Genomic DNA, 288358 nt, shown 5'->3' on the forward strand with positions numbered 1-288358 from the left:
TCTTCGGAACTGGGCCCTAGCTGATCCTAGGAGCTACGCCACAGAAGAGACATACACATGCCACATGACAGGAACAAACAGCAGGACACACAGAGCAGAGAACAGAGCATACAAAATGCAACCACTAATAACAGATAAGCTAAATGTTACTACCAGGTATTAGTTGACATTTTGTACAAAACATGAAAGCTAGCGGGCCACTTCACGGCTCCTGGTTATACTGCTAGTCCCTACACTAACCAGGAGTCCTGCAGAATCGGACAGAGTTCACACAGAATGCTGCAACAGGACAGGACACAGATCGCAGGTCACACAGCAAGCTAACACAAAACTGACAGAATTTAAACATACAGACGGACATGAACCAGCAAGACACAGATCACACAGCAAGCTTGCATCAGGAACAGGACAGACAACCAGGGCACGGACTCTACCGGCACAGACTCTCATGAACACAGATGAAACTCACAGCAAGTCTATGTGTCTACATACCAGGGGGAGATAGACAGACAGCCACAAAGCTGACATAGGGGACTGTGTCAGGGATCCACCAACTGACACACTGGATGCAGAGAGACACAGACCTACTTACAAACACAGATCAGAGTGGGAACAAGCTGAACATGACTGAGGCCTCATGTCCACGGGGAAAATCAGGCCCGCTTCGGATTCTCTATGGAGAATCCGTAGCGGGTCCCTCCTGCCCCGCGGACATGAGGCAGTAAAATCAGAATTAACTCACCTCTCGCCTGCTCCGGATCTTCCCTTCGCCGCGGCTTCATCTTCTGTCCGTCGCGGCCGGATCTTCTTTCTTCAGCCCGGCGGATGCGCAGGGCACGTCGGTTACGTGCCCCGCGCATGCAGCGGCCCGAAGAGAAAAAGATCTGGCCACGACGGAGAGAAGATGAAGCCGTGGCGAAGGGAAGATCCGGAGCAGGTGAGTAAATTCCGATTTTGGTCTCCCGCGGATCTGGGCGGCTTCTATAGGCTTCAATAGAAGCCCGCGGGAGCCGTCCCAGCGGGAGACCCGCACGAAAATGGAGCATGGTCCAGATTTTTTCATGCTCCATTTTTTTTAAAATCACTTTTATTGACCATCCGCGGGTATTTATCTACCCACGGGTGGTCAATGCATCCCTATGGGGTGCGGATCCGTGGGCAGGAGAAGAGTTAAAATCCGCTGCGGATTTTAATTCTTCTTTTGCCCGTGGACATGAGGCCTGATACAAGTTACAGACCGCAGCCATAACATGACTTCTCACGCTGGGGACCCAGCCAGACTAACCAGAAGCTAGGTTTATATGTGGGCACAGATCCAGGAGATTGACTAGCAGAAAGTACCACACCCAGCCAGCTCAATTAACCCTCAATCACCTGTAGCTGTGCTGCTAGGAGAACATAGTACAACAGATCCCAGCAGCACATCCTGACAATCGGATTCCAATGTATTCATTCAGATGAACGATTTTTGAGTACGTAAAGAAAAATTGCACCGGGAAAAATAGCACATCGGCAACCGCTTGTGGTCGCCGATTTTATACGCCACATCAAAAGATAGGTCTTGCCCTATCTTTTGCCAAGGTACGCAGGAAGCTCCCATAGACTTACATGGAAGTGGGGAAAAAAGGGAGGGGGAAGGAGTTACTTGGCGTACAACACTGGGGAAAGAAGACAGCTGGCTCTATTTAAGCATTAGCAGTCATTTCGAGGATTTCTGCCGATCAATGGATTTCCACGCTGTAGTGTATTTTTTTTTTTGCCAATATGCAGCAGCCGCCCACGTGAACGGCAGAAAATATGCGGCTGAAGTTCGGGACTCGATCACGGCAATACTTCATTAATGCGATTTTACACCGTGTAAGGGCGACCATAAAAACACATGCGGTCATGTGAAAGAAAACAATGTTTTTGTGTTTGTGTTGGACATCAGGTACAAGAAGGCAGTTCTAGCCATTTTGTGTTGTGCATGTTGCTTGATATCCTGGTTTTCTTAACCCATTTTTTTACATTTTCATTGCTACTACTTTCAATATGCCTGTATCTCTTGAAGGTTTGCATGGTGGTTTACAGTCATGTAATGTATATATGTATTCCATAATCACTGTTGCGACAACTAAAGTCACTGCTGCTGGGAAGGTGGGAAAAATACCAAAGTAACATTGAAATGGCAAAGCTCTACAATAATGAGATAACATGGAGCAATATAGTGGAGGTAAGGACACATTCACACCTGTAACAACAGAGAACAGCCGAGGAACAGGTGGAATATCCAAAAACAAACATAAACTGTTGTCTTAGCTAACGAGATAAGAGTAGAAATTAATCAACAGTTTATTTCAGATTGTTTGTCAGTAAAATAGTCTCTTAGTATCCCTTAAGAAGCGCTGACCTCTCAGGGACCCCTCCGTGGATTACAATGGGTCTTGAAGCTGACATGTCACCTGTTCTTGGGAGATTTTTATGTTGTTTCCATCTTATGAGAAAAGCCGTGTAAAATAAGATACTGACTTGAAGCATGAAGAAGATCTGTAAAAGATAAATTGGAAACAGATGAAACTTAAACTGGTCCGTGAAAGCAGGACTCATGCACATAGTAAGGCATTGAGCACAAAGTCTGTAAATTGGCACATAGAGCCCCTTCATGTCTGTATTACGGATCTGCAGAGACTCTTTGTGCCACTCTATGATGCTTCTATGAGCTGCCATATTATCCCCTAACAGCAATGGTGCCAGGGAAGAAGGAAACCCTTCTGAATAGACCATCTGATGGAACATGTCATAACTAAGTACAGTATGACTATATACCATAGATTTCCATATGCAAAACAGATTTTTATGATGATGGTACGCATCCGGTCTTAAGCTGACCATACGCATAAGACTTCGATCAGCTGAAATGGTTGATTTTATCCATTTCAGCCAACCAGTATTTGAAAAAGCTGTGAATGATTCCTCATTATGGCCGATGGCAGCCAATAATGTGATGTAAAGATTCAAAATTTTGGCAATAGTTGGCTGAAAATAAAAGTGTACGGCATCATTGACCAAATTTAGCTGAACTTTTGCCAGTTAGTGAAAGTTCACTGTGTTTTTTAGAACTTTTCTTTCAAACTTTTTTCCTCATGAACCATTGGGTGGGATTGTTCATATAAACCACCCCATGAAAGAATGACTGTCCGAATTGCAGCCGATAAACGTCTTATGTGTATGGGCAACTTTGGGCCTCTAAATGACTTGCCATGGATTTGTGATCGAGGTTGGGACGAAACCCGCATCGGACACCACATGGACAACTGTCCGTGTGCTTTCCAATATACGGATGGTCCACACAGTTACATGCATTTGCATTGTCCTAATTCTCAGCTGTAATACAGACAAGAATTGGACATGCAATGAATTTTTTCATGTAGATCATCAGCAATTAACATGTACAGCACACAGAGCCAAATACACTAATGTGCCGAGGGTATAATTTCCCCCTAAGAAGAGCACCTAGTAGGTGTGAGGAGATTTATAAGACCAGCCATGCTCTTCTGAGAAATATGCAAATCAGAAGATAGAACAATACCTCTACAGTACCACCTATTGGAAGGCAGCATACTCATCAATATCAGACATTTTAAAAAACCTTGTGACAATGACTAGGAGTTGTTAGGCAAGTCAGAATTTTCTGCAGAAGGAAAAGATCATCATGCACAGATAGCTGTTTCGGGGTGATTGCTCCTCATCAGTGTGCAGTAGGTTTCCGGCTTGGCTAGTAAGAGGCCGATAGATGTGAGTCAGGGAGGGTATTGTTTCTCCTTATGGAGAGCACCTAGAAGGTGTAAGAAAACTTATATGGCCTGTTAGAAATTCTGACATTGACTTGCAGGAATGCTGCCTTATAAAAGGTGGTGCTGTAAAGGTTCCATCTTCCCATTTTGATATCTACCATAAAACACCTTTAAAAAACTGCACCAAACTTGCCCTGCTCTCTCCCTGCTCTCCCTGTTCCCAGGTGCTACGAGAGTAGCTTAGTCAAGCCTACTAAAACACTTTATAATCGCAGTGAGAAGACTCATCCCAAGACTCTGGCGCTCCATAACCGTCCTGACTATAGAGGTATGTGGGTGGAGGAGCTCCACACCCTCATGAGATTCGACGAGCTGGGGGCAGACGAGCCAAAACTATGGGAAGCTTACTACAAGACATGGCAGCCATGGGTCGCGTTCAGGGGATCAGACGACCTTAAACATTGGATAGATCAAGGATCAATTGATTGATTGATCGATTGCTAATCCGATGAGTATCGGGAGAACAATCGCTACAATTCCGCTCGTCTACAAACACCGCGTCCCCCCCCATCCTCTCCCACCAACCCCCTTTCTACCCTCCTCCCCTCCTCCCTTTCTCCTGTGTGCGTCCTAGATTAAGTTAAGTTAATATAGTTTGGAAAGAAAGGAATAGTTTTCTCGAGTAGTTAACCTAGGTCCGGGTTGGTCAACCAATCTCGAACCTCAGACACAACCACGTGGAGAATCTGAGTGGGAACGAGCCACCAAGAGCAGGGACTCCACACAGCCCCCGACCATTCTGTATGATCCAGTATCACCTCCGCCCAGACTTCTCCCTCTCCTTTTCCTTTCCATCCTCCATATGTACAATTGTCTATGTAGAAGTTAAATAGACTACCATTGTTTAAGTTGTTTTTTCTGTGAAATGACCAAAGTTATAATCAAACAACAATGATAAATTTGTATACAATAAAATGTATTTGAACCATAAAAAACTGCACCAAAAACTATCACAGGTGCACACAACAAGTTGCAGTTTACCTCTAGTACATTAAAGGCTCATTTATAGTGTGTATCCAGAGAAGCCCCTAAGGCTGCGTTCCCACGGGACGGAAATCTCGTGGCTTGGCCACACTGAAAAGCCACGAGATTTCCGCGGGAGAGCCAGCACTCCGTTGTGGCTTTTTCTCCCCATTGAGAGGAGTGAGGCTGCAACGGAAAAAAAAAAAAGAATTGACATGCTGCGGCTGTCATTTTCTCGCCACATCCCTGCTTCCATTCGGCTTTGCGGTGACAGATTGGACGCCCTGTGTGAACAATATTTTTGCTAAATCTTGTCCACATGGCTAGCAAATCCCGGGATTAGGAGCTGTAGGCGGATTTGCCACATAGAAATTCTGCACGGAATTTTCGCAGCAAATCCGTCCTGTGTGAACACAGCCTAAGGCCCCCTGCACATGGGCGGAAATTCCACAGTCCTGATTTGTCAGTGTGAAAACACACGCGGAAAACAAATTGCGGCATGTTCTATTTCTCTGCGGGTCTCGCAGAGGCCTGCACAGAAACATCACTAGGAACGGGCCGGCTCTGCTCTGCGCATGCACCGGCTAGCCGGCAGCCAGCACATAGCGCCGAGTAAAGACGCCGGGAGCGGGTGAGCCGCAGGGCTGTGCAGGCAGCCTAAGGCTGCTATTGAAGATTGCCTGTGGTGTGGCTTGATAGATCGGCTGTCAGATCGCGGTAAAATGTAATACATAATACTGCAGGAGTGCTCAAACTATCACAAGACTAAAAAAAAATTAAAAATCAATTTTAAAAAGTTTTATTAATTATTAGAAAAAAATAAAAGGTTAAAAAACCCTTTTGCCAAATTTTTAATAAAAGTCCATAAAAGTCAGATTTTTTAAAGTAACGCAATATTTACCCTGCAGGGTGAACTTTGTTATTAGAGAAAAAAATTTGCTAGAAATGCGCTTTTTTTGGTCACAGTGTCTCCAAGAAAAAATATAATAAAAGCGTAAAAAAAATATATGTATTCCAAAATAACACAAATAGAAACTACAAGACGTCCTGCAAAAAATAAGCCCTTTCACAACCATGTCGACAGAAAAATTAAAAAGTAATGGCTGTCAGAAGATGGCAGCAGAAAATAATCTAATTTTTTTCCAAAGATATTATGTTTTTTAAAAGTAGTACAGCAGGAAAAAAAAAATAGAGACATTTTATAGTGAAGTAATCTGTCGGACCCATAGAATAAAGTTATCATGTCATTGTTGCTGCAGTGTGTACACCGTAGGAGACCGTTCCCTCCAAATACAGCGGAATTGCGCTTTTTTTCCCATTTCATTTCCCTTAGAATTTTTTAAAGTTTGTCAGTACATTATATAGCACCATTAAAAAATACAACTCGTCCCGCAAAAAACAAGCCCTCATACAGCTACACTGATGGATGAATAAAAGAGTTCAGATTTTTTGAAAGTGGGAAGGCAAAATCGAAAATGAAAAAAAGGGATGGTCCTTAAGGCAGCCTGCAGACGGGCGGGTCGGATCCACCGCGGGACCCGACCCGAGCACCTGCAGGGACTAGCGCGTACGCACCCGCGCCCGCGGCTCCGGCTGTTTGATGTGCCGGCTTGCATGCGCAGACCGGAGCCGGCGGCGGGTGAGTGATGTTTGTGTGCAGGCTTCTAGCAGCGGAAATCCCGCGGGAAATCCTGCCGCGGAATTTCCGCTCGTGTGCAGGCGCCCTTAATGGGTAATGCGCAGGAAAATAGGGCACGCTGCATATTTTTTTGTGCGACCAAACTGTGCACAGAAAATACGCACATCTGAACATACCCATTCAAACAATTGGGTTCTACTCTATGCGTATGGCACGTGCAAATAATTTTTTAGCGCAAATACGTGTGTAAATACGGTTGTGTAACACAGGCCTAAAAGTAAGGAGAGACTAACCACAAGGACGGAGATACGTGAACTCATAGGTTTTACGCTTAGAGTATGTGGATCATAATGAAGAAAAATGGAAACTCGCCTTTTGCATCTTCGCCAGTATCGCCTAGCTAGCAGCAATGACATCTCGACCCATGTGACCGCTGTAGCCTGTGATTTGCAGCAGCAGCCATGCGTCTGCACATTATGTAATCACTGTAGATTGCAGAGGTGGGGGAGCAGTGATGACTGTACTGACTGGAGAGAAGATGGAGACATATTTTTTCCATGGGGCTGTACCTGTGGACTTTGCTATGGATCTGCAGGTAATCTGCAACAATTGAGACTTGTTCCGGATTTCGACTTTCTCAAACTTACGGTGTAGTCACACGGGTGAGTGCAATATCAGTCCGAGAAACTAAGACCAATAGCGCACACTTAAATCTGCAATTAATTAATTGCATTTAATTTTGCGAGAAAACCGCATCACATCACATCTAGAGATGAGCGAACCTACTCGGCCACGCCCCTTTTTCGCCCGAGTACCGCGATTTTCGAGTACTTCCGTACTCGGGCGAAAAGATTCGGGGGGTGCTGTGGGTGAGTGGGGGGTTGCAGCGGGGAGTGGGGGGAGAGGGAGAGAGGGCTCCCCCCTGTTCCCCGCTGCTACCGCCCGCGCCGCCACGCCGCCCCCCGGCGCCCCCCGAATCTTTTCACCCGAGTATGGAAGTACTCGAAAATTGCGGTGCTCGATCGAGTAATTACTGGAAACGAGTACGTTCGCTCATCTCTAATCACATCACATTGCTGCACTTGCGATTTTCACTTACGTTTTTCAATAGTAAGTTAGAAAAATCCCACCGCACTCACATGAAACTCACATTTACATGCAATGCAATTTTTTCTGTCTTCCATATTAAATAATGGACGAAACTTAAACAAAAACTGCTTTTCTAGCAAAAACGCCTCCCATCACTTAAGTAAAGTAGGGAAAACCTCACGTCGCACTCGCGTGCACACTGCCCACCATGCGATGGGTTTTCCTGTCCCATTAAAACAATAGGCAATGTGTTCCGTGGAATGGGCGATGTGGTGCTTGGAAAAAAAATGTTAAAAATCGCTCGTGTATATGACTCCATTTTTTCGGCCGTGTGAAAGCGGCCTCACTGGTGAAATCTGAAACTAATTTGTGACAACGGGCAGAATAAACTCGCCATTTGTAAAGCGCTGTGGAATATGTTGTCGCTATACAAATATATATTATTATTGTTGCTGTGGCATGCGGATGAGAATTCTAGAAATCCCTGCCATTAAAGGCCATTTACACGGGACCATTATCGCGCAAAATTCATTTAATCGAAAATGCACAATAATTGTTACGTCTAAATGCAAAGCTATTGTTTACTTTTCGTTTGTCGCTCGCTTTCAACCAGCATAGAAATCATCGCTAGTTCACTCACTTCCCGCTGCGTCCAAACGCTCCCAGAATATGCAGCGCTGAGCGTGTCATAAGCTGCGTATTTTTGCTTATGCAAATCCACGGTGGAAGATATGAAACTAGCTTAGGTCATGTTCACATGGAGCGCCATTTACTGCACAGTGTCCGCAGCAGACTTTCCTCAGCAAATCCGCAGCGCAAATTCCACATGAAAAGTTGCACCGTTTGGTGCAGATTGTGACGTGGAATTTGGTGTGTAATGGTGGTTTCACATCTGCGGCGGGGATTCCGTTCTCCTGCTACGTTTGGATAGCAGTAAAGGGGAATCCCCTGGCCGAACGGCTCTGTCTTATGTCAGAACCGGACGGACCCCATTGACTATAACGGGGTCCGTTCGGTATCCGCTTAGCTGTCCGTCATTTTACCGCACTTTGTGTATATTTTTTCCGCAACGTGTGGAAGAGATTGTGAAAATCTCATCCGCTTTGCTGCTACCGTAAATGGACTTTCTCTGCAGAGTGACAGGATGGCACATCCGCCCCTTGTGAACATGGCCTTATATCTCTCACAGAGGTTGTCACACATAGTACTAAATGGCAAATATGGTCATTTTAATAGCCCTGGTGAATGGCTGCATTACTACTGCTCAACTAGGTAATTATGGCTTGTAGGCTTCTGGGAAAGCTGGGCGCCACTTCATGTGCCCCAGCGAGATAGAAGTGGCACTGCTGCCAGCCTCCTGTCACGTCTGTGCGCACAGCTGAGGTGAGCAGCCGGCTGTCCCGTGAGCTCTACAACCTGAGGCGCTGCAGAGCATGCTGGGAGCTGTAGTTCCAGAAGAGAGCCCACTGATAAAAGTGACCATAGCCGTGCACGTCTATTTAATGTAGCCCGGGGACTACGCGTCCCAGGATGCTTTGCGGAGGGACCGACACATTCCAGAACTCCTGTCCAAAAAACTTCTCGCTTTAATTACTTGAAGCTCGGCCTTCCCGGGCTCTTTAAGAAACGGCGTCACGGCGGATAGGGTGGCTCCTGATTGGTAGGGGCCCCCACCTCTCATTCCGGGTGGGGGGGTGGGGGGTTTGTTAGAGTATTGGGGGAGGGGACAGAACCCCCCAGTCAGTTGTGAACAGAGGGAGAATTCAGTGTCACTGAGCTGCAGGGAGAGAAAGTTACAAAGACCGGGAGCCACGGGGCACAGGCTGGCATGCAGGGGCATCTGAGGAATAGGGAAGTGGTGTGCTAGAGGGGAAGTGTGGGCACAGGCTGGCATACATGGGCATCTCAGCACAGTGCCGGGATACATAGAGGGGTAGAAGAGATGGAGGGCATTTCTGCATGATACCACACTAATAGAGGACTGGCACTGCCACTAAGATGAGAAGGTTGTATTCTTAAGAGCTCTGCTGCTGGTGGGCATCAGGTGACAGACACCAACTATAGTCGGCAGGGTGCTGTGCCATCCTAAGCAGTGCCACCTTTTGGGGATGGGGTCATTGCTTCAGGTTTTGTTGGTCTGGCATGTGTTTTCCGGTGCCCGCAGCCTGGTACCTTTGTCAGATTTCTACCCCTACGGTCCAGAAGAAGGAGACTCGGTGACCCGCAGGCAGGATGACGGTGGATCTGGACTACTAGCCATCTCCAGAGCCTTCACCTTCTTCGGAGACAAGCACAGTGGGCTTTATGTGAGTATAGTGAAAACCATGGCACAACTCTGCAAGGGCATGCTGGGAGTTGTAGTCCCACAAGTGGAGACTCTTCTGATCTTTGCTGACATGTTTGCAATGTATGACAAATGCACAATGTGATGCTACGGGGGGCTTTCTGTTTTATCATTGATTGGCACACTTACATGTTCTTTATGAACTTATCCCTCATCCATAGGACAGACAATGCCCTCTGCCCTCTCGCTGCCAGTTATGGGCACTGGTTTTGTACCACATATTAACAGATCATGTTTAGCCCAGTAGTACAACTCTAGCAAACCTTACCTTGACAGTGTGTTGCAGCAAACTTAGCACTTAAAGGGGTATTCTGGAGATTTAGGACGCACGCAGAGGGCATATGCAATTTCAATCCGTGAAAAATGCACCGTGTCTGCTCGCGTTGCGTGTGTTTTTGGTGCTTTTTAAAAAAATCTGTATTCACACACGCGTGAAAAAAAAAGTCCAATTGATGCAGGAAACAAAGGGGAAAAAGTGACAGCATGCAAAAAACGCAGCGAATACGCCTGTAACTGTGTATTTGGTGCGTTTTTTTTCTGCGATCGCATAGATTTTAATGGCGATTTCAGTCCATAAAAAATGACAAAAATAAGTCATGCTGCGTTCTTTTTTTTGCAAACGTTTTAATATTCTGCACCCATCCACTGGATAGATGAAAACTGATAGATTGGTGAGACTCCGACCTCTTGAATCCCTACTGATCTCAAGAATAGAAGTCCGATTGGTCTCCATGGGAAAGGAGTGTAAGTCACGCAGATGCATCACGCCTAAATTAGTTTCAATGAGTGCAGTCTCCAGGGCTCTCATTGAAATGAATGTAGCGGTGGTGTGCCTGCCCGACCTTTCCTCCATTCCCTTGAAGACCAACCAGACCCTCGTTCCCAGGATCCGTGGGGTTCCCAGCGGTCGGACCCCCATCAGTCTTTCAGTGGAATCTTGAACAAATATTAAGTCTCCAGAATACCCTTTAATGCACCAAATGACGTTGCATTCAGCATTTCATGGCGGAGATGAGTAAACCCAGAATCTCTGTTCGGACCGTGTGCCACAAAGAGCCAGACACTTGCGCTGTTTCCATAACTTGGGGTGTTACAGAAATGGAGTAGCGTGTTGTGCTACACTGTTTCCGTAGCTCCCATTCACTTCAATGAGCGCTGCACCAAGCGCTTGGCTATCTGCGTTGGCTCCGGCTGGGTGCCTGGTAGCCATGGCAGAGCTTTCCCATCTCGGCTATGAAAAGCCAAGATGGGATTACCCCTTCTAAGTTAACATTTGCTACATCTGTAGCCGCCAGGTATATTAATGCATTCTTAAAGATGATCAATATTTCCTTCAACCTCTCTAAACATATATTGTATACTGCACAATTGGATGGGAAGGGATGAGGATTTTGCTGCATGTCCTTGAGATTTGGGTCTGACTTGAGAAAAGGAGATACCACTGAAGGCGATGGAGTCTGTTTTGATTTCAGCACTCATGCCAATATGACCATATAAAAGGTAAAGATCTCTCCATATATCAGCATGCATCTAACCTTCCACTTAGACGCCCCATCAATCACAGAAAACGTTTTGACTCTTTAAGTATTGAGCTTTTGAGAAAATGTGGCTTTTCTGTGATTTGCGGTACGGATACACGCAGTTCCCCATTGGATGGTAGGCTGACTTGTTTGGATGCTATGCTCAGGAGTGAGGACCAACCCTGTTTGATAGACGTTGCAAAACTCCGGGGGATATTCACTGAAATGTTTTGGTGCTGTTCCAATTCTATAGTTCTGCTGTTTAGACGTGCCAGAAGATAAGTAAGTGAAGATGCGTGAGCCAAGTCCCTCGCCTTCAGCGCTGCTTACAGATTTCTGGAACTCTCGGACGTCGAGAACTTCTTTATTACACATGTCTAAAATAGCGCCCGGAGGAAACGCCGTGTCATTGGTACAGAAGCTGCAATTGTTAACGTGACTTGGGAGAAATCGATTGGCAACATTGTAGCACACTGTAGTGGAGTTACCATAACATGTTACATGTCACAGTAACACTTGCTACATCGTTACCAGTCCACCACATTCTCCAACTACTGAACAGATGAAGGTATCTTTATGCCCCGTATAGACCGAACAATGATCATTCACAAAATCGTTCAAATGAATGATAATCGTTCCATTTAAACACGAGCTAACGACCGAATGGCGAACAAAAATTGTGAGGTTCTCGTTTGTCGTTCAGTTTCAGAAATCAGTGCCGGATTGTTCGCTTGTCGGGCAGTTTAAACCCTGATCATTCAGTGTTTCTTATAGGAATGCGAACTACATCATTCTAAACAAGAATCATGCAGTGTAAACACGCTGAGCGCGAACGAGCTGCCAATGACATCACCAGCTCGTTCGCTCGGGCAAACAAGAATCCAGAGATGACATGGGATGACAATTAGACAAATAATTGCTTTAAAGAGCAAATTGAAATGATAGTTTTTTAGTGTGAACACGACCGCCAACAGGGTGATAAGCGATGAGTTAATAATCTCTTTTGCACGCATATAATGTATATACGCAAGCGTGAATGGATCAATGAAGAATCCATGTACTTTCATTAATTCCAATCACCGCTTATTACGCGCTTGTAATACTCTATTAAATTCCGCTCGTTTGAGCCTGCCCTGAAGGTTACTGCCTGGAAATCTGTTCCTGCCATTCATACAATCTGAGCACAAATTTGGAATCAGGAAGCACAAACATTTTGTCCAGAAAATGTATTTTTTTTTTTTGGAAAAACAGTGAAATTATTTAGATTTTCGCTGGTCGTGGGAATCTGAACAATTTCCTAACCCAAGGGCTCCTGCACACAAGTGTATGCGTATTTACGCTTGCAAAAGCATGACGTGTTTGCACTGTGAATGGAGCGCGATCACGTGTTCTCCCGAGCGAATCCGCCTTGCTTATTGTACTTTTTTTGTGCTGCTGGGCCAATGTACATCGGCACAAGACAGACCCGCGCCATTTTTTAAAAAAAAATCCTCTTTTATTGGAAATTTTGTATAGGAACACGTATCACATTTTACATAAGAGTGCAACGTCCCGCGCCATTTTTGAACCAGCTGAGCAGCTTAATTAGTCCCTGGTGTTATCAATTAACACTGCAAATATTTGTGTAAATTGTTGCACCCCCATAGACACCTCTAGTACCTTGGTTACACAATTGCGAACAATGTAGACCATGTTGCAAAATTTTTTATACTCTTCTGCTCCCCCGCTCCCTGTCCACCGGTGAAGTCTGCCCAGGGTCTGAAAACCCGACCCTTTGCAAACCGTTCTGTGTCTGCACTCCTGTAGAAGCTTATGGGAGACTGCGTGCACAGCGGTCTGAGAAGACTCTGATTTTCTTTTCTAGGGAACACCGCAGGACTTGGGAAGCAAGTGAGTGTAAAAGGTGCATCCCTGGCTCCCCGTCGTCTCCCCAAATAGCAACATAACTTAGTTTATGGTGCTCTTTAGACATATTCATCATTGTGCTCTCGGGTTACAGCCTGAGGAAGCGCAGCGTTTAACCACTGGGGGCTCCACATGCATCGTGCTGCAGGGTTGGAAGAGGGATGGTTGCGGGTGTTTGTTAAAGGACCATAGAAGCCACCATAATTGTCACCTGCCTTCAACCCTGCTATATTTTTGAGCACCACAAACGCACTCCAAGCATGCTTGGTCAAGTGTGACCTGATAATGATGAATGGCCTGAGCATGCACTCAAGGGATGCCAGTGCAATGACGAACAGGCAGAGCATGTTTTCTGCGCTCCGAGTCTTTGGTGTTGGATCCTGTTTCCCCTGTTATTCCTGCTTTAAATATTTGAATGAATTGGCAACTGGGCGTTGCCACTTGAGGTTTGTCGCTACATAGCTTGACATTCTCCAATCAGGGCTGACCGTATCGGACTGTACAGGGACACACTTCTTTGACAAGTGAAACTGTAACACACAGTTGTCAATTTATTAATAAGAATTCAGGAAGAATCACAGAGGAGCGGTATAATATAGAGTGATGCTCTAGAACTGTTATTTCATGGGCAATGTAAGTAATAACCCTGGCATGCCAGCAGTGCTAACAGGTCCCCTTTAAAGGGGCTTTCAGAGAGTTAAAAAAAATCGGGGCAGGGGATGGGCTAAAATAAAAATTAAACTCTGTTCCCTGCTGCTCCGGTCCCAGAAGCTCCTGTAAGTTAGATGAGGGGGCCATTTAATGGGTCAGTGCTAGTAACTTATTTTTAACCAATTCCTTGACCATACAATTTTGCCTTAGGGGGCAACTTTTTTTCACCTCAAGAATTGCTGCACTTTCAACAAACTTTTGACAAGTCATAGAGGCATGTCAAAGGTATTGATTAGCCAGGGTCCCATTGCTAAGAACCCCACTGATCGCTAGAATGAGGGGGCTGCAGCACTCCTTCTGACAGCTGAAGACAGCAGCATAGAGGTGTATAGCGCTTTCTATAGATCTTTATGTGGACCATCTTCAGCTGCCAAAAGCAGCAAAGATGGCTGAGGGGCACAGCGTTTGGGTGAGGGCTGCAGCCCCCTCATTCTAGAGATCCGTGGGGGCCTCAGCAGTGCGAAAGTGCAGGAGAGAAGAGATCAGCCTGTAGGTGGAGCACCGTGAGAGATCTGCTCTTGAGACTGCAGTGTCTATATAAAGTGATATGTAGAAGCTGCAGAAGACTAATGGTGCAACATTTTTAATCAAACCCTATTGCAAAAATGATTTTCGGCCCAACAGACATGCATTTAAGTGAAAGGAAACCAACAAATCTGCCCCCAGAGGTGTCCATAGCCTTTAAGGCACTGAGCTTGGGGGCAGACTTTCGTCAATCCTAAAATATGTAATGGGGTTTCCCCACACCTTAAACGTGTTTTATAACTACTCTGTCCTTCCTGGCTGCTGCTGACCAGGACATGTGACTGCTGCAGCCAATCAATGGACACTGCAGTGACCTTCTATAGCCAGTGATTGTCTGCAGAAGTCACATGTCCTGATCAGCAGAAACCAGGAAGGACAGAGTGCTTGTGGAGGAAATTTAAGTAGCTGGAAAACCCCTTTAATACCTGAAGATGTATGAGACGCCGCACCTGATATGATGCAATGGAAGAAGTAGCAGCAACCGAAATATTAAGATATCATATCACAGTTAGAGATGAGCGAGCGTACTCGGTTCGGGTGTTTTTGAACTTGAGCACCGCTTTTTCCGAGTAACTGACTACTCGGACGAAAAGATTCGGGGGGCGGCGTGGTGGTGAGCGGGGGGTTGCAGAGGGGAGTGGGGGGGAGATAGAGAGAGCTCCCCCCTGTTCCCCACTGCTACCCCCCGCTCCACCACGCCGCCCCCCCCCCCCCCCCCCGGCGTCCCCCCGAATCTTTTCGTCCAAGTAGTGAGTTACTCGGAAAAAACGGTGCTCGAGTTCAAAAACACCCGAACCGAGTACGCTCGCTCATCTCTAATCACAGTGCAATATTTCAAGTCATATTGGAATGTAATTATGGGCCAATGTTTAGCTGAAAACTCCTTATCTGTCTTACAATGCTCTTCCCAAAATCAAAAGGGACTTAGATGATTGATGAACATTAAAAGGGTTGTCTAGATTTAAATGCTGAATTGTCAGGATAGGCCATAAATAGTAATTTGGAGGGGGTTCAGCGCCTGGCACTCCTGCCTATCAGCTATTTGCTGGGGTGGTTCATTTGTTCGCGGATTTGATTTAGGCACGAAGCAGACAGCTCTGTTCTCACTGTAGTGGTTCAGTTTGGTATTACAGGCCTGTACTAGCAAGCTTGGGCTCTGCGGTGAGAAAGGAACTGTCTGCTTCCTGCACACATTGGCTCTGTGCACAGGCACACTGACCCAGCAAACAGCTGATTGACAGGGGTCTCGGCAGCAAACCCCCCCCCCCCAAATACTCACCTGTTCCTGCGATCCAGAGCTATCCGCTGGTAAAGATTGCGTGGTGCAGGAAAATCTGCCTCTTTTCATAGTCCCATGCACATGCTCCTCCCATACAAGTCTATGAGAAAGTGCATGCACAGGACTCGGAAAACAGTCTGATTTTTGTGCCGCGCCCCCACTTCACCAGGTGACAGCACTGGATTGTAGGAGAGAGGAGTATAAAAAAATACCTCACCCGGCTCCCTGTTACGTCCCCTAACAGCACCATAACTTAGTTTATAGTGCTATGGGGACGTGACAGGTTCCCTTTATGTGATTGTTCTCAGCAAGAGCAACCACGTAATCTTGTAGATATGATACCTTTTAATGGCTAACAAAAATACATGATGTTATAGCGAGCTTGTGAACCTCTCGGGTTCTTCTTCAGGCTAAAAAAGGAAAGGTTCCCTTTACAGATGGACAACCCAGTTAAATGCCTCAGAAAGGCCAATCTGGGAGGTAATCTATTGCGTTGAATTGCATAGTTATCATTCTTCTCAGATAAAAAAAGAAAAGAGCGCAAATTAGATGCAGCCATATTTAACTTATGTAACTAATGAGTAAAAATGTGATTAGATCAATAGAATCCATAAATATATCCTTGTTATACTTTTTTTTAAGGGTTAAGATACATACTTTGTAAAATATAAATACTTTGGCGAACGTTTCTTGCACAACTGAGTACAATATCTGTCATTTCCAAAGGATGATTCATTCCTGAATTAATACATTTTTAAAGTATTTAGTCTAATTATTTATAGGAATACAAGTGGGGGCGCTGTTGCAGTACAGGCTATAGAGTCTGTGCTTCACAGAGGTGGTGGTAAAAAGCGGTACTGCAGGTAAAGTCACGGGAATAAGATCACAACCCGATATAAAAAGTGTTCTACAAATTGTCTTGTATATAGGGAGATGCTGTAAAATAGATCTGATTAATATCATACGGATTCACAGGGACATAGAAAGAAGGTGTCTCATCCAAGATAAAGCTAGGCTCCATACAGATGTATTGCAGAAATTTAACTGGCGCACATTTAATTGGAGTCATTTCAGTAGCATGTTCATGGATTTCTACAAAAGCCAATACCATGTATGGAGCAAGTATAAGTTTTCCGGTGGCTCCTTCTTTGCAATATATATACTGCTTATAATGCATAGATTAGTTCACCATTACTTATACCATATATGTGTACACCGCAGTAATGCCAGCAAAAACGCTAGTAGTTTATATGCTTGAAGGATGTGACCCACCTGGACAACCTGGTCTTTCTGTGAATATGCAGAGCCCCTGGAGGGTATAAGTGGTATTACATGTGTTGAAGCCCCTTCAATAGTCTTTCTGGAAGCTTCTTTTTTTTCAGATTTTGCATTTCTGTAATCATAGGATGCATTTAAAGGGAACGTGGCATCATAAATGTCAAGCAGCTGCCTTAGCACTATCCAGCATATGCAATGCATTACCCACATATGTCTAAAAATACAGAATAGGGGCGACTTCACACGAGGTTCTGCGCTCGCCGCAGTGTATCTACGCATGAACCAGGTTTGAAGAGGTAGATTTGCGCACTCGTCTGCGCATATTACTGTACTTTTCGCACACGCAGGGCCAGTTCACACATGCGTGTGGCACATCCTTTCTGTAGATTGAATGGCTATTTAAGCCTAATGATCTTTTCTCCCGAGTTTTGTGCAGTGTCACACCCTTCCCCCTGCGTATTTCTGCACCTCCCATAGACGTCTATTGGAATTTGGCTGCACAAAAGGCTGGAAAATAGAGCAGCTCCTACTTTTTTACTGCGCGCCAAACACATTAATGGGAAGGAATCCATTGAAATCAATGGGTTCAAATCTCTGTTTTTAGCGAGTGAATATTTCCTGTGTGCAAAACAACGCACAAAGAAGTCCTAAGGCTGGATTCACGCGGGGCGGATTTGCCGCAGAAATCCCGTCCGGCTCCTAATCCCGGAATTAGCCAGCCATGTGGACGAGATTGTGGCGCGGATTCGCCGGGCGCAGCATGTACATTCTTTTTTTTTTCCACTGCGGCTCCACTCTCCTCTATGGGAGCGCCGGCTGCAATGGAAAAAGCATGCGGCTAAGCCGCTCCAAAAGCCACGGCTAAGTGCTGCTGGTTTTGAAGCAGCGCTTTCCCGGCGGAAATCTCGCGTTTTTTTGCTGCGGCCAAACTGCGAGATTTCCGCTGGGAATACGCCGTGTGGGAACCCAGCCTTAGAGTCACTTTAAATTCTTACTTTTATTCTTTGGCACCCTGTATATACATGCCCGGTCTCAAATCATCGCGGCAGTTTCTGCAGTTCTCCAAGGCATTGCATCAGCTGACTAATGGTGCCTCGTGCTCTTGACCGCCACCTCCCCTGGCTCCTGACATCTGTGCTTGTTGCTGTTGTTTTTTCTTATCCATAAAAGCGGTCATCAATAGCAGATCGGCCACGGTCCACTTTTTGGGATAGATAATCAGCTGATGAGAAGATGCTAGGAATGCTCAGAACGCCATCTGTAGTGTGGTGGCCTGGTCTGGTATTGCAGCTCTCTCCCATTCACTTCAATGTGAACCTTGAGGTGCATTCACACATGCAGATTTTGTTCAGATTTCTTGATGCAGTTTTTGAAACCAAAATCAAGTGTGGATTCTAAAAGGAGAGAAAGAATTAAAGGGGTTGTCCCGCGAAAGCAAGTGGGGTTATACACTTCTGTATGGCCATATTAATGCACTTTGTAATGTACATCGTGCATTAAATATGAGCCATACAGAAGTTATCAGAAGTTTTTCACTTACCTGTTCCGTTGCTAGCGTCCTCGTCTCCATGGAGCCGTCTAATTTTCAGCGTCTAATCGCCGGATTAGACGCGCTTGCGCAGTCCGGTCTTCTTGTTTTCTGAATGGGGCCGCTCGTGCCTGAGACCGGCTCCTGGTAGCTCCGCCCCGTCACGTGCCGATTCCAGCCAATCAGGAGGCTGGAATCGGCAATGGACCGCACAGAAGCCCTGCGGTCCACCGAGGGAGAAGATCCCGGCGGCCATCTTCAGCAGGTAAGTAAGAAGTCACCGGAGCGCGGGGATTCAGGTAAGCGCTGTGCGGTGTTCTTTTTTAACCCCTGCATCGGGGTTGTCTCGCGCTGAACGGCGCGGGACAACCACTTTAAGGATGGATACACCCTCTCTTTTTTTGTATGCACTCCTAGTTTTGACTTTAAAATCTGCATTAAAAGAACCTGAGCAATAACTTCATGTTTCACGGCACCCGAATACCCAGCTGGGTCTCTCTAGTGAAAGGAGGAGCTGTCTGCTCCTCGTACGCATCAGCTAGGATAAGTCATCAATAGGCTGAAGTTTAACGGCCTCTTTAAAGCATGCCTGCACTTTCAGATGACTATACAGAATAATATAACCTGCATCAAGACAGATTTCATCTGACAACTGGCAGTGGACAGCAAATTAGTAGGAAGGATGACCCCTAGTGGCCAGCACTTTAGAGTTATTTTTCAGCACGAAAAGGTCACTTTGGGTAAGTAAAGTGATTTGCACTTTTGCTAGTTATCACATTAGCTATATAAGTTGTCTCAAAGTGTAGTGATCATACGTTTTTAGCTTGGCTTTAAAGCGAATTTCCATTTAGTTTATGTTAATCTTTGAACAACAGTTTTGTACTGTTTAATAGCAGTTGGAGCTGTTTTCTTCTGGGAGGGTGCATTTACACAGGCAATGTTTCTTGTGCAATTTATGTACATTGAGTTTCATGCAAGTACAATGTGATGTGTTTTTGTTCCCATAGAGAATAATGGGCAATTTTCACGTACGTGAAAATCACAAGTGCAGCAATGAGCTCATCTCGCAAAATGCATCGCACTCGCATAAAAACCGGTCTGAGCTTGTCGGACCGATATCTCACTCGCCCGCAACTTGCCTATGTGAATGCTCCCAAATCCACTGCCAAGCCTGAGTGGTAACCCTTTGCAATCCAATTTTGGATTCAGGGTTTTCTAGGGGGCTTTCTCTTTCTGCTATTATACAATGGTGCCATCTGCTGGCTAGAGCCAGTACTGCGGTACTGAGGCCCCTGACAACAGAGCGGCCAGTAATCTACAGTAAGAATACCCTGCCGTACGTCTTCTGACATTGGAGCTGTACAGCCTTCAATCAGAATGTCTTTAGACGTCAGACAGTGGATTGGAAAGGGTTAAAGGGGTATTCCCCTCTGCATAGACCTAGAGTTAAAAAAATAAACCACTGTTTCATTACTGAGCTCAATAATCGTATAGACAAAGTACTCCATTAAAGGGGTATTCCCATCTTGGGGATCCTATTTTAATGTGTCTGAAATCACAAAACAATGCACTCACCCAGAAGATGTTCATTTCCAAAATGCTCCGTTCTCCAGATATTGATTCCTCTGGTTCTTTATTGCTTGCTGCCAGGGAAACCTCTTCTATGGAAAGAAATAGCAAAGCACAACAGTAACTGGCGGCTGAGCTAAAAGTTAGTGAGATCCCAGCCATCAGGTTAAGGCCGGCTGTAAACAAATGGATTTTGCCGCGGAATCTGTGGCGGGTATCCAAATCGCAGATCCGCAGCGAATACCGTTCATAGCATGCTATGGGAAATCCCTTTTTTCTGCACACTCGTGGGAACAAATTGCGGTTTCCGTGAGTGGAGGAAAAATCGCAGCATGCTCCATTCTCGCTGCTCTAAGTCATTGGAAGCTGTCTGACCCGCGGCTCCAGCGTGTGCAGGCGCCCTTAGTTGAAAGAAGTGTGCAAGCGCCAGCCCTTTCTGCTGTTTTGGTGGTCAGTTTCCCTGGCAGCCAGCAGTAAAGAACTAGAGGGTAAAGGAATCAATATTTGGAGAACAGAGCATTTTGGAAATGACTAGAGATGAGCGAGCGTACTCGGATAAGCACTACTCGCTCGAGTAATTTGCTTTATCCGATTATCGCTGTGCTCGGGTCTGAAGATTCGGGTGCCGGCACGGAGCGGGGAGCTGCAGGGGAGAGCGGGGAGGAACGGAGGGGAGATCTTTCTCTCCCTCTCTCCCGCCCGCTCTCCCCTGCTCCCCGCTGCGACTCACCTGAATCTTCAGACCTGAGCACAGCGATACTCAGATAAAGCACATTACTCGAGCGAGTAGTGCTTTTCCGAGTACGCTCGCTCATCTCTAGAAATGAACATCTTATGGGTAAGAGCATTGTTTTGTGATTTCGAACACATTGAAATAGGATTCCCGCCATGGGAATACCCCTTCAATGGAGTACTGTTATTGAGCTCAAAAATGTGAATGTTTTTGTTTGTTTGTTATTTGTTTTTCTAACTCTAGGTCTATACACAATATTTGGAGTTCTGTATCAGAAAGAGTTCTGACCACTATAAACTTTAGGCCTCATGCCCACGGCCGGGTCGGATTCCAACTGCGAAATATTGCAGTGGAATCAGACCCGGCACCCCCCAGAGACCCTATACTCACCTCTCCGGATCCGCTCATGATGCTGTGATGCGGATTCTCGCGGTACTTCCGCAGTGCTCACAGTGTAATTATCGCGGGACGGATGTCTTCCATTGACTGCAATAGAAGCCGTCCATGCGATTTTATGGACAGAATACAACATGTGGTGATTCTTCCCCGTGAGTGGAAAATCGCAGTTGATTTCCGCTCGTGGGCAGGCGAGAATCATTTAACTTTGCATGTCTATGGACGGACATTGCTGCGGAAATCGCGGAGGGTGTCTGACAGCGAATTCCGCAGCGATAATCCAACCGTGGGCATTTGGTCTTATGAAGAAAGGAATCAGCCCAGAACCTTAATGTGCATGATGATAGATTAAATTCACGCTGAATGGCCACCGTATTAGAGGCACCCGCTCTTTCATGATTGGGGCTACCCTGTATGGAATTCAGACACATGACCCCGGAGTGCAGCAAAACATCAAGGGATATGTTTTCCGTGGATCAATTTCAGAGGGAATCCACCTTAAAATGGGAAAAACAAGTGATCATAGCAACTTTGAACGAGGCCTGCTCATCAGTGCTAGACTAGCTGGGGCCAGGATTTTGGTGCCAATCCTGTGTGGTTTTCTCATGCAAGAGTGTGGAGAGTATACAGAGAATAACGTGATCGAGGAACAACATCCAGCACAAAGGGATGCTGAGGATGTAAACAACTCATGAATGAAAAGGGGTCAGAGGAGGATGTCAGGAGTCTTTCTGATGAACAGGTAGTGCACAGCAAAGGTAAATACAGCGCTAGCATATATCGTGTCTGATTGCACAACTCATTGGTTCTTTGAGCTATAACATTAGACAGCTGGCTGGATTGCAGTGGGCAAAAGAACACAAAAATGGGATAACTGACCAGTGAAAAAGCATCACCTGGTCAGATGAAACCAGACTGTTGTTGCTCCGTGCTGTTCGGAGGGTCAGAATGTGTCGCCCGTAGCATGAATCAATGAACGCTTCCTTTCAGGTGTCAACAGTTCAGGTGGAGTAATAGTGTGGTAACCTTGAATACCTGCGGTAAGACATTATCATAAATTGCCACAGTTCTGAGGGCCATGGGAGGTCCACTATGCTACTAGATGGGTGTCTCCAATCGAGTGGCCATTCAGTGTATATAAGCTTAGTATAGGGATATGTGAAGGGGCAACTTTATTGGCTAACTGTACTGAACTTCAATGTATCATTTCCACAGAACTTTGGTGACATACATCGGTCATGTATTCAACATTCCCTTTGTGCCATCTGGCCAAATAATGAAATAAATGGTAAATTGACCATTAATGATATAATAATAAAATCTTTAACTCACCAATCAAGTCCCAGCTGTATTCTTATAGACTGTGACTTCATGACGTACAGTTCTCTCCCTGACTCTGCGGACAGAACTGCTGTGATGTAGTCGTACGATAACATTTCAACAGCTGCTGAGCTGAACGCTGAGGATTAGCGGTGTGGAGTGACTCGTAAATTGTCAAGAAATCCCAAATCAAGGAGTTTATGATTTGTTGCAACATCCTGAAACACAGTATTTTTTTTCCCCCTCTTGTGTTATATTCAAGTCGTGACCCAAACAACAACCGTGTGGAGCTTGTGGACAATGGAGTAATACTCCGGAGAGCGGATGGGTTAAAGCAGTTATTCCAGAGAACAGAGGGCAATGGAGGATAGTGGGTGGAGGGAAGCAGGGTCTTCTCCATCTGACCTTACTATGAAACAATTTATACAGCTTATGCAACAATGTATCAAACTAACTGGTCTACTAAAAACAATTTGTACTGATTATGCAACACAAGTTTCTACAGTTTCTTTTTTTTTTCCTTTTACTACTTTTTTTTCTAACTTTTTAGGAATTGACTGATTCTTCGGGGTGGTAGAACTCGATCCAGATGTAAGTGACTGGATGTACAGGATATAAGTGCTGGATTAGAAATGTATATACATGTACATTTTTAATCTTCAAAGCCAAATTGATTGTAGCTGCATACATAGAGGGCTTTATGTATACAGAAGAGTCTGGATACATCACAGAGACAAAGGTTAAACGAACTGCTAGTCTACATTTTTGTACTAATTGTGTATGCAAGATTTATGAAATGTTTCTGCAAACAAAAAACAAAATGATAACATTATCTGCAGAAACTGGTTTCTGGCTGCATCCACTTCATATCGTGAAGAAGACATTGCAGTCTTGGAATCAGGATTTGGAAGGCTAGTTTTAGGGCGCCCACCCACTGGCGTTTTTTTTCCCTGCGAAATTCGCAGCATTTTTTTCTCTGCAGGGGTCTATGGGACTTGTAATGTTAAAATCCCGATCGCGCAAAATCGCGATTTCGCGGTAAATTGCGATTTTGCGCGATCGCGATTTTAACATTACAAGTCCCATAGACCCCTGCAGAGAAAAAAATGCTGCGAATTTCGCAGGGAAAAAAAACGTCAGTGGGTGGGCGCCCTTATTGTAGAAGACATGTATAAAATTGTTAAACTTTGGACCATCCGTTAACTTCTTCTAAAGGGGTTGTCCACTGTGGACATCCCTTTTTGTTAAGGACCTGGTGCCTCCTTAGCACTTTTGCTGGGAGAGCAGGCTGTGGGGATAGGTAGAAGAGGCTCAGAGGCTAGCTACACTGTTTGATTGTGCCCTTGTTTTACGCACGGATTTCGGAACTGTGCCCTGGCCTCAACGCGGGTATCTGATCCGAATTCCGAGCAGCATAAAAGACTCGTGGTCAGACTGAGGTTGACTTCCGAAGTCCTATGTAAAACAGAGGAGGCACAATTAAGCAATGTGGTTAACGCATAAGAGTAGAACTCCGCGATCGTCTGTCGCGGCCATGATTCACAGCCCGATATTGCCCTTGCCTGTGTGAAACTAGCCTTAGTGGGTGATTAGAGTCGGCATCATAACTCTAAAATGACTTACAATAGTGAACATGTCTTGTTTCCAGTTACAGAAGATAGAGAAGGTTTGTAATGGAAACATCTACTCTTAGAAGTAAAATATTGTGCAAGAATGTGTAAAGTTTTGCTAATTGGGATAGATGGTCTGTATTGCCTTTGTTCTTTATATCAAAGCTGGGGACCTGAATTGCGCACATGCCTGGTTGTACTTGGTTTTTGGGGGTTAATAAGCTGTCACCTTTTATTACATGCCAATCATCATTATTATTTTACAACACATTCCTGTCCTGGATATATTGTATAATTCTATTAGTTGGTTTTACTTGTTCCTTAGCAACAGTCCACATAATAATTTCTGAGCATTTATTGTTAAATGGTGACTAACTTTTCAAAAAGGCAATTTTTTCTCGAAAATGGTGTTTTTGTGCTGAATAATCACTAAAGTGCTGACCACTAGGGGTCTCTCTTTCTCCTGACTTGCTGTCAATTGCCTATTGTCAAGTGATGTTATCTGTGTCACCTGAGACCATAAGAGGACAAAACAAGAAGTAAAGGAGGGGGAATAGTCATTATGCTTATTGACCTCTATGGGAGCAGATGGGAGGGAGGAGGAAAGCCAGAAGCAGAGACTCGCACACAGATGTGCTTAGAGCTAATGGTAAGTGATTTACTGCTATTTATTCTCAGCTACACTCTTCAGTTCTTCTGTACACTGTTCTAAATGATGATGTTATGTTTCTGTGTGTCTGTTACAGAATTTGCAGTTTTCTGCGCACAGTCTATAGAACACAGCACAACATTAAGGCCCTTCCCAATGGTTTAGAGAGAACTGAGAATCACAGATATAAGTTACAGACGAAGAAAATGCAGAATACAAGTCATAATGGCCAGAAATAGTGTTATTCACACAGCAGCTGGTTCTGTAAAGTCATATGAAAAGTTAGGTACGCTTTAAATAAAAGTGAGTTTGTAATCTGTTGCTAAGGAGCAACTGACTTTATTTTAAATAAGGTGTGCAATTTATCTCCTTATATTCCATGCTGCCCTGGACTCTTATCTCAGTTACACCTCCATGTGTAAAAGGAGGGGTACCATTATTAAATACATATTAGAGAACTGCTATTGCAGTGACCTAATGTAAGTCTATATAAGAGCACTTCACCAGAGGCCCTCCACACCAGAGATTGCACCCTGTATTTGGTTTAGATTTCCATTGTTTCAGTTACCAATAGCAAATCAAGGAGCATATGCAGTAAGTCCGTGAAGCAAGATAGCATTGTGGAGATACAGTTGCTTATATTTGATTCCAGCAGAAAAACAGTTCTCAGCCTATGGTAGACTAGGGATCATCTTGTTAAACAACACAAAAATTGAGTTTCCATTTGTAGGGTAAGAGTGAAGCTTTTAAAACTTTTTTAAGACTTTCATCCCATTTGACTATAATTAAATGCCCAGTTTATACTCTGCCAGTAAATTAAATGTTCACCCTTGAACTCCATTTCTCTAACCTAAATAGTTCTGAGTGTTGTGTGCTGATTAAATCCTTAAAGACCATGGAAACCTTTGTTAGAAAAACCAATAAAGACATATTTTACTAAGTTCTTGCAAAATAAAATGATGCACTAATCTATTTTTTTGCATTGAGTTTTTCTTCTCATGCATTTAGAAATCCTCATAATTGGTTTGCGGGCTCTCTTACATGCAAGTTTCTAGCTGGGAAGAAATCCCAGCACTAATCAGCTGGTCTCCCCCTGAAGTACCATAGCTCTCTCTCCTCTCTCTTCTTTCAGAGGCTTTGTAGCACAACCACACCCACTCAGTACTACACAACTATCTGTTCATCTATCTTATCCAGGGTAGCTGCTGGTCCTATTCACCCTCACTGTTGATATGAGCATGAAATTCACCTGGAGTGAATTATAGGGAGCCCTCTGTAATAGTAGCTTTCTCTGCTCTCTTTCCTTCTAATCTCCTCCACCAACCCCAGCACTGTCATACAGCCGTCTGTAATAGCTGTAATAGCATAAAAGTCGAAAAGCAGTGAAGGCACATTCATAACAGGAGAGCAGGCAAGTGGAGGAGCTGTCAGTGAAAAACAATTCAAGTATAGAAATCCAGCCATCAGAAATTTTCAATGAAAATCAATTACAAAAAGTCTTCATTTCCAAAAACGTAATGATTATATAAAAAATGTGCAAAGATGTACATAGCTTTTAATATATCTTTATAGTGGTGATAGCTATGTTAAGCTCCCCCGGCTTCCTTTAGTTGTAAGAACCCCACTATAGTCAATGAGGGTATTAGTGTATCTTGATGCCACCAGGAAGCTAGGAGTTTGACTGGGGGAACGCCCTTGTCACACCCATAGCTCCCCATAGGCTGACGTCCCAAAGGTCCTAGAAGCACGCTATGCATTGTTTGTTGCCTGCCGAGGACGGTTAGGGTTAGGGATGATGTACCTTTTAGCCTTACATGATTAGTTTTTTATAATTCCATGTTACATCCCTAACCCTCACCGTCCACGGCATGCAATAAGCAATACACAGTATGTAGCAAGACTTGATATTCTTCAGCCGCCGTGCAGGGCAGAAGGGAGAGGCGGGGAGCTGCAGAGATGAGCCGGGACCGGAGATTGAGCGTCGGCTGTGAGCGACATAAACAGGGGACAAGATTATTATACTTACCAGGCAGAACCTGCAGCCGAGCCTTCTCTGCAGCCAATGAGCTTCAGGGGGCGTCATCAGGCTGTCAGTCTTGTCTCCACCAGGACTTCCTGGTGGCGTCAAGATACACTAATACCGTCAATGAGATCCTTCCAGAACATCTTGGATCCACCAGTTTAAATCAGCCAGAGGCCTGAGCGCAGATCTGAATGTGGCCTTAGATGACCTTTACACAATATCATCAATACCGGAAAAAATTTTTAAAAAGAAGTCTGTGCTGCGTGTGTACGATGGCGAGCTGCAGAATCCATCTGCAGTACAGAAGATACAGCGACAGAGCTGGTAAGGGCGGATGCCACTTCTGCCAGAGACGGATTCCGCATGCAGAATCTGTCTGTGCCATGTGCAGGGGGCGTCACTCTTCACCCAGTTGTTGGTTGTGTTTACATGGAACAACTGTCACTTGCGTATATATGTGAATTTTGTTATGTAGTGATTTTTTTTCCCATTTCTCCACTTTTGTTGGTCATGCCCCTTGGTCTCCACCCTCTGGCAGGAAGGGAATACTTTTATATAATTTACTACTTAAAGTAACAGTCTCTTTTCCGCCAGAAATGTCACTTTTATATATCTCTAAGGCTAAAAAAAGGTCTACTTGGGTTTTTCCTCTTAGCCATGCATCAGTTTATCCCTAGACTAAGGAAATCTCCATCACCTCCCATGAGATTAATGTGGCTGGAGGCCCTAGACAGTATAATGGACATGGAAGAACTTGGTGTGATTGATGACAAGTTTTCCAGCTTTCACTTTATCTGAGATTCTTGGATTCAGTTTTGTTTGTCTTCTGGCTCCTTAATCGTGTTGAACCTCAATAATTACTTGTCTCCACGTTTGTTCCTCTTTTTTCCTAACACCTTTTCCTCTCAATCCCTTTCTCCTTTCTTTCTTTTTCTTTTTTTCCTCTCTATTCTAGTTTTTCCAAAATTTTGTCCTAAGCCACCTGTTTTCTGTTAAAAGGCCCTTTTCTGTGAGGCTGGATTCACATGGCTGTAGGCATTTTTTACGTATGCCTGCGCCGTAAAAATGCATGAATCTAACGTTTGCACGCACGTTCAGATGGCCCGGTGCATATATGCCAAGGCCGCAATATGACTTGCCTCCCCCTCGTCGGCTCTCTGCCTCTCTCCTCCCCTCTGTCTATTTGCAATGGGAGGGACAGGGTGTAGCTTAGCTCCGCCCCACTTTCTCCCATTGCAAACAGCTGGAGGGGAGGAGAGAAGAGGAGAGAGTTTAGCAGTCATGCTGCTAACTCCCTTCCACTTCCTTTATCAGGCCACTGTCATTGGCTTTCATAGGAATCTATGCAGCGGCCGACATATTTCGGCCAGGAAGATAGTTCCAGGACTATCTTTCCTGCCCAGCATAAAAGCGCCTGGCACTAGATTTGCCGGCGGGGCGCTTTTACGCCACGGGAATACGGCCATGTGGTCTGATGCATTGGAATCTAATACATGAGATAGTAACGTATATCGGCCCGGCGTGAAAACGACGGCCGATATACGCTTGTGGGAATAATCCCTGAATGTGATATGTAGATGTAAAGTTTTGTTGGTCTGACAATGTAAACTGTAGTACTGTGACACATTCTGGCTTCATCTCATTTGTAGCTTTTCAATAAAAATTATTTTTGAACTAAATGGGTTTTCCAGGCAAATACCATTGATGACCTATCCTCTGGATAGGTCATTAGTAGTTGTTTGCTGGGGGATCTGCCACTCAGAATCCCCCATGACCAGCTGTGCAGCATGGCCACATGTTATCATCTGGGTCAGAGTGAGAAGTCTCAGAGGCTGCTTCACCCCCATTGATTTCAATAGGAGTTCTGGACAATCAGCTGATCGCCGGGGATCTTGAGCAGCGATTCCCCAGCAAGCGGCTCTTGCTGACCTATCCTGAGGAGAGGTCATCAGTAGTATTTACCTGGAAAACCCCTTTAATGGCCGAGTATATTAATAGACACACTAGGGTATAGCGGTCCTGAGTGGAATGTGGTGATAGTTTTGTGGAACTTTTGGAGTTTCTGTTTCGTACTGAAGAAATGTTTCTCTTCGGGGTATGATTCTTGTTAATACTCATTTAATCCGTGGAAAGTAAGAGTATATGTAAATATTTTCTTTCTGACACATGGATGCCCATAATTGCACCTCATTGTAGATCACCTCCAGTAACTGAAGTCTTTAATGTTCTCGCACACCAGAAGTATTCTGCTCACACAAGTGGCAGTGTTTTCTTATGTAACTGTGTGAGCCTCTGTACAGTTCTATATACTGATACTCCTGTACACAACCTACAGATCCCAGGACTTTGTTTACATGCAGATTCTTTCCAGGTTAGAATTTAATTATTTTTCGCATACCATAACATAAACATGTTTACTTAGAGGCGGTTTACCCCAAATCATAGCTGCACCTTTCATGTTTAAGATAGGGTGAGATACTGAACACATTTCTTGTTACGAGGTGTTTTCCGTCCATATTTATATATGAAACAGATCTCCGTCTCTACAGAGTACTTCATCTGTGAGGACTGAATGGGCAATGGAAAGGTAAGACGACCCTACATGAAAAAGAGCTTGGTGTATGTAAAAATATATTTTAAGATATGTATCTGGAGACACAGAACTTGTGGGGTGGTATGGGGTGGTATGAGGGACCTAAAGCACGCAAAAAAAAAATTTATTGCATGAATGGACGTTGCATGAATCGATCGAGTCCCAAGTCACATTGACGTGGAAATCTCCTATTCACGCGGTGTGTGGCAGAAAAAATGCGCTGCTGTTCGTAATTCCCTCTGTCAGTAGAAATCCTCCTAATGACGTCTAATGTCTTAAATACAGCCACCTGTCTTCTTTTCGGAGTGTTGGACACAGCTAAACTCCTTTCCCCTCCCTTTTTTCCCAACTCCCATAGGAGTCTATGGACACTCCTGTGTTTTGTGCACCAAAGATAGTTCAAAACCAATATTTTTACACGCAGGGAATTCCAGTTGCTGAATTTCGGTCGTTGATAACCAATTAATTTATTTTTTGGTGCGATTTTCTTTTTTTTTTTTTTTTAATTTAATTAAATTTTATTTTATTAAATTTATTTATTCCTTTTTTTTGCACAACTAAATTTCCTTCGTCTGAATGTTTCCATAGAAACCATTGGTCTTAATAGTCGCAACTTTTTTGTGCGGCTAGCTTAGCTCTGCAAGTTCCCTCATTTGAACAAGCTCTCAGACCTACTCACTCGGACAAGCCTGCTTGTGAAGCTCCATGTGCCGTGCTCATTGGGCCTTCTTTGTGAAGCCTGCTCTCTTTCACTTCCTTCTCTAAGGCCTTATTCAGACAGGCGTATATCTGTCGGGTTTTCACGCCTGGCCGATATATGCTGCCCCTCTCTGCAAGGGGAGGAGGCGGGGCAGGAGCTAGTTCACTGAGCTCCCACCCCCTCTCCGCCCCTCGCCACTGTTTGCCATTGGAGGGCTGGCACTGGGGGGCAGCGTATATCGGCCGGGCATGAAAACCTGACCAATATACAGCCTAATTCCGTTAATAAGGTCCCTTAGGGCTCATTCACACTGACATATATGTATATCTGTATTATGCGCGTAATATGGAGTGCTGAATCCTCGTTGATTTGCATTGGGGTATTCAGACCTGCTTTTTTCACATGCATGAAAAACACCCAGCATGCACCAAAATAGCCCATTGTAGTCAATGGTAATGTGTAAATACGGAGTGAATATGCGTAATGCATTCCATATGGTGTGAAAGGATTGCAATTGTTTTGCAATGATTTTAATAGAAAACATCTCACTCACCTGCAGATCGCACAGCATGTAAGTGCCATGCGATATCTTTTAAGGTCCCATTGGAAACAATGGCGAGGCATTCCGAAGGATCGCCCAAAGATAGAACGTGCTGTGATGTGAAGAAGTCCATATAAAAGAGTGGTTTTTCATAGACACTTAATTTTTGTGTGCATTACATAAAACCCGCGCAAGAATATCACTCATGTGAATAAGCCCTGGGTGAAAGGTTAGCGCTGTAAATGGACATACATTGATGTAGCTGCGGCTGTAGTCTTTCCTTTATCAGCCCCCTCCGGAGCGCTACTACTGCAGGGTCTGCTCTGCTTTGGAGAGCTCCCAGCTTATCATCCTGTCTCATATAACTGAGCGATTTCCCCAAACACTGGCCCACCAGGGACACTAGTGCTGCACACATCCAGGTGACAGCTGTCAGCTTGGCAAACAAGCAAAGCAAATCAAAAGTAGGATCAGATTTTATGTAGAAAGTATAGAAATGGACGATTTGCATTTCTTCTAGGAGAGAATCCTGATAAGCTATCGTGTCTTTGGCTGCCCCGGAGTCTGCTCGTTGTTTACAAAGTGTTTAATTGTTTCCAGAATGATTTCTTCCCATAAACTAGCATTTGATACTTTTAGGGTTTGTTCACACATAGCGGAAGAGGAAAATTACATGGCAAAATCCACAGCATTTCCACCTCAAAACCCACACAATTGGTTTGACTTGAAATCGGCGGCTGATTTCAGCCTGCGCAGCGCCCCTTTCACCTCCCTGTACTGCGCACTGCAGCACCCGGAATGCAGTACACACTGACAACCACAACTGAGCACCGTCGGACATGTCATGCAGAAGTGGCATCACATGACCAGCACATTGCATAAATGCCGGCAGCAACGTTCAGCAGCAGTTTTTGGTGTGCGCTGCGCTCTGGAAGATGAGTGGAGTGCTGCGCAGTCTGAAATCGGCTGCGGATCAACAGCTCCTCTCCAGTCTAAATCCGCAGCAATGGTAGGTGTGGCCAGACTGCAGCTCATGGCTATGGAGGACTACTTCTGTGCATGGCTGTTGCTAGTAAATTGCAAATTTCTCCCAAACTACTGCGCAGATACATATAGCAGACATATCACTGCAATCAGCGTGACAAGCAATACCTTATGATGGTCTTGGAGAGGGGTGCAAAAAGATGGTGACAGAGTCTCTCTATAGAGTCTTCCCATGCTAGTAAGTTGCATTAACCTATGTAGATAAAAACTGCTTTCTCCTTGCAGCCACAATATCTGGGAGCAGTGCGCGGACGTTATATCACATTGTTAGGCCACATCGACTGCTAAGTTCTTTCAGAGGATGTCCTTCAGACTTCCTAGTGTAGTAAACAATCTGCAAGTGCCAAGCTTCCCAGGCAGTGCAGAGCAATGGGGGAAATTCAGAAGACATTTAGCACAGTCAATGGAGCTAGTGCATGTTCAGATCTGCAGCACCTCACACTGCATATCCACGGTAGAAAGCCAAGGATCCACCTCGGATTCTGTAGTAAATCTGACGTTACTATTGCCTTATGTTGGAGATCATCAGAATAGGTTTTCTGGAAGTAAACAAGAAAGTATACATTCATTGACAGCAGTGAGGGAACTTGAAAGGAAATGAAACACAAACACACTAGAATATTACTTAAAGGGGTCATACTAGAATCACACGGTATTCCCTATCCACAGGCTAGGATCGGTGGGAAATTCACCACTGAGACCCCTGCCAATCTTTAGAATAGGGGTCCTGTGTCCCTCTCTGCCTGTCACTGTGAGGACACTTCTTCCCACCACCACAGTGAAGTCAGAATGAATGGAGCATTGGTCAAGCATGCACGGTTGGCCCTCCATTCATTTCAATGGGGCCAACATAAATACTTGAGCGCTTGCCCTTCAGCTGTTTCTGACAGTTGCATTGAAAATGAATGGACTCATGGTGAGGAGGACGCGGAACCTCTGATCTCGGGATCGTGGTGAAATACTCACTGATCGGCAAAGTTATCCTCTATCTTGTGCATAGGGGATAACTTTTGACCATGGTACAACCCAATTACATTTCTAGTATACTGTATAGTGATTAGATGCTAACTGAAAAGGACTTTCTGGAAGATATCACCTATAAGATTCTCGCAACACCTGGGATCATATAGGAAGCTTTTACATGCAGACAATTGGCAACTACTTCAGTGTGGTTTGTTATTCCCCTGTATTACAGAATGTTAGACTAGATGGGATGGTGTCTCCTTTCTACCTTCCTAACTAAATAGCTGTTATATTCTTATAAATCACATTTGTTTTTCCATGTGTGAGTGGGCATTGTGGTTTACATACAAAGAATTCAGAATGCAGAATTTAAAAGTCTTTGTTATACATGTAACTTTTTTATGTGGGTTGCTAATAAAATTTCATTATCCCACAAAGAATTTAGCATCCCCAGGGGTTTATAATACTTCCCTGGTTCCAGCTGTTCACATAGATATTGCTATGTGGAAGTTAGAAAACAAAACATTAATCTGCTGTTACTCAACACAGCAATTGCTTCTATTATTCTTCTTGCGTATGTACAGCCCCACCAGATCAATGGCGCTTAAAAAATAAATAATAGAAATAATCATTATTTAGGCAACACGCATTTAGCTAGGAAAATAAATGAGGATTTTCTGGTTTTAGTGCATAATGTATAAATTTAAACATTTCTATACTTAATATATGTTGTGTATTTTTCCGGAAGCTCCAAAGATTTCACTCCATAATGTAAATGAGGAGAACCGCTGAAAGCAGTGCATGTAAATGCAGATATTGTAGGGCTTCTCTGCAGTGTGAACTTAGCATTACAGTTAAAGGGGTTGTCCCGCGGCAGCAAGTGGGTCTATACACTTCTGTATGGCCATATTAATGCACTTTGTAATGTACATTGTGCATTAATTATGAGCCATACAGAAGTTATAAAAAGTTTTTTACTTACCTGCTCCGTTGCTGGCGTCCTCGTTCCCATGGAGCCGACTAATTTTCGCCCTCCGATGGCCAAATTAGCCGCGCTTGCGCAGTCCGGGTCTTCTGCTCTCTTCAATGGAGCCGCTCGTGCAGAATGCCGGCTCCGTGTAGCTCCGCCTCGTCACGTGCCGATTCCAGCCAATCAGGAGGCTGGAATCGGCAATGGACCGCACAGAAGAGCTGCGGTCCACGGAGGAAGAGGATCCCGGCGGCCATCTTCACCGGTAAGTATAGAAGTCACCGGAGCGCGGGGATTAAGGTAAGCGCTCCGGTAAGCTTTCTTTAGGTCCCTGCATCGGGGTTGTCTCGCGCCGAACGGGGGGGGGGGGGGGGGGGGTTGAAAAAAAAACAAACCCGTTTCGGCGCGGGACAACCCCTTTAATACATAGTTTGCTTACCCCCCCCCCCTGTAGAGATGAGCGAGCGTACTCGGTAAGGACACATACTCGAGCGAGTATCGTCCTTACATAGTACCTGCCTGCTCACCCGCAAAGATTTGGGTACCAGGGGGGCAGGGAGATCTCTCCCCCCCCCCCCCCCCCCCCGCTCCCTCCTGCTCACTCCCACAACATAGCGCTCACCCCCGCCGGCACCTGAATCTTTGCAGGCAAGTACTCGGTAAGGACGATACTCGCTCGAGTATCTGTCCTTACCGAGTACACTCGCTTATCTCTACCCTCCTCTGCATAGGTCACAGAGCATGTCTAGAACAGTCTCCCATACAAGTCAATGGTCAGCTCCTGTCCATTGTGTGAATGGCCTATGAGGCTGCTGTAAAACATCTCTATATTCTTTAAATGCTGTTAAATGTAACTCAGGCAAGATGGCCGCCCCAATAGTCATGTATAGACAACAAAATTAAAAAATTCATCAGAAAATGAAAACAAATTAGAAAAATTTTATATTTTAATATTTCTCCATTTGGTTTAATTAATAAAAAAAATGGGTGATTATAGTCCCTTTAAATGGTCACTACATTTTCAATAACTTATGCTGATCTGATCAGCAGTGGATAACTAACTAAACTGTTCTTTGCTTTATTTACCTTAAATCCACTTCCTGTTCTGCCATTCTCACACTTGACAGCAGGAAGTGGACAGCGGGTTAGGAGTACTAGTTTTCTAGTACTTTAGAGGGATTTTTAAACACAAAAATTATCATCTTAGGTAAATGAAGTAAATAGCAGTTTTGCAGGGACCATCGGGACTCCCATTCTTAGGATCAGTGGGGGTCCCAGCGTCAGACTCCCAACGATCATGAAGTAATTTCCATTTAAGTATCTTTTATTTGTTTGAGCTAAATACTATGACTAAACCCTGATGAGACAGCAAGCTTCCAGATGTTTAGATATGAGCTGAAGACCTCCTTGTCTGGAAGGTCAGTGTTCTGCCAGATCTAACTAATGCTGAGTAATCACAACTGTAATGGGAAGATTTTAAACCCACTGACTAATTAGCACTTTGTTCCCCTAAGGGGGTTTTCTGGGCAGATACTATTTAAAGACCTCGGTATAATTTAACCCTTTCCAATCCAATTTGTATCCTAGTTTTCCTAGGGGGCTTACTTTTTTTCTGCCATTATACAACTGCGCTGTCTGCTGGCTAAAGCCAGTACTGCATGAGGTGACATGTTGGATAGGCTCCGACAGCAGAGAGGCTGGCAATATACAGTAAGAGAAGCCCGACGGACGTCTTCCAATATTGGAGCTGTACAGCCTTAAATTATAATGTCTTTAGACGTCAGACAGTGAATTGGAAAGCGTTAACAGTAGAGATAATCACTAGGAACCCGCCACTCTGTATCCTGGCGATCAGCAAATTAACCATGCCGGCTGACATTCTAATCGGAGGCAGAAGCTTCATAGAGGGCTTCACTCCTATTGGAAACAATAGACGCGAGGCCTCCTATTCCACTTTTACGGCCGACCTCTGTGTTGGTGCCACGTATCGCTCCCATTGATTTCAATGGGAGTGAAACTCTCTATGGCGCTTCTTGATGACAACGTCTGGCCCTACTGCACTGACAGCGGCGAGCGGAGGGTCCTGACGATTACCAATTGATGACTATATTGCGGATAGGTCATCAGGAGTATTTAGCCGGAAATCCTCTTCAAAAATGCGACATTATAGCGGGCTATCTGCCCTATTATTTCAGCTAATAGCGGAGGGCTCCATGCATTGCAGTCTGCACTATTAGCTAAAGCCAAATTGACGTGTTGCTTTCTGCAAATCATCCATTAAAACAAAACCCACTTAGTTTCAATGGGTTTTTGTAATACTGCAAGGAATAAAAGCACTTACACAGTGGTTCCCCACATAGCATTTTAGGGGTTTCCAGCAACAAGACCACCAGAAAATAGCTTGAGTTAGAATGCCAACCCCTACAAATAAAGGGTTTCTAAAGTGTCCTTCCTTCAGCCAGAAGCTTATGGCAAAGTTTACATGTTGGCCTAAGAGGACTGTTTCATGTGGCTCAGTGAGTCACTAGTAGTTCGAGGAAGCTTTAATAGAGGTGATTTATATTTATAGGTAGATTGTTATTATGTTTCCTACCTCAGTTTCCTCTTAGCATTAAAACATTAAAACGATGTCCATGCAGTGTCCCTTCCCACATTCAATTACTCTCAAGCACGTCTTTAGCCCACATCCTGAAAACTTATAAATAATGAGCCACGGATCCCTGATTTTGGAAAAATATGGGTTGAGGATAATCCATCATCCTGTAAAATAATAAGACTTCAGTACGAAGTTGCTTCCATATGTACATAGTGTGAAAGCCTAGCCCTCTCCGCCAGAGGAACATGTTCTTGACATAACTCAAGAGCATGAGAGTATGTCATGTTTACCAAGAGCTCTACTAAGAGGTCGCCCACAGAGATTATGGTCGGAAGACCGTACAACCCCTGGATATGCTGTTTCAGCCTCCACAACCACTAAAGTGCAGCTAATAGTATTTACATAGCAGCATTTAAACGGTAGGTTCTGAGGAAGTATGTGGTCATGGGGACAGATTTTGTCTATTAATCTATTAGCTTTTTCATTTTCTCGTTCTTTTTTTCCTTAAAAAAAAATCATAGCTCTTTAATTTTTCCGCTCACATGGCTACACGAGGGACTGTGTTTTGTGGAATGAATTGTATTTATCAATTTTACCATTTAACATACCATATAAAGTGCTGGGGTTTTGCTTTGACAGCGTTAGTATGTCATTTTTACTGTACTGTGATCTTTATTCTGTGCGTCAGTATGATTATGGTGTACCAAATTTATAAGTTTTTTTTTCATATAGTAAGACTTAAAAAAAAATAACATACCTTTTAAAAAATTAATGTTTCATTGATTTGGGTTATGTGAGGGCTCTTTTTTGCACGGTTACTTGTAGTTTTTTATTAGTATCATTTGGGCATGCATATGACTTTTTGTTTGCTTTTTATCCATTTTTTTTTCTTGGATATGGGATGACCAAAAAAGCGCAATTCTGGCATTATGTTTTTTTTTTCTCACTGTGTTCTCTGTGCCGAATTTATAATGTGATATTTTAATCATCTGAACATTTGTGGTTGCAGTTGTGACTTGTAAAAGCGCTATATATATATATATATATATATATATATATATATATATATATATATATATAAAAATTTTAATTTTTTTTTTTATAATCAAAAAAATATTGACTATTTGACTTATGGACATTTTTCCATAGTCCCTACAGGGAGCTTGATTTTCAGATTGTTTGATTGTTCATACTGTATACCGCAATAGCACAGTACTGCATTATAGTGTATTCTGACAGTCTATCGAGATGTGCTACAGGCACGCTTAGGCAATCATTCATAGCAGCCCTGGGGGCCTCCAGAAGGTGGCGATGGCTGGGCAAAATCTGTACTGCACATGTGCACCAACGTGCCAGTCGGACCATCCGCAGTACAGATTAGGAGGAAGAATCCGGACAGGTACGCGTGGTCGCCGGCTGGGCACAGGGTCGGATTCTGCTGCGGGATCCCGCATGTGGAATCCGACTGGTTCGTGTGCAGGTGACCTTACAGTGTTAGGAGCACCCAAAGTTCATTCATGTGCATGGGCAGCGAAGGTTAGCATGTCTGGTCTGAATCCACAAAAGAGCTACTATATTACAAATTGGTTAAAATGTAATAGTGTGGTTCGAGTTTTAGGTTTTCCTAACAGGCATATACTCGCCTCTCCCCGCTTCTGCTCGACCCTGTACTGCTGCTCCGGAATTCACCTCTGGTGTCACGTTTACAGGCTGCCCTAGGCTTTTCATGGGATGCCACAGGTGCCGCAGCCAATAACAGAGCAACTCTTATATCCTTCCCTGAGGACCCAGATGAGAATCAGTAGGGAGGTATCTAGTCTATTTGCTTTACATAGAGAAATGTGACAAGGCTGCCGGTTGTCACCTTTATTATTTGCCATTGTCATTGTACCCCTGGAAGCTGCGATCCCAAATACTAAGATTTTAATAGGTACTTATATGGAAAAAGTGGCGTTATACGACTACGATATGTTCACTGATCAGCAAGTTATCTTCTATCTTGTGCATAGGGGATAACTTGTAACCATGGTCCAACCCCATTACGTTTCTATTGTACTGTATAGTGATTAGATGCTAAATGAAAAGGACTTTCTGGAAGATATCGCCTATAAGCTTCTTGCAATATTGGTGTCCATTCCTTGACAGAGCTATTTTGGTGGCACAAGGAGGACCTACACAATTTTAGGCAGGTGGTTGTAATGTTATGACTGATCAGTGTATAAAACATGAATAGAATGGGTCTACCACAGCAAGAGACACTCATTGTTAGAGAATTTTCGGTAAGACTCATAGAAGGGGATTCGGAGCAGGAAATAGCCTCCTATTATAACCACATCTCCTAATAGGACATATGGAGAGGTATTGTCAAGAGGAGACAGCATCTTCTAAAGGACTTTTCCTATTGATGACCTAGCCTCAGGATAGGTCATCAGTGGTTGATAAGTGAGGATCTGCCATTCTGGATCCCCACCGATCGACTGATTCCTGGGCCCACTGTCAGAGTAAACCGCAGAAGCAGATAACGCTTTCGGTATTGCAGTAGCCTAGTTTGGTACTGCAGGCACAGCTCCCATTGAGTTCATTGTAGTACCGAACCAAACAGCTGCAATGTTGACCGCACTAACGGTGGTCTTGGGAATCAACTGAGCCACGGGGATTCCAAGTGCTGGACCCCCACCACTCAACGATTGATGACCTATCATGAGCATAGATCAACAGCAAAAGTCCCTTCTCTAACTAAAGATACTGGGATATGTCTTTGAGATAATATTAATAAGGCAGTAATCATTCTTAGGATGCATGTCAATGGCAAAACACTGACCGCTTCCTCTACGTGAACTTACATGGCATTGAGAGGAGGTAAAACATTTTCTGTGTTTCTTTGTTTCTAAAGGTCTCACTTTGCATTTAGTTCAGGCTTCTACGCTGGGAAAATTGACTCTGCAGTTTTAATGGTGAGCTCGCTCTCCAGTATGTCACTGATAATGTCCCAAAACACTGACTTCTATTACTGTCAGATGAAAGATTCGGATCTCTTAAATACATGCAGCTGTATGGGGGAAGGGGAGCTAAAGGTACTTTCAAACATAAACAAGAGCGATCATTTTGCTGAGTCTGTACCTTTAAAGACCGAACTTTCCCACCAATGTGAGTGTGAATAACCAGACCATGCCTAAGGGAAGCACAATGAGTGTACTGGGGCATCATGTAAATATTAATGTTAGCTGTCTGAGGCCGACCTCGTGTAACCCCATGGTGTGAGAGCCACGGAAATCTGGGAATGGTTAATCAAGGTCAGAAGGAATGAGTAAAGATTAAATTGTTTACATGATAGAGACTGCATGGTATATAATATTTGTTTATTCAAATAAAAGGAGGGGGAGATCATGCTGACTCTACAGATATCTGTGACTTATTAAGTTCTTCCTCCGTATGCTGCTTGCTAATGGTATTTTTTTTCCTTGCAAGCAATAATTGTGATGTGCAAACGAGCATCAGAATGATGTGGGATTTGGTGTGTTCTAAGGGTAATGTTCTTAGGGTATGTTCCCTGGCCTTCACCACTCTATAAAGAACAGTTCCCGTGAGTCCAGGGGGATGACTGGATTACATTATCTACGCAGATCCCTCCGAAGTATTAAAAGATGTAACCTCACATAACTGAAGGCAGAATGCAAGAATATTTTGTTCTACATGTTTTTAAATGTTTTTGTATGTGTCTTAGAAAAAAAGTATAAGAAATATTAAAGAGTGTGGAAACCTTTTGTGCTTGAAAAATCAATACGCACATATTTTACTAAGTCCCTGCAGAAAAAAAATTAGGCACTGATCTGTTTTTTTGCATTGAGTTTTCCTTCTCAAGCATTTAGAAAGCTTCGTACTTTATTTGCAGTCTCTCCTGCATTTAAATTTCTGTCAGGGGGTATTCTCAGCACTGATCAGCTGGTCTCTCTCATGAATGTACACAAGCTCAGCTCTCCCTCACGTCTCCTCTTTCAAAGGCTGTGTAGCCTAACCACTCCCACTCAATACTACACAGCTATCTCTCCATTTATGTCTTCCTCTTTCTGAGTAGCTGCAGGCCCCACTCCTCTTCACTACTGATAGTGCAGAGATAACTACAGAGGGATGTAATTCACTCTGGTTGAATTTTTTGCTCTTCTGTCCTCCATTCCCCAGCACTGTCATAAAACCCTTTATAATAGCTTAGTGGAAAGGCAGTGAATGCAGGCTCACAACAGGAGAGCAGGTTGGAAGAGGAGCTGTCCGTTTACTCTGACTGACAGAATTTTTAAGATTTCAGTCCTACAGTCAGCAATGCCTTGGAAAAGAACATAAGCATAGAAACCAAACAATCAGAAATTATTAATGCCAACCAATTACAAAAAGGCTTAACTTAAAAAAAAAAAATCATTCAAAGGTATACATGGCCTTTAAACCCAGGTCAAAACTTCAGTTGCCTCCAAGCTACTCTACTATACCCCAACAGAGCGTTGGTCTATTGGCCTATATGCAGCTCAGTCATGTTCAAGTGAATGGGATTTGGCTACAATATCGGGTACCGCTGCTGCAAAATGTACAGCACTGAGCCTGGTATACTGTAAAGACACTACCCTAAGGGCTCCTTCACATTGGCCATAAAATTGTGTGAGATTTGTGCGTTGTGAGACACACAAATCTCGCACAAATATGAAATCCATTCTTTCAATTGAGTTCATTCACACTTGCGTCATTTCCCTGCATGGCTCTGCATTGCAGTGGGATGCAGAAAACAAATTGCAGCATGTTCTTTCTTTTAGCGATACCGCCCATTGTTTTCAATGAGAGAAGATTGTGAAGCAGCCTGTGGTGCTGAAGGAATCTCCCATAGCGAGGAAACAGAGGGGGGAGTAAGATGCCCTTGAGATCTCCCCATATTTGGAGAGATAGGGGGTGGGGCTAGAAGGCTTTCCCCCCAAGGGGATGGTGCTAGAGGGGGTTCTCATAGTGATTCCTCTTTAGCCAAGTGAGGTGGCGGGGCTACAGGGATCCACCCTCTAGCCCCTAACCCCTCTCTTGGCTAGAGAGGAATCGCTATGAGAACCCTCCTAACCCTGCCCCTCTCACCCCCACTCACTGGGGAGGCCTCAAGTCCTGCCCCTATATCTGCAAATATGGGGAGATCCCCTGCAGCTCCACCTCCCTTTTTCTCCTCGCTATGGGGAATTCCTTCAGGCCCGCAGTGATGTGAGGCTGTCTCCATGTGAAAATGCCTCACATCCAGGGTTTTCAGAAGGATTGCGAGGGCGATATCCAGCCGTGAATCAAGGCGGGATATCGCCCTCGCCAGTGTGCAGGAGTCCTAACATTGTGGCCTCTCCAAACAGCTGATCAGCAGGGGTGCCAGGAGTCCCCCCCCCACCACCGATTTAATAGTGATGACCTGTCCTAAGGAAAACCCTGTTAAAAATATAGTCAGCATAAACCTTTGTGATAAGGGTTGTGTGTTGCTGTAAGACCTGCTTTCAATTGATCCTCAGTTCAAGCTAGAACTGGCTTCCTTGCTGACGATGGGACACGTTTCTCGTATGTTTGGGTAATATAGACCTAAGCTACCTTTTCATAGAACAACTATCGTTCATATAGTTACTCAGAAAAGTCGTTGAAGTGTATGAACGGCAGTCATTCCTTTACTTTTGATTGACAGAGTGATGATTGTTCATAAATGGAATCTTCATACAAATTAATTCGCAAGTCATTCAAATACAAACGGCTGTGACTTTACACCAGATGACTTTTGATCAACCAGCGACTAAGTTTTAATAAGCTCAAACAAAACAACCAGCGACTTATCACCCTGTTGTTGGCCATGTTTAAACTGAGCAACTATTATTTGAATTTGCTTTTTTAAGCAATTATTAATCCGATAGTCATCCTATGTAAAAGTGCCTTTAGATTCATGACCATTGCCATTAGCCAGTACAGTATAGGCTTGCATGTTTTTGGTCATTGCCATGTAATTTTCTATCTTGGTTGTAAGGGTATACAGAAAAAATGAACCAGCTCACCAGCAAGATGCATGAACTTGGCTGGGATCAATTGCAGAAGACAATTGACTAAAGATTCAGTATAACTTGGTATTGTCATTCTGAACTTAGAGGTTCAGTGGGCGGTCCTATCAGTGATTCACCTTCAATCAATCCCATGATGTATTAGCTGAGGCTATACCATTTCCGCCTGCTGGTGGGACAGTTTTATTCTCATTATCTTTTATATACCTTAATAAGTTACAGACCATAAGTATACAGTCAGGAGGATGAGCTGTGATCTCCTTTATTATAACTATGCAACAGGAGCTGTGTGATCTACTCCAAAGGAAACGAAGGATGAGCAGCATAGCCGAGTGTATAATCAAAGTAGCTGCATCTGTCTTGATGCTCCTTTATTCAGGAGCATCAAGACAGATGCAGTTACTTTGATAATACACTCAACTTTGCAGCTCATCCTTTGTTTCCTTTTAAGTAAATCTATGTGGACCTAGGAGTCAGGTCAAACTTTAGAGCTTTGCATTGCAACTTTCACCTCCCACTGACTGTGGTCCCATTGGAAGTGCTGCTGCGACATATTTTCTTGAAGGAGCTGTGTGATCATCATCCATAGAACAGCATCATGCAGACTGTGAAATTGACTAGAAAATGAACATATAACATATAAGTAGATCTGAGCTGGTCACAACTGAGGAGAGAGTTGCCGATAGGAAGGAATAACTAACCAAGGTAACACTAGCTCCAGCTAAAGGATGAATGAACAAAAAATTTCACCGGATTGCCCCTTTAACAAAGAAAGTTGTTCTAACAGATTGTATTAATCTAGGATTGTCTGGAGTTTGTTAATCTTACCATAATGCAATTTTTCATCACTCAAAATAAGAAAACACTTTTTTTCTGTTAAATTTATAGGAATATCTTTTGAAAACCATTGACTTGCAGTTCTTTTACATATATATAATAACTTCCGTATGAGGGATTGTTGCTTTAGAAGAACACTAAGTATTATCCAAGATTCCCAACATATGCAAAGCGCTCTCTGGGAAAAATTAAAGGGCTTGCCCACTTGTAAACTATTGCTTTCCTATCCTTGAGATAGGCCACCAAGAGTAGATCAGCGGAGGTCAGCTTCTGATCAAGGGGGAAGTATACCATGCTTGAGGGAAAGTATAGTGCAGTCAGATGTACCTCCATATAAAGTGCAGGTTTCCGTCTATTGACTGTAAGATTTTTGCTTCTGTTTTCCAGGTAAATAATAATGGGGTTGTGTCTTTCCTTCGAGAAGTGTCTCAGTTTACCCCCGTGGCATTTCCTATTTCTGGTGACCGCAGAGTGGTGGCAGCATTTTGGGCTGATGTAGATAACCGCAAAGGAGGAGATGTATTCTATCGAGAGACTGAGGACCCGAGAATCTTGAGCCTTGCCAACCAGGATATACAAACCTACTTCCCTGAATTATCTGACTTCAGTGCTACATGGATCTTCATTGCTACTTGGTACAGAGTCACTTTCTATGGTGGAGATGCCAATTCGCCTGTGAGTTAATTGTACTAAGAAATATTCAGTTTATGTATAAGTCACACTGACAGGGCAGTGTTGTGGGAGCAGTCTTTTTAATATTTTACATTCTGCATTTTAACCCTTTCAATCCACTGTCTGACATCTGAAGACATTCTGATTGAAGGCTATACAGCTCTGATGTCGGAAGACGTCCGACAGGGTATTCTTACTGTATATTGCCGGCCGCTCTGTTGTTGGGGGTCTCTCCAGCATGTCCCATACCACAGTACTGGTTCTAGCCAGCAGATGGTGCCATTGTATAATGGCAGAGAGAGAAAACCCCCTAGGAAACCTTGAATCCAAAATTGGATTGCAAAGTGCTAATACCTCTGAATAATGACATATATCCCGACTGCAATGAAAGGGTGTGCCCCATGAAATGAACTTATTGAAGTGATGGCACTGAAATGAATGGAGTGGTAGTGTGTATATGTGACCACAACTCCATTTAGGGACCTTCCTTCTCGTGATCACGGGGTGTTCCAGCAGTCAGACCCCCGCAGATCAGAAACATATCCCCTATCCTGGGAGATAAGTTCATTTCTTGGGAAAACCCAGCTTTAAATAGTGTAGATGTATGTTGGAGAAAGTCAGTTTCCTTGCCAAGATTCTGCCTAATTGTATTTATGCTATAACCCTTATTCTTTCATTAGTCGTCTTCACCATTACCATTGAAATTAGATTAACTGCATGATTTCTTTTTTTTCACCTTGTCAACAGCTGCAATTACAACTATAGATAAGTTCTATATCTGAACACTGATATTCTGATTTTACAGATAAACACTTTCCAGATAGTCTTGATTACAGATGGACTTCGAGCCTTCACCATCTTCAACTATGAGACAATAGAGTGGACCACAGGTCGACATGCAAGCAGTGGAGGCGACAGTTGGGGTAGAGGTGGCATTGCTGCGCAGGTACGGTATTTTATCAGCATGCCCCCTGTGCACACACATTGTTATTTGGGTACTTACATATATAGTGCCCTCAGTAAGCAATGGAACAGAGCGGTCCTTTACCTAGTGAGTGTTTGCTAGATCATTAGTCACATTGTAGAGCATCAAAGTTAAATGTAAACCAGCAAAAGAAAAGTTGAGCATGTAGTAAAATCCATTTACTTTGACCTTAAGGATAATATTCTATTCTTTCTTTTTATGTTTATCAGGAGTATACAAATTAGTGTTCTGCTTGTGTGTAGTATAGTTTTATGTATGGCACAAGGTTTCTACCTGTGTTTCTCAGCTCTAGTACATTTGCAAGCCTCAGTATTCCATAGAATCAGTGGCACTCCTACATCTGGAGTCATAAAAGAAGTCTGTTCAGTTCTCGGGCTCCTAAAGTAACATTCCATACGAAATGTAAAAAAAGATCAATGCAGAATCTGCAATGGAATTGACATAGGCTGCCAATTTTAAATTTGCATCATGTCAATTTATGCTGCAGATTTTCAGTGCAGATTTCAGCTTTTTAAATTAGGAGGTAAAATCCAATTCAAAACCTGCTGGATTGGTGCGAATTCTGGCACAGATTTGCTTTATGTGAACATAGACTAAGGCCCAATGTCTACTTGCACGCACGGATTCCACTGCTGAATCCCGCAGCAAAATCCAGCCGTGCCCGCGGACATGGGGAGTAAAAAAAGGTTTTCTTACCTCTCCGGCTCCAGCTCGGATCTCCTCTGCCCCGGCCGGATCTACTTTCATCAGCACGGCGAAATCTCCTGCTTTCTTGCGGATCCGCCCACAGCCACAATTACAGCTATGGCTGTGCCACCGATATGACGGCTTCCATTGGCTTGAATGGAAGGCGTCCCACAGAATCCGCAAACAAAAATGGAGCATGCTGCGATTTCTTCCCAAAAAAATCACATCCGCATGCTTTAAATTGCCCTGTGGATGATAGTGCATTCCTATGGGCGCGGATCTCCCGCACGGGAGACAAGCGCAGAGTTTATAATTAAAATCCGCACATGGACATTGGGCCTAAAGGTGTTGTCTCACGAGGACACGTTTTTTGCAAAGCAACCGATCAGAGCTCAGCTCTTGATTTTTTTAAAATTTCTCTGAAGTATTGAAAGCTGTACTGTGAGATAAGGAGGACTTCTTTCCTGTTCGATAACTTTGGTAAATAAGGCAATGAGTATTTCAGTTCCTCACCCTTTGCTAAGTGCACAGCTTAGTATACTGTAGCCAAATTCTCTTTCCTACCTAGCTGCAAATGAGAAGGACATTATGAGGACAGATTTCAAGACTCTAGTTATGGAAAACAATATTTGTATTCATTGACAAGAAGAGATCCTGAATTTATCACAACATACATCGCAAGGTGTACGACTTTTTATTATGGATCTTACTGGAATTATTGAACATCAGAAAATAAAACAAAAGATAGTCTCAGGTGAGGTGGGAGGGAGGGCTAATGGTAGATGGAATACATGAATGTCTCAATATTCTTTTGGTAGCCCTCAGCAGATCGTTCAGCACCTTGTACACTGTAGATGGCAGGCTGTTCGTGGCCCGAGAGTGTCTTGGGTCGCTTTTGCACGTGGCGGAATCACTGCAGGGATTCCACAATGGAATACATGCAGCGATTCCGCAAGAATTCTGCGGTGGACGAATCTGCATCTTAATGGTCTGGTTTTGACCGCGTATTCATTTGCGGAACAGTTGCCGAATTCAACCCTTGTATTTTAAAGGCTGAATGCTGCAGCGCAATTCCACAGCATAAATAACGGGGCTTTCACATGGTGGCAAGTGTTATATCGGGTCGTTTAGTCATGGTCTGATATTGCACTCGCCCATGAAAGAGCCCCTATTCTTGGTTTTGTGAGGGTTGGGAAAGGGCCTGATTGGTAGATAAATACGACTTGGAGGTGTAATGGGCCAACTCATGGGAAAGAAATAGAATGCATGCAACCTTATAGAGTTTTGCACTGGAGACTCCTTACATACAGACATAGCTGGAAACAAGATATTAGACTCCTGTGAGTTAATCTAGCTGACAGGAAGAAACCAGGACACGTCTGGCAGAAGCTTTAATGTGGTGGATTTCCATGCTGGAGGATCCGATTTTTATTTCTTGCACACATTTCTTTATTGTGTCTCATAATGCACTCCTCTTTGTCTCCTAGGCAGGCTTCAATGCAGGAGATGGCTGGAGGTATTTTAATATTCCAGGCTCTCGGACGGATGACATTGCAGGGATTGCAAACACGACTAATGTAGGAATTCCTGGACGTTGGGTTTTTCGGATCGACAACAACCACGTGCAGGTTGGGGGATGCGGTAATGCAAGTACGTGGCACCAGAACAGAGGATTCTTCTTATGTCTCAGACTTCTTAAAATGATTTTGAAGATTGCACATCAGCAGATGTTTGTATTGGTTGTCTGCTTCTGTTACCTGGTGACCAGAACAACTGTGTTACATTATATTCCGTATTTTTTTTCTTTTTTGTGATGTTTATTTTGTGATTCTCCTGGAGCATTTTCCCTAAAGAAAAACCACAAAAAAACAAACTACCAAGTCTTTGAGTTTTCTTCTTCTAATGGTCCTTTAAGACTGGCAGATAATCTACCCATGCTAACGACCACTTACCGACTATGATCATGACGGTCAGCACTGGCAGATTATCTGCCCTATGGGGATGACCAATTGTTAAAGTGATTATTCATCCCCATACAGCTGTCATTGATCAGCTGCACATTGCTCCTTGTAAATGAACATTCGCTTGCTCAACAGTTGATCATGCATACTTCTACATAGCCCATTTGTAAGGCAAACAAACATTTGTTCAAGTCCAATAATCTGCCAGTGTAGAGGACCTTTAAGGGGTGTCCCACTTCTAGCTGCAGTAAGCAGATGGCTCCATACAGTGTGCAACGGCCCAGGTTCAATGGGGCTCAGCCTGCAGTACCAACCCAGGCCACTGTGCAGTGTACAGAGCTGTCTGCAAAACACCTAGAGGTGGGACAACCCCTTTAAGGAAAGCTGTCTGACAAATATTATGTTACTACATCTTCCTTTAGTATGTGTGATGCAGCTTTTCTAGCATTGTGAATGGCAAGTAACATAGTTTGATGTGATCTGGGAATGTTTACCTGCTTTAGTAAGCAGCATTGTCATTCAGGAGTCTGAGGAATGCTGGGAGACAATTGGAGCTTTAATGGAATTACTATATATACTCAAGTATAAGCCTAGTTCTTCAGCACGTTTTTTTGTGCTGAAAAAGCCCCCCTCGGCTTATACTCGAGTCAGGCAAGGCTTAAAAAAAACTTCCATACTCACCTCCCAGGCGGCGTCTGTGTCTTCCGCGGCAGTGCGGCAGGCTGCTTGAATTCTCTCCGCTGTCATCTCCCGCCGTCCTCTTTGCTCGGCTCTGTCATCCCCAGTCATTAGCGCTGTGTAAGTAAGAGCTGTGATTGGATCAAGCAACGGCCAATCACAGCTGGTGCTCGATCATGCACAGCCAATCAAGCTGCTTTAGAATTCTCGCCATTGTCCTCTCTCTGCTCGGCTTTCAAATCCCCTGCCGTCAGTGCTGTGTAAGTAATCACAGTGATTGGATCGAGCGCCAGCTGTGATTGGCTGGCGCTCAATCCAATCACAGCGCTTACTTACACAGCACTGACAGACCAAGCAAAGAGGACAGCGGGGAGAATTCAAGCAGCTTGTCGCACAGACACAGACGCTGGCTGGGAGGTGAATATAGAGGGTTTTTTTTCACCCAGTATATACTCGAGTATAGCTCGGCTTATACTCGAGTCAATAAGTTTTCCCAGTTTTTTGTGGTGAAACTTATTGTCTCGGCTTACACTTGGGTCGGCTAATACTCGAGTATATACGGTAATATTGGACATTTTTCAGCACATAGGTAGAACTAAGTGGCTTTTTTAACAATATAAATGAAAAGAAGAACTCAGCAGCCTATATTCACCGGTGATTTATTTATTTTGGAGGGGAAACACTGAGGGTGATTTGAGCTAATAAATAAATGGGAATGGCCTGCACTCTTCTGGAAGAGATTCTATAACACGTTAAGCTGCACATTATTTCATTTTGACATTTATATTTTAAAAACAACATTTGTAATGCGGGCAACTGTAAATTATATTCTCTCACATTAAACAAACCCTTCAGGAAGTGCAACTTCTAGGCAGAATAAAATGGCTGACAGGGAACTGAGCTACATTCAAACAATTTATTAGCTGCAAAGTAGAATAGAGAAAGCCTTATACAGCAGCGTGACATGCCAGGTTAAAACCTTGCTAATCCTTAAAATGCCAACACATCTGGGCAACACATTACTGCCCATTGAAATGGAATGTTGTGTTCCATTGTTGGGAGTTCTGGAATCCACCAATAAGTAAATATTGACCTCGGCCTGTGCCAAGGAACCCGGCTTCTGTTTAAAAATATTTGACTTAGAATTCAATGAAAAACAAATATAAATATAAGAAACAAAGTGCTCTTTCTCTGCTGGCATTGTAGAACCGTGAAGCTAAAGAAAAAAAAAATCTCAAGCTTATAATGATGTATGAATTCTCATTTTTCTTCCGCTTTCTACTAAAAAATATATATTTAGCTTGTACATACAGTAGCAATCTTCCTGGGCACACACAGAGCAATTATTGAAGGGATATGATTTATGAATGACCCCCATTGTCACATTAAATCAGTGAGAAAATGACCGAAGCTTGGATAAATCGTCACCTTTTAACTGTACGGACTGGCTTTAATGGAAATGTAACACAATCAGGATTTATTTTGTTGCATAACATCTAAAATTTAAAGGGGTTTTCGGGTAAATACTATTGATAACTATCCTCGTGATAGGTCATTAGAAGTTGATCTCCAGGGACCCGCTGTTTTGGATCTCTGGCGATCAGCTGATCATTTGGCCCACTCTCAGTCCAGCGGGGCTAAATGTCATCATCAGAGTCAGAAGCGTCATTGAGGGCTTCACTCTCATTGAAATCAATCAAAACTGAAACTTCCTATTACACTTTTGGCACCTCTGGCTCCGACACTGGGGTCTGATATGGAAGTGTAACTGAAGGCAGTGCTCCAATTGATTTCAATGGGAGTGAAGCCCTCTGCTTCTGTAGCTGACCCCGATGGCGACGTCCAACCCTGCTGCACTGACAGCGGGCCGGACAATCAGCTGATTGCCGAGGATCCTGATCGACAGGTCACTGGCAATCAACCATTGATGACCTGTCCTGAGGATAGATCATCTATAGTATTTGCATGGAAAACCCCTTTAAAGAATGAAATATCCACTTTGGAAATAGACTTTCCTTTACAAATTTTCAACGATTTTATGTCTACCACTCCTATATAGACCAATCTGTCTCCAGAGTAAACAACTGTAAACTTTGGTCAACACTTGCAATGTGTTACCTGCTTTTTGTTGAAGGTGAGTTGACACGGAACAACTATTGTCTGAATAGTCGCTGGAAATAGTCGATATGAGTGTTTATTGGCAATTTGGTGATGGAAGCCATTGGAATAATTGTCAGCATATGGCATTTTCTTTCAATAGTGTTCCTAAACATACAGCTTTATTATAATGGAAATTCACTTTACACGATATCAATGTTTAAATTTATAAATCATTAATTATGAAAGTGGTGATATTTCATATTTACATGAGTATTATTTTACTTTTCAGCTTCTGTTTGCTGGACTCTGCGCCCCTGCCGCAATGGTGGCAGATGTATTGATGACTGTGTCACTGGGAACCCTTCTTACACCTGTTCCTGTCTTAGTGGCTTCACCGGGAAACACTGTCACATTGGTAACATAGAGCGCGTCTATATGGATACTTTGATAATATTTTGTTATACACTATTTGACTTTGTTGTAACTTTTTCCAATATGCTTGCAGATATGGGAAGATGCTTCTCACAACCATGTCAGAATGGTGGCACCTGTGTGGATAAACCCAGATCTTTTTCCTGTATATGTCCGACGGACTTTACTGGACCATTGTGCGAGACAGGTAATTTCAGAACTGGTTCTTCAGTGAAAGACATGTTGCAATCTGTCTTATATCATATGCTACATATTTATAGTTTTCTCTATAATACAGAACTATTAGCTCCTTAGTTCTGCAATTATTTGCCCTTAATGAAAATAGTAAAAGGTTTTTACGGCATATCAGTTTGATAAGATGATAAGACATATACACTATTCTACCAAAAGTATTTGGACACCCCTTTCAGTAGAAAAGATTGTGTCTTATTAGCATGTGCAAATAAGAGAGATTGTTCCATCTCCCTTATTTGCATATTACCCAGAGGAGCATGAATGGCCTTATAAGTCTCCTCACTCACCTTCTAGGTGCTCTCCCTAAGGAGAAAAGATAATGTTGCTGACCCTTATTAGCATTTCACATCTCCTAAACTGTAGTACATAAGATGTAGACCCTTGAAGTTGTCAGCCATAGTTTGTGACAGGAACTACAATCTTTTGGATATACTGGTTATGCTGCTGCACACAAGCCGTCCATCATAAAGTGCAAGTCAATGGCCCATGTACAGTTTTGCAAGGAGCGTCATCATTGGGCATTTGAGAAATGGAAGAACATTCTATGGAGTAATGATTCACAATACTCCATCTTCAAATCAGATGGAAGTACCTGAGTGTGGAGGAGCCTGGGGAACACCTTTTGCCTGAGTGTGTTGTGCGAACAGTTAAGTATGGTGGAGGTTCCATTATGGTCTGGGGAATGATTTACATAGCACGGTCTCAGTCCATTGTAGTAGTGACAAGAACCATGAACATGGAGGTGTACCCTGACATTCCAGACAATAATGTGCTGATGACAATGTAGCAATACTCTAGGAAGGTTCAGCAATACTTCCAAAAAGACAATGCACTTTGCCACAGATCCAACACTGTTTTATGTTGGTTTGAGCACATGGATGTACCATGATTGGATTGGCCTGCAGAGTCCCAACCTGAACCCTACTGAACATCTTTGGGACAAACTGGTACGTCAGGGCAGGAAATATGAACAGTGTTCATCTTCTTTGGGAGCAATATGTCATTGTTCATCACTTTTTTATTATCCTTCTTTGAGAGAAATAACCAGGAGTTTGTAGGATGAATAGGGGGAAACAGCAGCTCAAGTGTATTAGATGGTAGTAAAAAGTATGCCACGGAGAGTATCCGATGTTATTAGGGCAAGTATTAACAGATGTGAATAAATCCTCCCTTTCGTTCTTGCTCTGGTATCCATTCACTTTAGGTGGAATGCTCTATTTGTAATCAGCATGGGACCTAATATTGGCATGGGGGCAAGAGCAGAAAGAAACAAACGGAATGAAAAATAACCAATTCGGAATAGAAAGGGTATCGTCATCCTGCAGGCAGATATCTACTGGTCACTTAGGGCTGCCATCCATCATTATGTATTTCCTCTTTATGTGCTACTGAAGCTCTACCATTGGACAGCCAATAGTGCAATAATGATTTTCAATGTTTTTCCTAATATTAAAGGGATTTATGGCAGTTTAGTTTCCTGCCTGTTGTTTTTATCCTAGAGGTATCGCCCTGCACTGGCAAGGAATGTTGGAATGGAGGAGTCTGCCATGATTACAATGGGGTTGCAGTGTGCCAATGTCACCCAAGATATACAGGTGACCAGTGTGAGACAGGTAAGAAAAATGAAGTGGACGGGTCTGTGAGCTATACTACATTGGTTTTATCATAAGCATGATGTTGGTAAAATCTGCTAAAATGAAATTGTAGACGACGGCAGTCCCTTCCACCATGCCGATAGCAGAAAGTGCATCACTGGAGAAATACAATACATTGTGATAAATCTGCCTTTTCAGTGGAACAACTAAAATAAGTTGTGAGACAAGAGCACCAAAATGATGCCCATTCTCCTCCCCCACAGCCTGCACAATCTACCTGCCTTGCTGAGCACAATCAAGGCATAGAATCTTCAGACACCAAGACAAGTGCTAGCATCAATCACAGTCTGTAGGGCAATTGAGGAGGTCAGAAGAGATGTTGGACCCCTCTGCTAAAACTTCCAAAGCCTCAGAGAAGGGATGCAGCATATAGAGGAGATGATTTCTTATGTGGATAATTGCACAGCTCCTCTTGCATCTGCTTCTCATTAGCCTTTGCTATGGAGATGGAAGCTGCTCCTCGTATTCTTATTTTGCAATGACAGGCACTTAGTGTTACAACTAGAGATGAGCGAGCATACTCATTAAGGCAAACAACTCGAGCGAGTAGTGCCTTATGCGAGTACCTGCCCGCTCGTCTCAAAAGATTCGGGTGCCGGCGGGGGGCGAGGAGCGGTGGGGGAGAGCAGGGAGGAATGGGGGGAAGATCTCACTTCCCCCTGCTCCCCTCTGCTCACTCCCGCAACTGACCGCTCTCCCCCGCCGGCACCCGAATCTTTAGAGACGAGCGGGCAGGTACTTGAATAAGGCTCTACTCGCTCGAGTAGTTTGTCTTAGTGTGTACGCTTGCTCATCTCTAGTTACAACTGATGTGGCGAACCTAAGAGCTCAAGATACAATATTGCTCACATTTCACTTTTACCAACTTCCTTTGTTGAGCTGCAAACTTAGAGAGTTTGAGCTTTTATTGTTTGTTTAATTTAAATATATTTTTTATAATTTTATTTTTAAAAAAAGGCTTTCTGTATTTTAAAGCATACCCACTCTTTCAGATGGCTTTTCAGAATCAGCTGCCATGTGTGCTTTGATTGAATGAGAAATAACACAATTGTTGGCCATTATGGCTTTTCCTGCATTTTCACTAGTTGTGCCCTCTGCAGACTATATCTTGAGACTAGCTGCCGATTCTGAACAGCAGATTCTTCTCCCTAACTCTGCAGCACACACAAAGAAATGACTACATCATTGAGGACAGTGTACAGCTGTACTGAGCAGTGTAGATGTGATTCCAGTAGCTGTAATGCAACAAATCATCATGTCTGTATAAGTCTCTCTGCTTCTCTTTTCCTCTGAAGCAGCTTCCTCCTTCCTTCTAGAGCTTTGCTAGTTCAGACATTGAACTGCTTATTATAGGTGACAACTCCATAGCAGTAAGCATGCATTTGATTGTCACCTGTATACTTCATAAGTGCATCGTAAAGTGTCTGGTGCTTTTCACTTTGGGGGGAATCCTTTTAATGCTAATTAAATGTAAAATCATATTAAAGGAGGATAATTTAAAGGAGTTGTCCAATTGTAAACTATTAATGGACCATCCTCAGGACAGATCATCATTAGTACATCGGCAGGTGTCCATCACCCGGCACCCCTGACAATCAATTGTTCACTGGCCCAATGCTCATGCACCGAGCTGATTTCTAAAGGAAGCAGACAGTTTCGTTCTTACTGCAGTGGCCAGACTTGCTATTGCTAGCCAAGTTCTCATTCATTTCAATGAGAAGTTTGCCTGCAATTCCAAGCCTGGCCACTGCAGTAAGAACGGAACTGTCTGCTTCCTTTAGAAATCAGCTCGGTGCATGAGCATTGGGCCATTGAACAGTTGATTGCCAGGGTTGCCGGGTGATGGACACCAGCCGATGTACTAATGATGACCTGTCCTGAAGAGGGTCCATTAATAGTTTACAACTGGACAGCCCCTTTAAGTACAGAATCATAATAAAGGAAGATTTCAGCAAAAATTGAACAATCAATCATATATTAGTGAAGTTTGGTAATTATATTTGTTTTGAATAGGGTGGTTTTGGTATTGTCCAAAGGACAACAGAAAGTGCAGCCATATAGGTTTAGCACAGTTGTATTCATTCTCAGTCACTGCTGACACACTATCACTTTGTTCTTCATTGAACATGCTGACAAGATGGAAGTGGGTTGTCGGTTTCTGAATAGCATGTTTAAAAGTGACAACCAATATAGTTGCACTTCCTGTTGTGACTTGTGCAAAAATGGCTGCCTTTGACAGAGCAAAACAAACACCAAGATCTCTGTAAGAAAAACATATATACTTACTAAACTTTGGCTACTACTCAAACTTCTGATTTCATTTTACCATGTTGGGTATAAATCCTCAGTAAGGAGATGGGATACGTGGGCACAACACATACACTCATTCAGAAACATTTCTGCTTAATATGTTTCAGAGCTGAGACCCTGCTCCTCTTCTCCTTGTCGAAATGGTGCAATCTGTGAAGATTTTGAGACAACGTACCGCTGTCTATGCAAGTCGGGATTCACAGGGGCAAACTGTGAAAGAGGTAGGCCTGTAGAAATGATAGAAGTCATTATTAAAAAAAAAAAGTAAAGACTTTGTAAAATGTAATCCTAGACAAGTGTTATTTTTTATAGAATACTAGTAAACAATGTTTTTCTATATATCAGCATCTGCGATAACTGGATGGCAGTAAAATGACCACCATTACAGCTTCCACACACCTCGTTACCCAGTTTTCCTGCACTCCTAAATGGCAATCAGTCCTCTGTCTTCATATTCCTGCTTTGAAGGGAACCTGTCCGTCCTAACCACACTACAAATAACTATGTTGTAGGCTAGGTGCATAGAGACTCAGAACACAATTCGCATCAGACAACACATGGATTTGTGCGGTCTAATATACGTGCATAATGCACATTCAGGGGCATTGCATGTTCTATTTCTTGTCTGTGAGATGAACAGAAACAGGACATGTCATGTAAGGTTTTTTTTTTCTTGCAGTCTATGGGTTCTTGTGAAAAATGTCTACTATGTTTCCCCAAAAATAAGTATTATATAAATTTTTGCCCCAAAAGAGGAACTAGGTCTTATTTTCGGGGATGTCTAATTAGATTTACCTAACAGGCTCAGTCCATGTCCCTCCCGGTGCTCTCCAGAGCTCCAGCGCGGTTCCTGTAGTCCTTGGGCCACCCGAGAAGATTACTTCCTGGTTACGGGATTCATAAATCCCACCTCCACAAAGCGATGGCTCTGATTGGCTGAGCAGCGCTCCATGAACCAATGCGATGGCTCTGATTGGTTCATCGAGCGCTCCATTGATTGGCTGAGCAGCGTTCAAAGAACTAATCACAGCCATAAATCCCGTAACCAGGAAGTGATCTTGTATGGGTGGCCGAGGACCGCGGGAGCTGTGTCGAAGCTCTGGAGAGCAGTGGGAGGGACCCGGACTGAGCCTGTTAGGTACTGTATTTTTTTTCTTTTTTTTAATGTAATGCAGCTAAGGCTTATTTTTGGGGTAGGGCTTATATTTCAAGCCTCCCTGAAAATCCTGACAAAGCAGGGTAAGGCTTATTTTTGGGGAAACATGTTATGTGTATACCCTCATAGGCTATTGTAATTAAACTGACAGCACACCGCCTGAAAATACAGCTCTTGTGTGCACCTAGCCTTACTGTGAAATGCTGCTGCATTTTAGTGAAAGCATATAGGGAGATTTAAGACCGGTGCTTTATATGCCAGTATTCAACAGAAATTGGTTGAAGTTAAAGGGGTTGTCCCGCGATAGCAAGGGGTGTTAAGCACTTCTGTATGGCCATATTAATGCACTTTGTATTATACATCGGGCATTAAATATTGGCCATACAGAAGTTATACACTTACCCCCTCTGGTGCTGGCGTCCCCGTCTTCATGTCGCCGACCAAAGCAGCCTTCTCCCTGGATTAGAAGCCCTGTGCGGCGCGAGCACGCCGGAGCGGCCCCTTCAGCGCAAGCGCGTCTAATCCAGGGAGAAGGCTGCTTTGGTCGGCGACATGAAGACGGGGACGCCAGCACCGGAGGGGGTAAGTGTATAACTTCTGTATGGCCAATATTTAATACACGATGTATATTACAAAGTGCATTATTATGGCCATACAGAAGTGCTTAACCCCACTTGCTATCGCGGGACAACCCCTTTAAGGTTCCAAATTTTATCAGAAGCTGCATTCCTCTTAATAAATTTAGTGCATTTTGCTCTGTTTCAAAAGTATGTGCAGACTTAGATTTATGCAGCTTTTTGCATTATTTTCTTGCTTTAAGCTTTAATAAATTTGTCAGATCATTGTTGGCCATGTCTCCTACCGGGTCTGGTTGGCAAGTTTTAGTCGGGGGATCGGCAGGCACCCAGCACTGGTCCATGAGCAGCAGCTCATCCGTAACCTGTTTACCTTCGGTTTTCTGTAACATAAATGCACCACCAAAACTAACCTTAGTAGATAAATACAGCCACAGAATCAAGCTCATAATATAAATACAGCATCAGAACCAAGCACAACATGCAGAGTCAGGTTAACTATGGAATATAAGTTTGTAGTGTGAAACTACAACTTCCGGTATAACCTCAACAATGGTAAGGGTATACTGGGATTTGTTCTTTCGCAAACAAAAATGTTGCAACTCCTCATTCTGGCCATATGGGTGATTACTGTACTCATCAGACACAGAGGAAAAACAAACATTTATATTAAAGGGCTTCACAGGTGAGCTATTCTTTTAGTGGAGGCTTTTTCCTCCTCTTCTTCATCTGCCATGATGACTTCAGCCAGTTACAACTCACCTCTGCAGGTTTCGACATCCAGATGTATTCTGCTCCTTGATTTTGCAGCACATTTCCTCACTGTGTCCCTGAAAATAAATGTTACATATAGTGAATAAAAGTATGCCCCAAGCTCTGAGCCTGAATAACAAGTGGTGCTAAACGGCGCCCTTAAATAAAAATATGCCCCACTCTGTGACCCTCAATAAAATATGCTCCAGATTATGTCTTCAAAATAAAAAATTTGCCTCTTTCTGTGTTCCTGAAAATATGCCCCAGATAGTGCCCCATGAAAATATGTGCCGCATAATGTGTACCAAATGACCCTGACCCCAAATAAGGAATGCTCACCTGCCAATGCACACACAGTCACTCAAAAAAGATCAGAAGAGCAGAGGCACAAGACCCAAGATGTCTGTCTTGCCCTCACCCACACAAAAATGATTATATTATTTATATTCTAACAGTTTATCTATAACATGTTTATAATATGGCAGGCTCACATACAGTTGCTCAGCTCTGGTGTAACACTAAATAAAGCTGGCACCATATAATTTAATCAGATACCAGCTCTACACAGTGATACTGATTACAGTGCCATTACATCCAGTGATTACAGTCATCCATTTTCACTTTTCTTCTCTATCTGGGCCCAGCCCATCATGCCAACTTCTTCCAGTCACAACTTGACATTGTGTACTCTACCTATCCTGCTGCTTCCGCAATGCACCTCTCAGTCCCTCCAAAGTACTAGTGCATCCTTTTGTTCCCTACAAAGTAATAGTTCCCCCATATGATCACCAAAAGAAATATTGCCCCTCTGTGCCCCTCAATAATAGTGCCTTCCACAGTAATACCACCAGTAGTTCCTCCACCCAGTGGTCTCTGGGGGAATGGCTCTGTCCACCCCTAGTTCCCTACAACTAAGCCCTGAACACTTGTGTTAGCGGTTTTCTACAGTTGGAGATGCAGAAAAGAGTCACAAATATTAGTGTAGATATGGGGTGCCGCAAAATATGAAACTTTTTTTTATGCCACAAAACTTGCACAAATCAAATACTATATTTCCTTCAGTTTTAGAAAGAGTCAGGCACGAGGAGAAGTGCTCACTGAACGGCTCATCACTGACTTCTATCGACTTGGCTTGATTGACCAGCCTTTTCCTTATTTGCCTGCAGGGATACAGCAGTCTATGAAGTCAGGCTGGATGGGAGATGCCCAGTGGACACTTCCCCCTATGCTTGACTGTTTGTAAAACTGTATTTGAGTAAGGCTACTTTCATACGGCAGCATTGTGGTCAGTATTTTGCATCAGTAAATTAAAACCAGGAATGGCTCCAAGACTTTTTTCTGTAGTTTCCACCCCTAATTTTGGCAAATAAATACTGACCAAAATGATGAGAAAAGTACTGCAATGTAAAAGTGTGTGAAAACAGTTCATGGTAATGCGGGAGCCTTTCAGTATGTCATGCTGCCTGTGGTTAGAGCAGCATGAGCCTACTGATAGGTTAACCTTAAAAGTAGACAAATATACTGTTCGGGATTTGATAAATCTTTGTGAAAACCACTATAGGTGTTCTAATATCATTTGGAAATGGGAGAAGGAAGACACCAAGAGCTAAAATATGTCTAAATAGAGTTTGTTAGAAGATGACTTGAGTTTATACGGGATTTATGTCACACTCTGTAGTGTTTGATTCTCAAGTTTTTCTCTTTCCAGAAATCAGACCTTGCTCTTCTGGACCCTGTTTGAATGGAGGGACTTGTGTGGAGCTGGGTCTTGGTTACACATGCTCTTGTTCATTATGGTTCACTGGAGTGCACTGTGAGAATGGTAAGGATCCAAGATGTAAAGTGGGTTTCCAAAACTAAGATATTGATGACATATCTACAGGGTAGGCCATCAATATCAGATCGATGGGGAACCTCTGCTAGAGACCCCTGCTGATCAGGTGTTCGAAGAGGCTTTTCACAGGCCAGTTACGTTCCCTTCATCAGTCACTTGCCTAAAAGTAGCACAGTCTCCTTCACTCTTGACAAAGAGTTTGTACCCGAAACATTGCTATACTGCCTGCACCAGGAGTTGTTCAATAAATGGTAGTTGTTTTTGCATGCAATTCCTAAGTGTGCTATCCAAATTTTTTCTCAGCTGCTATACCTGGCACAGCTGCTATGAAATGTATGGCGCTGTGCCTGGTATGCAGTGAACTCCGCAGCGGAATGGCAGATGCAAGATGCGAGATTGATGATCATTTCCTGAGCATCAGTTATGAATATTGGAGTTCGGGAAAAACACTTTAATGGCATGCTTTTATTATAATATAGAAAGTATTTGCGCCCAGCTGACAATTTTATCACTCTCTTTTCCCAGAGATCAGACCATGCTCTTCAGCTCCATGTATGAATGGGGCAACATGTGAAGATCTGGGAGATACCTACGCTTGTCTCTGTACACGGGGATATACTGGTCTGAACTGCGAGACAGGTGAGAGGCATAATAACAGGGGTGTAACTATAGGGGATGCGGTTCCACGCGGGCCCAGGAGCCTAGGAGGACCTTAAGCCCTCTCTTCTCCATATAGTGAGCCCAGTACTATGAACAAAGCATAATAATTGGGGGCCCTGTTACAGGTTTTGCATTAGGGCCCAGGACATTCAAGTTACGCCTCTGCATAAGAATATAGTATAAGTGTGAGATGCAGGATTGAAGATTCCTGATCTGTTTTAGATCTTTATTCATTGATGGTCTTGTTCTTCAGTGCATCTCGTGGTAAAAGTGCAATCTACAATACTATAGAAAAGCATTGAAGTGACAACAAGAATCCATTCAAGACAGAACACAGACAGAACACATACGTAAACCGTGGTGCTCAGCAAAATGTCAGAGTCTGACCCAAGATAACATTCAGTAGAAATGAACAGATGTGCGAGGCCACAGGAAGCGTTTGAGCATGCAACGCCTCCATTGCCTTATCTTTCCCTCACCTTAGTTTGCTTACATACCCAAGGAGTGTCGCTGATTCCTTTCTATTGAATATTGCCCACAATAGTAACGGCTTTTCCAGTTAGTAAACAGCAGCACTACTAGTAACCGCTTTCTCCATATATACTATTTTGGATTGCATTCATATACATGTGGCACCACTCAACCACCTCTAACAATACATTATGGTTAAATAGCAACTATGTATATGGACACTGCAATTTGAGATAACTTGTGTTAAAAGGAAAGCCAATGTGGTAACTAGCAAACGTATAAATCTCTTTATTTGCCTTAAATGACAGGCTAAAAATCCCTCTAAACTAGTGGCCACTAGGGGTCTCCATTCATTTTAATTTGCTGTCCATTGTCAAGTGAAATTTGTATCTAGTAAAGGAGATTACAAGATTGATAACAGGAAGGGGAAGAAGGTGATGCCTCATGCTACCCATAGAAGTCTATAGAGAGCATAGGGGGAGGAGAGAAAATAATGACTCATACACCTGTGCTGCCAGAAAAAAACTGAAAATTACAGATACAGCCTGCAGAGTGAAAAATGCAGGTGTGCTTTAAGATTCACTGCATTGGGACACATTTCTTTAGAAACAGAATTTCCTGATCTGCTGGGCAATTTCAATCTATTAGTTCATCAGTGTTTGTCCTATAACATGTATGATGGATTTGAGCTAACATGATTGATTTGTTGTGATGATTATTTTTTTTTGTGCACCATTTCTCCTTTTTTCTTCTACCAGAACTTAAGCCCTGCTATTCATCTCCATGTTTAAATGACGGCCTTTGTGAAGACGTGGGTTCTAGTTTCAGCTGCTTGTGTCTGCAGAGATTCACTGGGAGAAGATGTGAGACCGGTGAGGCACTTACTGATTACTTGTCATCTCTTCCTGTCATTATTATTTTCTTTAGGAATGCACAGTCAAAAGAATAAACGCTCACCTCCTCTCCAACGGGAAACCAGATTCACTATTGCATAAGTCCACGTAGCTCCAGGCACGCCCAGTCCAAACTGCACTACTAGGCATAAATTCTTACAAAGTGTCGGTTTCTGTAAAACAGCAGGCATCAGGCTTTACAGATGTAAACCTGATGCCTGCTGTTTTAAAGAATAAAGCATTTTTTTCACACGTAGAGCCGACACTTTGTAAGAATTTAGTTTCTTTAGGACTTGGCTCCATGGTTATTAAGTAGATGCAATAATCACATGTGCCTGGCATTGCATGTAATGTATGTCTATGGGATCGCATGACCTCACATGCACATGCACATGCAATGTAATTTCAAAGACATCCAATTAAGGCAGCATTCCAACTTCCTACCATGACGGCTAGTATTTCACATATGACTTGGTGCTGCAATTTGGCATAAAATTGCAGCACAACACACTGTATACAAATATGTTGCTTTGGAACTCAGGCCCACAGGCTTCATTCATACAGACATATTGTACCCGTACTTAACTGTCTGTATTGTGGATTTAACACTTAGACCCCTGCGGAACCAAACATACAGAGCCATAGAGATGATTCGTGATTTAATAAATCAAGTTCAGTACAACTGCACTGGGTTTGGGGTGTTAATTTTGGAATAGATCTGAATTAGGCCAGGTCATTAGTGATATAACCATGACACATGGTGGCGATCAAAAATAAAGTAGGACAGGAAAATAGAATTGAATCATACTTTGTATTTATCTGCTTCATTCTATCCAGTCCTAACAGCAGTGGCTAACAGGTGTATTCTCAAAAAATGGCAGCAGTCTTAGTCCCCCTGTCCACGACGAGGCGGAATATCGCTAGCGTGGACGGGCAGCCTTAGGGTCTTTTTACAGGGAACGACCTGTTTCTGACATCCGTCCCAGCGATGATCATTCCTGTGCTTTTACACAAGAACCATCATCGCTCCTTGAACGAAGGCGGAGAGAGCTGAAGATTACTTCTGTCCGCCCGCCTCCATTCACAGTAAACAGGCAGTCATTCATAGATGAGCCACTGCCTGTTTACACTGGCCAATCGTAGCTCGGTTTTTATAACATGCATAAGCCAAAGACGAATGAAAAGTGAATGTATCATTGTTCGTTCTTCAGTCAGCGCATTCATTTACATTGAACGATCATCGTTCAGATTCTCGCTGGATCACGGGAATCTGAACGTATCGGCCCATGTAGAAAGGCCCTTATTGAAGTGATTATTGTCTTGCTTAAAACACTTTAAAAATATGATGCAGATACTTCCATATTCAGTGTCATCACCGCATAAACTAGAGTTTTATGGACGTTACTACTGATCAGTGACCCCCTGTAAGACTAAGGAGTACAGTACCACTGCCTGTGGATAGGACCTTGACATAATTCTTGAGATGGACACAAGGCAGGACATGCTGTGGACTACACTAGACTGAATATCTACAAATGTAAAAAGTAACATGCACACAGTGAAAGCAGAATACATGGTTTATCTCCAGCGCAACAAGCCAAACTAATACGCTGCGTTATGGCTGGTGTTCAGCCGGAGAGGGAAGTGAATGAGTACGGATTCTGTTATGGAGTACTTTTGTCCTCCGGTCCTGCACTAGGCCTAAATAGTGTATAAGTTACACTTTATTTAATCCTGATTTGCTTGACTACATGATACCTACCCTTCCACAGTGATGTTACATTACACATATATAGTGCAGACAAATATTCGGATTCCGCTAACTGTACCGTGACACATTTCCCACCACAGAGCTTAGACCATGTTCTTCATCCCCCTGTGTCAACGGTGGAATGTGTGAGGATGTGGGTGATACATACAGATGCGAATGCAAGCAGAGGTTTACTGGGAGAAACTGCGAAATAGGTAAGGACTGTTTTCTGCTTACTTTCCAGTGCAGTAAAAAAAAAAAGAGCAGGACATAAAACGTAGAAATATTCCAAGTACTTTTGTTCTATCTTTGTGTTTTGTTTTGTAATGTATCTGTAGTAATACTCATGGTAGGAAGCCACATTACTGCTATGGTCTTCAATGGCTACAATCAAAGCCTTGGCTAGACGAGACCAAGAATCAAATGTCTGCCCTAGTCCTATATCTAAATACTGTAGCCATATAACTTATTGGTGCATCCCCTGGTTCTCACCACCTGTGGCACATGGTCCACCGTCCCCTGTGACCCTAGTTATACTGCTGACTACAATTTTCTGCTTTGCTTATAATTCAAAGATCAGATATCAAATCTGATCAAATATATATGTATATACAGTATGTATCATTTATACAGTATCAGATTGTATATTTTAAACCTGTGGAACCTATTGGGGCTTTATTTTTGCTGGAGATCAAGATGTTGCTGTCAGTACGCAGTCAGTGCTATCAGAGCCTAATGTTGGGTTTCTATGCTGCGGCAAATCTACCCACCCACAGCAGCAAAGCCTTAGGCCAGTTTCACATGGCTGAGAAAATGGCACGAGATTTGTGCGTTGCGAGATGCAGAAATCTCACGTAGATATGATCCCCATTCTTTTGGATGGGGTCATACACATAAGGTATTTTTTTCTCCTGCATAGCATCGCAATGCTATGCTTTGTAGGAGAAACATCGCAGCATGTTGTATCTTTTTGCAATACCGCCCATTGTTTTCAATCGTGGCAGGGGATTCCTTCCATGTGGAAATACCTCGCAACCATGCGTTTCCCATGGATTTCGGGTGCGGTATCAGGCCAGAAATCACAGGCTGATATCATCCTCGCCCGTGTGAAACTGGCCTTAGAGTGCATTCACACACAGTGGAAAATCCACCCCAAATTCTGCATCAAACCTGCGACAAAAAAAAGCATTAAAATCCACTTGGTGTAGATTTTCATGTGGATCCACATCAGATTTAAACCCATCAATTGAAGAGTTGAAATCTGCTGCTGATCCACATCGAAAAACGCATCCACACCTGCACCAATGGTACAGATTTATGTTGCATACGATCTAGTTTTGTTATTGGCACCAGCCTCTATAAAACTATCTTTCTAAGGCCTTAGTCAGACGGGCGTTTTTTCGCGCGATTTGCGGATCGCATTACAGATGCGCATCCACAAATCGCGTGACCGGTGCCCGAAAATTGCCCGAAAATCTGCTCCTAGCCGCGTTTCATTAGAATCGGGCCGGAGCTGTCCAGCGCATTGCATTCAATGGAGTCGGCAATACAGCTGGCTCCATTGAAAGCAATGCGCTGCGGGCGAGTGTGGGATGAATTGTCGAGAAGGGCTTAAATATATAAGCCCTTCCCTGCAATTCATCCAGAAAAGTGTTAAAATAAAAAATATATATATACTCACCTGCTCCCGGCAGCCGGAGTTCCGCGTGGCCTGCCTGCAGTGGGTGTGAAGGGGGTGTGAGTCAGACCTGCCCCCTGATTGGCTCAGCGCTGAGCCAATCAGGGGGCAGGTCTGACTCACACCCCCTTCACACCCACTGCAGGCCGGCCGCGCGGAACTCCGGCAGCCGGGAGCAGGTGAGTATATATATTTTTTTTATTTTAACACTTTTCTGGATGAATTGCAGGGAAGGGCTTATATATTTAAGCCCTTCCCGACAATTCATCCCGCGCACGCCGGCAGTCCATTGCTTTCAATGGAGCTGGCTGTATTGCCGGCTCCATTGAATTCAATGGGCTAACATCGTTCTTCTCTGCCACAGCTGTTAGAGCTGTGGCAGAGAAGAATGATTTGTCTTCTATATGTTCTCAATGGGGTTGGCGCTGCTGCCGCCGGCCCCATTGAGCGCATATAGAGAAGAGAACAGGAATCGCAGATCGCAGATAGGTGCGATCTGCGATTTCTGTTCTATAATTTATCGGACGAGCGCATAAAAAGCGCTCATGTGTCCGATACCATTGCAAAGCAATGGTTTTAGAAATCGGCGGACGCCTGCGCATGCGCAAATCGCGCGAAAAAACGCCCGTCTGACTAACGCCTAAAACTGAATGTGTTACCGTTCCCCCAGAGGTCAGGCCGTGCTTCTCAGATCCGTGTTTGAATGGCGGTACATGCAAGGATGATGAAAATGACTACGTCTGTTTGTGCAAGCAAGGCTTCATTGGGGTACACTGTGAGACAGGTAAAAATGGTAACTGCTCATAAAATGCATTTATATGTATGTCAAATATGGTTATACATTGTATATGTTTCTTTATTTTTTAGTGTGGCACAGGGAATATATTCATTCACATCACCCTTTGCCTGATGGATACTTATAGTTTTAACCCCTTAATGACACAGGACGTGCAGTTACGCCCTGCACGTTTGGGGTATATTTGGAGGGGAATCGCAGGGAGTTGGGGGGGCGTTTATTGGAGCTATTAACCCTTTAAGTGCCGCTGTCAATTCTAACAGCGACATTTAAATGCCCTGACTAATGTTCGGGTTCCCGTACATCCTGGAAAACGAACAACATAAAATAAACATTAAAAAGTAACAAGGTATATTCCTAACCCCATTAACTGTCTCAAAACTCAATAACTGGACGAATTTACAAGAGAACCTAAATATGCGGCATAAAGTCATATTCAAGATTAAGGCCCTTTGGCGCCATGGTGTCAAGAGTAATCCAGTTCACGTCTCAATACTCTATCACCTCCTCTATCTAGTGCTTCCACACTGTCTATTATCGTAAGGGCTCTTTCACACGAGCGTATATTGGCTGCCGTTTTCGCGGTCGACCGATATACGCTACCATCTAAGGCGTTAAAACTCGTGAACGGGTGCACAAATGTAAAGTTTGTGCGCCCGTTCAGACGGCATGGGCACCGGCGCATATACGGCGAGGCCACCATGCCGTTGCCCCTTCCCTCCCCCTCACCGGCTCACTTCCTCACTCCTCTCTGGCTGTTTGCAATAGGAGGGGGCAGGACGGGGCCGGGCTAAGCTCCTGCCCCCTCCACACCCCTTGTCCGCAGCCAGCAATAGGAGGAGGCGGGATGGGGGGTAGCACTTTGCTCCGCCCCCTCCCATTGCAATCAGCCGAAGGGGAGGAGAGAAGAGAGAGGGAGTTTAGCCGTCACGTTGCTAAACTCCCTCCCACCTCACTTCTCCAGCCACTGTCATTGGCTCCCATAGAAGCCCATGCAGCGGCCGACGTATTCCGGCCCGAAAGATAGTTCCAGGACTATCTTTTGGGCCCGACGTAAAAGGACCCAGTGCTATATTGGCCAGCTGGGCGCTTTTACATCTCAGGAATACGGCCATGTGATCTGATGCATTGGATTCCAATGCATCAGATCATAGCATATATCGGCCGACCGTGAAAACGGCGGGCCAATATACGCCCATATGAAAGAACCCTAAACCTCAGCTGACTGATCGTATGTTTCTGTTCAATAAAACGTTTGGGCATCGGGAGCTCCATGTGACTTTGCTTTTAACCACATGTGGTTGGAAACGAGTGAGAGCTGTTGGATGATGATGAGTATGCAGAGTGTTAAAAAGACTGCAGTTGTAGAGTAATTGTGTACATCTGGTTTTAGCAAGATGCTTGGGTGGAGGTTTGTTATAGGTTAGTATATATTGCTGTCATGTTGTCATTGTATATTGAGCTTAAAAAGACCGCACAGGTCGAAACGTCACATTGATTAATGGACCAATAAAAGGACACTATATTTTGCACCACTTATGTTGCCACCTTCTTGGACTGTATATAGTTTTGTGAGACAAAAAAAATAGACATGCTGCGTTTCTGAGAAACCTCATCCACATGGTTGACTAATCCCGGGATTAGCGGCCGCATGCGGATTTGCCACAGCGAAATTCCGCACAGAATTTCCGCGGCAAATCCGCCCCGTGTGATCTTAGCCTTAAAGGTTGAGCAATAGTTGATCATCAGGGGTCCGTCACTTAGGATCCTCGCCAATCAGCTGATCAGTGGATCGGATGTCGTCACAGTTGGTCAGCTCCAGAAGTGTAATAGCCAGCTTCACTCCCATTTAAATAAATGGAAGCACTTCCCCATATTACACTTCCTACTCCTCATTGCATTCAGTGCCAGGAGTGAAATAGGCCTTGACCTTTCTATTGTATGTCTATTCTAGTTCCTACAGGGGGGAAAATATCTTAACAAGAATATTCTACTCTGTTTTCGATAGTCGATAGAGTGTTTAATGTCTTGTCAGAAGAGTGCAGTTCAAAGAATTACATCAACTGGTGATGGTTTTTGGATAAAATGCTTTTTAATAACTTTTTTACCTTTTCCTAGAGGTCCGACCCTGTTGGTCATCTCCTTGCCTTAATGGAGGAACCTGCAAAGATATGGTTGATGGGTATAGCTGCATTTGTGCAGAGGGCTTCACTGGTGACCGATGTGAAGCAGGTGAGATCACCTTCTCTTGAGTCTCAGATAGACCATACTGTAGATGAGCATTTAACTCTATATATTTTCTCTTTTGGAGTGTCAGGGCACAAACGCTTAGTTGTATCAGTGTGTCTCCTACAGATACACATTGATGTATTGTAAATATCTGTACTTCTGCAGTATATTATATGCTATTTCTCTTGTTTTATTCTCTATTGTATGTTCTTCTTGCTTCTAGAAATCCTTCCCTGTTCTTCATCTCCTTGCCTGAATGGAGGGTTGTGTAAGGACCTCGGTGCTGAATACAATTGTTTGTGTCCAAGAGGATTCACTGGAGAACGTTGTGAAACAGGTGATAGGAGGATTAATGCCGACTTGCTTCTATTGCATATACTGATAATGAGGTGGGAGTTGTTGGAGGGGTGTTGGGAAAATACATACGCTATAATCATTAGTCACATAAAGTTGCAATCTTTTTAACATTCTGTGGATTGTGCTGGCAGCGAACACACACATGTGCAGAAAGCATGATTAGTTATAGCCCAATCAAAATTCCCATTGGGCAGTGTATAACATAGACACCTCTTAACTGTTTTTGATGAATAGTAGAATTTGTAGGTGGCCTTGATGCCCTTACAACCAGGTCTCGTGTTTGATAAAGTTGAGAAGTTCAAATAGGATCTCTTAGTTTTCGCAATAGGTTGTCAGGCCACAGGAGATTCATCAAGTGAGTATAAGTTATTTTGTTATTTTATGCTATTTTTTCTATTTAGTAAATTTTTTTTCTCTCTCAGAAAACCCCTTTTACTCCTTGAGTGGCGGGTTTCTTACCACCCTGTCAGACCCACCAGGGTGGGTTTTTGAAATGGTCTAATCATTTAATTTCAACTAATTTTGCAGTTGCGTTCCAAAAGCCAAAACATTTTCATTTTTCCATTGACCAGGCCATATAAGGGCTTGTGTTTTGTGGGACAAGTTGTACTTTTTGATGGCATCATTTTTGGGTATATATAATGTATTGCATAACTTTTGCAAAGAAATTTGTAGGAAGATTGGGGGGGGGGGGAGAAATTCTGCCATTTGTTTTTTGGATTTCATTTTTACGGCGTTCAACGTGCAGAATAAATAATGTGATATCATTATTCTCTGAGTCAGCATGATTCCGGCGATACCAAGTTTATACAGTTTTTTTATGTTTTGCTATTTTTGTACATTTAAAACATTTTTCTTTCTTAAAGGTTTGCTTTTGTGTCGCCACATTCCAAGAGCTGTATTCATTTTTTTTTTCCATTGCCAGAGCTCTAGAAGGCCGTGTTTTTTGCGGGATAAACTCTAGTCTTCATCTATCTAATTTTTGGGAACATGTAAAATTTTGATCGCTTTTTATTCCATTTTTTCTAGTGGCAAAATTAACAAAATCTGTAATTCTGGCATGTTTTTTCTTTTTCTTTTTCACTGCATTCTCTGAGCTGTATAAATAATATATTAAAGTAATTCTCCAGGCCAGTATGGTTACACCAATACCAAATTGTAATAGTTATTTTTCTTTTTCACGACTTTTTCACACTTAAAAAAGAAAAAAAAAGTAATAAAAGTTTAAATCACCCCCCTATTGCCATATCTATAATAAAACTAAATCATAAAAGAAAAATACATATTTGGTATCGCTGCGTCCGTAAAACTCCGATCTATCAAAGCATTGCATTATTTACCTCACACGGTGAACACAGTCTGAAAAAAAAATAAAGAACGCCAGAAATGCACTTTTTCAGTCACGCTGTCTCCCAGAAAAAATGCAATAAAAAGCGATCAAAAAATCGTATGTATTCCGAATTAGCACTAACGTAAACTACAGGACATCCCGCAAAAAATGAGCCCTTGCTCAAGTACGTCGACAGAAAAATATAAAAGTTATTGGACGCAGAAGATGCAGCAGAATTTTAAAAAATTAAATGTCTTTGAAAAAAAATACAAGTACTACAGCAAAAGAAAAAAAACTATACAAGTTTTGTATCGTAGTAATCGTACTGACCCATAGAATAAGGTTATCATGTCATTATTGTTGCAGTTTGTGCGCCATAGAAACAAAACGCACTGAAAGATGGCGGAATGTCATTTTTTTTTTCATTTTACTCCACTTAGAATTTTGTTAAAGTTTTTCAGTACATTATATGGTACTTTAAATTACACCATCGAAAAATACAACTCGTCCCGCAAAAAACAAGCCTTCATACAGCGACGTCAATGGATAAATAAAGGAGTTATGATTTTTTCAAACGTGGGGAGGAAAAAAAGAAAAAAAATGTGCCGTGTCATTAAGGGGTTAAATAACGTACTAACTTCCTCTGAGTCATTAGGATGCAGGGATAGCACATGTGTAATTTTATTTTTAATTTTTTACAAAGTAAAGGGAGATAAGTGTATTTATTTTAATTTTTTAAATAATTTTTTTAACTTTTTTATTTTTTTTTTACTTTTTTTTATTTTTGTCCCTTTAGGGGACTTCCACAGAGACCCAACAGGACCCCCTGATCACATTCCGGGGGTCCGATGGTGACAGCCCTTTACATGCTGCAGTCACATAGACTGCAGCACTTAAAGGGTTACACAGCAGAGATCGGAGGTTTTCTCCATTCTCTGCTGTAAGAGCTGGTGCCTGGCTGTCCTCTGACAGCCAAGCACCAGCTCTCCCTGCTATGGAGACCATCCGCTGGCTTCTGACAAGCCGATGGTCTCTATAGCAACCTGTAAACAAAGCAGTGCAGGACTTTGAATTTAGAAGCGGGAGACTTCGGCAGATCGGCAATATCTTCCTGCTTCTGTTTTTCAAAGTCCTGTATTGTTCTGTGTGGGTCTGTGCAGGCAGAGCACAATGCCACAGCTTGTGTCATTGTGCTCTGCAGCTCCCATAGTGAAACATAGCCTGGAAATCTTTCGGGCTATATCACTATCGGCAGTGGAGCTCATCCCGGAAAATTTCTGGGCGTGCCACTCAAGGGGTTAAGGCCTCATGCACACGGGCGGACTTTGCTGCAGAATTTGCAGCAGGCGTCCGCCTCCGGGCTCCACAGCAGTAACCCTCCATATGATGCTATGGAAAAATAATTCTTCATGCACAAGAGCGGAAACCAATTGCGGTTTACGGTCGCGGATGAAAAATCGCAGCATGCTCCCCTTTCCTGTGATTCCCACATGGACGGCTTCCATTGAAATCAATGGTAACCATCCGATCCACAGCCTGTCCGCAATTGATGGGCCGCAGATTCTGCTGGAAAAGCAGGAGTTTAAAAAACAAAAATCTGTACTGCACATGTCCGACGGCGAGCCATGCGAACTATCCGCAATACAGATACGGATCAAGAAAAGCAGGTATGCACGGACGCCGGGCGGGTTCCGTGCAGGACTTCCCATGCAGAATCTGTGCGTGCCCGCATGCATTCGGCCTAAGGCTAAGAGTGGTGAAAACGTAGTGTTGAGCGAACCGAAACAGTTGAACCTTGCTTCAGGTCAAACTTTGCCAAAAATTTGGTTTGGTGTGAACCTGAACCGTGAGTAGTTCATCTCAGCCTAACCCACTAAAATTCTTTCTTTTCTTTTCTTTCTCCCTCTCCCTTCTTTTTTTCCTCCTTTGAATCTTCTTCCTTCTTGTTTTTCCTCTCTCTTTTCTTTTTCGCTTTTTGTTTTCCTCTCTTTTATCCTTTTTCTTCTTGATTTCAATGAGAGCTGCACCTTCAGTAACGAGCTCTGGCCACTACTCATGGGTTGCAGCAGCTGCTTTGGCTCTGACCCCAATGTATCCCATCACTGACAGCCAGCGCTGCCTGTAAAACCCCTTTAAAAAAATAGGAACAGAATGATCTCTAAGAGGTCTCTTAAGAAAGCAGCTTCTATGAGAAATATTTATCATTAAAGTACCTAAATCTATAATTTCCTGCCTCTAGAGATTAGACCCTGCTCATCCTTTCCATGTCTTAACGGGGGTATCTGTGAGGATACAGCTGAAGGATACGTCTGTGTGTGCAAACAGGGGTACAGTGGAGATCACTGCCAGACAGGTAAGTTCTTATGACAGTTATTACATTCAGATAACGTTTCCAGACTATATTGTGTAATCACACCAATGAATGACTGTAATATGACTATACCAATAGACTTCTGTTGGTCAAAAAAAGCCAAAATAGTGTTCTTTTGGCATTTGGTTGGCCAGTATATTTTGCTGTGCCTTTTTCTAATTGTATGGAACAGCATGGCCGATTATATCTTTCTATTCAATGGGATTTCTATCCACCTTTCTACACGATCGAACACTGCATTAGGAACAGCTGGCGCGTGAAATCTTGTCCTCACTAATGTGATGCCACGTGATGAATGTATCACGATCTGCTCTCAGATAATGTGCTGACATCTCCTCTGTGCAGTAGAAGGCAACATTTGGTAGTCATGGGTAAACGTGGTGACTTTGACTATGGGCAGACTGTTGGTGCCCGGAGATTGGGTGGCAGTATTTCTCAAACATTTGCACTTGTTCACTATTCGTGAAATACAGTATCAAGAGTGTACTGAAACTGGTTGAACCATGGATAGACATCCGACAAAAAAATCACACAGCAGCAGGCAACGTGTGGTTGATCCTAGAGACGAGCATAGAGGGCCCGTCTGGTATCTCGACAACAACATGCTACAGTGGACCAACTGCCCTGGAGTACGACAGCAGGGAAGTTAGACAAAGCTACACATTAATCATGCAGCATACCTTGCATTGACTGGGGTTCTATAGCTGAAGACCAACAAGGATGACCCTGATGACCCCAGGTCCTTGCGAGCAATGCCTCGCATAGACCATGGAAGAACGTCAGAGGTCCTTGAACACATAGCAGAATGTCATCTGGAGTTGCCGGGTCCACATCTGGCGTAAATAGCAGGAAGCTGTATCCAATGGGCGTACCTTTGGGATTCAACAGGCTGGTGGTGGTGTTGTCATGGTCTGGGGAGTGTATTCCTGGCATAGCCTAGGACCATTGGTCATTATACCACAATCTTTGAATTGTGAACCCTACAGAGACCTATTAGCTGATCATCTGCACCCATATCTTCAGGAAGACTTCCCCAACCACAGTGCCATCTTTCAACAAGACAATGCTCCATGTTATCAAGCTCAAATCACTAATAATTATTATTATTATTGATTAATGGTTAACCAGAATTGATCAATGTTCCTACTCTTGCAGTAAGAGCATTTTTCAAATAATAATATCCTTTTCTTTTGTCTTAATAGAAATCAGACCTTGTTCTTCATCTCCCTGTCTGAATGGGGGTGTGTGCAGAGATGTAGGGACTACTTATACATGTGTCTGCGCTCAAGGGTTCACTGGGACACATTGTGAAGGAGGTAAAGTCCAATACTAGCAATTTGGTTTCTAGATACTTTTCATTTGAAACTCATCCAGATAAAAAATTGTAAGAAAGCAGCCCTGCAGAGAGGAAGAAAGAGTACATAAAGCAATTAAAAAGCTCTCAATATCAATAATTAATAAAAATGCGTAGTGTTATAAGCATTTCATATGGATCATACTTCGTATAGACATGACATACACTACTGTGTAGAAGTTTTAGGTGGTGTTGAAAAGAAGGCTGCAAAGTAAGAATGCTTTCAAAAATAAAAGTGTGACTAATTTTTAGTCAATTAGTCTGCTACATGCACGTCACACACACAGCTCTGCTACATGCACGTCACACACACAGCTCTGCTACATGCACGTCATACACACACAGCTCTGGTACACGCACGTCACACACACACAGATCTGCTACATGTACAACACATACATCACTGCTACATACATTTTTCATCCCATACAAAAGGGATCACAACAAGCACAGTAGAGTCCTGCACAAACTGAACACCCCCTGGTCATGTGACCACGGACACTTTCCACACAGGTGACTGATCACATGACGGTGACAAGCACAAGGCTGCTTTCCGGCTCTGTAGGTTTTTAGTAAAGTGAAAGACCCGTGATGACGTCACTGTCGTGTGATTAGGGGCGGAGCATGTAACTCACTCACGGACACAGAGCCCAGGTCACTGATCATATGACGGTGACATCATCACAGATCCTGTAAGCACACGGCTGCTGTCAGGCTCTGCATGTTTTATGTTTTAAGATCTTTGATGACGTCACGTCGTTATCGGGTGGTCATTAGATTTTGATGAAGTGGCTACATTCATAGCTTAGTGATAAGCAATCAATTTCTGTCCAGAGATAACCCCTTTAAATCCTATCCCATCACTATTTCTTGACTTTTCCACTTTCCTGCCTTCATTCCTCACTCATCACAAAATATTGCTACAGTAGGAAACATGTATCTGAATTTCAAACAATGTTCTTTATTTTTTTCCTCCATGTATTCCTAGAAGTCAGACCGTGCTCCTCATCTCCATGTCAGAATGGCGGAATGTGCAATGATAAACATGATGGTTATAGTTGTGTGTGCACCTGGGGATTCACCGGGAAACACTGTGAGATGGGTGAGTGAAAGTGGAAGCAATTATTAGTAGTATTTGTTTTTTTGCCTATTTTGCACTAAAACAATGGTATATCATCCCCAGCACTTTTCCACACGCATGTTTAAAACTGAGTTAGCTTGCCTTACCAAATTGTTGATAAAGATTATATATATATATATATATATATATATATATATATACACAACTAACTAGTTTCGTGCAAAATACTATTTATTGAGTAATTATTGGTTTCATGGTTTTGCTACTCATCAGACTGTTTGATGTGGTGTCTTTTCCATTCTACACAGAGTTCAGGCCGTGCTTGTCATCGCCTTGTATCAATGGTGGTACCTGCGAGGACCTGGGTGATGGTTACATCTGTGTGTGCACCGCTGAGTTTACTGGAGTGCATTGTGAGACAGGTGAGAAGTGCTTTCTCTGTTTTATATGAAGGGTGTAATTTGTATTCGGCTTGTACCACGCTGGTTCGAGTAAAATCAATTTATAAACGTTTTCTAGCCTCTCATTGGCATTGTCTAATAACAAGAACTTTTGCAGCAATAATGTTACCAAGCTGGAGATATTTTTTGTCTGTTCTACATAAATTTTCCATCACCTGGTTATTCTTCATCCCGCATCTCACGGTCTTGACACACTGGATATCAGTGAAGTGGATTATACTAAAATTCGCAGTGCATGGGGCTTATTGTAAGGCTAGGCTTCAAAGGCATTAATGCAATTTGCAGATGACAATCATAATCAACGCTGTAAAAAATGTTTAAAAATCCAACGTGGTGTCTTGCCTTTGTTTCCCATATAAAAACAGTGAAGTTGTCTATGATTTAACTAGTGTTCTATGAATGCAAGATAAGATGTTTTTGGAGGTGGTCTTGCTCTAGTGAACGTGGTGTTACCATGTATTGCATGATCACCAACCCATTCAAATCTATTGGAGCTACATATTACTGTACTTCCGGAGCTATATGTAGATATGTAAGGATAGCAACACTATACCCACAGATAAGGCTTTGTATTTGTCTTCTCTTTCTCTTCTGATTTTTAGGGTATGGGTAGGAGGCTGTGCTCTATCACTTCCTCGAGACTGTAACAATCTATGACATATCTCCGTTAATTAACCTGTTGCACAGTGGGTGTGGAGACGCTCTGCCACAGACCAATTTGACTTCGGGCTTTTCATGGGGGCAGTACCTAGGGGGTCCCCTGTTTGTTACCCTTTAACTCCTCCAGTTTAGATCTTGGCTGCGGGGCCCCGACATCATTACCCCAAAAGTAGTCGCTGTTTGATGGGAGCCAACTTGGACAGGTGAAAAGTAAGGTAATGCGGTATTGGACAAACAAGGGAAGATATGGTCGATATGCAAATATGAGGTCAGAACCATGTAGTCTTTGCGTAATGGTGAATCAGGTAGAAGGTCAGGGCAGGCGGATATATCGTCCATGTAAAAACTAAGATCAGGACAGGAGAAGATGGGAAAGCTGGGTGACACTGGTCAAATCAGGAGTTGGTCTGTATAGCTAAAATGGGAACTCTCTGCAAGGACCTTTTAAAATATTCCTGCAGAGATAGAGAAGGACTGCCTAGAGGTTTATAGTCTATGGGTGATCCTGAAGTGGATAATCACACACTTGACTATAATTCTACAAAATCCCTGACTTTGTGCAAGTTCACCTAGAAGAACCGATGCTGTTTTGAAGGCAATGGCTGGTCACTAGAGATGAGCGAATATACTCGTTTTGAGTAATTACTCGATCAAGCACCGCGATTTTCGAGTACTTCCGTACTCGGGTGAAAAGATCTGGGGGGCGGGGGGAGGCGTGGCGGAGCGGGGGGTAGCAGCAGGGAACAGGGGGGAACCCTCTCTCTCTCCCTCTCCCCCCACTCCCCGCTGCAACCCCCCACTCACCCACGGCACCCCCCGAATCTTTTCGCCCGAGTACGGAAGTACTCGAAAATCGCGGCGCTTGGGCGAAAAAGGGGCGTGGCTGAGTAGGTTCGCTTATCTCTACTGGTCACACTAAATATGGATTTGATTTTAATTTCCCTTTTGATCATTCACTTTACTTCTTATTAATTGACAAAAATAAACTTTTAACACTTTTATTTTTGAAAGTATTCTTAGGCTATGTTCACATCTGCATTAGGAAACTCCCTTCGCAGGTTCACATCGCAGATCCGGCACAAAATGCTGTAAGTAAATCCTGTATGAAGGACTTTTTCATCACATAAAATGTTGGACAGCTGAAAGGAGACCAAACAGACACCCTTATAGTCAATGAGGTCAGTTTGGCGCCATTGGTTCACAAGACAGATCCATTTAGCCAGGAGATTCCCCTTTCCTGCTCCTATAATGGACCAGGAAAATGAAACCCCTGAATGCAGATGTGAACATAGCCTTGGTTTGCTGAATTTTGTACACCCCTGCCTAGAAGGTTGTGTTTTGAGGATGAATTATCCTGAGTGTTTTGGAAAAAAACTTTATATCAAGTGTTTTTCCAATATCGTGGCTAACCGTTCGCTCGCAATGATTATAAATTGTAATTGGTTGTCACTTATGAATTTGCACAGCCTGTCTCATTTTTATTAATAGAGCGTTCAAAGAAACACGGCAATAGCTGAGGAAGTGAAAAAAATAAACACAACTGCCAAATTTTGGACATTACTGTAACTTCTGATTTACGAAATATTGTCCTTTTTATGTTTGAGTGGAAATACTCTTTAAAGAGTAAAAGTTCTTTATAGTTCTTTATAGAGTGACTAATGTCTCATTACAAGTTGGCAGAATATGAACATTTACTTCAATGCAGTCTAATATATATTATTATTCATGTATTGGAAGTTATTTACTCTTGGCCAGCAATTTGGTTTGTCACGGCATGCTGGTATTTTCACTTCACACTATATAAATGCCAGCATGTTAAATAGATGGTGTCATTATTTTGCGCTTTAACCTTCTCCGTTCATTGCTTTATGATGCAATTTGTGTAAGTGGAAAAGATTCAGGGTGGGAATATGAATTGTTGAAAACACTTTCTATTTGTTAGATTGTTTGCAGAATGACTCCATCTCTTGAACAATCTTAAATAATCACTTGAAAGAAAATTCTTTTAGGTGTCCATTTTTATCTGTTTCGGAAATCTGGGTGACAGACACTAAAGTATGTACATCCACGTACATGCATTCTTGAATAACTTTTTGTCTAAATAGGTTATAATTCTATGCTGATTGATATTTTAATATATCTTCTTAGTGGATGGTGCTCCATTTTCCTAATAGAGACCTCCAGATTCCCTGCATTGACATAGATGTCAAAGGTAACATTCTGACTATCTGTGGGAACCACTAGAGTGGACTTAGTAGTTTACTACATACTGTTATACATCAACCTCAATAATCACACAGTATGAGGCATAGGAAGCTGGCACAAGGCATAGAGCAAGAGGTGCTGATGGGCAGAGCCACATCACGTACCACTCCAGTAGTGGCCACGTTCAGGAAGGAGCGGCGGCGCTGTCAGGAAGAACGTGTCTATGGCAAGGGGCCATGGCTTCATAAAGCAAGAGAATGGCAGAGACCTCTAATTACATTATGATAGTAAGTTGCTAACATATATCTTATCTACTGCCCTGCACTTATTGTATATAAGGTGGCCAACCCATTCAAATGGTATCCTACTAATATGAGGCAAAAGCCTTTGTTAGAGGTCTCTATGATTATGGACAGAAATAGCCAGAAAGGGGGAGTAGTAAGAAGGGGAGAGAGAAGAAGCATTGAAGGAAGAGCAAGGAAAAGCCATGGGCATAATGCTATGCCAGGGAAGTATGAGATGCAGAAAAATGCAGGTGGGTGTATAATTTCCATGATTGCCAAGTCTTGACAGATATGTTGTGTCTTTCTCGCAGAATACTAGAAGGTTTTCCGTTTTGTCAAAAATCCGTCCATTCTATTCTTAGCCTCCCATTGGGGCAGATCTACTTTGTCATAAATGAGTAATAATTTGCTTAGCAGCACAAAGGAGGAAAGTCAGGACTGGGAACTGAATGTGTGTAAACAGCTTCCTGATGTAGTAGAGCAACCCATGGGTCACGATTATAGATGAGCGAGTATACTCGCTAAAGGCAATTGCTCGAGCGAGCATTGCCTTTAGCGAGTATCTCCCCCGCTCGAGACGGAAGGTTCAGGTGCCGGCAGCGGGCACGGAGCTGCAGGAGAGAGCGGGGCGGAACGGAGGGAAGATCTTTCTCTCCCTCTCTCCCCCCCCACTCCCTCCTGCTGACAGCCGCTACTCGCTCGAGGAATTGCCTTTAGCGAGTATACTCGCTCATCTCTAGTCACGATGAATAACTCTTTTACAACACTACGGACCATTCTGGGGCAGGACCACCAGATATGGAGCCCATCTCCAGTATCAGATTGGCTATTGATTAACCATCTTTTTCAAAGCTCATGTGCCTTACATAAAACTGGATGAAAAATGGTGCACATCTGTCACAAAGTCTTTGTCCTACTTTTCTAATGCATATCACTCCACAGTTCTCATGCTTTTTATTTGCTGATTGTGCCATATGTGTTGAATGGCTGCACTGGCTTTCAGTTTGTGTTTGCATTGCTGTGTGCAGCAACTTTCCTGCAGTGGACCGTGACATAACAGGACTTGAGAGCAGAGCTGTCAATCACACTATAGTCCCACCTCCATTTAGGAAATTTCTTTTATTATAGCATGCTGTAAAACGACTTTTTCTGTACTGGTGGAGAACCTCAATACACATTCCTGCAAACAAGATATTGGAGACACGAAATAGCCTTTCATCTTAGCTTCATGAATCTTCGTGAAAAGATTTAATGAAATGTTTCATTAAGTGTTCATAGTATGGATTTAGATAATTGCTGGCAATCTGTCTAGAAGAACATTTTTTCCCCCTGTTTATTAACTGCCTGGAGCCGCGAAACATAAATTGTGACTGGATATGACCTTTTCAATTTTGGTTTTTCTATGACTCACCAGATCAAGAACCATTTACTCATCTTGAACTTCCAGTAAATACTAAGATTTAGGGTTCTATTCCAATATACTTAGCTATTGCATTTAGCTGATGTAATATGATAGATGTGTTCATTGGATTATAATGTCTCTTCTAATACCTCTGTAACATAGCATTGTATAGTGCTCTTCCGGACATTATTGAAATCTTTCTTCTCTATTCGTCTGCTGGTCAATCCCTCTGATTCTTAAAAATCGGCCAACTGTTTGTGGATGAAATCCGACTATAACCTGGCTTTCTGTGAGGGTCTTAAAGGATATTGTTGGGGTTTTAAAGAATACAGTTATAAGTTTTCATCCAGTATTTGACAATTAACTGATACTAGCTTATATACCCGGCATTGCCCAAGTTTCCACTCCTGCATCACATTCCAGGAGTCTCAGTTTTACATTTCTTTGACAGTAGGTATATATTTGGTCCATTGGTCTAATAATAACATTCGGATGTTGATCGTAATCCTTGTGAGGATCATATTGAAACCTTCCAGCAACAAATTAGAATGTCTTTTTGACCTTGATGGAACTGGCTCTGTCCTTCTCTTGTAGAATTTGGGCCTTATGCTGTTCTGGGGTCTCTGCCCTTGATGCCGTAGCTGTTTACCACAATACTTAAAAAAGTCGGACCTTGTGTTGATGCATGCTTTTTGATGCCCTCGATACCCTTCCTTTTTGAATTCGCACCTCTTACTGTTTCGGAGCCTCTGCAGCCCTTGGTGTCCTGGTTTTTCCCCACTCATTCTGAAGTCGTTAGTCAGGTTGTTTGCTTGTCTCATTGGCTCGAAGTAATTTTACTTCCTTTGCTTTTGTTGGACTTATCCGATGGGTTTCAATTTTTTTCGGAGGCATTCCAGATCTGCCACACGCCTAAATTATTCACCATGCTGAATCACAAAGCATCTTATTTTACCATAGATTACACAATAAGCAACTCTAGTAAAATGAAAACTGTGCTGTGAACAAACAGTTGAACCTTCCCACCCGCAGTATATTAAGATCATGAAGAGTCGGTCTACCAAGTTTAGATTGAGATCCATCAAGCATGAAGAACAAGCAAACTAATATACAAACAAATGGTCACTTTGTATAAAAACATATATAATATGTGTGTGTTCTTTGGATCACGATCAGGTGAATTTTGTAGGTTCTCCACATTATCCTCTCTTCTTTATGTTCTAGAGATCTTGGAACAATCGGCACCATGCTCTTCCTCTCCATGTCTAAACAATGGCATATGCAGAGAATCGGATGATTCATATTTATGTGATTGTCCTGCGGCATATACTGGGATCCATTGTGAGAACCGTGAGTATCTTCTAGATCACTATAGCTCTTTTCCCCAGAAAAACGCATTAAGATGGGCGCCTGGCCGCAATAAATACTTTTTGGGGAGATTTTTCTTATCTAGTCTTTGGTACAAAGAAAAGTGAATAACATAAAGGTGAAAGAGGATAAGCAAATTTCACACATTTCCAGAAATATGAATAATATACGTGAGGAGAGCAGCTGGTATAGCAGCGGGCACCTTTACACGGGATGACTATCGGCTAAATCACTTGAACGAGCGAATTCAAATGATAGTCGCTTAGTATAAACATAATCAACAACAAGGTAATTATCGATGTGCTGCTCGTCGTTTTGTTTCAGCTTACCAAAAAAAATAGTTGCTGGTTGATCAGTAGTAGAGATGAGCGAGCATACTCGCTAAGGACAATTGCTCGAGCGAGAATTGTCCTTAACGAGTACCTGCCCGCTCGGAAGAAAAGGTTCAGGTGCCGGCGGCGGGGGAGAGCAGGGGGGAAAGGACGGGAGATCTCTCTCTCCCTCTTTCCCCCCTGCTCCCCCCTGCTCACTCCCGCAACTCACCGCTCAACCGTGCCGGCACCCAAACCTTTTCTTCCGAGTGGGCAGGTACTCGCTAAGGACAACGCTTGCTCGAGCAATTGTCCTTAGCGAGTATGCTCGCTCATCTCTAATCAGTAGTCGTCTGCTGTAAAGTCACAGTTGTTTCTATTTAAACAACTGGTTAACAAATTTGCATGGAGAATCCCGTCTATGAACAATTTCTTGGCAAACGACTAATGAACAATCGTCGCTCTGTGTAAAAGCAAATAAACGACTATCGTTCGTACGCTTCAATGACTTTTCTGAGCGACTATCTCAATGATAGTTGCTTCATGTAAAGGTACTTTAAAGAGGTTTTCAAGGCAAAATACTACTGATGACCTATTCTCAGGATAGGTCAATAGTTGATTAGTTGAGTCTACAGTTACAAGTGCCTAATTATATATTGTCTGATTTTATAACAGGCCCAACTGCTGTTATAAAAAAAACAGATAGAGAAACATATTCATCTGTTTTCATTTTTTGACTGAAGATTTTTTTTCTGTTGTCTATAGATGACTATGGAGGCACCCTTCTTGACTGAGCTACATGTAACAGCATTTAGATAGATGCTTTACAGCAGCCTTCATGGACAGGAGGGGACCCATTGACTTGTATGGGAGACTGTTCTAGACCTGCTCTGTGACCTGTTGAGAGGTCATTTTGCAGGAAGGGAGAGTAGGTAGTCACAGCTGATCACCTATTGTGACTGGTGGAACCTGTGTTATCTACAGATAGCGTAGGTGTAACCTCGCAGTGTCATCCTGTCGGATGTTGGTGAGATGGCTGCTGCAAAGTTTTCTCTAGAAATCAGGTCAGACTAGTATTAGACTCTGCGTGTGGTAAGTGAGAATTGCAGGATTTCAGGTTTTTGGGTTTTTTTTAAGTGACCGAAAATTTAAAAAAAAATCCCCCCAAATTCTTAAATATGTTTAACACAATAATGTGATCTACGGTATATAATCGGTCATTTTCTGATGATACATTGCCTGTAAGAAAAATTTTATGTGCTAGGAATGAGTTCAAAGAAAAAAATAAGCCATGCTCATTGGTCAGATGTTCCCCTTTGTCCAGTGCAGGTGTCCTAGTACCCAATTGCTCCAATCTCGGAAGAAGCTGCAATAGTCACGTGCCATTCGTTGTTCACTTTACCGCTCAGCCATTCACTGGCTACAGCAGTGATACTGGCAGGAATGGTTAATGACCACTGAAGCCAGTGTTTGGCTGAGCAGTCACATGTACAGCGATTGGCACATATCTGTTGCAGCTTCTTATGGGATCAGAGTGATGAGGACCGGGGTTCCTGTGCTAGACTATGGGGACACCTTTTTTTATTTGAGCTCATACATTTTTTAATTTTTTTTTTTTTAATCTTGGAAAACGGCTTTAACAATGAAAAAAAATACATGGCAGGTCATTGACAATGCTAATAGGACAATGCATAGAAATAAATAATAGGAAGATGGCATATACACTAGGTTACAAAAGACTAGTACTAATAGAGTTGTACTAGGTCAAGTAGAAGCTTTCTTCCCTAAACTTTGAGATTTTGCTCTTTTGGCAATTCAAGGTTGTTGGTCCCTGTTATCTGCAGCAGTCAATAAGTGCAGCTGAATCATAGTATTTGTAGAGAAGCAGGTAGTAAATGTAAAGGTAAGCTATTAAGCCTATATACCCTGCACTGTAGGTGTGTCTTCCTTACTGTAACAGTAAAATAATGGTCTGTGTGATAAGGAGAGTTATTGGCATATAGCCCTACAATACTTAGTACTGTTTTAAGTCTCAGTCTTCCAGAAATGTATGGACCAGGTTCAAGCATGAAGCCTACCATATCAAGGAGAGCAAGTGTTTGTGGCTCTCATCGATAGTATCATGGGTTGACCTACTTGAGGGTTTGGTGGCAGTAAGTGTGGGTGGTAGTCTTTTTTTAGATAAGCCCATCCCTGAAGAAGTGCATAACGCATAGAAAAGGCAAAGCAGGTCTGGACTTTCCAAGGGTTGAGTTTCCTCAAGATAAAACAAGGGTTAAGGTAATAGAGGTAGCTTTCTGTGAAACCACTGAAGGTAGTTTTCAAGCTCATAAATCCAAGATGTAATGTGGAAATCACTATTCAGTAGCTCCTGGAGCCTTGGTAGGTTGTGAAGGCCCTCAGACTACCAAGGTAGTGGTGATGCAATCGGTCAAATGTTTGTAAAACCAGTTTGGTAGCTTGTTTCCTAATTACTAGGTGACTTTTCCTCCTTAAATGTACACTGACCATATTACACTGGAATGTAAGGGAAACAAAGTATTGTTGTAGATATGGTACCTTTTTAAGGCCACCAGCACACTGGCGGATCGGACCTTGCATATGGGATTCCTGCAGCCGGTGGCCCGCCGGTGACCCCTGCTTTCCTGTCCGGCTTCTTCGCCTCTGCTGCTGATGTGCCAGCCGACGCGTCTGCGCACATGTGCAGTACAGGGGACGCCGCACCATCGCTACAGTGATGACGCTGCTGCCGCTACCATTCTGTTTTGCCATAGCATGTTATGGGCTGGATTTGCTGCAGAGTGCAATGCAAATCCCCCATGTACAGGAGGCCTTATACGAGCTAAGAAGTAAAACTATGTGAATGGCAGGTATAACAAAATATATCTAGATAGATAGATACGAGATAGATAGAGGGATATATAGAGAGAGAGACAGATAGATATGAGACAGATAGATATGAGACAGATAGATATGAGACAGATAGATATGAGATAGATAGATAGATAGATAGATAGAGAGATAGATAGAGAGATAGATAGATAGGAGCTAGATAGAGGGATATATACAGAGAGACAGATATATATGAGATAGATAGATAGATGGAGAGATAGATGGATATGAGAGAGAGAGATATGAGAGAGAGAGAGAGATGAGAGCGAGAGATATGGGAGAGAGAGATATGGGAGAGAGAGATATGGGAGAGAGAGAGAGATATGAGAGAGAGAGAGATATGAGAGAGAGAGAGAGAGATATGAGAGAGAGATATGAGAGAGAGAGATATGAGAGAGAGAGATATGAGAGAGAGAGAGAGATATGAGAGAGAGAGAGATATGAGAGAGAGAGAGATATGAGAGAGAGAGAGATATGAGAGAGAGAGAGATATGGGAGAGAGAGATATGGGAGAGAGAGATATGGGAGAGAGAGAGATATGAGAGAGAGAGAGATATGAGAGAGATAGACATGAGATAGATAAATAGATAGATATGAGATAGATAAATAGATAGATATGAGATAGATAAATAGATAGATATGAGATAGATAGATATTAGATATGTATATATAATAATAATCTTTATTTAAATAGCGCCAACATATTCTGTAGCGCTATATATGTGTGTATGTATATATTCTACACAAAACAGCAGTAGCGTTGTGTGACCAATTTGCATTTAAAAAAAATAACAGGATAGGATCAGCTTGGGGATAGCTCATCCTGTTATTTTTTTTTTTATGCCAATTAATCACACCACGTCTCTGCTCTTTTGTGTATATACGTTTCTTCAGATGTATTTGTTAAACCAGCCTAATGAAGAGGTCTAAATAGCCACAAAGCTTGCAACATCATAATTGTATTTGTTAACTATTAAAAGGTATCATATCTACAAGATTATTTTGTTTCTCTTGCTGTGAGCAATAACATTTTGTTCTACTGGCTAAGGCTGCTTTTACACCTTCGTTAGGGCTCAGTTCAGGGTTTCCATCTCTCTGTTCCATTTTTGGAGTAGAGAAACGGAAATAAAATGGAAAGTTAAACAAATGAATTTTTTTCCCCTCCTTGATTTCAATGAGGTTTTAAAAAGCAAAACGGAAGGCTAACGGAAAAGCTTCCGTTTGCTTCCATTCCGTCAGGTTTCCGTTCTTTTGGGATGGAAGAATAGAGCAGTCTGCAGCGTTATTTTCTCGACAAAAAATGGTAGAATGGCGTCAAGCAGAAGCTTTTCTGTTTGTTTTCCGTTTTTTGGAAACTCTATTGAAATCAATGGGGGGAAAAAACGGATGTTTTTTTTCCGTTTTATTTCAGTTTCTCTCCTCTAAAAATGGAGCAGAGAGACGGAAACCTTGAATTGAGCCCCACCGCAGTTGTGAAAGCAGCCTAACACAGTACCAAACTATTTTTCTTTTATACTGAAGACTGTACAATGGTTGTGTGCATGAGCCCTATAGCTGTATTATAGCTCCATTTTGTATAAAGCCACAACAGCGCTGCTATGGAGGCAACTGTGGCCGTATGCTGTTTCTTTGTATGCGTCCGAATTCATGCATTGATTCTAGGGTTCCATGCATAATGTGCCTGATGAAGCCAGTACATCACTGTATGGAGGCTGTGTGGCTCCATATGGCCTTGCCTGTGTGCATGAGTTCTACAGCTGAGCTTATAGTTTTATTGGTGCATGCAGATAATACCTTAAGGCCTCCTGCACACAGCAGGGCCGGATTGCGCTTTCGGAAGCCGCGGCGTATGTGCATACCTGATTTCTTTCGCTTTCATCTGTACTGTGGATGGTCCACACTGCAAGCCGTTGGACATGCGCTGTACAGATTTTTTTTTTAACTCCTGCTTTTCCCACGTCAATTGCAGAAGGGCTGCGGATCAGATGGCTTCCATTGACTTTAATTGAAGCCATCTGCACGGAATCTGCGCGAAAATGGATTTTTCCTCTGCTTGCGGAAACCAATGCAGGAAACTGGTGTGCAGGAAGAACCTGCAGCAAATATCCGCCCGTGAGCAGGAGGCCTTAGACCCCATTTACACTGACAGATGATCACTGAAAAGTCGCTCAAACGACAGTTTGAGTGACAGTTTTGAGCGATCATCTTTGCATAGTCTATAGTACCTAAGTAGCTACTTAAGAGCTTTGCAGGCGGAGTGGGATTCCGCCGCTATCACTCGGCGAACAATACACCTGTTTTGCATAAGCAAACAGCTATATTGTTCTCTGTGATTACAGCTCAGGTCCTGCTGGTAGTTCGCAAGCATCTTATCAGCGTTGCCAACTGTCATAACAGCCTGCACCGCTGATAAGAGTTCATCGCTCAATTCAAGAAAACTAGAATTGAGCGAGGAACAAGTCGTGCACGAAAACTGCACGATGTCCGTGCATTAAGGCCTAAGATTCTCGCTCAAAAGATGCCTTTGACCAAATTTTGAGCAAGAATCATTGGGTTTAAATGGGCCAGAAAACCTTAAAACTACCACCTGGGGAAATGTAGATCCGGCAAGTTTACCTCTATCTGTCCTTTTGTTTCCCCAGTAGATTAGCAGATGTGTGGATGTTTGAAAAAAAATGTCCGTCTCGAAAACGGTTTGACAACTAGCCATGTTCGAAGGAGAAAAGCCGTCTGTGTGGATTTGATCACAGACCGGCTTTGGTTATGACATGTCTTATTATCTAAGTCAACAGGAAATGTCTGTAAGCTAACACTACGTGTCCACCGTCTACTCTGCTGTCACTGAGGTCGCACAGACATACATTTGCTGGCACTAGAGCCGTTTCCTGTCCATAATCCTCTTGAACCCTGTATTTGACTGCCAGTAAAGGATGACCGATTCCAATTATTGAAAGTTTCAAACGTACAAGAATTTAATGCCCTGGCACTGACACAATCCAAAAATCTTTCAGTGCAAGCTGGTCATGACTGGACAGAGCTCTGGTGCCAAATCAATGTGGATGAATACACATCAGGAGGGATTTAACTCTCGATAACCATCATCTTTTTTACTTTCTGGTCTGCCATGCACCTATTGCAAAATGCTGTAACAGGGACAATCATTAAGGTCACACCGGATAATGTTAAAAGGGAAAGATTTTCAGTTTTATCTATTAATGCCTACACATATATTGTTCATTTCAAAGTGAAGCAAATGTCAAATCTTGCAATTTTGTAATATATCCTTATTAAGCTTTTTCTGTTTTCATGTAATATACTGGATGATGATAAATCAGTCATCCGTATTATATGTCTAGGCTTAGTAATGCTTTCTATTAATGGGCTGTCTGTCTAATTGGCTAGGACATTTGGTAGACAAGACTAGGCGACTGCCTAGAGCAGTGTTTCTCAATTTTTTCCCAATGGGAAGATGGAACAATTCCTCTACAGCTCCACCTATTGATAGGGAACATTCCTGCAAGGCAATGTCAGACTTCTCCCTGAGGAGAAATGATAACCTTCCTGACCCATATCTATAGGCCTCTCACTAGCCAAGCCAGGAACCTGCTTCACACTGATGAGCTGCAATCACCTCGAAACAGCTGTCTGTGCATGGTTATTTTGGCTTTGGCTCACAATTCCTAGTCATTGTTACAAGACTTGTTAAAAAGTCTGGCATTGACTTGCAGGGATGTTGCCTTTCAATAGTTGGCGCTGTAGAGATATTATTCCATTTTTTCATTTGCATATTTCCCAGAGGAGCATGGATGGCCTTATAAGGCTCCTCACATCACGTAGGTGCTTGCCCTAAGGCAAAACAATACCCTGCTTGATCTACTTTTTTCAGCTTGCAGCACACATTGTAAAAGAATTTTGATCTCGCAGCACCCCTGCAAAAAAGAATCTCTTACCTCTCCCTCTCTCCCCTGTTTCTCTCTCCCTCCCTTTCCTTCCCATAGGACACAAGAGTGCCATGGTACCTTGGTTGGGAAATACTGGCCTAGGGCTTCATTGGGGTTTTATGGAAGTGGGGGGAAAAGCCTCAACTCTGCCTTACTACAGCTGTGTTTCAATGGTTGTACAACACATACATATTGTACATGCATGGATGTTACTTGTGCAGTTATAATATAGGACCAGATGTGCGTGTGAAGATCTATTCACATCTGCGTCAGAGCCTCCATTACAGATTCCGTTGTTTTTGATGAGATAGTTAAGACCATGTGCTGCACTATTTTTCCAGTTAAAACAATAGACACCTCGGCAGGACTCAGTGGACCTCAGTATAAGTCAGTGGGGTCTGTCAGGGCTCATTGCTATCATAAATTGTCCATCTGACAGATATCATGCTGAACTTTGGGAACTAATCATGATGGGAAAACTCATTCTACAACCCCTGCTTTGGACACTAAAGCTGGACATACACATTACACTAAAGTTGGCCTGAACCTGCCCATTTAATTGAGCCTGTCCAACCATCTAATGTGTATTAGATTATCATCTAAAGTTCCTTAGATGTCTGAAGAAAAAAAGGATTGGGCATGTTGAATTTCAGCATGCCTGATCATTTGTTTTCAAGGGAGCTAAGTCAGCGCCAGAACTGTCTGCCACAGGTTAGGGTGGCTTCACACCGGCATTGGGGACTGTTCGGGGAGCAGGAAAGGGGAATCCCCAAGGCCAAATACCTCCATCTCAGGACGGAATCGAACGGTGCCGAACGGACCCCATTCAGTATAATGGGGTCTGTTTGGTTTTTGATCAACAGAAGCATGCACGTGTATAAGGAGGTTGGAAGAAATAACTGTCAGCCATGGGAACATTTTTGGCTGACCACTATTTAATGTGTATGGCCCCTTAGGACAGTTCGTTCTGATGCTCCTAATTGATTCTTAACCACTTAGTAGTACTCTTTGCAGCCCTACTTCATAAGCACATGTTTAACCAGTCTTAAGTCAAATGAGTTATTCCAATGTTATATAACATATACCATCTATCACCAGCAGCCTGCTTACTTGTAGATGGTTTTCGGAAAGCAACATATTTTTTTTTCACTGTGTGAAAACAGTAAAACTAATTGGTAATAAAGATATATTACAAAGATTTTAGATTTTACATGTGCTCTCTGTATAGCCAGTGTTAATTAAAAGTGACGCTTCACTTTGTCTATGATGACACTCTAGTGATCTGCCCTCTCTCATGAGTTTGCCCCAGATTTGTCCGATGGCTGTGCCTGTAGGAATGGGGGGCGCTGTGCTGATGGAAACAACACCTGTCATTGCCTTCCGGGGTTCTTTGGGCTTCATTGTGAATATGGTAAGAATGAAATGCATGCTGAACTTACTTTACATCTATTTAGAATCTGTTAGGAAGGTATATAACAGAAGTGATAGAAGGTCTGCTGACTTAAAGGAACCTTTTTACTGGGTATATTTTGTCAGTTGCTCCTCAGCACGCAGCCTTGAGATATTAACAGTAGATGTTAATACAGTAACTTATGTTATACTGGGCTGTTAGCAAGGAGTACCTGTCAGATTTGTGCATGCCATGGAGCGAATCCATAAGAAGTCATATGGCCTGACGATTTTTATAAAACGCGACAGGCACTAAATACGGTTGGGTTTTATTACAGCTCTGCTCTATTCCAGTCAAGATTATTTTATTAGGTTTAATGTTATACAGGGTGGCCATGGAAAAGTAAGCCAGGGCCACACTCTTATGAAAGCTGTCTAAAAGAAAATCTCTCCTTTTTTCCCATAGCAACCAATCACAGCTCAGTGTTCATTTCTTGTACTGCTGAGGTAAAATGAAAGCTGTGCTGTGATTGGTTGCTATGGGCAATAACAACAGATTTATACTACTGAGGTAAAATGAAAGCTGTGCTGTGATTGGTTGCTATGGGCAATAACAACAGATTTATACTACTGAGGTAAAATAAAAGCTGTGTCTGTGATTGGTTGCTATGGGCAATAACAACAGATTTATACTACTGAGGTAATATGAAAGCTGTGCTGTGATTGGTTGCTATGGGCAATAACAACAGATTTATACTACTGAGGTAATATGAAAGCTGTGCTGTGATTGGTTGCTATGGGCAAGAACAACAGATTTATACTACTGAGGTAAACTGAAAGCTGTGTCTGTGATTGTTGCCCACAGCAACCAATCACAGCTCAGCTTTCATTCCTTATACTGCTGAGGTAAAATGAAAGCTGTGCCTGTGATTGTTGCCCATAGCAACCAATCACAGCGCAGCTTTCATTCCTTTCATCGCTGAGGTAAAATGAAAGCTGCCCTGTGATTGGTTGCTATGGACAGCAAAGACAGATTTTCTTTTTAGACCGCTTTCATAAGAGAGTGGTGCCTGGCTACTTCTCCGTGGCCCACCCTGTAGTTAGGATGGTAGTGCTTCTGTTTACAAAACAATCACAAAAATAATGTTGCAGGCTCAAATATCCACTTTGTCTCATCAAACCATAAGAAGTTTTTATAAAAGGTACAATAAGAAAACAGGCCACAGTAAAGGTCTTTCCCTTCATGAGAAAGCCATTGTGTGATTGTGTCAACTTTATACTATACTTCATACTTTGTGTTTCATTCTCCTGACAGTTTTTAGATCCCAGTTAAGCTTAATTTGCATAAACCCAGAAAAAATCTCTTTAGTACCCAATAATCCTTTTGCACTTCGTCATGCATATATCCATCATGAGCGAGGCCTAGTCTCTGCTGAATGTACATGACAATATGGCAGTACCCAGGTGGTCAGGGGCATGGCTGATACCCACAGCCCTGCTTCTTGTTGCAACTGCTGTAATCTGAGGGAACTCTCAACCCTTTAGGTGCTGTGATCACTAGTGGTGGCGGCATTTAAGTGGTTGACAGAAGGTGGGTGCTCCCATGTCAGCCCTTCACTCTTCCCATAGAGAGATCACAGGGCGCTGATTAACTGCCATGGTAGCAGGAGGACTAACAATGGCTTCTGGGTCTGCCATGCACAGCGTATTGGGATCAGGGTCTAAACTGCCTGTGTAAATCTGATACACAGCAATATGGAAGTATTTAGTTCCTAGTGAGACAAAAAAAAAATGGGAAAAATGTAATAAGATGTTGAAAAAAACCATAATTGATATTGCAGAGCACATAACGATCCCTACTATAAAACTATCTATGTAGTACACACAGTTAACACTGTAAAAAAATGCCAGAATGGTTGGGATTTTTTGGTCACTTCACTTCCAAAAGAATTAAATAAAAACTGATCAGAAAGTTGTTTATACCCCAAAATAGTACTAATAAAAACTGCATTTTACTCCATCCCGAAAAAAAAAAAGTTCTTACACAGCTCCATCGAAAGAAAGAAATGCTATGGCAATGCCACAACTTTTTCTTCCAGTGAAAAATTATTTAATTGTGCAAAATTGGAGAAACATAAAAAAATATATAAATTTGGTATCACTGTAACCATACTGGCCTGCAGAATAACGGTAAAATGTTATTTATGCTGCACGATGAAGGACGCTGCCAAATGGCTGGGATTTTTTCCAACCCCTTCCTCCAGAAAAAGTTGATAAAAGTTATTCAATAAGTTTTCTGTACTCCGGTGGTGCCATTGAGAAATACAACTCATCCTGAAAAAAAAAACCTTCATTACGTGGCTATGTTAACAAAAACATAAAAAGGTGTGGATTCCAAATGCAGTGATGAATAATACTGCCGCATCTTTAAAGGGGTTATGCCAAGATAGAAAGTTATTCCCTAGCCACAGGATAGGGGATAACTTTCTGATCAGCGGCAGTCTAGCTGCTGGGATCCTGACCGATCTTGGGAACAGGGGTCTTGAAGGTCCCTGTATGAATGGAGCGAAGGTCACAGATGTGTGCTGCCGCTCCAGTCATTTCAGTGGGATCACTAAAAATCGTCAAGCACTTGCGCTTGGCAATTAGCAGTACACCCATTAACCCTTTCCAATCCACTGTCTGACGTCTGAAGACATTCTGATTGAAGGCTGTATAGCTCTGATGTCGAAAGACGTCCAGCAGGGTATTCTTACTGTATATTACTGGCCAGTCTGTTGTCGAGGGCCTCTCCAGCATGTCCCATACCGCAGTACTGGCTCTAGCCAGCAGACGGTGCCATTGTATTATGGCAGAAAGAGAAAGCCCCCTGGAAAACCCTGAATCCAAAATTGGATTGCAAAGGGTTAATGGTGGAAGTGGAAGCACACATAGCGCACCCAGCTCTCCATTCATGCAGGGACCTTCAGGAACCCAGATCTCAATGACTGGACCCCCACCAATCAGAAAGTTATCCCCTATCCTGTAAATAGCGCATAACCTCCTATCTTGGTGCAGCCCCTTTTTAGTTATTATGGAGAAACATTGTTTCATATGTGATTAACATACCTATCATTCACTTTCAGGACATTTGTTATGATCAAAGATTTAAGTTGTTTATAGCAGAAACGAGGTGTCCATGTTGTACAAGACTGTTTTTGTCTTTATGGCCCTTGAATGTATGTAATGAGTTATCCAACTCCTCTTTCTGCAGCTTACTGTTGCTTTACATAAGGACTATCTCAGAATATCCAAGTAACTTCTATCAGGATCAGGGACTTCTATCTGTAAATAAAAATAAACTCTATAGAAGTTTGCTGGAGGACAATCCTAACTTCCACTGTTTTTACCGATTGTTCTCATTTATGTTCTCGCTGTATTGTGACGTTTTGTTAGTTTCTTGCTATGGTAATAAATGGAATTATAACAGCTAATGGCAAATCTCCATGACATTAGTCTCAAGGTTAATTACATTTAGGAAAAACGTACCTTTAAATATATTTGTTCATCACCAAAGAAAAAGTTTAGAAACAACTCGTTACTGTAATCTGTATTAAACTCTCATGGAGCAATGAATATCAGAATGTTACCAGTTGTAACTATAGGGGACGCAGCAGTGGCAGCAAGAAATGGACCCAACACGGGCCAATAAAAAAAAAACCTCAGTGTCATTGGGCAGAAATTCCTTTAAACACACAGTAATGCTATTATGGCAGTTAGACATAGATCATTTATGTACAGTATGGGGCCTACAGTGCAATTCAATGTGTCAGTCCACTTTAAGTAGTTGAGTCTCAGAGGGCAATTATATAGCATGTCCATGTTAGATGCATTTAGGTGAAGGGTGCAAATAAAACCTTTGCATTGCAGTTCAGGACCTTCAAGTTGATGAATGCACATAAGACTATGGAAGGACAAACAACTAAACTGAATGCCCAACAGTTATAGCATATTAAAGGGGCTGTCTGCCTCTGGAACACAACTACTTCTGCCAGGAAAAAAAAGCAGTCAGCCATGCAAGGGGAAATGTAATATTTCATATCAGCCATCCAGATGAATGGCTGCAGTGTAATACAAAAATGGTTTGAGTCTGCTAGAATGGGAGCCACACATATAAAGTGACTGTCTTGGCTCATAGAGCTTTTTCTAATGACCACCCATTCCCACCCAAAAGAAATGTAAAAAAAAAATGCTGTCATTGTTATATTTCACTTGTTTTATTGCAGTTACATCTGCTTTTCCCCTAGATGCTTCTACCACTAGGCTCTAGTAGTGTCACCATGTGACATGCTATGCTTTGCTAACTTTAAAACAAAGCCCCTTGGCCATTCCATTGTAACTTACATTATTCTTTACTGCTCCGTTTTGCTTTTCAGAGGTGACGTCTCTGCCCTGCAGTATGGGTTCTCAGTGTCCGGATGGAGGCTCCTGCATGGAATATGGAGGCAGCTACCGGTGTGTGTGTCACACTGATTATATCATCAGCAACCACTGTAAGCTATGCTGCATTAATAATAGTGATAAATGGGGTTTCCTTTTTTTCTTTCCAAAAACAGTCAGGCCTCATGTCCACTGGCAGATTTGATTTATGGAATCCACATAGGTTACCCATGCAGAAGATCTGCAAATCAAACTGCCCATGGGCATCTGCAAATGCATTAAACCATGCAGATTTGTTTTGCGAACCTTTTGGTCCGGAAAACAAATCACAACATGCTCCATTTTGCTGCGGATCCCACACGGACGGCTTTCATTGAAGTCGATGAAAGCCGTCCGATCCACAGGAAAGCAGAAGTTAAAAAAAATATTGCGCATGCGCACGGCGTGCCAGCTGGCGCTTCCACACGCATCTTCAATGAAAAAGAAAGAAGATACGAATGGGACACAGGAGAACCGCACCGGATGCGGACAGGTAATTATGCGTCCTCGGCCGCGGGTAGGATGGGTTTCCGCTGTGGGCTCCTGCATGCGGAATCCGACCCGCCCGTGGACATGAGGCCTCACTATTGTCCATATGCTTTGTCTGCTATTAGCAACTGCAAGGGTGTATGTATCGTAGAGGTAGACCATATGGCTGCTATGGGGCCCATGGAGAGAGGGGGCCCAGTGAGGTTTGGTTTCACCTCCTTTTCTACTGGGTGGCTGGAATCCGTATTGATCTCCCCCCATCTAGAGGAAAATAGTTGATTAATTGAAAACAAGGGAGTTGCGAAATGTCCTCAAGGGTCATTAAAAGAGAGTGGAGGGGAAAATAAACACCAGACCCTTCTGTCCTGGGTGCTAAAATCAAGTACCTTTTAATAAGGGGCCCAGTTTAATCTTTGCTATGTGGACTCCTCTCTCCTATGTACGCAACTGACCACCAAAATATTCAAATATGGCTGCATTTATCTCTAATATGCCAAGTCACACTCACAGGGTTCCAGGATGCAAGAGATATGAAGGTTTGTTTTGTGGGGTTCCCAAATATTGGAGGTTCTTTGTCAAGTTGGTAAAAATGATTTAACCCTACAGAATCAATCTTTTGAAAGCCAGGCAAAATGTAACTGGTGATCATGGTTTTCAGAGTTTCAGCAGCAGCTTTCTGCTCCAAATATCTCATCTTCCTGGCCCCCTTGAGTATGGCACACAGTGGAGTCCCCTGCTAACTTTTGTATATACACTTCTGTGCATTTGCGGATATTTACATTTTTAATGCTTTTTGTGAATTTATTAGCGCATAAATGTGTTTGACATAGGATAAAATAAAATGTTAATCCCTGTTCTGCTGTGTCTTACTAGCACTGCCCTCTCCTTGTGACTCTGACCCCTGCTTGAATGGAGGAAGATGTGAATCTCAGGATGATACCTATTCCTGTGTGTGTCCTCGTGGATTCATCGGAAAAATGTGTGAAAGGCGTAAGATACACACTTGTAACATTTATACTTACAGAAGGGCATGAGAATCACAATTGGTGGAAAAATGTCAATAGTCTAGCTTCTGATAAACCTGGACATTCAATGGGCGTTGTGTAACAGACCAGCCTATGTTTCCCGGGTTGTTATTTTGCCTAGTCATACATGCCTAGTGAAGAAGTGGATACATATGTAATATCTATTGGGAATACAGAAACAGCCTATAAGTAAGAAAACAACTCTGTTTTCTTGTCTACCGTTGACTATAACGGAGAGTGACCATGCACATACATAAGGGTACTTTTACACGGAACGACTGTTGTTCCTGTGCTTTCACGCAGGAGCGATAATCATTTAGTGCATGGAAACGGAGCGCGCTGGAGATCTCTTCTGGCTGGCTGTCTCCATTCACTGTGAACAGGCAGTCATTCAAAGATGAACATCTGCCTGTTTACACCGAGCGAGAACTTGCTCACTAGCTGTTTTGTTTTGGTGAGCTGTAACAAAGCGACTAGTGGCTAAGGAGGATTTCTCGATCACTGCCCCGTTGGATCCCCCTTTACACAGGGCAATGATCGGTTGCAATCCTTTGTTTGAGCGACTTTGTTTTTTGGCAAATAGTTGGACCATATATAAGTACTCTGAGGCAGGTTTGCTGCCTGGTAATTCACAGTTGTTTTGCTCTCTCCCTACTTCTGTGTCTCTTAGTAAAGCCGGTGTTATGTAGTCTACTACCGTGTCGAAATGGAGGAACATGTAAGGAGTCCCATGATGATTATTACTGTGTGTGCCCGTATCCTTTCACTGGAAAACACTGTGAGACAGGTGAGATTTTCTTCTTGTTGGGTGTGCTATTTCCTGTTTGCATTCGTCCATTCTTATTTAGACCACATACATTGTGACCATGTTGATGAGGAGTAAAGAGCACCTGTAATCGCACCTAACAGCGTCTGCTTTATTAGGTACATAGATTCCCTACAAAATAAAAAAATGTTGAGCATCTTTTAGTTGAACTTTTGTCTTGTACCGTTCCTTTCTTATTCTTCCTGGAAATCAATACATTGACAACTTGGTGCTACCATTTTCCCTTGTCCATAGAACGTGACCTTACACAGTCAGGCCAAGTTGTCAATTTACAGATTTCTAGGAGGAATAACAGAGGATATGTGCAGCGCAGTGATCGGTGCTGGAGTGGCGGAGAATTTAAGAGGTGAGTAATGTTTGGTTTGTTATTTTAGAAGATTTTCAGACAAGTCCTTCAATAGAACATCAGTATTTCGTAAAATACAGTAGGCATGTGGGAGCTGTGCCTGTAGTATCAAACTAGGCTGCTGCAAAATGCATAGTGCTATCTGCTTCCAGCACTGTCCGCACCAACAACTGTCCCAGTGATCAGTTGATTGGAGGGGATCATTAGCGGTGGATCCGTGGTGATCAACTGATAATAACTAGAGATGAGCGAGTATACTCGCTAAGGCACTACTCGTCCGAGTAATGTGCCTTAGCCGAGTATCTCCCCGCTCGTCCATAAAGATTCGGGGGCCGCCGCAGCTGACAGGTGAGTTGCGGTGGGGAGCGGGGAAGAGCAGGCGGGAGAGAGGGAGAGAGAGATCTCCCCTCCGTTCCTCCCTGCTCTCCCCCGCAGCTCCCCGCCCCGCGGCGGCACCCAAATCCTTCGGGACGAGCGGGGAGATACTCGGCTAAGGCACATTACTCGAGCGAGTAGTGCCTTAGCGAGTATACTCGCTCATCCCTAATAATAACCTATCCTGAGGACGTGTCATAAATGGTAAAAGTCCTGGACACAACGCCTTTTAAAATAAAATAAAATAATATATATATATAGTGTGTGTGTATGTGTGTATATATCTATATATTTATTTTGTTGAGCAATCTTCGAACAACAGTCACAGACTGTAGCTCATACACGGCCGACATAAGGATTGACCCTTAACCTTTATCTTGTTCTCTCTGCGCCTCATGACATTGGTATATCTGGACAGACACATTAGACAGATACACTTAACACACAATTTATATCTTTTAATCCAGGAATGAGAGGCCCTTGCTCATCTGGACCATGTCACAATGGAGGCACATGTTTTCACTATCTTGGCAAATATAAATGTGATTGTCCACCCAACTTCTCTGGCCGTCACTGTGAGAAAGGTAAGTAACAGCAGCGGTCATTGTGTTTTTTTTGTTCTTTTTTTAATGTTTAATTCCAGTTTGTTCATCTTCTAAATTTCCTAGCCCAAGCATTTCAGATCATCCTGTGTGCTGCACATGTATTGTCCTACGGCATGACAAGCAAAAGATAATGTGCATCTGTGGCATGAGCAATGTATTTTATTCCCAACCACTGGGTGCACCTTCATAAGCTGAAGGCTTCATGCACATGGGCGTATGCAATTTTGGGCTGTGAAAAACGCATCATTTTCACTACATGTATATGTGCATTTTTGATGCGTATGGATGTTTTTAACATTAATGTTGCATCTGTGTTCACTGCGTTTATTACAGCCGCAAAAAAAATGCTTGAAGCCCAAACCAATGTCACTTCTTTTGCACTGTCTGCTGACAACATACGTAAAAAAACAATGAATATGCATGTAACATCCATTTTTGCTGCATTTTTTACACTCACACAGCCTTTCATGGGTGACTTTGGTTCATGATATGGACCAAAAATGGGCATACAGCAATTTTTTTACACGCGTAAACAAACAAGCCTAAATACACCAGTTTAACTCAGTGGTTTTGTATTTAGTCCATATTCAGTCAGCAAGAAAGTAAGGACTGAATACAGACAGAAAGTACAATCATTTGAATTGACGCTAAGGGCCATGAAAACCTTAGACCCCATACTTATCTCCGGATCTGCTTCTCGAAGAATCCTGCATGACGCGCCAGTACAGTGCATGATGCGCCGGCTGTGTCGCAAGGCTCATGGGCCGGGTTCAAAGGTTTATCTTGGGGGCCCTCCAACTTCTCTTAACCCCTTAACACAGAGGCGTAACTTGAAGCTCCTGGGCCCCAATGCAAAACCTGTGACAGGGCCCCCAACTATAATGCTTTATTCATAGTACTGGGCTCCCTATATGGAGAGGAGAGGGCTAATGGGCCCCCTAAGGCTCCTGCGCCCGGGTGCAACCGCATCCCCTATAGTTACGCCAGTGCTGCAGTGCCTTGGAAAACAATACAAGCATAGAAAACAAACAATCAAAATTTTTAATGAAAACCAATTACAAAAAAAACGTAATTTTTAATCAATGTGTTTTTGAAAATTAAGACCGCAAAGGTGTACATAGCCTTCAATTAGATGTGAAACTGACGTTCTTTCATTACATTAACCGTTTTATAGCTGATTTGGACTGTGGGCCTCCAGAACATGTAAAATATGCAAAAGTAATCATAACATCAACATGGCCTGGTGGAAAAGCAGAATACCATTGCAACGAGGGGTACATAATGAGTAGCCCAAACAATACCCGCATATGCAGTGAGGAAGGCATGTGGAGTGAAGCTCCACGCTGTGAGGGTAAGTCTTTTCGACTACTGTGTAAGGAGAGTAAGGAGATAAAATACTGGTAATGTCCAACTTTTCTCTTGTGACTGTAGAAATTGATGAGTGTCAGTCACAGCCATGCCAAAATGGTGCAGTGTGCAAGGATCGAGTGTCCCACTTCCTATGTGATTGTCAAGAAGGATACAGTGGAAAGCATTGTGAATCGGGTAAGACCACTTTATCAGTGATATACACAAGCAGAAAATACCTTTTGTGTGTGAAGTACCCATACAACCTCAGTGGAATTCTGTAGTGCATGCAACTCTAATACAATGGTCCAAGACATGTTTGAAAACACAAGGAAAAGTCTTACCTTCTTATTCAGGGTATACAGGGCCCTTTTAACTGGGATGACTGTTGGACGCTGAAGGGCCCAACATTAGTCCCAGTGATAATTGCTGCTGTGTTTTAACACAGAAGCCTTAATAGCTAAGTGAATGGAGGCGAAGCAGGCTGGGGATGATTCTGGCCTGCCTCTAGTCACTGTAAACAGGCAGTCGCTCATAGATGAGCGAACAGTGCAGCGGCAGACCAGCGATGGTTTTCGGGTCTGTATGAAAGTTTTGATCAGCAATAAACTAACTTTTTTATTGCTGATTGTTCTTTCGCTGCACAAATTTGCAGTTAGCATGCAAACCACTCGATCTAGTGAGTGGTTTGCATGATAATTGGGCCATTTTAAATAGCCTAAAGACACAGGAATATTTTATCACTTTTCAACTAAAATAGTAAGTAGTGTATTTACGACATTATTTTGCACTAAGGGTGGCTTTACACAGGACAATTAGCGTCTGTATAGTCACTTGAAATGGTTGCAACATCATATGAATGGCTTGTTTGTAAGTTTTACATGGAGTAATTGTTCGCTTCTTCAGTTTCTCAATCGCAAAACAAATTGTTGGGTCGAAAGATTGTTCGTTGAGACTACTTGGGGGACGTGAGGTTTTTTGGTGGGCGTGTATTTGAAATTTCAACCCTTCCTTAACACACACTTGGTGGTTGCTGAGGCCACTGAATGTACATAAATATATGCAAGTGGTCTTTAAGTAAAAACCAAGTGTTCGAAGGCCAAACCAGCAAGAGCGGCAGCAGTGAGTGTATCTTCAAAGACCATAACCAGCCAGAGACCTTAGCATCAAATGTCCTATCGAAGACCAACGGGGACTGTTTAGTTGAGGATCATTTTCACGTATTTATGTGCTTTTGGGAACCAATGAGTGTTAAGTGGGAGCGCAAAATGATCAAAATAAGGCGGTAATCAATCAGTGTTCAGTGGGAAGCGGATCCCAAACAAGCGCACACTACCCTGCGAAGTTGTTGTGAACCGCTAATCGTTGTCTTACAACAGACGATAATTAATCAATCAGCCACTATTTTAGGATGAGCAGAAATGATCCAACAAGAGTGTGATTTCTCTCTCGTCCTGTTTGTCGCGTATATTCGCTCTTTCAAGAGACTATTTGCCAATAGTTGCCCCATGTAAAGCCACTTGAAGATAGCTTTCAGCTAAACTAGTGAGCAGTGTATTTATGTTGCCTTTTTTCCACTAGGAACTAATACTTATTAGGGTTGTATTTATGCACTTTGCTTGAATGATTTTTTATGGTTCATTTGCAGACATAAATGAGTGCTCCTCGGATCCATGTAAAAATGGAGGAACGTGCCAAAATTTACGTGGGGCCTACCTTTGTTCCTGCCCTGAGGGCTATGTTGGTGCCCACTGTGAGACTGGTAAAAAAAAAACAAGAAAACCCAACTAAATGTAACAGTAGTGTACCACGCTAGTACTTGCTTGTTTGTAGTTATTAGTGAGTTCAGAGAAAGATGTAACATACCAGATGTTAGGAATTATTGTGATGTACTTCAAACTCTGCAGCTTGTTAAAACGCCCTACATAATCATCATTTGCTTTTCTTTGATGTTACAAATGTTTAATTCAAAGGGCTGGGCAACATAGAGAAGTAGCAGAAGTGTGTTTTTCCTATTATTTCCCATAGCCTTACATCTCAAAAGACCAGTGTTATAAAGAAAATCCCGTTTTGTTGGGTGCTTGGGTGTCTTTCTATGAAGACTAGAGTTAGTACATGGCAGACACCCAAATATACATTTTTGGAAGAATAATATTAGAGAAGAAGCATATTCAGGAATCAGGGCTAGTGCCTTCTGCCGCTGCTGGCAGGTCATTAAGCAGCTTCATATTTTTTTCAATGGTGGAACATTAGAGTAGAGCTAGAATGGTGCTGAAATTTGGAAACCCATTACACATATGTCTGCTTTTATAAAGATCGTGCAGGCATAAAAATCAAAAACTAATCGGCATGTTTGCTGTGAATGGAAGTGGGTGTCTGGAAAGTTCCCTAGCCCGCTCCACCTCCATTCACTGAGCAGTGCACAACATTGATCATTGCTGGGACCGCTGCTGGATGCTTCTGCGCCCAAAAGTTAGCCTGTATAAAAGAGCCCTTAGGGTAATTTTCCACGGGGCGATTAATTATTGAAACAAGTGAATGAGTCGTTCACTTTCCATTTACGCTCACAGATAATTGTTTATATTTCTTCATCATAGCTCGTTAAGTCAATAGTTGGTCTTTCGAGGGAATCTGGAAATGCCTGGGAATGGTTTGTGAATGAGTGAATGATCACCTTTTACATGGAATGACTGGCAAATGATGACAATCACAGAAAACGGCCATTACTTACTAAGTAAGGAGTGCATATAGATGCATCCTCTCACCATGCAGGTAGCTGACTACCAAATGGGGGAGCTAATTACACCTGTGCAGGACACTGATGAGACAGCCACTCACACTGCCTCTTGATTTGAACGATTTTTTTAAATTATATTCATTCCATCTAAAAGCACATACAGGTTTAGGTCGGCTTCAGACGACCGTATATCGGCCAGGTATTCACGCCGGCTGATATACGGCATCTCTCTCTGCAGGGGGGGGAGGCTGGAAGAGCCAGAAGCAGTGCTCTGAGCTCCCGCCCCCTCTCTGTCTCCTCTCCACCCCCTCTCCGCCCCTCTGCACTATTTGCAATGAGAGGAGGCAGGATGGGGGTGGGGCTAAATTCCGGGAATAAGCCCTTACCCACAGATTACAGTTGATCACTGGGGTCCCAGCAGGACAACACTTGATTATCACCTTATTTTCAAGGCAACCTTCTAACAAGTAGGGTTCATTCAAAGCTGAGAACCCTTTTGTAAGTTTGACTATACACAACTTTAGGCAAATTTTTAAAAGACTTACTATTTGGCAATCTATTTGTATTCACATCTATTTGCTCAACATCTGACCACACAAATAAAGAAAATGTAATACCATCTAGCCTTCATTTACTGAACCTGCACTTTCTGTTAGTGTGGCCACCTTGTGCCTTACTGCTGATTAGTCTTGCACATCAGCTTGCAAGAAGTCTGCTCTATTCCTCCTTACAGAACATTGGTGATCTTCTGTACATACTGTATGTATCCAGCTTCTGACAAAATCTCTTTTTATTAAGTTTTGGACTTTGTGTTTGAGTTTCTTGTGTTGATATGCAGTGTTTGGGTCTTCTCCAGACACTGGTCTACAGAACATTCTTCCAGTTTGCTAAAGGCTCGTCCTGGTGGGTCTAAGCAAACTTTGAATATAGTTGGATGCTATTGGAGAGTGCTTTCTCCTCTTTCCTACCCTCCCATGTACACTCTTCTTCAGTGTTTTCATGGTGCTGGACTCATAAACATTGACATTTAGTGTAGGTAAAACTGAAGAGCCTTGGATGCTGCCCCAGAATTGAAAACCAGAAAGATCAATGTTTACAATAAGCAATGGTTTGAAGAAGGCCGGAGTGTTTAGAAATATTTGGGCCCCGATGCTTCCCGGTGAGCATCAACAACTCATTTTCTGTGGTCCAACAAAAATCTTTTTCACCAAAATGTCTGAAAGAAGAAGTGATACTCAACTTTATGTTTTTGGGGGTTTTGTTGCTTTTTTTTTTTTCATAGGGCCGTCATACCCAGACTCAGATATAATTATTTATCCTCTGATTGAGAGTAACGAGCCATTAATTAACCTAATAATCCTGAAGCAGAAGTCTCCAACCTGTGGTTGTTGCTGGCAGCTGCGGGTTACAGAACTGTATTTTCTAATGGGTTCTCAAAGCTTCTAGCATCAATAAACGAAATGTGTGGGTATATATTTTTACTATATCAGTGGTTTATAAAAAAAAATCAGTTTATACTAGATGTGCTCATATAGCTAGACTGTTTGAGATGTAATTAAATTTAGAAATAGGGTGTTTGTATTTTACCTTTCTCTGTTTTAATGTGTTTCACTTTTCATATGCAATTGTCTCCAGAGCTGGATGGCTGTCAATCTTCTCCGTGTCAGAATGGGGGCAAGTGTGAGAATCTGGCAGGTTCTTACCTATGTGTGTGTCCGAGAGGTTTCTATGGCTATCACTGTCAGACAGGTGAGTATAGGTAATGCACATAAAAAGTATTACAGAGGGACACCAATCTTATCATCATCTGCTAGTTTAACCCATTTAGGACCAGGCACCATAGGTATACAGCGCCTGGTCCCGGGCTTTAAGCCCAGCCATATGTAAAATTATGGAGGGGATTAAAGCCTCTTGTTTCTGTAATCAATCAGAAGCAGGATGGGTAGTCAGCTGTTAGTAACAGCTGATAATCCGAAGGAGAAGACAGGAGGGGTTTTTAACCCTTTCTGTCTTCTCCTTCCCCGAGTACACAGTGCTCAATAAGCGCTGTGTACTAAAAAGGGAAAGTGGAAGTGTAACTTCCACTACGGGAGCCCAGGGAGGGGTCACGTGACTACTGGGATTCCCTGCTATAGTAGAGCTGCAGGGTCTACTAGACCCTGACTAGCTCCGCCATTGACTAATGTCCCTACAGAGGATGCTTTCCCTGTAACTGGGGCTCCTATGGATGCTCCAGCTACAGTGGAAAAAATGGCAAATAAACTCTTTTTAGCTCCAAATCTACGCACTAGAGTTACGGCCTCACTCACTTTATCGCTGCTTCCTTTTTTTCTCTATCTTCCTCTGTTTGTTTGGGTTCTTCTTAGATCCAGCTTTTTGGACCATGAATCTGTCAGGTGTGTGGTCGCCACAGCTTATTGACTAGGTGACGTCAGACTTGAATGACAGTCCTCTTGACAGATTCACAGCCCTGGAAGCCAGATCTAAGAAAAACCCATACATACAAACGTGGCAGATGAAAAGAAAAGAAGCAGCAATAGAGTCAACAGGGCAGCAGTTATAGAACCTTGCTGCCAGCCCCACTGACCTTGACGGGACAGGTTCTCTTGAATAGTTAAAGGGGTTGTCCAGGACTCTCACTATTGATGACCTATGTTCAGGATACGTTATGAGTAGTTGATTGGCAGGGGGGGGGGTCTGCTGCTCAGGATCCCCACTCATCAGCTGATCACCGGGCCCGCTATCAGTGCTTATAGCACTGTAAGCAGACTTTGAGGGGAGCTGTGCCTGTAGTACTAAACCAGGCCACTTCAGTCATGACAGCACTGTCCACCCTGACAGCAAGCCAGTGATCAGATGCTTTGTGGAGATCCTGAGCAACTATTGATGACTTATTTAAATAGTATAATACTGAAATTACTAAATGACAGGCTATATTCTTCTCTTTATAGGTTTTTGCTTTCAGTTTGTATTTATATTCAGAGATATTATCTGATCCTTTCGATAAATTGTATTTCGTAGTGAGTGACTTATGCTTGCTCAACCCATGTGGCAGTCGTGGTGTCTGTGTACCAAGTGCAGAGGGTGCAGTTAGCTGTAATTGCCGAACTGGCTATACCGGCATCACTTGTGAAAGAGGTAACATTAATATATAAAGTTTGTTCATTGTGTCCCATTACACAATCATATTATATATAACATGTCATTATACATCAGACTTGAACATATCTTAATAAGGTGTAAGAGCTAAAAACTCTCCTGCTAGACCACTTCACCCAGTTGTTACAGCTGCCATACCTTCATTTCCCTCAGTAGTCACAGCAGGAATCTTCCCCAATTCCCCATTAGTCACAGCAGTCACCCACTCTCATACAGTAGTCACAGCTCCCCTTTACTAGTTTTAATATGGTTAACTCTCTGCATCCTTGATGTCATATCATGCTGCTAGCTCTACTTATTCACTAACTTGTCAAAACATTCCCTAGGAGTTTCAGCACTTTTTGGCTGTTTCTGTTTCTTGCGAGTGACTGAGCATACTCAGCCAATTCTCAGACAGAAACTGGGACTCTTTATTCTTCAAGAGGTTCTCTGGGACTTTTACTGTTTATGACCTCTGTCTTGAGAATGGGTCATCAATAGGTGATCGGTGGGGTCTGCCGCTTGGGATCCCTGCTGATAAGCTGATTGATAGGACAGCTGTCATTGCGGACAGCACTGAAAAAAGATGGCGCTGTCTGTATGGCAGTGACCTGGTTTAGTTCTGCCAGCACAGCTCCCATTGAATTCAATTGGAACTGTACCTGTAGTACTAAACTGGAGTGCTGTGATGTTGACAGTGCTATCTCCCCCAACAGAGTGCTTGGCGATCAGCCTATCGTCGGGGGTCCTGAGTGGCGGACACTTGCTGATCACCTATATAGTGAACTATTCTGAGGACAGGTCATCAACAGTAAAAATCCTGGAAAACCCTTTCAGTCTGATGCTAGGGCAATCAGAGTTCTGTGGCATTTCTAGCTGCTTTTATGTGAATATGTTAGCATATACTTCTTGCATATACATGTCCATTGCATATGTACAGTATATATTGTTTGACTGACAATGTTAAACCGCCTTAAAAAAATATTCAGTGGCTCGGAAAAGTATAAGGTCAAGTAAGACCACTTTCTCCAGTGGTGCCCCCATCAGCGCTGGAGCCCAAGTGCCCACTGCTCGGAACCTTGAAGTAGGTGGTCTCGTTCCATTCATTGGTTGAGTAGTCATGTGCACAATGACCAGCTTCAGTGGGGATTCTTCCAAGGCTACTGAAGCCCATGAGCAGTCACATGGACAGTGAATGGCACATGACTGCCTGCCAGATTCTTCTGGGTTCCTAAAGGCGGGCACTGGGGCTTTAGCGCTGGATGGAGCACCACTGGAGCGGGTGGGTATTTGTTTTTTTCTTTATTTTATACATTTCTAAGTCAGTGAATTTTGTCTCTTAAGTCTCAGAAAACCCCTTTAATACCCACTTCTTTCTTCTACCTTCTACAGAACTGCTGCCTCCGCTGTCTTTGTCGCTGGGTGCTGTGGGAGAGAACAGTGTATGGGTATTTTGGACACCTTCCGAGGAAGTGCCTGGACATTTATCAGATGGTTTTGCTGTGAGTTACATGGCTCCAGATGGCTCCTCAAGAACAGACTTCGTAGAGAGAGGTCAAACAGAACATGAGTTACGAGGCCTCAGCCCAGGACAGCCTTATAACATCACGATTGTCAGTGTGAAACGTAACTTGCGCCACAATGATATAAGCCGCCCACTTACCCTCTCTGCCCGCACAAGTGAGATATCATCAATTAATATACCTCTTTTACCCAAATTCCATTATTTATTTAGAAGACTATCTTGCATATAGATCAAAGACCGCTGTGCATACTTAGCATAATAAAAATATATGTTTGAATCCATAGGACCACCTACAGTGGACAGACCGCGGGTCAGTTCTGTGACAGAGTCTTCCATTACCGTTTCTTGGTCTCTAAATCCACTCAGACACTTGTCGGTTGCACATGTTAGATTGTCCCTGCAACACCCGAATGAGAGAATTCAGCAAGCAGAACAGGAGCCTTCAGCAGGAGAATACACATTTAGGTGAGCGTCAGCAGTACATAAAGGTTGACACCTAGTTGGAGAAGTCACACACTGCATTCAGGTCATAGTATGCAAAAGTCATCTATCTAAAAAAAATGTTTTAGTGTTTATGTGGCTTCGAGCTTGAAGCTTCTGCTGTGTAAGCTATGACTTACCGACATAGTCTCCGGTGGCAGGGATATGAGGCTGAGATAGAGATGGGAGGTTGGCTTAGCTAATGAACTAAGCCAGCCATCCAGCCCCCTTCACACAAGTCACTGACATACAGGGAGGGGAAGGAAGCTGCCTGCCACCAGAGCCTGTGTTGGAACGCTACTACTTACATAGCAGAAGCTTCACTTCTAGGGCCATGTGACAGGGAATGAAATTGAGCCATCTGTAAAGTTTTCAAAATTAAAGTATATTACTAAGTTTCATTGGTTTACATCTGAAAACCACTGAAGAACTTTTTTCTGTCATCAGTAGGTAAAGGTAAATTTAGTCCCCTGGTGCAAGGACCGAGTCATGACTGTCTCCTAGGGCGACGTTACATCCTGACGTTTTCCTGGCAGACTGTTTCTGCAGGGCGGTTTGCCATTGCCTTCCCCAGTCATCTTTTACTCTCCAGCAAGCTGGGTACTCATTTGACCGACCTCGGAAGGATGGAAGGCTGTGTCAACCCTAACCCTGGTACCTGAACCTGCAACCTCCAGGTCGTGAGCGAGAGCTTAGGACTGCATTTCTCTGCGCCACATCGTTTTCTTCTGTTGTTGGACAGCCCCTTTAACCCCTTCTTGACATCTGCCGTTGCATTTACATGTCATGGCAGGTATCTGCTGAAACTGCCAGGTTTAGCGATAACTCCAGTTGTAGCAATTAACCATTTAGATGCTGCTGTCAGTTATTATAGTGGCATTTAAAAAGCCCAGCAGAGGAGGGGGCTCTTTTGGTCACCCAAAGCGCTTGCCAGCAACACGATTAGGGGTGGCTGTTTGGTCATCATGGCAGCCTCAACCCTTGTGAAGGCCTCCAGGGCTGCCATACAGAGTTGCAATCAAAGTTATTCAACCCCACATTGCAAATTAGGTCTATTTGCCAAATTTGCTATCTTTTTTGTATTATATGTTAGTTGTTTTTAGCTTTACAAAAAGAATATACAATATAATGTTATCACTGTTAATCTCATTCATTCTTGTCTCCACAGAGATTTACTGCCTGGTGAAAAATATTCCATTCAAATTAGTACTTTAAGCAGTTCTGATCTTGGCAATCCATCTTCAGAGAGCCTGCCCAGTGTACCCCTGATAGCATGGACACGTAAGACAACTTAAGAAGGATTTGTTAAAATACTATGCAATTTGAGAAAGGTGTTGGAGGTGCTTACTTACAGCAAAAACAATCAGCATGTTTTTTAAACTTCAGCCATAACTTCATGTCTGTAAGAATGTTACCCTTTCACTCAACAGGTCCACTTCCTCTTAGTAACTTCTCAGCAGTACTAGTCACTACAAGCACTGTGCACTTGAATTGGGATTCACCCCCTGAGGGTTCTGTGGATGGATATACATTTAACGTAACGCACAACCACAGCACCAAGAGCCGATACATACCTAATGGGAAGATGACATCTTATACTGTACGAGACCTACAGCCTGGTCAGAGATACCGGATTATTGCAACTGCCCTGCGCAATACCCCACAAGGCCCTGTGAATAGTGACCCCAAGACGCTAAGGATACAGACTTGTAAGGATGATATTATGGGAGAGGGCAATAATAATACTCTGCTCATATCGAGTACTTTTACCTATTTTTTGCTGTATATTCTCAGTGCAGAGGGAGGGCCCTCAGGAGCCAAGATGGACACCTCCTAAGATTTTAAGGAACAGACCCCCACCACAAGCTGCTCCAGAAATACGTATGCTAACAGAGAGGGGTCCTCCTCCAGTGGAAACACCACAAGCACACAGGTAACCATATACAGGTATATGATCTGTTTGCAAACATTAGTTTGAGAAACAGTCTATGACATTTTCCCTGTTCTTCATATTATAGGTTTACAGAGGTCACTGATGGCCGAAGACGTATCACTGCCAGATTTAGCCATAGCAATAGATCTATCAACATCACTAAAGGTGCTTACATGGAACAAGTAACTTTACCACAATACTAAAAACTTTTCTTAATCTTTTACTGATTTCTTTTTTTTTTTAGAACCTGAAGCTCCAATCAGATTGGAGAATACTGATGTGTCCTCCATCCCCGTAAGACAAGCACTACAACTCCGAGACCCTGAGCAGAATAATAGAGATGGTATGTGACACGCTGGCTGAGCCCACATGACCAGTGAAATGTTTGATTTAATTAGTGATGAACTTTTCAAAAGTTCAGTTCGGCTGGTTCACCAAATTTGGACAAAAAGTTCAGTTTGGTCCAAATTAGTTCAAACCAAACCGAAAGTTCACCAGTACCCCTAAATCTGGTGTATAACACTGTCTAAGGGTGCATTCCCACGAACGTATATCGGCTCGGTTTTTTCACGCCGAGCCGATATACATTGTCCTAGTGTGCGGGGGGGGGGGGGGGGAGGGGAGGATGGAAGAGCCAGGAGCAGGAACTGAGCTCCCGCCCCCTCTCCGCCCCTCTGCACTATTTGCAATGAAAGGAGGTGGGGCCCTGCCTCTCCCCATTGCAAATAGTGCAGAGGGGCGGAGAGGAGGCAGAGAGGGGGCGGGAGCTCAGTTCCTGCTCCTGGCTCTTCCATCCTCCCCCCTGCACACGAGGACAACGTATATCGGCTCGGCGTGAAAACCGAGCCGATATACGTTCGTGTGAATGCACCCTAAGAGCCAGTATGCTCCTGAATGATTGTTCTTTGTTGTTGGCAGCACATGACTGTTTACACAAAGCGATGTGCGGCCAACAACCAATGATTTTTAGTGCAGCATAAGAGATGCGGTCACCTCCGAAAAAAAGTGTTCACTTATTTGTCAGCTAAGCAGCAGCACCTTCACACAGGCAGATGACCAGTTAATTGAACGTTCATTCCCAATTATCTACCTATGCAAAAGGCTCCTAATGGGGCTTTCCATGTGTAAACTATTGGTGGCCTATCCTCAGGACAGGTCATAAATTGTAGATCAGTGGGAATCAGCGTCTGCCTGGCATGGCTACTCATACATTTAGCTGCTTTCTGGAGGACGCTGACAGCTCCATTCTTACAACAGTGGCAAGGCATGGTATTGCAGGTCAAGTTCCCATAGAAAACAAGTATACTGGCTCGGTGAAGGATTGGTTGGTATCCCAGGCGATGGACCCCAACCTATTTACTATTGATAACCTGTGCTGAGGATAAGCTTCTAATAGTTTTCAACTGGACAACTCCTTTAACACTTACACATAGTATATGCATGTATTGTCTCACAGGTAGCCGCGGAGGCTGCTTGGAAACACCATGTATTAATGGAGGAACATGTGTGAATGGAGAAATCTGTGACTGCCCACCAGGATTTAAAGGACATCAGTGCCAGTTAGGTATGTATGCAGAAACATCTATGGAGCTCACAATTTAATTTAAGTATGTCAAGCAAATAATGCTTCTGTATTTTTTTTAACGGGCGGTTCATTTTTAGTGATTGGAATACCAGAACACCACAATAGTGCCAATCATTTATAGATGATATGGTGGGAGCCGTGCCAGTTAGTTCTGATTTAAAGCGATAACTTGATACTCTGAGGCAAAAACATGTAAAGCAGTCAAAAAGGCAAAGACACTATACAGAAAAACATTTTACTAGACAAGAAGAACATGTAAGGCCGAAAAAAGACATATGTCCATCCAGTTCAGCCTATTAACCACCAATGTTGATCCAGAGGAAGGCAAAAAAAAACAATGAGGTAGAATCCAATTTTCGCAATTTAAGGGAAAAAATTCCTTCCCAACTCCAATCTGGCAATCAGAATAATCCCTGCATCACTAACCCTTCTGAAGTAATCCGTGATTATATCTTTTAATAAATTTGTCATCACCGCATCCTCAGGCAGAGAGTTCCACAGTCTCACTGCTCTTACAGTAGAGAACCCCCTTCTATGTCGGTATAGAAACCTTCTGTTCTCTAGATGTAGAGGATGCCCCCTTGTCACAGTCCTGGGTATAAACAGATGATGGGAGAGATCTCTGTATTGTCCCCTGCTATATTTATACATCATTATTAGGTCGCCCCTCAGATGTCTTTTTTCAAAACTAAATAATCCCAATTTTGATAACCTCTCTGGGTATTTAGTCTGCCCGTGCCATTTATTACTTTGGTTGCTCACCTTTGTACCCGCTCAAGCCTCATGTCCTTCTTGAGTACTGTTGCCCAAAATTGTACACAATATTCCATGTGTGGTCTGACCAGTGACTTTTAAAGAGCAAGAACAATGTTCTCATCATGTGCCCTTAGACCTCTTTTGATGCACCCCATGACGCTATTTACCTTGGCAGCAGCTGCCTGACACTGGTTGCTCCAATTAAGCTTACAGTTAACTGAAACCCCCAAGTCCTTTTCCATGTCAGTGGTTCCCAGTGGTTTACCATTTAGTGTGTAATGGTGACATGTTTTTCCTCTGTCCATGTGCAGAACCTTACATTTATCAGTGTTCAATCTCATTTCCCACGTTTCTACCCCCAACTTATCCAGATTGTTTTGCAACCGCCTTGTGTTCTCTCTTGTCTTAATATGCTTACATAGTTTTGTGTCATCCACAAATATTAATATTTTACTGCACAATCCTTCTACCACGTCATTAATAAATATATTAAAAAGAATGGGTTCCAGTACCGCCCCCTGTGGTACCCCACTAGTAACGGTGACCCAATCAGAGAGTTTGTACCATTTATAACCCCCCTCTGCTTTCTATCACTGACCAGTTAGTCAGCCACTTACACACATTCTCGCCCAGACCAAGCATTCTCATTTTATATACCAACAGTTTATGCAACAAAGTATCAATCGCTTTTGAAAAGTCCAGCTACACAAGATCCAGTGACTCTTCTCCGGTCTAGAAATTATCTTAGGCTGGGTTCCCACAGGGCGGAATCCCAACGGAAATCTCGCAGTTTGGCGGCAGCGAAAAACCGTGAGATTTCTGCCGGGAAAGCACTGCTTCAAAACCCGCGGCACTTAGCTGCAGGTTTTGGAGCGGCTTGGCTGCATGCTTTTCCGTTGCGGCCGACACTCCCATAGAGAGCAGCGTGGTCACAACAGAAAAAAAAAAAAAAATTTACATACTGCAGCTGGGGAATCGGCACCGCAGCGCCGGCTTCTGCCTGCTTTGCTGCAACAGATTGGCTGTCCTGTGTGGACGAGATTTTTGACAAATCTCGTCTACATGGCTGGCTAATCCAGGGATTCGCGGCTGCAGGTGGATTTGCCACAGCGAAATTCCAGGCGGAATTTCCGCTGCAAATCCGCCCTGTGTGAACCCAGCTTTAGAGTGTGAGTGGGGACGAAGAGGGTAAGAATATAAGCAAACTTCTAAATTCTACTACTACCTAATGTGTACATGACAAGAATTCTTAAACTATACCATTCGTTGTCTATGTCTCCGGACCTTCTCACAACACTGCCCATATATAGCCGCACCGGTTCATAAAACTTCAGCTGCATGAATCGGTGACTTCAAGCGTTCTTTATTAAGAATATTCCGATGATTGACTTCAATCCTCCAGGGTAAACCTCCAGGCTGCTGCATATAATTAAATCAGTCAACCCCTCTTACAAGGTCCAGAAGCGAGGGCAGTGATGTTCCACAATGCGAATATTAGCTTGGACAGGCCACTTGAGACAAAATGAGTCATTTGGCGGCCGTAGTGCGATTGTGTGGGCTGCGGCTTTGTTTATTGGACGCTAGAAGTGTGCGCGCTGCTACAGAGGGTGACACCTTTGCTCTTCAGCTTGCAGAAAAGAATCCTTCGCCTGCACCAGACTCTACTCGGAAACATTGTCACATCCTGTGTGGGAGGGAGGAGTCTGTCACCACCTGTAAGTAATTAACCCCGACTACATCATTGCGCCCTTCTGTCATCACATGGAAGGTGCGGAACGGACTGTTCCATTAAAAGCACAGCGCGGGGAGAGTGGATTCTCTCCAGAGCCTTTTGTCGGAATTGGCAGGAGACGCTGCACACTACATGAATAACTAACAAATGTGAATGTTTCTCTGATCAAAGAGATATGTGATGCCAGTATTTACTCAGCTCTGTGCACTTTAAACTCATAACTCAAATTTACAGCTTTGTTTAGTTTCAACAAGTTTTATCAAAAGGCAGTAGAAAATCTAACAATAGTATGAACTCAAGTGGTCCAAAGGACCGTAGGGAAGGGAGGAGGGGAGCCCACGTCCACCATCCCCGCAGTAACACAATACAGAAGTCCGTGTACAAGGATAGAACTTTATACCATCCAACAGTCAGAAACAGGGTAACTAAAGAAACAGGAAGGAACCTATATGGTAGCGGGACATGAGTGGGTATATGTTAGCAATGTTCTGTGCAACATCAGAAGTGAACTGATTAGCAGCATACCAGAAAGGAACTAAAAGTAACTGCTAAAACCCAAACATATGGCTTTGTTCTTTTCCCATCAAATCAACTTATTCTATCAAACATGTTTACTTTTGCCATCAAACGTTATTGCTCCAAGAGCCCTTAAGCTCTGTGAGTAACCTCAAATCCCCGGGCCTAGCAAGTATCTCTTCATCCCTCTTACCTACTCGTCTGACGCGCTCCACAGACCTCTCTGTAATCACACACAGCTGCCCTACGCTCTTCAGATCTGCCCTCCCTCTCTCTGCTGCTCCTTAGGCCGGGCTCACACCGGCGTATTTGAGTTACGTTTTACACGCGGTACATCGTGGCGATTCAAATATATTGGTTTTCGCTGTTCCACTCGCATTCATTACGCGTGTAACAAAGAACGCAGCACGTTCTATCTCACTGTGTATTACATGCGATAGAGCCCTATTGTTCCCTTTGGGTGCGTACAAAACTCTATGCATACAGAATTACATTGTACATGTGCGGTGTTTATATGCCACGACAGAGAGGGAAATTTTAAAAAAAATTGAAACCGGGTAGTCTGTGCATGACATACGCAGGCAAAAAACACTGCAATACGTAGTAGTACTCCGGTACACACGGGGGAGCCTGACCTTACTGCTGGGGATGCATTTCCCAATCTTGGCCACTGTCAGCAAATTCCCACGGTCATATCTCCCATCTGTCACTGACCAATGTTCTTGTACCTTTAAAGGTCCCCTACCATGGGTTGATTATCAGGCACAAACCTTCCTCTAACTGCTAATTCGGCCATGTAATGGGGCTAGCAACCAGGCGACAAATGAATGAGGGATTTTTTCCTCAGCTGATCATTCAATTTTAGGCCGCCTGTAGACGGCCAGGTTGGATCCCGCTGCGAGAATTCTTGCAGCAGGATCCGACCCGTGCCCCTCCAGTGACCCGGCGCTCACCCGCTCTCGGCGTCTCGCTCTGCTCTGTGATGGCTGCCGTCCAACCGGCGTATTCGCAGAGTGGAGCCAGCGCGTCACCGGTGACATTTTTGTGTGGGCCTCTGCGACACCCGCACAAAAATAGAACATGCCGCGATTTGTTTTCTGCGCGTGTTTTCACACGGACAAATTGTGGCTTTGTGCATAAGATTGCACTATGTAATTCAATCCTATGGCAGCGGGCACGGGTGGAAATTCGGCCGGAAATCCCGACGCGGAATTTCCGCCCGTCTGCAGGAGGCCTTAGTGAGCATAAAAGTACTCACTCACTGTTCAGAGGTACATCTGCCTGTGAAGAACAGGGATATACAGTCCGCCTACAGGGACAAATGATCATAGTAGCGATCATTCGATCCTAAAAGGGAATTCCCATCCCATGTAAAAGAAAATGAAACATGACCCGATCAACATGCACGACAGTCAGCACTCATTACATCGGGCTGAGATCTTTTTATTACTACTAACTGAGAAATAGGCTCCAAACGCGTCAGTAATGTTGCCTACTTGTTTCTTTTTTTTTTTTAAAGCAACCATCCAGTCATGAGCTCGAAATTGATGTGTAAGGCCGCCTGCAGACGGGCGGGTCGGATCCGGCGGCGAGAATTCTCGCTGCGGGACCCGATCCCAGTGCCTGCAGGGAGGAGCGCGTACTCACCCGCGCCCGGCGGCCCCGACTCTTTCATGTGCCGGCTGCCGATCAGCCGGCGCATGCGCAGACCAGAACCGGCGGCCGGGTGAGTGACGTTTCTGTGCGAGGCTCTGCGAGCCCCGCACAAAAATAGGACGTGCTGCGGTTTGTTTGCCGCGCGACATTTCGCGCGGCCAAACCGCGGCCGTCTGCATAGGAGTGCGTATTGTAATGCACTCCTATGCAGGCTTTCAGTGGCGGAAATCCCGCGGATAATCCCACTGCGGGATTTCCGCCCGTCTGCAGGCGGCCTAAGTCAGTAGTCATTGGGAGTGATTACTGGTAGCCTATGTGTGGCAGATGACACTGTGGCGCATCTGTTAAACGTCTATGCTGGAAAAGCTCATAATGTATATGAGGAACATTGCAAAAAAACGTGTTTCTAGCCTAAACCTAGCCAGCAATACTGAATTTAAGATCTGATATTATTCTAGATATGTTTTCGATTTGCTTTTTCTTGCAGATACAGGCGGGTGTATAAGATACAACATGATATATGCACCAGAGAGATCTGTGAAGGCACTGCCAGAGGCCGACCAAGTGGGTAAAACATGAACAGTAACTGATGCCATATGCTTAACCTTTTGGTTTTGTTCTTTCAGGACATCATAAACAGAAGGATTACGTTATTATTAGAGATGAGCGAACGTACTCGGATAAGCACTACTCGTCCAAGTAATGTGCCTTATCCGAGTACCGCTGTGCTCGTGCTCTAAGATTCGGGACGCGCTGCGGAGCGGGGAGCTGCAGGGGAGAGCGGGGAGGAACGGAGGGGAGATCTTTCTCTCCTTCTCTCCCGGCCGCTCTGCCCCGCTCCCCGCTCCGACTCACCTGTCAGCAGCGGAGCGCCCCGAATCTTAGAGCACGAGCACAGTGGTACTCGGATAAGGCACATTACTCGGACGAGTAGTGCCTATCCGAGTACGTTCGCTCATCTCTAGTTATTATCCACAGGATAAGGGATAATGTACTGATTGGCTGGGGTTTTAGGAGATCTCCCCCAATCTTGAGAACTAGAGTCCCATGTTCCCCTTTGCCTGTTACTGCTGGGTTGTTCTTCCTCCCCGCAGTGATGTCAGAATGAATGGCGTGCTGGCCGAACATGCGCAATCGGTGCTTTATTCATTTCATTCCTCCTCACTGTGGGGAAAAGCAGTAAACCTGCAATGAGGAGAATGGGGGACCCAGTATTTTCATTCTTGGAATCAGTGGGGGTCTTAGCGGTAAGACCACTATGATCAGCAAATTATCTCCTGTCCTGTGGCTAGTGGATAACTTGCGATTCTGGTACTACCCCTTGAACTGAAAGCAAATTAAAACGTATTAGAGAAGTTATTTTGATAATGTACTGTATACACTTATGGCAGCCTGAAATATTGAATGTTTACTCCTTAAAGGGGATGTGCCAGGGCTAAAAGTTATCCCCTATTCACAGAACAGAGCCACCTATTAGAAGGCAGCATTCCTGCAAGTTAATGTTTGACCTTTTACATATAACAATGACTGGGAATTGATGCCAAAGTCAGAGACTTCTCCTGAGGGAAAAGATAACCATCATGTACAGATAGCAGTTTCATCTGCCATTTGCATATTTCCCAGAGGAACATGCAAGGCCTTACAAGTCGCCTGACACTTTCTATGTGCTCTCCCTAAGGAGAAACTATACCCCTCCTGACTCACAAGACAGAGGATAGTTTTCTGCTCACTGGAGGGGTTTGACCACTGGGACAAACAAGGTCCCTGCATAAGTAGGGTCACCGTCTAGCACTGCACCTTCATTTATTTCAATGGGACTGCTGGAAACTGCCAGGTTCAAGCACTCCGCTACCTCTAGCAGTGTCATTGAAACTAATAACGCAGCAGTGTGCATGCTCAACTGCTGTTCAATTCGTGCAGTGACCCTCAGGACCCCTATTCCCGGGAGCAGTGGGGGTCCCAGCAGTTGGATCCCCACTGATCAGAAAGTTATCCTGTATCTTGTGAATAGGGAAAAACCTTTAGTCCTGGCACAGTTCCTTTTAAAGGGGTTATCTGGGGATATACTTATGTTCAAAAACTTTTCAGGCTGTGGTAGTAAAATAGCAAAGCTCTTACTCACCTTCCACACTCCCATGCCGCTGCCAACTTGTAGTCCACACCGGGCTTTACCTCCAGGTGCCTGGAGCTGGTGGTGACATCCCCTCTAAAAGTGCCAGTGAATGAATAGCTGCAGCGCCCACATGACCCAGTGTCGGATTGTCATCACTCCCCTCCAGGAAGTGAAGCTTAGTGGGGACTGGAAGCTGATGAAACAGCGGAGCAGGGAAGGGCTGAAGATGTTTTTAAATAGCACTATATTTCCGTATAACCCCTTTATCTAGTAGGTTATAGGTATGTATATGAATAGCACTTCCTAAGTGTGGTGAATCTATAATGCTCTGAGAATACTCATCTGTATTATGGGCACATCAATGCAATGCTTCTGGGAAACTGACCTAAATTATGCAATCTGCTATCCCCAATTGACCACCAATGTCTGTGGTTGGAGAAACAAAAGACTGGACATCTTTTAACAACAGGCCATTCGTAGGTCCAATATTCTGTGCTAAATACATTTTTATATACTGTATGTTCATAGCGGTCAGTAGTGATGAGCGAGCATGCTCAGTAATGGCAGATACTTGAGAGAGCATCGCTCTTCTCGAGTAACTACATACTCGTCCGAGCAAATGCGGGGGGTAGCGGGTGGGAGAGTGAGAAAGAGCTCTCTCATTCTCCCCCCCGCTGCGCCCCCCTCACCCCCCGCATTTGCTCAGACGAGTATGCAGTTACTAGGGAAGAGCGATGCTCGCTCAAGTATCTGCCTTTACCGAGCGTGCTCGCTCATCTCTAGCGGTCAGTGATCCATTTTCCTTTTACAGAGCTACATAGCATATGTAAAATCACTGAGGTGAGAGAAAAGGAAGGCAATAATAAAACACCTGATAGACTGCAGGTTTGGCTAAATCACCGTAGACCCTAGTAGAATGCAGAGAGCCATACGACAATATGGAGCAGCTACTTGTTCAATGCAGACTAATAGTGCAGCCACTCCGTCATCCCAGCCCAGATTGGGGAGGAGTAACTGCAAACAATGGGGCAGCCAGTGTGACCCACTGTGGAGATACAGGGCGATCCACTGCTTTGCCAGTAGGGGTCGCACTCCTGCATAGTAGCGCACCTATCTGTGGTTGATGTCTTTGGTATCCGATCACATGTGCTGACTATGTTTGTTTGCAGTTACTCTTCCCCAATCTGGGCTGGGTCGAGTGAGTGGCTGTACTATTAGTCTGCATTGAACAAGTAGCTCCTCCATATTATAGTGTGGCTCTCTGCATTCTACTAGGGTCTACAGCGATTGAGCCTGACCTGCAGTCTATCAGGTGTTGCATGATTGGCTTCCTTTTCAGTGAATAATACATAGCATATGTAATAGCATAGTAACCACTGCATACAGCTAACACATATAGAGCAATGAAACCGTATGTAGGAATGTCCTTGGCTCCTGCACGTGGTAGCTTCAGGGTTTTTTTCCTCTTAACTATGTCCATATAAGTAATTTGGAGCTCTGTAATAGAAGTCCCATTGCTATAAAAATATAGTAACAGATGAATCTAGACAGAATTTTGGACCTATTTAGAAAAAAAAAAAAAAAAAGAACCACAACAAGGATGTCGAGGGCCCTTGACGTAAAGGGCACCAAACTTTGACAGCCACTTCTACACCCCTGGAATCAAATCTGCATCCATTCCTGTGTGCTTAGAGTAAACGAGATCAGTAAAATTAATATTTTAATTTCTTCTTAGAAAAGAGAGTCCCCAGCAAACCTTAAAGATCAGATCAGGTAAGTGACTGGAAATCTACACTTGTCTCTATCCTAACTCATGTCAGTAGGTCCTCCATCTAAATATACAGTTTAGAAAAATCTGATTAAGGCCGCCTGCACACGGGCGGAAATCCCGCAGCGGGATTTCCCGCGGGATTGCCGCCGATCAAAGCCTGCATAGGAGTGCATTACAATACGCACTCCTATGCAGACGGTCGCGGTTTGGCCGCGCGAAATGTCGCGTGGCAAACAAACCGCGGCATGTCCTATTTTTGTGCGGGGCTCGCAGAGCCTCGCACAGATACGTCACTCACCCGGCCGCCGGCTCTGGTCTGCGCAATGAAATCCCTTTAATCTGGCCTTTGACATCTCAAAGGACCGGTTATGAGTATTGATCTACAGACAGACAGCGCTGCGGAATATATTGGCGCTAAATAAAAGGGTAACATAAGGAAATGTTCATAAGTCTAGTACTGTTCTGGAAACCGCAGCACATTTATGCTAGCATTCTATTTCAGACTGTCTTCCAAGGATCAAGTTAATGTTAAGAGATGAGCGAGCACACTCTGTTAAGAAAAACCAAGAAAGAGATCTCTTTAAACCCGACCCCCCACCCCGAATTTTTTCGGGCGAGTATGCAGAAAAGACAGATGCTCGCTCGAGTAACTGCCTTAACCGAGCGTGCTCGCTCATCTCTATTAATGTTGGATTAAAGGGGTCATCCAGGACTAATGGTGAATGACTTAGTATTGTTCATTAATATCAGACTGGTGCAGGTCTGACCCCTTGCATCCCCACGATCAACTGTTTGAAAAGGCCCCAGTGTTCAGGCTAGCTCAGTCGCCTATTCTTTTGCCTCTGATGCCATGCTAGTTGCTCACATGGTCTTTCAGTCCCAGTCAATGAGATCAAGCTGCAATACCAGGCAACATTACTATGAAATGAATTTCGCTGTGCCTAGCTCACACACCACAGCCCTTTCAAACAGCCAATATAGGTCATCAATATGTAAAGGGCCAAATCTAGCAAAAACACATTTTTCTATTTCTGCCCCCCTCATACTGCTTTCGCCATCTGTATTTTATATACATCTAAATAAACTACATTATAATAAATATAGTATAAACTACAGTATTATATATTTATATATAGTCCGGAAGATGAGCTGTGATCTCCTTCATTATAACTGTGTGACAGGAGCCTGTAATCATGATCATAACTTCAAAACGGTTGTTGATCCAGGGATTATTCTGATTGCCAGATTGGAGTCAGGAAGTAATTTTTTCCCTTAAATGGGGAAGATTGGCTTCTACCTCATGGTTTTTGGGGGGGGTTTGCCTTCCTCTGGATCGACATTGGGGGGGTAATAGGCTGAACTGGATGGACATGGACGCTAAAGAGCTTGTGTGGTAGGGTCCATCACAGTTATGTTGATTGGAAAACCAACTAATTGGTTGATTGGAAAATACATAAAGCCACATAAACCTCAGCTGGTCAGAAGGAGATCACATGACCATCTGAGGACAAGGATTCCAGAAGTTTCAGATAAAAAGGAATAACTAAACAAGGTACCACTAGCCGACTCATATATTGGGGGCTAATTACATAATGAATGAAAAACACCACTGCGGCTCTTTAAGTCCCAGATAACCCTTTTAAAGGGATCTTTGGGATTTGTCTTTAATAAAGCCTAAAACAAGTCACTTAAAAATTGTGATGCAACTATTGCGTTTTAGAAAATACTAGATTCTGATCTTCATCATTTCACATCGCACCAATTCTGTATTAATGTCTTAAATAATAATTAGAATTGTTCATCCCTCCACAGACACAGAAACACTAGCCACTGCTTGGGGATGGATTCATACATCGCATTGCCCCATGTGAGGCACTGAGCTTGTCTGCCCCTCTCCCCAACTTTATGGGACCCTGCAAATTCTCTCAGTGTACAAAGGCACAGCTGGCACCGGCCACACAATGCCATCACTGAGTGACCAAAGGAGAACCTCTCCCCTTGGCTTCCTCTGCTGGGGTTTAGTGGGATGCCATTCCCTTTTCTCTTCAGCCAAAGATCTGAAAGACTTCTGCCTCCAGGCCTGGTGACATTTGTACGGTCTACTTTACTAGACGGGCAGAGCACAGGATTGCTGCCTCTGCTACCAACAATCATCTCTTGCCACAACTAAGTGACTCCAACCGGCCCAGTGCTGGCCCCAATATTGGAATATGTAGCACAAGGCTCCCCATATCCATGTCCGTTTCATTAGCTCCAGGGCTGGAATGATCTGCAGATTGTTGTGCTCCTACCAACCGCCACAGGCAAAACGGATTAGTACATGGGAGATAGGAACCTCTCTACGTTGATGACCACAGATGCCGGTCTCTGCTGCTCTACTTCGTCACTGCATTTGCAAGCACAGTCTGAAATGGTAACATTTCTCAATTATTATGTAGCTTAGAGAATGATAGGAAACCAGACAAATCAAGAAGCTCGTTGTGCAATTTCTCAGACATTGGTTTTTGGGGATTATTTTTGTTTGTTATTGAGACTCTAAAGCATTTTCTGTATGTGTGATATTGCCATTATTGTGTCAGAAGGAGGTGGGTAAAGAAGATAGGGCCTTACCCAAAAATGACCACATCTCACATACGATGTAGCAGCAGCAGGAAGTCAGAGCATCGTGCAAATGACTCTTTACCAGCTCAGGCCGCAGCATATTTCGTTGTACCTCCAGGTGAGGGGATGACAGCACTCGGAGCTGCACTTAAGAAGCTTGGGCTCTAACGGTGTGTGTTACAATTTGCCGCCAGACCGGGCGCTTTGGTTTTTTTTTGTTTGTTTTTATAATAAAACATTTTATAAAACAAGCACTTTTTAGTTTTCTTCTTAATTTTTTTTTTTCCGATTGCATATAAACATTAACCCTTTCCTATCCACTGTCTGACATCTAAAGACATTCTGATTGAAGGCTGTACAGCTCCGATGTCGGAAGACATCTGGCAGGATATTCATACTGTAGATTACTGGCCGCTCAGTTGTCGGGGGTCTCTCCAGCATGTCACATACCGCAGTACTGGCTTTTGCCAGCAGATGGCGCCATTGTATAATGGCCGAAAGAGAAAGCCCCCCCTAGGAAACCTTGAATCCAAAATTGGATTGCAAAAGGTTATGGGTGATTTCATATAGCGTTTTTAGGAAAATACCAAGTTTTTTTGAGCTGTTTTCTTTTCCCTTTAACAAACCCTGGTGCAGTATTAGGTTAGCGGTGAGGCAATCAGGAAATACAAAACATACCTCAAACACTGCAGGTTTTTCCAGCTCTCAATTCTCACTTTTGGTGTGTATTCTGGGACAGTGACTTCTTCTCAAAATGCAGCAAACCCTAGGAATAGTGTGTTTTTGTAGATGTGCCATAGCATTGGCAATATGGAAAAATATGCCAAAAAATGCATAACAAAAATGTCTGTATATATTTTTAAAAAAAAAACACGATCAAAAAACTCAGGAAATTCATGGCATATTTTTTTCTACAAAACCAAAAAAACTTCTTCAAAAATTGTTTCTGTTAAGGAAGCCTGAAGTGGAGAAAAGATGGTCGCAGATTCCGCAGTAAAATAAAGCATACTGCGATTTTCCTTCCACTGGCGGAATACGCAATTCGTACCCGCAAGTGTGAAAGAAACTTTGAAGATACATTCCTAAATAGACTGTCAGCTACATTCAGCCCTATAAGCTAAACCTATGGGCTCAAAAGCAGCTGACCCACTGATACGGGGATGTAAGTGCTATACGCTGTCAGCATTGAGCAGAATACATAGGCGCTGCCTAAGTAGTTCTCCTATTTTGTGCATATAATGTATAATGTGTATTACGTTCAATGCAATCAGCGGTGGGTTTGAGCGCTGACACCGGGGAAACAACAGGAGGGTTAGCATAAAAACTTCCCGGGTCTCAGTTAATCAGCTACTTTGGGCCCATAAGCTTAGTTTGCAGGGCTCAGATTCCCTTTAAAGATTCCATGTCAGACTAGGTGCACACCAGTGTATATAGAGGGGCCATGTGCTCTACATGTAATTCCATGGACAGCACACGGCCCCATGATAACCTACAGGGCTATACACATGGACACTTTTTCACAGACCCACTTGAAAAAAGCACCACATGTCCTGCTATTGTGTTAGCCAGTAGAGTAAAAAGTTAAACCAAATAATCTTGTAGATATGATAGCCATTAAGGGTTAACAAAAAACAGAGTCATTTGAAAGCTAGCTGTAACATCACTGTTTTTGTCATTAGAAAGGTATCATATCTACAAATTACTTGGTTTAACTTTCTATTCCGGTCTGTTTCATGGACAGGACATGCCAATGTGCTGTGTCCGTGTATATCGGATTGGTGTCTGTGTGCTGTCCGATGTGAGCTGCACATGAGTCTCTTGTTCCACTACTGTGCCACTAGCATTAATAGTACAAAATTGAACCCTACAATGCTGTTCCCCCTCTGTTTTTTGTGGAGAACCCCACAGCTACATTGTTCTGGCATTGCCTTATCTCCAGGGCAAATAAAAGGATCAGGCATTGACATTTAGTGCGTCCATACTCCTTTTCACATGACGTAGGACATTGTCTGTCAGGCAAAAGTTGCGATGCCCCATGCACTTTCAGGAGTTGTCCAGCCACGCCAAATTTGGCATGACTAATCTGTATGGAGGCCTTAACTCCAGGGGTTAGCATCATATCAGTGAGAAATAATGATGAGACGGGACGAGTGTTTCAAGACTACGTCAGACTTCCATTAGGGCCTATTCATACGGGCGTATGTCGCTTGCGTATTTTTAATGCCCATAATACGTGTTGCATTAAGCCCATTGGTTTCTATCGGGTCACTCACAATGCAGCATGTTCTGTTCTGGCATGTAATATGCACGAATATAGGCTCTGGGGATTTATCATATGCAGCAAATATGCATATACGCGTGAAATAGTTGAGCCACATATTCCCGAGTGATTAAGCCCGTAGGCCCAATGTCCATTTCCTTGGCGGATTTTTTTAAATTGAATCCGCAGCTCTAGGCGCTCATAGAGAAGCATTGGGCATCCGCAAATGATTTAAAAGCAAATCCGTAGGACTTAAATGATTTGCGGATGCCACGCGTGGGTAATAAATCGCAGCATGCTCCATTTTACCGCGGATCTGGCTATATTCATCTCTATGGGAGCTTTGGATCTGTAGTGCATCCGCAAATACATTTAAATGCATTTGCGGATCCGCTGTGCATTTGAAGGTTAGAAGCAATTAGGGAGGTCGAGTTGCAGATTTATTGCGTGCGGATAATCCGCAGTGCATTTGCGTGGAAAAAATCTGCAGTCTCCCACAAGGAAAAAAAATAAATTTTAAAGTGCATCTGCTGCGGAAGTCCGCATGAAATTTGTGGACATGAGGCCTTCGTCAAAGTTACAGATCGGCTGTAATGGTATATTCACATGTGGTCGGCCCAGACGCTCGCTTATGTATTACTGCTAACCTATCCTACAGATAGGTCATCAATAGTTTACAGCTTTAGTGTTTGCATGGGCCAACTTCAAAGTATACTTGACCACCACAACATATGAAATGCTTAATGAGCAGGATCATGAGACAACATGCAGGTGGAAGAAGCGGTGGAATTTATTAAAATGAAAAAAAAAAGAAGCTTTTTTGGAGTTACTGAAGGCACAACATGGAAAATACTTAGGATGAGGATTACAAAAGCCATAGGAAACACTAACAGCTACAAATCTACTTTTTCTTACGATAGTCATTTGGTTTATCATCATGAACATTCTCTTTGTAGTCTTCATCTTCAGAGTCTTCTCCACTATCTGAATCTTGCTTGGCATCGTCCTCATCACTGCTGAGCTCATCTTCCGTGTCCTCCAAGTGTGATTCACCTTCACGTTCCTCCCGCTCCAGAATTTTACGGAATGTGGTGAACTCTTCAGCTGAGGAATGTGCTATACGGGATAGGAAGTCCTTCTCTGAGAGCTGGATGACTTCCTTTACCTTGGGGTTGGTAGGAGGACACGTCCTATACTTGTTAGGGGGCTGGAACGTACCAAGCCGTTCCAAGAACTGGTGACGAGCTCTGATCTCATCAAATGGTGTTTCAAAAGCTTGACAAGAAACGATCTCTTCTTGCTTTCCACCCATGCGAAAATACAGGTACTATAGGTGGAGAAAAATAGCTGAGGAATGATGCTTGGACAATAAATGGTCTCGAATCCAATGTATTATCATGAATGTGATACACAGTAGGATTGCATGTGGCAAACTTGTAGCATATCCCGCCTGTGGCATTCACTTTCCACAAGGAAAACCCCTTTTAACCCCTTAAGGACGTGGCCTATTTTGGCGTTGAGGACCAAACGATTTTTGGTATTTTTTCATCTCGTTTTTCAAAAGCCATAACTTTTTTATTTTTCCGTTGAAGCGGCCGTATAAAAGCTTGTTTTTTTGCGTGGCGAACTGTAGTTTTTATTGGTACCATTTTTGGGTACATAGACTACATTGTAAAACTTTTATTATTTTTTTTATGGTCGTAGGGAGAGAAAACGCATCAATTCTGCCATAGATTTTTGGGTGTTTTTTTTTAAAGCGTTAATTATGCAGCATAAATGACAGACATTTTTTCTCTGCGGGCCGGTACGGTTACAACGATGCCAAAATTTTAATATTTTTTTTTTAGGTTTTTCCCCTTTTGCACAATAAAACCCCTTTTTTTGGAAATAATTTTTTTTTTCTAAAATCACTGCATTTAAAGTGCTATAACTTTTTTATTTTTCCATGGACAGAGCTCTATGAGGGCTTATTTTTTGCGAGACGAGCTGTAGTTTTTATTGGTACCATTTTGGGGTACAAACCTTTTTTTTATCACTCTTATTGCGTTTTTTGGGAGGCAAAATGCTAAAAATTAGCATTTTGCCTCAGTTTTTTAGCATTTAAAAAAAAAAACTTTTTGCCGTGCAGGATAAAGAGCATGTTCAAATTATTGTACATGTCGTTACGGACGCGTTGATACCAAATATGTGGGATTTTTAATTTTTTAAAACATTTTTTTATGCTAATATATGAGAAAAAGCATTTTTAAAAAAGGGTTTTCAACATTTTTTGTTTAACGTTTTTATTTTTTGTACTTTATTTTTCTCTTCTTTTTACACCATGTGTGTCCCTCTGAGTGACTTACACAGCATGACTGCAGATCGCTACGATAAGGCATGGCAGGACTTCTCTCCTGCCATGCCTTATCGTTTATTACAGCGATCTTAGGCAATGGCAATACAGGACGCCGGTATCTGGCGTCCTGTTGCCATAGCAACCAGCCGGGTTCTCGCGATGTAATTGCAAGAGCCGGCTGGAGTCACAGAGGGAGCGTGCTCTACTTAGATTGCGGCAGGGAAGGGGTTAACAGTGGGGGGGGGGGGGGCATCTCCGATGCACCCCGCTGTCGCAGCAGGACGCCAGCTACTAGTGACAGCCGGCTCCCGCTGCGGGATAGCCCGAGATCTACTATGATACTTTGCAGGAAGTACCACCCTGCCATGACGTACCCTTACGTCATGGGGCGGGAAGGGGTTAAAGGGGTTGTTCAGGTCTGAACTATCCTCGGGATAGGTCATTAATAGTTCAGGCCTGGACAACCACAGAAAGAAATAATTGTGTAAGTACTACGGCACCAACCGATCTGTATCACCAATTTGGGGCAAAGCTGCCAGCAACATGTAATATACAAATGTTAGCTCCCTCTCAGCCTAAATAGCTGGAAATATAACGTGGCTGCATCAACGACACCATTGCAGATTGGAGACATGATGGCGCTGTATGGTCTGCTCACAGCCAAAAGGGTTCTATATTTTGTAACTAGGAAGAGCCAGTGATGAGCGGTTTCTGTAGTATCCATTTACATTTTCTCTAAGAACATTTTTTAACCCTTTCCAATCCACTGTCTTATGTCTTCCTACATTCTGATTGATGCTTGTACAGCTCCAATGTCAGAAGACGTCCGACAGGGTATTCTTACCCTCTATTGCCAGCCACTCTGCTGTCGGAGCCTCACTGGCGCACATACACTGGCTTTAGCTAGTAGATGGCACTCTTGTATAACAGCAAAAAGAGAAAGCCTTTTAGGAAACCCCGAATCCAAAATTGTATTGGAAAGGGTTAATAGATACTTTGTTAGGCCGGTTTCACATGAGCGTTTTATGGCTGCATTTATGTATCTGTAATACAAAAGTGTGTCCCGACCCAATAGCAGAAATCCTGACCGAACTCCGGACATAGTGGATTCCTATGATGTTCTGAGTTTTGGGTCAGGAAACCTGTGGTCAGTCTCGGACACACATCCTTAATGTCTGCAACCGGCCTTAAAGATGATCTATCGCCAGGACTTTCAGTGGAGTACAACACTATATCAAATGTCTGCTTACAAAGAGTAGGAAATGGATGTATGGGAGTGGGAGTACAGGGTAAGACCGCACACAGGGCGTGGGAGGCATGTAGGTCTGCATCGGGGCTGGAGACACAAAATGCTAGAATATTTGAATCAAGACCATTTGTGGTATGTGTGATTGGGTTGTCACTGCAGTAGTAAAAACACTGGTAGCAAAAAATGTACAAACCCTTTAAAATGAATTGTGAGCAACAGTTCATGATGAATGTCACTCACCTGAAACACATCTTCCAAATGGCTGGAATCTTGAGTCAGGGTTTCCGGAGAAGTCTTTAAAATTTTCTGTACCTGCTGCGATGTGAATTGACACCGACTCTTGAGAAACTGTGCTGTGGCTAGTAACCGGGAGCGTGGCACTGACAGAAGCGCTGGGCATCTTACCAGGGACGCCTGGAGAGACCCTATGTGGAAAGAGAGCCGAAGAGAACAAAAAATGGTTTGGAAGATAATAGCCAAAAGCATCATTTCATCATCTGGCACCGAATAATTGTACATATGGAACATTTATGGGGTTCCGTTTTCTTAACTTTTATTTTGCAGTTTCAAAAGTTAACACGAGTGAATAACTTTTTTAAAGTTAAAAAAGGGGGGGGGGGGGGGGAGTCACAAAACTCACAGCATCATCGTAAGAATGGTAGAAAGTGAATAAAGTGCATACAGATGACAGATAGCCTAACAATGCATCATTTTGTATTTGCATTATACTTGCCACACATATATGCACACAATCGCACACATCCATGTAGTTGCCGCCCGACCTTCGATAAGGGGTCCGCCTCTTTAATCCGCATTATCATGTGACAGAGTGGGATTTGCAATTGCACTCAGCCAAAATATACATATGTATAATTAAATAGTAATGGTGTCATTCGGCAAAAACAAGGATTTGTGCACAGGGAGTAAGACAGCAGACATCTGTCAGAGAAATCCAATGTGATATTCAGCTGTGGCTCTGCATCTGTGGATACACATGTAGATTATCTCCAGTCAATGGGGCAAATCTGTGCGCAGCCACCTGATGCAGTTTTTGTGTCAGGAAGTCCCATAACAATTCACTATGTGTCAACTTGTCCTTTGATTCAGCAAACCGATGAAGAAAAGTCAGACTACAAAAAAAACTGAGACAAGAAATGTGTGCCCTAAAATGGCACGAGGCCAGATTCACCCGGGTGTATTTGCGCGCACAATCCGTAGTGACTAGAACCCATTGATTTCACATTTGTCAAGCAAAAAAATATGCAACATACCCTACTTTCCTGCACATTTGTGCACCAAACGTCCCCAAAGAAGTCAATGGTGATGTGCAAATGCTCGCGCAATACGCTCGGAGATGTGTGAAACACTGCGTATTTGCGCAGGAAAAACACATCTTGAACCCATTAGACTAATTGGCCTTTTCAATCAGAGCGTAAAATACAAAAAGCGCGTGCAAAAAAGCATTGTTCGTTCCGCAAACACACAGCACACACAGCCTATGTGAATCTGGCCTGAAAGAGGTTGGAGGTGAGATTTGGAATCCTAAGGAAAATTAACCCTTTCCAATCCACTGTCTGACCTCTGAATACATTATGATTTAAGGCTGTACAGCTCGTATGTTGGAAGACGTCCGTCGGGGTTCTCTTACTGTATATTGCCAGCCTCTCTGCTGTCGGAGGCTATCCAGCGGGTCACTTCATGCAGTACTGGCTTTAGCCAGCTGATAGCACCGTTGTATGACAGCAGAAAAAGAGTAAGCCCCCTAGGAAAACCAGGATACAAATTGGATTGGAAAGGGTTAAAGGGATATTCCAGCCAGAGGCATTGATCACCCATGCACTGAAACAACGGAGAACAGGATGGAGGTCCCAGCTGTTGAACCTGCACCAATCTGGAATTTATCACCGATCCAGTGGTTAGTGGATGAATGCTTCTGGCTGCAATACCCCTTTGAAAAAGAATGTGTCATCATAAAATGGCCCATTGTTTAAATCAAGTCTTTATGGGATTTTATTTTAATTTTCCGGGTCACTATGTGTATTTAAAGGAAACAAAATCCTAAAATGTTGCAGTTTTCTGATCACTAATATATTTTCTGTCTTGTAATATAGAAATCACTCTTTAGTAGTCATTATCATCACAGACAAAAGTACAATAAAAGGTGTCACACATATAAAGAGAACACAGGATCTAGCTTCACAATAGGTGATAATCACAGCTCACCTCCTCCACCTCTCTGTAGATGGCACAGAGCATGCCCAGAACACTTTCCCATGGAAATCAATGAACATCTCTTATCTATTGTTTCTATGGTCTATATGGCTGCTGAACAGAACAGGAAGTTTCCGACTATTATAAGACTTAGTGGCCTATTTTTTTTTTTTTAAATATACATAGCAACACGGAGAATAAAAATATAATAAATATAAAAACTTTATTTATACAAACAGGTCATTTCCTGCTGACAGTTTCTTCTAGCAATTAATTTGGTCAATCCAGTACTTTGTCTGAACCAATGGCATAAAATTACAACCCGTACCTTTTACTTAGACATCTTACCTTCTCCCAAGCCAAGACTCCTCAAAGTGTCTACCCTGTCCCTCAGCTCCTTGGCAGCTACCTTTAGAAACTCTGGTCTTTCTTCAAGAAGTCTCAGTATTGTCCTGTGATTCAGTCCAATAAGACATAGTTCCTTGACGCTGGGCGTCTTATTTGGAGGGCCTCTCATACTCTGGATCTTTTCAGCTTGCTCTTCCGAGAAGCCAAGGTCAAGAAGCTCCTGTCTAGCATTAGCAATACTGGACATACTCCTCAAACATAGACCGGTCCGACTGAAAGCAATAACGTGTCTGAGATACAGGGACACCTGTAGGGATCATAAAACAGATCGTGAGTCAGATCATGTATAAAACACCTGGAAATGGTACAATACTAGGAAACTCAACAAAGAAGTACAACCAACAGCAGTCTGCTTAGTGAAAGCCTTCTACGGGCTCGGTCACATCTGCAGCAGAGGTTCCGTTTGGAACCTTCAAACCCTAATGGTGCCGTGAACAAGCCCTGATCTGTAATAAGGACTAGAGGATTATATTGATGGCCCATACAGCTGACATATCAATCATTTAGATAGATTACATTGTCTACTCTCTCTTCATTAAATAGGTTGACCCAAGACAAACCATCACCTATGATTGTTGGGGCCCCACGGATCACTAGAATGAGCCCCCATTACAGAGAAAATTCAGCAGAGTGGTGGTCACGCATACCCGCTACTGCGCCATTCGATGCCTACAGGACAGATGGAAATAGCCGAGCTCTGTAAATAGAAAGTCTGTCCGTGTAAAAGGACCTCTAGTGAATTGAGAATCGGCCAGAAAACATTTTAAAAAAGTTAATTTACATGGTCACAAGTAAAACAAAAAGAACTTTTCCTCTCTGTCAGAGTTTCCGGCAGCCTGTAACGTGCCAATGAGACGACTGCAGACTATTAGGACTCCTTTTAAGTGTAGCCACTATGGAGACCCCTCTGCTAATTAAAGCATATGTAACTAGTGCAAGCGAGTTGTTACGGTTTGTTTGAAGAGCAAATGTCAGATATAATCACTGTTTATATAGCGTCTTTCAGAGAACATAATGTGATATGTGCTGGACTGGAGAAATACTAATACAATTACTGGATGAAAGGCAACACGACAACTGTTTACCAGCCGGGATGGCATCCATGTACCCATATGCTTGGCATATTTGGACAAATTATCCACATTTCCATTTGGAGTCTTGTCAAGATAAAAATTATTAAAATTATTTTTGTTTTTGCTGCAAACATTATGGTTGCTCAGACACGGAGAAAAATACAGTTTCTGGCGAGAGCGATCTAGATGGAGGGCGAGCTTATAGCTGCAATAACAAGTCTAAGTGGGCCAAAAACCAGACTTTGTGAATACTGCCATAAGGACGGCTTACATGAATGGTAGATGTACGTCCGCCTCTCTCATTGATCTCTATGGAAGAGTGCGTACACAGAGCTATCTGAAAAGAGTCACACTGATTTCTTGGGGCCACAATGCTGGAACGGGGGACCCTGTATGAGACACTGCTTCCAGGATCCCCATTGGCTCACTTTTGAGCCCCATAACATAGTCCATGGGACTTAAATGTGCTGAGAGGTTCCGTTTAAGCTGCCATTTCAGCTACTATGTATCTGCTCATCTTTTTGGCAGACAAATCTCCCTATTCGTGCAGTGCTAAATCACTTGCTTTTAAACTGCAGCACGTGATTTATTTTAGTTATGACTATAACAGTATGTTGCCAGAAGCTGCACAAGCAGATCTTCGCACTTTAAACAGTACATCCACTGCCCAGGATTCCCACAGATCAGCTCTCCATCGAGCCAGTGTGCATTCTGCAGGGTGCACACAGCTCCGTTCCCACTGCAGTGACCAGGCTTGGTATTACAGGTAGTGTTGCCATTGAAGTGAATGGGAACTTTGCCTGTCATACCAAACTGGACCACTGCAGTGGGAACAGAGCTGTGTGCAAAAATCAGCACATTGCCCTGGCATAGAGCTGATCAGTGGGGATCCCAGATGGTAGGCCTCTACTGATTTGCTAGTCAGAAATACTTTACAACTGGACAACCCCTTTATTGGGGGGGGGGGGGGGTCTTTTAAATAAGAACATCCTATGGAATCCTTCATGATTGTGATTTTCCATGGCATTTTCGACTGCAAAGTCATGTTCAGAGTAACTTTGCTCTAAGTTTTGAAACTATCCAAAAGAAGGCTGTTCCAGGTGCCGATGAGGCCAACCAGCTTAGTGCACCACTGTGTGGACTGATGGACTATGTAGGAGAGGCTTCCTTAGTAGAGGGAGCTCCATCCTTCTTGTATTCCAGGCATTAAGCCCAATGCACGCAGTTATATTCAGTTGTAGCACATGGGTTTTATGCACCTATACTATATGGCCAGTCTCCCCTACTAGAAGCATCTCAACAGCACATTTTACCCAAAAGGGGGAAGGCGAGAACAGAAATCATACACATACCATCTAAATGTTCCTTTACGGATAAATACAGCTCTGCGAATATACAGTATTCGTTTTGTAATGACACAACACAAAGATTCAGGTTCTAAAAAAACATATTTATTAACAAAAGTAACATTGACGTAATAATGGTAAATGCAACAAACTACTTCAATAGTACAAAAGCAATGACCAGACTTGTACAGGTGATGGCAGCCTTGGAGGTAGGCACAGCAGTCACATCAGTTTAACCTAGAACATAAGAGGAAAAGGAGTTACAAAGGAAAAACTGTCATTCCCCATCTACACGGCAGTGATTGGACAGCTACAGGGGACTTCCTTTAAACGGACATCAATGGGAGGCGATAAGAGGCAGCTAATCAGACATATAGAACAGAACTTGTCAGAATAGACAATCTTCAGAAAGTAGAGAAAAACAACCTGTTTTGTATTAAGAGGAACTGACTAATGGGCTCCGAAAGTCAATATTCACCTGCAGTTCTCTGCTGGACGCCCACTGCTGAATTATTGTATGAATGGAATCTCACTGTATACAAACTGGAAGATGCGACCAGCGGTGACGCAGCAGTCACATAGGGTTTGCTTGGCACGCACATTTACACTGAACTTGGATAGTTTTGATCATTTATTCTAACATTACCGCACCTCTGGCCAACCCTTCTGCCACTTCTTTATATTTGTACGATGCGGGTTTATACCAAACGATGCAGCGGCAGACCAACGAAGATGAGAAATCCAAGCAGAGATAAACTAACAATATATGGCTAATCGGTCGCTCGCTGCATGCACTTACACCTACTAGTTATTGTGCAAACCACTCAATCTAATGATTGTGCCACGTAAAGGAGACCATAAGGCTGTTCAGCCATAGCATCTGATGGCCACGTGATCGTGCTGATAATCCTGGCCAGATCGTGCAACTACAAGTTGGAGGGATGTACGGTGTATGATTCAAAGCATGTTTAAAAGGGAACCTGACATCTGCCTAAATAACTAAGTTATGGTGCCGTTAGCGGACGTGACAGGGATGTATTTTCATTTTCGCCCGCTTCCTGGATCCCGCACCGGCTGAAATTCTCGACTCTTTTGAAGAGTCCCATGCAGATGCTTTCCCATAGGCTTGTATTGTAGAGCACACGCATTGAACTCGGAAAAGAGTCCGATTTTTGGCTGGTGGCAGATTTCTAAAGAGGGCACCATGCAATCCAAAAAAAAAATCCATCCCCCGGCTCCCTGTCACGTCCCCTAACAGCACCATAACTTAGTTTATAGTGCTGTAGCCAGGTGACGGGTCCCTTTAATCAATACCAGCATATACAGTATATATGTAGAAAATGAACGGCTCCCTAATGTCATCAAAGAGGCTGCCACATGAATGCCAAGTATATGAATAAGCATTTACAGGCTGGATGTTTGTCCCTCACATCTTCACTGAGCTGTGCAAGATGAAGCCATGTGCGCCAATTAGCAGCTTTTAGGGTAACGCAATGCCCACTGCTTCTACATTTTCTGAGTGATCTGAAGATACAGGATTATTTCACTGGAGACATTGCTAATATAGGTCTTTACTAGAGACAGCGCTTATAGGTTTATCCATTACTTCAATCAGTCTGCCCCTTAAAGTGTATGGCCACGTTTTATACAAAGAGAGCAGTGCCACAATTTATAACTGCACTACTGTATATAGGAAAAAAGCCTGGTACCTAGCACAGTACGCTAATCAGCGATTCACTTGAAGAAACGGTCCAGGCTCTCTCTACCCCCATTGGCACCAACTACATTCTTTGCTTGATGACCGATGTCTCCAACTCCCCCGAGCTACAGACAACACGCGTTCTAGTGTCTGTACCTACGCTGCCCTTTCAGATTTGGCGTCTATATAGTAACATGTCTTCATCTCTTCCTTGGCTCTAATGACACCACACACATGCCCTGAACCTGGGAGTGCGGCGCAGGTGTATTCTCCAGAGCGCTCAGCAGACATGGGATGTGGTTGGCACCAATGGAGGTAGAGCGTCTAGATCAGTTCTGTGAGTGAACCGCCCACGCAGAGGATTTAAAGCTAATTGCAAACGTAAAAGCGCAAAAATGCTGATTTTGGGTCATTAAACTCACTGTGGGTAAAAAGAAAAGGTACAGTGAGATTTGTCCGCTAAGCCCAGATTGTTTTTTCGGATTAGTTAAGGCTGGTAGTTGGAGGTGATAGACATACTACACATAGCTCCTTTTAAAACTATAGGACCCCAAAAATGGAAATAAGAGAGAACAACGGGCACAACTCTAAGTGTATACTGAAGAAATGGCAGAAAACGCCAAGAAAAGCTTTGTTATGGTAGTGCTACTCAGGGCAGAACTCCAGTGAATGCTTATTCTATCCGTGGTTCCCATAATCTACGAGGCTGGCAAGCAGGGACGTCCTATCCTAGTACCTCCAACCCCCTGTACTGTAGTGTGAAGAGAACTAGAACATCACTTTGGTGTGCGACTTGTAATGTGGAGTTTTCATATGGTGCTAATACGACGTTATTGCTTTTATTAATTGTATTTGTAAAGTTGAAAACAAACACAGAAAATGGCCGTTACTTACTGAGTGAGGAGTGCGTATAGATGCATCTGCCTCTCACCATGCAGGTAGCGGACTACCGAATGAGGGAGCGAATTACATCTGTGCAGGACACCGATGACACCAATTTCCGTGCTTGTTTTTAATTCTCTATATTTCCCCTTCTGTGATGTATTTTTAAAGTTGGGTCCGCCTACATATGCCAATAAAGCCAGCCTTGTGGGCAATGTTTGTTGTACCTGACGAAGACCCCAAAGCAGAGTGGAAACATGTTGCAGTAGTGTTCTTAATGTCAATAAAAAGATTGTGTACCTCTTACTATCACTACGGTGTTTGTGGGATCCATTGGTGGTCGGTTTACGAGTAGTGCCCCAAAGTGATGTTTTCTAGCTCTATTCACACTGCAAGTCCACTCAAGTAGCAGCTATGTGGATAAGTTGTGACCAGAGTTTTAGGACACGCATAACTAACATATCAAGTCAACGTGGTAGAAAAATCTGTTTAAGGACTTGTAACCAGACCTTCTTAGTACTAAGAAGAATGCACATTTTACAGCTACAGATCATACTTTCAGGGACGCAGCTCATTAACCGCTCAGTAGGATTCATGGGGGGGGTTAATACTTCTTCCTGTACATTACAGCAGCTACAGACTTACCTGAGAAGTATTCTTCCACCACTTTATCCCTCTCCTCCGTGCCCTCCATTGTGTCATCCTCTGTCGATTCATCTTTGATTGGAGGTCTGAGATCCAGTGCAAGGTCAACCTCAATATTCCTTACCACTGCAATATTGTGTATTATACAGCACACTAGAATAATTTTACTGACTTTCTCGGGGTTATATAGAAGAACCCCATTGGGATTGTCTAAACAGCGGAAGCGGCTTTTCAGTACATCAATAGTTCGCTCCACCACAGAATAAGTTGCGCTGTGTGATATGTTGTAATGAACTTCTGACTCAGTAAGCGGGTTGTCAAAAGGTGTTAGTAGCCATGGTTTAACGCCATATCCTGCATCGCCTGGAAGACAGGTTATATCATATCGTCATACCAAATTTATAACACAACTTTTCCCTTTTTCTTCTATGGATGCCAAAATGAAATAATAGATGAAATAAAAGATGGTGATAAAAAAAAAAGGCAAACAGCTAACTACAGACCCATGGGGAAAAAAAAAAAAAGTTTTGGCATGCAACAATATTCTGTACAGGTTTTCAGCCTCTGGATGCAAACAAGAAGGTTCTCATTCACTGACGGCACGCAACAATTTTGCAAAGTATGAGGGACTGAAAAATACTTGGCACATTTATTAAATAAAATGTACCAGAAGAGCGGAAAGTGCAAGTGACATGCACAATATTTACACTCTTTGTAAAAAGAAAAGAAAATCGCGCCCCTAGGACGAGTTCTCGTTTTGCTGCAAAACTCGGCATGCTGTTACATCTCAGGCAGATTAGATTTGTGGGGTAATTAGATGGTACGGTTTTGTTACCTGAGGCCCTAAAAGTGGTTCCCCCATGGCCTATAAAAAGGCTCTCAGAGGCCACTTCTGTGTATTGGACCTTACTTTCCTCTTGTGTAGAGCTTGTTGACCACTAGACGCCTCCATCATGCAATCAGAGATTTCACCCAGTTAACAGAGTTTGAGAGGGGCGCCTTACTGGAATGCGAGTAGCTGAATGGTCGTAACAACAAACTGCCGTTCTGACCAGACTGTTCGGAGGTGTTGGGACCAGTGGATGTATGAGTGCACACACAGAAGGAGACCGGGCTCAGGACACTTTTGACAGACCACCAATAGAGAGGATCGTCTGATCATCCAGAATCACCAGTAGCTCCCACTGTTCCATAGTTTGCCATCCAGAGACAGGTGGCGCCATCATTACAGGCCCCTGTGTCTGTCTGTATCATTTCCAGGTGCTTGGCTGAAGGACATTTGGTTTTACAGCACCCATTACATGTACCGCCTTTGACACCCACCCAACGTCGCCTGTTTGCAGTGGCGTCGTGAATGATGAAACTGGACTGCTTTTGGAGTGAGAAAGGGACCTAGAGGTGAGGTCCTCAATCCTGCCCTTGCTGTGGAGCGGCACACTGCCCCCTGCTGGTGTGATGGTCTGGGGGGGACATTGTATATGACTGTCGGTCACCCCTAGTAGTGATATGAGGGACTGACAGCTCAGCGATATGTTCAGGACATCCGGCAGCCCCATGTGTTCCTCTCATGGCGGCTTCCAAGAGGCTTCCAGCAGGATAATACTCGGCTGCACACACACGGGGGTCACAGGAACATTTGTACAATGTTGTCACACTTCCGTGGCTGCCTGGTCATCAGATTTATCACCAATAGAACATATTTGGGATCATCTGAGACAGCAACTTCAACAGCCTATGCGTTTGCATGATCTAGAGACTCAGTTACAGCAAATGTGGAGCGATATGCCGCAGGATAGCATTTGGAACCAGTATGCCTCCATGCCCGCCTGTATCACATCTTGTATCCCAGCCAGAGGTGGTAAAACAGGGTACTAGAGCCTCCATGCCTGTCCGTATCACATCTTCTATCCAAGCTAGAGGTGGTACAACAGCATGTGAAAATAATCTACATGCCAATACCACATTAAGGCTTTATTCACGTAAGTGTGTCCGATCTCACCGCATGAATAAAGGACTTTTTAATGTGTGTATGTCAATGTGACATATCTACGAATTGCATGTGTTCATTTTTCATGTCCGCATGTGATCCGCGTTATTCGTTTTTTTTGGTCGCATGTAAAAACAAAATGAAGGCCCAATTTTTTTTAGGAGTTTTTAGCACTGATCAGTGAAAAACGGAGCGCACATAGATCTCTTTCTTATATTGCGCTAAATGACTCGTCTGAGAAGCTACACCCGAATAGGACATGCTGCGATATATTTACAGTCCATGTAAACAAAAAGCATGTCTGCATGGCCCCAATGACTGTAAAAGGTCAGTGTGCCGACGTAAAAATCGCTCGGGTGCATAAGCCCTTCCGGAGTGTAAGGAGGTCATTTCTCCATGTGTCAATCCATTACCATAAAAAAAAAAAATACTTTATGGTGGGTCCTTGGGCTCCACACACTTCAGGAGCTCCATTCTTCCTAAAAGTGACTAAAAACATGGGAACAGAGCCTCGCTAAAGGGAACTTTGTGACAGTTTGCCTTTTCCCAAATTTGATTTGGTTCTCATTTTTGATAATTAAGGAGGAACAGGAAGTGCCATATAACTCACTCCTCAATAAAAAAAAAAGCTTAAAGATTTGTTCTGTATGATCTACCGGCAGCCTCTACAATATAAATGATATACAGCGAGCTGAGCCCAGTCATCGGGAACCACCAGCAGACATGTTGGCAACGTCTGGAGCTCCGTTATCCATCGATCACTAATTTGGAGCCCATAAACTCCGTATCAGATACAGAACTAGTTCTAAGGGTTTCATTAGTACTGCACCGGTCCACAATACTTACCCAACAACCACCCGCTAAATTCGCCTTCCTCAAATCTTTCCTGAATTCCAGACTGTTTCAGTACTGAAGAGTCATGTGTTGATCCAGGAAACTGTGAGACTACATCCAGGATCCTCATGTCCGCGTCACATATAATCTGCACATTGATGGAGTGGTAGTGCTTCTTGTTCCGGTACATCTGCTCCATCTCCGACGGTGGAGATATAGCTATATGTGTACAACCTACTGCACCCAAGACATTGGGAAAGCCATCGATGCCCTGGAATCCATGTTTTATGAGCTGTAAGCCAGCGGCGTCACCGGGGAACTTTATGAACTGGTCCGAAAGTTTCAGAATAGCAGATATAACCTCGGAGAGAGCGCGGCTGAAGGTGCTTTGGGTTATGCCTCCAGCTTCAGCCACAGTGCTTTGCAAGGACCCGCTAGTGAAATAATGAAGGGCACAGAGTAATTTGACAATCCCGGGAACAGCATTACTTCTCTTTGTAGTGGAGATTAAGTCTTTCTTGATGAGATCGTATAAAGACATTATAGCATCGGAATTAAGGCGGTAGCGTTCTTTAATGTCATGCTCGTCAATTTCTGATAGGTTAATCCTTACAGGGAATATTCTCCTCCTACGTCTCCGTCGTAAGAACTGTCTTCGATTAATATTGTTATTGCTTTCTCTATACTGACGCGGTGGGGGCTCATAGCGAACTTCTTCATGTATTTGTTGACGTCGGGCTCTCAATCTTCTCAGTATCAAATATGGCAGCGTTAAGAACATGATGAACCACGGAGTGGATACTGTTAGGGGTGGGGAAGACAAACAATATAAGAAACCTAAGCGTAAATAGAAGTAAGGCTACATTTTATAAGAGTTCTTCAGTATTGCAGCTTACACCCAGGATACGCCCCATGCACAGGAGTATAGAGTACTCTATTACTTGGACGTAGATTATATCCACCATTAAGACCCAACTGGAACCTGCAGTACTGAACACTCCCGTTAAGTCATCATTTTACGTTACCTATCATCTAAAAAAGAAAAATTACTTACCTTATATGTAAGTGATGAGTTTCTTAATAGTAGTGAAGAGCAGGGATCAAAATGGAGTGTCTTGATTAATGATGGTGGATCTAGAAGGTGTTCTTCATCCACAAGTGACGCTGCAGAGAGGCTTGATATTCTACGGAAAGAGAGACACTTCCGGGAGTAACACCCTGGTGTGCATCAATATGTAATAAAGACGCAATGACACAATGTCAACGACATGGATAGGACATTGTCAGAACAAGCACCGGATGGACCCCACTGACTATTATGTGGTTCCTTCAGCTTCTGACCATCTTTTGCAAGACGAAATAGCACTGCATGCAGCATCTCCGACGCCAATGTGAACAGGCCCAAAAGGTGACAAATGCAACCTTTAAGTAGCCACAGAAGTACCAATCAGGACCAGAACTTGGCCTCAATAGGTGTCCAAACCCGTCAGCAGGAGCGGCTGACCAGCTGCTGGTGGCAGATATCCTGGGAAAGAAGGGTCAGACAGTTCTGATCTCAAGGGAGATAAGATGTTGGCAGAAGTGTCTGGTGTGGCTTTACATGGAACAACTATCATTCGAATATCTGCTCAATCGAGCGAATGCAAACAATAGCTGTTCCGTGTAAACATGGCCACCAACAGGGTGAAGAGCAAGAAGTTGCTGACTAGTAGTCGCTTCGATTCGGCTCACCTAAAAAATAGGTTGGTTAATTATCATCTGGTGTAAACAGGCAATCAGTTTTTTAGCAGCTAGCCAATAACTACGCAGGCAGGTGCGTTTCAGCAATCACTCTGCATAAAAGCACACGAATAGCAGTTGTTTTATACACTACCAACTCTCTATAGTGACTACCTGAACAATAGTTGTTCCATGTAAAGCCATCCTTACACTAATCTCCCTGTTGAGAATGAATAGATGTTCAGCCGAGCCCAATGTGTATAGGGGGTGGGTAGGAATAGCTGTCAGCCAAACAAGCATTGGGCCAACAGCTAGAAAGTATGTATGGCCAACCTAACCTGCTAGTTGAAGGAGTCAGGGTGAAGAGTAGAGAATAGAGATGAGCGAGTATACTCGCTAAGGCACATTACTGGAGCGAGTGGTGCCTTAGCCGAGTATCTCCCCGCTCGTCTCTAAAGATTCGCGGGCCGTAGGCGGCCGGGGGAGAGCGGGGAGGAACGGAAGGGAGATCTCTCTCTCCCTCTCTCCCCCCCAGAACTCCCCTGTCACCCGCGCTGGCCCCCGAATCTTTAGAGATGAGTGGGGAGACACTCGGCTAAGGCACCACTCGCTCGAGTAATGTGCCTTAGTGAGTATACTCGCTCATCTCTAGTAGAGAAGTCTGATGTGAGCTGCCTTGGCTCTTCTGAACGGCTGTGAGGGGTATATGTAAGGCGCTACAGAAAAAAAAAAAACTTATTGGGCAAAGTTTTTCCCATCGGCATAACAGTTTATATCAAGTTTTGCAATATTTTGCCTTATGAGCGATTACAGTAATAAGAATGCGATTCCTTTAATCTGGTAGCTGTGAGGTCTTCCAAGTCTAACAAAACCAGAGCACAGTGTGGAGTAACCAACTAGAAGACGGGGGAAGCAACCCAGCTGATGCTACATGGAGGAATGCAGAGATGGCCACCACCAACATAGCATGTGCCCTTTGCTGAGCCGGGATCCTTTGGCCATATCTTTCAAAATGGAAATGCTACCGTGTAGGAAGTTGTAGCTCGTGAGGTTTCCCTTCACCCAGAGTATAGATTCATTTCACCGCGCCATCCGTTCCGTATCCTGGGAAGGATACACATACGGGCTCTGACACAGACTTTCTATTGCAGGATATATACCCTTTTTGTGCAATAAGCTACGATAACTCTGGCTTTAGTTGTGATAAGCATGTCTATTGGAAGCCGGAGTTCCCCAGATATTTGCGAGGCATGTGGATATACAAAAACAAACTCAGATCAAGTAAATATGAAGATTAACCCTTTCCAATCCACTGACGCCTAAAGACATTCTGATTCAAAGCTGTACAGCTTCGATGTCGGAAGACGTCCGGCAAGGTATTCTTACTGTAAATTACTGGCCGCTCTGTGATCGGGGGCCTCCCCAGCATGTCCTATACCGCAGTACTGGCTCTAGCCAGCAGATGGCGCCATTGTATAATGGCAGAAAGAGAAAGCCCCCTAAGAAACCCTGAATCCAAAATTGGATTGCAAAGGGTTAAGGGGGAAGAACAAGATACTGTAAGTGTGATTTTTAGTTCACAATGCCACATGATCGCTGATGGGTGGAACGTTACTTTTATTGGTTGATGTTTGGCAAAAAAATAAAAAACTTTATGAGGGTATTTTCATAAAAAGTGGATTTTGGTGTGCATTTGCCCCCGAATCTGCAGCATATATTTTGCACTGCAGATCCGCACCAAAATCCGCAGATGATATCCATTCAAATGAAGGGGGTGAAGTCTGCTGTGGATCTGTGTCAAAATCTGCACCAATAGCGTGGATTGCGACATGGGTTTTTAATGCGCAATTTTATGCATAATTTGGCGCGGATTGTCCAGTGCAGAAAATTCACACCAATTCCGCTATGCGTGAACGTACCGCGAGTTTATCTTTTTGTCTCTCTCGCAAAATAGATGAAGCTTATGATATGGGGCCAAGAAGTAACACGGAGGGACATGTCTAAAGTTCTGATTGTAGGGGGTCTGTCTGCTAAGACCCCTACTGATTGCTAGAAAGAGCCAGCTGGAGTGCACGGCCAAGCGCTGTCACTGTTCACTAGCGGAACATGGACACCATAGAGATTATAGGCCAGTCTTCAGCTAGCAAGCAGTGACCGCGCTCGGACGAGCGCTTCCACTGCCTCGTACTAGCGATTAGTGGTGGTCTCAGCAGCCGGACCCCCAGTGATCAAAACTTTTAACATATCTCTATGAAACGTCAAAACTTTTTAGAAAGTGGTTCTACTTGGACCCCCTCAAGACCGAGCCAGTTTATGGTTTAGGCTGCTTTTACACAGCGGTGAAACTCGCACAAGATTCGAGCGTTGCGATAAACGCAAATATGAACTTTTTTTGTTCTGCTTTTGCCGACCCCAATGAAAACGCCCAAAGACAGAACATGCCGCGATTTCTTCCTGCACCGCAATACAGGAATTTTTTTTTTTTTAATTATTCATGTGTATGACCCCATTCAATAAGGTTCATGTTCGTGTAAGATTCGTGCGTCTCACAACACACAAATCTCACGTGATTTTCACGGCCGTGTGAAAGTGGCCTTAAGGTTTTACACGTCCAAGTAATCCTGACATTGCTTTTTCATCACATATAGTACAATTGCGCACGCAACAAGGACAGTAAAATACTTTGATGTGCGCCCAAATAGACAACAGCCATTTTGCAAAACACGCGAGCAAATACGCTTACGCTGTGTGAATCCTGGCGATCACTAACGGATTTTGTGCCATATTTGCTCCAGAATTGCGTTGCAGCGTTGATAAAAGTCCGTAAAACATGTAAAAAATGCAGAAAATATTACCGCGGCGGAAAAAGTCAATTAATGGTGGAAATACTTCCCATGTCTGTTGTGGATTTCGTATCTTTATCCCCAAACAGGCTCTGAATTACACCACCGCTTTCCCGGATGCGGAAGGGACGTCACGTGAAAATCCACGTGTAACGCCGCTTAGACGCCACCATATTATTTCCGTCAACCATAAATGATTCGCGGCACGGTCCTCGCCGCACCAGTCAGCGGTACCGTATGCAGACGGACGTGCCGCAAGCAGCGCTGTTTGTATCTACTGACCTCACCCCAACGGTGGCTTTTAAAATAGCGCAAGTTTTATCTTTTTTTTTGTTGCTTTCATCATTACAGTCTTTTTGGTAAAAATTGGCAATTGTTTCCCCCCTACTGCAGCCGTGTCATACAGAGTACTGCTAGCCATTCATCCCAGACCAGGAGCCCCCCAGACCTGCATTATATGGGGGTCCTCCAGGACCCACAGGCATCCGACAGACCCTGTACGACTTCTACACCGGAGGACAACACACAGGGGGAGATTATCCCCTCCAGCACCTCTACAGCCTGAAGCAACACACTACAGGCAACCAGTGAGGAACTACAAGTCCCAGCACACCACTACGACTCACCATTGTCACACGGGAGGGGATAGAATGGAGTGGCTGGAAGGAGGTGTGACGTCAGATGGTCAGGTGACAGCCTCCGGTCACATGACACCAGCTTGTAGAAAGGAGGGCTGGAGATACACAGGCTGAGTTGAAAAGGCTCACGGGATGTATGTGGGGTGCACAGGGTGTCATTCTGGGGTTTAAAGGGGGAATTAGAACACATGGGGTGAGACTGTGGGGAGAGGGTGAATTCAATGAACGGGTGGGCAGGATGAGTTTCCTTTAGGGGTGTGAATTGAGCACATGGGGGTGCTGGGATGCACAGGGGTATTGCAGTGCATTTACATGCAGTGTACGCTGCAGGAAACCGCCGCTATTGTCTTCATGCCCGCTTTTTGAGAACATAAGTCACTTTACAAGTCGCTGGTCAGACCACACATGGAATAGTGTACAGTTTGGGGCACCGGTACTCAAGAAGGACATATCAGAACTTCAGCAGGTTAAAGGCGGGCAACTAAAGTAATAAGTGGAATGGGCGGACTACAATACCCAGAGAGATCATCAAAATTGGGGATATTTCGTTTTGAAAAAAGATGGAGGAGGGACAACCTAATAACTATGCATGTCGGGGCAATACAGAGATCTCTCCATCTATTTATAGGCGCTCTCTACAGAATTTTACCCTAAAATGAGGAAAACTAGCTTCTACCTCACTGTTTTGGGTTTTTTTTGGCCTTTCTCTGGATCAACATTGGGGGGTAATAGGCTGAACTGGATGGACATGTTTTTTTTTCAGCCTTACATACTATGTCACTATGTTTATCGCATGCTGGCTTTGTATTATATTTAATAAATGGTGGACAACATATAGTACAGTCAGATCATTGTACTATGTTATTCATATATCTAAATAAGGGAGATGGAATAATACATTCACAGCGCCACCTATTGGAAGGCAGGATTCCTTTAAGCCAAAAGTTAGACTCTTTATACAAGCCTTGTAACAATGACTGGGAATTAAAGAGTCTAACTTTGGCTTGAAGCAATGATGCTTTCCAATAGGTGGCACTGTGCAGGTATTATTCCATCTCCCTTATTTACATATTACCTAGAGGAGCGTGAATGGCCTTTTGAGTCTCCTCACTCACCGTCCAGGTCAGTAGTGGCAACCCTGCTGCACACTCTGACGTCAGTGTGCAGCCAGGATCCTCCACCCCTGAGTCCTCTCCTCCTTAGTTCTGCAGAAGAGGACAAAAAAAGGAAACGTTCTGGGCTCACGCACTGACGTCAGTTCGCACCCGGGATCAAGCTGAGAAGAGGAGGAGCGGTGCTAACTATGACAAGGAGGTAAGTATATGGGTTGGGGAAGGGGGACTATTACTACTGGGGCTACTGAGAAAGGTTATTACCACCACTGGGGCTACTGAAGGGGTTAATATTACTCGGCCTACTGCAGCCCACTGGGGGGGGAAAGGTAGCACTGTCATTACGGAGGCCCACTGTAGGGGGGAGGAAGACACTGTCACTACTGAGGCCCACTGTGTGTGTGGCAAGGGGGGTGGGGGTGTTGGAGACGCTGTCACCATTGAGGCCCACTGGGGGCCCCACACACTGTCACCACTGAGGCCCACGGGGATGACCACACAGTGTCACTACTGAGGTCCACTGTGTGGGGGATGGGACACTGTCACTACTGAGGCCCGCTGCGGGGGGAAGACACTTTCACCACTGGGACCCACTGTGGGAGGGTGGGGACACTGTCACTACTGAGGCCCGCTGGGAGGTGGGGTCCCAACTTTCGGTTCCGTGGCCTGGTCAGGTATGGCGCCACTGCAGCCCACTGAGAACCAGAAGCGAGGGTGAGCATCACATAGTATGAACACAGCTGCGGGTACGCAACTGATTTCCAGTCAAAATCCGCACCAGGGCTCCACAAATAAAACACAGGGCGTTCCTCCCTGCCCATTTTGAAACCCCTCTGTCGTATATATAGTGACGAAGGTAAAAATCGTAAGTCGCAATAAGCCCCGCCCCCTGACATGCTGGCACTTTGCTATAAATAAGTGGGTTTTAGGTGGCAGTTTGGGCACTCTGCTTCTAAAAGGTTCGCCATCACTGGTCTTAGGTCTCCCTAAGGAGAAAAGATAGCGTTTCTGACCCCTGTCCCAGGCCTCTCACTAGCAAAGCCAGACTCCTATTGTACACTGATGAAGGGCAAATACCCTGAAGCAGCTGTCTGTGCTTTTAATTCCTAGTCATTGTTACAAGGCTTGTATAAAGAGTCTAACTTTGGCTTGAAGAAATGCTGCCTTCCAATAAGTGGCACTGTGAAGGTATTATTCCATCTCCCTTATTTGCATATTACCCAGAGGAGCATGAATGGCCTTTTGAGTCTCCTCACTCACTGTCTAGGTGCTCTCCCTAAGGAGAAAAGATAGCGTTTCTGACTCATATCTAAATGACGTGTCACACTCATGGCCAGCCACATCATTTTATGTGACCCGCGAGGTCTAGAAGCAGAAGAGTCTCGAGTTATCCTGGGAAGACTGTGGACTCCTTTGAGGTCTGTTGCTGGGTACCAGTATCATGGCTACCATCTTGTTCCTACACTGCAACATTGGGCAAATGCGAACTGAGAGCCGTGGCTGTTATTGCAGCCCGTGGAACCTTTGGTGTGCACTCTCCTACAACACAGCGCTGCTTGTCGGGACTGTGAAGCGGCTTGTACATCCCCTGCTGATCCTCGTTACCATCCTACAAAGGACAGTGTGTTCCACCTGCCTGTCCGTATCCTGCGAGCCTGCTGCATAGATCAAAGAGGATGGTATATTATACTGCTTAACCCGATAAGTATGGGCTCTGCCTTGAGGAATTTTTTGGGAACCTTTTTAACAGTTTCTGCTAATTCCCATAATTTTCCCCATCTAGCAAACTAGAGTCAAGTGACTGTGTTGGGGGACTTGTGCCCCAATATTCCTGGACTAGAACATTGCTCTGGTCCGTCTGTTCTCCAATTCCTTCCCTTTTTAATGTATCCTTTAAAATACACAGTCTTACAATTACAAACAGCCCTTAGGTTGAATTAACCCGCTCACGTGATCTTTACAGATGTATACCTGTGATCTTTGCTCGCGGCTATACAGCGCTCGTCTGAAAGAGCCCTAAAGAACAGCCCAGTCTACAGCTCTGTATGGCTCTTCACTATGGGTTTATTCTATCGAGGAAGCAATGCATCCATGAATCCAACTAAAGAAAACTGAAATTGGAGGTCATATAGACTTCTATAGGTGTACTATTCTGACTGAGCTTGTGTGGAGCTGCGGTACTCCTCTACATATAAGCATATACCCATGTGAATCACGTATTCCTGTTGTTTAAATACACACAGTGTATACACAACTGAAATACTCCCATTTCTTGTGCATTTTATTTACACTCACATTTACATGCAGAAAAGTGCAAGAATGCCCCCATTGATCTCAATGAACAAGTGACATTACTATTTTGGTATGTAACATGTGTTTTTTTTATGCTACGTACATACACAAACGTGAATAAACCCATAGAAATTTTCAAAGTTTTGTGTGCGATTGTCTTGCGTGAAAAGAAAAAAATATATATGCACAGGCTCTGCACTTCCTGGTTCTCTTAAATATTGTTATGGTTCCCATGGTTACATGCATTAAAAAAAAAAAAGAGGTCAAACTCGCACCCACTGACTTGAATGGGCAATTTTTGCCAGAAACTCAGAAAAAATAGGATACGTTTTTAAATCGGCTTATCCATCTTAGTAACAAAACGCCCGGAGTGTGAATGTCCTCATTCAAATCAAGGTGCTCATATTATGTAATGATTTTTATTTATACAGCGCGGTGGAATATGTTGGCGCTATATAAAAATATACAACACAATGCAGTTTTTTTTTAAAAAAGCAACGGAGACTGACCCATGTAGGCAATTTTTATTATTTAATTGGAAATTTACATACCAGAAATTGTGGTTGAGTGGCACAATTGTACTGTAAGAAAATAAAACTGTGTGTAATAGCTTCCTCATCATCCACCCACCACTAGAGGAGCTCACATCATCTCTGTGATGCCCATAAAGGTAGGTGCTGCATCTGCCAGCTCTAGCGCCCCCTTAACAACACTGTATTCCTCTCCGTGACTCAAGTTAGCTGATGGGTAATACTAGGGGCACAAATGTCATTTCTGCCTGCAGGCTCTCAGTTAATCAGTACTGCTCTAGGTTCTCTATGGCAAGGCGAGTTCACAAAAGGACAAGTTTTTTAATAGCCAGAACTGGATCGTAAAGAACAGGGGGCCCAAAACTATATAAAAGAAATGTTAGAAACCCCCTTTACTATATATTGCACTGTGTGAATATGGCCTTTAATAGGCTGGATTCACGCATGCAAGATTTTTTATTGGCAACAGAGGATTGGATACAAGTATGTACACAAGAGGTAAAGGCCCATTTAGACACAACGATTATCGCTCAAAATTCACTCAAAAGCCATCTTTTGAGCGATAATCGCTGTGTCTAAATGTGCCCATCTTTCAGTTTTCTGCGGAACAACTGTTTTCAGTTCTGCTTGAAAACAATTGTTGGACAGAACGGCTGATAAGCAGGACCACACGCTGTGTTCTGCCCAAGGAGCACTAATTAAAGCTGATAACATTGTATCAGATATTCTCAGCTGTCAGCCCTGCTGGCAGAACAGCAGATAAGCAGGACCGCATGCTGTGTCCTCTGTCCATGGTGCTAAATTCTCCACAGGGAGCTAGAGATTACATTGTTTTCTCTTAGCAGCCCATGGCTGAACAATGGAGCTAATCGCAGAGCTCAGACCTCCTGTAGAGTTCTGCAACAGCTCCCAGAAGCTCATCTGCATGCAAATAAAGCTGATAAAGTACCAATAGCAATTAGTGCCTATTAGTACTTTATGCAAAACGATCGCTGATCTTTCAATCTTTTGAAAGATTATTTGTGTGTGTTAATGGGCCATAACTGCACAAAATATTGTAGTTTCTGCCAGAGATTTAGTTATGGAAATGCTGCAAATTTTGTCACAGATTTCACCTTTCACATTACAAAGGGTGAGATCCGCAGTGAAAATCAATGGCATAAATTGACATGCAGTGGATTTTTTTTCCACAGCGTGTGGATGTTTGTTTATACCTCATCAGTTTCACATCTAATGAAATGCCATAGATATGCCAAAAGAAGAATGTGCAGTGGACCTGCTTTGTGTGGTCGTGCTCTTAGAGTATATTCACATGTAGCAGAAATGGTGCAGAGTTTCCACCGAGGAAAATCTGCATCAAAGCCACATCAAGGTCACGTAAAAAAACAAAAACATATCATGATGCGGATTATGACGCAGTTTTTGCTGTGGATCTGCAGCAGATTCCCCTTTTCAATGGAAGGTGAAGGGGGGTGGGGAGTGTTCTGCTGTGAACTTTGACAGGGATTGTGCTGCAAATTATCTGATTAAGGGTGCAATCCTCACAGTGGATTTGTGTGCGGATCCTCTCCAAAATTTACAGCCTACTTTGCCCTGCAGATTTTGGCTTGGTTCCGCTCGGTTTATTATTTATTTTGACATGGATCTGCAGCAGATTTCACCTTTTCAATTCAGAGGCTGAAATTTGCTGTGGATCTACGTCAAAATCTGCATCAATCAGTGGTGTGGATTGTGGTGCAGATTTTCCGCTGTGGATAATCTGAACCAAGTCTGCTATGTGTGAATGTCCCCTAAAGTGCGCAATCCTTGAAGGCGTGGTCAGTTCTATATTTTTAAAAAATAAAAGAAAATCTGTTCTGCATGCAACAAAATAATTAAAAAACGACAAATACTCACCTCTTCCCACTCCTGCTGTGTCTCAACATATACCCACCCCCCCCACTCCCACTGTGGCTCGCTGCTCCTGGTCTCCCCTCTGACATCACGCTTACGGGGCTGCCCCAGCCTGTTTACGGGAGATCACAGGCACTGCAGCCAGTAACAGCTCAGCAATCAATCGCCGACTCTGCTATTGGTTGTAATCCCTGTTAAATCCCGTAAACCGGGCGAGACCGCTGTATGTGAATAGACAGAATAGGGGAAGACCGAACACAAGCATGGAATACAGCGGAGAGAGGTGAGCATATGCCTATTTGTTATATTCATGCATGCAGAACAGACTTTTAATACAAAAATATAACTCAGACCACCCCTTTTAAAAGCACAAAAACATTGGATGTATAACAGCTTTAAGAAGCCATATATTGAATACTGAGGACAAGGCCGTGTATCAGGATATGTGCATAAACCACATCCTATCACAAACATAGTTCAATGGGGTGCCACACAACTACTGGAGGTGTAGGGGTGCTAGAATAAAACTAACACCATTGGATGAAAATCCTGGCCTATATACCCTGTTGACCCATAAATATAGAAGTCATCCCTCAGGATTTTATGCCTAACTATTGCCTGGACTATACACTAAGATCTTCCTCAATATGCCCGAGACCTGTACTGCAATACCAATATTAGTTGCTGTGTGACTGCACAAAACCACTATTGTCTTACAAGCGATGCTGCAGCCGTGGTCAGATGAAGGCGGCTCTCATGAGGATCAACTGTGCTTTACCGGGTCCCACAACTAGTCTACCCTGCTGGAACACACACGTGTAACACTTAGAGAACAGGAATAAGATCAGGTAAACTGTGAGGAAGGGATCTGCTGAGAGTGCCAAGATATAAAAAAACAATTGTTCAGCCGGTTAACAACAAAAACTTACCAGGCCTAAAAATATAAAAGGACACCTAAAAATATAGATAGCTTTCCATATGGAAATAAAAAAAAACATCCATGAAATACTTAAAGTCAACAAATCATTCATATATTGCCCAGTATACAAAATTTGGCACCTACGTTTCACATGACGTGTCAGCTGCAAAGTCTTAGCACCCGTTTTTGTGTGCGATGAAAATATATGTCAAGGTCAGAAAGCACTGATGCTGCAGATATATTGCATGCTCCTCCTGCTCTACTCTCCTTCAGAAGCCTGGAATACTAAGGACAATATATTGTGGCATTTCGGGATTAGAGCCAACAAGCAAAGCAACGGTGTAGTACCAACACTTTGGATGACTTACTCATATAGTATACTGAGAAAGTCCTAGCAAGTATGAGCTTGCACTCAGCAGCGACATTCCTCTTCACTATAGAGAAGAAGACGTGAAAAATACTCAAGTGCAGAATAAAATATCACCTCATCTGCCTGCAAAAGACAAAACAATAGGGTCCTACTAGTAAGTACTGCAAACGCTGCTCATTCCAGCCAATTCAATCCCATTGAGAAAACCATGCTAAATTAATACTGCAATGGAGTCTCAACCATTGGAGACACCTTTTCCTCACTTGTCCGGATCATAAAAAAAACCCGCTATATGATGCACTTTCATTTTGCTCGTTGCTACCAACATGCATTATGAAGGTGTTACGAAACAGCTGGAGGCCATAAAGAAAACCATTATTTGGCATTTCTGTAGCAGTGAACGGTCTCGGACACTGGTAAGCCGTAACGGTTGCTGATGTAGTGCTCAGGACTAGACAGTAGATTGTCTCTTCTTGTAATGAGGTGAATAACAAAATGAAATCTGAGTATAGTCTTAAACCCTCCTTTGTCTTTTAGGTCATAGTGACAAGTGCAATTTATGTCTTCTTGAGCGGCCGCTGCATACAATCACTCCGTTTCCTTTCCAACGTCTCCATTCCATTCAGAGCTATGGCTGCCTGCGATGGGTTTCAATCCTTCATCTGTTAATACAAAAAAAGTTTTCTTGATATTAAAAGCTTTGTCATAAAAATAAGTTAACCTCTGGGTAGGTCATCAATATCTGATCATTGGGGGTTCACCGCTTGGGACCCCAGTTGATCAGTCTTAGAAGAGACTGATGCGGTCAGGTGAACACAGCAGCGTCTTCTCAGGGCAGGGACGTGACATTCATTCATCACACGGTCTGAGAGCAGCTCAGCCCAATTCATGTGAATGGGATTAAGCCGCTATACTAGGCACAGCTACTAGGAAATGTACAGCGCTGCGCCTCATATGTAATGGATAGGTCACCATAAAAGCGCTACATCATGCTCAGAACTAAGCCACATACCTATATTTAATTTACTCACCTGTCTGGATGCAGGCAGGTGGATATACATCCTCCCATGTATATTCTGCAAGATTGACAGGCTGTGTCACCCATAGGTTCCTGAGGAGTTCATCCAGAGTCATTCGCATCTCTGGGTCACGGTGAAGAAGGCCAGAGATAAGATCGTGCAATTCTGGTGAAAACATACAATACAATTGTTATTACTAGGTGCCCAATATTTAAGAAACCCCAAACCATTACCAAGCACAAAGAAAAAGCACCAGGAAATAAACTGTTCCCTTATTTACAGCAGATTGTCAGTGCTTTAATTCTAAAGCACACCAACACTTCCAGATGACTTTACAGAACAATCCGCCATGTTCGCACATGATGAATAACACTAGATCTGCCCATGACATTTTCATCAGTTTTCCTCCTCCGTAGGCTGCATCTGTAATTCTCAGTCTTCTTTGAGCTGATGGTTGGAGACAGACGCTATGATGTCTCCCATACACTGCACAGGAAAAAACAGCAGATTCTGCTCCACAGCTAACCATAGTACACACCCATATAGCGGCATCGTGCAAGATACTAGAGTAGTAGTGAGCAGTGTAGATGTCATTTCCGTACCGTAACACAGTAAACAGCAAGCACATCTGTAAATCTCACCCTCCAGCAGCTTCCTACTCCCCCTTCCTCTCCATAGACTTCTATGGGCCTCATGAGTCATAACCTTCCTCCACTTCCATTATCTATCTTGTTCTCTCTGTTACGAGGCAGTAATTTAGAAGGCAGACCCCTAGTAGCCAGCACTTTAGAGTATAAAAATATTGCTTTACGTAAACAAAGTGGGTTTTTTTTTTTAAACTTTTGCCAATCATATTTGTTATCTGGTAAAATCTATAAAAGCTGCAGAGTTCTGAATTATTAAAAAATAATACCAAGAAACATCTACCCAAGTAGATTCAAAAAAGTATGACTTTTTTCAGTTTGGTCTGGTTCACGAGTTAATAAATATCACTTCAGTCAGCAGCATTTGCAGTTATACAGAACTGTCAGTCTGGCAGCTACCAGTCTGGACCTCCCATTAATCTGGTAATAGTCAAAAATAATATTAGTAAAACAGACCGCTCCAAAAATGTAGACCTCCATGTATACCTTGAATTACTGCTCTGGGAGAGCGGAAACAACTGCATGGTATGAAAGTAGGAGTTTTTGTAGGGGACAGTTACTCCCAATCTAACATCCAGCTGATTGAGAGCAGTATGTAATGTCAGGAGTCCTAAAAAAATTGGACATATATCTGCGACACAAGTTATCTCTTGTGTCACAGAGGAGATACATGGCTATCAGAAGTTAAAAGAGTCTTCTTACCTTGAGACACCGAGAATGGAGGGTTCAGTTCTGCCTCCAGAATCTCTTCAACTTCACAAAAAGGATTCTCTCCAAATAGCAATGTGTACAGCGTCACCCCAAGCGACCACATTTCCAGCTCTGGACCAGGATACCTGAAGGCACAGCAGACTGGAGTAAATATTAGCACCCATTTACAAATTAAATGTCAATCTTAATTACGACATACAAGAATCCAATAAAGCAACATACAATTTCACACTGAGTCCAAAGTATACATTATTATATGTGTTGGAAAGGTTTTCGGTGCATACGCCACACAGAATCATAGATTCCCATTCACCCAATGGAGGCCAATTTGGCTTCAGCTCAGGTGATTTCTGTTTTCTTACTGCAAGGAATCCAGTAAAAGAAAAAAAAAAAAGTTATACTCTAGGGTATAACTTTTTTTTTTTTTTTTTTACAATGGCAGCTTGTGGGGCCATCTATTAAATGTATCCATTAAAAGTGGCTACTGTGTACTGCTACATTTTCCCTGCAAATTGAATTTATAATCCTAGGGTTGAACGAAAGGAAGACAAAAAACAAAACCCTATGAAGAATTCATCTTAAGAAGTCTGTTCAGTGTTAGCAAAGTTAAAAAAAATAAAATAAAATAAAAAATCTGCGTATGTGCCTATGTACACCGAGACAGGTAAGTATAAAAGTCCCTTACTGGGCTCAGCGCCCAGCTCCTATGAGTCCATAACTTCAGCTTACGGGGTTTATGGTAGCTAAGAGATTCTCATTAATTCCTTTAGTGGCACACCCGGAAAATCTCCGGGGCTTGCTGCATTGACCATGCAGTTAAACCCTGGAAGATTTCCGTGGACAGCTCTAGTGCTGAAATGTGCAGAGCACGGAGCTGTCATCTGAAATCATCTGGGTTTTTACTGCATACTCAGCGCAGTTTTAATGTATTCTTTCATTACAAAGAAATGTTGCTATGTGATGGTTGCAATCCTTAATAAATACTTGCAAGATTAAATTGCATTGTTGACTCATTTTAAAAACCTGCCCTGTGAGGCATGACATGGTAATAATAAACCTGCCACTGAAGGGGTTAACTTACGATTTAGCTGTCACTTGGTTTTACATATAAAATTGGCCAATCCAGCTTTTTGTTCTACATATTTTTGTAGGATTAAGGCTAATTGGGTAGATCTTTGCATATTTCTGGGGGACTTTTGATCTGAGAGCTGCAACAGTAGTAAATAAATGACAGAATTGCTGAAGAAACATACGGATTGCCGAGCAGAACCTCCGGTGCACAGTATTCAGTGGTGCCGCAAAATGTGGAGAACAATTTCCCAGGTTGCAAACGAGTAGCAGAACCAAAGTCAACCAGCTTTATCATGAAATCAGGAGCAATGATAATATTCTCATCCTTAATGTCACGGTGCAAAATAGAGTGACTATGTAGATATCCCACCGCTGACACCAGCTGCAATCACACAAAAGGACACAAGAAACAGTAAGCAACTCCTTATAAATTAAAGACAGTATATAACTAGAGCCCCTTTAGGCCTCCTTCACATGTATGATTTTTTAGCAATGCTACAATGCTATAAATCGCATGTATGTGAAGCCCATGCTTTCCTATGAGTTACTTCACACATATTTTGTAACATGTGACAACCTGACACAAAAACCTTGCGGGTCCGGCTATATGCCTGCAACATACAAGGTTTTGTAGCCCATGTTTCCCTATGGAGCCTTCCTCTCTATTGCATCACGTGAAAACATGATTTTCGTGTGGTGCGATGCAACTTTGACAGTAGGAAATCCTACTGTAAAGGCCCTAACCAAAGCTCTAGATGCAGAAAAAAAACCCCACACACACACACAAACAAAAAAAACATACATCACCTAAGAAGTGCTGTCAGCCCGACCGCATCTTCTTCCTGAGTCCCCAGCACTATTCTCCTTCATCTCTTCTGGCTGGGGTTTTTAGAGTCCCCGCCTCCTGGAAGCACTGGCTGTCATTGGCTGAGGCTTAGCCAAATCACAGCCATTCATCGAGCACTGGCTCTGATTGGCTAAGCATCAGCCAATCACAGCCAGTGCTTCCAGGAGGTGGGGATTTTCAATCCTTGTCCAGAAGAGATGAAGAAGACAAGTGCCGGGGACCAGGGAGAAGCTGCAGTGGAGCTCCGTGCAACGCTTCTAGGTAATGTATGCTTTTCTTTTTTTTCCCCCCCTGCAGTGACGGATGGTATATTTTCAGGGTAGGACTTATATTTCAACCCCCCCACCCCACACCTGAAGCGGGCCTTATATTGTAAGTCGGTTATAGGAACAGAGTCCAATCATGAAGCGTTCTGATGCAGTCAAAAACTACATGCGATTAACTGCAGGGAACTTTTGGCTCCAAGTTGCTGCGGCTGCAATGCGTTTAACTGCATATTTAAAGACCACAGTGGCAGCTCTGGTGTCTAGTATAAAGTATTGATGAGCCTGACAATCAGTTACATTTGGATGACGTGTGCAGAATATAAGACATGCGCTTCCTGCACAAAGAATTAAGGCAAACAGAGAATCCACTGCTGACAAAACAGATATAATCAGCGGAGCTCCTTCTGTGCTGCACATCAAAACAACAAGAAATGGACAGGTCGGCACCCTGACCGGACGGGGTCCTTACCCTGAAACATTTTATTAGGATGTTTTCAATGTTGGCGGAAAAATCTGCCCCAGAGTCTGCATCTCTAACATGTAGATTTTGCAGAGGATATGCCGCACAATTGATATGAGCAATATCTGATTCATCTTAACATTAGAAATGTCGTTACTTTAGAGAATAGCACATAAAATGAAACGTGCAGTAGAATTTAGTAGCTGCATTGCTCCCCCTCACCTCAGAATGCATGGTGCTGTCAATGCACCTCAGCAGAGGCCCCCCTGGCAGCCTCTAATGAGCGCCAACTCGCTGGTCAGGTGGTGCAGAAAGTGAATGACCTGAACAGATCCTGCCATGAGGGAGGGAGGGAGGGGAGCACTGACCTCACCATGTATTCCGAGGTGATGGGAAGAGAAGTAGTTACTAAAGTCAGCTGTGGATACGCAGTTGATTCCTGGTCAAAATCTGCATCTGCACTGCAAATTTTGATATGGGCTTTTATGGGGAAATGCTGCGAAATTTGTCGCAGACATTCCACAGCGTTTCTGCCCTGTGCGGACATACCCTTAGGCCTCTTGCACACAGGCGGATTTGCATTGTGGAGTCTGCCTCCAGACTCCGCAGCAAATGCCACGCCATAGCATGCAATAATAAAACACAATTTCATCTTATTGAGCGGAAATCAACTGCGATTTTCCGCTCGCGGAGAAGAAATTGCAGCATGCTGAGATTCTGTGCAGGCTGAAGTCAATGGAAGACGTCCATCCTGCGGCACTTCTGCAGTGAGCACTGCGGAAGTATTGCGGGATCCACGTCATCGCCTAGCGCTGGCGGCTACTGTGCATGCATGACGTAGTCTCGGCCGACACATCCGCAGCGCAGAAAGAAGCCACCAGACAGGTAACCTGGGGTCACCGGCCAGGCACTGGGTCAAACTCCACTGCGGGAATCCCGCATGTGGGGTCCGACCCACCTGTGTGCAGGAGGCCCTAATCAGTTACAAAAATTGAAAATGTGAAGGCTCTTACCTGACGGAAGATGTAGCTGGCAAGAGGTTCATCTAAATTAGGTTGATTGTCAATGAAGTCAAAAAGATCAAGTGCGTCACCATGGAGTTCCATCACTAGTTGAAAAAACTTGTCATTCTCAAAGACACCAAGGACCTGTGGAGTATTGATACAGTAACAGCAAGATAAGATTCAATGGATGCCCTCTACTGGAAGCTATGTCAACAAATTGCATATAAAACAGTTTCTCTCCGTTTACAAAGAAGAGATTTGTTATTTGTATAGCGCCAACGTATTCCGCAGCGCTTTCAGGTAATTTTGTTTATTACGCACCAGCAAGCTGGGTACTCATTTTACCGTCCTTGGAAGGATGGAAGGCCGAGTCCACCTTGAGCCGGCTACCCTAACTATGTGGGGATTGAACTGCAACCTTCAGGTCGCGAGTTAGGACTGCATTCTGTTGCCATAACACTTTGTGCTACACGAAGCCCACAAAGACAAAAGAACATTAAATGGTGTCTCCAGGACTTTTACTATTGCTGACCTGTCTCAGGGTAGATCATCCAACAGATTACTGGGCTGACCATCAATGCTGGAAGCAGATAGTGCTGTCAACAATGCAGCAACCTGGTTTCATCCTAATGAATTAAATGGAGCTGTGCCTACAGTACAAACAAGGCTGATGCAATACAGACAGTGCTATTGTCTTCCAGGACAATAGAACTGTCTGTATTGCACTCTCTGTTTAAAGCACCATTTACACGCAACGATTATCGCTCAAAATTTGTCCAAATTATGTCTTTTTAAGTTATAGTCGTTGCGTGTAAATGCGCGCCCATCATGCATTTTTCGTCCGCTGTTCGTTTATTGCTGACTTCAAGTCAGCATAAAATCCATCGTCCCCAATAGCAGGGACCACACACTGAGTTCTCCGCGGGGAGCGCTGATAACATTGAATTCAGTGTGCAGCCCACAGCAGAACAAAGGGGATATATTTAGAGAACAGACCACCTGCTGTTCTCTAAATACATGCAAGTGAAGTTAATAAGCTACTAACGGCAATTACTGCCCATTAGTAGCTTATGCAAAATAATCGCTCAAAACTATCTTTTGAATGAAATTTGAGCGATCATCTTTGCAAGTAAATGGGGCTTTTGTCAATCAAACAAAGAAACACTAATACTTACACTGATAATATTTGGGTGCTGTAGTCTGGACAAAATAGCAATTTCTTGTGTAACCCTTCCAAGTTCAGGATCCTGAACCCAGCAGTCATCCAATACCCGATCCTTACGGATAAATTTCACGACAACCTGTTAAAACAAAAACACGTTTTGACAATACAGAATTGGTGTTCACAGACTAACAAATACTACAGTTTGGTTGGTGGGTTACACGGTTTCTGTAACTCCCATTCACTTCCATTACAGTTAAAGAAACAGCGCAGACAGGCCAGTTTGGCGGTCTTCACAATCCGGACAGCTTCTGGCTGTGGCATACAGATGGGCATTTGTAAATAAGCCTTTAAAAGGGTCATCCAGTCTCTAGTGACTTTATAATGAAAAGTTTTATAACTTTCCAATATAGTTTGTGCTTCAATTTCTCATAATTTTCAAAATCTCTGTTGGCAAGAGGATATCTCTACCTACACTAATAAATATCAAGGTGGTCATAGACCTTAAAAAGCAGTTGGCCAACAGGCATTCCTCCAGAGCTCCCCATACATATACATGTGTTTTCAATAGGAAGATGGGAATAACCATTCCCAGACACCTCTGGCAGCCCACGTTATCTATTCAGGAAACAAGGGATTGAGCATATTGAAATCCAACATCCCGACACTTCTTTTCCCCGACATCTGCCATCAGGGCAGAGTCAGGACACCCCCATAAATATTAGATGGTCAGCAACTTTAAAATTAGAGCAACATGGGTATTTAGCTTCTTAATCTTTTACAGGCCGAATTTTTATTTTATTTAAATTTTTTTTAAAACACAAAAGTGGTAAAATTTAGGGCCACTAAAAAAAAACAAAAAACAGAAAAGTAATGATTCCATTAGGGAACATTGGCATGTAAAAAGTGTAATGTACATAAGATGTTTTCCAACCACTTACTACCCGTGCTGTTTGTCTAACGCAACGTTTCTAGTGTAATCAATAGAAAATGTAGGGTACATGTGTAAGGGAGGAAATGCGGCACAATTGTTGCATAGATACCCACAATTTTAACACTACAAGCCACGTGGACAGGATTTTAAAACCTCTCATCCAGATGGTGGGGAAAAATACTGCACAACATTTGCAGCAGAATTGACATGCGTTACGGCTTTTAAATCTGCGCATTTTCAGTAGGATACCCATAGAGCAAGAATGCCACAAACATACTGGATGCTAGTAGATAGAGCCAGTTCTCTGACTCCTGTCATTTGTTTTGTGAGTGCCATTCAGTATGGACTCTGGCCAATGTTATCTGCAGAAGAATGACTAATTATACATTGAGGTACAATATGGAATTATCCATCATGTTAATTATCCTTCAGATGATTTTTTTATATAGCTGGGAAGGACACTATAAAGCATTTAGATACTCGCCATAGACACATTGTAAATACTGCTGTGTATTCAATATGGAAAATATTTCTTCGTAAGCGATTTGAATAAAATAATTGACGGAGACATTTTCTCTGTGGGGTATAACTTGTAATTACTTTGAATGCAATTTCCGCTCGTCTGGAGACCCAGAAAAATAGTAACAATCCACTTTATTTCATAAGTGTTAAAAAGTGAAAAACAAAAACCGCAGATAGGAGATGTGGATATGGAGTGGGCTGGAGAACTGGTTCCTCTCTTTCTATAGAACTTGTAACTACATTGTTTGACGAAAAACACAGAAACGAGGGCTACAGATATCGTGGAATAAATTATAAACAGAAATGGGTCCTGACGACCTACAACCAAAAACTATGTGTGAGTTAATACTAAAAATGACATCTATATCAGTGAGTTCATGCTGGAAAGAACATCTGCATGTAAGCACTAACCTCCTTTGCATCGTCCTTGTGTTTTGCAGACCATACAAAGCCAAAAGCTCCTTTACCAAGAGGGAACATGGTCTCATATTGCTCTTCATACTGACCATCACAGGCACCAAGTATCTGGAGATCTTGTATTTCTGTGCAATGTCCTGCTTCAGCATTGCTGCGGATCAGCTGCAAAGAGAAATGTTCAGCTGTGGTAACAATGTAACATGAAGGGAACCTGCCAATGGAAGAGGCTTTTTTATTCAAAAGGGGTTCTAAAAAGACTAAAAGGAAAAACCTGCACTAGGAGTCCTAGATAACACCATTAACCCCTTAGTGACGGAGCTTTTTTGCTTTTCTCCATTTTTTTTTTTCCTACTCCCTTTTAAAAAATCGTAGCTCCTTTATTTATCCATCGACGTCGCTGTATGTGAGCTTGTTTTTTGCGGGACGAGTTGTATTTTTCAATGGCACTATTTATTGTACCATATAATTTACTGAAAAACTTTTTAAAAAATTCTAAGTGGAGAGAAATGGAAAAAAAACGACATTCCACCATCTTTCGGTGTGTCCTGTTTCTACGGCGCACAAACTGCAACAAAAACGACCTGATATTTTTATTCTATGGGTCAGTACGATTGCTACGATACCAAACTTGTATAGTATTTTTTTGCTGTAGTATTTGTATTTTTTTTTTTTAAGATATTTAATTTTTTTCAATTATTTTCTGCGGTCATTTTGTGCACGCGATAACTTTTTTATTTTTCCGTCGACGTAGTTGAGCAAGGGCTCATTTTTTGCGGGATGTCCTGTAGTTTCCGATTAGTATCAATTTGGAATACATACAACTTTTTGATCACTTTTTATTGCATTTTTTCTGGGAGACAGGGTAACTAAAAAAGTGTATTTCTGGCGTTCTTTATTTTTTTTTTCGGACGACGTTCACCGTGCAGAAAAAATAATGCACTACTTTGATAGATCGGACTTTTACGGACGCGGCGATATCAAATACATATTTTTATTTTAGGATTTAGATTTTTTAATAATAGATATGGCAAAAGGGGGGTGATTTAAAAACTTTTATAACTTTTTTTTTTTAACAATTAAAAAAACTTTATTGATCTTTTTTCTTACTTTACTCTGAAGTCCCCCTGGGGGACTTTAACATGACACCTGCACGGTCAGAATTGACAGCGGCATTTAAAGGGTTAATAGCCGTGATCGGCCGAACAGCCGAACGCGGCTATTGCCCACGGGTGTCAGCTGTAATAAACAGCTGACGCCCGCGCTGTATGGAGGGAGATAGCGCCACTACCTCCCTCCATACACGTCCTGCAACAGCAGGACGTAGTTTTACGATAGCGCCGTCACTAAGGGGTTAAATTAATGTATCTCAAAACATCTTATCAATTAGATATTCCATCAATGTCTGTTCACTCAGATTTCAAGCATACACTTTCTTCTATCAGTCACTGCAACCGTGTATGTGCTATACAGACGCTGCACTGAATAGACGTTAAGGGTCAGAAACTTCTTCATATACTAATGTATTGTCCACAAAAAAATAAAAAATAAATACTGCCTTTTTCCCTACAGACCAGGGAGTATCAGGAGAGCTGTATACACAAGTTATACCGGTATTTGTGTATATAGTGCTAATCCTGGTCTCCAACAATGAAATATAGATGCCATTTTTGAAGACCAGGATCGCGTGCCCTCTGTTGGTAATGAGGTGGCTCTGCTGGCACTGTTCCAGTCTACATAGCAAAGCTGGAAAGCTCAATCCTGCGAAAAATAGGAAATGTCAGCTCTAGTGTGTGTTCTTCAGTGAAATATATAAAAACTTTATTACTGCAGGATTTTACTTAATATGAATAGCTAAATACAAAATAGAAACCAACCAAAATAAGATTTCTTTTTCAATTACCGTAACATTTCTTTTTAATCACGTTCATTGGGGGAGAATAGTTCCTCCTACAAACTACACATCTGGCGGGCACCAAGCTAATCAGTTTATCAAAAGGGACGACACCCATACTGTCCACGTTTCTCGGGCTGTAATGTTTTGTAGCGTACATTCCCATACCAGGAGACTGGCGTCCGTGGTGAGCACCAGCCATTGAAGTGTCAGAAAGAATCATCCCTGGTGAACTTGAGGGGAATCCAATCACCATCGCAGGGAGCGTCGAAGTATCAGAAGAAAACAGATTTTTAGATCAAGTGACTGTTTGGATTTGTCCCATCGGGAGAGGATTGTAGAGGTCGGGAGTGAAATTGGCTGAAGGGAATCGCCTCAAATGAATAGACCATCAATGCCAAGATTGTCAAGCAATGTGAAATGGGGATACGATTCGATAACTGCAAGGAGCCCATCTGCGCCTGCAGTAGATGAAGTTTCTGCGCTGGAGAAAAAAAAACAAAAAAAAACAGGCACATACTTTGTCGAATGCAAGGCCCAGAAATTCTAAAGGCTGAGATGAGAAGAGAGGACTTAGGGTGGTTGATGATTCACCCAAATTGGGACAGAGTGATGTGGAGATTCTCCACAGTGGCTGATCAGGAAGGCCCCTTCACCAGAAAGTCATAGAGATAGGAAATAGCCACAATCTCCTTGGATTAGAGAAGAACCATCACTGTTGCCAGGACCCTCGTGAACACCCGGTGAGCTGTGGCCAACCCACATGGAAGAGCCACAAACTGGTAGTGTTAAGATTGAGCTGCAAAGTGGAAAAAATGCTGATCTGCTTTGCAGATGGGCAAATAGAGGTACGAGTTGATATACGGCAGGAATTCCTTTCCCTTCCCAGACAAACAAAATAGGATTAAAGAGTGCCTCTAGGTCCACCCCCTGCAAAGAAAGCTTCATGATTGGCCACAAGGTGCTTGCTCACTCTTCCCTTAGGGAGTGGCTGCACTCGGCCATTGCCTGGATTGATACATTGCCCTGCAAGGCATTCTCCCCCTCTTTACCTTCACCTCTTCCCAAACAAAGAGAAGCCGCAGAAGGGCGGCATAGAAAACCCAGATAGTCACATGAGCAGGAGCAGTAAGTGCAGTACGCTCCAGTGCTGTGGGGTTCCAGGGAAAAGCAGCGATGGCATGACCCATCAGGCAACACAACGTATCGGACAGCTAGCGAAGGGGCGGAGACCTGAACACATGCTGAACTCCCACCAGGCAAATCGGCATGCAGAGGACCTGCGACCACAGAGTGGGAAGAAGGGGGGTGGGTCGAAAGCTGCAGAACCATGGGGGCGACTGGGAGTACCGCAACTGAGAGTGGGGAGGTCTGTATACTGCCATACTCACCTAAGTACTGAGGATGGTGGCAGATTACGCTGGTACACAGAGGATTGGGGGGGGGGGGGGGGGTTGGCAGTCCACTTAGCATGTACTTTGTCTTCTGAAGGTATAGCATACGACATGATAGTTGACTCCACGATGATACCCCACCGAGGGCTAACAGTGAGAATCTAGTGCAAGCCCTGCATTCCCAGTCCAAAAAGGAAACGCTAGTTGAAGACTGGCGAAAGAAGAGGTCTGCCTCCTACAGACATTAAGCTTGGTGCCTGCAGGAGGGGTAAAGCTGGGTAGAAGGAGCTAACACTCTTTTGCTTAGTGTCCGCCTACTTGTAGCAGCAGCTATACCCATGGTCCTTAGCGGTGTCCTCCAATGACGCAGACGATGTTTAGATTAAAGCCTGGTTTGAACAATATATTAATTTCCGATTACACATTATTTACATAAATTCTTGAATACTTTCTTTATTAACAAGAGAAAAACAAACAAACATTCTCATAGATAGTATGCAGTTCATCAACCCATTAAATAATTGAACAAAAAAATAAAAAATAAATAATATAGTCTGGATCTGCTGTACATATTTTATGTCTTGCTATATTAAAATAAAACACATGCGTACGGCTTTGTATGCAAGTATACAAATAGAAGTATAAAGCGGGAAATGATAATTAAGAGAAAAATCTCTAGTTGTGACATGAGCAGAAATTGGTACATTACTTCCAATCACAACCTCGGACAAAGTGTTAATGGCTGGAAGCGTGCAGGATCCCACACTGCTGTGATAGAACTGCAAACTATCTAAGCTACACTATGGTCTGTCTCACGAAGAGAATGCTGCCAATAGCACTGAATGTATAGCTCCGCCATCTGTGGTTGGTGGATTGGCCACCTGTCCTCTCCTCCAATCAACAGATGGTCATGTGATCAGCACCAGCGATGTTTGTCACAGGTAGCCAATCCCCAAACCACAGAGTGATTACACTTAATGCGGCCACTATCCGTGAGACAGACTTTAGTAATATATTGTGTTGAGGACTTGTGTTGTAGTGCTCCTAAGGATCACTTACCTCTCCTAGGCTGCGCTCAGACTGCTCCAGAAGAGACTGAGATGAACTAGCCAAGCTGGACAGCAGAAGTCGAGTTCTGGCAATTGCTTCTCTCTGTCCTTGCATCATGTCTTTACAGATCCAAACATTGAATAACGGCAAACCAGAGGAGCACGCAGCATGCACCTCAAACTGAATAACTGCAGACCAACAAAAAAGAAAGAAATTAACATCATATCCATTTCTTTATTACAAGAGAAGTGTATGTATTTTCAAGTGATAGTGCTGGAAAGTAATCTCTTTACTCACATCAGCATAATGGCTTCTGTCCTTAATGGAACTAGGCCAGCTTTGGACAAAAGAAGGGGGAGTCCCAAGTGCGAGACCTCCTCTATGATGTCCATATAGGCTTAGAGGGCATACAGACAGGGGTTGTCCTCGTGAGACAGCCCCTCTAACTCCACCTACGTCACATTAGATAGGTCATACATCACAAACTATGGACAGAAGGATTTTACCATATTCTTTACCAACTGAAAGTGATTTTTTTTTAATGCAGCTTGGACACACAGATCCTCCCTCAAATTGGCCCTTACTTCACTCAACAGATTTCAAAAAGTGTGGCGCGAGATGCAAAACACTGCATTCCATGTCAGCGTACCGTTGGGAACATCACATGAACGAAAACTTAGACAATCGAAAGATCTTCTGTATATCTGGTCAGGCAATGAACACCATGGTGTACATTGCCCTGGCCAAAAGTAACGTACATAACGTCGGCGGAAATACTGAAATCGGTAAAAAGGTGAATCACGTGATCATTCTACCTATCTCCACAAAAGAAAGAAAATCTGGTAGGACAATACATCGCAAAGTCTAGGTCAGAGCTCTGTTTTTTAGAATGGGGAACAGTATATTATAACTATAGACGAGTGAGTATACTCGCTAAAGGTAATTGCTCGAGCGAGCATTGCCTTTAGCGAGTATCTCCCCCGCTCGAGACTGCAGGCTCGGGTGCCGGCAGCGGGCACAGAGCTGCGGGGGAGAGCGGGGCGGAACGGAGGGGAGATCTCTCCCTCCCTCTCTCCCCCCCCCCGCTCCCTCCTGCTGACAGCCGCTACTCACCGCACCCCCGCGCCGGCACCCGAACCTGCAGTCTCGAGCGGGGGAGATACTCGTTAAAGGCAATGCTCGCTCGAGCAATTGCCTTTAGCGAGTATACTCGCTCATCTCTAATTATAACCCTATAACAAGCCAACGTAAACTTCTCTCTTGTGTTACTTAATCATAGAGAAATGAGTCCATGCTTAGCTGGGTCCAGACAGAGCAGATTTGCTGCGGCGTTTACGTGCAGACTCTCCGCACCGTAATTCCACGGCATTTACAGTAGCAGCAAAAGTGAATGAGATTTTGAAAATCTCGTCTACAAGCTGCGGAAATAGTCCGCACAAAATCGACATGTGATACGGAATTCAATTCCACGGAATGTCAATTTTATTGACATTTAAGTGCGAAATTCACCTCTTTTCAATGAGCGGGTGAATTTTGCACAGAAATACACAATAAGGGCTTAGTCAGACGAGCGTTTTTAGCCGCGATTTGCGCATGCGCCCGGCGATTTTTTAAAACCATTGCTTTGCAATGGTATCGGACACATGAGCGCTTTTTATGCGCTCGTCCGATAAATTATAGAACAAAAAAACAAAAAAAAAAACAAAAAAAAAACGCAGATCGCACCGATCTGCGATTCCTGTTCTCTTCTGTATATGCGCTCAATGGGGCCGGCGGCAGCAGCGCCGACCCCATTGAGAACATATAGAAGACAAATCATTCTTCTCTGCCACAGCTGTAACAGCTGTGGCAGAGAAGAACGATGTTTGCCCATTGAATTCAATGGAGCGGCAATACAGCCGCTCCAATGAAAGCAATGGGCTGCCGGCATGCGCGGGGTGAATTGTCGGGAAGGGCTTAAATATATAAGCCCTTCTCTGCAATTCATCCTAAAATGTGTTAAAATAAAAAAAAAAAATTGTATACTCACCTTTCCGCTGCAGCCGGAGTCCAGCCGCGGCCGCTGTCAGTTCTCCTGAACTGCTTCTCGGCACTATTCAGCCGGCGGGGCTTTAAAATCCCCGCCTGCTGAATGATCTGCCTCTGATTAGTCACAGCCCTGACCAATCAGAGGCTGAAAACACTCACACACCCATTCATGAATGGGTGAGTGACTGCTGCCTCTCAGCGCTGAGCCAATCAGGGGCAGGTCTGACTCACATCCATTCATGAATTCATGAATGGGTGTGAGTGAGGCATGCCTCTGATTGGCTCAGCGCTGAGTCAATCAGGGGGCAGGTCTGACTCACACCCCCTTCACACCCACTGCAGGACGGCCGCGCGGAGCTTCGGCTGCCGGCAGAAGGTGAGTATACAATTTTTTTTTATTTTAACACATTTTAGGATGAATTGCAGGTAAGGGCTTATATATTTAAGCCCTTACCGACAATTCATCCCGGGCTCGCCCGCAGCGCATTGCTTTCAATGGAGACGGCTGTATTGCCGTCTCCATTGAATGCAATGCGCTGGACAGCTCCGGCCCGTTTCTAATGAAACGCGGCTAGGAGCAGATTTTCGGGCGATTTGCGGGCGACTTGCGCGCACCGGTCACGCGATTTGCGGATGCGCATCCGTCATGCGATCCGCAAATCGCGCGAAAAAACGCCCGTCTGACTGAGCCCTAAACTCACTTCAAAATCTGCACCAAGTGGTGCGGGGCTGGAGGCAGGCTTTCCGCTGCTAATCTGCTGCAGAATGCCCGATGCAAATTAGCCCCCTGTGCGGACCCAGACTAAATCTTTCTATACGAGATTACAAAATGACAGCTAAGCTCAGATTTGTATCTGTGGGAAGACAAGACTATTCTTCCTCCTAACAGGCAAAACAGGGTGCTGGACAGGCATCTACTCTTAGGACAAGCTCGTTGTTGGCACACAACTAACGAACAATCATCACTCTGTGTATAGGTAAACAGATGATTGTCATTCTTACGCTTCAGCGACTATCTGAGCAATAGTTTCCCAGTGTAGAGGGACCTTAAAGGCCCATTTAGACACAACAATTCTTTTGAGCGATAATCGCTGTGTCTAAACGCGTGGCCGTCATGCACTTTTCGCTGACTTTTAGCTTGCTATGCAAGTATGTTGAAGACAAGCGGTCCAGCTCCACTTCTGCATACCCCGCTCGGAGCGCTCAGTTGTATACAAGCTGAGCACTCCGAGAAGACAATATCTGTATGCAGAAGACAAGCGGCCCTGCTTGTCTTCTGTATACCCCGCTCGGAGCGCTCAGCTGTATATAACAGCTGAGCTCTCCAAGAAGAGAACAGCTGTATACAGAAGATTGTGGTCCCGCTTGTATACAGCGTGAGCTTCATTTACACACCAATGGCTGTTAAGTAGCTAATTAGCTACTTAACAGCTTATGCAAAGTGAACAATCATCTTGCTGGGTAAATGCACACAACGATTATCTTTTGAGCGAGAATTGTTGTGTCTAAATGGCCTTAACTCTTAACCCAAGAAAACAGATAAATGACAATACTTTCTTACAAAGCCTGGAGCCGTCCCGGTGATAGCAGCTTCCAGTGAAAATTCCTTCCCGAATTTCAGAGCTGAAGTATTCGGATGGAAGCTCTAGAGCATGAGTCTTGTTGGCGTATGGAGTCACCGTCTTTGATTGGGTAGAGCCATCTCTAAGAGGTGTCGATGTTGCATGTGAAACCTCCTTCCCTGGAAGCCGCACTTCTTCCTCCTGGCCTGACGCTTGTCCTGGTGATATGTTGGGGGAGTCATAAGAATCTTGATCTGGGTAAGAGTTCTTAGAAGTTTTCAAGACCGAGCACTTGGCGGGCTGATGCTCAGGCTCAGCAGTAGTGGATGAGACTTCGTTCCCAGAACGTACTTCGTTATATTCAGAATACAGTCCCCCGGCTAAAGGGGAGGGATTCTGCGTTGGGGACTTTATATTCTGCGGGGAGTCCTTCTGTGAAAAAGGATGTGATTTACCGGTGACTGGACTACTGTGGCATAAAGGAGTAGGACTTGAGATTACAAGTGATTTATCAAGACAGGGTGCGCATTGTTCTGTGTTAGTGCAATGGCAAGATGGACTATCGGTTGTACCATCTTTGTGAGTGGGAGCATCACTTGTGGAATCAGAGCATTTAGAAAGAGTGACTGCTGGCAAAACTGGAGAAACAAGTGATGGGGAGACCTGGACGGTCACCGGTGAAGTACTGTCCTTAGGAGGAGAAGGTGTTTTCTTCACCTTTGAGGCACAGGTAGAAGACAAAGAGGAATGATTGACACAAGGAGTTGCCTGCTCACTGTGACTTCCTGTTAAGTTCATACTTTGCAGGCAATGCGTGAGAGGTGCCAAGTCTAGCTCCATACCCAAATTTGGAAGGAGGTTATTTAGGTTGCATTTCTCTATGGCGTGACTTCCCTGCCATGGCTCATCTTGTACAGGCGTCCCAGGTGAGAAGCAACATGCAGGTAATTTCAGGGTACAAGGGTCTCCATAAGCAGATTTACGGTGGCCATTAACTGTCCTAAGCAAGCAAAGAAAGGAGAGTCACAATGATGCCCATCACACAATGTCATCTTTTATAGTGAACCTTCAAAGTTACAGCATAGTTGGACACCTTTTTTCTGAAAACGTAACACTAAAGTTAATTTAACATGGAACGATTATCGTTTGGATTCCGCAATCCAGCGAGAATCTGAGTGATAATCGTTCAGTGTAAATGCATGCACCGACTGAACGGCGAATGCAAAATCTTTCACTTCTCATTTGGCCTTCAGGTTTCTGCATGCAAAAATCTGAACGACCCATTGTTCCGTGAATGGAGAAGGGTGGTCCGGAACGATCCCTGATCCGCATCTATTTACTACCGCGCCTCCATTAAGTCAGCAATGCTCGTTCCTGTTTAAGAGCACGGGAATGCTTATCGCTGGGATGATCTGTCAGACATCTGCTGCCCGATGGATTGTCACGTATAAAAGCACCCGAAGAATCTAGAGCACCGTGGCTTCTTCAAACAGCTGATTAGTGGGAGTGCCAGGAAGTCGACACCCATCAATCTGATGTCGATGACCTATCCTAATGCTCCTTTTACACTGAACGAGAACTGCACGATTCTCGTTTGCACGAGCAAATGGGATGGTGACGTCATTACCAGCTCATTCGTGCAGCCTGTTTAGGCAGGCAGATTCATCGTTAAGAATCGCTCACTTCTAGTTTAGCGTTTCACATTCCTACGTCAAACATTGAACGAGAAGCGTTTAAATGGAACAAGAAGTGAACGAGCCGACGATAATTTGTAGTCCTGCAGAGACTGAAGGATTAATTCCACTAGCAAAATGGAATTGCAGATTCCGAAGCGGATTTTGCCCATTGGCCATCCACGGGTCTATTAAATTGATTTTTGCACCCGCGGATGGCATTTTAAAAGTATTGCGTTTCTCACGCGTGAGAAAAAACGCGGCATGCTCCATTCTGCCGCGGATTCCGCGCGGATCGGCAACATTGCTATTACATTGATAGCAATGTGTGCTGATATCTGCATGCAAAAAAAATACCATTTAAAGTAAATCCGCCAGATTCTGCGCGGATTGTATTTTTCAAGTGGACATGAGCCCTAAGAATAGGTAATCAATATCTGCGTGCTGGAAAAACCCTCTAACATTCAATAAATAGCATCTACGGCATTTTGAGTATTACACGGATATTATTAACTCCTTCCGTTCCAGCAGTGATAGCAGGCTTCCAGCATCTGCAAAAGTCCTGCTATGGCTGTAAATAACAGCCTCTGGTCCTGGTGCCGATATCAGGAACGCTTTACTTAACCTAGAACAAGAGAGTAATAGTGTGGATAATAGTGTGGACAGCGCCTATAGGAAGCCAAAAAAAGGCCTACCGTACTTTATCGTGCGTGAAAATATAGCAATGTATAGCAGTGAGTTTGGTGTACATAGAGGAGACCCATTTGATGTCCCACTAGGGGGACATCAAATGAGAGCATGCAAAGAATAAAGAACTGGGTGGCTGGGCCCCCCCAAAAGGATTAGAGAATAGAAAAGAACAAAAGAGATCCTACGCTCAGGATGACCTCTAAAAAACACTAATACTAGGATCATGCAAAAATCTTTGTGGTTTGAGGTCTCCTAGAGTGAGGTGAATCAACCCAAGATGGTATCATAAAAAGATGTTAAAACAAGATTTCGGAGTTCTTAGGGCTCCTTTCTTAAGCACAATAGTCTAGATATAAGATGTAAAGTGTGTACAGGGGGTAATAAAATAAAATGGGAATGAAAAAAAAAAAACACAAAGAAAAAATAATAAAAAGAGATAAAGAGAATATATAAAACATCAATATGCAATGTATATAACAAAATATGTTAATAACAGTTTAAATAGATGGCGTTTTTCTTCTTTTTTGCTTTATAGTTAAAATCATGTATAAATCACACAAGAAACATATAGTTTTGATGAGAAACCAGCAATCACTGTGTATGCACTTTTCATGCACTATTCGCTCATCGCTAACTTTTAGCAAGCTAAAAATCAGAGATGAGTCTTATCAGGACCGCACGCCGAGTTCTCAGTGGGATACTGCTGGTAGTATTGTTTTTGGCTGGTATCCTGCTCAGAGAAAACAGCAGCTGTATACAGAAGACAGCGCTCCAGCTGTCTTCTGCATACCCCGCTCGGAGAGCTCAGCTGGATACCAGCTGAGCACTCCGAGAACACAGCAGCTCTATACAGAAGACAATGCTCCCGCTTGTCTGTTGCATACAACGGGAGCCATCATTTACACACTAATAAGCTCTTAAGTAGGTATTTAGCTACTTAAGAGCTTATGCAAAGTGAACGCTCAAAACAGTCACTCAAACTGCTGTTTGAGGGAATTTTGAGTGACCATCTTGCCGTGTAAATGCACACAACGATTATCGCTCAAAGGATTGCTTTTGAGTGATAACCGTTGTGTCTAAATGGGCCTTAAGCGCTTTGTGTAGAAGCTTTTAAACAGCTGTTGTTCGTGAATTTCAATGACTTTTCCAATTGACTATCTGAACGATAGTTGCTCAGTGTAAACGTACCCAAACGTTCTGGAAGTCTAGAAGCATCTTCCTACAGAGTGACTATTCGCCTGCTAAAACATCTGTGCTCACCAGCACAATGTGAGAGAAGTCTTACGGCACTCACAATCTGACCAGAAAATGCGTCTAAGGGTAAGCTCCCACGTAGTGGATTTGGTGTGGCTTTACCGCAACAGAAAAAAAATCTGCAACATCTGCCGCTACGTGCGAATGTAGCATTAATGTAGAAGAATATCAGAAAGCTACTAAACAAAATACTGTATATACTCGGGTATAGGCCTAGTTTTTCAGCATGTTTTTTTGTGTTGAAAAAGCCCCCCCTCGGCTTATACTCGAGTCAGGGAAGGCTTAGAAAAAAAAAAAAAAACCCTCCATACTCACTTCCCAGCCGGCGTCTGTGTCTCCGCGGCGGTGCTGCAGGCTGCTTGAATACTCTTCACTGTCATCTCCCTGCTCAGCTCTGTCATCCCCCGCCGTCAGCGCTGTGTAAGTAAGAGCTGTGATTGGTTCGAGCGTCAGCCAATCATAGCCGTTGCTCGATCATTCACAGCCAATCAAGCTGCTTTAGAATTCTCCTAGCGGTCATTTCCCTTCTCTGCTTTCAAATCCCCTGCCGCCAGTGCTGTGTAAGTAAGTGCTGTGATTGGATCAAGTGCCAGCTATGATTGGCTGGAGCTCAATCCAATGACAGTGCTTACTTACACAGCACTCACAGAACCAAGCAGAGAGGACGGCGGGGGATGACAGCGGGGAGAATTCAAGCAGCTTGTCGCACAGACACAGATGCCGGCTGGAAGGGGAGTATGGAGGGTTTTTTTACCTAGTATATACTCGAGTATAGCTCGGCTTATACTCAAGTCAATAAGTTTTCCCAGTTTTTTGTGGTGAAATTTATTGTCTCTGCTTATACTCGGGTGAGCTAATACTCGAGTATATACGGTAAATGTAATCTGTAGTCCCCAATTTCCAAGCGCTTTACAAGAAACCATTAAAGGGGTGGTCTCGCGAAAGCAAGTGGGTCTATACACTTCTGTATGGCCATATTAATGCACTTTGTAATATACATCGTGCATTAAATATGAGCCATACAGAAGTTATTCACTTACCTGCTCCGTTGCTAGCGTCCCCGTTGCCATGGTTCCGTCTAACTTCGGTGTCTTCTTGCTTTTTTAGACGCGCTTGCGCAGATGCATCTTCTCCCTTCGGCTGGTCTTGGAAGCATCGGCGTTTTGGCTCCGCCCCCTTTTCGCGTCATCGCGTAGCTCCGCCCCCGTCATGTGCCGATTCCAGCCAATCAGGAGGCTGGAACCGGCACACGTCACGGGGCGGAGCTATGCGATGATGCGTACAAGGGGGCGGAGCCAAAATGCCGATGCTGCCGAGCGGAGCCGAAGGGAGAAGAAGGGAGAAGACGGATCTGCGCAAGCGCGTCTAAAAAGGCAAGAAGACACCGAAATTAGACGGAACCATGGCGACGGGGACGCTAGCAACGGAGCAGGTAAGTGAATAACTTCTGTATGGCTCATATTTAATGCACGATGTATATTACAAAGTGCATTAATATGGCCATACAGAAGTGTATAGACCCACTTGCTTTCGCGAGACCACCCCTTTAATAATATAAAAAACATCAGGATACCTTGCAGATGGGGGAGAGGATGGGCTCAGCACTACAGAACAAGCTGGATGGTGGTATACTTCTCCGGCCGACAGCAAGTCCTCAGACTTACATTTCTGTACAGACTTTTCTACAGATCAAATCACAAAGCAAATGAGAATAATCTAACATCACAGTGAGGAACGTACAAGTGCATTAAATCATAGGACTAGGACAGGAGAAAACTGGAAAGGTAATAATACTGTGTTGCAGATAAAGGATATACTGTAGAGTCAAGCCACATTATTATGACCACTAGCTAATATCCAGAGTACCAATTTGTGCAGCACGGACAGCAGCTAGACGGGCTGGCAGTGACTCAAGATTCTGGTAGGTGGTCTCAGGTGTGTGGAGCCACGCTGCCTGCAGTGCATCCCACAGTTACTGGAGGCAGATGATCCATAGAGCGAACACGACGATCGAGGTGGTCCCACAGATGCTCAGTTGGGTTCAAGTCTATGGATTTATGGAAGTTCTTGGAAGTCTTAGTTGTGCTCTTCCAACCACTGTCATTTCTAGCCATGCGACATGTCGCACTATCTTGCTGGAAGATCCTATCTGCCCCAGGAAAACAAACAGCATGCATGGGTGTATGTGATCTGCAAGGATGGATTTATACAACATCAGTTCAGAATGCCTTTTGCATGGATAAGCAGCCCAGAGAATGCCACCAAAAAATACCCCAGACCATAACGCTGCCATCTCCAGCTTGTGTTCTTCCAGCGGTTGCTGGGTGTTTGTTCTCTGATGTTTCTCGCCCGACATGCCAATGTCCATCAGCTCGTTGAAGCAGAAACTGTGACTCATCGGAGAAGACAGCCCTCTTCCAATCCACGGTGGTCCGGTTCAGATATGGATTTTTCTTCCGAAGTACCTTTGTAAGCATAGGTGCAGCGACCAAATGTCTACTTCAGAGTCCGATATGCAGTAGGGTTTACTGAACTGTTTTAGACACATGTCTGGTAGTCCCCTGGTTCATTTTCATAGTGAGCTGCTCCACTGCAGTGTATCGGTCTGCCTTCGCGCACCATCCAAGCCGAACCTTACATCAATGACACATGGTGCTCTTCAGTTTCCATGTTGGTTATTCCCAATGGTGCCAATTGTCCACTCATGATACAATTTACCACAGTGAACAGATCCCAAATTGTGCTGTTTGAGAAATAATGACCCTGTTGGCCCAGAAGCCAATAATCATCCCATTTTACAACTCTGAAAAGTCACCCCTTTTACCAATGACAACAATGAGCGATATGTGAACAGACAGCCTATCACACACCTTCTATACCCACCAAGCCAGCCCACGGCAGATCACTTCCTTCATGAGCAACGTGCTGCAGACATCGAACACAGGAGGTGGTCATAATAATGTGAGTCAACTGTGATTATATATATGCCCTGTAAAGCGCGTTTCCTTATGGTAAGGTTAGCTCTCTTACCAGCAGCGCCATTGCAAATAACATCACAGGATTTGCTTCTAACTTGAGCTTCTTCTGGTGGGGATAGAAGAGAAGACTCTTCCTCAGCACTTCGCATATAATGGTAAAATCCAGGAATCAGAAAGGTAATGTTCTGTGAGAAAAGACAGAGATTCTTATACAAATAGTAAAACATATTGTTACTTAAAACAAATTATAAATTAAAAGGAGTAGCAGAGAACACCACAATGCTTATGACCAAAAACTGCCACTTTGATACTGTACAACAATAGGCAAAGCCTGCAAATAAAGCAGGAAGCTTATAGGGGCATCTTCACAACCTTAAGGTCCTTCTACATGGGCCAATTACGTGTCCAAAAGTTCCTTAAGTCTCTCCAAAAACTAATTTGCTCTAAAATCGCGGCATATAAGAGGACCCACGATCAGCTGACGAATAAGGTAACGTTTATGTGGTGACGAACTGTTCAGTTTAAGGGAACATAAAAATACTCCTGATTGGCAGTACATCTCCCCATCTGTATAGGGAAATATACAGCCAGACAATGGGAACAAACAATCGGAATTACAGTGGTTTATCCCCATAAGCCAATTCTTGGTCCGTGTGAAAGTAAAAGAAATGAAAACTGATCGAAATGCATCAATCAGTGCTTGTTACACCAAGCTGAGAATCCCGCTAATGTTAAAAGGGTCATTACAAGGGATGGATGAATTTGCAAATTACTCAGCAAATGTAACCTCCTGGGACAAGTTATAGTAAAGGAGTTATCACACCCCTTGTCTACTACATGGTAGAGATGCCACTAAAAACACGTATGAGATAAACATCAGCTTCAACCAAAGTGGCAAAATCTGTATCCACCATAAAGTCCTTCGAATAACACAGTTGACAGGTGGATTGCAGATCCGGGACAGGTAAATCCACAATCTACATTCTTCTCAAGGGCTCAGGATGGTGCACATAACAGGGGCTCTAGATAGAAGACCTCTCAATCTCCTTGTGCAGATTTCTCTTCTCAAGGGATCTTGACGAAATGTAAGCCATCTGAAGCCATTTTGTCCTTATGGTAGCTTTGAGAATTATCAATACGTGATGGCCTTCTCCTTTGACCAGGGACTAAAAGCAAGAAAATCCTGGTGTCCAAGTAGATGGCATAAAGCTACTTTTACATTGAGTGTTTTATTTATTTTTTAATTAAATCGGTTTATTGAAACTTTTGTTAAAACAGAGTAAAACAGGTACAGACTCGTGCAAATAGCCACATGTTAACCCCTTAACGACCAGCCCATAGTGTTTTTACGTCCTCCCGAAGTGGGCTTTATTCTCTGAGGACGTAAAAACATGCTTCCTGCAGAGAATAATGCCCCTCGGGCTGTGGACGTGACAGCTCCATGCTGTTGGTGTCCGCAGGTAGCTGACAGCATGGAGCTGTCATCCCGGGCTGTTCGGAGCCCCCCCCCCGGCATTGCGATCGGCGCTATGCAATGAATAGCGCCGATCGCAAAAAAGTAAATAAAAGTGCAATAAAAGTTAAAGATTCAGCTGCTCTGATGGATCGGATCCATCGGAGCAGCTGAAATTACTCACCGAGGTCCGCCGCACGACTCCCAGCTGTCCCGATGCTCCGGGCGCCGTAGCCGTCCTTCTGCGCATGCGCGCCAGGCGGCATTACGTCAGCCGCATGCGCAGAAGGCCCGGCGGCGCGGGAGACTTAAAATCTCCTGGCTCCCGTAGGTAGCCGGGAGGCAGGAGATGTCAGCGGGGACTGCGGTGAGCGGTCCCCGGTACCGCGATCGCCATTATCCAATGGATAGCGGCGATCGCAAAAAAGTTTAAAAAAGTGTAAAAAAAGAAAAGTTTCACCTCCCCTCATGGATCGGATCCATGAGGGGAGGTGAAAATACTCACCTCAGGTCCGCCGATGTCCTCCGGCCGGTGTCTGGACCCCCCGCTGGCTTCTGCGATGTGCCGATGCGGTGCGCATGCGCAGAAGCCGGCGAGCCCGGCAAATTCAAAATCTCCCAGCACCCGGCTGTCACAGATAGCCGAGTGCAGGTAGATATGACTGGGGACCGCTGTCTGCGGTTTCCAGTCATATGATCACCGTTATCCATCAGATAACGGTGATCATATAAAGTTAAAAAGTAAAAAAAAAAAAAAAGTTAAAAGTAAAAAAAAGTTTAAAAAGTTAAAGTTTCATCTCCCCTTATGGATCGTATCCGTAAGGGGGGATGAAATTTACGTACCCAAGGTCCTGGATTTGTTCCCTGGTGGGATGTTGATCCGCGGATCTTACCCCAGCTTCGGCGCATGCGCCCGTCAGCATGATGGCGGACGCATGCGCAAAAGTGAAAGATTGCCCAAGAAATATAAAATCTCCCTGCTGCTGGCTACAAAAGGTAGCCAAGAGCCTGGAGATGTCACGGGGAGCCGCGGTATGCGGTTACTGGTCACGTGATCGCCGTTATCCAATGCATAATGGCGATCACGTAAAAGTTCTTTAAAAAGTGGCAGTTTCATTTCCCCTCACCGATGCGATCGGTTGGGGGAGATGAAACATCTTCTCGGAGGCTTCCGCATTTGAATCCAGATGCGATTATCCTCCATGGACCCTTCCGGCTGCTGCACATGCGCCCGCCGGCAAAATGCCGGACACATTCGCAGGAGCCGGGAAGCCCAGGAAATTTAAAAATCTCCTTGCTCCCAGCGACCAACGGTCGCTGAGTACTTGGAGCAGTGACCGGTGGCCTCGCTGAGCGGTCCCCGGTCACATGATAAAGTAGCGAACTAACATTAGGCCGGTCACACATGACCGGAGAGGAATTACAGGTTCTGCATGCGCTTGATCAGCGGTAATCCACGGATCAATCGCATGCATTGGATTACACAATTCCCCCCAATTAGCGGGTCGGAATTACGTAATCCACTCGCAGAAACAGAACACAGCATGCTATATTTTACCACGAATATCTGCGACCTAGAGCCCTTTGTGCTCTATGACTGCGGATATACTCGAACCCCATGTGCAAACACATTGTGTACGGGCTGCAGGTACCCGAGTCATCTCTAAGCGACGGCGCGGGAAATGCAAACAAAAAACCGCCTGTGTGAGTAGGCAGTTATGCGTAGTACATTACGCAACCGTACGCAGGGTCACAGCCGGGCTCACAGCTGGAATCCGCTGCAGGCCTCGGCAAGCGGATTCCGCCTACGGCTACGTGAGCACGGCGTTATGCAGACCGCTACCAGTAATCCATAATTTACAAGAAGCCCCGGGAACGCTCGCCTTCCTGCAGTTCCAGGAGCAGCTTGTTGAGTGCCTTCTCTGTGAGACCGCTGCACCGCAGCAAGATTACAAAGCCTCACAGCGCCACTTTCTACACCCCATCCCCGCCGCTGAGGTTACGAAATACCCCCCAAAATACATGAGAGGAGGGGGTGGGGGGGGGGAGGGGGATACATGGTTTTCTTGCCCCATGTGCCCAGCCCAACCAGCCTCCGTAATTACCCCTGTCTTCGGACATAAAACGCAGTTTATATTATTATCTTTATCTAATATTTAGGGAATGCCAAAAAAAAATTTTTCCGTATAAGTGGGCAATGGGGCCTGGAATTTATTCAGTTCTGCCCTGAAATCCAGCGGGCATTCCCTCCATTATGGGCCTAGCCATGTGTCCTGTAAGTAGATTAGGGCCACAATGGGTATGTTTCTGAACAGGGGACAAACAGGGGTATCCATTTTGGGGTGAAAGTCTTCATTCCTATGTACACTGTACAAAAAACCCAGTTTTTAAATTGACAAAATTGCCAAACAAATGAAAATCGTAATTATTTCCTTTTGCTTTGCTTAGATTCATTCAAATACTTTGGGGTCAAAATATGCAGTACACCCCTAGATGAATTTGTTAAGGGGTCTAGTTTTTAAAATGGGGTCATTTGTGGGGGTTCTCTATCGTTTTGGACGCTCAATGGCTCTACATGTGGGCAATGGGGACTGGAATTTATTCCGTTGTACCCTGAAATCCAACGGGTGCTCCTTCCATTATAGGCCTAGCTATGTTTCCTTTAAGTAGATTAGGGCCACAATGGGTATGTTTCTGAACACGAGACAAATGGGGGTATCCATTTTGGGGCGAAAGTCTTCATTCCTATGTACACTTTCCAAAAAAAAACAGTTTTTAAATTGACACAATTGCCAAAAAAATGAAAATCGTAATTTTTTCCTTCTGCTTGGCTTAGATTCATTCAAAAACTGTGAAGTCAAAAAATCATCATACCCCTAGATAAATTCGTTAGGGGGTCTACTTTTCAAAATGGGGTCACTTGTGGGGGTTCTCCATCGTTTTGGTCACTCAATGGCTCTACAAGTGGGCAATAGGGCCTAAATCTCCTTCAAGCAAAATTTCTGTTCCGAAAGCCACCGGTTGCTCCTTTCATTTTGGCCCCCATTGTGCATATAGACGTAATACTAGGGCCACAATGGGTATGTTTCTGAGCACAGGACAAACAGGGGTATCCATTTTGGGGTGCAAGTCTTCATTCATATATGTGCGGTACAAAAAAAACTGCTTTTGAAATGACAGAATTACCAAAAAAATTAAAATCGTATTTTTTTTCCTTCGGCTTGGCTTAGATTCATTCAAAAACTGTGAAGTCAAAAAAGTCATCGTACCCCTAGATAAATTCGTTAAGAGGTCTACTTTTCAAAATGGGGTCACTTGTGGGCGTTCTCCATCGTTTTGGTCACTCAAGGGCTCTACAAGTGGGCAATGGGGACTAAATCTCCTTCAAGCAAAATTTCTGTTCCGAAAGCCACCGATTGCTCCTTTCATTTTGGGCCCCATTGTGCATCCAAACGTAAGATTAGGGCCACAATGGGTATGTTTCTGAGCACGGGACAAACAGGGGTATCCATTCTGGGGTGCAAATCCTAATTTTCATGTGTACTATAGAAAAAAGTCCTGTCTTTAAAATGACATATTTGCAAAAATATGAAATTTTTGTTTTTCTCTTCTAAATTGCATTGACTCCTGAAAAAAAACTGTGGGGTTAAAATACTCATGACACCCCTCAGTGAATACGTTAAAGGGTGTAGTTTTTAAAATGGGGTCACTTGTGGGGGTATCAATCATTTTGACTCCTATGAGCCTTTCCAATCTTGGATTGGTGTAGGAAAACAAAGTGTTCCTCAAAATGCTGAAAAGTAATGTTACATTTGTACGTCTCCTAAATGGTTAAAAAAAAACGAAAGTTTTTCCAATGTGCGCCCAAAATAAAGTAAACGGATGGAAATATATATCTTAGCAAAAATTTCTATATTATGTTTGCACATATTTGAGATATTGCAGTTGGAAATGTGAAAAAAATGACGATTTTTTCAAAATTTTCCCAATTTTGGCGCTTTTAATAAATAAACACAAATTCTATCGGTCTTTTTTTTCCACCTAAATGAAGTACAACATGTGGCGATAAAACAATGTCAGAATCGCTTGGATATGCAAAACCTTTCTGGTCTTTTTCCATGCTAAAGTGACACGTGTCAGATTTGCAAAATTTGGCCTGGTCATTAAGGCGTAAACAGGCTTGGTCACTAAGGGGTTAAACGAAGGTTATGGATTTGTGATTACATAGTTCATCCATCTGTGTTACCGTGTGGGACTATCAAGTATACATCCACACCTCACTGATCTGAAGTTAGACATTAAAGGGGTTGTCCCGCGGCAGCAAGTGGGTCTATACACTTCTGTATGGCCATATTAATGCACTTTGTAATGTACATTGTGCATTAACTATGAGCCATACAGAAGTTATAAGAAGTTTTTCACTTACCTGTTCCGTTGCTAGCGTCCTCGTTTCCATGGAGCCGTCTAATTTTCAGCGTCTAATCGCTGGATTAGACGCGCTTGCGCAGTCCGGTCTTCTTGTTTTCTGAATGGGGCCGCTCGTGCCGGAGACCGGCTCCTGGTAGCTCCGCCCCGTCACGTGCCGATTCCAGCCAACCAGGAGGCTGGAATCGGCAATGGACCGCACAGAAGCCCTGCGGTCCACCGAGGGAGAAGATCCCGGCGGCCATCTTCAGCAGGTAAGTAAGAAGTCACCGGAGCGCGGGGATTCAGGTAAGTGCTGTGCGGTGTTCTTTTTTAACCCCTGCATCGGGGTTGTCTCGCGCCGAACGGGGGGGGGGGGGGGGGTTGAAAAAAAAAAACCCGTTTCGGCGCGGGACAACCCCTTTAATGAATGTTATATGGGTTATCACTCGTGGCCAAGCATGGTTGTCTTCCAAGTATAGGGGCTTTGCGGTGGGTCTGTAGAGGACTATAGAGACCTATTCTTGAGCCACAGGTTCTTTCGTGGGGACATCGGTTTCCAAGTGGAAGACAGTCTCGACACGGGATCACAAGTGTTTGAGAAGAATCACATCCCAGTTTCCCTACACCTTCCTAAACTTTTCACGCAGTTTCTATTCTTATAAACCACCTGCTCATACAACAAGGTATATTCATCATGTCCGTCCATTGTCTAACGGAGGGTGCCCTTGGCGCTATCCATTTTAATGCAATCGCCTTGCGAGCAAAGAATAGAGTACTCCGCAATTGCGTCTTCCTTGAGAATTCCTAAGAGACATGAGTGCATGTTATCAGGAGTCCTAGCATGGTAGAGATTATGTCGTAATAGTGGAACAGATGCATATTAAGTGCATAAAGTCTGCCCTTGTTACGGGCACCTATGACACCATACACGCGGCAGCCTGCCCATGCGACATAATCGGGTGGGCGGTAAGTAGCACTGGTGTGACTTCACTGCCCCCTGTATGTCCTCCCCTGCAAGTTACCAGGCAATCTGGCTCCATTTATCCATTACTTGCACGGAAGATAAGGGCAGGTAAGCATTTTTGAGGTTGGTGTAGAATATGGAAATAAGCCTTCTAGGGCCCTAGCTTTTCAATACACCTATTAACGAGTATGAAGAAGGAGGAATGCTAGCCGTCCCAAATTGTCACATTTTTTTTTACTTCCAGACTAAAGCCCCATTTACACGCAACGATTATCACTCAAAATTCGTTCAAAAGATAGGGAGAATAACAGTATGAACTATTATTTTGCATAAGCTGCTAATGTGCACTAATGCCCATTAGTAGCTTATTAGCTTCATTTGCATGTAAATAAGCCTCGCGGAGCTGTATGCAGATAACAGCAGGTGGTCCTTTTGTTCTGCTGTGGGACTGTAGCTGAACACAATGTTATCAGTGCTCCTGTGGAGAATCACAGCACTCAGTCCCTGCTATCAGCTGCCCGGCCTAACGATGGACTTTAAACTCAACATAAAATCATCATTCAGCCAAAAAGCAAACGATGGTAGCATTTACACGCAACGATTATTGCTCAAAAGACATTGTTTAAGCGACTTTTGAGAGATAAACATCTTGTGTAAACAGGGCTTTAGTCGTAGCCACTGCAATCCTACTGTTGCTGCCAGCAATAAGGAATTCAGGGCATTTTTTCTGCTTGAATTTGTATATTTAGAAGTTCATCAAGAAGAGTTTCTACAACAGAATTCCTACCTTCCCTACGAGCTGCGTCCTGTCATATCCAAAAAGGGAACGCGAAAATGTTCCATTGATCCCTTGGATGTTACCATCCGGAGAAAGAGTGATGAGACCGCTGATAGAGGAGAGGACACTGAGGCTGGCGTAGTATTCTTCCACCGGAGACACTTCATCAGAATAATCATTTATTAAAGTCAGGCTTAGAGGGAAAGTAGCTCCGTTACGCGTCACTCCAACAACCCGCTGCTGCTGAATGCTCTGAAACAAAACAATACGTCACTTCTTGCAATTCGATTCTTTTCACCTACTGAGTAGTCATCAGTCTCAGCGATCATCATTACCAGAGTATCTGTACATTCTGTCAAACATCAGGGCTTCTTTTTGACGGTGCGATAGTCGTGTGGACGAGTGAACTAGCGGAGGACGACATAACCAGCCTGTCCGCTCTCATGCAGTTTGTTTAGACTGGCAGATTCATCATTGACTCATTCAAGCAGAATAGTTCACTTCTCGTTCAGGGATTCACATTCGCTATGTAAAACACTGAATGAAAACTGTTCAAAACGGAATGACAATTTAACGAGCCAACGATGATTATGTCTGCAGAAACGAACACGAAGAACAAGAAGCAAACTATTCACATATGTCGTTGGCTTGCGTTTAGACTGCACTTCAATTGAAAATAAATGTTCAGTCTCAAAGCACCTTTACAGGCACGTAAATACTTGAGATTTAGGGTTTTAAGGTAATTTTATACCTGCTCATCCTCTGTGTTTATAACAAGCCCCAATCGATATACATCATGTCAATCTGTACTCGTTGGGTGTCCTTCATATGGAATAGAGAATAGACAGTATGGGGCGAACAATTGTTAATATAATCAATCGTCCCCATACAGATTGCATTACTCAGCACAGAGGGAAGGTTGCAACCCAGGGCACACATGCCATTCTGTGCGGGCCCCAACCATGCAGATACAGTAAAGCTTGTCTGTATCTAGTGGCTGCTCACATGCATTTTCCATGTTACAGACAAGGGGTGCATAGCAAGACGGCTAAGTAGTAATGGTGCACTGCTTGGCCATTTTTGAAACCCCTCTATATTGGCAGAATAGGAATCTCAAATTTTGGCAAGTTTTATTGTAGCCATTGGGATTGGTTCAATTTAACAATGTGGCCGTCAAACCAGAAGGGGTTGTGCATAGTGATGAGCGAGCATACTCGCTAAGGGCAATTGCTTGAGCGAGCATTGCCCTTAGCGAGTACCTGCCCGCTCGAGAGAAAAGGTTCGGGTGCCGGCGGCGGGCAGGGAGCTGCGGGGGGAGAGCGGGGAAATCTCCCTCTCCCGCTGCTGACTGCCACAACTCACCTCTCCCCCACGCCAGCACCCGAACCTTTTCTGTCGAGCGGGCAGGTACTCGCTAAGGGCAATGCTCGCTCAAGCAATTGCCCTTAGCGAGTATGCTCGCTCATCTCTAGCTGTGCACCCCTCTAGAGGTCACTTCACAGAGTAACAAATCTACTTGAAATGGTAGGAATAATTACTGGATCTTACAAGGGTGCATAGTCCGATCACTGGAGTGGTCAAACATAAGACCACAAGACTATAGTCAAGTCACTTTCCATGGTTGGATTTACAAGCAATGGTGAATTGGCTAGTTATATCTCGGAGCTCTAGAGCTGTGCGACCCATCCCTGGTGCATACAGACAGAGTTAGGTGCTGTTCATATTTTAGCCATACGTCAAGTGTATACATTTTAATAACCAAAAAGTATTAAGATGTATAACTCGACGCACTCGTAGACTAGAAGTGGTCGAAAGTAGTTCATAAGCTCATATAGTTTACTACGGCCTTACAGTTGTGTATGTTTCTTTATATGGGATTAAAAAAATGTAGCATACTGCCCTCTAGGTCTCACAAAAAAGTATGCTCAACGAATATATATTTTTTCTTTACATTACAGTCAATAGGAGACCTATATAAACATATAGCTGTACATTTCCATACATATGATGTATACATATTTTGTCTTAAAGGCCTAAAAAACAAACAAAAACAAAAAATGTATGCATTTAAATGTAAAAACGGACACAAACATATTAAAATATATGGCTATACATTCAACGTATACCTTTAGATTACAAAGTACACACATGCTTAAAATTCCATATTTTTTCTTGTACATTTAGGGTAGGCTCACACGAGCGCAATTTTGCGTGATGTACATGCGCATAATACGTGGTGAGTGGACTCAAAGAAAGCATATTGACTTTCATTGATCCATTCACACTGGCGTATATACATGGCGTACAATACATGCATAAAAAAAAGAATGCAGCGTGTTCTATTTTACCATATATTACATGTGATAATGTACTGTATATGCTAAGCCTACATTAAAAATGTGATGTGAACAGCCCCTCACATGCAGTGCCTGTCGATGGTCTTATCGCTAGTCAATGACCTCATTCTTAACAAGCACTTGCATACATGTATATTTCATTCTATTTCAGCCCTTGCATACATGTATATGTAAAGACAAAGTGGGTGTAATTATATATATATACACACACACACACACACACACACACTTTTGCTTAGCATCTACTGTATTTCTGGCAAGTAACCCTCCCACCCACTTGTCATACTAATTTCCAATCATTAGGCCAAAACTCAATGATACTTTAGCGTAAAGTGGATTATCACACAGGATTAAAACAGAAGCTGTGGGAAAAGATAATCGGATCAAGGGGTAGACCAATATTTATTTTTGGGTTTAATTACGTCACCAATCTGTTCTGTTCTATGTAATACTGGCTATACACTAATGTGTGACAAGGCGAGGACCTAGAATCCATAGAAATAAAAGACAAACCCATCTTTATTAAATATAACACAAATTAAATCATTGTCCACCATACTTGTATTGTCAGATTGTTCATGTCACACTAATAAAGGGACACCAGGTTATAAGCCAAGGAGCCAGTAAAGAAAAGCTCGACTCGCAACCACGGAGCAAAATGAATAACCCCAGCGAAGTATAATATGAACAATACAATCTACAAATAGTACTAAGGGATTAAGTAAGCACTTCAATATGCCATTAGCTATTATACTTAATGGCAGGCAGGCAGGTGAGTTTTCACCACCCTGTAGGTCTCCTGTTTATTGCAACCACTTCCATGCAGTGCAGACCCTTTTCTGATGCTTATCAGACAGCATATTGATAGCAAGAGATTTTGGTTTCACTTTTATATCAATCCCATGATGCATCAGCAAAGGGCATGCCATTTCTGCCTGCAGGGGGGCAATTTAATCATCATTTTCTTCTACACTCATTGTCAAAAAAATATCAAGCACCCAGAAGGAGTTGTCGGAATAGATCGAAACTTTAGAAATGCAATAGTAACATTGATATAGTCAAGGGATTACAATATCAGTGCAAAAAAGGATAATATATTTGAGAAAACTGAACACTTGAAGGGAGGCTCTAGCACCCTGTTGGGCTGCTTCTAGCTTGGATGCAAGGTGAGGTACAGGTGGGCATGGAGGCATACCCGTTCCATATGGTATTCTATGGCATATCGGTCCACATTTGCTGTAACTGAGCGTCTAGGACATGCAAACTCATGAGCTGTCGAAGTTGGTGTCCTAGATGGTCCCAAACATGTTCTATTGGTGATAAATCTGGCGACCGAGCAGACCATGGAATTGTGACAACGTTGTGGAGGCATTCCTGTGACATCCTTGTTGTGTGTGGCAGAATATTATCTTGCTGGAAAAAGCCTCTTAGAAGCCGCCATGAGAGGAACACATGTGGCTGCAGGATGTCCTGAACATATCGCTGAGCTGTGAATGTCCCTTGTACGATTACTACGGGTGACTAACTGTTGTATGCGATGACCCCCTGGACTATCACACCAGCAGTGGGGGCAGTGACCGTTCATCTAATCACCCCACAACTCTAATCAGATCTGCTTGAGATGCAACTGCATGCCGAGTTTTGCAGTAAAACAACTTCTTCTAGGTGCTTGATTTTTTTTTGACAGAGTGTACTGTATATTCACCAAATTGTGACTGCTGTAAAGCATATCTTTGAATGCCGTTAACAGAGCACATTTGAGGCTTAGGCAAGATGGCCGCCCCATTATCATGTATAAAGTTATAAAAAGTAAACAAAAAATACAAAATCAGAAAACAAGAAGAGATTATAAGAAAAGAACATGTATCAATATTGGGTTTAAACTAGAAAAAAAGGCCAGGCTCATATGAATGGGTCGGATACCGCATGCAGGAGCCCACAGCGGATTATGGCTGTGAGCCTGACCGGTAACCATTAGTATCTGATTAAACTGTATTGTTTCTACAATGATACGTGATCAGACCCATCATATGTAGTTTATTGTCCGTCACATTATGTATTCTCTGCTTTATCTCCGCTCTTACCGGAGGTGAGCCAGTGCTATACATTACAGTACCTGCGACATCTCTTTCCTATGACGAGGAATATGAATTGTTGGCATTAAGTCTGTAATATGTTGACCCAAAAGCTCTTCTGGATCCATATATCCATATAACTGTGCACAAGACGGATCACAGGACACAACCCTGCCCTGAAAAAAGAGATACAAAAGAGGATATTAACAATGCTTTGGTTATAAAGAACACGTCTGACATACAAGGTCCGATGGGGCACAGGGAGGCGGCACATAGACTGAGCCCATAAGAACAGTAGTGGTCTAGAAGGGGCTCCTTTAAGTAATTCAGAGAGACTCACATCCTGCTGAAAGGACAGAACTGTGGTGATGATCTGTACGTTATCCAGAAACAGCAAGCACTGGTTCTTCACCCGGCGTATCCAAAGGCATAATACAATCACCTCCCCTCCATTTCGCACCGCTTCAACCTGATAGGGAATAAATAAAAAGGCTTTAAATGCAAAGACAGGAAATACGTTTAGTATTATGTGCCACATGAATGGAGCGTTGGTCACCTATGCACAACACGGCTCCATTGATTTCAATTACAGCGATGGAGACTGCCAAGTGCTTGTACTGGGCAATTTCTGGCGCAACGGTGGACTTGCACGACCTCTGCTCCATTAATGCAGGGACCTTCAAATCCCCTTTTTCGAGATGCCTTTAACCCTTTGCGATCCAATTTTGGATTCAGGGTTTCCTAGGGGGCTTTCTCTTTCTGCCATTATACAATGGCGCCATCTGCTGGCTAGAGCCAGTACTGCAGTATGGGACATGCTGGAGAGACCCCTCTGACAAAAGAGCAGCCAGTAATATACAGCAAGAATACCCTGCCGGACATCTTCCGACATCGGAGCTGTACAGCCTTCAATCAGAATGTCTTCAGACGTCAGACAGTGGATTGGAAAGGGTTAACAGAGCTATTTAACCAATTGCACCATGTCCGCCTGTATGTCTTTTGTCTTAACAGATAAAGATGGTGTGCTACATTTCATTGGCACGGTGTGGAGCTTCATACTGATTCAGCTGATGCAAATTGTTAACTTTGCTCGTGGTTAAGAAGAAAGAGGTTGTTCCTGCTTGATCTGTATATGGAACCCTGGTGAAGCACAATGGTTTATTAATTCAATGGACAGAGGAGGAGGACAATGGAATACTCTTCATAGCAGCTCTCCACTCTGTGAATACTGCAACAAGGGACTCCAATGGGTTAACTAAGATCCATCCATGGTTTTCCCCAAACACCACTCACCACTTCTCCAGGTACCCTGGAAATCCCATCGGCTTCTATTAGTTCCTCCTCTAGAGTCTCTGAAATTCTGTGACTGGACGCAGGAATCAACATGGACAGACTCATGCCAATTAATTCAAGACTGCTGTATCCAAACATTCGGCAGGCTTTATCATTTGCTATCAAAATCTAAAAAAAATAAATAAAAAAAAAATCAGGAGTAAATATGAACATAAATTAAGAAAAGGGGACATACATAGCACTAATAAAAGAGTTTGCCAATTATGCATCAATGTTTGAATAAATCCAATAACCATAAAGAAAATGGACTTTGATGAACATGCTCAGGCGAATAAATCATCAAACAGAACAATACAACAAGAGTGGGAGTTGTTATAGCATTAAAGTGTAACCTTTAAGTAGGTAGGAATAACAAAACAAAAAAAAAAAAACCACACAACAACAGGTATCAAATGAAAACAAAGTCAAGACTTAATCCAATAACGGTAGAATAAAGAACAGACAGAAAGCTGTCAATTGCCTGCCTTTTACCAAATAGATATAAAAAATGACAAGGCAAAGCAGAAAGATAGATTTAAAAAAAAAAAAACAAAAAAAAAACACAAACTAAAAAAACAAAACAAAACAATCTTTCCATCTACCTTCTTGAATTTGTCTCATACTTACAGATCTGAGCATGAGCGCAACAAAATGTTCGCCGTCCATGTAGATACCCATCAATGATGTGTGAATGCATCTATAGACCAGCGTGCAAAAGGGTGAGGCCATGGGACGGAGACCGAGGATACTTTTACATGGGACAACAGTTGATACTTAAGTGCTGGACAGCCGTCCCAATGAATCGCTCTTGAGCTTTTACACAGGAGTGATAATCGCTTAGTGAATGGAGGCGGAGCGCACAGAGATCTCTGCCTGTTTACACGGATCAACATTCATTTGTTTCTTTAGGAGAGTTGAAAATTAAGCGACTCCAACAAGTGAGTGATTCTATCTCAGTTGCCCTGTCATGGCCCATGTTTACATGAACTAATAATACTAAATGCCTAGAAATAAACCGGGTTTCAAGATACTGAATTTGAGTCGCCATAAGCAAAATTAACCCTTTGGTATTAATTCTCAATAAAATATAAAGCTTTATTAGAACGTAGCCGGACAAACACCTATATTTAAAAACCCAGTCTGCAAAGGTCAGTCCGTAAACATGGCAGTATCAAGACTGCTCCTATATAATATAATACTTTGGTGACTAAATCCATCTATGGAGGATGGCCAATCCTATATTCGTAGTACAGATAAACTTTCTGACTATCTGAGACTGATATCTAAAAACTAGCTGTATAAATCCTATTAGTAAAGCTCCAACCTGTTGCGTTGTCTAAACAGCATCATCAGGGAGACAAGGTGTTAGCTATAGTGAGCCGGGCGCTCACAGACAGAACTTATATAGTAAAGGGGTGGGCCAAATGAGAGGACAAGAGAAGCAATTGGGCCTATCATTGTGAGGCAATGCAGAGAGGGCAGATGATTGACAGTGATCTCCTCCATACACATGACAGGAGGCCAAGTCCAATGGGAAACAAATGCTTGCACGTGTACTGCTGTTGGAATGGCTTAGAAACATGGGTGCTAAAAAGACTATCACCACACATAAAAAGGACCTTTTAGGTATGGTGCGCATACCTATAAACTTGAAAATGGCAGAGTTGCAGGGCGGACATCTATTGATTCCCACATTTAGAAAGTAGAAAAATTCAGTCCCAATTATTCTAAAAGTGATGTGGATGTCGATCACGGAAACCGCAATTCAAATCCGCTTGCGCGAGCGCAACCTTATGCTGATGGAGCATTTCATAATAAAAAAAAATCTGCGGTTTTACATACCGTATATACCGGCGTAAAAGGCGACGGGGCGTATAAGACGACCCCCCAACTGTCACCTTATACGCCGGTATTACAATGGAGAACAAAAAAATCATTACTCACCTCCCCCGGCGTTCTGTCACGCTCCGGCAGGATGTCGCTCGCTCCTCGTCCCCGGCGCAGCATTGCTTTCTGAATGCGGGGCTTGAAATCCCCGCCTCCAGAAAGCTAATACACACGCCGTCAGCCAGTTACATCCATTCAATGACATCATTGAATGGCTGTGATTGGCTGAAGGCGCACGTGGCTTCAGCCAATCACACTATTCAATGACATCATTGAATGGGTGTGATTGCTAACACACGTGCGCCTTCAGCCAATCACAGCCATTCAATGATGTCATTGAATAGTGTGATTGGCTGAAGCCACGTGTGTTTTAGCCAATCACAGCCATTCAATGCTGTCATTGAATAGCTGTACCGGCTGACGGCGTGTGTATTAGCTTTCTGGAAGCGGGGATTTCAAGCCCCGCATTCAGAAAGCAATGCTGCGCCGGGGACGAGGAGCGAGCGACATCCTGCCGGAGCGCGACAGAACGCCGGGGGAGGTGAGTAATGATTTTTTTTTTTTTACACTTTTTTTTTTGTATTACCGGCGCATAATACGACCCCTGACTTCAGAGCAGATTTTTCGGGGTTCAAAAGTCGTCTTATACGCCGGTATATACGGTAGATTTATCATGAAGCAAGCAATTTTAGCACTTAGAATCCCAAGAAGTAAGCCCATTTTTATTTTTTAACTGGATTCCCACACTGGCACATGTAATCCCTGTCAAAAGCATTTAATATCCTTGCTTAATCAGCGTGCTGTACCGACTGACGTGGAGTTAACAAGTACATTCAACTGGGAATCACAGCTTTCACTTGTTTTTAAATACAAATTATCCATTTGTAGGGATGTAAAATATTACATAAATACACCCCTTCATAAGGAACACTATCAGACGGCAAATCAGGGTACATGTTTTAACTGAATAGGAATGGATTTCTAACATGAAGTACAATGATAAAAACAGACCTTTATTCAGCCATTTATTACATGGGTTGGAATATGCCGTGGAAATCGCAAGCATTTCAGACCCCCCAGAGCTGCGTCCTTACTCGTGGTCCAATTTTCACGGCATGTTCCTATTCATGTTCTAATCACCTGAATACAGTTCTGTTTCTATAGTTCTACTTCATGCTGCAGATCTATTCCTATTCAATTAATCATACCGAAGCTAGTGTGGTCTCATATATGCAGGCGAGTTGGTTCGCTCTATTGCTTGACTTCTATAGGCTTTCATACCTGTGTGGTCTTGGTGTTCACAGTCAGTACAGCTCTGCTTGAGCTCCGTACACATGATGGTATAGAATGGCTGGTATCATCTGGAGTAGGTAGACCGCTGGGTGAGCGTAACAGATTGTTACTAGTAGCTGAAGAGAGACTGTAAGAGCTCCAGTCCTCCCCTGGGAGAAAAAAATTAAATCAAACCATAACCACCATGAACTCAGAACAGATATGTCCATTCGGCCCATGTCTGTTTTATTGTAAAATGCTGCTGCGTTTCAGAAAAAAGGAAAAACATACTTAGGCCGGGCTCATACAAGCGTAATTTAGTTGCATATTACTTACGCAATATACGTGCACATAATACACAGTGAATGGAGTCAATGAAAGCACATTCATTTCCATTGATCTAGTCTCACTTGTGTATTCATTGCATATAATACACGCGTAACAAAGAACGTTCTATTTTACTGCGTAATACATGCAATAGAGCCCTATTCTTCTCTATGGGTGTGTACGAACACACTGTACATACTCCATTACATTGCGTATGTACAGCATTTTTTATGCATGTGGCTAGGACACATGACATAAAAGTTGAAAAAAAAGGAACCAGGAAGCCAGTGCGCGACAGCGTACGTGGGATACTCTGCCATGTGCAGGCATACACAATCACAAAAGCAGTGATACGAAGCTCCACGTGCTGGTAAAACGCGTGAGATACGCTGCATAATCCCAGCCTTAGAAGTTTGACTTGGAGGTGAACTATTGAGTCAAAGAGAGAGTTGCATGTCTTAATGACATGGGCGGAGAGCGCCTAGCGTAGCCCACCTCTTTGACTCAGAGCTCTGTTGCAGTTGACTCCAAGTCAAACTTCTAACTATGTTTTTTTCTAAAATGCAAAATTGCTTCAGAATAAAACATACATGAGCCGTATGGGCATATCGCTCCCTAGTTCATGCTGCCCGTGGTTCGGGGGAACATGAACTTATTGATATTCACCTTAACGGGCTCATTCACACGGGCGTATTGTCACCTCGTATTATGCATGCGTATTTCTAGTGCATAACACGCAGTGAATGGAGGCAATGAAAGTCTATGAACTTTCATTCTTCCATTCACACCTGCGTTGGAACTGCGAGTGGACACTGCGCATAAAAACACAGGAGAAATAAATCGCAGCATGCTCTTTGTATGAAGGGTTGCGTATTGAAACACTGCTGCTTCGCAATGCCTGGAAAAGGACAGCGTTTAATACGAGGCCCCGTTTGCACAAAGCAGAGAATTTTAAAACAAAAAAAGTCACACTGCGCATATCCGTGACGTCAGTACCTCAGGCATGTGCAGTGCCAATCGCAGCCCTATGCGATCTCTGCCGGCATAGCGAATGGGCTGCGATGAGTACAACGCATACGCCCGTGTGAATGAGCCCTAAAGAAGAATGAGAAGTGCTACCTGTCAGGCTGACTGTATTCCAGTGGCTCCTGGCTCTCCCGCCATGTCTTCTTCTTCGTGGGCTGGGGAGCTGAGGAAAGGACTTGCTCAGCAGTGAAACACTGTGCAGCGGAGAATTCGGAGATTGTTGTAGCACGGAAACTGCCATTTTCTTTTTTAATAATGTGGTTCCTAAGCAGAAAAATAACAATGTTAGAAGTGAAGAGAATGAATGCGTCTTGCAAAACTCACACTGCAACGAAATATACAAAGTCTTCTATCAGACAGAACAAACCGACAGAGTTGCAGTAGTAAGCTTCCTTCACTACTGCTACATACGCACTTTTCTCGATTTTCCTAAAACGCGTGGTTAGTGTGTGACACGTCAATAAATGTATGGCGCCATGTAACGCTCACAGCTTAAAGGTCCTCGTTCAATCATGCAACATGATCTTCAAGTAACCTTACCCTAAAAATTATAATCCAATCGCCCCATAGGCACTTCCCGTTTCCGGTATGCAGCACCTTACCACCGATCTGTTCAACATGGATCCATAATACAGGACCGTGCTTAGACCCTTTTTTCTGTGTGAACTGCAAGGTTCCTTGAGAAGTGCAAGCCTTCCTGCCGTGAGCTGGATAATAGAAGAACGAGACCCGTCCTAACTGAGAAATGATCTGAGCGCCTGGTGACAGAAGGTGAAGCATTAGTATCCTGCCGTACGTCTTCCCACACAGACAGTGCAAGGAGCCAAGAGCGGTGCACAGACAGCATCACCCCCGTCACGTGCGGGCACAGCTGTCACCCAGCGATGTGTCAGGCTGTTGTTGAGAACGTACAGGACAGTTATAGTCCCAAAGATGAGAATACTAAGACAATTCTGGATTACGTGTTGTTGTTATACGATGACAGCACCGACAGCCATCTGGAATAACCCAACATATGCTGGAGGCCTTTCAGAAAGAACTTTTGCATTGCGTAAAAACTTCTATCTCATGTGAATTATAAGGCATGGCCAAAAAGAAAAGTTGTGCTCAAGTTAACCTCAAATTCTATCACATCTACAACAGAGATTGGTCTGTGTGTAGCCTCCACAAACGGCGGGAGCACACTACAGTATTTTGGCTGCCGTTGTGCGTCCGCAATATGGAACTGCGTTCCGGTCAGACTGCGTGTCTCCTGACCAGAATTGCAAGCATCATAAGAAGGTTTTGGGAGGGGTATCATTATCTCCTTAAGGAGAGCAGCTAGGAGGTGAGTGAGGAGACTTGTAAGGCCATGCATGCTCCTCTGGGAAATATATGCAAATAAGGAAGATGGAACAATACCTCTGCAGCGCCACCTATTGGATGGTAGCATTCCTTCAAGTCAATGTCAGACACTTTAAACAAGGAAGCTTTGTGAAACGGAGGCCAAAATAAGGAATGTTCCTGTCTATTTTAAGTGGTCAGACAATCTGCATATGCTAACAAGTGCTGACCGACTCTAAGCATATCAGCCACTGCTCGCTCCAGATTATCTGCAGTATGGGGATGAACGATTGGTCGTCCTCATACAGATATCTTCGGTCGGCTGCTCTACTCCCCGTTCACACGTGAAGAGGTGTTGCGAAATGCTTGCTACATGTAAGGAGTAAATTCCGCTATGAAAACGCGCACCAAAATCTGTAAATGGATTTTTGTGCAGATTTAAGGTATTTTCACGCAAATGATTTTTCTCATCTGATTTTCTGTCTGTTTAAAAAAAAAAAAAAAATCGGACTGAAATTAGACGGGAATAAAAGCATATTATTTTTAAGAGTACCTGCACTTTCACTTCGGAGCGCACCTGCTTCATCTGCTGCTTTTGGGCCTTTTCACCAGCTAAAGCCGGTCCCAAATAGCGCTATATGGCGCCGTCTTTAGCTGCCGGAAATAGTGGAATACAGCCGCCGACGGAGCAGGAGCGCCTTGAAGTGTAAGTGAAGGTGCTATTTAAATGGTTATATTCACATGTGCAATTGCTTTAATTGTATGAACAATCCAAGCAAGACAAATCTCAGCATGGCCTATTTTTTTTTTTCGAGATTTTCAGACAAAAATCACCCATTCAAGTGTATGGGGGTGTAAAAAACCAAATAGAACACAAATAATCAATTGCACTCATTTGATGCAATTGTGATCAGTTCATATCGTAAAGGTAACCTTAAGGCTGGATTCAGACGAACGTATATCGGCTGGGTTTTCACGCCGGCCGATATACAGCATCTCTCTCTGCAGGGGGGGAGCCTGGAAGATCCGGGAGCAGTGCTCTAAGCTCCCGCCCCTCTCTGCCTCCTCTCCGCCCCTCTGCACTATTTGCAATGAGGAGAGGCGGGACAGGGCTAATTCTTAGAAACTTAGCCCCGCCCCATCCCACCTCCTTTCATTGCAAATAGTGCAGAGGCGGAGAGGAGGCAGAGAGGGGGCGGGAGCTCAGTTCCAGCTCCTGGCTCTTCCATCCCCCCCCCTCCCTGCAGATGAGGACACCGTCCCATTTTCTAGGCTTGTAAAAATAAGATACAAAACAAGTGACGGCCATGTAAAAAAATTAGTGAAACGCAAATTATCCAATTTTTCGGGACTGAAGAAAAAGCCCATATGAACATACCCTTACTGCACAATGTACGTTCATACCCTTTAAAAAAAAAATAAAAAATTGTTCACAAGCCTAAATCTGTAGAGAAAAAAAAAAAAATCCACATTTCGGACACAGAACTTAACTTTAATTCTTTCACAGGATTTTCATTGGTGGAATATGAGAAGCTGGATGGTCGTATCGACGAATACTCCCCCATCGGGCCGTTCTGACCAGACTGTTAGGAGGTGTTGGGACCAGTGGATGTGTGAGGGCACACAAGGGGACCGGGCTCAAGATGCCCCCTACAGACCACCAGTAGAGAGCATCATCTGATGCCCATGAGCAGCTCCAACTGTTTTATTGTCCGCCATACAGAGACAGGTGGCGCCATCGTTACACCCCGGTGTCTGTCGGAACCATTTCCAGGCACTTGGCTGAAGGTCTCACAACATCCATTACGTTTTGCCTTCAATATCCGCCTCACCTCTGTTTGCAGTGGTATCATGATTCATGAACAATGAAACTGGACAGCTACAGAGTGGAGCTGGGTTGTCTTCAGTGAAAAATCCAGGTTTACTTTTGGGTGCTGACGACGGCCATGTTCATGTCTGGAGACCTAGGGGTGAGCGCCTAAATCCTGCCTTTGCTGTGGAGCAGCACACTGCCCCCTGCTGGTGTGATGGTGTGGGGGACATCACATACGACCATCAGTCACCCCTAGTAGTTGTACGAGGGACAATGACAGCTCAGCGATATGTTCAGGACATCCTGCAGCCACATGTGTTCCTCTCATGGCGGCTTCCAAGAGGCAGCAGGTTAATGTTCAGCCGCACACACAAAGGGGTCACAGGAAGCCCCCACAACATTGTCACACTTCTGTGGCTGCCCGGTCACCAGATTTATCACCAATAAACATGAATGGGACCATCTGGGATGCCAACATTAACAGTCTACACGATCTATAGGCTCAGTTACAGCAAATGTGGACCAATATGCTGCAGGATACCATACAGAACATGTATGCCTCCATGCCCGCCCGTATCACATCTTGTATCCAAGCTAGAGGCAGTACAATAGGGTACTAGAGCCTCCATGCCTGCCCGTATCACATCTTGTATCCAAGCTAGAGGCAGTACAATAGGGTACTAGAGCCTCCATGCCCGCCCGTATCACATCTTGTATCCAAGCTAGAGGCAGTACAATAGGGTACTAGAGCCTCCATGCCTGCCCGTCTTACATCTTGTATCTAAGCTAGGGGCGGTACAACAGGGTACTGGAGCCTCCTGCTCGTATCACATCTTGTATCTAAGCTAGAGGCGGTACAACAGGGTACTGGAACCTCCATGCCTGCCTGTATCACATCTTGTATCTAAGCTAGAGGCGGTACAACAGGGTACTAGAGCCTCCATGCCTGCCTGTATCACATCTTGTATCCAAGCTAGAGGTAGTACAACAGGGTACTAGAGCCTCCATGCCCGCCGTATCACATCTTGTATGGGTTCATGAAGGGTCGATCATGTCAGACCAATCTGATCAGCTTCTACGATGAAGTAAGCTCTAGGCTGGACCTGGGAGAGTCTATTGATCTCGTATATCTGGATTTCTCTAAAGCATTTGACACCGTGCCGAATTATGGGTTGATATATAAAATGAGGCAGCTCGGATTGGGCGAAACCGTGTTTATCTGGATAAATAACTGGCTTAGAGATAGAAAGCAGAGGGGGGTAATAAATGGTTCATACTCTGATTGGGCCACCGCCGCTAGCGGGGTGCCACAGGGTTCAGTATTAGGCCCCACTCTGTTCAACATATTTATCAACGACCTGATAGAGGGGCTGCACAGTAAAATATCGTTATTTGCAGATGACACAAAATTATACAATATAATTAATACAATGGAGGACAATGTGCGGCTACAAACGGACCTGGATAAGCTGGGGGCTTGGGCAGAAAAATGGCAAATGAAGTTCAATGTTGATAAATGTAAGACTATGCACATGGGCAGGAAAAACAGATGTCACCAATATACACTGAATGGGGTACTGCTAGGGAAAAGTGATATGGGAAAAGGCCTGGGGGTACTAGTGGACTGCAGACTAACTGGAGCAATTAATGCCAGTCAGCTGCTGCAAAGGCTAATAAAGTCTTGGGGTGCATTAAAAAAGGTATAGGGGTGAAGGATGGGAACATTATCCTTCCATTATATAAGGCATTTGTCAGGCCTCACATGAAATACTGCGTACAGTTCTGGTCACCGGTGCTCAGGAAAGATGTTACAGTGCTGGAGGGGGTTCAAAGAAGAGCAACTAAACTAATACATGGAATGACGGGACTGGAATACCCAGAGAGGCTAACAAAATTGGGATTATTCACCCTGGAAGGCCGTCTGCACATGACCGGGTTGGATTCAGCCTGCAGCGGAATCTGACCTTGTGTCTGACCGGCGTCCGCGCGTACCAGTCATTTCTCCTTCTGTTCTGCGGATGGTCCGCACAACTCGCCATCGGACATGCACAGCACAGACTTATTTTTTTAAACCAATGCTTTTCCCTCATCATCGCCCAGCGACCCACGACCTTTCCACAATGTCAAGCGTTAAAAACAAACAAAAAAAGCATCTTAATCACATGCCAAGTGATTGTCACGCGAGTGTGATGCATTTTTAGCACCGGATAGTGTAACGACCGCATGAAAGAAAGAACCTGGAAGTACAAAGAGAAAAAAAAAACACCACATTTTTTAAGATCCTGAAAATCTTATGAAAACCGCATGAAATCGGTCAGCTTTCCACCGACCAACAAGCGCACTTGCCCGTGCGACTACAGCCTTACAGCACCATATTCCGGCAAATAATTGGCACACCCCAAATTAATTTGGCGCGTTTTACATCTCTTTTTTTAAAATTCTTGAGGAATGTCTCTAACAAAAAAATAATAATTTGGCGCACTCCACGTCTGTCTGTGTTTTCCCGTAGCAGATCCCCCCACCGCAATCAATCACAGTTTAGTGATTTTATTTATAAAAATGTTTAACTTGGAACAAAGTCCTAAATATATCAGTTACATGTTGGGGGAACTACTACTCCCAGCATGCCATAACAGCTGCATGCTGGGGGCTGTAGTGCCTCAGCAGCTGGGAGAGTCATACAATGGAATCCGAGGCTGCTCTCCAGCTCCAACACTACATCATGGCATACAAAGAGGCAGGCGGCGTGTGACGGCCGGAGCTAGGCCAGCACATTGGACAGTGCATGCCCGGCTGACCACCCCATTACTGCGGCTCTCAGCAGCCCGCCGCCCCCTCCGCACGGTACATTACTCACACGATCACACCGCTTATGTCATCCTTCCCAGGGACAGCATACAGTACAGCGGAAAAGGCGGGCCTAATAGGTTTGAACGCGTCATCCAATCAGAACCCGCTGACTTATGAACGCCAGATGTACTGACCAATCGGCAAGTAAAGAATGTTGCCAGGCGGAGGGGACACGCCCTCAGCCTACCAGAAAAGAGCGGGCCAGCGGTTGCTAGGGACGCGCACAGTAGATTTGTTTACATTAGAGGGTCCCTGTCTGCTGAGGAGGATGGCTCAAGTGTTCACTGTGGGCCGATCCGTCCGAAATAATGTACATAATACAGTCTATGGCGTCCTTCACACACATTTTGGGGAATGTTTTTCACCCTAAAATACTAATGTAATAAAAGTGTTGTTTTTTTTTGGTTGATCATATTTTTTCTACATACATTTTGGGTGTCTTTTAAAAAATGAAATAATGATAATTTACACCATTTTAAATGCATGTGTTTTATTTGGGGGTAGATACATATCAGATTTTTCGTGATGTGGATCTGCCACAATAGTCCACAGGAGAATTCGGAGACTGACCCTTGGCGTGGATTTGCATGTGGTTTCGTGCAGTGGGGAACATCCGCATAGGGCCAGCCAGTGTGGTTTTTGCACAAAAAGTGCATCAAGAATTGAGTCAATATATATTTTTTTCAATTGTTGTATGAACTATAGCAGAGATTTGCACTTAATTCAATGGAATGTAAAATTGATGCAGAATCCATATTGGAATTTGTGTCAATAAGGGTGTTTTCACATCTGCACTCACGGTTCCACTTTTGTACGCCATTCGGGGAGCAGGAAAGGGGAATCCCTGTGGCCAAACGGCTCCCTCTTCGTACAAAACCGAACAGCGCAGGATGGACCCCATTGACTAGAATTCTCGCAGCAGGATGTGGACCTGTGCCGCTGTAGAGACCTGCGTCTCACCCGCTCCCTGCATCTTCTGTCTCCTGCTATGCGCCGGCTGCCAGCCAGCCAGGGCATGCGCAGAGCGGAGCCGGCCTGTCACCACTGACATTTCTATGCGGGTCTCTGCAAGACCCGCACAGAAATAGAACATGCCACGACTTGTTTTCTGCATGTGTTTTCACACGGACAAATCGCGTCCGTCTGCATAGTACCGCAGCGGAGTCCGTCACGGCGCCACCCCCCCCCAAAGACCACATACTCACTTCTCAGATCCGCTGTGCCGGCAATGTCGCATGACGCCCTTGCAGTGGGCGGGGCGTGTATTCACATTATACTTCCGCTGTGCTACAGCGTAAGTATAGCGTGACGGCCAGCTTCCATTGACTACAATGGAAGCCGGCCACGCATATTCCAGCGGCAAATAGGACATGCTGCGGGTTTTTTCACGCTGCGGAATTCCGCGGTGGAATTCCGCAGAGTGAACATTTAGCTATTAGGTTCAATAGAACCTAATAGCTGCGGTGTAACGCTGCCTATTTTCGCCGCGTTTCACGTGGCGGAAATCCGGCCGTGGGCATTATCCTAGAACTCATGCATGAATGAGACCTAAGGCACTGTTCACACTTCCTTTTCACATTTCCATTTTTCTGTTCTGTCACCATGGAACAGGCTAAAATATTAACCTGCCAGAACCATCAGATGACAGACAGCAGCAGCGTTGGCGAATCAAATCAATTATAAAGGATTCGGTCGGGTTTCCATCATAGTGTATGCCATTTTAGCTGAAACAAAATAGCACAGAATGCTGCACTATTTTTTCTAGCATCTGTGACCGTAACCCTGAGCAGAGAGTCCTAACGTAAATGTGAACAGAGTCTAAGGCCCTATTCAGACGACAGGACTTGTTAGTGTTTTCCTTCAGTTCTTGGAAGCTCAAACCAGGAAGGGAAACCTACAGAGAAAAAGTATAATGAAAAGATTTGCACCTCTTCCGTATTTTGGGTGCACTCCTGGGTTTGGCTTACAGTTAGGCCGGCTTCACAAATCTTGCATGAATATGAGCCCCATTCTTTTGAATGGGGTCATACATAAGAGCCATGTTTTTCCGCATTGTGACGCAATGCAGGAAAGAAGTCACAGCATGTCCTATCTTTGGGCGTGCCCTCGCATTGAATCTCACATTGTTTTCAATGAAGTTGGCAGCAGCATTGCACTGCGTACTACCGGTAGGTGCATGCGAGTGTGATGTGAGGTCTCCCATTGAAAAGTGTCAGCCTGGGTAGAGGATCGCTACTTTCCTGAAGTGATGCGAGGCGGTTTTTACATAAAAACGCAGCGTGCTGGCGAGCGTGATATCGGTCCGTGTAGCATGTTGTTGCAGCAGTGGCCGGTCCAGAACCTCCTGGCCCATTTTGTGAGCCTGCCCTCAAGTTACACTATATGATCATACATCTCAGCTCTCATCTACTCACCAACCCACTTGTCCTCTTAGCTTAGCCGATGACCCATAACTCATAGGCCTCCTTTCCACGAGTGATATATCATTGCGTTATTCGTGGCGATAGTCCGCACGCGGGTAACGCAATCAGCGTTTACCATAGGACAACTATGGAAAGCGCAGCCCGATGTACACGAGCGGAAAATCACTGCGATTTTCCTCTCGCGTATAAAAATCGCAGCATGCCGCGATTTGGCCGCTATTTTCCGCGATGAAGCTATCATTAATGATAGCCTTATCGCGGAAAATCGTGGTGACTTTAGCGTGACGCCCGTGGACAGGCCTTATTCCCCCTTAGTTCATCCTCCCCACCATCTGCAGGACTTCTTTCATGTTGGATCCATTCTATGGAGTCACTGCATCGGACATTAGGCCACTCTTACACAGGCAGTTATTTACAGCATTTTAGCGGGCGTTTAAAACGCCCACTTAAAAACTCTGTACTGATCCTCCATTGATTTCAATGGAGCTTCTCAGACGAGCGTTTTAGCACAGCCTTTTTAATGCCGCACTTATTGAACGCTGTCTTTTCTATTTTAGTGCATTGCAGCATTTTGTAACGCACCACATCACCCATTGCAATGATGGGGTGCGTTAAAATAGTCAAACGCGTTTCTGAAACTCTGTAAAATGCCTGTGTGAGACTGGTGTAAGGGCTCGTTAAGGGCTCATTCACAGGACTGTGGTTTCGGCATGTATTACGACTGCGATGCACGGCTGCATGACACGTGGTTAATGGAGTCAATGAAAGTAAATGGACATTAATCGGTTCACATTAGCGTGTAAACACTGCGTAGATACGCGCAGGAAATGGATTGCAGCATGCTGTATTTCTTCGTGTACCACGCAGTGTGAGCCCTGCATTTTTGTATGGGCTACATATGTGATTAATACGTAATTCCACTATGAAACAGAGTGGGTAATTAAGAAAACAAAACAGTCACACTGTGGGGCTTCCGCAGCGTTTTAAGGATACAGTCATGTGATTGAGCCCTCAGATGTGATGCCTTGCAGGCTCGATGTCACATGACCATAATCCATGGCCCGTGTACAGACCGGCTCACAGATCACACCACCCTGTCCTCACATTTTGTGTATCCGTGTTGGATCTGTGAAGCTTTACTTACATTACCTATAACAGAGGAAGGGGCTGATCCAATATACCTATGGTGTCACTCCTCTCATACTATTTAGATTGTCAGCTCCTGTGGGCAGGGCCCTTTCTCCTTCTGTCTCACTGTTTGCTCACGGTTTCTGATGACTTGTCATTTTGTTACTTAGCCAATTGTAAAGAGCTGTGAGATATGTTGGCTCCACATGGAGAAAACTTCTCATCATTATTATGGGCCAAAAGTTAAAATGAATGTTCCTTAAAGGGGTTGTCCCGCGAAAGCAAGTGGGGTTAAGCACTTCTGTATGGCCATATTAATGCACTTTGTAATATACATCGTGCATTAAATATTGGCCATACAGAAGCTATACACTTACCCCCTCCGGTGTTGGCGTCCCCGTCTCCATGGCGCCGACTAAAGCCTTCTTCTCCCTCGATTAGACGCGCTTGCGCTGAAGGGGCCGCCCCGGCGTGCTCGCGCCGCACAGGTCTTTTGCGCATGCGCAGAAGACCTCTGCGGCGCGAGCACGCCGGAGCTGGATAGAAGAGGGCAGACTGCGCAAGCGCGTCTAATTGAGGGAGAAGAAGGCTTCGGTCGGAGCCATGGAGACGGGGACGCCAACACCGGAGGGGGTAAGTGTATAATTTCTGTATGGCCAATATTTAATGCACGATGTATATTACAAAGTGCATTAATATGGCCATACAGAAGTGCTTAACCCCACTTGCTTTCGCGGGACAACCCCTTTAAGGTTATACTGTTGCTTTGACACGTGAGGCCTCTTTCACACGAGTGTTTTCACGCAAAATGCATCACGTGAAAAAATCACGGCTACGGTCTAATTCCAAAAGGAATTTTCTCATCCATTCACACAAGCGCATCTCATGAATGGGCGCTGCAATGGCGCTTGGTAGGATGGCTCTATTTAGCTTAAATAGTTAAATAGCGGCAGCTATCTTCTTAAACGAGCGCTGGAACAGGTATCTTCTTAAACGAGCGCTGGAACAGGTAAACTCCCCCCTCCCTTTTTTCAGCTCCCATAGGAATCTATGGAAGCTCCCTGCGATTTTCAGCAAAAGATAGGTCATGTCCTGAACTGGATTATGTTTTTCTCCAGCAGGTTTCAGGGTATTTTGTAGCTTCCTAATTGTGTAATACAGTATACGCACACTGGCCAAGTTAGACGCAAGATATCAGTCTCAGGTCTAATATGGATCTGAGCATACAATGCCAAGAGCCTCAGGTTTAATGAAGCACATAATACATGCCCTTTATGGGCGTTTAAAACATTACATCAGTAACATATAGGATTCTCATTTGTCGGGCCATATAGAATTCCCCCCCCCCCCTTCCCACACCTCTCTCAAGTCCAGTGTATAAGCCAGTCTTTGTTCTATCAGCATGTGGCCAGGCAAAAGAAGTTTCTTTGTTTAGCCAGTTGAGAGTGGGGGAAGGGCTGGGAAGACACCCAAAATGGATACACTGAAAGGAGGCAGGGTTGGGGCGGGGCTAAGTTCTGCAAATTATCCCTGCCCCCGGTCCGCCTCTCCCCATTGTAAATAGTGCAGAGGGGCGGAGAGGAGGCAGAGAGGGGGCGGGAGCTCAGTTCCTGCTCCTGGCTCTTCCATCCTCCCCCCCCCCCTGCACATGAGGACGACGTATATTGGCTCGGCGTGAAAACCGAGCCGATATACGTTCATGTGAATGCAGCCTAAAACACACAGTATAGGAATGTGACTGACTCTTAGAGGCTGCAGAAGAGCTTTACATTAGGCTAAAGTTATAAAACACACATCTTTTACCATGCCATTGTCCAGCAATTACTATAATGAAATTATGCAGCCATTAGCCTCTACAGAGTTAAATCACTACAGCTGCGTAATACATCTAGTTTTTTACAAATCAATAGACATTTTACGCTAACTAATCTTCATGTCTACAACAGTCCTATGTTTTGATGCTGCGAGAAAAAATCATGGCTCTTGAGTCGCATTTTTTTCTTGCGGCTAAAAATAGCCCATGTAAATGAATGCATTGGAATCTAATGCTTTACATAGTAGCGATTTTCGTGTGTCGTTTTCTCGCAGCTATTAGCCGCAATAAAACGCTGGTATGAAAGGGGCCTACGGGTGTAGTTAAATGGATAGATGCGCAATATTGGCAAAACCTACACAGCATAATCCACCTGCGTTTTACTGTGAATCGCCACGGTTTTACGATGTAGTTATTTGTTACGTAGTTTTTAAATGTTAACCCTCTTTTAATATATTTTACCTGTGAGAACTGCATGGTCAGTAGCAAAAATGCATGGTAAAATATGCGGTTTTGCTGCACATTTTCATCACATGACACATTTCCTGCCTGTGTGAATATATCCTACACCCAAGGCTGGGTTCACACAGGGCAGAATTGCCGCGGAATTTCCATGCGGAATTAGCCAGCAAAGTGGATGAGATTTTGCAAAAACCTCGTGCACATGCTGCGGCCAGGCTGTGCGGAAACGGACATGCGGCGCGGAAAACAAAGACGCAGCATGTCAATTCTTTTTTTCATTTCCACAGCAGCCTTTCTATGGGGAGAGAGAGACGCAGCGTAAATGCAGGTGGCAAAGCCGTTCCAAAATCTGCAGCTAAAAGCCGCGGATTTTGAAGCTGCACTTATCCCGTGGAAATCTCGTGTTCATTCTGCGAGATTTCTGCGGGATTTCCATCCCATGTGAATTAGCTGCAATTAGGGTAAAGGCAATGATCAGCCTTCAAAAGGATTGCCTGTCCTGGATAAACAAAGATGGCCAAAGTAGCTTTTCTGTTTACTTGGTGCACACTGTGCATTACTATGCATTATTCGTCTAAGGCCGGATTCACACGGGCGAGCGTGATATCGGGTCAAGAAACTCAGTCTGATATTGCGCTTGCCAACGTCTGTTTTTCACACTGATGCGAGGCATTTTTCATTCAGAAGCACCTTGCATCGTTTCTGTGAAATTGCAATACTCAGGCACGTGTTTCGCGCATGTCAGGGGATCGCAAATGTTTCCCTTTGATTTCAATGAGTAACATCATATCGCACTTGCCTGCACAATGCACGGCATGCGGGTGCCATGTGATGTCCTCCAAGGTCCCATTGAAAACAATCGGCGATGCGTTCCGAGGGAATGTCAAAAGATAGGACATGCAGCGATTTTTAACCTCACAGCATCGCTCATGTGAATAACTTCATTAAAAAGAATGGAGCTTATATTTGCGTGCGCTTGGTGTGTTTCCAAACACAACACAAACATGAGTTCCTCGCTCGCGTGTGTAGCCTAAACGTAATTGCAATCGCTTGAGTGCTGAATTTTTTCTTAACGTACAATGCTTTCTTTGCCTGCACATCGGTGCATTTAGCCGTACTTTTTATGCCTGCAAGGCATATCAATTTGTGCGCGGCAAACAAAGACGTACTGATTTAAATGGCTAATTAGTCTTAGGCTGAGTTCTCACAGAGCGGATTCTCGGCAGAAATCTCGCGGTTTGCCCGCAGCGAAAAACCGCGAGATTTCCGCCGGGAGCACCGCCGTTGCGGCCGGTGCTCCCATAGAGGAGAGCGTGGCCGCAGTGGGAAAAAAATGGAATGCTGCGGTCGGCAAATGCGCCGCAGCCGCGGCTTCTGCCGGCTTAGCCACAGCGGATTTGCCGTCCCGTGTGGACGAGATTTCTCAGAAATCTCGTCCACCTGGCTGGCTAATCCCGGGATTAGCGGCCGCATGCGGATTTGCCGCGGAGAAATTCCGCACGGAATTTCTGCGGCAAATCCGCCCTGTGTGAACCCAGCCTTAAGGTGGATTTACAAGCAACCATTGTTATTAGCCATCAGGCCACTGGAGAACAATGGACATGCATTTACAGAACAGACCACCTGCTGTTCTGTAAATACATCTCCCAGCAGCTCACTAAAATGCAAATTATGTTAATTAGCGACTAATGGACATTAGCCGCTAATTAAGTGTTCATTTAGCTATGCAAAATGTTCCTGCAAAACTGTCACTCAAACTGTCTTTTGAGCGATCATCATTGTGTCTAAATGAGCCTTCAATGAGTTTCAGACGTGTTCTTTTTCCAGTGTTTCACGAATCTCTTTGCGTATTGCGTGCATTTGCACACCCCCCATTGACTTCTATGAGGACTTTTGGTGCTCAAATACGCAGAAAAATAGAGCAAATTTTTTTTTTGCGTGCAACCGAAGTATGCGTTAAAAATATACCGAAATGTGAATGAATCCATTTAAAATAATGGAGTATATTTCCTGCATATTGCGCGCAAATACGCCCGCGTGATGGCGGGCAGGCATGTACTATTTTCGGGCAAGAATAGCACATGCTGCAATTTTTTTTACTCAGACTATTCACTGTGGATTTTGTCATTTGTAAATTCACAACAAATGCGCATGTAAGGCTGGATTCGCACGAACGTCTTTGTGCAGCGTATTGCACAGAAAAAATCTACGCTTGCAATGCTCAGTGAATATAACCCATTGATTTCCATGGGTTCGTACGCATAAGCGTATTCTGTGCGCACACTGTGCAAAAAATATACAGCGTACTTTATTTTTCTGTGCATTTGCGCAGGGAAAGAACACATATTGAACTAATTACACTAATTGCCTATGTCAATGAATGGGAGCATGGTTGCGTGCACATGATTTGCATATGCAAAAAGTACAGTAAACATGCTGTAAAATATCCCACCACGTGCGATAGCACACATTGGAAGAGTTATGAAACTGCCTACAAGAAAACTGCCTTTGTTGCCCATAGCAACCAATCAGGGCACAGTTTGCATTTTTTATTGTACCCTTGAAAAATGAAAGCTGTGCTCTGATTGGTTGCTATGGGCAACAAGTGCAGCTTCATAGGTCCCCTCCACAGCGCGGTGAACCGCAGTCAGCACACAATCCACTGAGAACTACATTTCCCAGAAGGCTGCCTTAACGACGCGCATGTCCTCTGAAACGCCCTTGTCATGGGTCACGTGGTAGTGACTACGGCCGCTGATTGGTGGAGATGTGTGCTTCCGGTAACTAGAGAACCAGAAGTACAATGGCGAGTGGAGGAGGAGAGGTGCAGGACATGGAAGGTAGGGGTATGTGCTGCGGTTATTATACACGGCTAGAGGAGTGGCAGGAGACGGAGTTGTGGCGGGTTGCGTGTAATGTGGACGTGTGCACGTCGTGGGGGTAGCCTGCTGGGGGAGCTCTAAGCCCCAGTGTGAGCTGTCAGGCTGCGGAGGAGCGGGATATAATGGAGATGAGGCGGTGGACGGGTAGTGTAGGATGAGTCTAGGCTGTGCTGCTATGAGCTACCTATGCAAACGAGTTATAGCTGCTGTCCGCTGTTGTCAGCCATATGGAGCTGCAGGGAGGCTCCTGTAGTGGGACCCCTGGAGGAGCTCTGTATACAGACATGTGGCTGCTGTATGTGCTTGTGTTGTATGTTCTCTCTTAGGGTTGTCATGCCTGGAACTGGGTGATTTGCGCAGATTTTCATGTATTCTTGTATGTGACATAACAGTCGGCTGCAGCCGCTTATCTCCGCTGGGTTAAACAGTGTGGGGCGCCTCATCTGTTGGGGATATGAAGGATCAGGCATGCTGGATTTCAGCGCCCCCCCCCCCCCTATCCTGTGTCCCCAGCAGCAGATGATGGGACTGAGCGCTCCTCTGCCAGCCGGCTGTGTAATGTCTCAAGCACAGTGTTTGTTGGCTCGTCTGTGAGCCTAAAAATGCTAATGTAATAAAGTGCAGAATTATTACATACAGCTGGAAGTTCTGTCGCACGAAATACCAGAAGACCTATACCTGCTGCTGCTTGTGGCAAGATGTCGGGCACCTGAGTGGGAACCAAACACCCATTAGTCAATGAGATCTGTTTGGTACCATCATGTTCATCCAGGGAATTCCCCTTTTCTGCTACCCGAGTGGAGCAGGGAAACGGAATCCCCCATACAGATGTGAAAACAGCCTTATTTTGTCATGGCTTTGTCATGACGGATTGGCCGCCCCGTGTGGACCAGATTTTTGCAAATCCGTCCCGTGTGAACCAAGCCTAAGACTTTATTCACACGTGCATTTTTACGTGGCTATGTCGCTGCGTTTTCACGCCCGGCCAATTATGCACGACCATCCGAGCCATTGGATTCCAATGCAGTCGTTCACATGGGCGAATTTGCAGCGCAGAAACATCGCACTGTAAAAATTAGAACATACGCGACTGAAATCAGCTGGCGTTTCTATGCATGGCCAGAAAAGATACTTCCGGTTCTATCTTTTGTCCGATATACCCTGGCAGCTCCCATAGACTCCTATGGGAGTTGGGGGGGGGGGGGGGGGGGAAAGGAAGGGAGGCAATTTAGCAGCGTCCAACGCGGGTGAAAGCTTACAGGTGCCTCTAGGCATTTGAAGTCATTCCGAGGATTTATGCCGAGTGAGGGATTTCCGGGGTGTGGCGTATTTTATTCACTAAAATGTTGCACCTGGCCGTGTAAATGGACGAGAAAACGCTGAGCTTGATGGTGGAAAAATCATCCATTCGTGCAAATTAACATTGCACCCGAGTGACCGTAAAAACGCATACGCTCGTGTGAAGGAGGCCTGAGGCCTCATGTCCACTAGCAAAATTGAATTGCGGATTCTGCTGCGGAATCCGCATTCAATTTTGCCCATAGGGAATCATTGGCCATCCGCTGTCAATTAAATTGAAATTTGCACCCGTGGATGGCATTTTAATGGATTTGCGTTTTCTCACGTGCGGGAGAAAAAACGCAGCATGCCCCATTTTCTGCCGGTCTTCCACAGGCTTCCATAGAAGCCTATGGAAGCCGTCCAGTCCCGCGGTACACCCGCAGCTGAATTTCTGCTCTCCGGCGCGGGAGAGCAGGAGTTCAAAAAGGAAAAAAAAAAGTGCACGGCGCATGCGACCGGCACGCTGCCGGCGTGCTGAGCGCATCCGTCAGGCAGAGGAAAAGAAGATTCGGCCGTGACGGACGGGAACCCGCAGCCTCCAGACAGGTGAGATAAATCTTTTTCAGGCCTCATGTCCGCGAGAAAGGAGGGTCCCACTGCGGGATTCTGCATGGAGAATCCGCGCGGGCCTGAATTCCCTAGTGGACATGAGGCCTAAGGCCTCATGTCCACGGGCAAAAGAAGAATTAAAATCCACAGCGGATTTTAACTCTTCTCCTGCCCGCAGATCCGCATCCCATAGGGATGCATTGACCACCCGCGGGTAGATAAATACCCGCGGATGGTCACTAAAAGTGATTTTTTATTATTTTTTTTAAATGGAGCATGAAAAAATCCGGACCATGCTCCATTTTCGTGCGGGTCTCCCGCAGGCTTCTATTGAAGCCTATGGAAGCCGTCCGGATAAGCGGGAGACAAAAATCGGAATTTACTCACCCGCTCCGGATCTTCTCTCCGTCGCAGCTGGATCCTTTTTCTTCGGGCCGGCGCATGCGTGGGGCACGTCACGTGCCCTGCGCATCCGCCAGGCTGAAGAAAGAAGATCTGGCCGCGATGGAGAGAAGATGAAGCCGCAGCGAAGGGAAGATCCGGAGCGGGCGAGAGGTGAGTTAATTCTTATTTTTATGCCTCATGTCCGTGGGGCAGGAGGGACCCGCTACGGATTCTCCATGGAGCATCTGTAGCGGGCCTGATTTTCCCCGTGGACATGAGGCCTAAGGGTTCTCTTACGTGGCACTGAAACGCCTGGCAGGCCTCCCAGCTATAACTGCCCCTGTGCTTTCACGCGAAGATTGCGAATCGAGCTGGAGATCTCTTCCGGCCGGCTGCCTCCAATCAAAGGACTGTATATGCCCGAGAATTAGCAGTGTCAATAAGTTTTACCACAAAAAACTGGTGAAACTTGTTAACTCGAGTATAAGCCTAGCTAGACTCCAGTATATACTAGGTAAAAAAAAAACCTAAAACGCATTACTCGCCTCTCAGCCGGCGTCTGTGTCCCCGGCGCGATGGTCTCCCCAGCGGTGTGACAAGCTGCTTCAGACGGATTCCCCGCTGTCATCTCCCTGGCTCGGTTTTCAATTCCCCGCCATCAGTGCTGTGATTGGATTGAGTGCCAGCCAATCACAGCCGGCGCTCCATAAACCAATAGCAGCCATTCAGTAATGTCCTTCACTGAATGGCTGTGAATGATCGAGCGCCAGCTGTGATTGGCTGGCGCTCGATCCAATCACGGCACTGATGGCGGGGGAGTTGAAAACCGAGCCAGGGAGAAGTCTGAAGCAGCTTGCCGCATTGCTGGGGAGACCATCGCGCCAGACACAGACGCCGGCTGAGAGGTGAGTATTGCGGATTTGTTTTGTTTTGTTTAACCTGACTCCAGTGTAAGCCGAGGGGAGGCTTTTTCAGCACACTTTTTTTTTTTTTTTTTTTTTTGTGCCGAAAAGCTCAGCTTGTACTCGAGTATATATGGTATACAGGTAGTCCGTCATAAATGACCGGCTGCCTGATTATACGGGCTGGTCGGTGTTGGAAGAATTTTGTGTGTGTATATTCTGCAGAAACTGAAAAAGGAACAGATTATTGTTGGTCATTGAGCCGCTGCCGGCATTTGCATTGAACAATTATTGTTAATAATCACGTGATCCATCAAGAAGTGGAATGATTTATCATTTGGTATAAAAGGCCTATAAGTCACCGCAGCAGGAGAAACTCTGTAATTGGGTCCGGGTCTGAAGGCAGTGCCAGTTTATGGACCAACCAATGCTGAAACAGAAGAGCTGGGCACTGGGCAATATGCCATTGATGCATTAGCCTGTGTGCTTTGGCATGGAGTTCTGTGGCTTTCTTATCCTTTGGCATCAGTGGAAACTGAAGTTTATGACTTGTTCTCCAATTAATCTGCCTTATTGATTGTGTCCACTTGTGGTAATTTGTGTCCTTGTGCACACATCAATCACATAGAGCGGGAGACCCCCGCCCGTATAACCCGCCAAAGCTGGTGCACAGTAGTGGTTGCTGAATAATTCTACATTTCCTATGCAGAGTCTGTAAAACATGGACATCCATGACAGCTGATGGCGGAGAATGGGCTGATCACACTGCCAGCCCCCCTCCCCGCCCCCATAATGTATTGATGGAGAAAGCTGCTGGTACCGTAGGGGGACTATGTTATTACATGGGTGCTGAGCACTCCTGAGCGAGACCTTCTAAAGGTGCTTTTAGATGGAACGACTATCGTTCAAGCCAATGAAAGGGGATGATAAGTGTTCCATCTAATTGCGCCAATGAAGATTGTTTGTTTTTTGCTCATCCACTTCATGCAGTCATATTAATCATCTTTGGCTCGTTCGACTTAAACGGCGCTCGTTCAGTCGTTCTCAGTCAGCGAATGTGAAAGATTAAATGATTTTTCGTCTGGATGAGCCAATGATGTATAAATAGGCTGGCCGAGCTAACAAGCGATCGCACGCTCAAACGCGAAATTGTCTCACTGAGAAGAGTCCTCCTCCAATATTAGGGCCCTGTGCCCTTGTGGATGGCATCACCCCTGTACCATGGCCTGACTGACTATTTGTATGACTGTACGATCACGTGATAAAATCTTTGTTGCGTTAAGGACGTATGAAAACCAAGCCGCGCACTACTACACCGCGAGAACATGGCCGGTTTGGATTGATGGTCTGACTGGTGAGAGATCAAAGCCTTCCCCTCCACTCCCTCTGTTGTTCTGTGTGCCCGCTGTCCTGTTACATTCGGGTACTGATGCCACCTTGGTGCATTATTGTTACTTAATGTTAAACTAACTTTTACTCCTCAGTTGATAAACGGACCGAGTCGGAGGAGTCTACTGATGATGACATTAAGGAGAAGCGGGAAGTTCCGGATGGTGAAGTGCAGAATGGCGAACAACCTACAGGTACCGGGCCGCTGTCACAGTAATGGCAGACTCCTTCGCTCTTATTCAGCTATGTCATGTTTGTCACGGGAACATCAGATCTGCTCGTTAACACCTCAAACTGAATACGCATGGCTCCAACATTCCAGATCTGACACTGTAATCCTCAAAGGAGCTTTTGACCCCCTAATATTTGTATGTTCAGCCCGGAAACATGTCGCTGCTTCAGATCTGGCAGGCCTCCTTTACAGGCGGATTACACGTCGTCTTTGCATGTTTAATGGCCCCAGTAGTTGTACCCAACTGGATATTTGGCATTTCCTTCTATAGGGTGGCCTCGGAGAAGTAGCCCGGCACCACATTCTTATGAAAGCTGTCCAAAAGTAAGACTTTGTTGCCAATAGCAACAACTCACAGCGCAGCTTTTACTACTTATACTGTTGAGGTAAAATGAAAGCTGCGCCGTGATTGGCTGCTATGGGCACCACATTCTTATGAAAATCTGTCTGTTGTCCATAGCAACCAATCACGGTGTAGCTTTCATTTTACCTCAGCAGTATAAGAAATGGTAGGTGCGTTGTGCTTGGTTGCTATGGGCAACAAAGACAGATTTAGTACTGGGCTACTTTTCCACGGCCCATCCTGTATCAATCCTATCACTGGTATTTTATTATACTGCTTTTATACAGAACACAATCGTATGCCAATCGTTGACCCACGTGAATATGCCGACAAACATGCAAACGCTTGCTTGTCAGCTGCACTGGTTGGCAGCACATCTTCCTGTGTAAATCGATGTGCCACATAACCCTGCCAGTGATGCGGCTTCCTAATAAAAAAAATAAATAATGGCCGCTCAGCTGGCCTAAAATAATGCGACCATCAACTTCTAGCTAGTGAGCTCTTCATTAGCAAGCTGCACGGACCTGCATCCACAGCAGGGTTGGAACCCAGCCATAGAGCTGCCGAGTGGCTTACTGCTATGTGCAGCTGCACCCATAGGCCGGATTCACACGGCCGCAAATCTTGCCCATTGCGAGACAAATAAAACTTACGAAAATATTAACTCCATTCTTTTAAATGGAGTCATATACATGAGCGACGTTTTCCCTGCCCATCCTAACTTTTCGTGTTCCTTCGGATTGCATGGACCATTGTTTTAAATGGGTCAGTAAAACACATCAAACACCGTGCGATTCAGTGTTTCCCACTGAAAACAATGGGAAACACTTGACGATCCTCTAATTGATGTTGCAGCCTAAAAGCCGCGCCGGAGGATTGCTACTTGCATGTTGGCCCGACATGGCGCTCCTCCCCTGTGTAGGTAGCCTTAGGCAACCATTTTCATTTATCCTATTAATGCTTAGGCAGAATAAATTCCTACCTAAAAGGGCCTTTACTCATTAACAAGCGACAATTGACAATATGGCATCTGGACTGGCGCTCGTTACCGCTGATGAGATGCAGCAGACCACTACCAGTATGGGGATGAGCAACTGCTAATGTGATTGTTTGCCCCATACAGACTGCACTCGTCAGCAGCACATCACCATGCTCACACGGGAAGATGTCCGTCCGACAACAAAGTTGTCGGCTAATTGGATTTTTTTTTTTTAAATTCAGGCATAAAAAAACTGTTTGACTGATCTTGGGCGTATTCATATGTGCTGGCGATCAGACAAATGTTTCTGCCCGATCGCTGGCCCATGTAAAAGTGGCAACCGCTACCCTGCAGGCCTGCAAGCATCCTCTGAAATGGATATATGCCATGTGATTGCCATTATGGCCTGGAGGCTCCCAGCAGTGCTGCCGCAGTGATCCGCTTCTCCCAGGATTGGGGATCGTATGTCCCTTTGTGCAGTAATTCTCTGTATCACATCTGCATGACTGTAGAAGGGCTTCTGCGCTGCCAGCTAGCGGCATCACTGTCTCTTGATTGCCTGTGATAAATCACATTAGTTGGCAACGACCGGTTTGTAGTAAATAAAGACGTGTTATGTACTTCAGCTCCAAGAATTCAGTGCTCGCTGCTACTGGGAGCAGATAAACCCGCTGCAAAACAGAGGGCCGTTTATAACCCCGAGCCCAGCATTATTGGGGTTGCCCATGGCACTCAATGACTATGTAGCTGACTGCTACTGGCGCAGGGCACATTGGCTGCCATATCTGAGGACAGTAGTTCTACCTTATTACTGAGTAGTTGAGATGGCAACGTAAGCACCCTATGGAGGGGCCCGCAGGGTCGATCCTCCCTCTGCGCCACCAGCTGCCCTCAGCATTTGCGTTGACAAGTTGGAGCACTTTGAAACTCCTTCTAATAGCAATAGAGGATTGCTCTGTGAAGTCTGACATCCTGCCGTCTGAAGCCGCTGCTTTCTGCAGTGTGATCTCCACATTAGGCCTCCAGCATATTAGTGTATTTGAGGCCATGTGCTGTCCATATTAATTCACAGACAGCATACGTTTCTATTGTAGCCTTCTGTGCTATGCAGAAGGAAGCGTTTTTTTTTTTTCCCATCGAAATACTCCTAGCATATCCTTTTTTTTCTGCCCCTTTTTCATTCGCACGGATGGCGTGAGATTGAAAAATAATTGGATGTTCTAGTTTGGCTGATTCCACTTCGAGAATCGCCCCTTTTTCCTATGGGAGCCAAAAAAAGTATCTTGCTCGTATATAAATGCGTTTAACCTCACCCTCTATGCCAGCGTGATGCTTTTTTTTTTTTTTTTGTCTTAAACGTCTGAACCACTTGCATTGTTCATGCAGATGGGGGGGGGGGGGGGGTAGATCAAAGTACATTTGACACATATTATGCGGGGGGGTCGTGCAAAATTCAGCACGACCTTTGAAAACCACGTATAAAGTTGCAGGTAAACAGGTGCCTGATTTTTCTCAGACCTATTCTTTTTGTCCCTGTAAATACAGACTTGTATATGTGTAAGCTGTTCCTTAAGGCCCCGCGCGGAAGATCCGCAAATCAGTACGCCCATAGGGAAACATGGGCATCTGCAAATGGGATTAAAGCATTCGGATTTGATTTGCGGAACTTTGGCTGCAGAAATCAAATCGCAGTATGCTCCATTTCAGTGCGGATCCCATACAGACGGCTTCTGTTGGGGTTAATAGAAGCCGACCGATCCGCAAGGGAGAGGAAAAAAATTAAAAATTACTGCACATGTGTGCCGGCTGGCGCTCCCACACGCATCCATAGAACAGAAAATAGGCGACCCGGACAGACACGCAGTGTCTGTCTGATTCCACTGCGGGGTCCCACATGCCAAATCCAATCTGCCCGTGGACGTGTAGGGGTGTGGTTTTTAAAAAAAAAAAAACAACAAAAAACTGACATAATTTTAAGCTGAATGGGATAAAAAACACACGGCGTGCATATGGAACTGCATACATATGGAAAAAAGGGTTGGTTTGTTTCAGGCACAACACTGCTAAATCTTTATACTTTTTTTGTGCCTTTGGCCCTTTGCAGAAGTCCAGGCATGTCTAGGGTGACAAGGATTATCTTGCGTGATCTGCTGTTGTCACTGGCATGCATGGATGATAAATGGATGATCGCTGGGACCCCCACCGATCATGCGAATGATGCACTCCTAGTGAATGGAGAGGCAGCGCACATCCATTACCTGTCAGTGGAGATGGCAGGGGCATCGCTTGGTATCTCCCTCCGCTCCATAGAAATGAACAGAGCAGTGGTCACATGCATACATGGGTGCTCCATTCACTAGGGGGACTTGGGGTATACTGTTCTTGTAATTAGTGGTCAGACCCCCAGCAATCCTGTGGATGGGTGATAAGTGGTTTTTGATGGGGAAAACTCCTTTAATCTTTTCAGCAGAGCCTGTATAGGCTGCTTCCCATCAACAGCAGAGCCCAGTAAGCAAGGTAGGATATTCCAATATATTGGTTATATTTGGCCTGGGGAGGCAGTGAGCATTAGCGTACGCTCATGCGTTCAGTTGATGGGGTAGAATCTGCTGCGGCTCTCCACCAAATGGTGCAAATGTCCTGCAGAAAGCTCATAGCAAATCTGCCATGTGTGACCATACCCTCATGATGGGGCGAGCTAATAATCTGTATTTTGCTGACAGCTGCTTTAATGATGTGTCTATAATGTAATCTGGGCTGTAAAACCTTCATGTTCTACTATTTTCCCACAAGACTCAGAAACACCAGTGAACTTGGAGACGATTATCCTGGATCCTGAAGCAGAGGTAACTTTCTTTCTGGCTGGTTCTATAACTTGTGCGGTGGAGGTTCATTAAAGGGATTTCCAGCTCCTCTCTCCTACCCAAGGATTGGCATGTGTTCTGGACAAAGGTTTAGTTTTTCACTTTCCCCCATAATTCTAGGATTGCTTGCAGGAGTTGGTCATTGTGTTGACAGGCATGCCCCCAATTTCATATTCCATAAAGCAGAACACAGCTGTTTATGGTAGCCTGTCAGTGCTGTGCCTTCCAATACCAACATTGCCCAAAATGAGATGATCCCTGTAAAGTGCAAGAATGTTGCTGAGTAGATATTAAAGTAATCGTCCAATTTTGGAACAAAAGTCTGTTCTGGAAATGGAGGGGGGTCTGTTGCCTGCAGCTGTTCTTCTCTGCCATCCCTCTGATCCACTAGGTCTATGTCTTATTTTTTTTTTTTTTTTCTTCGGCCATCCAAGATTACTGCTGCAATTTTCTAACTAGTTAATACACGCACTGCTCTGATTGGCTAGTGCTGATCATATGTGCAGCACTGGCCAGTGGGAGGGCAAGTACAGTGTATTACAGTAGTAGTCTAACACTACTAATGGACTATAGGGGATTGGTTACTATGAATATTGCGTTGGCTGTCATGGACTGTCGAATTGGAGAAGCAGCAGAGAAGAACTGTAGGTAATATACCATCCAAATTTTAACCTGAAACTAGAGGATTGCTTTAACCCTTTCCAATCCACTGTCTGACGTCTAAAGACATTATGATTTAAAGCTGTACAGCTCCCATGTTGCAAGACGTCTGTCGGGGTTCTCTTACTGTATATTGCCAGCCTCTCTGCTGTCGGAGCCTATCTAATGTGTCACCTCATGCAGTACTGGCTTTAGCCAGCAGATAGTGCCGTTGTATAACTGCAGAAGAAGAGTAAGCCCCCTAGGAAAACCAGGATACAAATTGGATTGAAAAGGGTTAAATGTTTCTGGAACACACAACATAAGCCCATACGTATCTTATGCGTTGCTTTCTTCTTAATCCACATTGAGGCTAGGACTAATAACTTACCTTCTGCTGTACATTTTCCATAGGAAGTTGACTTAAACCACATGCGAATAGGAGGCATTCAGGGATTTGAGGTGCTCAAGAAAGTTCAGGTAGGCTGTGTGCTTGTGACCGTCTGTCTGTCACTTGTGCGTTGTATACTGTGTGTAACTTTTGACACTTTGCTTATTCATTGGTCTTGGTGACTGTATGAAACCTGTCCTGTATTATGCCACTTATACTGGATGCAGAACTCTTTGCTTCTGTTTGATGCCTTTCCCATTCTATTCCTTTTGTGTTGTCTCTTCTGTCAGTGCTTCTCCTCTAACTTGCCCTCTCTCCTTGAATCTACCCCTGTAGACCATGTGCCTGCGTCAAAACCTTATAAAGGTGATTGAAAACTTGGAGCAATTGGTGACCTTGAATGAATTGGACCTTTATGACAATCAGATTCGTATTATCCAGAACCTGGAGAGCCTGGGTCAACTCCAGTGAGTCTAATCAGACAGGGCAGCTTCTCTTTACCATACTTTCCTTTCTTCGTCCTTGTGTAATTTTTTTTGATCTCTCACACATTTTGGCATCTGTACAGGCAGCTGAAAACATATTTCAATATATGAAGGTTGGGTACTAGTGCAATATGTCTCCACCAGCACTGTGTGGAGACATGGGTTGGCTGGTCTCGGTGACGGGGAACTCCAAGGGCCGCCCTCCCCAAGCTCCCGTGGTGGACACATAGGACAGTACAGTCACCAAAGCATGTCGCTTCCTCCTCCATGGGTAAGGAAGCTCCTTGCCGGCTGCGGGGTGACACTGATGCCGCTTGTTGGTTCCTCGTCCAGACGGGAGCCCCGGAGATGTATTGCCCCAGAGACTGACCTTGTTGGAGCTCCCCGTCAAGTGCACGGAGAAGTTGTGCGCGGTTAACACTGATCGCACTGATGCCGCTTGTTGATCGTTGTCGAGGGGGGACCACTGGAGATGTGCTGCCCCACAGGCCGACTTTGTGGAAGCTCCCCACCAGTGATGACGGAGGAGATGCTTCTGAGGATTGCAGGTGAGGGGGCAGGACACAGGCTGTCAGTTCTCGGAAGCTCCGCCCCCCATAGCGTCCGACAGGGTGCTGATCACAACTAATGTGCTACGTAGGTATTCCCTGTCACTTATGCCGGACAACCCATGTCTCCACCCATTGTTTCTGGTGGCGATATAATGCACTAGTACCTGTTGGTTGTCACAGCACCACATATTACACTAGGTTGCGTCTACTGCTCTCTTATTTGGGGACACTGCATTATGGGGCTCAAAAGGTGTGGGAATGGGGAGTCCAGGGAGCTGTTTTGTAGTCACCAGGTGTCCTATTCCAGTGCTATGTATGTCCTTGCAAAGTTGGCATATGCACCAGCAGCTTGACTTTCTGCACGTGCATCTTCCATAGAAATGAATGTGTGATGCACACTAACTTCGCAAGGACAGAGTGCCAGAACAGGGCATCCAGTGAGTATGAATCGCAGTCACTTGGACTCCCTCTTGTTCCCTTATGTTTGAGCCCTCCCTGCAGTTTAGGAGGCTTGAAGGTACTACGGATAGGTTCCCTTTAAGGGAAGAAAAAAAAAACTATACTGTATTTTCCCTCTGCCCCCTCTGTATACCGTTTTTTGGAATGGCTTATTTGTCTGCATGGATACTGCGAGTACATGCTTATACAAAGTCCACAAGTAAACCTAAGTGGCTGACTATTCTATCTAAAGGCATATACTGTTAACATGCATTACAATTTAAAAAAAAAATTGATTATGATTTAATATCTAGCTTACCAGACAATAGAATGGATGAATTTTTATTTATTTTCCCCCTTCCTCTGGATCAACATTGGGTGGTAATGGGCTGAAGTGGATGGACATGTCGTGTTTTTCTTTTTTGGCCTAAATACTATGTAATGTGAAAACCTATTCCTCCTTACAAAAGGGATAAAAGAGAGGTAACTGGGAAGATGCAATTACAGGGTGATTCAAAAAGAACGGTGAAAAAGTAAAGCTGACTTCTTCAAACATGAATTGCCATACAACAGCCAGAATGACATGAAAAGATAAAACTTCAGGTTTTTAATGCACCTTCCAGAGGTTTCATGTGGGCGCCCTTGGTGACGCGAGATGACAAGACACAATGCATCTTCGCTGCAGTGGAATCGATAACCGAGGATATGCCAGCATGCATCTGGGCAGAACTAGACTACCGACTTGACATCTGCTGTGTCACCAACAGCGCCCACATGGAACATCTGTAAGAGGCATTAAAACTTGAAGATTTGTTGTTTTTTTTTCATGTCATTTTAGCGGCTGTATCACCCTGTATGCATATAGAGGTGTAGAGGGGAAACATTATGGCCTATTTGACTGTGCTACTTAAAGCCAGTCCTGCCAAATGGAGTCAAAAAGATCCCTGGAGTCTTTCCAAGTGACTTCACTACATTCATGTGTCATGATGAGGTGAATTCCTTGTTGAACTATCCACCAAAGGACGAATGATTGTGCGCTTTTCACTAATCCATTTTATGCAGGCGTTGACTTGTTCAGTTTAACCAAGGCTCGTTCAGTCGTCCTCAGTCACTTATACAGCAAATGTGAAAGACTGAACCACTTCTCATTTGAACGAACCAACGATGCATCCGCCTGTATGCACAGAGTGCAGGAGCTAACGATGTCATTCGCCCGTTCAAACGATAAATAGGCTTGTCTAAAAGGGCCCAGCGCCGTCCTCTTGGCTTCAGAAAAGCTCCTCCACCTCATTGTAATTTGGCAGACCATCTGGCATCTTAAACCCTTTTTATGGTGTGTGATTAGTGAAGATTACTTTGTAGTTCTGATATTCGCAGTCTCAATGTGGTAAAATCCTGTTTGCAGAATCCTGGATCTGTCCTTCAACCTTCTGAAGCGTATTGAGGGTTTAGACTCCTTGACTCAGCTTAAGCGTCTTTACCTGGTAAATAACAAGATTAGCCGTATTGAAAATCTCAACTCTCTAACACAGCTCCGCTTGTTGGAACTAGGCTCAAATCGTATTCGGGTAAGTGATAAACGTCAACCTATACGCTAACATTACAGCATCACCCTATGCAAGGTCATGGATTTATTGTACAGGCTGTATGATATGTAGACATTTGGTTCCCCATAATTCTATTGGAGATGTAGTAATTTTACCCAATTTTTAACTGTATTCAGTCAGTTGTTACCTTCTAGAAATGTCCTGCAATATAGTGACATATGGGGGTGCTTTAATGGACCCAGGGCTAGCAGGCCATACATGGGATATCTGTGACCTTTTATTTACTCCACATCTCAAACATGGTGTGCAAGAGGGTAACTTTGCAGAGGCCAGAGGATCCTCTGATTTCCACCATATCTACTTCTCAAAGCGGCTTCACGTGGGCGTATTTGCGCGTACAAAAGGGTTTGTTCACATTTGCATATTTTACACATGCATTCCGAACTAACTAGCCATTTCAATCGGTGCATTTGTTTGCCGCGCCAATACTCGCGCAAATACTTTGGAACTGTTGTGTGTGTAATTGCTTGTGTAAAGCCGGCCTTAAATGTATTAGATATGACCTTTTAGGGAGAACCAAAATGAAGGCAAATTTTTCAACCTGCTGCACAAGTTTGGCGCAGATAACTGTGGGGTGCATAGCAGCTGTCTTTTTGTACCCATTGGGACAGCTGTATTGGGGAATCTTACAGAAAGTTATAACTCCTTTGAGTTTCACAAAGCTTAGTAAGAGGATTAAATGTTTGTTTTTTTTTCTGATAGCTGAAACTTTGTTACAATATAAATGAGTGAACTAATGTAAATGGTCATGCTTCAAAAAAAAAAAAAAAAGATAGATATCTCTATCGCTTTGTGTCTGCAGCTTCTATGCCGACCTGTGTCTTCATGTGGTGTATTCATCACTGCATTTTTGGTGTGTTGAAAACATAGAAACCAGGACTGTAGTACGTGGTGACCTGCTGTCCGTTCTCTCCCTCCCACTCCTGGCCGGCTGTACTCCGCTGCTCCTCTGACATCCCTACCATTAACACTCCCCCTGACAAGTGTACTAACTGGACTTGTGGGAATAAATGTCTGATCACTGTTCCATGCCTGATACAATGCTCTCTGAATGCCCAAAAGAGTGTGCCTATCAACAATGCCCAATGTACAAGTTTTAGGATTAAGACCAATACTGACAAGATATATAGGTGTGTATATATAGAAATATCTTCTATTTTCTTTAGATTCTCTATAGTACCTGATTCCATATGCATTATGCACCATCCATATAACCTTTTGGGTATTGTGAGTGTAGTCTAATACCTCATTTGCCCATAGAAAGGAATATCTGCTGCCCTAAAAAAACTCTTGTGCAATAATACAATTTACAAACTATTCTCCCCATGGAATCTATAAGGCCTCATGTCCACGGGGAAAATCAGGCCCGCTACGGATTCTACATGTAGAATCCGTAGCGGGTCCCTCCTGCCCCGCGGACATGAGGGCTGAAAATAAGAATTTACCTATCCGTAGCGGGCGGGGAAGGTCTGCTGTTCCTCACGGCCGGATCTTCTTTTTCGGCCAGCGGATGAATTCGTCACGCCGGCGGCACGTCGTCGACGTGCCGCGCGCATGCGCCGGGCACATCCGCCGAGCCGAAGCAAGAAAGATCCGGCCGTGAGGAAGAGAAGACCTTCCCGGCCCGCTCCGGATGGGTAAATACTTTAAAATTCCTATTTTAGGTCTCCCGCGGATCCGGACGGCTTCCATAGGCTTCAATAGAAGCCCGCGGGAGACCCGCACGAAAATGGAGCATGGTCCAGATTTTTTCATGCTCCATTTTTTTTAAAATCCCTTTTATTGACAATCCGCGGGTATTTATCTACCTGCGGGTGGTCAATGCATCCCTATGGGATGCGGATCCGCATGCGGGAGATCCGCTGCGGATCTTAAATCATATTTTGCCCGTGGACATGAGGCCTTAGAGATGTCTTGCACTTAAGAGATTTTTATAGTTCCGTATACTTGTTCCACGTGAAGAACTCGAGGCAAGTGTACAGTATCTCTTGAGTGTATTTCTAATAGACAAGCAATACCTGGTTGAATATAGGAAAAAATGGTGCATCTCCTATTTTTCTCTACACATTACATGAAATTATATCAACTGCTGGAACCACTGTAGATGATGATCATTATTTATTTTACACACCATTTTAAGATTGTGGCTGCATTATGTGGGGAGAACCAAAAACTAATGCCCTGCCACATCTAACCCCATACACATACTCTTACCCCCTAGGGCTCTAATTGCCTAGGTGTAGTGATAGTTTAAAAAAAAAAAAAAATCCTAATCACATCAAGGTCACTAATACTAACGAGCAGTAGCCAAGAGCCTTCCACCTGAAAGGAGATTGCTAGTTAAATACTGCAGGAGTTCATCAGAACAGTTCTCGGGTTGGCACCAGGCGGAGGCCGTTTAGCAGGAGCTCGTGAGATCTTTCCACAGCTGACAAACCCTTCCACCTTTTCTGGAACCACCACTGGTTGCAAATTATTTCTCCCTAGTCTCTTTCAGATCACCTGCTTTATATTGCAAAGTATGGATAGACTGCTCATGTTTACTAATTGAAGGGAGGGGACTGTTACTATGCAGGATACAATTTTTAATGTCCGTTTTTAGGACCATCTTTTAGCCAATCCTCTTTATAAATGCAGCATCCTCTCAGACTACCAACCTGAGCAGAGAGGGAGATCAAAATAGTAGTTTTTAGTCGCAGCTAGAAAAATATCCTATAAAACAGGGCCATGCTTACCCTCTTGCCTTTCTCAACAGAGTGACATAACATATTAATAGAACCAATAGAGGAGGCAAATCCAATTATAGATGTTTCATGAGTATTTCTTACCCCGGGTTTCAGGAGGAGTTTAGTGAGCAAATTCCGCCAACTTGTTCAGTGAGTCGCATCATTATTTTCAGCAAAGCATTCCACATGATTAAGCTGCTCAATATTTGATGTTGCGCTGGCAGCCTCACGGTGCAAAGTAGTCACCATAATGTCCCCACCTGAACCGCCAGATTCTTTCCCCCTCGCCATTGCAACTCAGTTAAAGGACAGACAGGCCACACAACAGACGAGCCTCGGGTGTCGCTGCTGCTTCGTTTCTAAACTCCGCTCCCCCACAACAGGAACCATGGTGCAGTGTAGCTAAAGGCCCAGGGACCACCGAGGCAGCCAGCATAGCAGAATCAAAAACGCCAGGAAATGAACCAAGCTAGCATGACAGATGGGAGCTCTCCACTGCCCACATCACACTCTGGACCAAACCACTATTATATATCATTAGTGACACAACACCTTTGGAGAAAAGTCAGCCCAAACTACCAATTATTTGAGTGTATGGAGCTCTCCAGTCAAACTCGTGGCAAATGATGTCCTGGAACAAGATGTTGGTTATGTTGAGTATCGCCACTCGCTCCTTTTGATCTCCATGGAGATAAGCTGCCACCAGAGTTGCTTGACAGCTGCTTTCTCCAATCATTAGAAACGTATGCATGCTCAACCAAGTGTGGAGGCAGAAATTGTGACGAATGGCTGTCGGCTGAACAACTTGCAGGTCCTAGTCCCTAGGTTTTTTTTGAATAGGTGGCTGCGCACTCTGCAACAATATGGGAGTTAATCCTATAGAATATCAAAATGATGACCTTCACTTTGATTTTCCAAAAAACTAGAGTGATTCCTAAAAAAAAAGTCATCTCATACGTTTGATTATACTTTATCTTTGCAGGAGATCGAGAATCTGGATATGTTAAGAGAGCTGGACAGCTTGTTTCTTGGGAAGAACAAGATCACCAAGTTGCAGAACATGGATACGCTGACTAACCTGACAGTACTGAGTGTGCAGGTAACCTGTGCAGGGATGACCAGCCGCACATTCTGCACTAACACACCACTAGGCTGAAGCTTAAAACGGTGTTAAGGTGTCTGCAGATAAATGGTCTTTGTGTAATGAAGAGTCATACAGAAAACATACCAGAAATAGTAACTGTTTTCATGAGATCATCTTGCAGTCATTCAATAGGGATTCTTATTGTTTACTCCCAGTGGATAAAACGTGCTTGGCTCCATTTCTTTTTGTATATTCTGCAATGAATGGCCACTTAAGAGACACCCATCTAGTAGCACTTTGGGGCCGTAGCATAGATTCCACCAGGCATTGAAATCGTTCTGCAAGAATATTGGTCCTTGTGGACAGAAGAGCTTCTTAGAGATGTCAGATTAGATGGAGGTACTAAACAGCCGATAGGAAGGGTTCATCCATTAATGTTTGGTCAGATGAATCTAGATTATGGGAGAGTCAGAATTTGACATATGTTTCTACTGCTCAGTGATACAATTTTTGTGCTCTTTTGCCCACTGGGGTCTTGGTTTTTTTCCCCCCCAAGTTACATAATGACGAATTGTGCTTTTGAACATGTTAGTTGGAGGAAAAGGGATTTAATTTTGCTTCAATTTCCTTGACCCTGCACTGCCTGTTCATCAAAGCGATTCTTGACACCCTTCTCTGACTCCTTTCATTGAGTTGTTTACGTCCACAGGATCCCCTTTCACTGCATGTTTTTTCCTCAATCACACTATTTTTAGTATACTCTCCACACTAGGTACAAGCTTTACAGGGTTTAAAATCCTGGCCCCAGTTAGTCTAACACTTATGACCAGGTCTCATTCGAAGTTACTCGGATCACTCCTTTTTCTTTCTTTATTTTTCTTTCCTTTTCCCTATTTTGATGTGGATTCACACTGAAACCGATTTGTGTTGTGCTAGCTCACTTGATTTATTCTGCACTCCAGGGTCACATTTCTAAATGCCATACAAGGAAGCTCCAGTCATGAAAGGGTGGGGGGCTCTAATAGAGTGGGCATTCAGTGTATATATTGTGTTTTATACTGTAGATCAGAACTCGTGCTACACTCGCTCACTCTAAAACTGGAAACCTCCTTAGAGTGAAACTCATGCAAAAGTTTTCAATACTGTTAGGGTTCTGAAATATTCTGCAGCACCATTTGTTAAGCACACCCTGAATAGGTTACGGCTGCTATTTGCAATGTATAGCGTGGCCTGTGAAACACTACGGAATCCCTAGGACTTATAGTGGATAACTAGCATATAGGACAAGTGTTTTATATTACAACTCCCAAGTTGCCAGGATAGGCATGGGACACTGTGCCAGTGAGTGGATTTAGGAGTTACAACATGGAGATTAATATCATAATGTAAATGTATGTTCATTGTATAGTTGCAGATCTTAAAGTGCCAAGAGCCAGCTTCATGTATTCTGTTTTATGCACTAACACTGTAAACTTCCCACTCTGCAGAGTAATCGCCTCTTAAAGATTGAAGGTCTCCAAAATCTTGTGAACCTACGTGAATTGTATCTGAGCGACAATGGCATCCAAGTCTTGGAGGGTCTGGAGAACAATGTGAGCTACAGAAAAGGGTGGTTTTTAAGGACTGCTAAATAAAGTAGAACTAGAAACCTCAGTTCACACACATTCATGCATAGAACATATATACTTTATTTTTTTTTTTTTTTTTGGGATCAGCACAAAGCAATGTTAGTCACTCTACCCTCAGCATGTAATTATGAAGCCAGTTTTGTGGCGGTTCTGTGGCAGTAATTCTAAGCATAAAATGTGTGGTCATCCATTGACAGTGATGACCGTCCATCTGACACATTCACACTAAAATTAAGGGCCCTCTTACACGGTGCAATTATTGTGCATATCATTAGATGTAAACACGTGCAGAAAGCGAATGATCAGCACGAAATCATTGAATTATCACTGCTGCAAATCCTATTGTGTAAATGAACAATGATTTCTAGAATCCTATGAAAGATCCAAGTGGGTGTAACAACTTGCTGAAAAAAGCAGTAGGGTTGACTGTTATGATCCAATAAACTATGAAAACTAGCCAATTCCGTATGAACGCATGCTAAGGGAATGACATCCGAGCTCTACTTTACCGCTGGTTGCATGCTCCGTCTAGTTTATCATGCTTTGTAAAAAGATCCTAAGAAAAGCCCATACAGAGAAATGAGAAAATAATCTTTGCTGAAATCTGTGGGGCCATGGCTGCAAAGCTATGCAGCTCACCTCCCTGACATGGCCTGACATGGCCTTTATAAATTTTGGATCAAATAGACTTTCACTGCGGAGATTCTTATCTCTAAAATATAACCTTTATTGAATAATGAATTTAAAAAAACTAATAAATAGCCTGACACACAAACCCCAAATAAGCTTCCAAACACCTATCGTGTCGGAAAAAACAGGAGCAGTGTAGAAGGGGCTAATCCCCTAGAAAATCTGTGTGACTACATGAGTTGCACTTTTGGCATTTTAGATCAAGGAGTCGCACATAGTATATCGTGTGCCAAGAGTACCTCTCTCCCATGACTCACTGTTTGTAGGATACAAGAGGTAAATAAAAAATTGCTATCCTCAATCCGTCTATAGTCGGTAAAACAAGAGTTCCACTAATCGAATAGCCACCAATCTAGGACCCCAACAAAAATAATCATAGTTTTAGATAGGAGTAGCAGCAGGGTGTAGCTATATTCCTAGGTACTGATGGAAAATAGCCCCATTGGGATACCTCAGCGGCTTCACATAGGCCTCAGAGTGGACTTGAATCAACACTTCATTAATGAAGCTCTATGTCAAATGAACAATAAGGTTCCAGTGAATAGCAAGGCCAGATGAAAAGCAAGGTTCAACGCGTTTCCACTATAGCAATGTAGTTTCATCAGGAACCTATTCTTCCTATGGTGAACGATAAGTTCTAGAATTCCCTGTATAGCAATAGGTACTACACCTCTACTAATACTGAAATTCGCAAATTGATGTAGGATTTGCAGATAAGGAGCGAGAGGTTAAGTTAGATAACTGGTGCTAGGAGGCTGGATCCTATCCCTACCCTCCAACAGGACCCCACCCAATCCAGCTTCCCCTCAGCATGAAGATAAAAATAAACTGCAGAGTAGCAGCGTCACCAGCCTTGATGGTAGGCCAGCGGCAAATGATCAACTGCATGTTTGGTTGGATCTATCTTATAAGGCTTAGCCCCACCCACTATCATAGGGGTATGTCCTCCATGGGCCAATCCCCTAGTAGTGTATCAGACACCTCCCACATAGTGGGCAGAGCCCACTCGTCAGATGCCCCCTATGCCTCCAAATACACTCAATGGGGCATGTCCGGAGTACCTGAATATCCCGATCAACATTTTCTTAAGTCTACTGCCCCCCCTTCCCCATCGGCTCTTCCGAACTAGCCACTCCATACCCGATGAGGAGATCCAGCCGTTGCAATGATCTCCGGCGCCCCGATTGCTAGGCAGCGTGGTGATGCCAATACGTTTCGTGACGTCAGCACGACTACCCACCGTTGACAGGCCAATTAGCCAGGAGCCGCATATCCTCATCGTTCTGGCTGCGGTGACTCGGTTGCTAGGCAGCGTGGTGACACCAGCACTCTGAGGCCTATGTGAAGCAGCTGAGGTATCCGAATGGGGCTATTTTCATCAGTACCTAGGAATATAGCTACACCCTGCTGCTACTCCTGTCTGGAACTAAAATTATTTTTGTTGGGGTCCTACAAAGCTTACTTTCTTCTGTAAATCTTGAGCCAGCTGCTGATCGCTGTTTATTCATAGAGAAGTAGCTCTCTGTTTCTACTTGGTACCTTCTAATCCCTGCTGAAGGTTTCGATGAAGTGCTGATGGTTTCCTTATAAAGGGCTTCTCCTTTCTGGATGATCTCTACTTTACAATAAGCTGATCACAAAGTGTCCTCGCTGGGACTTCTAGTGATCAGCTGTGATTAACTCTTTCCAATCCAAATTTTGGATTCAGTGTTTCCTAAAAGGCTTTCTCTTTTTGCTGTTATACAACGGTGCCATCTGCTTGCTAAAGCCAGTATGTGTGCACGCCGGAGTGGCTTGCAATAGATGGTAAGAATACCCTGTCGGAAGTCTTCTGAAATTGGAGCTGTACAAGCTTTGATTAGAATGTAGGAATACGTCAGACAGTTGACTTGAAATGGTTAAGAGGGAAACCTGGCGGAAAGTGTTTCATTTCTCAACAGCTCAGCAATAGGGCAGATTGGGAATTGGGCTGATTCTGATCCCTATGATTATCTCAGTTCAGATCACTAGACCCGGGACACCTGTATGTATTACAGAAGCATAAATGCTAGTTCTGTTATATGTATCTACATTGGCATCATTTTGTGATAATGTAATCAGGTGATTAAGCCCTACTTCACACTACAGAAGGTTGCGTCTCTGTAATGTACCAGTATAATGCTAACTTCACACTCTTGTCTTTCAGACGAAACTCTCAACTTTGGATGTTGCTTCTAATAGAATAAAAAGGATTCAGAATATCAAACATCTGACAGAACTGCAGGAATTCTGGGTAAGGTCCTTCACTGCTTCTCTTCTAGTCATTTTGTGTAGACATGCGCTATTCTTCCCTCTGACTCCTTTGGTTCTCTGCCATGTAATAGTGGACAGTTACCAGATAATGCCTTGACAGTACAGAAGTGCCTACATGTATGGTGTCATTGCATCCATAACAACCCATACAAGAAATCAAGCACATCTTTTATCCTGCAGAGTAAACTATTCCAAAAATGGAGCCAAAATGCTTTTTTTTTTTTTTTTCTTTTGTTCATTTTGCCTCCCAAAAATAATCAATAAAAGTGGTCAAAAAAATTCATATGTACCCCAAGATGGTACAAAAACTATAGCTTGTCACGCAAAAAAAGGCACTCAGATCTGTCAATGAAAAAGCCAATATGTTATAGGACTTGAAATGCAGCAATGCAGAAAAAAAAAGTAAAACAAAACTAAAATTCTATTCTGCAGAAAACTATTTTTTTTTTTTTTAAACTCTATATATCTCTTGGTATTGTTATCATACCGATCCTCAGAAAAAAATTATGCCATTTATGGCAGTGTAAATCTCTTCTTCCTGCCCTCCAAAAAAAAAAAAATGTAATAAAAGTTAGACAATACACTTTAACCCTCTCCAATCCACTGTCTGACCCCTGAAGACGTTATGATTTAAGGCTGTACAGCTCCAATGTTGGAAGACGTCCCTCGGGGTTCTCTTACTGTATATTGCCAGCCTCTCTGCTGTCGGAGCCTATCCAACGTGTCACCTTATGCAGTACTGGCTTTAGCCAGCATATAGCGCCATTGTATAACAGCAGAGAAAGAGTAAGCCCCCTAGGAAAACCAAGATACAAATTGGATTGGAAAGGGTTAAGTACCCAAAAAAAGGTACCAATAAAAACTACAGCTCTCCACGCAAAAAGACCTTATGGCCATGTCAACATAAAAATAGAGTCTGGGTTTTGAAATATGGAGAAGAAAAAATTCTTCCCTCCTACCCTAAAAAACTTTAAAAGGTTGTGCTATTAAAATCACACATGGGCCATATCCCTAAGGGGTTAAACCATTTGACACCTAGTATTCTTGGCAGATGTTGCTATGTATAGAACTAGTGCCTGCTCTATATATGTTTTGGCTGTCTTTGACAGCAGTTGCAGCTGGGAATGGAAGTAAGGCCTCATGCACACAGCAAGTCTGGATTCTGGCTACGGAAGCCAGCCCTGACCGCAGCAGGTGAGCCTGTGTACTCGTCTTCTTTCAGCCTTTCTGCACTGCGGATGGTCCACATGGCTTGCAGTCGGAGATGCACAGTACAGATTTTTTTTTTTTATTGCCTGCTTTTACCACGGAATTCTCAGCCCGCTGCAGACAGTCCGCGGGTCGGATGGCTTCCATCAACTTTGATGGAAGCAGTCCATGCCAGAAACTGCAAGTAAACAAAGCATGCTGCGATTTGGTTTTTAGCTTGTGTGCATGAAGAATCATTTTTCCATAGCATGCTATGGACTATTATTGCTGTGGAACCTGGAGGCGCAGCCTGTAGCAAAAAATCCCCCCCATGTGCATGAGGCCTTACTCTGATCCTGACTGCTGAACCATTTAGATGCTACTGTAAATGGTGGTATTTAAATTGACTAACAAAGTTGGGGGACTCCTGTTACTTGAATTCCCCATCCCATTGAGTTTATCACTGCAGCCTGGGACCTTGCGAATGACACAATTTAATAACTACAACTATTATGGAACATGAGAGCCAATCCAGCTGTCACTAGCAGTTGCACTGAACTGTCAAACTCTAATAGCAAATCTTTCCATTATGGGAATGGTGATACATGATCTTATAACCAGGCAAATTTACCATGCTGTAGAGCACTAGCAGAAGTCCAAAACCTTCCCAATATACAAGGTTTGCACAGGGGCAGCTTAACAAGCGTAGTAATTTCCAATGTGTTTTTTTTTTTCCCTAATTGTCCCTGTTGGAAGGGCTTCATACTTGTGTGTTCTCTATTACAGATGAACGACAATTTAGTGGAGAATTGGGCTGACTTGGAAGAGTTGAGTTGTGCCAAGAGTCTGCAGACAGTGTATCTGGAAAGGAACCCACTACAGAAAGATAACCAATACAGGCGCAAAATCATGCTGGCCTTACCCTCTGTCCGCCAGATTGATGCCACATTTGTCAGATTCTGAGTTGATGGATGGCGTTCTGCCTCTCGCCCTCCTACTGTAGCAGCACAGTACAACTCCAACCTCTTTCATAACTTAACGATCTTTTGTGTAATATCTCATTGCATTGCCATCTCACCGCTGCCATCACACTCTTATGTTCTGTGCACTGCATGACTTTCTCATGTCAAACGTGAATGTTAATTGCTCATTCCATAGACTCCTCTGCTTGTCACTGGACTGTCTTCCTGAGACGCATCTGTAAAGAAATAACCCCGGCTGCTGGTTCTGGCACAGTATTTATTTCTGGACGGTAGTCCTCTGGTTAATAAAGGTTTGGTTTTGGTTTTTTTAACCTCAACATATGGCCATTACATGTAACTCTGTGGCTTCGTGCCTAGTTGTAGTCATTCCATCACCTTACATGTCATAGCACTAGTGGATCCTGGAGGTTTCCTCATAGCTGCATATGTTTTTGCTTTAGTTTTACAAACATTTGTTTTATACTTGCAGCTTGGGTCCGGCACTGACACTCTTCCCCTCACCAAATTTGTTTTTCTTTCCATTTGCCCTTTACACAATACCTTTTTCAGGGTCAGTCCTATTTGTTCTTTGCAGTATTTTGTATGAACTACCTGCGCAAAAAAAGTTAATTTTATGTACAAGGTCATAGTTATAACTATATAAAAAAAATTTGCAGGAGATAACGAGCTTTTGTAGGGGTACGTCACATTTGGCACTTGTTTGCCTATTACAAGAATACCTCTTATCCTGCCTATTAGCGTAAGCAGGAGGTGAAAAACTCCCTAGAAAATTTAGCGGCATTTACAGAAGTTACGGCAAATAAAGGTCTATTCATTGTATAATGAAACCTGATCCAATTTTCTGGTATATTTTCTGTATCTTTTTTCCTCAGTTTGCTTTCTGCTTGTAGTTCATAAAGAAGCTTTTACGTCCAGTGGCTAAAAATCTGTCCTCGTACGATGATCTCACAGGTCCTTGGCTCTTTTACAGTGTGGCTGTCTTATGATGAGTATGTGTACTGTCAATTTTTCTCTATGTCCTTTTACACAGAGCCATTAGCACTCATGTGCTGGATGGAGGTGGAATGCCACCGATCTCTTCTGGCCACCATTCATAGAAACGGACATTTATTCCTCGATGAACAATCGCCTGTTAGACGGGCCAATCGTCACTCAGTTTAGGCAGGCATTAGAATCAAACGACTTATCCTTGAGTCACTGGCAGTGCCCACACTGAATAATTCAGTTTATGACTGGATCGTGTGAAACTGTACACTTTTTTTTTTTTTTTTTTTAGTGTAAAGACATTTGTATCTACTAGCGAGTAAATGAACAGTTGCACATATAAGCAGATATAGGTCAGTTTTTAAACAAAAGAAAAATGTTACATTTGTAGAAAAGGCACCCTAAGGCCCGATGTCCACAGGTGGATCTGATTTGTAGAATTGGGCGGGTTACTCGCCAGTGTGATGGAGATGTAAGGCCTCATGTCCATAGGGAAATTCAGGCCTGCATGGATTCCCCGATGCAGAATCCCGCAGCAGGTCCCTCCTTTCCTGCAGACATGAGGCCATAAAATAGATTATGCTCACTTGCCTGGATGCTGCAAGTTCCCGTCTGTCGCAGTCAGATGATCTTTCTGCCCGACTGATGTGCTTGGTATCCCTGCAGTGTGCCATGCACATGGGCCGTGCACTTTTTTTTTCTCCCCCTTTTTGAATTCCTGCTTTCTAGCAGTGACAGCTGCAGGAGGGGATGGCTTCCATAGGCTTCAATGGAAGTTGTCCATGCAGAAAATGGAGCATGCTGGAGGTGGTTTCTCGCACATGTGATCCACACGGCAGGGAAAAAAGACATCCGCAGGTATTTAATTAGCTGCGGGACACCGGTGCAGATTTACTAATTCGATTTTTGCCTGTGGACGTTGGGCCTAACTGCTTGCTGAGTTTTGCAGAAAAACATCAACTCTTAAATGCTGAATTTATTTATTTTTTTTTTTTTTAAGCCAGCTAGACAAACCAATATATGCTTCAGGTTGGGATGAAGTCACATTAACTCCCATGGAGTAAGACATTCTACTGGTGCCTTATGAAAGAATACTGTCGCAGAGGAGCAAGTGGGTTGTGTCTGTGAAGAGGTTCACATAAATGTTTGTAACTTAGTTATTAGAGATGAGCGAGCCTACTTGGCCATGCCCCTTTTTCACCCGAGTACCGTGATTTTCGAGTACTTCCGTACTCGGGCAAAAAAATTCGGGGGGGGGTGCCCCCGCCCCTGTTCCCCGCTGCTATCCCCGCACCGCCTTGCCCTCCAGCGCCCCTCGAATCTTTTCACCCGAGTACTGAAGTACTTGAAAATCACGTAATTACTCAAACGAGTACGTTCGCTCATCTCTATTTGTTATGTAAACTTACACAAAGTACATGGTTTTTTTTTTTCTTCCAGTGTATCAACAATCCTTTTGCTTTCTATAAAATGGTGAAAGTGGCTATAGTCTTCTGTAGGACTCTTGTATAAGGATATAATATTTAAGAGTTTTTTTGTTTGTAAGTCAGGTTCTGTTTGTCAAACATGGGCAAAAGGGACTGAGCAGTAAAAGGGGTTAAAGAGTATCATATTTATGCAGTTATCTACATGTGATTTTTAGCCACCCCAAAAAATTATTATATAATTGAGGTTTTTCATCCTGATTGAAGACATGCTTTATAACAACTACTCGAAGTAGGCCATGTATGTGTTTACCCTTGAAGTACAGATGTGCTGGAATATTCTCCCAAGCTCCATTGAGGTGTCTGGGAAGAATATGGCCTTGGATTGAAAGATTAGCCCTATATATAAATGATTAAGAGTGGTTTACTGTGTATTTTACATAATGCAAAGCTACAAATAAGGCCTAAAATAGTTGGTCTGTTTTTAAACTAGTGATAATCTAGCCTTAGGATAGGCTAGTGGTGGGGCTCAAAGTTCCTAAGGAACAGTCCCCCGCCTAGCCTGAGGATAGTCCATCAGTATTTTACAACTAGGCAACCTTTTAGGTCTCTGTGGTTACATTATGGTTCTATAGTGCCTTTAATTTGCTGGCAGCTTTTGTATCCATACAGAATAAAATGCACTTCTCTCCCCCACCCCCGGAATAATGGCTGCTGCTTTTACATGATTTGTTAGACTGGCTTTACACACAGTAAATGCTGTGAAATCTCTACAGCGTTTAGGAGTACAAGCCTTGTGGAAGAGGTTTCTAAAGTCTCCTGTACACAGAGCTGAAAATGTCTGCAACAAACCTATAAAGTTTTTGAAAAACATTACAGGTGCTAAATCCAGAACATGTTTATACTGCAATTTTTAACCCCTAAAATTCAAGGGTTAACATCTGCAGCAGATCTCTAAAAGGCCAACTGCATCATTTAGGTGCAGATTTTGCCGTTGAAAATTTCCAACAGGTTTCCCCCCCCAGCAGCATAAATGCGCTTAGTGAAGGTGACCTTAGGATCCAACAAGTTTTTATTTATAAGCAAGTCAAATAGAACAGCACATCATACTTCATTATGTATCCACCGCAAAGGCTACCTGCCCAAAGTGTACATTCGACCATCAATGAAGCTGTGAATTAAACGTACCTGGATATCTGGATACCCTGTTCTTCCCATCAAAATCTGCGACTGAGGCTCCTGACGGGGCTTAGATGTGGCTGTGACTAAAGCTCAACACTCACTCCCAGGTTCCTACTACTAATAACCTAGTAAAAAACCATCTCCTTTAAAGTCCTCCCTAGCCTCATCACACCTTTTATTAAAATCGATCTGGAACGCACCCCTGCCTGCATACCGAAGTTCCCAAAGTATGGGACAGCGGAGAATGACCATGCGCCCCTCTGCTCCTATACACTTTAATGGGACAGCAGGGGATAAGCAAATTGGCTAGCTGTGGTATACCCATAAAAGTGGCATCACACAGGCAGCTGCCTCACACTTTGGGGGGTGGGGTGTCACATGACTGACATCCATTACTATTGGACAGACAATACCATGCTACTGTGAAAACAGAGGGCATTGCACTGGTATAAGAAAAAGGTATGGAAGTAGAATACTTAATACCTGGACAGCATATTGGAAAGTTGATTTCCCAAGCTAGAACTAAAAACTGCAACATTGACAACCCCTTTAACACTTGATAGACTCTGTAATGCTTTAGATTTTTAGCTAAGTGTAGGCCTAAGCCAGTGATGGGCAACCTTTTCAGCTTGGTGTGTCAGCTCCCTGCTCCACCGACCAGAAGTGGTCAGCGGCCAAACCAGAAGTCCCAGAACTAGACGCTCTGTGTCGGCGTTCTGTTTTGGCCTATAGACCCCGGCACAGAGTGTCTACAGCAATGTTTTATCCTCGGCTACCGCACCTGGCCGAGGTGAAACATCCTTCTCGGTTCTTGGCATGCGGCCGTGAACATAGTCCAGTGCTGCATGCGACTGAAACCCCACCCACCTTAGTTAGCCACATGATTTAACCAGGGGTGCCCCTACTAGGAGGCGTTCCAAGAGCCTGCCAACTCATAGGGATGTTGGGTTGACACCCATCCAGTAAGTCAACAGCCTGGCAGGCATTTATTTTTTAACCAGCCAAATTAATGGCCAGTTTAAAAAATAAATAAATAAAAAATTGCCAACTGTGAAACAACCTGACACCATCAGGCATTTAACTTACTCGTTCTGTTGCTCCAGCCTGCTACAGTAATCGAACTGTGACCCCTGACCTCTACCACCAGTATCGGAATGGGCAGTGCTGTCCTGTGCGCATTGGAAAGGTCAAGGTTTGCAGTCTGATTACAGCGGTTGTCACCAGACTGGATCTGCAGCCCAAGACTGCCTTCACACAAGTGTATATACATTGGCCATCAGAAAGAATGCATTAGATTCAACACATTCATTCAGCTGGCCCAGCGTATTGGGTAAATAGCTGCGTCTATACGCTCGTGTGAAGGCAGTCTTAGCAAGGTAAATGATTGGTGTTGGGCTGCTGCGTCGCTGGAGGTCCACTAAAAATAGCATTATTACTCTGTCAATTCAGATAAGTCTCACTGAGGCATGTGCTGGATATCTTGTGTATCGGCACTCTCAATGCCTGTAAAACAAGTGTTTTGCGGAGGAGGCACCATTTCACACTTCACCTCAAGCCGCAAAAAGGCTTGGGGCATCCCTGTATTTAACCACAACATCCTTTGGCATTTGGCCACCGTGGGTGTGTGTGGTGTGCACGGGGTTGCTTCATCCTGCTAGTGTACAGCTGTGGAAACCAATGCCCAACGTGACTGCTGTACCTCTCCAAAGCTGCATTGGCACCAAGCAGACAGCAGAAAGAAAAAGAAAAAAAAAAAAAAAAAAAGAAAAAAGTTTGGTAGTAGTCAAGCCACCATAATTGTCTCTGTTCCAAGGCTGCACTATTAGGGAAATGCTGCACTGAGTACCGGGTGAAGGAAGCTCTGACACCAAAGACTTCAGAGGGGGAACGCTAAATCTTCTGAAACCAGCTGCGGCTACACAGCTTATTTATAGTGAAGATCTGCACCAATGTTGCGGATTTTGACTGTTTTGGATGACGAAATGCCATAAAATTCCCGCTGCAGACATTCCACAGTAGTTCCACTAAAATATAAGCTTTTGTTAGCTGCGTTGTTTGACACCTAGACTCTAGCTTTATTCCACAATGGGACAGAGCACCAATAGACAAAGGCCACCGTGCGGCAACCAGGCTTACTCTGTAGCAGCATGGTTGCCACAAACATGTCCACTGCATCTCGTGTCAGTTTTTTCAGGTTTTATCATATGCTTACCATTGCGAAAAAATGGATTATACCTAGCTGATAATCAGGTTTCCAGTAGTCTCCACGACAGCACCAATTGAGATTGCCTCCTCCTGATAGGACAGGAACACACTGAGAGGTTAAAAGCTCCCCCCCCCCCCCCCCCCCCCAGTGGATTCTAACGAATTGCCGGGGTAGGAGCTCAACTTAAAATTTTTTCTTTTAACCGGGTTTTTTTTTTTTTTTTTAAATAAAATTATATATATATATATATATATATATATATATATATATATATATGTTTTTTTTATATTATATAGTTTCTTTTCTATCAATTTAGGGGGGGGTACAGGTGCTGTTGTGGAGACTACTGGAAACCTGATTATCAGGTAGGTATAATCCATTTTTCCCCCAGTCGTCTCCACGACAGCAACAATTGAGACGTACCAACTAAAGTTTCCCTAGGGTGGGATTGCTGCCGAGAGGACTTTGCGGCCGAAGGCCTTGTCCTCGTCCTGCTGCACTTTTACCCTATAGTGTTTAACAAACATGTGGGGTTTCTTCCAGACTGCGGCTTTGCGTATCTGCTCGACCGAAGCTGAGCTATGTTCGGCCTATGAGGATGCTACTGCCCTTGTAGAATGGGCTTTAAGGGCTAAAGGGATTTCCTTCCCGAGAGCTTCCCAGGCGGATCCACCTGGCTATGGAGCTTTTCGCTGCTTTGTTCCCTTTATTTGGGCCACTGAACTGGATGAACAGGTTGTCGTCTCGCCTCCAGTGGCTTGTCGCCTCTATGTAGCCTATGACTGCTCTCCTAACGTCCAGGCAGTTTAGAGTTTTTTCTTCGTTTTTAGGTTTACTAAAAAAATGAGGGGATTATTATGTCTTGGGACCTATGAAAATGTGATACTACTTTTGGCATAAACGCCGGGTCTGTTTTAAATACTAATTTGGTGTCCGAGATTTTCAGGAACGGGTGGCGAATGGACAAGGCCTGCAGCTCGCTAACCCGTCTTGAGGAGGTGATGGCTACTAAGAAAATGGTCTTGATAGCACTACCCATAAAAATGCTTACTTTGATCGGCTCGAATGGTACCGTTGTCATGGCCCTTAGGGCCCAAGTAAGGTTCCAGTCTGGAAAAAGATTTATGGGCCTAGGCCGTAATCTAGTTGCTGCTGCTAGGAACCTGTTGACCCATCTGTTGTCTGCGAACTTTGTGTCACATATGGCGCTAAGGGCTGCGACCTGGACCTTCAGGGTGCTTGGAGAGAGGCCCATCTCTAGGCCCTCCTGCAAGAACTCTAAGATTAGAGGGATGTCCGGGATTGAATCCCCGCGATCCCTTCCCTGTCTCCATAAGGAAAACCTTCTCCAAACTTTCTGGTAGATAAGGTGGGTAGTCTTTTTTCTGCTGGACATTAACGTTTCTACTACTCTCTCTGAGAATCCCTTCTCTTTTAGTGTGGATTCCTCAAGAGCCATGCTGTTAAGTGGAGCTTGTCTAGGCTCGGATGGCTCAGTGGCCCCTGCGATAGAAGATCTGTCCAGGTAGGGAAGATGACTGGGTCCTGGACGCTCAATGTTGCTACAAGACCGAAACAGCTTCTTTTGGGCCAGAAGGGGATCACCAGGATTAGTGTGCATACCTGGGTTCTGAAATGTTGTAAGACTCTGGGGATCAACGGTATAGGAGGAAAGGCGTACACCAGCCCCTCTCCCCAGTCTTGGCCTAGGGCGTCTACTGCTGTCGGACGATCTCCAGGCCGGAGGGAGAAAAAATTGCTTACTTTGGCATTTTCCCTGGTTGCGAACAGGTCCAATTGTGGGGTCCCCCACTGGTTGATCAGGATTCTGAATGCTTTCAGGGAGAGAGACCATTCTCCTGGGTCTATTTGCCTCCTGCTGAGAAAGCCCGCTTTTTGGTTTAGCGTCCCCTTCAAATGGGTTGCCGTGATCGAGAGGATCCGGCCCTCTGCCCAGTGGAAAATTTTCTGTGCGATGTTTTGCAGAGCGGGAGATCTTGTGCCCCCTTGGTGTCGTATATGGGCGACCGCGGTGATATTGTCTGACAGTATCTTTATATGCTGGTCCCGTAGCGAGTTCCCTAACTGCTGTAGGACCTGCCATACGGCCTGTAGTTCCCTGTAATTTGAGGACTGTTCTTTTGTCCTTTGAGGCCATGGGCCTTGAAAGAACTGGTTCCCCACATGCGCTCCCCATCCCCAGGCGCTTGCATCCGTTGTGATGCGAGTGGCTGGGTTTTGTAGCCAATGAACCCCTCTCCGCAGGTTCTCTGGGGATGCCCACCAACGCAGGCATGTTTTCACAGCGCTTGGAATGTACATTCTTGTCCCTAGAGAGGACTGCTTTTTGTCCCACGTGGATAGGACTGAGGCTTGCAGGGCTCTGGTGTGAGCCTGGGCCCATGCCACTCCTGGAATGCATGAAGTCAAGCTTCCCAGGAGAGACATGGCTTCCCGAATTGTGCATAATCATCTCCGTAAAAAGGTTTTGACTAGCCGTCGGATTTTTTGTATTTTCTCCTCGGGTAGGCAGGAGCATTGCGATTCTGAGTCGAGCGTTATACCCAGAAACGTTTTCTGTTTGTCGGGATCTAGGCTGGATTTTTCCCAGTTTATGATCCATCCTAAGGATTGGAGAACTTCTAGCACTATCCTCAGGTGTTTCGTTAGGAGTTCTCTGGACTCTGCTATTAAAATATCGTCCAGGTAGGGTACTATTAGGACCGACTTCTTTCTCAGGTAGGCGGCTACGTCTGCCATAATTTTGGTGAAGATTCTGGGTGCTGAGGAGATCCCGAAGGGCAGGCATCTGAATTGATGGTGCTCTATTCCTTTGCCCATATCCACTGCGAACCTTAGGTATTTCCGGGACCCCTCGTGGATCGGTACGTGGAAATAAGCATCCTTTAAATCGATGGATGCCATGTAGGCTCCTTCTGGGAATCAACTTTATCGTTGAGGAGATGGACTCCATCTTGAATTTTCTGTATCTGATGCAGGTGTTCAGAGGTTTCAGGTTCACTATCATCCGCTGTTTCCCACAGGGTTTCCTTACTAGGAAGAGCCTGGAATAATGGCCCTGGGTTTCCTCGTTTTGCGGTACGGGGGATATTGCATTTAGTTGTTGCAGGTCCCCAACGCTTTGCCTTAGTAGGTGTAACTGTTTGGAGCCTCCCGTGATAATGAATTTTCTTCTGGGGAGGGACACCAGCTCTATCCGGTATCCCTGCTGTAAGATCTTTGGGATCCATGGGCCTTCGGAAATCACGGCCCCTTGATCCACAAAGCCCCCCAGCCTTGCACCTATGGGGATGGCGTCAGGGTCTCTGCTTTAGCTCCCCCTGGTGGGGGTTAAAGAGGATGTTCCTTCCTCTGCCCCCCTTGGGGCAACTCCAGCGGCCTGTCTTGCCCTTGCCTCGGTAGGCCTCTGGCTGTTGCCTTGGGACCCGGAAGAAGGTCTTCCCTCTCTGTGGCTTTTCTTCCGGGAATCCCTTCTTTTTGTTGGCCGCCTTCTCAAGAATCTTGTCAAGGTCCGGTCCGAACAAAAATTGGCCGTAGACCGTGAGGGCGCATAGCTTATTTTTTTGAGGCTAGGTCGCCTGACCACGATTTCAGCCATAACACTCTTCTGGCTGAGTTAGACCGGGCTTTAGCTATCGCCGAGAGTTTGACAGTTTCGGCCGCGGCGTCCGCTAGCAAATTTGTTGCCATACGCAGGATCGGAAGGGAATTTAGGATCTGTTCCCTCGGCGTCTTATTGGTTAGGTGTAGCTGTAGCTGTTCTAGCCATACCCCCAGAGTTCGCGCCACACAAGTGGCTGCAATCCCTGGCCTAAGTATGTTTGCCGCTGCCTCCCATGATTTCTTTAGAAGGCCCTCAGCTTTGCGATCCATGGGATCTTTTAACTGTGCGGCGTCCTCCACTCTTTCTGGATTATTTTGGTGATATCCTTGTGGACAGGGAAAGTATGCTTGCGTCTCTCCCCTAGTCCCCCAAATATCTCATCTTGTAGGGTACGTGGTTCTCTGGGCTCTTCCATTTTTAGTGTAGCCCTGACTGACTTAATCAATTCCATTAAGTCGTCCTGATGGATGGAATAAGTATTTTTTGCAGTCCTCCTAATCTGAGGACTCCTCGGCCGCCTGTTCCTCTTGCTCCGACCCGATAGAACTCTCGGAGTCGGAAGGCTCGTCAGGAACATACGCCCTTTTCTGGCGTTTCGCTGGCGGCACCAGCTGTGACGTTAGGGCTGATCTAACCTCTTCTTTCACCAGCTTCCTAACGTCCTTCGAATTCCTCTTTAACTAGCCTAGCTACGCATGCCTTGCATAGAGGCCTCTGGTACGTAGCTGGCAGTTTTATCCCGCATTTTCTGAGTTTTGTTCTGGGGGTGATGTCTTTTTTATCCCCCTGACAAAGCAAGCATTTTTTGCGGGTAAATATGCAATTTTCCATACACAATATACTGGATATTTGCATTGTATTTTTTGCCGCACTGGCTACTTACGGCCGCTGAGGCTGAGGTTTCAGCTGTCTCTGGGGCTGGAGCACTCATTACTATACTGGTGCTGCAGACACCCTGCGACCTGTAGTGCTGGTTTGTTCTGGCTTCTCTCAGGTTCCTATTTTTTTTAAATTTTCGCGCTCCTGCGCTAAGCCTCGCCCCCTCCGCTCCTGATGCAGACGCGATGACGTCATCGCGCTGGACATGTGACGCGGCGCCCCGCCCCCCGCCGTCGAAGGGCTTCCTGGAGCACCGCGCTCTAACTTCTGCAGGGAGGACGAGGGGGACTGAGGCTCCCGCTTTGTACCCCCCATGGGCCGCCGCGGGAGGAACCTGGCCCGGGGGTTACCACCCCATGTGGCGTCCCGGGAGTCGTCTGGCTTGGAAGGGAGGACAGGCTGAGCCACTGCCCTCCGATCCGCCTGTAAGTAATCCTGGCTGGCTTCTCCACCAGCTCCTCTCAGAGATCCTGCCTCCTGGCAGGACAGGAAGACACTGAGGAAAGTGTGGAAGGGGGGGAGCTTTTAACCTCTCAGTGTGTTCCTGTCCTATCAGGAGGAGGCAATCTCAATTGGTGCTGGCGTGGAGACGACTGGGGAAATAAAGTTTTGCAAAAAGGATCTGGTGAGTTTAATTAATAGCAACATAGAAGGTTAGGCCGAAAAAAGTCATATGGCCATCCAGTTGAGCCCATTAACTGCTTCATTGCCTTTAAGCACCTGAGAGTTACTTGCAAGGCAGAAGCCTTATTATGTTTCTATTGTAACATTTTAGTGTGCTGGATTTTCCATCCTCTGGTCTTTACATTAGCCAGTAGTTTCTCCCATTATGTCCCTATTCCTGGTAATGATTCCCCAACATTCACTAGTTCCTCTCCAGAGACAGAACCCATTTGAACCCCATGCATAAGAATGGACTACGTTAGCCAAACTCCTCAGCAAGTTTACTTTTGCTCGCTCTAGAACAGTGAACAACTCCCAACATTAAGACAGTAAGACAGAAGACGTTGGCTTTTATAGGATGTTTATTTCCTGACCTTTGTGTACAGGAAGTTGATACTGAGGCACAGTAAGTAGAAATGTCCAAGGAGTAAGGGGCTGAGGAGAGGTCTGGAAAAAACCTGGAACTAATGTTACCCCCCCACCCAAACTGGACAAAAATGTATGATTTCTTTCCCCCGGCATCAGAGGTAAGGGGACAAGAGAAAGGGCTGTGACAGGACTATCAAGATGTGGTGGGCTTTAAATTTTTTTTTTTAGTCCACTTCTTTATGGAGCTCATGATAAAAGGTTGTTCTTTAGCAGCAGAGGGTAAGATTCCATCCTGATGCCACTTTCTAGGCTTCTCCGCAGCCTGGAACACGATTAGCTGTAATGTCATAAAACCAGATGAAAAGGATAGGGAGGGGGAAGTCAATACACCTTCATCACAACCCCCTTTTGTGCATATCCCTCCCTCACAAATGGCTCTGGCAGTGAAAGGGTTACAGGGCACTTCATAATACATTCTGCTCTGTAGCAGGACAGTATGCCAATTAGACCCATGGTATTTTAGACATTAGAACGACAGAGAATAGCCTTAGCTGCAATCTGAATCAGCCGAATCTGTTTAAAAAAACAGCATTTCATGTAACGTTTTGTAAGATTACCAAGTATAGCTGCACACCTAACAGTTTGGTCAGAAGTACTAGACAGACAAATGGTTTAGACGTTTCCAAATGGATCCTAGGCATACAGACATAACCCCGTAAAATCTGAGTAGTAGTTTCAACAAGTCGGCAGACACTACATTTACTCCAGATATCTAGCAACTAACGAAAGGCTGTAGTGGCAGTATATACAACTTAGGAGAGGACTTACTATAGCTGATGGTGTGTAGACACACTTAGCATCACTATGGCAGACAAGTGCAAACATAGGCTCTTTCTATCCTATAACTGAAATACCAAATTGTAATCATTCATGAAGAACCAGAAGTGCCAGGTAAACCCTCGCAGCAGTGACCGTTACATAGGATCCTGGAAGGCAGAGGAAAAAGGGTGGAGAGGGAGATAAGGAGATGACAGGTCAAGTGATTCAGACACAGCAACAGGAGAGTTAACAGGAAGCAGACATGTCAGCAGGCATTAAGCCCTTTCCACCGCCGTGTCTTTTTGGGCCCCATGGAGAAGTCTTGTGGGCCACTGGAGCCCCAAAGCTGGGGAAATCCTCAGAGCTGGTCATGTCAGGCGCCTTGAGAAGAGGGAAAAAACAAAACATCAGTCTCACTGATTATATAACTTAGATCTTCCATATTTATGGGTTGTTATAAATATCTAGTGCCAATATATATTTCACAGCACTAATGTACAAACAAAAAACTCAAGACACTGGTTAGTTTACTATGCAACTAAAGCCTCATTTAGACGGGACGAATGTCGGGCAAACGATGCCCGACACTCATTCCCGCACATACACGCTTCCGTGCTGCTGCATGGCAGCTTGTATTGCTGGCTCACAGCGGGGCGGCTGGAGATTTCTCTCCTCGCACCCCCTTGCCCTTCTCCAATTATTTAACATAGTGGCTGTTCAATACTGAACGGCTGTTATTTTCACTGCACTGTCATAGTTAAACTCATCGTTTATGCAGCAGGACGGGAGCGTGTATGTGCGGGAACGAATGTCGGGCATAGTTCATCCTGTGTAAATGGGGCTTAACACCAGTTAGGGTTCGCTCAGAAGAGCTTACAATCTATAGGCCCATTTACACGTAAAGATTATTGCTCAAATGAACTAATTTGAGCCATAATCATTCAGTGAAAACCCTGAAAAAACTTTTCAGTCAGCTTGAAAAACATTGTTGGCTCGCTGGTACTCATCCTGTGTAAATGCTCCCCGATTAGAGCTTGCCATAGGAGGTGGAACGAGAAGCCCGCAAGCTGGCAGCAAGTCTTTCAGTTTAAATGCTCTGAACGAGCAGCGATGTCAGCACTCGTCTAGAAGACTGTCAGCCCATGTAAAAAGAGCCTTATAATGCGCTATAGAGCTTTGGCCTGTTTGTAAGGGCCCTCTTACAGGTAACTATTATTCTTCCATTAATCATAGGATTGTGCAAAACAGTTAATTGTTCAGTGTAAGCACGGCCACAGATTGTTCACTTGTTCGTTTTACGCAGGCATAAAACAAAACAGTAGTTAGCCTGTGCAAACAGGCAGTCTCAGCTATAATCGACTGCCTGTTTACTCTGAATGGGTGGCCAGAAAAGATCCCCAAGTGCATTCCACCTCCATTCAGTGTGTGATTATTGCCCTTGTGTGAAAACACACGAGCAATAATCTTTCTGATGACCGTCAGTGCTTAAACCCCCAACAATCCGTGTGTTCCGTGTAAAGCCACCCCAAGACCCACCTTCTCATTGCTGCCTCCTGCTGCCCAGGGAGCATCACGTACAACAAAGCCCTTGGATGGCTGGGGCTTGTTCTCGTCCTGAGATGGTGGCTTCATGTAAGATTGCATCACTTCATTCTCTACCACATCAGACATCTGGAAAATAAAATATATATATTTACACACACAGTTCATTTTATAAATTTAGAAAACTTCAACTTATATATTTTTTTCCTTAAATCCACTAGAGGTATTGCATTAAGTTTTCTGTTCAGAAACAACAATAATTTTAGTGAACTTACATATTCCTCCTCCAAATTCAGCAGATGATCAATGGCTTCGTCCACATCCTCAGGCTTGCCCATCACAGTCACGAGGTTTGGATCAGGGGCTCCACTCTGAGGAAAGCGAATATCCACCTACACATAGATGTCGCTTGTTTAATCAAATGTACTCGTGGGCAAAAACAAAATCTCACCACAAACCCAACTCCATGAACACAATTCTTGACAGGGACTTTCACTTGGCTTGTCATTGGTGTAGAAGTCTCCTCATTGTCAGGAGTCTAGTGCTTATTGAGGACTCGGGTCTCGTTTCCCGCCACAGGTATATGGTTTGTCAGGGGCGGCACCTGCTGACATGCTGTTCACACTTCCAGAGAAGGTGAGATTCGTTTATCGAAACCAACAGTAAATCTGTTATAGTTGTGGGTTCAGAAGTAATTGGAGTTGGCGGTGGCCACTTTCAACATCTCTTGTGAAATACAGTCCAGAACACAAATACTGCAAAGTTACTAAGTTGCGCTCGGAGTTACACACTTTGTACAATCCATTTACAAAGTAATCAAACAAGTTGTAGGTTTTTAGTGTTTGCAATTACACAGGGACTGATATCACCCGCTTGTACATAAGAGGGCCTAAAGCAAGACACATTTCAGTGCATGAACAATGCTCTCAGGGGCACAGCACGATGTGGCTAATTGCTGATTTGTTTTTTTCCTCTATATTGGACATCTAAAGCTAGTTTCACACGGGCAATAGCGATATCGCAGCTTTGTTCCCACGATTTTGGAGCGTCAGCAATGCTTTTTCCTCAAGAAAAACCAAGCATTGCATCACTACTGCCTGCGATTTTCTGGCGCTATAAAATTATGCAATTTTATCACGAGAAAGTCAATAGGAGTTTCTAATGCTAAAAAAAATGCATTGCACAAAAATTGCAAGTTCGTGCTTTGCGATGCGATAAAAAAGGCTCCATAGGGAAACATGGGAAATAAAAAAAAAAAAAAATAGCACAGCGCAGAAAGATAGAGCATGCCACATTTTTTTTCTCCCGCAGCGTCACATCAGTAAAACCATTGAAAAGCATGGGTTTCACAAACATGCGTTTTCTCACGCTATTGCATCGTCGGAAAATCAAGCGATTTTGTCACCTGTGAAAAACTGGCTTAAGGGTTTCACATAAATAAGATTTGTCTATTTAACAGATACCCCCTAGAAAATCAGCAGTATTTGCAAAAGGGTATTCTCTACTTGCTCTAATATAGGGAGGACCCAACTGGGTTATGTCCCTCAAACATCACAATATACCCCAAAAAGGGGTATATGTTCGCTAATACAAAGAAATAAAGATCTGGTCAGATGTACCTTAAATTCATCCATGATCTTGCGTATGGCTTTGCCTCTCCCACCAATAATCCGGGCATGGACACGGTGATCCAAGGTAATGTCTTCTGACACCATCTGCTCCAAGTCCCCAACAATCTGCATGATTGCCTCTTTAGCAGCCTCTGTATTTCTCTCATAACCAGTGATTGTGATCTGATCCTAATGACGGTATTAAAGAGAAAGTGGCAAGGTGAACAACGATCCAGGAGAAGGAAGAAACGTATTTCAACCACTTAACTAGATGTTCCCAAAATATGTAATCATACAGGTACTATTACAGTGGGGCCGTCCCTCTGTTGCATCCATATGACATTGATAGGGCCGTGTTAGATTTGCCACAGTACAGATGCATTCAATGTTGAATGGCTGTGATTGGCTGACGCCGCGTGAGTTAGCCAATCACAGCCATTCAACAATGTCATTGAATGGCTGTGATTGGCTGACGGAAAGTTAGCCAATCACAGCATTAACTTTCTGGAGGCGGGGATTTCAAGCCCCGCATCCAGAAAACAATGCTCTGTCGGGAATGAGGAGGGAGCGACAGCATGCAGAAGCGCCGCAGAACACAGGGGGAGGGGAGTACTGCTTTTTTTTTTTTTGAGACTTTTTTTTTTGTATACCCAGTGTATGAGACGACCCACGACTGCAGAGCAGATTTTTCAGGAGTTAAAAGGTAGTCGTATACGCCGGAATATACAGTATGTATTTGCATTCCAGTAGCTGACAACACACAAAACTAGAGTTTACCTGGTTTTCATCATTCTTATCTGGAAACTGGATGTTGACATCATGTTCAGTGCGGATCTGACTAATGACGGCACCTTTGCGGCCAATAATTTTAGGGTGATACTTGGGATCTACAGAGATGACCAGCTTAAAGCTCCTCAATGCCTAGAAAGCAAGAGCGAAAAGACAATATAGAGACCACCACAGTGATGAAGGAAAAACAAAAACCATGCATACATTTAAAATGCCTCATTCTACAATAAAGATAGTAAACTCATCCAATACCATCTATTACATTGTGTCTCCCTTATATAACATTCCTATAGATAGTTACATTTTCAAGGCCCTTTTATCACGTAAAGCTAATGGTCACATCAAATGTTTCACTTTACTAACCCGGTCCTCCTGCTCAGCCTGTAGCTCCTTCACTCTCTCAAGAAGACCACCTTTGGCGCGATCCAGGTTACTAGAAAGCCCAGTGATGGTAATTATATCACACTGTAGCTCTGGGGCTGGCACTTGAATATTGACCTAAAGCACACAACACAAATGCATGTAATAATTAGATCTGTAATTAGAATAACCAGCTCAAAAGCCATTTTAAAAGAGTCATTTAAGAGACTCTTACCTCAAACTCATCCATCATCTTGCGGATACCTGCACCTTTCTGTCCAATGATGTAACGATGGAGATCATAAGGGACATCCACTTCAATGCTGACGGGAACAAGAGCCTAAAGAAATAAAATGGGTCACATTTGTGAATATAGTGGTATTTTATACCCTTAAGCTTAAAAGAAAGTGTCATCTACTTTTAGCCCTATAAGCTAAGCGTCGAGGCTGAAAAAGTAGGTGACCCGCTGAGTCTGGGGAGGTGTAATACTTACCTTCCCCATCATTCCCCCAGTGTCAGCGTTGAAAGCCACTGCTCTATGCATTGAGCAGCACCGTCAAGTCGTCCGCACATTATACAATTAGAATGGGCGGACTACTTCGTGTGCAGCTCAATGCATTGAGCAACGGCTTTCAGAGCGGATACCTGGGGAAAGGGTAAGTATAACACTTACATCCCCAAACTCAGCAGGTCACATACTTTCAACCCATAAGCTTATAGGACTAAAAGTAGTATCTCCTAAATAACTGTCATAAAACCCATCAACCATCACAAACCTTTAGAGCTTCGCAGGCAGCTTCACACCTTTCCTTGCGTCCAGAGATCACAATGATGTCACATTTCTTAGGGGAGCCTGGGTCTGCAGCAATTTTATTTTCAGCTCCTTCCTCTCCATTTTCCTGGGCTGGTGACTCAGCATTGGTGGCTGATGAAGAGAAAAGTTAGGTTTCTCATACATCTATGGTTTCTTAACCCAGTTGTTACCGTTATCTGGAGCAAGATAGGTTTTCACTTACCTGCCTGAGGGTTCTCTTCACGGTCAGGGAACTTTATCTGTACACCGTGTTCTCTTGTTATCTGCTGGATTCGAGAACCTTTAGGACCCATAATGGAACGATGGAATCGTTGAGGAATCATGCACTCCATAGTGATCTGAGCCTCCTGAAACGCAAGAGTGAGAAACATCAGAATCCCCACCGTGATAACATTAACACACATTGCTGAACAGTAACTGAAGCCGTTATGTATTCTCTCACCAAATCTTCAATGATATCTTGAATCCGCTTTTTGGCAGCCTCAACACACTCCTTTGCACCCTTCAAAGTAACACGATCACTCTGCACACCAGAACGAGGGAAGCTGACAGTTACACCACCATATTCTTCGGCTATATCCCGCAGCACTTGTCCTCGTCTGATTACAAAGTGACGGTGGTGCTTGGGGTCCACAGACATTGTGTCTTCAACGATGTTATCCTTTAAAAAAATAAATAAATCGAATCAATATATTGAGGCTAGTAACAATGGGGCCAATTAGATGCGGCATGGAAGGAACTAACACTGCAGGATAAATCAAAGGATCTGATTGTACAAGGGCTATTAGGGTCTATTGAAGCTATTGTTCTATGTGAGCACAGTGGAAGTGTAGCGCGATCACGCGTCACCGCCCACGAGTCATGCTCTGCACTGCGCATGAGTGCCGGGTGGGTCTGGAGAGGGGAGTATGTGGTCTTTGGGGGGGGGGGTCGGCGCAGTATCGGATTCCGCTGCAATATTCTGCTGGTGGAGTCTGACACGGCCGTATCTGCAATAATGGTGTGTGTGTGGTGGGTAGAAAACACTTGTAGGTTCTCACCAAACTTTTGATTAGGCTTTCCAGTTCCTTCTGTGCATCCTTTACAGCCTCTTCTGTGCCCACAATGGTGATAAGTTGCTGATCTTTATCTTCAGCGGTGGGGAAGATTATACGGGCTCCAGTTTGGTCACGCACCTTGCGGATGTTTCCTCCTCCTTTACCAATTAAGAACTTGTGATATTCTGGTTTAGCTTGTAGCTCTGCAGTAAAGCTCTTTGTTTGCTGGAAGGGAAAAAAAAATATATAAAAAACAAAAAAAACAACTTAGTTTTAAGCAGCTAACATGTAGCCTCCAAAATGCAAGAGACTAAAGCCCCATTTAGATGCAACGCTTATTGCTTAAACGGCCGAACGAATTTACTTTTTTGCATCAAATTACACGTACAGATAATGGCTTGAAATAATCTCCATTTCCCTCATTAGCTAAAGTAAACTTTAGTAGAAGTAGAACTAGTTTGCTCAGATGGGTGAGTGTTTATGCGAGGTATTATCTGACCTGCAGGATTCCATTGTCTGTTTCCTAATTAAATACAGTATGTACTTTCGTATATTGTTTACTCACCTCTAGTCGTCAAGCCACTCAAAAGACTGCCCCTGTACTCATCACCTCCCCCCACCCCTCCGCCGTTCTATTTCCTATTAAATACAGTGTGCAATTTTCATACTGTTTTGTGCTCCCCCATGCCTCAGCTCCTGCCCCTGTGCGTCCTGAACCACACCCACCCAGTCTCTCTCCAAATAAGTGTATAACACATGTAATGGTCTGGTTTGGTTTGTGTTCCCCCATGCTTTTAAAAACGGCGGAATGCTATACAAATAAAGATTATCAATTCAAATGGAACGAATTCTGAACTGCATGACGACTTTTTTTTTTTTTTTGATGACTAAAAAACAGCGCTAAACGACAGGTGAACAAATAGTGCACTTCTGCCAGCGTTTACACGTAACGATTATTGCTCACTTCCGTCCGTTTGAACAAGTTTTGAGCGTTACTCATTGTGTGTAAATGGCCCTTTAAAATAAAATGTAAAATATGATACAACCAACGCCTTTATTCACACAAGCTTTCTTATGCCCGTTGAAACCAAAAAACGCAACCATCTGAGGCATTAGTTTCCAATGCATTCGTTCACGTGGGCAAATTGCGGCACGTAAAAATGTTGCACTGGAAAAAATAGAACGTACGCGACTGAAATCGGCTCCTTTAGGAGCTGAAAAAAAAAGTGAGGTGGAGGCAGTTTAGCAGCGTCCGATGCTGCGAAAAGCTTACAGGTGCCTCTATTTAGGGATCTGAGGTAATTCCGAGTATTTAGGTCGAGTGAGGGATTTCCAGTCTGCAATGTATTGTTTCGCTAATACTTTGCGCCCAGCTGTGTGAATGGATGAGAAAACGCGGATTAAGCTCGGGACTTGATCATGGAAAATCATCCATTCATATGAATTAACGCGGCGTATGAGCGAACGTAAAAACGCATACACTCGTGTGAATCAAACCCAAAAGTAATCATTCCCTGCATCCTCAGGAAGCATAAAGGTCTGCAATGTAACCAAATTAAGTCAATGTTACTCTTATCAGGATCTTGTACTAATGTAATAGTGCTTTAGACGGAACGATGATCGTTCAAACAAAATTATTCAAATGAGCGCAAAGTGAACAAGGCCCCTTTCACATCTGCTATGCTAATCGCGGTACAATGCTCCCCTTGATTTCAATGGGGCCTTGCAGACCTATGTTTGAACGCGGCGTTTTCTAACACTGATTTTCGAGCGCCGTCTGCTCTATTTTGGCATGTTATCGTGCTCTGTAATGCACCTCATCACAGTTATGGGGTGTGGTAAAAAAAACGCTGTTGAATGCAGTGACCGGCTTTCGAAAACGCTAATAAAAATTGAGGTAAAATGATGCAATCAAAAATTGTGCTGTTTTACCGGCACGGTGTGGTGAGAGTGGCCTTATAGTTTGACTAAACCCGGAACGAGCATCGTGCGTCGTTCATTTTATGCGGGTATAAACACCATGGTAGGCTCGTTGGCTTATTATTCGCTTTAAACAGCGCTCGTTCCGTCCCTCTCACTCACTTATGCAGCGAATGTGAAGGATTCTCGTTTGAACGAGCCAACGATGCACTTGCCTGTCTAACAGGCAGCACAAGAACGAATGAGCTAGGGGTGACGTCCCTCGCTCATTCAAATGAAAACCGGCTAAAAAGGACCCTAAATGTTACAAAAAGTGTCAGTGAATATAATCCAACTTCTACTGAACAGCTGTAGACTTTTAGGTCCTTTCACACCAGCAGATTATTGGGCCTGAATGTTTCTCTAAACACTCGTTCACCCGTCAATCTGGTTCAGTAACAGGACTATTGATCAGCCAACGAATGAACTAACTCTTGTTTGGCAGTCAATTATTTAGTTTCAGAGTACATAGTACTTGCCGATGGGCTGTACATCGCCATGTGTTAACAGGGGGATGTATAGCCGGCCTACGGGTACAAACCATAGTAATTACTTGGGTTGTTCATCCGCATATGCCCATAGAAATGTGAAAGAAAATGAAGCGAGCGCCAACTGACCTACTTGGGCCGAGAATATAGCTTATGTAATATAAAGCAATCACAAACTATAACGTAGTACGCATATGCAGGAGCTTACATTACATAGTAACATAGTAGGTTAGGCTGAATGAAGACAATGTCCATCTAGTCATTGCCAATATCGTTGTGACCCGATTCCCCAATACAGCCGTTTGAGTAGTACTCCTCTGTGGTTCCTCATCTAAGCAAACCTTACATCAGATTTACCTTTTCCTCTGCCAGTTGAAGCAGCTGTTTTTTGGCCCTCTCTACATCCTGAGCTGGTCCACGAATAGTAACGGTATCACTTCCAGAGCCCTCACTTGGAAAGTGGATGTGCACGCCTCCGCACTCCTCCATAATCGATCGGATGAATCGCCCTTTAGCGCCAATAAGAGAGTTGTGCAGTTTGGATGGAATGCTGACCTCCATTTCAGTTATGTTAGCCTGAAACAAGAGCCACCAGAGAAAGAAAATAGCAGATATCAGTTAGTTCTCTACTAATATTACTACATTAATTGGTATAAGTGCAAACAATGCAAGTAACGCTCACCAGTTCCTTCTGGATAGCCAGGATTCTATCCCGAGCAGCCTCACAGTTGGACTTCTTCCCAGTAATGACAATCATTTCCGAGTTGCTGTTCTCAGCTGGGAGGTCAATTTTAGTGTTACATTCTTCACGAATCTGAACAGGGAAGCAAAACATATAGATAAAAAGGAATTGAAAAAAGGAGGATGAACACAAACATTACACTGACAGTCAGCACTTACCTTTTTGATGTTTGCACCACCTTTCCCAATGATGTTTTTGTGAAACTGCTTAAAGATTGGTACGGAAATGGAATAACTGTTCTCCACCTGGAAAATAGAAAGTGTAAAGCTGAGTGCTCTGTGGAACATGAAGGTAAAAGAAAAGGTCAATCGATGAAATAGCTCAGAAAACACCCACTATGTACAACAGGCTTATTCTTATAGATAACCTGCATGCAGATCTACTGTACGCTATGCAAGCCGAGATATAGACTACAGTTTGTCTAGATCCTCCAACATACCTGGTGGTGTAAACCAAAGACACTGAAATGTCCAATATGACAGAAAACCTCCACCAGTAGACCTCCCTCTTTCCATGGAGATATTGAATTAAGATCGTAAACAGGAATTTTCTAACTATTCAACTCTAACAAGCACTGTGGAATAAGTTGGCGCTATACAAATAAAGATTATTTTTACATAGGTTATTACTTCTTAATGAAGGGGCATCATTCAGATATTTGATATGTGGAGAAGTCAGACCAAGCATGGTTAAGGCATTGGTGTTTAGTCATCCGAACCCACCAAAAACTGCAGGGTGGATCAAGACTCTAATGTGTATGGGGCTGCCAAACTTTCTTTCCTAGCAGATAATGTCAGGGGAAAAAGAAGGATGAGGGAAATTGAATATCAACGTCCAATACTTTCATTGCCCAGGAGATAAGCTGATGCCAGAGCCGTCTGGCTTGCAGCTTGCCACAATAAGCACTTGGCTGAGTGTTTGTGTGTTTGACAACCATGAAAAGCCTGGTACATGGCGCAACCACTCAATGAAGATACTCTTGACCAGTAGATTAAGAATAATGCCTTTATTTAATAGGGTACCAGCAAAGAAACACGTTTTGAGCCCAAAGGCCTTTTCCTCAGTCAAGCTGGGATACACAGTATGGACTGCAGTTTAGTACATGTTTCAGTAAGACTGCAGATAGTGTCAAGCACCAATTACAGCAGACATGACTAAACTAGTGCAGGCAGGTCACATCCACTGACTGTGGTGCCTGACCCACTATCTTCAGTCTAACTGAACCATGTTCTAAACTGCAGTCCATACTGTGTATCCCAGCTTGACTGAGGAAGAGGCCTTTGCCATTGAAACACCTTTCTTTTCTGTGCTTTAATAAAGTTATTAATCTTTTATATACTGGGTGTTTGCGCCCTGTACCAGGCTTTTTATGGTTGTTTTACACAATTTCTCACGACCAATCCTTTGGGCAAGATATCCGCCTGCTTAGCAGGTCTGCTGTTCTAACTTCACCTCCATTTTCCCATCATTCAGTCAATTATTTCCAAGCACCAATTCAGGGTTGCTGTACCAGTTTTTCTCGTCTATACTCGTTTGTGTGTACGAGGGAGCCAGGAGAATAGGATATCAGTTCAACGACCATTTGGCCACATTTAAGTCCTGTAGTGTCGGCTGATTGGACCCATTAACCCTTTATATGCCACTGTCAATTCTGACAGCGGCATTTAAATCCCCCGAATGATACTCGGGGGTCCCCTACGGCCCCTGCGATTAATTTACAATTAATATAGCAAAATACATATTTGGTATCGCTGCGTCCGTAAAAGTCTGATCTATCAAAGTAACACATTTACCCCACACTGTGAATGTTGTTCAAAAAAAAAAAAAAAAAAAACGAACACCAGAAATGCACTTTTTTGGTTACCCTGTCTCCAAGAAAAAAAATGCAATAAAAAGTGATCAAAGAGTTGTATGTATTCCAAAATGGTCCCAACGCAAACTACAGGACATTCTGCAAAAAGTGAGCCTTTGCACAACTATGTTGATGGAAAAGTAGAAAAAAAAGTCTTTGAATGCAGAAGATGGCAGCATACAATTATAAAAAATAATAAAATACTCGAGCGAGTATTGCCTTTTGCGAGTACCTTCCCGCTCGGAAGAAAAGGTTCGGGTGCCGGCGGGGGTGAGCGGTGAGTTGCGGGAGTGAGCAGGGGGGAGAGGGTGAGAGAGAGATCTCCCTCCCCCGCCGCTCCCTCTCCCCCCCCCCCCCCCCCCCCGCCAGCACCCAAATCTTTTAAGACAAGCGGGCAGGTACTTGCAAAAGGCAATACTCGCTTGAGTAATTTGCCTTCGCGAGTACGCTCGCTCATCTCTAATGTCTATGGAAACACTAGAAAATACATATATAAATAGCTGAATCTGACCCGTTTGTGTGAGCCAGGCCATAACATTTTTCTACACAAGTTTCTGTGTATGTGCCTTGGACTCAAACTCAAGACTGGTTACAGGAGCGCAGTACAAAGCCATATTTGTATCAGACTTTACGACCATTTTATTTGCTCTGAGGATATTGCTACTACTGCCAAGATATGTAAAGCTCTGCTCACATCTACATTGCAATTGTTATAGAAGACAACCACAATGCAGTGTTGGATTTGTTACCCCACTTGTGTCCATCAGACCCCCCTTTTACTTATGAAGGTTCGCTTTGTGGGGATGTTGTTTAAACAGAAAAAATAGTGCTATTTTGCCCACCAAAACTGAGGGAATCTACAACCGAGCCTTTGAAACAGATGTGAACAGTACATCACTATTCATGAGGCAACAGTCTTTCTGGAAAACTGAGAAAAAAGGGTAAATCTGTAGAAGCAACAAATAACTATAAACCCCAATGAATTGAAGAAAAAATCTCAGGATGTCAAAATCTGCCCTACCATTTCTGATACCATCTTCTGCAGATATTTTGTGCACTTCTCCACCTCATTCTTGGGGCCACGCAGCTGCACAATGTCACTCTTGGTAGTAGGATCTGGGAAATTAATAATTACCTGAAAGGAAAATGGGAATAATAAAATAAATATGCAGTAGATTGCTAAGAAATTGTCAAATCTATCAAGACAGCATTAAGATCTAGAAGTGCCTTACATCAGGGAACTTCTCCCGAATCTCCCGAATTCTTTCACCTTTTTGCCCAATTATTGTTCGATGAAATCTTTGCTCAATAATCAGGTCCTTTGTGCGCTCGTTTTCCTTAAAAAAAATATATATAAAATTATATTCGTATAAAAATATATATTTATAGTAATTAACATCACTAAAGAATCCTTCTACCTAAAATGAAGAGGAGAATCCCTTACCATTCGTTGGGCCAGCTCCAGCAGCTCCTTCTTTGCTTGCTGCACACCTTGAGGATCTCCTTCAATTCGAATTTGACTGCTCTTCTCGCTGTCCTGGGGGATGCGTACGGACACTTTGTACTGCTCCTTTATCCTATTAACTGAACGAGTCAACATTGTAAAGAATTGAATAGACTAAAGCGTACCTGCAGAACCATAAGGAGCTTAACCCTTTCCAATCCAATGTCGGGCCTGCCCCGACATCATAATTTCCCTCCACAGCTCCGATGTCGGGGCAGGCCCGACACCGCAGTGCAGGAGTGCATCTGCACCTGATCGTCACACACATCGGCTGCAGATGCACTCCTGCACTGGTCCTCATCGAGGACCCCCGGGGAGAAGGCAGAAAGGGTTTTGAACCCTTTCTGCCTTCTCCTTTACACATTACATAGCGCTCAATTAGCGCTATGTAATGCATAGAGATTCCGGCCGGCTGGCCGGCGATCATGTGACCGCCGATGTTACCTGACCCCCGGCGGTCACATGAACGCCGAGCCGGGAGCCTGCATTGTGGGAGGACCTGCTTACCTGACCGGCGTCTTCCGCATTCTCCTTCTGTCTCCCGGCCTGGCGATCATGTGACGGCCAGGTGCCACCAGACCCCAGCGGTCACATGATAACCGAGCCGGGAGGCAGAAGGAGAATGTGGAAGACGCCGGACAGGTAAGCAGGCCCCCCCCCCCCCACAGTGCAGTGAGCACCTGCACCCTCCTGAACTCTGTCAGTTTAGGAGGGTGCAGGGAAAATGTATTTTTTCTCACCCATTGTCCCCAGCTCCAATTTATTTGGAGCTGGGGAGAATGGGTGAGAAAAAAATAAATGGATTGGAAAGGGTTAAAGGGAGTCCATCAGCATTCTGACCATGCAAAACTGCTGACAGCACTAGTGGGACCATGAAGAGTGGATGAAACCTCATCACGGTGGCAGATATTTATTCCACCACACGCTCCTTCCACAAGTGCCTGAATAGCGGTTCCTAGCCCTAAAATGCTCTCAGCATTAAGTTGCTCCTTCGCAGTGACAGCTGGCTTACCGGTCAGCCAGGAGACCACTGCAGCAGTCACTGCAGCGAAGAGGAACAGCAGAGGAGCATTTCAGGACAAAGACTACTTTCGCAGCACTTCTGGGAGTAGCGCATGGTGGTATGTATAATCCCCTAGCTCCATCCCCCACCTAGCACAGTAAGCAGTTTTGCGTGGACACCCTATAGACACATAAAATAGTCCACTAACAATCTAATGAAAACAAGGTCACCGATTTAATATTAGACAATCAACTATTCTTTACATCCATTTCTAAAACATGACACTTCATTCTGAGAACAAACTGATCAGGAATTAATAGTATGTCCTAGCAATGTCATCACTTCTAAAAGGTAAGAAACTTCTCTAGCTACACGTGGGATGACTAAAATAAGACATTTACAGAGAGTGCAAATCTCCTTTCTCTAGAGTCTTAGGCAATGGGAAGAAGATGATCAGCTCAGTCTCTTTAGGCCCAATGTCCCGGGGCGGATTTGAATTGTGGAATCTGCGCGGGGCACTTGCGTGTTCGAGCCGTAGTTCAAGCCGCCCATAGGGAAACATGGGCGTCTGCAGCTCAATTAAAGAATGTGGATTTGATTTGTGGATCTTTGGATGCGGAAAGCCAATCGCAGCATGCTCCATTCCATGCGGTTTCCACATGGACGGCTTTCATTGAAGTCAATGGAAGCCATCTGATCTGTGGCCTGTCCACAATTGACATTGTGGTCGGGCCGCAGCTTTCACATGAAATCAGGAGTTAAAAAAAAACAAAAAAAAAACAACAAAACCTCTACTGCACACGTGCGCCGACCAGGGCTTAGGATCTCTGTTCAGCATAGAAGTAGAAAGAGTGCTGGCAAACCAAGTTACATGTCTGCTAAGGACTCCCAATGCAAAAAGGAGTGCACACGGCACAATCCAGCTGTACTAATAAGCGTAGATTAAAGAAGCTTCTCAATAATATTGCAGGATAACAAGTCTATGAACATGTTAGACAGCAGTGAACATTGTTAGTTGTTGATGTGAACTGAGCTTTATGGAGGACCGCATATTGCTAAGGCCAGCTGGTGCCAAACTGGGAATCTTGGATTCTCCGAGGTCACTTATACACCAACTTACTGTTTGTTCCGCTCTTTCCAATGAGGTGCCTGTGGAATCGGTGGTCGATATTTATTTCTGCAAAATCCATTCGCGAGATCTTTAAAGGAAAAAAAAAAAAAAAAAGACAAACATTGTGAATCATTGAAATTGGTATGTAGTTAAATAGTTGTGAAAGTCACAGGTACTTTCCTTATGTCAAGAAGGTATTCACAGGTACTTTCCACAGACCCAACAGTGTAAGCACACTGAAGACAAGTATTTCAGATATGATCTCCAGTTACTTTCTGGAGGCAATACTTTGCTGTGCAGTCATGGTGACACCATTATCACATGACCACTTTAGCGTATAGGAGGCCCTAACACGGGACATCATCCGTGACATTTCGTAAACCAGCGTAGCTTCTACGTTAGAAGCCCATGCAACTGGTTTACAGGACGTCACCAGGCCAGAAGACCGGGTGGCATTATGAGTCGGAGACTGTTGAGCTGGAATTCCGAAACGGTGAATAGAATAATAATTTTTTTTTAAAAAGTTAAAATAAAACATTTTACATACATAAAAAAGGTCAACACAATAGAATTAGTACTGTTGCGTCTTTAAAAGTTGAATAACCTCAAAATATTGCATTTATCATGAATGGTAATTACTGTAGGAAAAAAATAAAAGTATGCGATGCCAGAGTTTTGTCACCTGGCCACCAAACAGAGAAAAAAAAATTGAATAAAAAGTTAGCAAAAAGCTGTTTATCAGATTAAAGAGCTTTCCAAAATGTTACCGGTTCAATTCAAGATAATTTTACAAATGTAGTGTAACCAATTAAGACATTACCCAAACTATACATTACAGTTAAAGAACAATTCTGACAGGTCAAAGAAACAGGTCAGCAGTTTTGTCTGCAGCACCCTGTCCTGCAACTCCCACCAATCAACAGAACAAAGAGGCTGTGATGCTCTGCATGAAGGGTTTGGCTTCTCCAGTAACTTACAAGGGCTTGTTCACATTAGTATTCGTTTGGATCTCCGTCACCAATTTACGCGAAAAAAAAACAAAAAAAAACACAAGACAAAAAATCGTGCAGTATGCAGCACTAATTTGTCCTGTAAAATCCAGGAAAATGACAGCTGGAAACTGAACACTCCCAGATACAGTCAATGGGGTCCGTTTCATTCCATCATATGACAATTCTGTTCGGCTACGGGTTGCCGTTTCCCGACCAGAGCAGGAAAAATTAAATCACTAGTGCGTATTTGAATGAGCCCTACATTTAATTTCCTGTTCTAAATAGTTTAGACTCCTTGATCTAGAAGATAACCCAAGTACTAAACAGAGGGGATTACGTTAACAAATAAAGCCAACACTAAACTTTCGAGTTATCAGGAGCACTGATGGAGAGTACCATTTGTGTTGTATGCAAATATGTTACATAGTGGGTTTAAGTTAATCCTGTAAATGGCATCCCAAACAAAGTCTGGTTAGAGCATACATACTAAAAACAGCTTACCAGATCACTGACAAGTGCTTCCATCTGCTGCTGGGCAACAGTAACGTCTTCTGTAGGGCCCTCCAGAGAAATCCTGTCCTCTCCTTCTGTAAACTCTATGTGCACCTGTAAACAGATTCTTGGCATGACCATCACATCCACCATACATACTGTATTTGCACAGGAGACATTGATCAGAGACGATGTAAAGCTCCCCCTTATATAAGGGAGTTGAAACTAATTACTTACCTTTGGTATCTGCTGTGTGATCTTTGCCAAATTTTGTCCTTTTTTACCAATTATAAACCGATGCAACCAAGATGGAGCGGAGACTGTCGCCACTGTGAAGCTGTTGGCCTAAGAAGTTAGAGTAAACATGTTATTTCTTTGTCCCACTTCCTACTAGCGGAGATGTACACACCTAAGTAAACTGTGGCCTTTACCTTAGCATACACTTCAGTCAACGCCTGTCCCAGTTTCTCAGGCTCACCCCGCAGAATGACAGTCTCTGAGCTGCTATCACTAGGGGGTATCTCCACAGACACTCCTGTGCGCTCCAGGATCTCCTGCAAGCTATTGCCTTTAGGGCCGATGACATACTTGTGTTGAGATTTCCTCACTTCTACTGCAATGCTGGTGGTTTTCTTCTTCTGCAAAGTAAAATGAAAGAAAAACATGACCATTAACACTGAATCTACAATCTCACTGCGGGCATCTAACTTGGAAAGACAAGAGTGGTCTATTCTGCTTGCGCCAGTTCACAGCTCTCTGGCTAGTGGTAAATGCAAGGCATAACGCATGATAAATAGAATATGAAAACCATCACTGGCATGTATAGTTCTACTGAGAAATAATTTTTAGTAGACTGCAAGATGGCCATTTAGGCTAAGGCTACACGGCAACATGAAAATTGCAACGTTGCATCCAATGATTGTCAATAATGTCACGTTGTGACCTGATACAACTGCGACTAAACATTCACAAAATCCAAAATCAGTTGGGTTTTGGTCATAAGTTGCATAGACATCATGCAACATGATTTGCCTGCTCTCAAACAGTTGTTGTGTCAGCAAGTAACATTTTATGTTCAAATGACTTTTTTGAGACTGCACAACATACGTTGTGGTGTAGCCTTTAGTCTTAGTCGAATACCTTAATCTGGAAGAAAAAGTGATGGCAAGCGAGAAGCTCCATGGTAAAACCCACGAGGTCAGATTCAGCCTCACCTTTTCTTCATATATTTGCCGGATCCTCACCACTGCCTGGGCCAGCTGATCTTTCTCACCCATGCAAACTATTTCAGTTTTATTGACACTTGGAGGAGGGATGTTTATTCTTGTTCCAGTTTCGTGCATGATGTCATTCACTGTTTTGTTGTAGGGCCCGGCAATGAAAGGGTGGAAAGCCTTTTCAACCTCCAAACGTTCCACTGCTCGTTTATCCTGAAAGGTGATGAAGATGAATAAGAAGAATGGAGCAGTATCCACCATACTAAAACAAAAGCCAGGCTATCCATCACCTGCACTAGACTGACAAAAATATCAAGCTGGTGCTGTGCTTGAAGCCAAGTTTCCCTTACCTGCTCGGCCGAGATGAGCAGAATCTCATGCCGGGCTTTTTCAATGCCCTCTTTGGTGCCAGTGATCTTAATCTGATTACTGGCATCATCGGGCCGGGGGACTTGAATCTTGGTAGCGGTTTTCAGTTCCAAGTCCTGCAGCTTATCTCCACTTTTACCAATCACAAAACGGTGGTGTTCCTTGGGGATAGCAATAGAGGCAGAGGCCTGTAGATAAATAAAAATTATATAAGATCACTGTCCTATATTTTAACCATTGATAGATAAAAATCAAGTAGTAAGGTGCTTTTCCTCTTTTCACAATCACTGTTTGTTGTAAGACATTTTTCCATCAAAACCCCTCTTTTGCTTTGCAGCTTGATGAAGACGTTGCTAGGTAAATCTGTATTCACCTAACAAAATAGCAGAAGAGGGCGCTCCAACTGTGCCTGCACTGTTCTCTGTAGTGCAGGCACAGCAATTCCCATATAATATTGTATTTAAAAAAAGGTTCTAGATTTTATTTTTAACCCTACTTTGTCCTTCTAAACCCTATGGATCAGGACCAGCAGGGAGGCGACACTGTGAAGGGGAGAAGCTATGTGCAGCATAGAATGGCTTCTCTTTCACAGGGCTGCCAAAACCCAAGACAAACAACACTAGTGAGGGGAAACAGAGCAGTGGGGTAGAGGAGAACAGAGTAGGGTTAAAAAAAATTAAATATTGAACAAAACATTAACATAGTACTAGTTATTTGTATTACTTCTAGTACCGGTGTTTCTGGTGGCGCAATGCGCCACTTACTAATATATAGTGAAAGGGATTAGAGTTGGTCAAAATATATCCGTGCAAATAGTAAGCTATTGCCATTATTTACAGCGCAAAGACCTATGAATAAAAAAACGGCAGTAAATGTACAAAATAGTGTTACCGATGCTGTACAATTTACACCTGTGAACATTCTGAATGGACACTACCAGTGTTTCTGGTGGCGCGATGCGCCACTTACTTATACACACTGTAAGGAACTGGAGTTGGTACAAATATTTTCGTGCAAACAATAAGCTATTGGCATTATTTGCAATTTTCCAGAACATTGCAATCCGTGATTTATGAACTTCAGCAGATCACTGAGGGGACATGTTCGCTTGTAGCTTTTGCACAAGATGTACAAACTTCAGCTGGTGGCTGAAGTGAAATTTTGCCTTGTTGCTGTGTCATGTAATCTGCATTAGCTTCACAGCGGCGTTGAACCACAATGGTTTATTTTAACACTGGACAACGGTTCATGATTAGATAAAGGCTCGAAAGGTGTTGGCGGCATTAGCACTTGAGATGACATGACATCACGTTCAGGAGATGTGACGATAGCGGTGAAGTACTATGCATCAATGTTGTTGGTCAATATGCATCGTGAGCTATGTACGTGTACATTTGCGAAGTGTCATTTATTGGACCCTCCACACAGGTGTCCAGCTGTCTCACAACCAGCTACAAACTGCCAGACTGGGTACTGGTGTATTCATAGCAACTAAGGTCGTGGGCGTTTGTGGGGGGCAGATGTAGTCTGCCTGTAATCCATCATTCAGTGCACACGTCACCGTCATGTAATTAGGCTCTGCTGGTTTAGGACCTGCCGTGACGTCACTGACATGTCATCAGGGTGGAGCTCAGAAACCATGTGGCTGATTATATGACAGTGACATCATCACAGGTCCTGTGAGCACACGGCAGCTGTCAGGCTCTGTGTTTTATATACGCTTTAGGACCAGCGATAATGTCACTGTCATGTTATTAGGGGAGAAGCATGTGAAGCATTCTTGCATACACTCACAGACAAGTGTTCGTTAGCACTTTGATGGGAACAGCTGTGCCTGCAGCTGTACTGCCCTCTTGTTATACAGATTTTCCTAAACATGACTTCTAGGGGCTTTGAAGCTAAAACAGTGTAGAATAGGCCAATAAAACCTATTCTATACATTAAAAAAATTAGATGACAGTTATACTCTAAGTAAATGGACAGTCGCTAATGTGCACAGCTAAATATGCCAAATATAATCCATGAATGTTCACCTACACAGGAGGACTCCATCAATAATCAAATCACTTTATAGCTTAGGAAGACCGTACTAAAAATGGTGCGGTTCTGCTGTAGGTACACTAAGAAATCAGCAATCTGTAATGCAATGGGTTGTCTGCAATGTGAAGTCGATAGACATTTTAATGCTGGGTGTGTATGACTAGAAAAGAATCTCCTCTGCTTTGCCCAGCCATTTTATGTAGCTATACATAATCTCCATAAATTACATGACATTAGTGATGTGTAGCACTTAAAAAATATTTTGTTAGCTCATATATCTAATCTCTATAGCTCTATCCAAATACTTAATTAAGAAATTGTCACAGCTCATTAAGTGACAATATAAATCTCCACAATATATACGTGTGCCGTTTTTTTTGGAAGACGACCGGTATGTTTCCTCCACCCGGATTGGCTAGACCAACAGTCCTGCAGATCTGGGTTGGGATAAGTCAGAGGGGCACTGTGCCCCAGGACTACAATCCCAGTTAATGGCAGTTTTTTCAAAGTATGTCTTTTTCTGAAGAATCGCAACGTTTCAGCATAAAACATGTCAGCAATGTCTGTGCCTATTCTTCACTTCATGGTGCCTGTGGTTTGGGCAGCATGGGCTCTGTGGCAGCTTTCCTTTAAGGCTGTATGCAAACTAGGATCTTCATAACAAGAACTCCCATCCTTCGATACGCAGCATGTGGGAAACATCAGATCTCTTGACATTAGATACTGGCAGAAAAGTCTGTTGATATACACAACATTTAAGTGTCCCAGAAGGTCTGTTAAATTAATCTTAAGAGGATTTAAATTGCATCAGGTCCAGAAATACTTATTCCTACTATAGTCTTCCCTTTAGAGACGGCACATTCCCCCCCCCCTGAGCAGACTACATATTAACCTGTGTGACCCGATATCCATCTTACCTGGGTCTGCAGTCGTGTCACTATCTCTTTTCTTGCTTTCATTACAGAGTCAAGTTTTCCAGAAACCATGATGGATAACCCTTGATCTTTTGCCAAGGAAAGTTCCAGCTGAGCCCCAGTCTTCTGCATGATGTCCAAGCAAATCTTGGCCTGCTCGCCTTCCCCAAACTGAGCCATGTCCTTGTATCTACGTTCTTCCAGAGGGACATGGAACACCTACATAAAGAAAACAATTACTACTTGAGCACAGAAATGCTTTAAAAAGGGAGCCACTACATAAGATTAATGTTGGCCAAACCTGCCGATTCTGCACAACCTAATGTGTATATTAGGGTGGGGGGTCTAAATATACCCTGAAAGTATAAATTGGGTAAAAGAAGGATCAGACTGATTGATTTCAACATGCCTAATCCTTTTAGTCCCAAGTTAGATAAACCTTGGCCAAGAAATGTGTCGAATGATAGTTCCTCTTTACGGCACTCTTAAGCATACGGCCATCTTAAGACTCTAAAAATATTTTTTGGGGTAGAGATAAAATATATATATCCTACTGGGCTGGAAAGGCCAATATAATTTTCTATCTAATCTTAAACACCATGTCAACGGGCATCCATGGGTGAAGTGGAAAAAACCCATGTAGACTGTTTGCAATGCTCTTTGTGATAATACTATGCCAGTCTAGAGATGTGAGGAAGAGGGAAATTCTAGCAAAAGTTTCAGAGAAGACATAATTCCCATAATATACAAAAGACAACCAACCTGAGTGATAACGGAAGACTTGATAGGCCGAATTTTGCTCCATGCACCTACAGGCTCAGAAGGGGTCTCGCTGCCAACAGCCTTTTCCGGGAGGGGTGGGAATGCATCTTTATAAGTGGGGGGATCACTTTCCTCCTCAGATCCAATGGCTGCCACTGTAAGTAGAATTTACAAATGGTTGAGTAGTGAATTCCCAAAACAAGAAAGCTTTCTTGAACAGACACACTGCACTAACCTCTGACCGCTGGTTGGGCCAGCCCACTGCGATGTTCATCGAAGCTTTCCTGGGTAAGAACCGCCACCGAGCTCATTGTCCCACGCAAATCCGTGTAACCACTGCAACAATTAAGTCATTGCTTAACTTGTCAAAATTACTATAGCGGTATGTTTACAAAAGCAAGAAGAAGGGTATGAAAACCTGAACCCAAAACATAAGGTATAAGTCGTATTAGTACAACAGTTTTGAAGGCCCAATCCACATGGCGTAAAGCCAAGGATGGGTTTGAATGCCATCCTTTTAAATCAGCAATGTGCTTCTCAAAGCTTGCTTGGGGAATTTTTTTTCCAATTGTGGAGGGGCAGAACCTAATCAACATAATTATACTGCTTAATTACTAGGAATGTGTGACACTAAAAAACACAACAACTAGCAAATCAAACAGAAATAAGGTGAAAGGAATAATCGCATCATAACAGGACTAAGCCTATCGTCATTAAGGGGAATCTGACAGGAAGTTTAGGCGGCCCAAACCATGGGTAGCATGAAATCCCGACAGGCACCCACATTAGAGAGCTCTGCTCTACTCTGATATGTTTCAGCATTTTTCAGTAAGGGTATAGTTTCTCCATGTGAGCATCTAGTAGGCGTGGAGACTTAAGGCCATGCATGCTCCTCTGAGAAATATATGCAAATGGCAAGATGAAGCAATACCTCTGCAGCGCCACCTATAAGAGGGCAGCATTCCTAAAAGTCAACGCCTGGCTTATGTTCCCATTCGTGTTACAAAGTCTGTTAAAAGATCACAAGTCCTCTTCAAAGGGAAAATTAACCATGGACAAACGGCTGTTTTGGCATTTTTGCCCTTTATTAGAGTACAGTAGGTTACTGGCATGGCTGACTGAAGTCTATAAGCTGAGTCAGGTTAGGTAGAGTTCTCCTTGGGGAGAGCCTGTAGTAGGTATAAGACGACTTTTAAGACCATGCATGCTCCTCCGGGAAATTTGAATATGCAAATGAAATATGGTACAATAACTCTGTAGTGCCGCACAACAGGTAGCATTCCTACAAGTCAATGGCTGACCTTTTAACAGGCCTTGTAACATGGCCCCTTACCCAGCCAAGTCAGTAGCCTACATCTTCAGACTGATGAGGGGCAAAAAACCCTGAAACAGCTGTCTGTACATGGCTATCTTTTCCTTCTGGAGGAGACTCTGGCTTTAGCTTATATTCCCAGTCATGTTGTGAGGTCAGATATTAACTTGTATGAAAGCTACCTTCTATAGAGGTACTGTACCACCTCTTATTTGAATGGTCAGCTTTTCTCAGAAACCAAAATTTTAAAAAGGAGCCAGAAACAAGGAGGAGTCATCGGAATAGGTCCCTGACGACTTACTCCCGTCCAGGTCTGCTAGATTGACAGGTGTCTATTTGTGAATAGGGAAAGACTTCTCAATTTAACGGGAAGAAGCCACTATGAGGCAGCCCTGAAGACAGTTTTTCCCGTTCCCAACACCTTTTTAAAAAGTTTTCTCAGAAACACTGCAGCATTTTGGAGTAAAACCTAGCTATCTAATGTAAGTGCCCCTTCGGATTTCATGCTGTGCATGGATTGGGCAGCATAAATCCGGCAGGCACCCTTGAAGCCTAAAAAACACACCAGATATATTGGATGCTATTTTTTTTTTGCATTTAGTCCAAAACTGTACCAACAAGAACAGCTGCTCAGTTGCGTCACTACACCTTTTAATTATGCCATTTCAGCAATTAGGACAAGTCTCCATTCCATTACAGACATCTATGGCGTTAAAAGGAGTAGTAGCCTCGAAGGGCGGCTTCACAAGGGCGTATTTACACAGGGAATAGAACCTATTTGGGCCAATGGGTTTGTTTACATTTCCGTATTTTATGTGTGTAAACAAAAAAACCAATATAGCATGCTCAACTTTTGTGCGCACCAAAGATCCCCATAGAAGTCAATAGGGTGTGGGCAAAACTAAGGCCCCCTGTCCACAGGCGTTGCGAAGCCGCCGCCCGGGAGCAGGAGTCGCCGCCGAATCTCCGCCGGTCAGCCCCATCTGATATCGGAGCAATTCGCAGCATGCGCAGAGCATGTCCTCTGTCGATCTGCTCCCTCACTGCTCCGCTCACACTGCAGATACTTGGCCCTCACGGCTCAGTCATCCTCGTGTCTCTCTGTTGCACCTCACAGCTTCGTCCCGGTCACCTGCTCTCTGCTACTGTGGACGCTAACAGCTCCGTTCCCCCCCTCTCAGTCTGTGTCATGGTCTGCTCCGCAGGGTGGCTGGCGCCGAATGCAGCGGAGATCCAAGGGCTCCCGGAAGAGTGTTGCAGCGGGGCAGTCATGCAGCCCCACAGTAAGCTACAGGTTCCAGGGACAGTGAGCAGGTGCTTCAGCCAATCAGCTACTGGGGGCGTCACCGCATTGTCAAGCAGCCTACATCTTGTCACCACCTCTACTTCCGGTGGTGACAAGATACAATAATACCCAGAGGCCACAGTGGTCACATACCATTCCCTTGGCATCACTGCTCAGATGCTGGGAGCCATGATAACAGGAGAACAGCACCATTGGTAGGACCAGGAGGACAGTGGGAACTACAGTGCTGGATCATCACCGGGAAATGATCTGGCGAGTGCTGCTTCTTGTATTGTTTTAACACATTTGCACCTGTTTTTAAAATTTATTCCAGATACTGACAACCCCTTAAAGAAAAGGAAAAAAAAGTTAACTTACCAGCTAAAGGGTCAAAAGCCAGAAAGTCCGTCCGGTGAGCTGAACGCTTTTTTCAGCCTGCCAGCTTCTGCCATGAAGAGAAAAAAAAATAGCATCAGTACACGTATAGAAAAGATCTTCAAATATTAGCAGACCAACGAAGGGTTCTCACACACGAGCGTACGCTACCACGTATTTGCACGTAATGCGCAGTACTAATCTTCACATTGGCTTTCAATTGTGCAACTCACATAGCGTAAAAAATGTGTGCGCAAAAAAAGATTGCGGCATGCACTATTTTAGTGTGTATTCACGCCAAGATAGTGTGTGTGGATTATTGGCATTCAGCAAGAATGCAATTTATTGCGTACATGCTGCGTGCTCACACACTGCAGAGAAAGACTCATGTGAGACAGCCCTTAGATGAATAAAAAAAAATTATATATAAAGTTTGCTTTAGGTCAGACTCCCATGAGCGCAATTTCATTGCTTATTACGTGTGGATACGCTGTGAAAGGAGTTAATGAAAGTACATTGATTTTCATTGATCCATTCACACTTGCATATATTTCTTATGTAAATTACTCACGTAAAAAAAAGAAAGCGGCATGCTCTATTTTCACCGCGTTTAGCACGCATACAACCCTATTCCTTTCTATGGGTGCGTTTGGACTGCAGTACATATGTATTTACATTGTGAATGTATGGCTTTTTTTTTTTTAACGCACATTTTTAGAGAAAGAGTTAAAAAAAACAAGAACAAAAAAACCCCCCAAAACAGGAAACCAGTGCAGGACAGAGTACATAAAATAAGTTTTTCATGCACAGGCAATACACAGTGATACGCAGTTCCCTGCGCCAGTAAAACGGTGCGATTTTTACGCAATGTTTTACCATACGTTGTGAGAGTCATGCCTTATTTATATACAGTACTACCCCAATATATAAAACTACCCCAAAGATGAAATGCAAAGTAGCAAGACTAACTAGACTTCTGCATAAGGTGCACATTGCAGCAACACATTCCTAAATTGAAGCTGCATCACATCTGGGTGCGGCGGATGCAAACAGTGACCTGAATAATGCAAATACCAAATGGTCTTTACTTGATCCCACTATACTAGTTGAACAGCTTTAATGATAAATTGACAAAATGTTACACAAGACTAAATTATTAGCATTTCAGCAATGAACAAAACCAACAAGTCCAACAACTGGGAGGCTCACAGAACAGGATGTTACTCATTACAATATTCCTATGGCAGTCCCTGTTATTCCAGAGGTTACACACACTCCCAGTATTTCCTGAGGCAACTTGTTTCCTGGTCCTCGGCAGGAAAACACAGCGAAAACCTCAACATGAAAGATGACTGCAAGGCTTCCTGGATCTGGCATCTACCTTTGCTCTATCGTTTCCATTAAATCTCTGGCAACCGAGAAGCCAGTGATGGATTAATGCTAATTAATCAGTTCTATAGCCTGAGCGAGGGGATAACCAGAGTGCACAGCTATTCACTAACCACTTTACCCACCTTCATGTTAAAGCAGCAAGTCCGGGGATACAGAAAGGCTTCACTTCATCAATTTGTATGCATGCTTATACTTTATTAATGCCATCAGTGACTGCTTAAGAAATACGTCCGCGGCCGCTTGCATCGGAAGCTTCTACTCTTGTACGGCCCGATATTGCCAAGTGCTTACCCGTCTCTAAAAGGGTTATGTGGCTGCTAAAAAGATGGATTGAAAGCCACTGCGAATGTGACATACAGAAACAATTCACCTGATCACTGCCGCAGTGATCCATCCGATGCTCCAACGGTCCCTTAATGGTTTGTTTAGAAGCGGGTAGCGATGCTGTTTTATCATATTTGCATGTTTTGCTTTTTCGTTAAAGCCAAAGCCCCCTTTTATGGGTATACGCTCACACAGCAGATTTGTTGCAGAAGTTACTGTAAGTATCCAGTTAGCTGAATGAGGCGTGCAGAAGTCTAAGCACTTGCTGTTGAAACAACTTCATTCACACATGTAACAAATTTTCAGAGATTTCTGCAACAAGTTTGCCATTGGTGACTACAGGCAGCTGGTGTGCTGGTCCATGTGCTGGACGATCTGCAGAGGCCGTGCACATTGCGGGTCCTACTTCATCCATGAAAATCGGAAGAATATATCAGCGGCTGAGGTCCTTTTACACGGGACGAGCTGTGGGGCAAGCAATGTCCCAGTGATGCTTGCTCCCGAGCTGTTACACAGAAGCGCGTATCGTTGGCAACACTGACCGCGCTGCCAGCATGGAGGCGCAGCGGGCCGGGGAGTGTTCTCCACCAGCCAGCTTCCATTCAACGTAAACAGTCGTTCAGAAGTGAATGACTGCTGTTTAGACAGAGTTCTCACAGCTGTACGGTACGAAGCTGCGTAAAATTGCAGTGTTTTACCTGCGCAAGAAACTGCGCATCCCTGCATATTGTCGCATGTTTGCCTGCACATAAGCAGCATATTTTACGTACACTTCATGCACTGACACGGTAATTGTGTATGTACAGCATTCTGAACACGCCTATAGAGAACAGTGCGCCATACATGCTAAGATACAACATGCTGCGCTCTTTGTCAAGCGCTTAATATACGCAATAAATATACGTGTGAATGGAATAATAACCAATTTACTTTTAATGAAGCCATTCATCACGTATTATGCACGCTTCATACGCAATTCAAGTGCGCTCACGTGAGCCCGGCCTTACAGTGAACGGCATAGCATTCAGTTTTCTGCAATTTTGGTTAAGTTGCTGCATGAATTTACATGGGACGATCATTCAGAATCCCGCGGGAATCTGAACGATAGTAGCCCCGTGTAAAAGGGCCATAAGGAATATATATACTTCACATTGACCATGGATTTTTATAAGATCATTGAAATACGTGGGCAACTAATTTTTGTTATCTTTAGCAAAAAGTTCCACTACCCAAACTACAGTAGGCCAGCACCATGTCTAAAAGAAAATCTGAATTAGTTGCCCAAAGCAACCAATCACAGCACAGCTTTTATTTCTTATGTTGCTGTAAAACTAAATCTGTGCCGTGATTGGTTGCTATGTGCAACAAAGACTTTCTTTTCTTTCAGAAGAGTGTGGTGCCGGGTTACTTTTCAATGACCCACCCTGTATAAGGATATAAGGCAACACGGTGACTTTGGTCACAGCACAGCACGGCTAAAGCTAATCCGCTTGTGTGCACCGCTAGTCATGCAACACCCATTTTAACATGGTTAGGTCTGCTGAATGTCAATTCTTGCATTAGTGAAAGCAGGGGTTTTCCAGGGTGGTAACAGATGTGGTCAAGCAGCAGAGTCTGCCCTTCTGCTGCCAGCGATGTACCACGCTGAGGCCGTTCCTTTGGCTTTATCCAAGATATTGACAATGTCCCTTTAAGTAATTCTAGAGAACGAGCAGGATGTCTTATTTTGTGTGTTGCAAAACAGTCGGAGAGGCAGATCCAGATGTGGTTTGAGTCTCCTGTGTAGGGAGGAGACCCCATGGGAAGCAGAGGAGGTTCTGCACGCACAACTCCCTCATGTAACACTTTACAGTCACAACTCGTCCTACCACTATTACAGTATATCCAAGGTAACGTGCTGCTAGACAGATCCTTGCAGCATCACTGCAGAGCTGCCATCCGTCTCCTCCTGGACTGAGAACTATCCATCTCGCTGGTGCAGATCGCTGCATGGTCAGGGAAAGAAGAGAACTGGGATTAGACGGGAGATCCTTCTCTGCCCTAGTGCTAATGAATGTAGTAAATACAAGTCCTTGAGTTGCTCCGTTCCTTTGAACATATGTCCTTTGAGAAAAGCCGTGTCAGACACTACAGTATCACGTCACGCCCCGACGGCCGTCGTAACATTTATACAGGAGTGAATCGCTCACCGAATGGAGGTACAGCACTTCCCGGAGTCATTCACAGATGAACCATTGCCCGTTCACCCCGGCCCACAGCGGTTTGCTTTTCAGATGAGCTATTCAAGCTTTCATTTGAATGGATTCATACACATGAGCGATGTTTTCCTGCGTGGCACCGCGATGCTATGCGAGAAAAATCGCAGCATGTTCTATCTTGCTGCATTCTCTCGCATTGCAGCCCCACTTGAAGGCAATAGGAGGACTCTGCGATCCTCCCCGCAGCGGGGATTCCCTTCATTCCACATACGATGTAAGGCTGTTTTCACATGAAACCGTCTGGCACCCACCGAGCTTTCACATGGTGGCAAGTGGAATATCAGGCCGTGAATCATGGCCCAGTATCGCACTCGTCCGTGTGTGGCTAGCCTAAGAGTGCGTTTTAACAAAAAAAATCCCAAACCATCCAGCATCCTTTTTTTTTTTTACGGGAGGGGGTGATGGCAAATTGGTAAAATGTGCCATTTTATGGCTATACAGCAAGACATGGATCACATCTCAGACTTCTGCTGAAGTGGTACATTGAGGAATATTCCCAACAGAAGGCTCTGATGAGATGTGATCACCTTCTACAGACATATACAGGGTGATTCTAAAAGAAAAGTGCAAATGTAAGCAGATTTCTTCAGCCAGAATAACATGAAAAGGTAGAACTACTCTACAAGTTTTTATTGCATCTTACAGATGTTTGATGTTGGCGCCGCGGCAGATGCCCAGTTCTGCTCAGTTGTGTCCCGGCATATTCACCGTTATCGATGCCACTGCAGCGGAGGTGCATTGCTTTAGGTTGTCCAGTGTCACCAACGGCGCCCACATTGAATATCTGTAAAGTGTATTAAAAACATGAAGAGTTCTTCTACCTTTTCAGGTCATTCTGAGCGCTGAATGTCAATTCATGTGTGAATTAATCAGCTTTACTTTTGCACCATTTTTAGTACAGGACCATGCTGCGGCACAGTAATTATGCAGGGTGGATGAAGTGAAGAATGTTCTACCATCTAGAGAAGTCTAGTTTCAACTGGCAGACATATGCAATGTAGCCGCACAGTAACCCCTCCCTAACATGGTTTCTTCTCCCAGGTTCCACTGTGTAAAACACTTCACCAGCAAGTCATTAAAAGCGGCACCCAAGAGAAGCAACCATGTTCATAAGGTACAGGGAGATCAGGTGTGGAATAGGAAGGGTCTCTTGGACAAGGAGCAGATTACACTGTAAAAGAAGCCTATGTAGAAAGAAGCACTGTAGAAGAAGTATTTCACTACTAACCTGCCAAAATGAGGCAGTGCTGCGACTGACTACCTAGAGTACAGTCTAGCTTTACAAGCCAACGAGTGACTTGTCATAAAAAACTAAAGTTGGGCTCAGACAGCCGTAACTCTCAGCGTGCCGCCCACAGCAATGACATTGCGCACTTCCTCCGTGCCGCCAATTGCCATGCACCATCTTGCTGTAATACGCACAGAGATAGAACATGTGCACGTATTTTGTGCAATTTGAGTGAGTAGCAACATGCGAATTTGGTACGCCTAATACGCTGTGATCATACACCCGTGTGAATCCGCCCTTACTCAAACGTCTGATCACTACAAACCTCTGAAAGAATTCACTGAGCACATTAGGCTCTGATCACTCCTCCATTCAAGGGGTTTCGCTTGCGCGGTTGTAAATGCTGGGGAAAAAAATGGCGCGTTTAGCTATTCTTGCAGTAAAATGACAGACGCCTTGATGGAACTTGTTATATTCAATGGGTGTTGTTGGCGTCTGACATAACGGATCTGGCACGCTGTTTTCAGTTCCATGATGGAACAGAAAAATGCAAAAATATTTAACAGGTGTGAAGAGAGAATGAGAATAACACGAGCTCTAATTTTCAGATCGACTTTGAAGGCAATCTGTCATCGACTATAAGCACCATAAACTAAGCTACGGTTCTCATAGTTTAGGTGATGGGGGGGGGGGCCTCTTTTCACACTCATCCGTTCCCGTCAAAGTCAGTGCAAGCACAGCCAGCTTGACTCTACAGCAGGGAGTGTGCGCACCTTCCATAGAGATGCATGGGAATGCGTGCGCACAGCTTTCAGAGAAGAGTAAAGCTGCTGTGCGGGTTGACTTTGCTGGGGGACCCTCATAAGAAATGTGGGACTGGGTAAGTACTGTATAAAGAAGGGTTCCCTGGACTCCGTATCATCTGACCTATAAGCAGCAGAACGCAAGAGCTACTTAAAGGGGTTGTCCCGAGGCAGCAAGTGGGTCTATACACTTCTGTATGGCCATAATAATGCACTTTGTAATGTACATTGTGCATTAATTATGAGCCATACAGAAGTTATAAAAAGTTTTTTACTTACCTGCTCCGTTGCTAGCGTCCTCGTTCCCATGGAGCCGACTAATTTTTGGCCTCCGATGGCCAAATTAGCCGCGCTTGCGCAGTCCGGGTCTTCAGCAGTCTTCTATGGAGCCGCTCGTGCCAGAGAGCGGCTCCGTGTAGCTCCGCCCCGTCACGTGCCGATTCCAGCCAATCAGGAGGCTGGAATCGGCAGTGGACCGCACAGAAGAGCTGCGGTCCACGAAGGTAGAAGATCCCGGCAGCCATCTTCAGCGGTAAGTATTGAAGTCACCGGACCGCCGGGATTCAGGTAAGCGCTGTGCGGGTGGTTTTTTTAACCCCTGCATCGGGGTTGTCTCGCGCCGAACGGGGGGGGGGGGTTTAAAAAAAAAAAAAACCGTTTCGGCGCGGGACATCTCCTTTAAAGTTGATGACCGGTTCCCTTTAAAGAGTAGTTCCATGTACTGCTGCCTGGAGCCATGACTACAAGCACTGATATTTACTTTGGTCTTGTACACATATGCAGAATATGTACCACATCATTTAAGACTGACAATTAGGTATAAATATACAAAAGGCAACAAAATAAATGTACAACTTCTTGATATTTTATTACAAACTACACTAACGAGTTCACCTCAATTTTGCAGTCCTGATAAGGTAAGCCTTCAGACTTGCAATAAAATTGTGCGATGCGAGTAAAAATGAAGAATTATGAAACCAATGGTTTCATTCCCATTTGCCATGTTCTCACTCATGCGATCATGATCAAAAAAAAATAAAAATCACAGCTTGTCCTTTCTTCCTGCGTTTTGCTTTTATTTTTTTTCCTTCTATCTCCCATGTTTCCCTACGGAAGCTCTTTTTCATCGCATCGCAAAGCACGAACTTGTGATTTTCGTGCAGTGCATTTTTAACCTTTGTCTTTCTCACAAGAAGAATCACAACAAAATCGCAAGCGGCAGCCATGTTTTTGCAACCCATCCCAGACATTCCATGAGCAAAATTGCAGTTTTGCCATGATATCACAATCGCCAGTACGAAGGAGCCCTTTTACAGAGACAGAAAACCACATTCTCTTGATGTGCTGAAAAGAAAAATACCAAAATCTCATGTTCTGAGGAGAGCTTCTGCTTACCTGCTCCATTGCAAGCTGTCAAGGCAGCCAGTGAATGCACATGGCGGACTACACAGGCACACACACAGAATGAGAGAACTGGTCCGATGCATTCCAAGTAGTCCGCTCAATGCATTCAGCAGCAGTTTACCCAGCAGGGAGAGCAAGCAGAGTTCATGGTTTCAGCTCCTATGACCCCCTAGGTTTGGATTATGGGATCATAGGAGCCGAGAGCCACCCCTTAAGAGCATACCATGAGCACAGAGCAAGCACCCCTTAGTGTACCCTCCTGACATTCACGTCCTTCAGGTTGAGAGCCCAGGGTCAATGGAGCATTTGCTAGTGGTGCAAAGAACGGTTACAAACATTCTACCTTGTTTGGATCCAACTAGTCTTTAGGTTTTCACCTGACACCATACCCTCTTCTCCAAAGAGTCTCCCATTACCTTCCCGCTATACAAGTGGACCATGATCAATGCAATATGATTATGTGCAAGAGTTGAGGATGATCTAAGGGACGTTGGCACAGAAAATAGGCTACCCATGTAGTTGGTGAACATGGATTTTACCAAAATGATTGTTCATTGGATAAATTTAACAAGGACCGTTTTAGCCAACTGATTACACACCATCAGGAAAGTGAAAATCAGCCATATTTGACGTTTTCACCCAACGGGCATACAAAAGATCATTCCTCGAAAGACTCCCAGGAGGGTTGTTCTTCATTCACTGTCCCTGAACACGCAAGGCCACTTTGAATGACTGATAGCCAATATGGACCAAAACGTGTAGAAATGCATCGGCGTTCGAATCCTTCGTTCAACGACCGTTCTAACACCAATTTAATTCTATCTGATGTGTACGGCAAACAAGACCAGTCAGTGGGGTAGATTATTTACACCAGGTTTCTGGCATACATGGACTGAGAGGTATAGCATGAGTCCGATGCAATATTTAGGAAGCACCTGTGCCACCAAGAAATTTGTAGTGGACAGAAAAAGTGGGTGAAGCTTCAGAGTCACAGCAAGAGTAACTCATATATAGAGGATATCCAACACTAAGAAGAGAAGGGTCAACAAACTGAAGTGTTGGACAGAAGGGCCAACCATGTATATTACGACACCTGCGGTTCCATCAGTAAGGCACACAACCTGTTAATGACTAATGCACGCTGGGGAGGAGACCAGTGCATGGTTAGTATGGTATGGCAAGGTTGTCAAGTCTTCCCCACTGAGTTTAATTGACCATCTCATTGATGATCAGAGGCTTCAACATCGTCCAATCATCCGAGCCTCTTGGGTATGGAGGACACATTAGACAAACATTCATCAGAAGTACATGTGGAGGATAAATTTTAACGGGGTTGTCCAAATGTAAACCATTGATGGCCTAGCCTTAGGATAGCTCATTAATAGTACATCAATGGGGGCCATTGCCAGGAAACAGGCTAATCAGGTGTTGACTAAAATAAATAAATCTCGTTATTTGTATAGCGCCAACTTATTCCGCAGTGCTTTCAGGTTATTTATTACCCCCCCCTCCCACCTCATTTTACCAACCTCGGAAGGCTGAGTTGACCTTGAGCCAGCTACCTGAGCCAAGTGAGGATTGAACCTGCAACCTTAAGGTAGTGAGAAAGAGCCTGAAAACTCTATACCACATTAGGGCTGTGTACTTATGCAGTGAGCATATTTTTACAGGAAGCAGTCAGCCCTGTTCTCACTGCAGTGGCCGAGTTCGGTATTGCAGGCCCGGCTGGCATTGAAGTGAATGGGAACTTGGCCTGCAATACTAATCCTGGCCACTACAGTAGGAACAGACATGTCTGCTTCACGCAGAAATCCGCTCAATATATGAACACACCGACCCAGCAAAATACTGATCAGCAGGGGTACCAGGTGGCAGATCCCTCGCCAATCTATAGGCCATCAGTAGTTTACAACTCAACAACCCCTTTGCTGCAGAATTTCTGTAGTAGAAAAAAAACAGCAAGTCAGCACCAAAAGCCGCACCATTTGATACAAATTGTCACCAATTTGCAGCGAATTTAACTCCTTCAATTGATTTGAAGTTGGAGGGATTAAATGCGCACCAAAATCCACATCAACTGGTGCAGATTTAGGGCTTAGTCACACAAACGCATTTACGCTGCATATTACGTATGGAAACATTGCGTGCAATAAGCAGTGAATAGAACCCATTGATTTCAATGGGTACGATCGCATGTGTTTTTTGTGCGTGCATTTCGCTTGCCCCTCCCCCCCAAAAAGTAGCATGTCCTATTTTCGTGCTCATTGTGCACAAAAATAGCACATTAAACATAATTGCCCATTGAAATCAATGGGAGCGTGCATGTGCAAATACGCAGAGCATGTACACGCAAAAAATACAGTCCGATACGAGCGCGCGCACACACACGCGTGAAAAAAACGCAAATAAATATGCTTACATACTTTCTGAGTGGAATTTTGCAATTATTCGCGGTGAACCTATCATTCATATAGGCTCATCGCGGAGACCTTTTAGTACTCTACCCCGTGGTAGAATATTGCTACCAATATTCCGTCGCAGACGTGGACAGGCCGCCTAAGGCTACCTACAAACAGGCAAGTGCGATCTCAGGCCGAAAAACTCAGCCCTATATGGCGCTTGCCAGCGTGTTTTCTGTGAAAAATGCCTCCCATCACTTCTGTGAAGTAGCAATCCTCAACCGAGTTAGAGAATTGGCAAGTATTTCCCATTGTTTTTAATGGGAAATCTCGCATTGCACGCCGTGCGATATGTTATACTGTCCTTTTGAAAACAATGGGTGATGCGTTCAGAGGAACGCAAAAAAAATAGGGCACGCAGCAATTTTTCCCCCGCATTGCTCATGTAGGAGACTCCATTCAAATGAACAGGGTTCATATTTGCGTGAGATTTGCGAGTTTCGCAACGCACAAATCTTGTGCAGGTATCTCATCAGCATAAAACCAGCCTGAGGGTTCTTTTACACTTCAAGTTATGACCCAAATGACAAGCGGAATCAACATAACCAACAGCTTACTTGGCCTTCATAGTGGCAGAATGTATAGGGGAAAAATGATGGTACATAAGATAGTTTGTGCTGCGGAATATGTTATCAGGAATTCACAGCAGGATACAGCTGATACTATTGTTTGAGCTGTATCCCACTCTCTGAACACAGGCGGGGTATGAAGAACACAGCTGTCCCAACTGCATTCTCCATACCCCCCTTGGAGCGCTCGGCTGTATAGCAGCGGGTCGCTTGAGCAGATAACAGCTGGATGCAGAAGACAAGCAAGGACACCCCGCTTGCCTTCTGCACCCTCCGCTTGGAGCGCTTGGCTGTATTACAGCTGTGCGTTCCAAGCAGGGAACAGCTGGATGCAGAAGACAAGCGGCCCTGCTTGTCTTCTGCATGCCCCGCTCAGAGCGCAAGGTGATCGCTCAACGTTTGAGCTATCACCTTGTGCTGAATGCACACAACAATTATCGCTCAAAAGACATCTTTTGAGCAATAATCGTTGTGTCTAAATGGGCCTTCAAAGGCCCTCTATAGTCACCTTTATTGACACTTCCTTGCTGACCAGGGTTTGTACTTGCAACTGTAGAAGTTAGGCTGCCTGTCCACGGGCGTTAGCTTATTGTGATATCTGCATCGATAATCCGGACGCGGGTAATGCAGGGAACACTTTCCATAGCGTTGCTATGAAAAGCGCAGCCCCCTGTCCACAAGCGTAGAATCATAGCGATTCTCCGCTCGCGAGATTCAAATCGCGGCATGCCACGATTCTCCGCTCACGGGATTCAAATCGCGGCATGCCATGATTCTCCGCGCTGAGCCTGTCAGATAAGCTCAATGCGGAATATCGCTAGGGAGCCTTAGGGAACATCACAAGATAGTAGTTCAGTGTAAAGCCACCCTATCCGAATAATCGTTAAAGTGAATTGGGAAGGTTTGAACTGTGGTGCTTTTACAGCGATGCGATCGCTGCTTAGGTAGAGAGAATCTCCAAGCAAACTCGTTCCAATATGGACGACTGTGACTTCACACCGGGCAACTTTACATCAGCCAGTGACTATTTTTTAGGTGAACGATAATGAAGCAACTAGTGAGACAGTTCTTGCTCGACACCCTGTTTATAATGACTGTCATTTACTTTCAAGTGATTATTGGACAAAAGTTACGCTGTCTAATGGCCCTTTTAGGCCGGCTGCACACGGGCGATTTTGCAATCAGAGCGGGCGTCCACCTCTGGATTCCGCAGCATATACCGCCCATAGCATGCAATGGAAAAAACGCTTTTTCCTGCACACGAGCAGAAATCAATTCTGATTTTCCACTCTCAGAAGAAAACTCGCAGCATACCCCATTTTTTCACGGATTCCGCACGGATGGCTTCCATTGAAGTTATCCAATCCACGGCCCTTCCGCAATTGACATCACTAGGCCATGATGCGGGAAAAGCCGGGGGTTTAAAAAAAAAAAATCTGTATTGCCCATGTCCGAAGGGGCCGGTTCGCTTGTTTGAATGACAATCAATCCGTCTAAACACAGTTTGTAGTAGCCGAACGAAACGTCGCAATATCAGAACCGTTATTCCCCAATTCACAAAATACAAATCTGCCCCGAAGCCTTTATGACTTTCTTATAAATCAATTGCTCTATACTAGAGGAAGCCCTACCTTTGCTTTATAGATTACCTAGTTGATCATAACCTGGAAAAGGCAATAAGAGTGCAAAGGTGAGTACAATACAGGGACAGTGCACAGAAATATTCCGCCGCTTCCTCAGCCCGCCGCTCGCTCCATCTGCATACGTTCATCTTCACCAGCAGATGTTCCATAATTACTTTGCAAATAAAGATTAGAATTACGAACAATTTAGCGCAAGCTTTAAGGAAGAGCTGTAATAAAACATGACTTAAAGTGCTCTTAGCATCATGTTTACTTAAAAGACGTAAAACAGAAGGCATACGAATACGCAAGAACCCAGTCGGGTCCGAAAACATGCACTGCGCAAAATCTACTCCGTGTAACGGTCACCTCAAACTGCGGGATACATTCCTTAAAAAAAAAAAAAACTCTCGACTTCCCTCCACGGCCCCCAAAAAGTTGTTCTAACTCTCCTCTCGTAAGTCAGTTGTAAAACAAAGCGATTTGTAGGCGGATTCATATCACGCATGTGAAGAGGAAGTGTGAACACTAGTGCACAGGAGGCATCAGCGAGGGTCGGGAGGTGTATATGTGCTGGTGCATATAGCCTGGGAGCATGGAGCAGCACAAGGCAGGAGGGACAGGCCCCTCCGTACTGCCACCTCAGCACAGCCTGCATTACCGGTATGGGGGAGGGGACAACTTAAAGGGCCAGCGCTCCCTGCCAGCTCAGCATACACCAGAGTGTGTTCTTTGGATCACCACTTTATCTAAAAATACCAGTGTTAAATCCTTGGAGTATGCATTAAACTAGTTCGTAAACTCAACCATGGTAGATACTGAAAAGCGACAGTAAGCTTATTGCCAGGAATGTTCTTACTAAACTACCATATGGTAAAAATTAAGCAGCATGCAAGACTTCCAAGCACAAAATAAAGCCTTTAAAAAGAGATTAATACATATAATTTGTCAGTCTTATTAAAGCAAACTTGCAGCATATTGAAATAAAACGGCTTTCAACATCCCTGACAAACAAGCCGCATGGATTGAGGGCCACTTCTGGATTGTCCAATATGTTGAAAATATGAAGATTTCGATATTTTTTAACCTAAAACAAAGGAGTTTCTAAAGTAAAACTAGTAATTCCAAACTGGTATCACAGACAGACGCTCTCCGCTGCAGATTCCTTCAGAGGCCAGAATGCTAGGAATTAAGGAATGTGCAGAAGCTCCGAAGGAAAATGTGAGCATGGAGCCAAGCAGAGAAATGACCGCACAAAACCAGAAAGTCTACAGACCAAGGTAGCCAGGGGCAACGTCCTCCATTACAGCGCTGTATGGGCCCTTTTACATGCGACCAGCGGTGAAGCAGCATATTGTTCGCTTGGTATGTACTTACACTGACTTATAATTGGGCAGTTAAGATCGTTTATTTGATCATAACCACACCTTTAGTCAACCCTTCTGCCACAGCTTTCTATTCAGAAAATTCGTATCACGCCTGTTCGTACCAAACAATGCAACAAACCAGGAGTTTTAGGTCCAAAAGACCCAATCTGCAAAGATTTGTCGCTGAACAAGTTCACAATTAAGAATTATTGTGCAAACTAGTTGATTAAACATACGATAAGGCCTCCTTCCCACGAGCGTGACGGGCTCCGCAGCGTAATATTACGCAGTGAAGCCCGTCACGGCGCCCCCCAGAGCCCCTATACTTACCTGCGGGACATAGCGTGAAATCGCTTCCCCGCCCACCGCCGCCGCGTCACCGCTCGTCACCGCTCGTCACCGCCCACCGCCGCGCGTCACCAGCCGTGTCACGTGCACGGCCGGCCGTGTCACGTGACGCGGCCGGACCGCGTCATTTGGCGTCATATGACGCTCGGCGGTGGGCGGGAAAGCGTTTTTTCACGCTATCTCCCGCTGGTTACAGCGGGAGATAGCGTGAATGGACGGCTTCCATTGACTGCAATGGAAGCCGTCAGTGCGTACAGCCCGTCCTCACCCGCAGAAAATAGAGCATGCTGCGGGTGAGGACGGGAGAAATCGCGGTGCGTAATTCCGCGGTGGAATTACGCATCGTGAGCATTGAGCTATTAGGTTCAATAGAACCTAATAGCTGCGTGCAACGCAGCGGATTTTCGCCGCGAATTACGCGGCGGAAATCCGTTCGTGGGAAGGAGGCCTTACTGTGCTGCATAAAAGGGTCCTAAGAAATGATGTATATAAGGATCAGGGACCCTGGGGCGAGTATATATCAGCCTAATATAAAAAGTGTCAGAATCGCCTTTCTAGTTTGTGGTACTTGAAGAGCTGCCGGAAAGCAAATGTCCAAATGTACTGTGACAAATCTAGGCCTCAGTTGTCTGCATCGGGACAGCATATCTGACGTGATGAAACTGAGGCTGGCTGTCCACGGGCCATATTTCATAACGTGATCCGCAGTGATAAATCGCACGCGGATCACGCTTGAAAAGCTTTCCATAGGATAACTATTGAATCCATAGTGATTTTCCACTCGCGTCTAAAAATCGCTGCATGCACAATGATGATAGGCTCATGACGGTGACCTTTAGTGCTCCCCCGCGGCAGGGAAAAAAATTAAATCGCTTGTGATATTCCGTCGCGGCCGTGGACAGGTGGCCTAACCTGTTCTCCTGAACTGCAGCTAACATCCGCAAAGAGGATCTCACAGAGATCTGCAGTGTGTGAACAGTGTTAAATTTGTTACGAGAGTTTGGCATGGACTAAACAACATTCTACAAGTTTTTGGTTGTTTTTTGCCAGGACCTTTTTCCATAGCATGATTAGTCGGGTAGTTGTTTGATCTTGTGAAACTGAAAAATAATCATTCGGTATAAACACGGCCAATGATTGAACGATTAATAACCAATTTGATTATATCATTTGTCATTCATTTTAAGCAGTCATAAAAACTTGAACTGCCTGTTTACAAGCGGCCAGTATCGTCAACTATGACCTGCCTGTTCACTCTGAATGGAGGAAGGTGGCCGGAAGAGATCTCCAGCGTGCTCCGTCTCCATTCTGTAAGCGATTAATCCGTGAATTAATTACCCAGGTGCTTGAATCCCACCTATAACTAACTAGATATAATCCAGCATGTGTACAAGCACAATTAGAAGCAGAGGAAATGTTTGCCCCCTGCACAAGAGATTATATGGCCCTATCATAAGTATGTATAACCCAAATATTATATGCATTCCAATCTTTAACCATAAGGCAGACTTTGCATTAAAGCTTGGGTGAAAGCAACTAAAGAACATTTGTAAGTCTGTTATAAAACTAAGGGAGATGTAATAAGGTTTGCTCCAGTCTGAAGCTTTAGATGTGCAGTTCTAGGTGACATCCTGGAAGAAGCTTTTACCCACAAATGAACCTGCTGCTATGTAGAACTGTTATCTTCAAGAAGGGGTCCTAGACTGCGGTGATCAGATTAAAAGGGATCTATGACTTCCGGCATCAAAGTAGAGATATGGAAGGAAGAAAATCGAAAATCTAAAAGCAGACAGAATTTCTAAACAACATTAAAAGGAAGCCATCGCCGCCGGCCACACAAACTGAAGTAGTGAGTGGATACTGTAGAGCATATTTCTCAATTCCAGTCCTCAGGGACCACCAACAGGTCATGTTTTCAGGATATCCTATAGTAAGAACACCTGCGGCAATGTCTGAGGCGCCAGTAATTACATCACCTGTGCAAGACTAAGGAAATCCTGAAAACATGACCTGTTGGGGGTCCTGAAGACTGGAGATGAGAAACACTGCTCTAGAGGACACTGAGGTCACATCTGTACTTTTTACCTTTACACTTACTGCCATTAACCTGCAAAACAACCCTTTGATGCATTGAAAGGATGATTAAACCGCACATTTAATAGAGGGGACTTATGCATCCCCATGCAGCGAATGGTTTGTGACCGCACAGTAGTGAGTACACATATAAAGTGCAGGGCATCCTTTATAACATCCACTCCTTAGTTTATGGGGTGGTCAGATATACAAAGTCTTTAGGTGTGTCAAAGGGAAGCGGATGAGGCCCAGTGAGAAATGAGAGCCGACAGAGGGCCACTAATTGCAGACTATAAAACTATATACTATTGTAGAACTTTCAGCTACAGATCAGCCATTTTTTCTTCAACCTGATCGCCAAGACTAAAGGACTTTAAAAATACTGCTCAAACAAAAAAAAATTTTCAATCTGCCAATTAAGGAAAAACTAAGTAAAAAAAACTAAACAAAAACAACAAACTACTTGCATCATCGAAGCACTACATAAGTGTGCGTCACCAAGTAAAGTTCCTTCTGCAGCGAGTGAGTCCACTAAGATTTTCACTTGCAGAGATTGCAACATAGACTGCTGACTGGGAGATGGATTAGGAGGATTTCGCCTCCCCCTCGCACACCCCTCCCACCCCAGGCCTCATTCTATGCCAACGTCACCATTTCAGGCCCAGGTTAAACCTCTGCTACTTGCTAGTTACTGGATTTAACCCCCACCTCCCCAGGTGACTGACAGGTTACTTATTAGAAAATGCAAACCTGCTGCACAAGTCCCACGTCACAAGCAGCCCATATGTGTATACCAACAGGTAGATAGTACAGTAATACTACAATCACATAGGACAATACACCCCCGGCACATTTCACTGAGAAGTTTCCAATCTGCACTTGGAAAGGAATGTTACAATGTTGCAAAGTACATTTCTACACAAGCTGATAGTAAATAACAATTCTGGGCTGGAGACAACTGTAACTGATCACCCATATGCTTCCTCCAGGAGATCCGCTCGGAGTCCACAGCGGGTACGACAGCGACGGGAAAAGTTATCAGACAAGTTTTTAGTTAATCGAGGTAATCTGATGAGTCAGACAACAACTCCTAGATGTGATTTCCATCAGGGACCGAACACCAGCGCCAAATGTTACATTGTTTATTATTATTTTTAATAATAGTAATAATTCTTAATTTTCCATCTCAAAATTGGAGGATCGCGGATTTCTAAGACAAAACCCTCATTAGAGGAGTCAAAACTGCTCCCAGATCACTGCTTAGGAGAAGATGCAGATGGTAGCAGCAGGAAGGGATCTGCCGGATGGGATCATCAAGGGGATCTAGTAGAGAATGGGAGATGTAGCAGAGCCGGGCATGCACAGCAGGGCGCAGGATGGTGCAGACACGTATCAGTCAATGACAAGTGCAGCTCCCCTGTCCCAGCCCCACACAGGCTGCCCCAGCGGTGACTCCACGTAGGCAGCTGCAGCCACCCCGCCTCTCCAGCGGACTTCCACCCCCCTCAGTTACCCCCCTCTCATACACAATAGCCCCCGTCCATCCCGGGCCGCCTCCTCTGCCCTCACACTCACTCCGTGTCCCGATCCGCTGACTGCCGGGGAAAGCGTCGGCCGCTTCGTCCAGCGCTTATATAGAATGAAGCTTAGCCTATCAATTAATGGAACGTCATCAGCCGCGACACGTCAGCCAGAGGATGGGACTGGAGAGGGATCGGGAGAACGGAAGCGGAACTACGTCACCACGAGACAGGAGCTCTTTTTTTTTCTTCCTTCAAACAAATGAAACTTTATTGTAGCAGTTTTTATTGCCAGCTGTCGTAGAGGTGGGAAGCGATGGTGGGGGCAGGTGGAATACTGTATCAAGCTTCTGTGTGCTCCTGTGAAGGTCTTCCAATGGCGATGCTAGGAATGAATACGCTGGAAATTTGCACCTTGAGTAATAACCCTATACATTTTACCATAAACTAGGAAAACGACAATATAAATTTTCATTAATAACTAGGGTGACTTCACATCGGGGTCTGGCAATCGGTTTTTGTTTTCAGTTTTTTGGTTTTTTTTACCGTATTAACCCTTTCCAATCCTCCGTCTGCCGTCTAAAGACATTCTGATTGAAGGCTGTACAGCTCCGATGTCGGCAGACGTCCGTCAGGGTATTCTTACTATAGATTACTGGCCGCTCTGTTGTCGGGGGACCTTTCGGACATTTCACATACCGCAGTACTGGCTCTAGCCAGCAGATGGCGCCATTGTATAATGGCAGAAAGAGAAAGCCCCCTAGGAAACCCTGGATCCAAAATTAGATTGCAAAGGGTTCAAGAACAGGAGCATTGTGACTCTTCCTCGCAGCGGCACATTCCCTAATCCCCCGCCATTGGAGGATTCCTCATTCTCCGACTTAGGCCGCCTGCATACGACCAAGTTACATAGCGCAGCGGAATCAAATTCTGTGCCCGGCCGGTGACGCTGCGTACCCGTCCGGGTTCTTCTTTATTCTGTACTGTGGATGTGCCGTCCGTCGCATCGGCACACGTACAGTACAGATTATGCCGAACTGTCGCTAGGCGATGACGCAGATCCCGTGGGCTTTCCGTAAGGATGATTGCGGAAGGGGCGCGGGTCAGATGGCTTCCCTGGACTTAAATGGAAACCGTCCACACGGAATCTGCCTAGAAATAGAGCATGCTGCCATTCTCCCCCCCCCCCCCCTACCTCCTGCCGCAAGCGGAAAAATCACAGTTGAGTTCTGCTTGGGGGCAGAAAAAAACGATTTCCAGAGCATGCAATAGAAGGCATTTACTGCGCAATCCAGAGGCATAAGTGCGCTCCGGATTCCGCAATACGAATCTGTCCGGGTGTAGGCGGCCTATGTTGGAGTTTATACAGGAGTCGAACCATATAATACACATGGAGGAGATGGTGGCCAAGAGTTCTCCCAACCTACACCCAAACTTGAGCTCGTGGACGGCATGCACCACCTTTCAGGAAACCCCAGAATTTTTAAAATTTATTAGAAGGAGAACACAGCACTGAGCAGTACCTCCGGTAATCTCCCCAATATGCATCCCAACAAACGCACACACATCCACCCATATCAGCCCTTTCCCATGCCCATAAATATATATACACATTTATTTAGTCACCCCCCCCCCTTTATCTTTCTTTTTTTCTCTCTCATTTTTTCTTTTAGCTTCCTTCCTTTTCTCTTTTCCCCTTTTATATAAATTACATTACCGTTAGTAAAGTTGCAGCAATATTGACTTCATCAGCTGTAAATATGTGAATATGCACAACAAATAATTTTTAGGATGAGCAATTTGCTCCGACAAAGAGACTCAGCATAAAAAGTAACTTCACAGCCTGTTACCACAGAAATGGCTGAGCACCCTAATCCAAGAGTTTTTTCAGTTGCTACACGTTATCGTATTGAAAGGATTATAAAAAACGCTGAAAAAAGTTACAAAGACAGACTATAAGAAATACTTGATATAATCATTGCCACGGAATTCAAGGCCATGCCTTAAAAATATGTAATTACACCTCTATTTTTACTATTGTATGTTTTATTTAAAATCTAATATATAGACTAAACATAAAAACGGAAGCAAACTGATAAAATAAAAAACGGAACGGATGGGGAGCAATACATTTCTTTGTTATAAAATAGTTTTCCGTTACGCTCCATTCAGGCTTGTCCTCACTGCAGGTAGTTGCAGTAAGTCCGCAGTGACTCAAGCATTTTTGTATGTGGGACGCCGGGTGCCGAGCTTTTTTTTCCCTAGATGTTTCTCTTTCTCTCTTGACAAAAGTTTTGCCAATGACGCGCGCGGCGTTGCAGCAGGGAGGGGCCAAAACAGGCACATCACAGCGGCGAGCAGCCAAAAACTGGGGCGGGTCGAACACGGCTTGATGCTTGTTCGAGTAACGAGCACCATCGAGTACACTAATACTCGAACGAGCATCAAGCTCGGCAGAGTATGTTTGCTCAACTCTAGTCATGGAGCTTCAGGGTTTGTATGCAGGGGGGATCAGGAGGCGATCCCACTCCATACAATGTTGGTGTCAGCTGTTTGTTACAGCCGACACCTGCCCACAACAGTGCGATTAGCACCACCGCTGATCGCAGCCGTTAGCCCTTTAAATGCCGTAGTTCGCGGGGTGCCATTTGGTTGTCATGGCAGCCGGAGGTCTTTTGAAAGCCCTTAGAGCTTGCTTATACAGATTTCCTATCAAGCCATGCCTGTGGCGTGGCTTGGTAGATTGCCTGTCAGATCATGGCTAGTGTATAACTTTAGTATTACATCATACTGCAGGAGTGATCAAACTATCTTGCCCCCTACAGAAACTAAAAAAAATGTAAAAAAACTGTTTTAAAAAGTTTTAATACAGATGAGCGAGCACCAAAATGCTCGGGTGCTCGTCGCTCGAGTCGAGCTATCTGCGATGCTCGAGAGTTCGTTTCGAGTAACAAACCCCATTGTAGTCAATGGGCGACTCGAGCATTTTTGTATATGACCGACGCTCACTAAGGTTTTTATTTGTGCAAATCTGCAAAACCTACGACAGTGATGGAAACAACACAGAAACGGATAGGGCAGGCGAGGGGCTACATGTTGGGCTGCATCTCAGGTCCCACTATTAAGCCACAATAGCGGCAACAATTTTTACTTCAGACAAACCCTCATTAGCAAGGCATACCTTAGCTAAGCACCACACTACCTCCAACCAAGCACAATCACTGGCCTGGGGGACACACCGCTGCCTCTTCTCCTGGGTTATATGCTGCTCAACCCCCCCCCCCCCTGCACGACCCTGCGTCCAATGGGACTCCATGTGTCCACAAACTACTCATTCCGTTTGGGTGCCGGATACCTCATCGATAGAGATGAGCGAACGCGTTCGTCCGAGCTTGATATTCGTGCGAATATTAGGGTGTTCGGGATGTTCGTTATTCGTGACGAACACCATGCGGTGTTCTGGTTACTTTCACTTCCTTCCCTGAGACGTTAGCGCGCTTTTCTGGCCAATTGAAAGACAGGGAAGGCATTACAACTTCCCCCTGCAACGTTTAAGCCCTATACCACCCCCCTGCTGTGAGTGGCTGGCGAGATCAGGTGTTCGCCTAATATAAAAGTCGGCCCCTCCCGCGGCTCGCCTCAGATGCGGTGTGAGTTAGATGAGGGACAGTGCTGTTTATACCGGAGCTGCTGTAGGGAAAGAATTGGTAGTTAGTGTAGGCTTCAAGACCCCCCAAAGGTCCTTATTAGGGCCACTGATAGCTGTGTGTTGGCTGCTGTTAGCAGTGGGATTTTTTTTTTTCTCAAAGTCGCCTCTGCAGACCGTTGCACCTGGCATTAGGGACAGAAGTGCTGCATAGGCAGGGAGAGTGTTAGGAGTGAGTGTAGCCTTCAAGAACCTCAACGGTCCTTTCTAGGGCCATATTTATCCGTGTGCAGTACTGTCCAGGCTGCTGTTGGCTGTGCTGCATTTTTTTTGGGCTTCTCAAAATCGCCTCTGCAGAGCATTCCACCCTCCATTGATACTGCAGGGAAAGAATTGTATAGGCAGGGCC

General features: G+C 44.0%; 5 protein-coding genes across 11 annotated transcripts; 2 read left to right on the plus strand and 3 right to left on the minus strand.

The window, feature by feature from the left end:
* The first annotated feature begins 9247 nt into the window (after window positions 1–9247).
* Window positions 9248–121388, plus strand: SNED1 (sushi, nidogen and EGF like domains 1). Of its 5 annotated transcripts, XM_066598452.1 has the most exons (42): window positions 9250–9830; window positions 43596–43883; window positions 44686–44826; window positions 47040–47202; window positions 50581–50706; window positions 50797–50910; window positions 52457–52570; window positions 55030–55143; window positions 59115–59228; window positions 59766–59879; window positions 61130–61243; window positions 63116–63229; window positions 65363–65476; window positions 67607–67720; window positions 67941–68054; window positions 71644–71757; window positions 72978–73091; window positions 74118–74231; window positions 74519–74632; window positions 80447–80572; window positions 89044–89145; window positions 93539–93655; window positions 94944–95060; window positions 95766–95882; window positions 97110–97226; window positions 98422–98598; window positions 98679–98792; window positions 100243–100356; window positions 102967–103080; window positions 104353–104469; window positions 105862–106149; window positions 106279–106459; window positions 107643–107755; window positions 107905–108183; window positions 108269–108407; window positions 108493–108572; window positions 108652–108750; window positions 109864–109971; window positions 112376–112463; window positions 115140–115216; window positions 118501–118538; window positions 120349–121388. In XM_066598452.1, exons 1-41 carry the CDS (start codon window positions 9633–9635, stop codon window positions 118524–118526), a joined length of 5322 nt encoding a protein of 1773 aa, XP_066454549.1. In that variant the 5' UTR covers window positions 9250–9632; the 3' UTR covers window positions 118527–118538; window positions 120349–121388. The 5 variants fall into 5 exon arrangements, with proteins under 5 accessions (XP_066454571.1, XP_066454549.1, XP_066454556.1 ...); XM_066598474.1 differs by lacking the exon at window positions 104353–104469 and having other exon boundaries at window positions 9248–9830; XM_066598459.1 differs by lacking the exon at window positions 89044–89145.
* A 2775-nt stretch (window positions 121389–124163) lies between these two features.
* MTERF4 (mitochondrial transcription termination factor 4) lies at window positions 124164–143307 on the minus strand. 2 transcript variants are annotated; one of them, XM_066598491.1, is made up of 5 exons: window positions 143255–143307; window positions 139121–139250; window positions 138079–138867; window positions 135246–135608; window positions 132103–132256 (listed from the first exon to the last, which is right to left on the minus strand). In XM_066598491.1, the coding sequence occupies exons 3-5, from the start codon at window positions 138845–138847 to the stop codon at window positions 132252–132254; spliced, it is 1137 nt and encodes a 378-aa protein (XP_066454588.1). In that variant the 5' UTR covers window positions 138848–138867; window positions 139121–139250; window positions 143255–143307; the 3' UTR covers window positions 132103–132251. The 2 variants fall into 2 exon arrangements, with proteins under 2 accessions (XP_066454594.1, XP_066454588.1); XM_066598497.1 differs by lacking the exons at window positions 132103–132256; window positions 135246–135608; window positions 138079–138867; window positions 139121–139250 and adding exons at window positions 124164–124724; window positions 127222–127406; window positions 129541–129847 and having other exon boundaries at window positions 143255–143304.
* A 3873-nt stretch (window positions 143308–147180) lies between these two features.
* PASK (PAS domain containing serine/threonine kinase) lies at window positions 147181–197887 on the minus strand. The gene is made up of 18 exons (XM_066598506.1): window positions 197831–197887; window positions 191931–192101; window positions 190494–190654; window positions 187287–187454; window positions 186334–186462; window positions 186035–186169; window positions 181571–181813; window positions 174012–174144; window positions 172555–172663; window positions 167364–168364; window positions 163784–163962; window positions 159434–159601; window positions 157580–157705; window positions 156414–156548; window positions 154010–154209; window positions 152748–152881; window positions 151414–151566; window positions 147181–151044 (listed from the first exon to the last, which is right to left on the minus strand). Exons 2-18 carry the CDS (start codon window positions 192076–192078, stop codon window positions 150971–150973), a joined length of 3396 nt encoding a protein of 1131 aa, XP_066454603.1. The 5' UTR covers window positions 192079–192101; window positions 197831–197887; the 3' UTR covers window positions 147181–150970.
* An 8518-nt stretch (window positions 197888–206405) lies between these two features.
* On the plus strand, window positions 206406–231048 carry PPP1R7 (protein phosphatase 1 regulatory subunit 7). 2 transcript variants are annotated; one of them, XM_066598515.1, is made up of 10 exons: window positions 206406–206489; window positions 211192–211290; window positions 215444–215496; window positions 216568–216633; window positions 216881–217011; window positions 219424–219586; window positions 223334–223450; window positions 224923–225027; window positions 227939–228025; window positions 230020–231048. In XM_066598515.1, the coding sequence occupies exons 1-10, from the start codon at window positions 206453–206455 to the stop codon at window positions 230194–230196; spliced, it is 1035 nt and encodes a 344-aa protein (XP_066454612.1). In that variant the 5' UTR covers window positions 206406–206452; the 3' UTR covers window positions 230197–231048. The 2 variants fall into 2 exon arrangements, with proteins under 2 accessions (XP_066454612.1, XP_066454611.1); XM_066598514.1 differs by having other exon boundaries at window positions 206439–206495.
* Window positions 231049–241523: 10475 nt separating this feature from the next.
* On the minus strand, window positions 241524–284501 carry HDLBP (high density lipoprotein binding protein). Its single transcript, XM_066598517.1, has 28 exons — window positions 284359–284501; window positions 266940–267006; window positions 264200–264300; window positions 263965–264119; window positions 263206–263421; window positions 260230–260436; window positions 259877–260092; window positions 259094–259300; window positions 258900–259007; window positions 258672–258776; window positions 257188–257266; window positions 255005–255144; window positions 254793–254897; window positions 254582–254695; window positions 251867–251953; window positions 251649–251780; window positions 251324–251542; window positions 248523–248744; window positions 247925–248143; window positions 247685–247829; window positions 247445–247593; window positions 246904–247008; window positions 246672–246806; window positions 246297–246440; window positions 245529–245708; window positions 244185–244301; window positions 243904–244038; window positions 241524–242748 (listed from the first exon to the last, which is right to left on the minus strand). Exons 3-28 carry the CDS (start codon window positions 264273–264275, stop codon window positions 242614–242616), a joined length of 3852 nt encoding a protein of 1283 aa, XP_066454614.1. The 5' UTR covers window positions 264276–264300; window positions 266940–267006; window positions 284359–284501; the 3' UTR covers window positions 241524–242613.
* Between the last annotated feature and the right edge of the window lie 3857 nt (window positions 284502–288358).

The sequence above is a fragment of the Eleutherodactylus coqui genome, chromosome 1, assembly GCF_035609145.1.
Source record: "Eleutherodactylus coqui strain aEleCoq1 chromosome 1, aEleCoq1.hap1, whole genome shotgun sequence".
NCBI classification, from domain to species: domain Eukaryota; kingdom Metazoa; phylum Chordata; class Amphibia; order Anura; family Eleutherodactylidae; genus Eleutherodactylus; species Eleutherodactylus coqui.

Excerpts from the sequence above, each read along its gene's own strand:
- PASK (XM_066598506.1), bottom strand. The coding sequence starts at position 192,078 with ATGGCAGTTTCCGTGCTACAACAATCTCCGAATTCTCCGCTGCACAGT. Across the intron at positions 163,963-167,363 it reads CCGGGACGGCTCCAGGCTTT|TTATTCAGTTTGAGGTGCAT; the intron begins GTAAGAAAGTAT and ends GTTGGTCTGCAG. Across the intron at positions 156,549-157,579 it reads AGCACCCAAATATTATCAGT|GTCCTTGGTGTCTTTGAGAA; the intron begins GTAAGTATTAGT and ends AATACTCCACAG.
- SNED1 (XM_066598452.1), top strand. The coding sequence starts at position 9,633 with ATGGGGTCATTGCTTCAGGTTTTGTTGGTCTGGCATGTGTTTTCCGGT. Across the intron at positions 50,911-52,456 it reads TGGACCATTGTGCGAGACAG|AGGTATCGCCCTGCACTGGC; the intron begins GTAATTTCAGAA and ends TTTTTATCCTAG. Across the intron at positions 61,244-63,115 it reads TGGGAGAAGATGTGAGACCG|AGCTTAGACCATGTTCTTCA; the intron begins GTGAGGCACTTA and ends TTCCCACCACAG.
- HDLBP (XM_066598517.1), bottom strand. The coding sequence starts at position 264,275 with ATGAGCTCGGTGGCGGTTCTTACCCAGGAAAGCTTCGATGAACATCGC. Across the intron at positions 257,267-258,671 it reads AAGCACTTGTCAGTGATCTG|ATCTCGCGAATGGATTTTGC; the intron begins GTAAGCTGTTTT and ends TTTCCTTTAAAG. Across the intron at positions 251,781-251,866 it reads GTGGTGCAAACATCAAAAAG|ATTCGTGAAGAATGTAACAC; the intron begins GTAAGTGCTGAC and ends TTCCCTGTTCAG.
- PPP1R7 (XM_066598514.1), top strand. The coding sequence starts at position 206,453 with ATGGCGAGTGGAGGAGGAGAGGTGCAGGACATGGAAGGTAGGG. Across the intron at positions 217,012-219,423 it reads GAGAGCCTGGGTCAACTCCA|AATCCTGGATCTGTCCTTCA; the intron begins GTGAGTCTAATC and ends TCCTGTTTGCAG. Across the intron at positions 219,587-223,333 it reads TAGGCTCAAATCGTATTCGG|GAGATCGAGAATCTGGATAT; the intron begins GTAAGTGATAAA and ends TTATCTTTGCAG.
- MTERF4 (XM_066598491.1), bottom strand. The coding sequence starts at position 138,847 with ATGTTCTTAACGCTGCCATATTTGATACTGAGAAGATTGAGAGCCCGA. Across the intron at positions 135,609-138,078 it reads ATTTAGCGGGTGGTTGTTGG|GCGATGCAGGATATGGCGTT; the intron begins GTAAGTATTGTG and ends CCTGTCTTCCAG.